This window comes from Cinclus cinclus, chromosome 15 (assembly GCF_963662255.1).
Source record: "Cinclus cinclus chromosome 15, bCinCin1.1, whole genome shotgun sequence".
Lineage (NCBI taxonomy): Eukaryota > Metazoa > Chordata > Aves > Passeriformes > Cinclidae > Cinclus > Cinclus cinclus.
In genome coordinates this window covers 7,341,952-7,628,547 of record NC_085060.1, presented here as the reverse complement: position 1 = coordinate 7,628,547, position 286,596 = coordinate 7,341,952, and the positions used below count along the sequence as shown (strand labels likewise).

General features: G+C 46.1%; 6 protein-coding genes across 9 annotated transcripts; 4 read left to right on the top strand and 2 right to left on the bottom strand.

Moving 5' to 3' along the window:
• The first annotated feature begins 14,240 nt into the window (after window positions 1-14,240).
• On the top strand, window positions 14,241-48,763 carry AR (androgen receptor). Its single transcript, XM_062502721.1, has 8 exons — window positions 14,241-15,130; window positions 32,074-32,225; window positions 39,193-39,309; window positions 44,608-44,895; window positions 46,933-47,077; window positions 47,853-47,983; window positions 48,181-48,338; window positions 48,608-48,763. The coding sequence occupies exons 1-8, from the start codon at window positions 14,241-14,243 to the stop codon at window positions 48,761-48,763; spliced, it is 2,037 nt and encodes a 678-aa protein (XP_062358705.1).
• Window positions 48,764-57,496: 8,733 nt separating this feature from the next.
• Window positions 57,497-107,761, bottom strand: OPHN1 (oligophrenin 1). 3 transcript variants are annotated; one of them, XM_062502866.1, is made up of 24 exons: window positions 107,608-107,761; window positions 93,217-93,312; window positions 89,259-89,320; window positions 87,744-87,815; window positions 81,218-81,319; window positions 80,261-80,371; window positions 79,404-79,508; window positions 78,595-78,724; window positions 77,046-77,146; window positions 75,459-75,550; window positions 75,259-75,337; window positions 74,577-74,610; window positions 73,221-73,283; window positions 72,193-72,267; window positions 70,459-70,543; window positions 70,083-70,141; window positions 68,553-68,658; window positions 67,670-67,829; window positions 63,912-64,059; window positions 62,645-62,941; window positions 61,793-61,958; window positions 60,837-60,887; window positions 60,065-60,115; window positions 57,497-59,901 (listed from the first exon to the last, which is right to left on the bottom strand). In XM_062502866.1, the coding sequence occupies exons 1-23, from the start codon at window positions 107,759-107,761 to the stop codon at window positions 60,073-60,075; spliced, it is 2,391 nt and encodes a 796-aa protein (XP_062358850.1). In that variant the 3' UTR covers window positions 57,497-59,901; window positions 60,065-60,072. The 3 variants fall into 3 exon arrangements, with proteins under 3 accessions (XP_062358850.1, XP_062358851.1, XP_062358852.1); XM_062502867.1 differs by having other exon boundaries at window positions 62,645-62,938; XM_062502868.1 differs by lacking the exon at window positions 62,645-62,941.
• Window positions 107,762-108,178: 417 nt separating this feature from the next.
• Window positions 108,179-113,702, top strand: YIPF6 (Yip1 domain family member 6). The gene is made up of 7 exons (XM_062502713.1): window positions 108,179-108,262; window positions 109,074-109,202; window positions 109,738-109,816; window positions 110,167-110,209; window positions 110,891-111,016; window positions 111,111-111,268; window positions 111,926-113,702. The coding sequence occupies exons 1-7, from the start codon at window positions 108,224-108,226 to the stop codon at window positions 112,042-112,044; spliced, it is 693 nt and encodes a 230-aa protein (XP_062358697.1). The 5' UTR covers window positions 108,179-108,223; the 3' UTR covers window positions 112,045-113,702.
• Window positions 113,703-118,556: 4,854 nt separating this feature from the next.
• RNF128 (ring finger protein 128) lies at window positions 118,557-141,792 on the top strand. The gene is made up of 7 exons (XM_062502780.1): window positions 118,557-118,995; window positions 130,313-130,560; window positions 134,567-134,638; window positions 135,214-135,296; window positions 137,875-137,971; window positions 138,790-138,967; window positions 140,342-141,792. The coding sequence occupies exons 1-7, from the start codon at window positions 118,557-118,559 to the stop codon at window positions 140,476-140,478; spliced, it is 1,254 nt and encodes a 417-aa protein (XP_062358764.1). The 3' UTR covers window positions 140,479-141,792.
• Window positions 141,793-147,709: 5,917 nt separating this feature from the next.
• Window positions 147,710-177,358, top strand: TBC1D8B (TBC1 domain family member 8B). Of its 2 annotated transcripts, XM_062502981.1 has the most exons (22): window positions 147,710-147,879; window positions 151,437-151,547; window positions 153,638-153,756; window positions 154,369-154,594; window positions 155,519-155,759; window positions 156,784-156,991; window positions 158,594-158,761; window positions 159,305-159,451; window positions 160,590-160,740; window positions 160,969-161,183; window positions 161,634-161,751; window positions 162,469-162,754; window positions 164,025-164,154; window positions 167,544-167,642; window positions 168,758-168,826; window positions 169,026-169,266; window positions 169,932-169,997; window positions 170,114-170,197; window positions 171,042-171,098; window positions 171,415-171,512; window positions 171,834-171,976; window positions 172,049-177,358. In XM_062502981.1, the coding sequence occupies exons 1-22, from the start codon at window positions 147,750-147,752 to the stop codon at window positions 172,260-172,262; spliced, it is 3,321 nt and encodes a 1,106-aa protein (XP_062358965.1). In that variant the 5' UTR covers window positions 147,710-147,749; the 3' UTR covers window positions 172,263-177,358. The 2 variants fall into 2 exon arrangements, with proteins under 2 accessions (XP_062358965.1, XP_062358964.1); XM_062502980.1 differs by having other exon boundaries at window positions 171,834-177,357.
• A 3,048-nt stretch (window positions 177,359-180,406) lies between these two features.
• Window positions 180,407-204,745, bottom strand: PASD1 (PAS domain containing repressor 1). Its single transcript, XM_062502695.1, is given in 19 exon segments — window positions 180,407-180,605; window positions 181,838-182,045; window positions 182,490-182,582; window positions 183,168-183,373; window positions 184,170-184,373; window positions 184,861-185,094; window positions 185,338-185,546; window positions 186,149-186,272; window positions 187,766-187,847; window positions 189,916-190,063; window positions 192,726-192,832; window positions 196,432-196,514; window positions 197,293-197,411; window positions 198,067-198,180; window positions 199,331-199,451; window positions 200,520-200,609; window positions 202,402-202,493; window positions 203,229-203,383; window positions 204,705-204,745. Coding segments are annotated over 19 exon segments (2,592 nt in total). The 5' UTR covers window positions 204,737-204,745; the 3' UTR covers window positions 180,407-180,434.
• Between the last annotated feature and the right edge of the window lie 81,851 nt (window positions 204,746-286,596).

Below are 286,596 nucleotides of genomic sequence, written 5' to 3'. Positions count from 1 at the left end.
AGAAAAGTCTCTTTAGAAAATCCAGGTCTCACAGATAAATTTCCAGAGTCGATAAAACCTAAAAATATTGAAAACTGAAAGCAATAATTGCTAACCACTCTGTTATTCGTTATCCTCCCTCCATACCAACACAATACTCACAGCCTCCTCTATTCAGTTGTCCTTGAGCAGAATTTCTGTTGCATCTGTTAGTTTTTTAAGCACAAAAAATAGTTTTAAACCTTTTTGTAAGTGTCTGAATGGACTGTTGTTTCACACATATACACAGCAGCTTCTGCATTCACACCACAAAGGAACCAAAAGGCAGACGGGGAAACAAGCTGGAATAACAAGAGCTGATATCCTTGCTGTCTGCTGGATGCTGGCCAGAAAAGCCAAAGCCACCCACCACAGACTGTGAGGTATGAGAATTGTTGCTGCAGCAGTTCTGGGGAGGCTGAGCATCCCCCCTGCTCTGCCTGTCTCCACCAGCCTCATCCACTCCAAGCCCAGCCAAAATACAGGCAGGCAACAGATGCTGAATGCAGCTCCTGCAGTCTAAGGAGGGGAAAATTCCACCTCTCTCAGCTACATTCTGACTAGGATGAATCCTCATTTGATCTGAAAGTTCATTTGCAAATGTGTGACTGTGGTTCTGGGCAAGACTGACTGACCCAGCCCAAGGAGCTGAGGCACTGCAGAACTGAAAATCAAAGAGCATCTGTGTTGATGTCTGGAGTGCTGTCAGTGGTGCTGGTTCTTCTGACTGACATCTCACCCAGTGGAAGTGTGTGCTCTGGGCAGGACACTGATGGCACTTGCCTCATCCCACTATTACTGGCCTTATGACTAATGTAATTATTTCCCAACCTGGGGGCATCAAGCCTGGAAGAGAGGACCACATCAGTGCTGGTTATACGTAAAAGGGAACAGCTCTCACTGTTCCTGCTGACCTTTCCTAGAAATGAATTCAAGACTTGCAGAGAAAACAAACTCTGTTGATAGTCTCAAGGACAGGAGCACAGCTGAGTTCAAAAGGGCTCAGGATTCTGGCCCTGATTCCACTGCTGTTCAGGAATTCTCTTCAGTAACAACTCAATAAACCTCAGATTCCTCCTGCTCTATTTTCTGCTACTTTGGCTCCTTGTCCATTTTAAAATGATCCAAATCCAAATGGCTCCCAACTTCCATTACATGCCTTTTGATATTTTAATTTGCTGCAGTTATGATCTCTTATTGCCACAGATTCCCTGAGCTCAGGGGTCCCTGGGAGCTGCTCCCACAGCTCCCACACGATGCCTGTTTGTCCTTGGGAACATGCAGTCAGTGCTTTGGCTGCTGAATTAAAACCCTCATGCACTGCTTTACTTTTTTTTTTTTTTTTACTGTTTTGGGTACAAAATGGAAACTTTGGGTTTATTTTGGTATGTGCTTTTTAAACTTGACTGAAAAGCTGTAGCATTCTAGATTATCCATTAAGTTAAAATGTACATTTTTCTAAAGAAGAGCCAGAGGTATGAAGGAGGAAAACAAAAGAGCACTCTCCAGGTTATTCCCTGTGTGAGAATGAGTCAACTAAATAAATCAATATTTGGGCAAGGATTTTATGTGCATCATCTGAATTGTTTACTACAAAAGAAAAATAAAAGTGAAGGAAAAAAACTCTGTTGGGAGGATGAATTCTCTATGGTGCAGCGTACTCAAGCTCTGCCCTGAACACTGCCCTCAGTGATGGCCAGTTGCACATTGGTGGCCTGAATTTTGGGAGAATTCCAGAGCTAGAATTGCCTTTGTGGTAAGACCTCCTCTCTAAGGCCCCTCAAAATACCAGCTCTTTACAAATGCAAATCATTTCACAGAATCCCAGAGTCACTGAGGCTGGAAAAGTCCTCCAAGATCATCGAGTCCAACCTGTGACCGATCCCCACCTTGTCACCAGCTCAGAGCACTGAGTGCCATGTCCAGGCATCCCTTGGACACCTCCAGGGGTGGGGATTCCAGCAGATCTTTGGAAAGCCCTTTCCAGTACTTTACAGACCTTTCAGTGAAAAAAAAAATCGTGCTGAAATTCACCCTATTTCCCAGCTTTTGAGTAGCACTGTTGGGCTCTCCTCCATAAACAAGACAAGTGTCATGGGGCTGGGTATTCTGGCAAAGCTTCACAAACACCCCAGCCCCTGATGGAAATGGAGAGGGGGTAGAAGAGCAGGGTAGAGAGAGACAAATTAACAGCAGGAAAAAATGAGAACAAGGGAGGCTTGCAAGTTTACTGTAGAACCTATAAAGGCCTGGAGAAGATAGAAGCATGGGTGTGGACACATGCTGGCAGTGTTGGGCAGGAAAGCCTCAGAAGTTTGTGCATCATGGGAGAAGCTGTGGCAGGGGTGAGGGGCTGCTCCCTCCCCTCACAACCCAGCAGAACACCCACTGTTCAGCTCACCAGTGTGGACACTGGGCTCAGTTTTTCCACACTCACTCCAAGAGCCAACATCTGGGCTTGCAGATAGCAAATCCTTCTTGTAAGGAGTGTGTTCCTCCTTATGGATCATACACAGGTTCCATTTTGTGCCTGCTTCATAGGGCAGAACATCCTCCCTCTCTATTTTCCAGGGTAGTGGTATCGATCTCCATCAAACCAGCCCCAGAAGAATAAAAGTGCAATCACAGCAGTGCTGGAGAGAGTTACAGCCCAGGGCCTGGAAGCTTAGCTGTGGCAGTTTAATAGACCTGCCATAAACGAGCAGCAAGACAAAAACAATGTGCTGTGGGAACCATAAATATGTGATTATGAAATAACAAACTAGGATTCCCAAAGTGCTAACAACCTCCTGGCATTCTATTTAATAACTATAAATCTGCCATGGCCTGAGTTAAGTGAATTCCCCACAGCATATTAAACTTTTTGTTTACAGGGAGAGTAATCACTGTGACTTTTAGTAAAAGTAAGAGATGCCCAGTCCAGGGAATATAAAATTGAACATGGACATCTCACACTAAGATGAAAGGCTCCCTCTGACATTTGGGGAAAATTCCCTGAACTGTTCTCAGGCATGAGGACCTGTCTGTACCCATCCCTGCACATGCCTGCAGCCTTTCCCAATGTGGTGGGGAAGGAAGGGGTTAAAGTCTTCTGGCAGGTGTTGATGTGGGCAGGGATGGATTGCAATGTGCAATGTGCAATGTGCAATGTGCAGTGTGCAAACCCAATGGGAAGGTTTCCGTGGGAGCAGCAAGGTCAGATCCCAGCAGCAGGAGCTAAGGATTTCTGAGTTTAACCTCGGTTCTGACATTGACTCTTTTATGAGTTTGGAGAAACCAGAGAACTTCAGCACAGATAGATGGAGGATCAGAAAGCTCACCCACCTTACAAGGAGGTTTAGCAGGTTAATTAGGGTGTATTTCCCCATGTTTTGCATGTGAAAGGTGCCAGGACATACACCTGATAACATTTACGAATGGCCACAGATAAACAGAGAATACTTTAAAATGTTTATTACAAATTCAGTGGGAGCAACAGGAATGGTTCAGATACAAGAAAGGAATGGGAATGGTGTAGAACCAGCTAAATACCATCTCTCAGGCCATGAGGCTGTCGAGGAGTTACAGCCTTGAATCACTTCCACCACGGACAGTGTGAATTCCTAAGGGTGACAGGCAATTACCAAATGGATTCTCAAGGACACTGGGCAGGCACTGCCCAATACTGGAATCTGGACTGAAATTGAGCAGTAGGGAATGACCTTAATTATGCCTCAGGGAGGAGTGAAAGATGAAAATAAGACTGACGTCAATCTAGTGGTCCTCGGAAATAGTCACAGAATAGATGTTTGGGTGAGAAGAAAACAAACTGGATAATGAAAGTAACTTTATACATGGTAGCACAGGATAGATATTGTAGTCACAGAGTCACATACAGAATGAGGAACTCCTCAGCTGGTTTATGTAAACCCTTCCTGGAATTATTCTGAAACAAGGGTTGCTCAGATCCTATCAGGTTCCTAAGTTGTGATCTATGATGAAGATCAGAGGGTGGAGGAAACAGAAGAGTCCTGTCCTTTTCCCTTTCCCATGTATATCACACTCAGATTCCTTTACTCCATCACTGCAAGGTGCTTGCAGTGGCCTAAAGATTGTGCAGAGGTACAGACCTGCCTGGGACCATGCTGGGAATCCCGCTGACCAAGAGCTGTGCTGGGTCCCTGCAGCAGCAGAGCAAGGACTGCAGACTCTGCACCTCTCACAGGTGAGCTGTAATTATGGCAAAACACTGGGAGGAATCAGAGATCATACTGGTTTACCTCAGACCTTTTACTTACCTGCAAGCCTTAAGAGTATCATTCTTGCTTTATATCCAACCCCTAATTATGATTAACCTTAATCTGCCCCTTTGCTATTCCAAATACTTCCTTCCTATGAGATCAGTTCAAATGTGGCTTTTTCAAACCCTCTCTTTCAAGGAACCCAACAGACGTGTTTGGGAGTGTTTTTATTGAGCACAATCTGCAAAAATGTATCTCACTTTATTTCCTCACCATGGGTGCACACAGGCTGTGAGCTGCTCCCACGTGTGGGGAATGGGATATGGACAAACAAGGAAAGCCATGGATACTCTCCAGTTCAAGCAGTGGCAGAAACAGAAGTGATCAGATGAGTAAAAGAATAAAAAAATACATAAAGCAGCACTGAACAAAGCTGAGGCACGGGGAAGGGCTGTGCACAGAGGCAGAAGGGCTGGCCCATTCAGAGGAACAGATTCACAGAGGGAATTCTCTCTTTCGTGCCAGTAGCCTTATGCAGAGGAGAAGGAGTTTTCTTTCTCCTTGAAAAACAGCTTTTCCAATATAGCAGCCCACTAATCATCCTAAGGAAAGGGAGAGATGACATAAAAGGTGATTGTTTTCTCAGCATCTTTTTACTTCATTTCCCATTATATAGTAGCCTGTGCAGCTGTTGCTCCTCCATTTTCCTCTCAAAATTTACAATTTCTTCCAAAAGCAGTAAGGTCCCACCCCTAAAGTGACTGAAAGAATTCCATGAAACTGAGTGCATGCAAAACCTTCTTTTGAGGCTGAGAAGAGCTGGAAAAGAAATTGTATTTCACTTTGCCAAATTAGTCAACACAGTGAAGGCAGCAATCACTCAGTAAACACAAGGCAGGACCTGGCACCTTCTTGCAGATGGACAGGCAGATAAAGCAGCACAGAGGCAGCACATCCCAGTTACCACACAGGCAGCTCATATGGATTTATGGCACTGTTATTACTGAGGATTGGAATAAGAGCAGATAGTCTATTGTAAGAACCCTTTCTCTGCAGAGGAAAGGACTAATTGGAAATACAATCAATTGGCCCACTCCACACCTCTGAGACACTCTGGGGCTTTTCAGTGGAACTTCAAATATTTCCTCTCGCACTGTTAAAAACAACAGATTATTTTCATATTACTGTTTTTCTGAGTTCTTAAATCATTTATCCAAGAAGATTATGAATAAGACTCCAACCTTCTCTGCAGCACTGCAACACAGTCTGATCTCTCCTTCTTTGAATCAGGTCTCTGATTCTTCTGGAATTCCTCATGCCTTGTTAGATTCCACCAGAAACTACAGATAGTTTGGATTCTGCATTAACATGAGGGCCCAAAAGATTGTGGATGCTCAAGGACATGCAGAAATCCCATTCTCAGATCCCCTCCCTGGCCTCTGTAGCCTTTCTGCATATTGGTTACACTGGTGTGTGAAACAGCCAATTCACATTTCCCTGCTGTTTGTCTTATGGTTTATTGACCCAATGCTCAATGTGTTTGTGTTTCAGGTCTAACATAATTATTTATATATAAACCAGACCCACTCTTGTTTTTTAAAATCAGTTTTCTCATTGCATTGTTGTTCTATGACAACTCAGTTCCAGGACAGGAGGATCTTCCAAGCCTCATTGAACACGGCACAGGATGATGCATTTCTATGGCTGAAGACAAAGGCATCTGCCACGTGTGAGCACAGGGACAGCAGCTGGGCTGGGAGAGCTCTGCAGGACTCACTGGGCTTAAAAAAAAACAAACACAAAGGCATTGAGGGGTTCCTGTCCTATTGCAGTACTGTAGGAAGGTCAAAAAGGGCAAGGAAGGATCAACTGCCACTAAAAGAAAGAGGCAGAGAAGCCTCTCCTGCTGGTCTAACTCACTGTTCTTTAGCTGCCAAAAATTGTACAACCTTTGCCTTTCCCTCGTCCTGTGGTAAATTCATGGATATCAATGGGGAAATAATTTCTTAGCTATACTGTGGTCTTTGGGACATCCACAGTTTGCATTTCTTCTTAACTTCTTTTTCTTGGGCTGAAAATGCTAAAAACATTTTGGCTGGGCTGTTGCTGTTGTTGTTGTTGCTGTTTCTCAGGTGAAAAGCAGCTCAGTTCAGGTCCTGTTCAGCTGACAGAACAGATTTAAGGTGTTCAAAGATCTGTTGTGAGGCAGGACCTGAGCAGTGGCAGTGGATTTGAAACAGACTGCTCATGCTTTGTTTCCCCTTTATTTTGGTAACACCAAACAGTACATTGTCTAATAGCACAGAAATGATGAGCTGATAAGAGTTGTTGTGAGCAGCACTAGTAAAGAGGAAGGAAGCATTAAATAATTGGTTGAAACTCTTGGCTTGCCAGAAAATAGGATAAACAAGGTTGGCAGACAGCTCACAGAGATTGCGATGCAAGGGAATTCCATTTACCTTTCAGGCTGTCCTCTCTCTAATGCAGATGTTTTGCCCAGCTTTTTGCTGCGGATTTACAAACATAGTGTTCATCCCCCAAAAGACAGGAGAGAAATCCTCCTCTCTTTTCTAAACCCAGAGAGATGGCTCACATTTTAACACAGCCAAAAGCCTCTTCTCTATGCAGAAGCGATGGGCACCGCAGAGTATGTCCTTAAAAGATACAGAATGTGCCAGCCCAAAAGAAATGCTGTGTGTGTGTTGATACTCTGGACCAGCTCTGTAATACACCTGGGTAGTGCTGCTGCAAGGACCACCATGGAACTGTGGTTTACATTCTCAGTGGCTGTTGTATGTTTGGTGCCAACAAGCCCAGAAAGTTTGGGCTGGCTTTGGGTTAGATCATGCTGCTGCACCAGATTGTTTTTGCAGGGTTATAACTGTGTCTAAAGGGAATTAAAAAAAAAAAATAGAAAATTCATCAAAACAAGCAAGTGAAGCTCTGCAGGAACGGAGGCATGGCTTAACTCCCCCCTTTTCCTGCCAGCTGTGGTTGGTGTGGTCTCAGGCTCAGGAGAAAGCAGGAATGAAACGTGGTGCTTGGCTTCCAGCTGCAGAGGCACATGCAGCCATCCCTCAGGCCTCCCTCAGGCAGGAAGGAGCCAGCAGCTCTCTGCATCTGCAGGGAGAGGGACAGAGAAGTAGCCAGGGGATCACAGTGGGGGCAATTAGTGACCCTGGTAATTAGTGACCCAGAAAGCTTGGCTTTCTGGGCAAGGTGGACACCAGGCTAGCCTGGGGATCTGTCAAGATTGCAAAACCTGACAGCACAAAAATGGCATTTCTAGTGTCTGTTTCAAAATAGGGCTGGATATCATATGGACGGATTCCTTGGGGGCAAGACTAAGCAACAAAATACAAATACGTGCAGGAACTTCAGACCTCTGTGCACAGGGAGCTACGTAAACACAAGAAAAATGTTCTCCTTATTTTTTTGTTAGTAAAGCTGCCAGTTTCTTGATGTTTCAGAAAAATGAGACATCTGCTGATGATTTACAGCCACAAAGACTTCCCAAGGAACCGTGCAACAACAGTTTATGAAAGTAGCCAGAGACCATCACATCAGAAACAACAATGAGCTCTGCAAAGGAGGCTTTGGGCAATACGGTTCCAGATACAAATTTAAATTTTTAAAGTCAATAAATGTCAGTTATTGGTTGAGCAGGGCCCAGGCCAACACTCAGTTTGGTAGAATGTCTGGTCTCTGGCCAGTGCCCTGAAGTGTCAGAGAAGGGCTGCAACCACTGGTGTAACCTCTGTTCCCAGTAGGAGACCAGACTAAAGCATCTGTGTCTGTGTCTGCACCAGTGCGTGCTGCTGAGGCTGGAATTGGAGTAGCAAAGATAAAGCCTGAGGGATAAACACCCCATATCACTGCCCATGGCAGCAACATTACAGAAATCACACCTCTGCCCAGAATGCAGAGGGCTGGGAGTCTCTGTGACCTCCTTATGTCAAAATTTACTGCCCTGGAATGATGTCACTAACAGGTTTTACAGTATAAGCAAAAAATTTTCAATAGTAATTGAAAGACAACAGGAGATAAATCACTGAAAACCTGTTCCACCAGCAGGTTACTTTTGTGCTGCAGGAGAACATGTGGGGAACACAAACACATATGGCCTCTCTGGATTCTCTGTTAATTATTCTCACCTCTGTGTTGCAGCTGTCCTGGTGACTTCAGACTCCTGAGCTTGAGGGTTTCTTTATTTTGATTCACTGCAGACACTCTGGAGACACTACATTACCCATATTTATCAATTTTTGCCCAGGTCATCTAAGTGAGGCATGCCATGATGAATACTTTTCATCTCTACTGTCTCCCTTGGGGATGCACTATTCTGGTTTTCCCTTTAATTTATTACCATGCATGCTTCCTCCGCAGCAAAGGAACCACACAAAGAAGAGAACAGGAGAGATGGAAACTCTCCCCTTCAGAAGCTTGCCTGGCTCTACAAGCAACAAAAAGTGCTTGCCACACCAGCCCATGCAGGAAGAGCTCCATGCTCAGTGAAGGCAGGCAAGGAGCTCAGAGGGGAGAATGTAGACAGAAGTCAAGGTATGAGTTAAAAGGGCATGGGAGGTTTTTCCTGATGAAAGAATGGACTTCAGAATCCAAGTACCACTAAAGATATGCCTGTGAAGTAAGAAGAAGTCTTTCACCTCTAGGACATTGCATCAGAGTTTTTGTGAGCTGTGCTGTGACAACATGAAAGAGGTGTGTTGTTTTATTTAAGTTTCTAATGGGCAATTTTCTTCCCACAGCAGCTCTTACATTTGATCAACACAACCTCATCCTCTCAGTCACTCACAGCTGAGCCCTGGCACAACTTTACTCTCTGATATTCTTTAGATGTGCTATAGCATCTTTAAACAGCAGTGTTGGAAATTGGAGCATACAGTGACCTCTGAGGTGTGCAGGGGAAGAGCTGTGCCTGCTGAACTGGGACAAAGATCAGCAGCATTAGAAACTGCAGATAAACATTTGGACACTTCTTGAAATCCTCAGAGTATTCAAACACACAGCAATAACCAAACACAATTCCACAGTGAAACTTGGATGAGTCCTGACCTGCTGAAGGCAGCCCAAGGGGTTCAGTGAGGCCACTGAACCCTCATCAGCCTCTGGCAGCTCACTTTAGGTGGCCATCCCTGCTGAGCAATGGAAGTGGGCTTATCCCAGTCTTCCAGCTGCAGGCTGGGAAAATGGATCTGCCAGTGCTGTTGCCTTGGACCAGATTTCATATTGGAACTCATCAGAAACTTGTGTATTGCCTCCCTGGCTCCTGAGAAACTCCAAACTCTGCCCAAAAGGCAATTGTGTAAGACATGGGAAATGGTACAAATGTGTGTTTCATTAGGAGTGAAGTTTTGTGTTCTCAGCACTGCAAGGATTGATCAAATGGACCAAGCACTTCAGTCATCTCAATAAGGTGCATGAACAGGCTGTTCTGAAAATCAGCCTCCAGGTTGTCAGAGAAGGGAAACATGCTAGTGATTCTGTGGAGGTGTCAGGGATGAATTTGAGCAAGGAGAAGAATAACACTTCAGGTGATTGCAACTGCTCCAGAAGTATAACCTAAGACATTGCTTAGCCCTGTCTTTAAAGCAAGATCTGCTCCAAGATGTGAATAAAGGCATTTGAGAGTCACTGTGCAGGTCTGCCTCCCTCCAATGCTGTTGGGCTGATGCCATCCCTGGCAGGGTCCAGCCAGGGAGTCCTGCTGCAAGCCAGGTCTTGGTCAAACTCTTCTTCTCTTGCTCTTTGAGAGGTGATAGTGCTCAATCAATCCCCCCTTGCTGAGAGAAAGCTTGCAGAGTGGAATGAGCACAGCAGGGTCCTCTCACTGATCTGTCCCAAAAGCTTGATCAAAACTCAGTGAGGAGGCAGATGATTCCTGCCCCGGTGGTACCTGAGCTTTGGGCTTTCCTGGCTAAAAGCAACATCAGTGTTGGCCACTAAGGAGAGGTGCAAGGAAGAGTAAAGCTACCTGTGCACTAAATCAGAAAGGTGCAAGCTATGAGAGATATGAGTCAATATTAATGTTTAGAATTAAAATAGATGAAAGTGCTAACACTGTCTGCACCTTCCTGCAAAGGCAAATTTTAAAGCCTCTTAACCCACCCATGTGAACCCACATATCTATCTGTCTGATGAGACAAGGCAGTCAGCAGTCCAGGATTGACACAAATGGCTAAAATATTTGAAAACTTAAGAAAACTGTATTCTTGTGTAGCTCTAGGCAGCATAAGAAGAACAGAGCAGATGGAATAATGAGGAGAAGCTCTGGGAGGCAGCATTAATAAGCCTGGTGTTCTACAGGCTCCTGCCTGGCTGCTGTCCACAGGTGTGGGTGGTGGAAAGCCTGGGCTGGCTGCTGCTCCAGCCCTAATGGGCTCACACCCTGGCCACAGCATCCAGGAGAGTACAAACCAGCCTCTCTCACCTATGTGCATGTTGCTTTCCCCTAAATTACCATGTCTTCCTTGCTGAGTGGCAATTAGGTGAGAGCAGAGATCTGTTCCAAGCTGGACAGGCACCACTGAGGCTCAATGCACCTCTGGCTCATCCAAGTGCCTCTGCCCCAGCAGGGAGGGGGATATAACACTTGTATTTGTGATTCTTTCTGCATCTCTGCCATTATTTTCAATGTACCACAGAAATTATTCCTTTTTTTTTTTTTTCATGCAGGCTGCTGCAGCTGGGAAAAACTCCATTAGTTCACCATTTAGGGGATGTTGGAAGGGCAGGTGCACCACAGAGAGGTTCACAGCTGTTGACATCTCCTCACAGCTGGGATGGTACAAAATGAGGAGTGCAATGAGGGTAATTCAGTAAGCGATGGCTAATGGGTTATGCCTGCAACTGGCTTCAAGGAATGGAAGCAAAACTGTTGGACTCTGTGTTACTGGCCTCATTTTACCAAAGATTTAATGGTGAAAAATGATTGATTCTGTTCCTGGCAAGTTCTTCAGGACTGTGATAATAACATTTGAGCTCTTAGAGGTCACCTGGTGTTGAATATTTTTTCAGGCAATGAAACAAAGGACCACCTGTTACTCTTGGGTCTAGAGGAAAATTTCTTCATGGAATGGCCCCTATCTCTGAAAAATGTTGTTTGCTGCAGTTCTGACCAGCCACACAGGACATACTGAGCCAAAGGATTTTATCAGAAAGTTTTTTCGTGGTGTCCAATGTTTTTGACAGTGCTTTGTAAATAATCGTCTTGGTATTGGTCCAGCAAAGCACTTAACCTTAATCACAGGAGTATTCCCTAGATTTCTAGGAAACTAGAAAAAAGAAACTAGAAAAAACTAGGAAACTGGGACTATTTATACACTTCAAGGTGAAGATGTGTCAAAATGTTTTTCTGGATTGGGTTTCCTCAGCATCTCCCCCTGCCCAGACTGGAGTTCATTCTGCTTTGATGAGGCCAGGCAAATTGCCTGTTCTATCATGCAGAGTTGAGTTCATCATCTTCATTTTTTTTAACTCCTCGTGCATTTAAATTGACTTTGAACTGAAAGACCAAACTGTTGGTGACATACAGAGCTCAGACTTCAGCCTATGGAGGAAGTAATCTCCTGTATGGGATGTTAAATTCCCACTTTAATAACCATTTATAGACACAAATTACCTGAATATGTACTGTTGGGAGAATGAAAAAGCGTAATTGAAATCCATATCAAATCCAAGCTGAGAAAAGGACATCTCTAGAACACTGTTTGATTACTTTCGGCAACCAAGTATAAAGATTAAAATACACAGGGCCTTTAAGTGTGGCATATGCAGTTGTGCACACATACAGGCAGAAAATCCACTAACATTTCATCAATTCTAAATGAAATGTAAGGATCAAGTAAAAAAAAAAAAAACAAAAAAACTTGGAAGACACCTGTTCAAGGAATAAATTTAAAACATTTTTACTACAGATCATCAGTCAGAACTGAAATGTTGGCTCTGCAGGCTGAAGTATACAAACTGTTTTGCAGTCTCACTTTCTGCACCTCTGCAGGGGTCAACATTCCAAAAACCCTGCAGCAACATTAAGATGGGGGGAAAATCCAGAGCCCTGTGGATGCTGCAGAGAAAGGAAAGGGCAAGGCAACACAAACAGCACCAAAGTCAAAGCTCCAGAGCTAGGAGCTGAGGCCCAAACATGAACATAAAAAGTCTGAATTGTGCTGAGATCTTTGCAGGTTTGTGGCGTTTCAGGGTGTACAGGCTGAGGATGTTTCCTCCTTGTGGGAACAGCGTCGTCAATCAAAGCTCTCTGGTCAGAACCCATGTCTTGTTTGAGGCATAGAGACCCCTGTTCCTGCAGCCATATCATGCTGCAGCCCCAGCCCTCAGCCCCTCTCAGTACAGCTCTTGAGGCTGATAGTGAGAATCCTCCCCTAGATGTCTTCCAGAGTCTGTATTTCACTCCAGAAGCCTGTCAAGTCTGAGAGGCTGGAACAGCAAAGACACTGGAACCCACATCCACTTGGCAGCAGATATCTTAATACATCTCCCTTGTTTTCCACTGTCTCAGGTGTTAGCTGAGCTGCCTTCAGTGCTTTAGGGGCTGTGGGACTTTGCATTAGAGCCCATCTTGGTGTTTTACCCACATGCGAGAGCTGGTGAGGTTTCTCCACAAATGCTCTTCTCCCTGGTGGCCAGGGAGAGCTGGGCACGGGTCTGGGGTTGGCAGCCCCTGCCCGCAGCCATCCTGGGTGCAGTGACCCCGTCCCCTCCGGCGCACCAGCCCTCCTTCCTTTCCTCCAGCTGCTCTGATCACGCAGGCAGGATGGAGGACATTGCCAAATTTTGCTTGGCTGGACTTCGATTTTTATTTTTATCTCCGACAGCTTGTAAAAAGGCTTTTAAAAGATGGGATATGTCTGTTTTCCCCACTGGCTCCGCTTATTTATGACTTTTCTCCCCCTTTGTCTCCAAAGGGGCTCAAAGTAACAGGCTTGTTTTAAGATCCCTCGAATAAAAATGATTCCGCTCCACTGCCTGGGGATGGTGCCTCCAAGAAGTTGCTTTAGGATTGTTATTCCAGGACCAGCAAGGGGAGCTCAAGCCTTGTTTACGGTAGGTCCCGCACTAATTCTCTCTGCTAGCGAGTGTTTTTCATCCCAGTGCGTGACCCGGGCGGGGAAGCCCACGGGATGGTTCGTGCTTTGTCAGGCGGGGGCTGTGGCACGACGCGGGGCAGTGGGAGGTGAGAGCGGGCAGATTTTCAGGCGGGAAGCGAACCAAGAGGTGCAGGGGTCGGCTCGGGCCCAGCCGGGGGCGGGGAGCTACTGAGTGCCGACACGCCACCGCGAAAAGGAGCATTTTTCTGACCAAGTCCGCCCAGCTGCGCCAGCTGCCAGCCAGGGGGAGAGCGGGGGAACAGCCGAGCCGGCCCGGGGCGGGTGCTCCGCACGCACCCGCTCCATCAGCAGCGCAGTTGGGAACCGGGACAGCCGCCGCCGCGCCCCCATCCCGCCCCGTCCCGCCCAGCCGGGACGCGGGGGCCGGCCGGGCGCTCACCAGGGACCGCGGTGACGGGCGATTTCCCCAGCGGGCCGGGCAGGGGAACCTCACCCAGCTCCGACCCGCCCCCGAGGCGCCCAGCCCGGACACTGCGGCGGGGCTGCGGCTCCGCGTCCGCGCTGCTCCAGAGCCGCCGGTGGGGCCGCGCCGAGCCCGGGGCCAGGCGGGCGCCGCGGCCGTCACAGAGTTAATCGCGACGGAGCCGCAGCACGGGGCGGTCTCCCTCCCTCCCCGCGGCCGCCCCCGCCCGCCCCTCGCTCCGCCGCCGCACCTGCCCGCGCCCCCGCCGACAACTTTCGCTGCCTGTTGCGCGCACTGAGCTTCGCGCCCGGCGGTCACTGCCATGGGCGCCGCGGAGCAGCGCCGAGGATAGGCGGCCCGCGGGGGTCGGGCCGGGAGCGCTGCCAAAGCTCTCCGCCCTCGCCTCGCTCCGCCGCCGCCGCTGCGGCGATCGCTGCCCCGCGCTCGGCGAGCATGGAGGTGCAGCTGGGGGTCGGTCGCGTCTACCCGCGACCGGCGGGCAGGACCTTCCGAGGGGCTTTTCAGAGCTTCTTCCAGAGCGTCTGCGACGCTTTCCAGCCGCCGCGAGAGGAACCGGGCGCCGGGCAGCCGCCGCTGAGCGCGCCCTGCCCGCCGAGCCCGCGGCCGCCGCCGGACTCCCCCGCCTGCCTGCCGCCCCCGCCGGGCTGCCTGCCGCCCCCCGAGCCCCGCGCCGCCGGTAAGGCGCTGCCGGCCGCCGGCCCCGCCATGGGCTCGTCCTTCCCCTGCGCCGGAGAGCTGCGGGAGCTGCTGGGCGAGGCGGGTGCGATGCCGCTGCTGCCGCCGCCCGATACTGAGCCGGCGGATAAGGAAGATCCGCTGGGCGACAGTGCCCGGCAGCTGTGCCGCGCCGTGTCCGCCTCCATGGGGCTGGCGCTGGAGGCGCTGGAGACTCCGGCCGAGCCGCTGCCCCGTGAGGACTGCATGTTCGCCGGGCCGCCCCGCGCCCCTCGTCCGCCCACCCGCGACCCCTCGCCCGCCTTCGAGGCCGCCGAGCCGCCCGCCGGGCCGGGGCTGCCCCGCGGCTTCGGCCGCGTCAAGCTGGAGAGCGCGGCGGGGCCGGCCACGGGCGGCGGCTGGGGCGGCCCGTGTCGCTTCGGGGCCGAGCTGGTCCCGCCGGGTCCCGCGCCCCCCTGGCCCACCTTTTTCGCCGAGGAGGGGCAGCTTTACGGGCCGTGCCCCGAGCCGCCCGCCGGGCCTGCCGACTGCCCTGGCGATGCCTGGTACCCACCGGGCCGAGCGCCTTTCGCCGCCTCGGCCCCTGGCATCAAGAGCGAGCTGGAGCCCTGGGTCGAGGGTTACGCCGGCGCTTACGGCGACCTCCGGTGAGTACCCGCGTCCCGCAGCCCCCCGGTATGAGCACCCTGCACTGTGCTTCCCGCCGGCATCCTGCATCCCGCCAGTACCGGCATCCTGTGCCCGCATCCCTCATGCCACCTTCTGTACCCCGCATCTCACCGGCACTCCGCGGCGCCTCCAGCCTCCCCGCCGTGCCCCGCGCTCACCGCGGGTCCAACCCCGCTATGCCCTGGCCGTTCCCGCTTTGGTGCGCCTCTCCGCTGCCGAATCTTCCCTTTTGCCGGGATGCTATCATTTGGGACTGACTAGGCGACAGCGTGCCAGGAATACCGCGGTGCACGCTCGGTGTCCCCGCCGTCCTGCGAGGTCGTTGTGTTTATCTCGTTTCCTCACGCGTCTGTTATCCCGCTGCTGCCAGCCGCTGGGAGCGGGCGAGATCGGGACGCTGTGCCCCGAAGCACGGACGGATCTTGACATGGAGTTAAAATCCTCCCAGTAATTTGTCCCACCGAGAACTGCGTGCTGGGAATGCACTGTGGAAAGGCAGGAAACCCCGAATGTAGTGGCAGAGAAACATCGTCTGTGCTTTGGAGCTGTTTTAAGTACAGGTAGAAAATGTGTTTTAAAGCAGAGGTAGGATAGGTTTTGGGAATGAACCACAGGAGGGGAAATTTTTTGGAGAAGTAGGATTCAATCAAGAATAAATTTTCCTGATGGATTAACCTCAAGAAAAAGGAGATGAGCCATTCCTGTAAAATACCTGTACAGCATTTAAAGCTGTGGGCACCTGCATGCTCACCAGTCAGCACAGCAAAACGTGGCTGAGCTGATGGAAATACGAGGGAGAAATGGCTGACCAAGGAATTTTCTACTGGCTCAGAGGGAGCCCCATCTAGGTGTGTGAGAGGCCTCAGCTGGGGTTTGCATTCACATCAGCTAGGGTGGCAGTCCTGCATCCACACACTCACCCTGTGATGCTTGGGATGGCGGGAGCAAAGGTTGAAATTAATAATTAGATTTTACCTCTAAATTAGCAGCAGATGAGTGCACTGCCTCTGGGCTTGTTTCTGTTTTAAATGCTCACAGCTTCATTTGGGTACTGGGGCAATATCCATCCACGCAGTGATTTACTGGGGGATTGTACAGAAATGTCAAGGGCTTGGCAAAAGAAAAAAGAGTAAAAGTAATGATAGGTCAGAAAGAGTCCAGCTGTGAGCATCATCCAGCTGTGAGCTTCATGCGTGGCAGGAGCTATGCAAGCTCTGGGTGTGCCTCTGGAGTTTTGATAAATCTCTGCTGGAATCAGTGCAGAGGGGGCAGGGAGGAATCAAGTTGGAAAAGTTCAGCATTCGGATGCTGGTGATGGCGGTGCAGTTTTGTTCTGTGCGGCTGTTCTGCCTGCAGACCCTGTGCAGTGGGACCCTGTGCAGACAGGGAATGTCGTGCTGAGAGCAGGTGGGGGCTCCCATGGAGTTCTTCAGGCAGTCTTGGAGGCTGGACTAGGCAGCAGCAGGTACGTTTTGCCCGGATCTTGCCTTAGAGGTAAACGACATCTCCCACATTCTTGTGGGAAGTGCTGTATGCTCCTCTTCCTTGCAGCTCTGTAGGGTGTCCCTGCTTCCCCTAGCAGAATTCTGTGGGATCAGCAGGGTTGGAGCTGGCACAACAGCCTTTACGCCACCAGTGTCCTGCCCTTTGAACTCCAAGGCTTGTACAGCACTACCCTGCTGCTGCAAAGGTGTCATGGAGTGACATGGTCTCTCTGTGTTCAGATGTAATTTTCAAACACCGCAAGGAAAGTGGAACTCTCGTCATGGTCTGGCTCAAGCCATATGTGTTAATCACTGCTAGGTTTACATTTCGTCCTAGCAAAGTGTCCACTAGCTTTACAGCGTGCTGCTGGCCCCTTCCTGCAGCTTTGTATTTTGTCCTGGATCTGTGGGTGCCAGCACAGAAACAGTCTTTGCTGCTCCTGGAGCGGCGGATTGTGTACCAGTATCCCAGGCAGCAGTGCCTCTGGGAAGAAAGGTTTGTGGGAGCTGAGAGGCTCTGTTGTAAAATTCCCTGATGGAAGGATGATTGGCTTTTGGACCTGCACCCCTGTGCTGTGTGGTGCTAGGTCTGATCTCCTGCCCTACTTGGCATTGCACATAAAGCTTTCCCCTCATAGCCTCAGAGGATGCAGCCTCAGTGTTCTGTAAGGACAGTGAGGGGCATTTCTGGGGCTTTACAAGCCTGGGGCAATGGGCACCTCACAGCCCTGTCCCTCGGGGTGCTGCTGGGAGCAGAGGCATGCACAGGTTCCTTTCCTTTGGAGAATAACAAACATTTCAAGGTGTGCAGCTCCTACTTTCTTTCCTCTCTGAATGGTCCTGCTGTCTGCCAGCAGGATCATGGCTCACAGATGTTCTCCCAAGCCCCAGTTCTACCCTGCTGCAGTTGGGACCAGGTATGGGTAGGTATTTTTTGAGTTAAGCATGCTTCATAGGACACTAAAGCATGAGCAGTTTTTAATACTTGGGGGAGTGTAAGGGTTAAGAGGTGCTGGCACATCTGAGAAACACTGTAGTTATTAACACAGTTTGGTTTAATTTAAAGCTTTTGGTACAGTGTCTCCGACTGCATCAGTCAGGCTTACATGTAATTAGCAAATTAATCTGATGTTTTGTTACTCTGTAGACTTGGAGCTGTTTATCTTTGTGCTCTGGTTGTTGCATCATTACTACTAGCAGTATTTGAAGTGACTAAATAACCTGTTTCAGGAACAAGATGGAACACTGTCAGAGTAAATCCAAGGTTCTGCCATCAGAAGACAAATCGGCAGATTGGAGGGGGTAGCCTGTAGAATAAAATGGAATCAGAGAAGCAGCTGTTACTGAAACAATGGAATCAAAGAGGAGAAAAGGATTTAATGGGCTTTTGGCTCAGGAAAAATCTGCTGTCCATGTAGCTTCAGACGTTTTTAAGTGGCACTTGGTATCACTGGTGTTCCCTAGTGCTGAGACTGGTTGAAATCCTGGTGTTTGCTGGTTACATCTGCCTTTGGTTCCCTTCCTTAGTCTGGCTGTGGTCATCTTGGGCCAGTGCCACGTGTTCATTCATCACCTGGCTCGATGGCTCTGTAATCATTTCAGCTCTGTAACTGTGATAGGCTTACAGATAAAACCTACAGTAATTCCTTCCTATGGAGGGAGGAGATAAGACTGACAAAGAGATGAAGGGCAGCTGTGACACTGAGAGATGGAATGAGGTAGGAGGTCATTCTCAGGGCTGCCCTCAGTCCCAACTGGTGCCCAGCAGCAGCTGCTCTGGCATCCCAGTCCCAGGAGGGCTCTGGGGACCCCCAGCGCTGCACTGGCAGAACTCCAAGGCCCTTGGGAAGGGGCTGACCCTCCTGTCTGCTGTTGTCAGAGTGACCTTTCTGCTCTGGCAGTTGGCCAGAGGATGTAAATATTTCCTTGAAGACAAGAGGACCATGGCAGAACATCATGAAGGTCCCTTCGGCCCCTATGGACACATGGACAGGGAGCCTCTGGTGACCAGGAGACTTGGGGATGTGCTAAAGCTTGTTGTCAGTTCCTGATAAATTGAGAAAAGACAAACAAATTTCTTCCTAAGCACCTCTCAACCTTTCCTTGCTCGGAGACACAGGATGACTGTGATAATCCATCTGGAGCTGGATTAGAGAACTCAGGGCTTGGTTGAATGTGAGCTGGCACGACAGCAGGCTGTGGCAGGGTGCCTGTCTGTTATGGTTGGAGCTGAGGTTGTGAAACAGGTGGTATGGTTGAGGCCAGGTGACTGGGGCTGCAGGGATGTTGGAGCTGTGCTCAGCAAGGAGAACCCCTCAGGACTGGGGGAGCAGCCAAGCAAGCGCTGCACTGGAGCGCAGCACTAGTGGCTCCTTTTCCATGCTCCTGAGCATATATCAAATCTCATAAAATAATCTTCTCCTTTTCCCCTCCCTCCTCTGTCTGTTCCTCCCTCTCTTCCCTGCCCTCCTCTGCTCCACCTCTTCCTTAGCGCTGGGAAGAGATGGGTCACCTGTCAGGGGTGGGGCTGTGGAGGGCAGACATGAAGGGTGTTTGTGTGGGACCTGGCCAGCAGCTCTGAGGGTACACAGCATCTCTTTCCCTCTTCACTGCTCAAAGGCAGACTTTACCCCATCCTCCTCTAGGCTTTCCCATCCTATTTTCCGAATGTCTTGAATTTTTGAGTTCTTACACCCTCTGGAAGCTGGTCCCACAGTCTTGTGTTTGATAGCAGCAGTGAGTATCCCACCCTGGTTCCTCTCAAGTGCTGATTGCAGTGGAAGGACAGGCTTTATGTGCACTTGGTATTGGAAGCAGCAGCTGAGAAATCAGAAAATTTTGCCAACAAAACAATCCACAAAAAGCTTTAAGAGTTTTGGTGGGTTGGAGTCACACAGGTGTTTTGTGTGTTTTCCCAAGGCTTCAGGGCTGGAAGCTGCACAGGATCTGCTCATGGCAGCTCTTCTGCTTATGTAGCTTTTACATTCTTCCTGCTGTTTACAGGTTCCCTGGTACTTATCCCTTGCACAGATGAGCTGTGCTTTGCACCACTCCCCAGCAGCTAGTCTGGCATAACTATTGGTTTTCCTCCTAGGAGAACTTCATTCCAGACTGAGAGCCAGTTAACAATGGAAGTCCTTTGGTGCTGCTTCTGAGAACAGAAGAGTCTCAAAATACTGATTTGGAACAAGAGGGAGAGTGTGTTTTGTAGCACAGGGGTCACTCCCAGGTGAGGATTCCCACTGCAGAGATGGATTTTTTTTCCCCTGGGACAAGACCCCTACCATGGACCATACCTGGGGATGGGCATCAGTGGGTGCTGGAGTTGGGATCGTATCCCCGTGGCACAGAGCCCACGATTCCTGGAAGTCGCTGCCTCTGTCCCCTTTCTCAGAGCGAGGAAGGTGTGGGACAGTCCTGGGAGGAATGAAAGCAGAAACAGTGTAGCGAGGCATCCAAGGGGCTGTGCCAGCTCCCCCCACACCTGGACCCTCCAAGGCCGTGCTGGGCTCCGACAGAGACAAGAGGCTGCTCTGTGTCCGTGCCAGGGGTCACCTCCGGGTCCCAACCGGAGCAGATTGCGGATGGGCGGTGGGAGGAACGGGCACAGCAGAAACTGGAGCACGTCAGAAGTCAGTCTGTGCGTGGCGAGGGGGGCATGATCCTGAGCTGGGAGGAAAGCTGGAAACGCTGCCACGTGTTGCAGGAAGAAATCACAAAATTCCCTGAAATATTGGAAATCTTGTAGTCGTGTTTTGGTGTGATGAAAGCAGTTTCATTACACGGGGTTAAGAACAATTTGTAGTAGAGAGCAGTACCTCAGTTCTTTGTGTTTTTCTGTCATTCCCTTGAATTCCACTCTTGGCACAGACCTTCATTCATATTTTATAAATTGCTTGTTTAAAGGTGGCTGTCCCAGTTTGCTAGTTCTCCATTGGCAGTTGCTGTCTGGACTTGGAGCACTCACTGGAGGCTGCTGGGTTGGTGTTTGCAGTGGATACTTTCTGCTAGTGCTTGTGAATTAAAATTATAAAAGAAATAAATTGTATTTATTTTATCATCCTGTGGAACATTTAAAATTTATCAAGTCAGTGTTTACTGAAAGAAAACTGTTCAGTGGGAGACTTTCTATGACTTCTAGTAAAAGCTGTTTGTTTCTGACAGCTGCCCTGGTAGATCCCAGAGATCTGTGCAGCTATGGATGGCTCTGGAAGATTGGAAATATATAGGTAAAGTGAAGATTCCTCCTTTGCACAGCTCCTCAGCCTCATTACTTTGAGCAAGTTAATTTTCTTTTTGGAAAGATTTTCTGCAAAAAGCATATCTGCACCTGGGACTGTTGCAAAGCATGTGCTACAAAGCCATCATGGACAGCCTGAGCCAGCTGGGGAGGGCAGCTTGGTGCCACCATGTGCATGTAATGATGTGGCATGGGGGACACAGGCACCTCCCATTGGGGTCATCGTTGGATAAGACATTGAGCAGTGATCTGCTCTCACCTTGGATGAGCCCAGCTCTACACCATGTTCATAGGAAAACAGCAATGGCAGTGCTTTCTGGGGGGGTACCGGATCCTTTCCAGCTCTTTCTTTTCCTCCAGATATACAGCATGCACAGGGGGCAGATGTCCCATCTCCTGTTTTAGCAGAGCATTTATGCCTGGTAAACAATTAAGGGGCAGATACGGTCGCATCCCCCCTTAGTGGGTGGCAGTGCAAGCGTGCCCAGTGGTGGCCTTGGCAGTGGCTGGTGGCCCTGGTATTAACTGCTGCTGCACACTATGGGGACCAGAGGCAGCCCTGTTTGTTAATAGTGGTATGAGGGAGCTCATTGAAATGAAAAGGAACTGGCCCAGTTGTCATGGCAAAGACTTGTGACGGAGGTTCTCCATCCATATTCTCTCGCTGTTACACTGCTGCCTGCCTTCCCTGCTCTGCCTGTGCTGCTCATCCGTGGCCAACCATACTTAATCCCCCTGCCTGCTCAGAGTTGGGGGCAGAGGGAGTGATGAGCCTCCCTGGGGACACCTCCTTGTGGGGGGAGTCCAGCTCACCCTGGCCAGGTGCCTGCCGTGGGCAGTGCTCGTGGGTACTTCAGTGTGTGCTTGTGCTTGTTGTGCTTTAAATCTAGCCATCGCAGCCCTCATTCTTCCTGCCAGCGTTTTTAATTGAGATTCAAAGCATCCTCTAACAGTAATAAAAATGCTCCCAGTAGTAGTACTTTACTGCTGAAGCACTCATGAGCAGCAATTCATTCATCCTCCAGGCAACTGTGGGAAAAGGAATTGTCCCTTTTCTGCAGGCACGGGCTCAGGTTTGACAGCAGTCCCTTGGTTTGTGAGTGGCCACAGCCCTGGCTGAGCACAGGGGTCCTGGGGGGCTGTGCTGGGTGCTGGGGACCATCCTGCAGCAGCGTGCTGGACTTTGCACCCCGTCCATTGGCCCGTTCACCTCCAGTGACCCCAGTGTCCCTGTGCAACCCCCGGGATGGTGTTTGCAGGAGTGGGGTCACGAGAGGCCAGCTTCGTGCCTCGGGGTGGCGCAGGAGCCGCCGCTCCCCAGGGACCTGAGCGGGACAGGACGGGAGGGCAGGCTCGGTTTAGCTCGGGTCAGCTTGGCTCAGCTGCTCTTATGGTGCTACTTGCTCCCTGGTTAGTGCAGTCTGAGCAGAGGCCAGAAAGAGCAAGGTCACCTGCTGAGCTCTGGCCAGGAGCTCCCCAGTCCCTGCCCAGGGACACCTCTGAAATAGTGAGAACAAAGTCAGGTGCTGACACGTCCTCAGAAATGGTGGGATTGGTTTGTTAGGGACACAGACCTCCGATTAAGTGATTTGCAGTAGAAGAAATAATCTTAAAAGTATATGCCAGTTCCCCAGGTATTTATAGCTTCTGCCCTTTTCCCAGGCCACCCGGCCCCAGGCAGCTCGGGTGTCCACAGGGGCGGATTACACTCGTGCTTTCCACAGGTGTCCTGGTGGCTTCCCTGTGCCATCCAAAGGAGAAAGGTGGCCATCCTAATAAGTAAATAATGATTCCTGGGATAAGCCCCTGTTTCTGTTGAAGGGGCCAGTCTATCGTGTTTCCTGGCACATGGGGCTACTGGGGCTGAGTGGACCATGCTGAGCACCTCATGACAGGCAAGGCAGCTGTCACTTCCCAAACAACTCAAGGGGCAAAAGAGATGGCTGAAGTCAGGATGGGAGAGTCAGTGCAGAACCACCAACACTGGAACACTGACGGTGCTGGCCCAGGACACCCTTGGCATGGGAAGGGAGCACTGTGGGCAGCCTTAGCCAGGGCAAGCAGCCAGGCACAGGCACATTTAACCATTGGTGTGTCTGCCCTGAGATCTGGGAGCTCCTGAGACACATTTGGGGTATGCCTGGCCTGGCAGAGCCCTGCTCAGGCTGTGCAGAGCAGGAGAGCTGTTTGAGAGCTCCTTGCAGAGTCCCAGCCACCCCTCGTGCTCTGGGCATGGCAGCAGTCAGAATGATTTACCTTTCCTGTCTGCAGCCAGGTGTCTGTGACAGGCACTGCTAGGGGGATGTCCTGAGTGCTGGCTGCCTCATCCAGCTCCTGCTGGAGCCTGGGGAGTCTGATCATAGACTCAGGGAATGTTTTTTGGGGTTTTTTTTTGGAAGAGGTGTTAAAGCCCATTTAATTCCTCTCCCCTCTGTGGGCAGGGACACTTCCCACTAGACCCTCCCATGTTGCTCTGAGGTGTGTCCTGCCTGGCTTTGTCACCCAAGGATGGGTGGTGTGTTCTGGTGGGTGACCTCTCCCTCTGCACCAATATGCTCCAGCAGGGACTAGACATGGGCTGGCTGTAGCCAGTGGCTTTGGGAAGAACCTTGGGGCAAATCCTTCTGTGTTACAGCAGCATCTTCACCATCCAGACCCCCATCCTCCTGAGTGCTTCTGAAATTGCTGCCAGCAGGAGCCATCCCTATGAATGCCAGAGAGGAGGCTGCAGATCTCCAGAATACATTTTACAGAGGATGTGTTCAGTCCCAGGGATGAGGTGGGAAAACCCTGGAGTTTGCTTCCTTCCCCTTGTGCTCTCTCTGCCTGGGGGTGGATGGAGGGGGCCTCTTGTCTCTCCCAAAATGACATGACCTTTTTCTCTGGTGTTTTTACCAGCCCTTGGCATTTTGGCTGCCATTACACATTTTAGCCGTGTTTGCTTCTCTGCTGGTTAGAAATGGTAGAAAAAAACACTTTGACCTTGGCCTGTGTGCTGAGAACAGAGCTCAGGCGCAAGTTTCTGTATCACAAATTTCCTTGTGAAGGCTCCTGCCTCCTCCCCCTCGTGCCAATCATCAGAGCAGCGTCCTCATCCTCACATCTCCTGACCTGCTGTTGGGAGGGCTGGAGAGGGATATTTCAGCAGCTCCACTTTTCTCTTGAAAGGGAAATACAGAGAAGGAATTTTTATGCTGTTTGGGTTGATAGCTTTCATCTGGGAAGCAATGAAGTGCGTTAACTGGAAAATGAAATCCCCCTGCAAAGAGAGCTTGGGTGATTTACTGTTTCTCTTGAATCGTGCGTGTGCCTCTGCACATTTGTGGATTTAATCATCTTCCCATGAACACTGCATACAGGTAATGTGTGTGTTCTCTTCCGTGTGAGGAACATCCCCACCCCTCACCTGGGGCCTGCCGTGTTCCCTCTGCAGACATGTCCCTGGAGGGCAGGCGTCCTGCTATGAGCTGGAGCTCCATGAGCCTCTGTGGGCAGCACAGGTCTTGCTGTGGGATCAGCATTGCTGCTTCTACCTGCTCAGATACTGAGAACCAGCCCCCCATTTCAGCCCCACTCCCTCTCCTGCTGTCTGTTAGCAGGGCAGGGCTGGGGGACACGTGTCTAGAGCCATGGATGTGGGCTGTAACCTTCCCTGGGCTGGCTCTGGGCTTTATCCCTGTGCATGCTCCTGTGCTCCAGAACATGTGACATTGTCTGGATGAACTCGGCCTGTTCACAGGGATTTCGTTTTTCTGGCTCTCTCTAATTGGCTTTGTTTTCACATGTTGCCTGTGGTCAAAAAGTCTTTTCCCTGATAATAGGATCTTCCCCTTACAAAGAAATCTATCACTTCCCAGTCTGTTTCCCAGTCCCCTGAAGCATCTTTAAGTGGTTAGAAAAAGAATAGGAGCTCAGGGACCTTTTCCCTTTCTTGTTTACAGCACAGCCAAGTGTGAGGTCCTTGATTCTGGGCTGTGTTGGGGGTGGTTTGAGGAGGGAGCAGAGCACAGTGCTGGGAAGCCTGTGGGACAGAACATCCCATTGGAGCTGTGCTGAGGGCTGGGCAGAGCTGAGGTGAGATGGGAGCTGAGTTTCTGGGGGGCAGCTCTTCTCTTCTTGCTCAGTTCACCCTCCCTTTTACCCTGTGGGTGCTTAAACCCTTGGATTATGGCCTGAGTTGAAGCAGTTGTCATGTCCAGCAGGGAGAAGGTGCCAGCCTGGAGTTAGCAGGGTGGCTGAATCCCTCTGTATTCATTTGCACTTAGTGGAGGGGGCTCAGTGTGTCCTGCAGGATCCCCTGGGATGAGGGGGATCTGTTAACTCTTGGCCCTGCTGTGCCCTCCTATCGTTTCAGCGTTGGGGTCAAGGCGGGTGCGCAGCCACTGCGGCTGCGGCGTGTCCTAGGATGACTATCTCACTGCTCACTCCCAGAGACTCGGCAGAACACTCTCAAGGCTGGGAGGCCTAAAATTAGATGTGGCATCTGTGTTTTGGTTTGCAGGCAGGCTTAAAAGAAAATGATTCCTGGCTGCTTTCATTCCTCGCCTGCTTGGAAGAGCACGGCCAAGGGGTAGTGGGCAGGGCTTTGATTCCCAGCGTGCCACGACTCTCTCTGGACATCACTGCCCAGAAGGGCCAGTCAAAACTTCAGCATGAGTCTGTGATAACAGGAGGACCACCCATGCCCACAGGTCCCTGGAGTCAGCCACTCACAGGGCTGCAGGGCTCTGCTCTCTGTGTTTTCCTGGGAATGCTCTCAGTCCCCAAAACAACAGGTCTGTCTGTCCCTGCCATATGTCACTAAAAGTGCAAATTGGCATCAAAGCACTGTTTTCCAGTCCATGCTGGTCTGGGATACCCTGTGTTGCAAGTGTGTGCCACTGGGGTTGGTACTGGTGCAGCTGTCCATCCATCCATCCATCCATCCATCCATCCATCCATCCATCCATCCACCCACCCACCCACCCACCCACCCACCCATCCATCCATCCATCCATCCATCCATCCATCCATCCATCCATCCATCCATCCATCCATCCATCCCCACCATCCAAGCCTTGCTGAGGGGGAAGTCCTGTGGCTTAGTGGAGAGTTTGCTTCTATGTTGTCTGTTCTGCTGAGACTGGGGCTAAGAGTTGGAGGGAGACCTGGCACTAAATATGTGAAACCTTCATTATAATTGGTGTGTTTATGTTGGGGATGACTCACAGCACGATCTGCTTGGAGGACACGGGAAGATGAGAGTGTTGCACAAGTTGTGAAGTCGCCTCTAGAAACTCAGTGCTTTGCCAGCAGAGCTGAAAGGAAATTTTGCAGATAGAGCTTGTATCCACTCCCAGACATAATAAGGCAAAGGATTTTTATGCCCCTGCAGTTATGTCTCTGCAAAGGTTTGGTCTTGGTGTAAGTGTGCCTAAAAATAACCCAGTTCTGCTGGTGAGTTATGGGACCAGTGCTGCAGGGCCACTGCAGTGATCCCTGGCATCTCTCACTGCGAGAGGGGTGGGAGGGGGGCTGCTCCCCGAGATGGGGGGGTTCTGCTTCTTGCTCCTATCCCTATCCATCCCCAGTGCTCTGCCAGAGGGAGGGTGCTGGCTCAGGCCGTGTGCCTCCCAGCCAGGTGCCAAATCCACGGTATTTGTTGTCTCCTCATGTTTCCATGCCAGGTCCCGCCCTTGTTGCTGACTGTTTTTGCCTTGTGCTTCCTCCAGTGGAGAAGTAAAAATGCAGAATTTGCAGCACTGGTTTCCTTAGCAGTAATTCCACTGCCAAAGGAAGTGGGGAAAGTATTTTGTGTTTTAAATATCTGAGTCTGGGAATGAATCCTGGCATCCCTCAGCAGCCCAGCTGGGAGCTTACCACTGACCTCTGGCCACCAGCACAACTTGATTCTTGTTGCCAAGTTAAATTCCAAACACATTTGGAGTTCCATGTGACACTGATTGGAATTGTTCTACTTTGGGTTTCTCTTGATAGCCCCCTACCAGATGCTGTGGTTAGCTAAGGGTGCTGGGAGACCATGGTAGCCTTGGGAGCCACATGGCTGGCTCACCTGAGGTGCTGTGCCCCAGGGTATGGTGTCCTGCACCCCAGGGTATGGTTTCCTGCTCCTCTGGAGATCTGCCTGGCACACCAGCTGTGAGAAAAGCCACCAAGAACTCATATCCCCTCTTCCAGAGCATTTTGTAAGCATCGCTGCACTTGATTTTGGAAGAGGGAAAGGTTCTCCTGCAGGTGAAGATGTTGGTATGTGGCACCACAAGTCTATATCCTGGATGCTTTCCTGGGAGATGTATCTGCATCTGGCACCATGGCAGTGTCTCTTAGAGCATGAAATATATGTATCAAGTGTCTCATTATTTGTGATTTTCTTTACAGGTACATTTTCTTTTTGTGAGCAGAGGAGATAGATTTGAAAATGGAAGATTATGGTGTTGCTTAAACTAACTGCATAAGTATCAGTGAGGACAGTGTTTCCTTGGGAAATAAGTAGGGTTCTCCATGCAACAAGGATGCCAAGGTCCTGTCTTTGGTGACTCCAGGTGACTCTGTAGTCACCAGGAGGATACAGTGGAGGGTGACCTCAGGAGTGCTCCTCAGGGCTGCAGCCTGCCTGCAGCCTTGCTTCTTGTTTGCTTTCTTGTCCTCTTTTTGCTTTGTAATCAGGTGAGTTTCTATCTGAAGTGACCTTGCAATGTACTTGTGCCATCTCTTTTTGTAGGTACCTACTCCATCTGGGGGATCAACTGTTCCATCTTCTCTTAGCTGATTTATTTAAGCTGCTCCCTGAGCCTTAGGCTTTGAGGCAGAAAATTTGGTGTCAGCTGTACCAGATGTGGGCAGCAGCCTCTGCCGTGGCCAGCGGTGAGGTACAGATGCTGCAGGGTGGCTTGGCATTCCAGGTGTAGCAAACCTGCCACCTTTCACCTTTTTAAGCTCATTTTCTGCTTCTTCCTTATGGATGATTGGAAGGTGAGTGCCCAGGATGGCTATTAAATGAGGGGGTTATGCCATGGCTCTGCTGCCTGACCCATTTACAGGTGTGCAGTGCCTCAGCTGATCAGGTGGCAGGTTGGGGCTGTCTTCTGAGTGCAGGGACAAACACTGGCTGGGTCCATGCAGCTCCAGGCCTGGAGCAGCCTTTATGTACTACAGAGGAGCTCAGGAGAGAAAAGAGCCAAGGGCTGAGAGTGGGGGGGTTTATCTGCAGCAGGGACTGTGCTGTGTGAAAAATAAACTGCCAAAATAAGTAAACAGAGTGTTTGAAAACAAACCCCCCCCCCAGAATTTAATTTGGAGACTTGAGAAGGGATTTATGCAGTTGTGCCTGTGCCCCTGGGTCTGGGAAAGCCAAGCCTGCTCCTGTGAGTTTCTGGTGAGAGGACGTTTGGTTTCTCTGAGGTGCACTCCTCCTGCCAGCCCGCACTGCTGGGATGCTTGGAAAACCCACTGTCATCTGCTAACATTTATTTAAATCTGGTGAGGATCCAGTTCCTGTGTGTGTTTACCAGGCCTGGGGCTCATGCTGCTCTGCTCTCAGATGCTATTGTGCCTCTGCTGCCATTGCACACAAAAACAAGTCATGGGCAGATTGGAAATGTACTCAAGGCTATTTAGCAGAAAGGACATGAATTCAGTGTACAAAGCTGCATATTTATAGATTAAATGGCTCAAAGCATTTTAATAGATAAATGCTTTAAAGTTTCTGTGCAGGCCTTGTTACATGGATGAGTGTGATGTGGTGGCTGTGGGCGCAGGCTTGGCTCAGCTCTGGCTGGAGCCAGCAGCAGCCAAATGACAGTGCAAGGGGACACCAGGATGTGAACTAAGTCGTGCCCTTTGCTGAGCAAGGGTCTGGTGCCTTGATGGGAGTCACAGGACCTCATCCAGGCAGGAGCCCCACAGCTGCACTGAGGGGAAGCCAGTTAAATTTTATATTGCATTAGAGAATGTCATGCACAGGTGATGCTGTTTTAAAGGCAGAGATTGCTCCTGATAACATCAGAGTGTGTCTCTGATGAAATAACAGTACTAGAAATGACTGGATAGGGTTCTGTGTCACCTGAGTGACACAGTGTGTCACCTGGCTCAGTTCTGAGCTCAGCATCCTCCTGACCACCTGAGTTTGAGAGTGATTGCTGGTTCAGTTCTGGTCTCAACACCCTCCTGAGCATCACAGTAGTGCAGGTTTTGGACACAGCATGGTGAAGGTGCAAACCCCCTTTTCCTCAGGGCCAGTATGAGACCAGGGTGCTCTGCTCTGGGGTTCCTGTGTGGGATGAGCTGGGGGTGGGTGGCAGCTGCCAAAATTTTGTCCTGGTTTGGCTTAGGGGTGGGAAGTTTTGGGCAAGGGGGCAGTTGTGCCCTGGCTCCTTTCCAGCAGCCTGTGCCAGCTGTTGCTGAGATGGAAACTTCCTTTGTGGATCAGGAGAAGTGGCTGGCTCCACTTTTACCAGTGCTTGCTCTTGGCTTTCTGGGGGTGTTGTGAAATGTAGCTGTTAGGTGAAATTTAACTAATGACAAACAAATGCTTCATTGCAAAATGATAGTTTCTGCTCCCCAGAAACATTTGCATGGGAGGGGAGCTCAGCAAACCCTCCATTTCCTTACAGTCTGAAATTAGACTGAAACTCATCCTAGAGCTGTAGAGGAGATACTGAGGTTGCTTTTCCCTGCCCCCAAAAGCCACCAGGCTCCTCTGTGACAGCCTGACCTTGGCCTTCGGGGCGTCTGGCATCACTGCCGCCGTCAGCGCGCCCCAGTTGTGTCTGCCCTGGCTCACTATCACCCTGCCCTGGGCTCTGCAGCAGGGCTGACACTTGCCACACACTGCACCAACTGCAGGGGGGCTTGTTTTGGTCTGACCTGAGTGCTCCTGCAGCTCTGTGGGCCAGCACAGACCCATGGAGTGCAAACTTTCACCCAGAGAGAAGCTTTGGAGGTGAGCCAGCCGCTGAGCCACCCCTCGTGTCCCTCCTGAGAACAGGGGTGAGGGGCTGTGGCACTGCTGTGCACTGGCCAGGTGGAGCCCCACAGCTCCTCCAGGCACCTCTTGGGCTCGTTGGCCAGTGTTATGTATTACCTGCACATTTCGAGAACACCCTGTCAATGTCCCTTGGAAACTGGAAAATGGATTGTTAAGGGAAGCATTAGCATAGCTCGCTCTGAGTTGCTAGGGCATTTTTACATGATGTTTTTCTTGCCATTCTCTTTTTTTTCAAAATAAAAAAGAAAAGGCAAATTTGCATTGTTTTAAAGTGGAGGGCATTCCTGGGCAGATGCTTTGGCTCTGGGCAGTGGCTGCTGGCAGGGAACCACATTGGTGCTGCAGGGCCTGAGTAGAGCTGCTCCCCACCTGCCTAAACACCATCTCCTGCCCCTTGGGGTGCTGGGGCTGTGCACACCCTGCCAAGCCTTACCCCAGGAGAAGCCTGTGCCACGGCCAGGAATCACCTTCCAGTGTCCTCCAGTCTCCATCTCTTGGTGGCAGTGGGGACAAGGGTGGCTGAGCATGGAGGGGTGTGCAGGGAGCCCTGCCCAGCCCCATCCCTGGCAGGGGCACGGGTATGGGGTACTCTGGATGCACACCTGCTGGAAGATGTTTCTGTACTTGCACAACTCTTCCCATACATGAGCAGCTCTTTAAAAGCTGTTTCAGAAGCCACTCGATTACAAACCTGCTTTGCAGTTTCAGATAACTAATCCTCAAAAACAACCCAGGGTCCTCTGGGAGTCCTGTGTCTGCTGTCACGACACCTGCTGTGAGAGGCCCTGCTGCTCATGGCACACAGAGTGCTGAGTATGGGGGAGACAGAGTGGGAGCCTTATGGATACAGGGAAATGACCACTGCTGGATTTCTGACTGTACAGAGAGAAGAGAGGTGTTGGGTCATTAGCAGAAAGGCCTGTTATGTGTGAATCTAAAACACACTGGATAAAGAAGACATTTTTAGCCAGGCTCCTGGTATTCCTCTCACCCCGTGCCAGGGCTCTGCAGGCATGGGGGATGTGGGAATACCCTGAGATGGGTGGTGGGATCACACCAGGACAGGTGGGATGCTGTGCAAGCCAAGAAAGGAACATACTGGTTGCAACATGAATTGACTATGGCAGGCATGGTGCAGCCAGCTGTGTCTCCTCCATTTAATCAGTAATTCAAGAAAAGCCTTGGAAATGGAGATGGTTGGGGAAGGGTGGTTGAGCTGCATGTACAGATCAGTCACTGATTGCTCCTGTTAAAGAGATGAGAAATCACTCAAAGGGTTTCTGCCATAAGAATTGAGGATGAAATTGCTGCTCCAGTTACTGACCTGAAATTGAGGTGGGATCTGCACAGCTCCCAGGTGAGGGACAGGCAAAGACAGTGGGGCTTTTCTGGGTATAAAGGTTTTTTCAAGAAGTCCCATCTTTGTCACATTCCCTGTTGATGTAAAGTGATTTTTCAGAGCTCACCTGCAAGCAAGAAACAATGGCAGAAATGACAGGGGATCTAATTTTACCCCAAAGTTGCAGTGACTTGCAGACTGTTAAAAGCTAATTGCCTCATCCAGTGGTTGCAGAAAAATGAGTTCTGGTAATTAACTCAACGTGCTGGTGCTTCCCAAACTGCCTGGACATGTTGGCTCCTGATTTGGATAAGCCCCTCTCCTCCTGCCATGCCCTCTGGAAAAGCAGTGTCTCCATGGATCTGATCAAACAGATCAGATCAGACTGGAGAGGGGACGGTGCCAGCTGAGAGGGGAGAATCTGGGCGTGTGGAATGGTGAGGAGTTGGAGAAGGGGAGTCAGGCACTGGGGACACCTTGGCATGATGGTTAACATGGCATCAAGTGGTTGGTAGTGCCATGCTCTGCCTTGTTTGGTGCACAAGCTTTGTTATTGAAGCCAAAATCCCATGAGCACTGCAACAGCCAGTCTCAGTCTCCTTCTCTCCCTAGGCTGTGCTGTTACTGTGTGTCACTGTCACTGCACTTTGTCACACTTTGTCACACATTGCCCACGGTGGGCAGTGTCAGGAGGGGCACCCAGCACAGTCTCTGCATGGCCAGGCTTGGCTTAGTTGTTGCTCATCCTCTTGCTGCTCAGTGCTTGGCTGATCCACCACTGCAGCTCTGGGTTTGCCAAGACTGTGCTCCCCACAGCTTGTCCTGACCACATTTGCTGACCCTTCTCTTTTTCTCTCTGTTTTATGCTGCAGGCTGGAAACTGGCCGTGACCATGTCCTGCCCATTGACTATTACTTCCCACCTCAGAAGACCTGTCTGATCTGTGGAGATGAAGCATCTGGGTGCCATTATGGAGCCCTCACATGTGGGAGCTGCAAAGTGTTCTTCAAACGGGCAGCTGAAGGTAATGGGGACAGAGGAGAGGGAAGGTCACTGCCCCACTGTGGTGGCATTCTAAGATCTCTTAAACCAGGAAAGGAAAAAAATCAAGGATAAATTGATTTTTCTCTCCTGTGTTTGTCATTTCATTTTACAGATTGCTCTCAAAAAGTAGCCAAACCAGTTTGCCAAAATACAGTTCTTTTCAGTGGCGTTGAGCAACCTCGTCTCTTTGAAGGTGTCCCTGCCATGGCAGGGGTGTGGACCAAGATGGTCTTTAAGGTCCTTTCCAACCCAAACAGTTCTGTGATTCCATGATGGTCTTAGTGACATGGTGAGACCCTGGAGCAGTCAGTTCCTGCTTTTCTTCTTGACTCTCCAGAGTGCTTTAAGCTCCCATCAGCCCACTTGTGGTCTCAAATGCACACCTGCCAGCTCAGGGGAGGCTTTTCCTCTCCTGCACCCCTTCCAGAGGGTCACTTCTGTGACTGCCCACGAAACAGCAGAACCCTCTGTCCATCAGTAGCCAAGCTCTGACCTTGGGATCCATGATCCTTCTCCCCAGCTGTGAGAAAGCAACTTCTCCTTCATGTCCAGCTCCGTATTGTCAGGCTCTCCAGGGATAAATGTGAGCCCAAATGTTCCCTCTCAACAGCAGGGCCTTTGTACCATCTTTCCTGGGGAATGCACTGTTTCCTTCGGCTGTCCCTCAGCAATGTCTGGTTTGTACCTGCAGTTCAGAGCTGTGGTTCTTGGGCAGCAGTGAGTGTCTCTGTTGTGGAAGATGAACTGTCTGGCAATGTAATGTGCCTGTAGTCACTCACCGGGCTTGTCAGGAGAGATGAACCCACACAAGCCATAATTATTCCTTGGTGTTAACACAGTTTATGTGGACAGCTGGTGTCACTGGCCATGACACCAGGGCTGGCAGCAGAGATGGGGACAGAGCTTTTATCTCACTATGATCTTCCCCTGTGCCCAACCTCAGCCTAGAGGTCCCAGGCTAGGAGTGCTCACCTGCTGTTGTCAGAATGCTGCTTCTATATCAATTAGATCAATTATCATTATCCTGCCTCTTTTTGGAGTCACATTTCCCTCATTCCTCCGTGCCAGGAGCCAACTTGCCAGTGCTGGTTCAGGGAAGAATTGGGGCTATGCCACAGGGCACATCAGTGTCCTGCCAAAAGGACAAAAAGGGCAGTCAGATAATAGTTAATAAATTTTGCATATTTCTCTCGAGTAAATGATTTGCAGATCTGTCTCTGCTGCACACCAGCTCTGTGTCAAGCCAAGTGGGTTGGCTTGTGCAGCCAGAGTAAATAACAGATGCTTGTTTAAGTCAGCAAGTTATTGTTGATTTATAGTAAGTGGAGTCTTGGCTCTCAGTCAGATGAAGTGCTGCTGGAATGAATGCCTGTGTCTGCAGGTGGGTGTGGGAGCTGTGCTCCCCTGGCACCAGGGTGGGCTCTGTCCTGTGGGTGACAGGGACCAGATGTGCCCATGGCAGAGGGGCAGCCCGGGCTGCTTGCACTGCTCCGAGGCATGCGTTGCCTTTCCTGATTGTGTTATATCATTAATTAAATGGTATTTATCTCTCTTCCTGGTTCTTCAGCCTCGCAGTGTGGCAGAGGTTTGGGAGAGTTTGGTCGTGTTGGGATTGGGCAGCAGCCTTTTGCCTTTCCTGAGAGCCATATGTGTGTGCAGGGAGGGGCAGGGGGGCTGCCAAATTGTGAGGTTTCATCTTACGTTACCCTGAGGTACATGGGTAAGTCTTTATTTTGGGGAAGTGGCAATAAATCATGCTCATTATAGGTACTGAATGCAGGGATGGCAGGTGATGATTTATGTTTAACTTTTGATGAGTTTCCAGACAGAAACTCTTCCTTCTTCGAGCTGAGGAACGTTACTGAAAACTGATATTTCAGCATGTTCTCATGTTTTAAAATCCATAAAGTGCTTCTCAGAAAACCTTAGGTCGCCCTTGGAGACTTCACATCAGTAGATCAAAATGCTTCCCCATGAGAAAAGAAACCTGTTACCTTCCTGGTTCTGGTGTCAAGCCACAGCCTTCAGTGGAGGGAGCAGCAGAGGGCTGTGACTGGGGCAGCACAAACAGCATCTTGGAGGGGAGGGAGATAGCTGGGCACATAATTTATTTTTTATTATATTCTTCTGAGATAACAGTGAGCTTATCTGGCAGGAATTCAGGGATATTTAAGACGGTTTCATCAACATGCACTGGCTTCTAAGGGGAGAGAAAGAGAAAAGATTAAAAAAAAAAATGTTGTGACACTGATTGTTCTTCCCTTTGGACACACTGAGGGGTTTATGGACAGGAGCAGGTCACCCCTGCTTTGATGAAATGTTTGACAGATTTGAGGGGTTTCACAAGTTCAGGTTCAACTGCTTTTTCTAGAAAGATGCTGGAAGAGTTAATAGAAAAGACAGGAATGTTGTCCTGATCTCGTTTTGCCAGCTCTGTTGATTCACAGACTTTCTCAAGATGCCCAGGCTGTGTCCAGGCCAGCACTGAAGCACTGTGGGCATTACCTCACCTGCAGGGTCACCACCCTCGTTGTGTCACCAAGCCCAGCAGTCACCTGCTCCAGGGTCCCAGCAGGGAGAGTCCAGAGGGCTGGGTGGCTGCCCTGTGACCACAAAGGAGGGCTCCCCCTCCTCCTTTGGTGAGCAAAAAGCTCATCCAGCTCAGCACAGACGTTGTTCTTCCCTACACGAGTAGGCAGGACACCTCTGGGCATGGTGAGCATGGCTGGGGCGGGTTAAAGACACAGGAGTTCAGTCCTTGTAATGCCACCCTTGTCCCTGAAACAGAAAAAGGCTTCAAACAAGGCATCTCTTCTGTCAGCAGCAGCCCAAGGGCTCCTGCTGTCCCATTCTGTCCAGGAGGGGATCATTGTGTCTCTGAATATATCCCTGGAGAGAAGCAGACCTTCCTTGTCCCTCTGAGGTTTCTGAAGTCTGGTGGCCACCTTAGCTAGCCCAGAGCTGCCTCCACACAGCATTCCTGGCAGTGTAGGACTGGGATGCTTTGGGCTGTGTTCCTGATGGGGCTGCCTTTAAATAGCAGTGAGCTAAATAAAAAATAAAAAAATAACACAGCATTTGGCAATTTTCCTAGCAGGCACCCAGCCAGGCTGCTGTGCAGGCTGCTCTGAGTGCCTCCATCATTCTACATATGGATTAGTGTTCTATGTTCTGACCTGCTGAGGATTAGGCTTTCACCAGAAAGATGTCTCTGGGCCAACTCAACAGCTTCTTTCCAAATTTCAAGATGACACCAAGTTAAAATGAACATTTGGCATGTTATCAGAAGCTTCCTCCTCCTTCCCAGGCTGATCTGACACGCAAAGAAATTGAGTCTGCAGAAGATTCAGTGGTGCTGCAGCACCACAATGCCCCTGTGGTGGGTTTCTCACGACTGTTTGGGTGTTACTTGCCTTAAAAAGCCATTGGGAGAGCAAAAGTTGGGACAACCAGAGCTTTCCCTATGCTCACTGTAGCCATCTGGTAAATACAGAGGACTATTCAGAAAACAACTTTGCAAAGGTTCATCAGCAGTGGCTCAGTGCTGGCTCCTGGGAGCCTTGTGACTGAGCCCTCTCAAGTTATTAATAGGAGCATCACATGGGAAGGGTGTCAGCACCGAACCCACAGGCTCAGCTCTGGGCATGGCCCTGCTGGGGACAGCCCCAAGCACCAGAGGATTTCTGGGGGAGCTCTGGAGCCTCAATGGTTACATGAGACCTGGGGGAGTTGCTTTCACAGAAAGCTTGGCCTTATCCCCCAGCTGTTAAAATTCAGTTTATGCCCTGAAATATTAGAATCTTTCTCTTCCAAAAGGCATTTACTGTTGTTTGGTTTTTTTTTTTTTTTTTTTTTTTTTCCACATTTACAGTCCTGTATCTTGCTCCAGATGTTTGCACACATCTCTTTGGTGTCTGGAGGAGAAAGTTAGTCTGGGCACAACAGCTCATGTGGCAGAGGATGTCAGATAATTCCTCTGGATTGAGCAACTCACCTCCATAAATCATTATTTTTAGTCAAGAAGAACTGGAGAGCGGTTCTTCCCCTTGGCTCCCAGTGTGTGCTGTGGTCCCAGGAGATGAATGGGAGGGCTTGGAGGTGGTGGGACCATCTTTCTTCTGGTGTGAGGTGGCCCAGGAGGGGCCCAAGGTGGCAGGGACATTCCTGGCAGAGGGGACATGGGCACTGCAGTGTGTTCATGGTGAGGGCTGCTGCAAAAATGCTCTCTTGGGGTACCTGTGCTGGTGTGGGCAAGCAAAGGGTTCTGGGTGTGACTTCCCTCCTCACCTGTGCACATGTCAAACAGGACCTGGGTGGCAGGGGAGGACGTGGGGCTTCTCTGGGTGGCATCTGCAGTGTCCTCAGCTGGGCAGTGGTCTGTGGGTGGGAAGGGGGAAATACAGGCTGGGTGATGGGCCTTGCAAAGAGCAGGAGCACTGGGGAACACCAGAGAGTAGGTGTAAGGTTTGGACCTGTATGTACAGGTTTTGCAAAGCAAGAGCCTCTGCCTTGGAGTGATGCAAGAAAACATCTCTGTTGTTTGCAGGGGAGAAGAGGAAAATGAGTAGTTTTGGTGTTAAACTCTACAGAAGGAAAAAACAGCACATTTATCTTTAAATAGAATAGCTGATTGAAAATGTCTCATCTTGCTCTGAAATGAAGACAGTGGATTACCCTGAAATTAGAAACAGCTCTCCGTATGTGAGAAGTCGCTTCAGAGGGAAGGAACTGGTCCACATTCCAGCCTCCCTTCCCTGTTCTCCCACCTTTTAGAGCTGGTGATTCCTTTCCTGGTGGTTAAGGGGAAATCTCTGCATCCCCAGGAATTAGGGTGAGGTGAGCTTGGCTCGTTCTCAGGCCCAGCAGCAGCAGCAGGAGCACCATGAGCATTTGTGGCTGTTTGGTTCTCTTTTTGTTACTGGCAAGCAGCATAAAGCAAACAGGGCTCACTTGTGCAGGCCCAGGCAACAAAGAGCAGATTCCTGCCCCAAAAGGCCTGTCCATGAACCATGAAGCTGGCCTGGCCATCTCAGCAATGTCACTGTACCGTGACCATGGGGAGAGCTGCTGGCTGCAGCTCACAGCTGTGCTGCTCCGTGGTGGCACAGCCATCCTGCAGCCTCCTCCAGCGTGCCCTGTTTGTCCTCTGGGGCACTCCACCTGCTCCTGGCTCCTGGGAGAGGCTCCCTCTCCATGTCCCTTCTCAGCAGTTCTGGAGCTGAGGGATGCTCTGAGGAGCAGATGGGAAGCAGTGCAGTGGCCTCGCTGAGCAGGGCTTGGACTCCACTCCCAAATCTCATTGGTGCTCCCCTCCCACGGGATGGAGACAGAGCAGAGTGGGGGATGAGCCCACATGCTGGGATCTGTCCAGACCCTGGGGATGAGGAGGGGCCTGGGGCTCTGGGATGCCGCTCCTGACACAGGGGAGTTTGGAGGGGCTGTGCCTGATCCTGGAACGTCCTTGGGGGGCTCAGGCAGCCAAATCCCCTTCCAGCTCTCTGTTCCCCAGAAAGTAGGGCGCCCATTTGTGAATACCTAAGAAGGTTGAGTGGAGGGAGTGTGGCCTCAGCGCTCAATGCCCCTGGCATAAAAATAACGCCAAGTAACCCAGTTTCAGCTGAAGTTCTTTGTTACTCATCCTCCTCCTCAATGAGCTGATGAAAGGGAGGATGGTGTTTGTGCTCCCTTTAGGGTCCTTAGGGATTGAGGTGTCATCAAGGCTTGCCTGAGTATCCTTCTCTTGGGAAATGAGCCAGGGAGGGGGTGAGAAGAGCTGCTCTGAGGACGGTGTTAAAATGATTTAACAGGTGTGAGGTGTGGTGGGTAATGCAGGTGGCGGCTGAGGCACAGGGGTGGGTGGTGATCTACTTTGAAGAGGACATTTCTGAGAAGGTCAAACAGTGGGCTGGGTGCTGAGCCCTGCCAGGGGTGTCTGTGGGGGCGACAGTGGCAGCTGGTCCTGCCAAAACTGCAGCCAGGCATGAGTGGGGGGGACCAGGAGGGCACTGTGGAAGCCTCAGGCAGTGACACCAGGGCAGCAGTGGTGGAGGTGTGAGGGTTGTAAAATCTGTGCACCAAAACTGGTACATCTCATGTCAAAACTGGTACATTAAGGGGTTGGATTCGGTTCATCCTGTTCATAGATTTCTGTGACTCCATAGGGCTATTCCTGTGGGAATGCAGAAAGTAACCCCTTGCAGGATGATAAATAAAGTCCGTGGGCTGATTTCCCATGTGGGCTGCCTGTGGGTTCATAGCTGCACCTCTCTGTTGTGTGTTGAGTCCAGTTTAGTTGGAACAGCCTGAAGAACATCAAATAAATCCTGATCCAGTAAATGTGCTCAGACTTGACAAGAAAATGGATGATTCTTGGCTTGTCTGGCAGATGAGGCAGTGAAAAAAAGCTGTGGCCTGGAGATGCACGGGCTGCTCTCTGAGCGAGTGCAGAGTGAGTCTGAGGTATGGGTGACTCTGACCATAAGTAACTTCAGAATTTCCTGCACCTCCCCAAAACCCATGGCTGCACAAGGTCCCCCCATACAGAGTTCCTGGTCCCAGTTCCCTCCTGGCTGACTGCAGATACATCCTAAGGGACAAGGTGGCATCAGACTCACCTGTGGACCAGCAGCTCCCCATCCCCAATATCTCTAACCAGGAGACAACAGACCCAACTTCTATTAATTGGTTGCACAAAAAATAATTTAGTCACAAAAAGGTCTGTACAACATCATGGTTATAAGGGGACTGATAGATGAGTATTGTGGCAGAAGGATCAAACTGTGTGGCTTGGTGGTCTGGGAGAAAACCACCAAAAGCCATGTGATAGATGGATGACATTTAAAAAATAAGAACCAAACTCTCTGGGCTGCTCTTGGTGATCCCAAAAGAGCCCAACCCGTGTCTCTGTTGGTACCCAGCACCCACCTTGAGTTTCTCTGGTGTTTTAGGTAAACAGAAGTACCTTTGTGCCAGCCGGAATGACTGCACCATCGACAAGTTCCGAAGGAAAAACTGTCCCTCCTGCCGCCTGCGGAAGTGCTACGAGGCCGGGATGACTCTCGGAGGTACAGCCAGGGTCTCCTCCTGGATCCCTGCATGTCACTTGGTATATGAACAGGCTGGAAAATGAGGCTGATGGAGGGTTATAAAACACTCAGGAAACGTTTTTAGGGTTCTGATACCAAAGCTGTGAATTTCTGTAGCTTTTGTTTGTGTTTCAGGAAACATATTTTTCCCTGATTTCAAACCTTGTGAATCTAAAACAAAATATAAACAGCAGGGTTAGCTGGTTCTGGCTCCTGGAGCCTCAGAGCAGAGCAGAGCATTCCCCTCTTTTGATGGGATTATTCCAAGGCAGAAAGGGGCAATTTATTGGTGAAATTACAACCTCAGTGTTTTCCTTTGCTGGATGGAAGTTGCTCCTGTGTCCCTGGTGAGGGTCGTTGTTACGATTTGTTTCTGGTCCCAAACCCATAGCCCTACCAAAACTGACAGGATGCCAGTACCCAAAATCTGAGGTTTTCTGCTCATAGTCTATAAGCTAATTAACATCACTGTGTGTCTCCTTGTTGAGTTCATTTGATGAAATCCTTCCCTGTGTGGGGAGGCCCTGGCACAGGTTGCCCAGAGAAGATGTGGCTGTCCCATCCCTGGAAGTTTCCAAGGCCAGGTTGGCTGGGGCTTGGAGCAAGCTGGGATAGTGGAAAGTGTCCCTGCCCTTGGCAGGGGGTGGAACTGGCTGATCTTTAAGGTCCCTTTCAACTCAAACCACCCTGTGATTCTGTGATGTTACAGTGAGGAGGAAGATGCCCTGCAAGAGGGGGCTGACAGACCTGACCCTGCTGGGGCTGCAGAGAGGAGCCCTGGCAGTGCCAGGCACAGCAGAGGGGGACAGAGGCAGCCCAGGCTGGTTGGGTGTGTCATCATTTTGGGTTAAACCCTGACCCCATCGCTGGGATGGGCTGAGCCTCCAGAGCTGCTGGGTTGCAGCAACACTGTCCTGAAGGACTTGTTACTGAAGTGACTCTGATTTGTGGCTCACCAAGGAGCAGAGGGTTTTGTTTAATTTCTCCCCAAAGGTCCCAAAAGGCAATGTAGTCCTATCTCCATTTTCTTAGCTTATTTTTAAGTGTTTTTTTTTTTTTCTGGTGAAGTTTCCTTAAGTAGGAGAAGACATACATCAGTGTAACCCTCTTCTGCAGGACACACTGACAACATTAATGCTAATACGGATATCCCGCTCCCTTCTTTTTTCTTCAGCTCTTTGGGTCACCCTGACCTGTTCTGCCTGGTCTATTTTACATTTGGTTTGGATGTTGGTGTAAAGGCAATTGTTAAACAGGCAAGCTTGTGGTTGCCCACAGTAACCTTTCCCACAGTGGAGGCAGGGCATTTGAAATCACTCCCAAACTCCAGCTCTGGTTTTTAATTGGTGGTTAATTACAGTCACTGATGGGGTACATCCCAGCAGCCCTGCAGCTCTGGTGGGGGAGGAGAAGGAGGTGACACACTGCATGCCTTCTGCAGGCTCTGCTCTGGAACAGGATGGCAATGTGTTGAAGCACTTCATTATTGACTGAGATCACAGTGACCTGCAAGTTGGTATCCACTAACCAGGATCTTCTCTCCGCAGAGAGGGAAAAGACACTGCAGACAGGGAAAAGAAAAAAAAACCAAAAAAAAAGGAAAAAAAAAACCCCAAAACCCAAAAAATCTGTGATAATGCCGTTTTAGCATGTTGAATCCTGCTAGTATGCATGAGCCTGTGCCCATGATCCCACTGCACGTGTGCCTGCTGCTGGGGAAGATGCTGCAGGGATCCTGCCTGCCCTGAGCCCAGGAAATGTCCTGGTATGGACACAGCTGTGGGATCTTGCCTGCCCTGAGCCCAGGGAGCATGTGAGGTGCCAGGGGCTCTTCCTGTGGGGAACTCCAAGCTCCTGTGCCCACAGCCAGAGCTGGCAGCCACTTGAGCTGCAGCCATGTGGGTCCTGGCTGGAGCAAAAACTCAAAACGCGTGTAATTCCTTTCATTGTTTATGGTAGGGCTACAAATCTCCTGTAGTAACAGCCAAAAATTTGTGAAAGCTCAGGCTTGAGGCACAGCTGTGTTTAGTCCTAATTCAGGTTCAGCTGCTGGGGGCACAGCAGGGCTTATGTCTCACCAGCACAGTGGGTATTAATGTGAGATTAATACCCAGCCAGAGATGATCTGACACAATTTTTCCAGAGCTACTGCATTAGTTACAATCAGTGCTGTGTTGGATGTACTTGATTTTTCATATTGTCTGTCCTTGACTTACAGCAATTGGATCTTTATTATAACTTGGTTTGCCTGATTAAAATCCCTAATTTGATAGATTTTTCTGTCCCCACAGTGGGCATTTGTCACCTGTGACTCAATAACCCCTTTTGCCTCCTACACAGCCACCCTAGTGACATTCCTTACCTCCTTGTTCCAAGGCATGTTATCAAATCTTTGGTGTCCTCGTGGCTTCTGCAGTTTGCTAACACTATCAGCCCTTGTCTGCTGACTTCAGTCTATCTGTTCAGTGATCATCCTTAATGTTCATCCCTATTTTCCCATCCATATATTGCCATATGGATTGGTTGAGTAAAAATGGTTTAAGTCTGGTTTTGGGGTGAATGTAGCAACAAGCCAGCCTTGTAAGGAACAAACCTCTCGGATATTGTTTCAACAGTTATAATTGCCTCTGAGATGTATCTAGGGACTTTGCCATCATTCAGCAATACTGTATACTATTGCATCCTTCAAGTTCTTTTCATTCATGTGGCCCTGATTGACTCAGATCTCTTAAATGTGTCTCCTACAGCCAGTAATGTTAATAATCAACTGAAATTTTTGTGACAGACAAGATTAATAGCTTGACAGGTTCAGGTTTTGACGAGCCTTGTGTGAAGTTCATAAAAAGTGCAAAGGGGAGCAGGATATAAATCAAGTCCTGTTCAGCTCCTTGGTGTCCTGCTGGCAGCTGAGCTTGATGTGTGCTGCCAGGGGCTGCAGGATCTCTCCATCATAGCCAGTGCAAGAGCAGCTTCTTCCAGGTCTCCATAACTTCCCTGAGTCCTGGCATCATGAATATTGCTTCCTCAGAGCTTTAGAAATGCCTGTAAGGGAGGTGCTTAAAATGTGCATCCCTTTGGTCATCGCTCTGAGTGTGCTCCTGGGAGTTCTTGCACTGGTGAATATTTTATTGTGATATATAATTGTGTCCTTTAAGCTTTTTTCCAAATCCATCCAGTAGTTCCCCAGAGATGCTCAGGTCAGCTTGCAGGGCCTGGGGCAGTGCTGTGCTGCAGCTGTACCTCGAGGCTCCCTGGGCCCCTTGTCCCTGCTGACAGCCAAGCACAAACATCCCAGTATTGGTCATATGTCCCAAGGTTGCTCCCACCTTGGTTCGAAGAAGTGCAATGTAGACTTCTGCCCAGCCTAGCTCATCCTAGATTAAAAACATTACAGATGTCTTTAATTCCAATTTTTACATTTTTTTGCTTATATTACCTGCTGAGTAGGAGCCACCACCACAGAGGTGTTTGGCACAGGTGACTGAGTAGAAGCCAGTCTTTACCTCTGAAGGTTTTCTCCACCTAGTAGTGTCAGTATTTCAGTGACCTGTGGGACAGCTGCTCCTGGAATGCACAAACCCAAGGCCCACCTGATAGTGCAGTTGTCACCCACTGTCACAGAGGAGTCTGGTTTGTGGCTGCAGTCTCAGAGACAGCGCAGTAGGTACTCGCTGTCTTTTCACTTCAGTCAGGATGTTTTCGTACTAGATAATTAAATATTAAGGGGGGGGAAAAAAAGCCCAAACATTTAAACCAAACCATGTGTGTGTTTTGTACGTGTTTGGCTTCACTCACACACACACACACATGACCTGAGGCACTGGTTATTTCTAAATGCAAACGCTGGCACAGGCTGCCCACGGCACTGGTGGAGTCACCATCCCTGGGGGGTTTTAACAGAAGTGTGGATGTGGCACTTGGGGATGTGGGTTAGTGGTGGCCTTGGCAGTGCTGTGACTTTGGAGGCGAGGGAGAGGAGGCTGTATCAAATGAGTGGCTGATGGCCAGAGGCCATCACACTGTGCTGCTGCACTGTTTTCCTCGCTCTTCTTTATTTTTTTAGTCCTTTCTCCTCCCTTTTTATGGAGAAGCCTGTCTTCTTTGCCTGTGCAGCAGATCATACAGAGTACAATGCTTAAAATCAATGTTTGGAGTTAATTTACAGAGCTGCACTTTGACTTGACATTTTTACGTTTTGCTGCTTATTTTTCTAATTACAGCTGAAAGGAAATCCGAGATAAGTACCATATAATGAAGACAAAACTCCAATGACAACTGGTTTGATGTTGTATTCCCTGCTGAAGGAAGCCATGGGCTTTTGTTCTTTAATTAGTTGGGGTATGGGATTTGGTGAAGGGTGGCAGTAGCAGGCCACCTGTGCTGAGCAAAGTCATGGTGGTATCAATGAGGGGAACACAGACATTCCAAGATCTCTGGTATCAGGCCTCTGGAGTGCTGGTGTGCCTTGCAGGCAGACCAGCAGCTGTGGTTAACACCCAGGTGTGTGGGGAAAACACCTTTTTGTGTTGGGCACAGGCACAGTCACCAGCTGCTTTTGTCCCCCTGCAGCCTGCCTGCACTGCTGATGGGGCTTGTGAGGCTGCACAGCAGGGTGAGGACACCCAGCTTGGGTCTGCTCCCCCTCTCTGGGGTTGCTGGCAGAGTCCATGGAAACAGCCCTGGAACCACCTGATGGCTTCTGAAACGTGTTTTCTGTAATATGTGTACAGTGTGTTTGGCAGACCCTGGCTCTGGGGAAGCAGGCATTGCAGGGAGAAGGCTTTTCTCTCAGATGCATCTTGTTTTCTACTCTGGTCTGGGATGGAACAATCCCACTTGGGCATCCAAGTGCAACGTTTTTTCTCTCTGGAACATGATTGTGAACTGAGTTTATCATCTTGTGATGCTCCTCTTTTTGATTGCATATGAGCAGTAGTTTGAGTCAAGTCAAAACCTCTTCCCTCTCTTCCCTGTATCTTCCTTCCTGTCCCTACGTGGGAGTTAGAGACCAGTCACAGCTGAGGATGTAAATGATGTTGGTTCTTTTCCATGTCAGATAAACAATGAATTGGATTTTGTCACACAGTGTGTTCTTCTCTTGTTCCTAGGTGAGAACTGTAGTGCCAGGGCACTCCTTGGGCAGTGCCCACTGAGGGAGGAGTTGCTGCTGGTCATCACTTTTCCTTTCCTCATAACTATAAATAATGGAGCCAAGAAGCCCTGACTATTTTTTAAATATACCTTTAAGTATCACACTAAACTGTATCTTTTCCACAGCCCGCAAGCTGAAGAAGCTGGGTAACCTGAAGGCACAGGACGACATGGAGGGAGCCAGCTCATCCAGCCCCACGGAGGAGCAAGCTCCCAAGCTGGTGATGACACGTATTGATGGCTATGAATGCCAGCCCATCTTCCTCAACGTCCTGGAGGCCATCGAGCCTGGTGTGGTGTGTGCTGGCCACGACAACAGCCAGCCTGACTCCTTCTCCAACCTGCTGACCAGCCTGAATGAGCTTGGGGAGCGGCAGCTGGTCTACGTGGTCAAATGGGCAAAGGCCCTGCCAGGTGAGAAGGAAAGCAAACAAATCCCCTCCCAGTTCCAAAGCCCATCTGCAGTGCTGATGGTCTGCAGCCTGTGTCCCATCACACAGCTCCTGGGGGACTGTCTCCATGGGCAGCGTGTGTGTCTCCTGCCTGGGAAGCAGCCTGGAGCAGTGGGACTTGTCTCCAGAGGGGCTGATGATGGGAGAGGGAAATGATGGGTGATGGAATGTGCTGGAACTTATACTCTGGGTTCCTATAGCCCCTGGCCAGCGATACCGTGCAGGCACAGGGCACTTCCCCCTTGGCAGGGCTGCAGTTGGTCCAGGCTCAGGGTCCTGCTCTTCTCCCCCTTTCTCCATGGAGGTTTTGTGCACTTCCAGGCCGTGTCTGCCAGCCCTGCAGAATTGTCTTCCTGTCCCAGGACCCACCTAAGTGATGAAAAGGGTAAATTGCAACATGGCAGAAGAGCAATGCAGAATCCCAAAGGGCTCTTCCTGGCCTCTCAGGTTGCCCATGTGATAGCCTGGTGGGCTATATTTATGATGCCTTCAGAGAGGTAATACAGGTCAGGAATTTTCCAGCTGCTGGTCAGCAGGTGCAGTAAGTGGAGCATCCTGGTGACTGATGTGTTTATTGAGCTGGATCTGTGAGGCGTCACTGCAAGGTTGGTGACATGCTGCCTGTTCCACGTTGTAATCCTGGAACTGAGTGAGTGGGATTGCAGAGGGCTGAGCTCAGTCTGGGCACAGTAGGAGCCAGCTCACCTCCCAGCATCCCAGAGACTGGGGCATGGGGCCAGTTTCTGCCAGCTTCTCCATTCTGGCCCCACTCCTCAAGGAGCACCATAGAAAAGAGGGACCCCACTCCTTGTATGTGTGGGGTTATACAGGCAGAGGAGGAGACTAAGGCACAGTAAGTTTACCACTCTCTGCCAGACCCTGGTGATGAACTGTGATCAGGTGTCTGACATTCCCAGGAGTTTAGCAGACCCCTAGACTGGTGCTCCCAATGGGGTATGGGTCTGAATACCCTTAAATGGAGAGTAGCCCATTCTGTTTCCGCTATTCTTGAGTCACTTGGCTTGTAAAAACAGGGACAAATCCTGCTTCCTCTTTGGCTTATCTACACCAGACATCAAGATCAGACACAGAGACACCACCAAAGCCACCTAGCATCCAGGGCTGAGGCTCTGCCACTGCAGTAGTGCTGATAGAAAGGGAGAATGCTTTGGAAAATGTTTTCTATCATAACCACCCCCTTATCAGAGGGTTTTACTCTCCTGAACTGCACCTGATGCCCAACCCCTCAGTGTGTAGTGGGGTCAGCTGCTGCCCTGGTGCCCCCCAGGCCAGCGCAGACTATGCCAGGGTGGCATCTGGGGGAGGTTCATTCTCCAGCTTGTTTGCCTTGAAGCACTCTCTAAATCACAGAGATCCTTCCCTCAATGGATTGTAATTATACACTGGAGCTGTTAAATTGTTTTAATATTTGATTGAAATAATGCATGATTGCCTTGAAACTCAATTAAATTTGCCTATTTACAAGTACGCTGAAAAAACCAGTGTTGGAGGTGGTGTAAGCGTGCCTGGGGTTTAACTCTGGGCTGCCATCTGGGAATGGTAATTTGAGTTTAGTTGCTATTTTTGTTTGTCTTGCAATGTAGCTGAGGTTTCCATGTTCATTCCCACAGTTATTAGGTCAATGCAGTGTGTATGGGACAGAAACCAGAGCACCTGTACCCATGGCAGGGCTGCCTGCTGGCTCTGAGCATCACATTAAAATCCAGTTACCTGAATTTGGTGAAGTCCTAATGGGACTTCCTCCTCTCCTTGTGTCCAAAGTCGCCTTTCTTCCCTTCCAGGGGCAGGTTTGTGCTTATCTATCCTTGATTCCCAGAGTCATGACTCATGTCCTGAGACATGCTGAGTTTGGGCTGTGGACTGAGTACCTTGTCCTAAGAAAAGTGCTGCAGGAGAGCTGGAGTCTGCATGGAAACAGCCCTGGAAACTGCAGGAACCCAATAGTAATTCATAACATCCCTCTCTCGTTGTTTATTAGGATTTCGCAACCTGCACGTGGATGACCAGATGTCAATAATTCAGTACTCTTGGATGGGCCTGATGGTGTTTGCTATGGGCTGGAGATCCTTCACCAACGTCAATTCCAGGATGCTTTACTTCGCTCCAGACCTGGTCTTCAATGAGTAAGTGCTAAACAACAACAACCTAAAGCTGAGCTTTGGGTCAGCCCAAAAGTGACAAGTTACACTTTGAGCAGTTACACTGAGCCCAGCCCAGCCCAGCCTGGCCATGCCCAGCCTGCTCCCCACTGCCACCACCCATGGTGACCTCCAGGAGCAGTGAGGGCTCTGTGATGCCTCTCTGGGTCCTTCTGTCTGCTTTCTCACCCTTGCCATGGTGCTGACACCCACCGGGGCAGCAGCAGAAGCTGGTGTGGGGTGAGGGGCTGCTCCATTTCTGCCTTTCTGCGGTGGGGTTTGAATTCCAGTTTCCAGCTCTGTTGGGCAGCTAGGGTGAGCAGAGATAGAGACAAAATGTACTGTAAGGTCTGTTGGGCTCTCCTTGATGTACCATCAGCTTAGAGCTGGGGAGGGTTTGCTGGCACTCAGATAGAAGAGCCTGAACCCAATAACCAAGCACAGCAGCAGGCAAAACCTGCCCCCCCCTTCCCTAAGAGTTCCAACTCAACCTCATATCCCTCACAGACAGAAATGTTTGGGAAATCATTGCAGTTGCTCTTCAGACAAATGCTACAAGTCCCTTGTAGCCATCTGTGTCCAGCGAGGATAACACACAAGCATTTTGGAACGTGCTCCCCTCCTTCATGTGGCATCCCTGGGACAGAGCTTGGGCCCTTGGCAGCAGGGTGTGCCAGGCAAGGGGGGTTTGCTGGGTCAGGGAGTGTCACACATAGGCACTCTGGGCTCCATGCCTTCTGTACCCTTCTCGCCCTGCCAGGTACCGCATGCACAAATCCAGGATGTACAGCCAGTGCATCAGGATGCGGCACCTCTCCCAGGAATTCGGGTGGCTTCAGATCACACCCCAGGAGTTCCTCTGTATGAAGGCTCTTCTCTTCTTCAGTATTAGTAAGTATCTACACTCTTCCCTCCACAGAGCTCCAGCACCTGCTGCTGCATTGCCCTTGAGGCATCTGATGCTTTCCCTGTGCCTGGACTTTCATTTTCCAGGAGGAAGCTGGGGATGTCCCTGCTTCAGCCTTACCTCTGCTCTCTTGTTGTTACTCTCTGGGTTCCTCTCACTGTTTCCTTCCCATCCCACCCAGTTCCAGTGGATGGCTTGAAGAACCAGAAGCTCTTTGATGAGCTGCGCATGAATTACATTAAGGAACTTGACCGTATCATTGCCTGCAAGAGGAAGAATCCCACCTCCTGCTCCCGGAGGTTTTACCAGCTCACCAAGGTCCTGGATTCCGTGCATCCGGTAAGAGAGGACAGGGAGATGTCCATTTATACACATGATGTCCAGCTAAATGCATAAGAAACAATATAAAAAAGAAACTTTTCACGATGACAATGATCATTCCCTGGAGCAACCTCCCCATCATGGGAGGAGTTCAGATGCAGTTGGAGGGAGCACTGGATAGTCTCATCCAGGCTCCCTTTCCCAGGGAAGGTGGGACCTCTGTCATGTGTCTTCCCAGAGAAAGCACTGCCCAGGGACTTGTTTAACCAGCTCTCTTCCTTCCCCAGATTGCCAAGGACCTGCATCAGTTTACATTTGATCTCCTAATCAAGGCACACATGGTGAGCGTGGACTATCCGGAAATGATGGCCGAGATCATCTCTGTGCAGGTTCCCAAGATCCTGTCTGGAAAAGTCAAGCCTATTTACTTCCATGCACAGTGATCTTTCAGAGGGACCCCCGTGCTGCTGCCCCCATTCCAGCCATCTCCTGCCTGTTACTTCTGCACTACTGTCCTGCAGTGCCTTGGGGAATTCCTCTGCAGTGGTGGCCAAGGGGATGGACAGTGATGGACAGACCTGCTGGGATTCCTGAGATTACTACTTTCCTGAGGTACCTCTGAACTGAACCCCTGGTGCTGGCCTCTGCCTGGCTCCAGCTGCTCATGGTGCTGGACAGGGACTGGCAGGGGCAGTGGCACCACGTCTAAGTGTTCTCCTCTGTTTGTCACTGTGACTCCAGGAGCCCAGGGCCACGGGGCAGCAGGAGGAGCACCAGCAGTTGGTGGGTTTGGGGTGATTTTTATAAAAAGAACACAACACAAAGCAGGTTGCAGCACCGCATTTGGCTGTGGGTTATGTTGCCAGCCTCCTTCCGGATGTTTTGTTTGTGTTATGGTGCTGGGAAGCAGATAACTTCAAACATTGCAGAAGAGAAGCAGAGCAGAGCTGGGGGACAAGGCAAATTTGTGGCTGAGAAGTTCACGGGCCCTGCAGCCACTGTGGGATGTGCTCCAGTCAGCTCGGCCCTGGGACCTGCCTGCACTGCTGAGATGCGAGGATGGAATGGACAGGCTGCCAAGGAAAATCACCTTGGAAATCCCCCAACGGCGGCTGGCTCCTGTTTTCCATCTGGAATGTTTTTTTTTCTATGGCCTGTCCAGCTTGGTCTTGGTCTGCTCTGCAGACCCCCGGGTGCTCAGCAGTCACATTCCTGTCCTGGACAGCTGCTGCTCCCTGACAAACCCACCTCTGAAAGTGCCTGATGCCCTCGGACCTCACACCTGCCTGGCTCCCCTGGGCACCTGCAGCCCCTGCCCTGCACCTGCAGCCCCTGCCCCCTCACCTGCTCTGCTCCTGTCATGGCTCTGCAGACCTGGGATTCCAGCTATGCTCTCTCCCTTCATTTGTCCCAGATATTTTATTTTTTCTAGTGCCAGCAGATGAATGTTCTGGAGCCAAGACCAAGGCCAGGGTCTGCTAGACCTGTGGGACCATGGGACTCCTCTCTGAATCCTCTCTGTGGGGAGGTGGCTGTGGGAACTGGCTAGAGCCACCACAGCACTTTGGAGGGCTGGAAGGGAAGCACCAAGAGACCCCCTGCTCTTGGAAGCAGCACACACAGCTCCTGCTGATGGCAGTGGCAGATGGCAGCCCAGGAGGACACCATCGTGCACTCACTATCCCATGTGCATGGTCCTTTATGCACCACACCACCCACACACCATCCCATACACCATCCTACACACACCATCCCATGTGCATTGCCCCACTCACCCAGCCTGTCCCCAGTGCACACACAGTGCCCAAGCCTAGGTCCCTGTGGTATTTTAGTTCCCCTGTTTCTGCACATCCTGCGTATATCAAAACCAGCTGCTCAGACACAGACAGGCTGTCAGTGACCACACACGCAGCTGGTGCCAGGGTCACACATCCCATCATGGGCTGTGACGTGGTCTGGCATAACCAACCCAGACATCTACAAAGGATCCTTGTGCTGGCACAAACAGCAAACTCTGCACCCTCCCAGGGCAGTGAGCCCTCCCTCTGCCCTGATCCCACCCAGAGCCCTGTGCCTACCCTGTGCCCCGCTCTCCAGGGAATGCCATCATGGTGCAGCTGCTCCTTTACATACTTGGAGTAAAACAAACAATTTCCCTGATATTTTCCAACCTTTGGATGGGATTTTCATTATATGAAGGAGTGGGGGAAAAGCCCCTATTGAAGGGGAGGCTCTTTCTTTGCAATGGTTTTCCTTCCTGTGCTAGATATGGCTCTGATCCTGCTCCTCCTCCTGAAATCCTCTCATGTAGGGAGCAACAGAATCCATAGGTGGACTTTCTGGCTGGCAGCCAGAGGGTTACTGCTCTTAGAGGCTCTGCCATGCCAGGGGGCTGCTGGCATTTTCAGTGCTGGTGTGAGCTACAGATACTTGCAAATGAACCGGTAAGAAATTCCAGCTGGTGCATCCCTGTCTTCTGGAAATTTCCTTGGTTCTTCACAGCAGAGCTCAGTGAACAGATGAGTGGTGATTCCCAGTCCCTGTTACCAGTTCGGGGATAGCTCCAAGCAGTTGGAAGAGCAATTTAGGAGAGCTTTGTGTTTCACAGAGGCTCGTGTCACTGAATGTTTTGTTGGTTAATGAGTGTGGCAGTGTCCTGCTGGGTGTTCATCTGCTGGGAGACTGGAAATAGGCCAAACCTAACGGGGATTTGCCCACCCTGCTTCTCATGAGAATGAGAAGTGGGGGAGCAGGGGAAGGATTCTGTCCATGTATCACCTGTCCCAGGTGTGTCACCTGGTGTGAAGCTGCTCTGGACAGCGAGTGCTGAGTGGGACAGGGGCTCACAGGAGCACCCCCAGCCCAGGACAGAGGGGCAGTCAGAGGCATTGAGGTCATATTCTCTGTTTCTTCAGTATCACAGTAAACTTCTGCAACTTGTTCATTTAAAAGTTGTGTTTCTATGATACAATCACCAGGAAATGTGGGAGCCAGGACTCGCAGCACCTGTGTGTGTATTTGCTGGGGAAATTAATGCTGTTTCCATGTGGATTTTCATGAGCTGCTGCAAGAACTGGGGAAGAAGAGGCTTTAAGAAATACCAAAGTCCAACTCCTGCCATTTATCTTTATGCTTTTTGTTTTCTTCTGCGTTTTCCTGTCTACTTTTGCTTTAATAAAGCAAGGAGAATTTCACCGTGTTCACAGTCCCAAAGAAGCTGTCCCTGAGGCTCTCCTGGGGCTGGCTGAGCCCTGGAGTGGGGATCCCCTGGGTGTCACAGCTGAGAGCCAAACATCTCCATGTTCCCTGTGGATTCACTGACTCTGCTCTGGCTCATCTCAAAGGTTGGGGGGTTCTGAGCTGGCTCAGTCTGGGTTATGGCTCAACCCATCAGCTCCTGCCCAAGGCAGCAGGTGGAGGACAAGGGATACAGACATTAGCATCTCCCTAGGAGCAGTGGGCACCGTTCCATAACAGAGGGTGTGGGATAAAGAATGCTGCCTTTAGTGAGGGCAGGAGGGATGCTTCCTCAGCCCTGTGTCGTGCCAGAAGCAGTGAGACAGATCAAATGGTGCAATGGCATGCAGCATTCCCAGGGCAGGGATCGCTGACCTGTGCCCACCTGAGCCTGACGGGCTCCTGCCAGCACCCCCTGCCTCAGCAGAAGCAAGAGCCAGGACAGCAGCTCTCTGCTTGGAGAGGCTGTGGTTGAGTCTGGAGAACCAGCAGCATCCACATGCCACTGCTATAATGTCCAAGAGGCTCTTTGTGCTTGGCTCAGGGAGCAGGGTGGTAGGTGAGGGAGGTGAAGCTGGGGCAGGACCCTCCCTGCAGTCCCACTCCTTGCTCTGGGCTGTGGGGTTGTCACTGTGCTCTGTAGGGAATGCTGAAGGGTACCCGAGGTGTCACCTGTCTCCCAGCCAGCCCGAGAACTGCTGCCCTCACAGTCACCTCCCACCACCGGCCAGCCCTGCAGTCCCCGTGGTGTCCCTCCCCTTGCTGAGCTCTTGCCCTGGATGTTTCAATAACATAATTATCTATCTCTATATAAAATAAAGGCATGTCCCATTTTCTATTACTAAAGATATCTATTTAGTGACGTGCTCTAAGAGTCCTCTGGTTGCACACTGAGGTACTGGATTCTCTACAGGAGATGACTCACAACTTGCCAATTTAATGGAGACTTTTAATTATTTTTCTGGCTGGATGCTGCCCAGTTTGAAAAGGTTTTTTGCCTTTTGTGGCATGAACAGAGCACATGCTGGCATAGCCTGGGGTCGGTATCAGCTTCTCCAGCTTTCCTGTGCCTCTTTGAGGTTAGACAGGGACAGTGTTTGCATTTGGGGCACAACGGGGTGTCCCTTGTTTCTTCCCTCTTTCACTTGCACAGAGTATCCTCAGCCATTTGGGCAGAATGCTGGGGTTACAGAGAGTGTCTCTGTTTGCAGGCTCAGAGCTGGCTGTGGGCAGGCAGGGTGTCCTAGCCCCTTTGGGTGGGTCAGAGCCTCCCCAGCCCACTGGCACCTGCTCCCTGCAGCAGCATGGGGACACTGTGCTTGTGACTCACAGAGTAAATCTCTGCACCCACATAAACCCTTTGCAAATGGATAAAAGCTGCTCTCTGTGCCGAATATTTGGTGTTCTGTGGCAATTTTATGCTGTTTCTCTTTGTTAACACATCTCTGTAATAATAAGAGTTCTCTTATTTGATATATTTTACTTTCATTGTAATAAGCCAGAAAGCTCATTGCTGGTGCCTTTTTGCCTGGGGAGGCTTCCCAGCCCACAGCTATGTTCCTGGGAGTAACAAAGGCCAGTGTTTGCAATTGGTCCTTCCACCAGAGCTGAGGGAAAGAGAGAAGCCAATGCCACAGCACTGCAAGAAGAAAAAGAGCCAGCAGCCTTGGAGTGGCAGAGAGACTTTGAGATCTCTTTGGTTCTTTCCTGGCTCCAGGGTGAGAGCTGAGCATGATGCTGGGGATGCCTTGGTGCTGTTTTGGTGGGACTGTGACCCTGGAGACCCCACAACCATGTGATGCAGCACACACAGCCTGGTCTGGCCCAGTTTGGAATCACAATGCTTTGCCCAAATTATAGCATTACCTGAGGGTAAATACTCCCAGAGAAGGAATTAGGTGAATTGCTGACATAGCTATTTCTTGGTTGCTTTTTTAAAATTATTTTTATTTTATTTTATTTTTTTTTATTTGAGCTGAATGCATTGGATAAGGAAGAGAGAGCCCCAGAGTGTTCTGGTACCAGATGCTGCTGGGGCCAGTGGGGTGCAGTGCAGGATGCCCTGGGGACAACTGCAACTCACAAATCCCCTGTGATGTTTATTTGTGTAAGGATGTTTATTTGTGTAACCAAAGAGAGGGGCCTGCCTGGCACCCAGGTAAAGAAACCAATGACACTGTGCTGGGGATAAATGAAAATTCTCATTTCTCTTTCAGCCCTGCCTGAGGCCCATGCAAGCCCCCAGCCATGCCATGGGGTAGCCCTTCATGCTTGCTGTTCAGTTCTTTTTGTAACCTGGAAATCTGCTGTTGTTCTGAGTCCAATAAATGCAGAATCTGTTTTGCTGGAGCTCTACCCTCTGCCTGCATTTGGCTTTTGTGTCGATTTTGTGCATGAAATCACTGTGGGTGTGATGGCTGCCAGCAAGCAAAGGCACTGGGAATCAGTGGGTCATTTGCCAGTTGATGAGGCTGTTCATTGCATCATTGTAGGTTTTCTTTCGCAGTCAGAACTCATATTTAAATTAATCACATCTGAACTCATAATTCAATTGCATATCAATTGGATATCAATAATCCTTTCATATATTCCTTTTTGGGTCTTTTAAATTGAATTTCAGTTGATTAATGTATTTCTCAAAGCAAGGAGCTAATAAAGGCCAGTGTCCTCCTGCTCTTGTAATTGTTTTTGGTATCTTTATGAACAGTTGTAAATCCATTGTTCTGGAACGTCTTTATAAAACTGACCTATGCTCTCCAAGTAATAAAGAAGACGCTTATCAGCCGCTTGTTAATTCAAGGCACAGATGTGAATCCTGCCCAGGGCCAAGATTTGATTGAGACAAAGCAAAGAGCTTGGGGGAAAAAAAAAAAAAGCTTATGGGGCCTCAAATAGCTGGTAATGGCTCATGTGTAATTGCACAGCAGCAGTCCACACACCATGCCCCATGAGCTGAAGAACAGTGTGCCAAGAGAACAAAAACCCTTGGGTTTGTCATCCACAAGGAACCTGGTCCCATCCCTTGCTCAGAGCGAGTCACAGTGAAAAATTAATGTGTTATTTTAAAAATTCACCCTTAATGGACATTGAGCGGGCTTCAGTTCCTTGGGGATGGTTATTGAGTACCTGCCAGCATGCCAGCCTCCATGTCACCTGCCAAATGGCCAGTTGGACACCAACATCCCCAGGGACATTCAGGAGTCACTGAACGACGCTTCATGGGATGATGGACTTGATCCCTCAGTGGCTATACATCCTGGACTTACACTGGTCTCTGATGGCCCAAACTTGTGTGGCTTGAACAGCATCTGTGGGAGGACAGTGAGGCCACTGGTTGGGGGCTGCTGAGTCAAAACTAGCTGAAGGACAAATTCACCTCACTCAACTCCTTCTGCCCCATTATGCTTCAGCCACCTCTGCTGCACATCCTGCATCCCACATCCTACACCCTGCCTCCCCCCTGCACAGCTCACCAGGACCTACAGGTCACAGGGAAGCTGCTGACCTCCCTGACCATTCCTAATTGCTGTGGCTGTGGGGCCTGGCAGCATGGTGACAGCCACCATGCCAGCACTGGGGATGAGCCACATGCCAGAGGGCTTCAGAGCTGCCCTCAGAGATGCCTTGGCTCCCTGGCAGAGCAGCACACCAAGCTCACACGAAAAACTCCAGTTACCATGAAGAAGTCAACTGAAAACATAAAAACACCATGAAAACCCCAGAATGGCCCCATGCTTTAAGATCATTTATTTGTTCTTGTCCTCATAGCAGAAAGTAGGATATTTTTAAAACAGAAAAAAGTTCTGTTTCCTAAAATTTCCTAAAATCTGTCACAATTTGTGTCAAATAGCCCTTTCAGCAGTGGTTCCCCTCCCTGTGACCAAGGAGCAGTGTGACCCTGCTGTGCTGGCAGCCAGCCCCGAGTGCCTTCCATGGTGTCAGGACGAGCTCCCAGGACGAGCCAGCAGCAGCCACAGACCTCAGCAGGGTCACACTGGCTCGAGTGCCCTGACACAAGGGACATCAGTGCTGGGGTTTGCTCCTTACCTTGCTCTGCCTCCCTTTGCTAGCAGTGTCAGGTGCCAAGGGGAAGGCAACAGGGCCTGCCTGGCATGCCCCGTGACCCATCCCATAGGAGCAGGGTGGGTAACAGTGGCACACACGGTGTTGTAGCATGTTGTGGTGGCCACCAGGAGAGCCTGTGGGGCCAAGGCACTGAAGGGAGTCGGGGTGTGCAGGACAGAGTGAGGAAGGATGGAGCTGTGGGAGGATGGAGCTCCTGGGGACTAGCCTCTCTGAGCCTTCATGAGCATGGCCACATTTTATACAGGATTTCAAGAATCTTCAGAACTTCTGCCTTGCGGGAGCTCTTAGAGACACTGGCAGAGACTCTTAAAGCACTTCTTAAACTTCTCAAAACATAGAAAATGGAAAGCATCATGGCCTTTAATGGTTCAAAGCATCTCCTGATTGTTTAAGCCAATCACAGGATTTTTTGGAGGCCTGACCTGATTTACAGCCATGTGTATGGGCCAAGAAACCTGCTAAGGGCTGCCAGGAACACGCCCAGCACATGGAGTTGCTCCCAGCTCAGAGCATCCAGATGGGTAATGGTGCAGTGGGATGGGTCAGGGAAAACGACAGAGCTCAAAACTACAGCTCTGATCCTCCAAGGAGTTCCACGTGGGTGGATTCCAACACCTTCATGGGTCTCTGTGTAGCACATAAATTTCAGATGTCGGTGCTCCACTAAGTATATTTCAGTTCTAAATTTATCATACAGATGTGTCTGCTGCAGAGTCTTTGGCCTCTTCAAATTCTTCCTCTGGGAAGAACTCACTAAAGCTCAGGCCCAAGCTTTGGAACTGCTTGTTTTGTTATCTTCTCTCTATAAAAACCTGAAAGGTTTCACTTGTGCTGGCAAATAATTTTCTTGCTCATATTAAACCCAAATGTTTTCTGTAAGAAAGCGAGCCAGGCACCTGTGGGTTGGGAGACAAGGATTGTTGGGGCAGTGCCTCCAGTTCATCATTACTTCTTACGAGGCCTAATGAGGAAAGAAAACAGTTTAGTTCCCCAAATACCACTGTTTTGAATACATCCAGCTCTGGAAAAGTTACAGCCCCATAAGGAAACTTTTGAGAGAAACAAGAAGCCAGAAAAAACAAGCAGGAAACCCTCCAGCTGCTGCTCCAGGTGCATTGTGTCCATGCCCGCCCTGGGAGTGCTCTGGCTGCCTGGGCCCGGAGCCAGAGCACGGCACAGACCTTTTGGAGCTGGCAAACCTGGCCAGTGCTGCACCAGGAGCCCGCAGGCAGGGGCTGATCCTGCACAAAATAATTGCAGGAAGATCCCGAAAACAGCAACCAGCCCTGAGCAGGGTGTGGGTGGGAACACTCCCCTTCTCCAGCTGGGGACCCTCGTGGCTGTGGGAGAAGCTTGGCTGTCCCCAGGCCACCAGGAACACCCTCTGGAGCTGTCACCTCCGTCAGGCTTCTCCAGAAATCCAGGCTCCAAAGCTGGCTGTGAGATTCCTATTCCAGAGAGAGAAGCTGTTCTCTCCTGAGAGAAGGCTCACTGTTAAAGAAAAGCAAGAGGCCTGAAAATTCAGCAAACACTGGCGCACAATGTCAGAGTCAAAAGGTGGGGGAAAACAGATGTGAGGAGGGGAAATGAGTGCTGGATAGGTGGAAAGAAGCCACTGGTGGCCACAGGAGTTTCAGTGACCCATGGCACAGAACGCTGTCCAGGCACTGTGGCAGCACAGGAATATTCAGCCTTGGCAGGGCAGCTTCTCCAGTCAGAAAAATGCAGAAAACCAGCTTTGAGGACTGCAAATCCGGAGTGGGGCTATGGCAGAGCCCAGGGCACTACCAGTCCCATGGAAATAGCCCTGTGTGGCCACCCCAGGGCACAAAGATGGACCCCCACAGCAGGGCCTGCCTGCAGAGGGGACAGCAGTGGGGGCAGAGCTTGGGCCTGGGGTGAAGAGGAACAAAACACACCAAGATGGTTGTTTCACTTCATGGAAACTTTATAAACACTTGCAGTAACCTAAGCTTGTACACATCACAATGGCTCCAGGGCTGATTCTGGGGGGCTGCTGTGGTGCACAGGGTTATCCCACATTCCCAGTTGTCACTCCTGGGCCACTGGCAGCAGGGACTGTGCTCACAGCAGTAGGGATTGGGCCCCACAGCAGCAGGGACTGAGTCTCATGGCAGCAAGGATTGGACCCCACAGCTCCCTGACAGCACAACCATCATCCCCCACCAACTGCTGGTCCCCAGTGTTCAGCTGCACCCACAGGTGCAGAAAAAATCAGCACAGACACACAAGTGACAAAGAACTTTGAAAGGACACCACGAAAAAGTCTGCAAGAAGCTGCCTCTCCCCACTGCTCACACTGTCAGACTGAAAGCCAACCACATCTGGATTCTCCTTACCCACAGAGCCCAGCTCTGTCCTGGGGGTCTGTGCTGGCAGGGGGCATGAGGAGGAGGAGGAGGATGTGACAAGCCACTGCTCCTGCAGAATGTCACCTCCAGAGCCATGCACATCAGCAGAACCCAATGAGCTTCCCAAACTGACAGGTTCAAGGGGTCCCCAAACAGCAGCCCAAAGCAAGAAAGAGTTGGGAAATGCTGGCCTTTTGTGTGAGAGCCACAGGCACAACACCCCAACAGGGCCGGGGCTGATGTGCTGCAGGCAGGTGGCCCCACTGCCAGGCTGGTCAGACCAGATTGCTCCAGCTTCAGCTCCATCCCACCTGTTCAGAGATACCTGATCAGAACCACTGTGCCTTGTCCTTGAGTGCCTGGTGAGGGGCTGCAGCAGGAGGGGCTCAGCACAGCCCCAGGTGCTGCCAGTGCATACGGCACAGCCTCAACTGCCACAGCACAGGGCTGGTTTGGTTTTAAAGCCACTTTCATGTGCCAGGCCTAAAGGAGATTGCAGCTGGGGCACTGCTGAAGCTAAGGGAGCGAGAGCACCATGGACATGACACACATGAGTGCCAGTGTGTGCCATTCAGCAATAAGAGACACGAGGTCACACAGGCAGTGCCAGGAGATGGGAAGGACCTGCTCCGGGCAGGACACAGCACGCTCAAGGGATGGAGCACCTGGGAAGCAGTTGTGGGAATGTTTGGCCACTGTTCTGCAAATGCTCTCAGCACCTAAAGAAAGCCATTCAAAAGGGGGGAGTCATTTTTGGGCGGGTGGAGGAAGAAGGGAAGCAGCTCTGCTGTGCACAGCCCTGGAGCTGGGCCCTGCTGGCAGCTGGAGCAACAGAAAAGCCTCTACTGCTACAGAGGTCCTGGCCAGGGACACCTCCAAGGCCAATGGACATCATCCACAGGGCCATGTCTGAGGGACAGACTGGGCATCTTGTACTGGAAACGAATAAACAAGCAAACAAGAAACTGGGCAGCTCTTAAAAAAAAAACAATGGGTTTGACCCACAAACAGTGAGATTCAGATCCTCAGCACCTGTGTGCTGGCCACCACAATCACCCAGGATGGAGACTTCTTGGTGGGCCTGTGAGAAGTGGATCTGGTGGGAGTGTGGCTCACATGGAAGAGGAGGCAGTGGAGGAAGAGGAGGAGCACCTGCTGTTCCCTTCCCCCAGCTGCACCCTTGAAGGCTGCTGACCTGAGGGTGCTGCCTGAGAGCTGACCCCAGGGAAGGCTGTGGCCATGGCTCAGGTCAAGCCCCTGACCAAGCTGTGTCTGTCACGTGGTGTCCAAGGCCAGGGACATCCAGGAGGAGATGAGGAGACACCCCACAGAGCTGAGCACAGTAGTTCCCCTGTCCCTGCCCAGCCTGCATCACTATGGGCAGCATTAGCAGGCATGGCTGTCCCACACACTGACACTCACCAAGTGAGGGACACAAGCACAAAGGAAGGGGCTTCTCAGGACAAGGAAGGACTGCAGCTGTTTTGCCCTTGCATCCAAACACAGGGACTCAGCCCTTGTGCTGTCCAAACACCCTTTTCAAGGTGTGTCTCACAAAAGTGAGCAGGAGAACAGGTGGTCCATGTCCCCAGCCCTGCCCATGCTGCCATCACCTGTGTGGGCACACACGGGCACTGTCACAGCCTGCAGGGAGGAGAGGTGGGAGGGCAGGGAACAGTTCAGCACAGATGTGTAGGCAGGACCTGCTCTCCACCGTAGTCTCCCTCTCCTAATTTCATGAGCCACTTGTGGCTCAGAAATCATCGTCCGGTAAGATAGCTGCTCTCCAGGGCACTGGGGCTGCTGGCAAGGCTCAGCTCTGACTCCTCGGTCACAAGCACAGAAAGTCTCCTGGGTCCAGCTGGGCTGAGGTGTGTTTATAAAGCCTGGAAGAAGAAAACAAGCTCCATGTTCTGTGCAGCAGAACAAATCCAGCAGTAATGGCAGAACCACTGGACTCCCACAACCCTATAAATGCTGACTTTGTATTACATGTCTGCTTTCAGTTTATTATTTGATTTGGCATTATTTGTTGGCATAAAAACATACCTTTAGCCTCAGCTCTCATCAACTGGAATCCTGCCTTGTGGTGATGAAGAACTGGATAAAAGGAAGCAGAAGAATAGAGAAAAAAATTAGTGCAAGGAACAAGCTCCAACTCAGCTCCACAAGCTCCTCGAGGCTGGTAATGGGCAGGGAGAGGTCTGTTTGGCAACAGAACAAATGCCTTCTCTCCCAGTACCAGCAGCAGCAGTTCTCAGACTTACACACAAACCTGCTCTCCCTTGGGCAGAGGTTGGCAGCTTTTCAGAGCAGGAAGCTGAGGCTTATTTGGCCAAGTATTATCACAAATGGCACCTGCTGCCACTCAGAGATGAGGGCTTTTGTGTCCATGCTGTTTTCCCATAACCCCCCAGCTCCCTGTCTGCACAGCCCCTGTGCTGGACCAGCCACACTCTCTCAGCAGCTGCTGGGACGTAACCAGTTCTCATTACCTCATTACCATGACCTGATCTTCCCACAAAGCCTGAGTGCAATGGGCACTACACCATGCAGATCTACACACATGGTAACAGGGAACCACAGGGATGTTTCTCACTTGAAAGATTGAACATACCAAGTCTGTATCTGGACTCACATTTTACACTTTGCGCTCTTTGTTTAGTTTCAGCATTTTAGCTGAGCCCCATCTGCTGTTTGTGAGTGTGAGACAAGGCAGGCCTGGGGCTGGGGATGTCTGTGCTGGCTGTGCCTCAGAGAGAGCACCCTGCGCTGCAGGGCTGCTGCTGCCCACGTGCCACCTTTCCTGTGCCAGCCTTACCTGCCTGTTCTTCTGGAAGCTGTCTCAAAGAACTTGGTCCTAGAGGCCACTCTGCAAAGAAAACAGGAGAAGTCTCTCTTTTAATTTGACCTGGAAATTTGCTAATGAGATCTGCTCTGTGCCAGGGGAATGAGCTGCAGCATTGGCAGAACTGCAGAGATCACCTTCAATTGACAGTTCCTGTGCCAAGGCATAGCCAGGCTCCTTCTGAGCCTGCTCCACCCTCACATGACCCACCAGCACTTTGGCTGGGCTGTTTGTAGAACCATGGAATCATTTAGCCTGGGAAAGATCTCCAAGATCATGGAGTCTAACCTTTGACCAAACACCACCACACCAGCTAGCACCAAATGCCACACCCAGGAATTATTTCTGTGCTCTTGCCTATAATCCTATGTGCATCCATCCCCCTTATGGTCTTTCCTTCAGTGTTTACATGCTCCCACCCTTGCTTAAGAAGGAGAAGTTCTCCCAGGCAGTTCTGGCACAGAGCTGATCCTCATGGCATCTTTTGCTTTCTTTTGGTTAATTCCCATTAAAGCCAGCAGAGTTTCTGACTCTCTTAAAATCTTAAAGAAATCTGAGGATGAGATGAAGCTGAATTTCATCCAGTTTCCTTAAAAAGATCCAAGCTGGATCTTTTCCTGCCCCAGAAAGTGTCTCATTTCAGAGGTTTGCTGGGGGTAGGCAGGGAGGGGCTGAGCTCCACCGACCCAGGAACAGCAGGGAAGGGGATGGGACAAAGCTCAGCCCTGGGGCTGTGCTTGAGCAGCACAAAAGCTTTGTGTTTGCCTTCACTGTGACCCTGCTCCCCTCCCTGGCTGTCCCCTCTGCTCAGCTTTCCAAGTGACACTCAAACCTGCACTCACACCAGTGCCAAGGGACATCCACAGGTGCCACTGAGCCCCCAGGTGTCCCCACCAGCACCATGCACCCACCAGGTGCTGCTGGCTTACACAGATGAGGGCATCTCCTCTGCTGTCCCTGCTATCAGATCTGGCCTCTGCTCCAGCTTTGGAGGGATGGGAGTCCGGCACGGTGGATCCGGAGGTCTCACAGGGGGACGTGTTATCACAGGCTTATCACCATGGGAACGTGGCTTAGGGACACCGTCACAGTCACCTGAGGGATGGAGAGATGACAAACACTGAGCAGGAAGCTCTGGCAGAGGCCAGATATTTATGAAGGAGCACTGAACAGGTCTGTGGGTATTAATTCTGTCTCTCTGCCTCAACACCCTCTCACTGACAGTGGCCAATAGTCAGAATGGAAGGACAGAGTCCATGGAAAGGAAGTTCCCACACTACTTGCCCCAGAATGGCCTTCCTGGAACAGGGGATGGAGCTGGACCTGCAAGGACGAACTCAATGTAGTTGGTGACTGTGAAGCTGATATTTCCTGGGAATGACAAGTGCTCTTAACCAAACCCTGTGCAGTGCTGCTCTGCAAAAGGGAGAGGAACAGCACAAACTGATGATTCCTGCGGCTGAGCTTTCATCTTGGACAGTGACACTACCTATCCTCTCCTCGGCTGCTTTTCTTCCCCAGGATCCAGCCAACCTTGCTATTCACATAACCCTTCAAAGTCTTTAAGACTCAAGTCAACAATGAATGAGTGTCAGACTTTACCCATGCCCACACCTTAGGCTGTTCTGGTCTCCCAGCCCCTTCTGCTGAACTACATCGAGAGGATTTAAGGGCAGAAGCCCCACCACCTGGCCCAGGGAGGGTAGACTCAGCACCTCAGGCTTTCCCTGGGAGCAGAGCACTCCTGCCTGGCTCTGGCCAGGCCCCTGGTGCACACTCACCCTCTCTGCCACAGATGCCTGGCCGGGGTGCTGGTCTCCTGGCCTGCAGCGTGGCGGTCCTCAGGGCAGGGCTGGTCACCACCCCGTTGGCCGCCCTGCCAGTTGGCTTCACCCCTCCATCCTGCAGCCTGTTCCCCAGTTTCCCCAGCTCGGGCTCAGTGCGTGGCTGGGGCCGGCTCTCAGCAGGGGGACGCCCTAGCTCGTCCCCCCCAGGCCGGGGTGCGGGCAGGCGGCTGCGGTGCAGGGGCTTGGGGGCCTCCACGCCACCACCATTGGGGGTCTGCCCAAGCCGCTCTGCTGTGGAGACAAGAGGGCAGAGACCCGTGGGGTTAGGTGTGTACCACACTCAGTGTGCCTCCAAAAGCCACTCATCTCACCCCTCTTGCTGTGCTACAGACCCAGGAGCAGGAGCCCTGCTATGAACCAGGCTTCTCCCCTGCAGCCTTGGCGCCATCCAAGGAAAACGCTTCTGCTCCCACGTCAGGGAAGCATTGAAATGCAAGGCCAGCCCCAACTCCATTAGCAGTCTGGGGGTTTTAAAGAGCAATGTGAATCAATCATGTTTTGCCAGTGTCACAAAGTGCACTTTACACCTAAACATCACCAGAGCTCTGAAAACTAATGGAGAAAGAGACTTTCCATTCCTTTGAATGGTGACTGTGGAATCAGGCCACAGCCTGCAGTGACAATTAGAGCAAATCAGGTGCAGAAACATGATTTTAAGCTGATATGCCCTTAGCTGTTAGTCCAGTTGACTGCAAGGAATTGCTGAAGTCCTTATCACGTCAGAGTAGAACTTGGCCTAGAAAATTCCTTCACTGCATCCTGAAAAAGTTCTTTGGAGTTCTTGCCCTGAATGTGGAACTGCCAGCAGCTTAGCCAACTTGAGACCTCCTTGGGCCTCCCACAGCACAGCCCTCCCTGGCTACCATCCCACCAACACTCCATGCAGCTTTTTACCTCTGATGCCACAAAACCTCTCCTCTGGGCCTCTCCTGTGCCAAGAACCAGCCTTAGTTTCACTAATGGAGAATGCAAGAGGTCCCAGAAAAACCCAAATCCCACAAAGTCTGACTTGGGACATGATGCAACAAATGTATGAGTGCTTTTGGCTTTCCTTTCTCTCTAAGCAGCCCTCACTGCCTGCCATGTCCAGGACCCGGGAAGCACAGTCCTGCTAATGTTACCTCCGTTGCTCCTGGAAAGGTGCTCCAGGAAGCAGGAGGGGTGAGAGGCAGGTAAGGCATCAGGGAACAGCCACACTGACCTGCACTCTCCTCCACAGAGGCACCGAAGAAGACAGGTCTTTCCCTCAGGGGACGCTTGGAGATGGTGATGGGTTTGTGCCGTCGGGCAGCCACCCTGGGTGGGGGCACCGGGGGGGCTGTGGTGTCTTCTGGGGGGCCAGAGTAGATCTGTAAAGGGAGATACGTTCAGATGGCCGGACACAAAGGGGCTGCTGCCTCACCTCCCAATGCAGGTGCCCCTGCCCAGCACAGAGGGGGATGGTGGCCACCTCTGACACTGTCCCCACATGGCACTATCCCCACCATGGCACCATCCCCATCATGGACACCATCCCCACCATGGACACCGTCCCCACCACTGACACTGTCCCGGTGGCTCAGCAGGAAAATCACAAACACAGACAATTTGTAGAAGCAAATTCCCCTGGAGCAGATGAGGGAGGCTTTGAAGCTCCTGACCAACATCAAGATTCCCATGGTCAAAGAGATACAATCCCCAAAACATCCAAACCAACCCTGCATTGTTTCAGGCCTAACACTAAAACCCTTCAGCTCTTGGCTTACAGTGACGTGTTTGGCACAAGGAAATTGTCTGGGATGAAATACTGGCATAAAAACAATGCTACTGAGAAGTTTTATCTCCTTTTCTCACTGGTCATGTAGCACCTATTTGGTTGGGATTAATTGAGAGGTTCTCATTTATATCAGGACTTTTTTTAAGAGCTGAAAAAGAAATACATCTGAAGATCTGAAACACCATATCAAAGCCCAAAGCAGCTGCTCCTGTGTTCTTCCCAGAGATGTTAATTGAAGTTTTATCAGACTTTAAAGCCTGAGTTACTATGGAGAGGTGGACTAAGCTGCTGAGCCCAGAGGCTGCACTGCCTATCCTGGGACATGTGGAGTTGGTCCCTGACTGGCCCCACAGAGGAGAGCTGTGCCAGCCCCACCAGCATGCTGGGTCATCACACCCTTGGGCCACACTTCAATATGGAAAAACAACTTTATTGAATCACCCAGAAAAATCTTAACATGAAGAAATGTAACATTCTGCTTTGATTAAGTGCCTCATTTTGGTAATTCAAACCAAAAGTATATTCCTTCTTCTCTGGACCAAAGAGCAGGGCTAGGAGACCAAGATGGGGGATGGGAGAGGAAAACATGTCCCTAGTTTAAACTCCTTGATCCCAAGTGTGTGCCTCGGGAGGGCAGGCAGTGGCAGACAGCTCCCCACACCCCAGGGTCAGGCTGCTCTGGCCCAGCCTGGGCTGCCTTTGGGTAAATCCATGTGCCAGGACCAGGCTTGGGTCCCGACAGCCTAGCCCACTCTGCATGAGGAGAGGAGGAACAACACAGAATCACTGAATGCTTCAGGCTGGAAGGGCCCACAGTGGGATCATCTGCTCCATCCTTCCTGCTCAAGCAGGATTTCCCTAAAGCAAATGGTATAGGACTGTGTCCAGACAGTTCTGGAATATGGAATATGTCCAGTGAGGGATGAACTACACACCCACTCTGGGAAAAAAACCCCACACTCAGGGTTTGGTGACACAGAGAGGCTGCTGGCTCACTGCCTTCTGGGCTCTGCCCTGGGCAGGGGCAAGATATGCTGTCCTCTCCAAAACACAAGGTATGGAGCACTCTCTTGCTTTGACATAGCAGCACGTGAATTAAAAACAGCAGCTTGTGTATTTTTAAAACAGCAAAGAATTGCCTGTAGGAGGAGAATTTTTTGGAAATATCGACCTCAACCCTACATCCTGAGCAGAATCCAATCCTGCTTTTAAAAGAAACATTAAGCTCCCCATGGACACTTACACAGGTACCAAAGAATACTGTTTTCAACACCTGAAACCCAAGCTAAACCAACCACAAATGACTGTGTTTAAGAGGTGGGGTGCAGGCTCTGATTTACTTCTAATTGAAAATCCAAGTTAAATAACCTAAAGGTACCAAGATATTGACAGACCCTCACTTTAAGGAGGTTTGTACAGGGAAGAAGGCACTTCCAGAACAATCAACCTATTTAATTTAACCACACACGGCACTGAAACATGAGCTGTGGAAACAGCAATTATCCACAAACACTTCATGAATAGTTACTTTGTCCTCAGAGTCTTCAGATTGCACCACATAACCCACATCCCCTCTTCCTCCAACTCATCTGAGCTGTTTGCTCATGTGTGAGCTCTCAGCTCTACCACTGAACTTACAAACTCAATTCAATAAATGTGACTAATTTAACCTTATTGCTGGAGAAATTAAAAGCAAGCAAAAGGACATCTGGCTTAATTAAAGCTGTCGTTCCAGCTCTCAGAGGTGGCAGGATGAGGTGAGTCAGACTGTACTGCAGGCTGTAAGGAGGGGAGCACAGAGCCTCATCTCTGGAGTAAGCATGTGAGACCCCAGACACAAACCAGTCCCCGTTTTTCTGTGGGAACTTATGACAAGTGTTCATAGAGCCCAACAAAACAACTGGCTGGTGTTTCCACGAAGCCTCTCTGAGCTCTTTCATCCAGTTTCAATCCTTGGCATCACAGCTGACTCCCACCCCCTCACCTGGTCCCCATGTAGTCCCCACCTGGTTGCTCTGGCTCCACATCCCTGTTCCAAGAACCTTGCTGTTCCAGCTCTGGCTGCCTCTTCCCTTTCCAAGGGAGCTTTGCCCCCGCCCATGTGCTGCCCTGTATGCTGGGAGCTGCCCCAGCCCCCTCACAGCAAACAGCATCCCTGAATGAAGGGCTTCATGCACTTCCTGCTTCTAAAGCAGGAGAGAGGTGCCTGTGTACTCTGCTGTGAAAAGCTGGAGGACCAAACTTGCTCCTTGGAGCCCAGGGCTGTCACAAAGGCATTAATCTGCTCCCTGCTCAGGGTCTGCTGCTCTGGATACAAAAGCTGCCCCAGCTTTCAATATTAACACCCAGCTCTTGTCGTCCCCCAGCCACCTGACACTGCTGAGCTGGTGTCAGGTTATCGCTGAGAGAAAGTGCAAGCACACACCCAGGGGAATAGTCTGCTTTCCAAAGACACAACTCCACATGACAAAGCTGCTGTCTGCACGTGCATCTCCAGCACCACCCCAGGACCCTGTCTGGGCACATGGGTGATGCTCAGGCCAATATATGAAATACCCCATGCAGATCCATGGAAGGCAGATGAGACTGGAGGCTCTCCAAGGCTCTCGGTCCTGTGGCTGGGCACCAGCCTCAGCTCCTTCAACTGCTCCACCCCAGACAGAAGCTCCCTCAGACTCCCCCTCAGTCCAAAGAGCAGCTCCCTCAGACTCCCCATACCATCTTCACACCGTCCCTATATCTGTACCTGAACGCAACCACAGCTGAATTATTTTCATCAGCCATTCAACACTTGTCTGCTCTAGGTTTTTTCCATTGATTTAACACTTGTGCAGTGTCTCACCTTGGACTGTGCCCATTAAAACCAATTCTGCTCTGGTCTAGCTCCTGTCTAGCAAGGTAAAGAGTGAAGCCCTGTAACGTCCAGTCATACAATAGGGTTTTTTACAATCAAGCTTCCCCTTATTTTAAAAAGAAAAAGAAAAAATGCCCAGACTCACTGTTTCCTCTGGGACCAGATAACAGCAACATTGAGGAACACACCTGCTGCTCTTTGCTTCCTCCTGAAGCCTTTCAGAGCAGCGTGTTATATAAAGGCAGCCCGAGGAGACTCCAGAAGGAGCAGGAGAGCTGCCGTGTTACCACAGCAACAGTCTGCAGGAGCAGGCTGGAGCAGCTAGAGCTGCTCCGGGGCTGCCCCGTACCTTCCCAAAGTGCTCTATCAGGATCTCGACCACGATATTTTGGAACTTGATGTTCATCATGGCTGCCACAGTGTCCTCCTGCGCTCTCATGAGGGTGGGCCCAAAGATCACCCCCATGTTGGACGGTGACATCAGATTCTCCCGGCTGTGCTCGCAGACGCTGCAGAGAGCAGGGGAAGGAGGAATAGTTTGGTTTTTTTTCAAACAGATCTTATTCCAAGAAAAAAAAAAAAACCCAAAAACAAACAAACTAAAAACAAACCCAGGATACATTTAAGAATCAGACATTCACTTTTCTTGATTGTGTTTCAGAATTTGTTTCCCAGCAGTGACAAACATGGCTCTAGCTCTGACACAAACATTTGGCTCCGACAGATGCTGGAGAGAGCAACGTGTTGACAGCATCTTTATTTGATCTCTTCCTATTCCCAACTCCTCTTTAACTCTGCAATCAAAAGTTATTTGCACAACATATGCACAAAAGGAATAATTTAGATCCTTTTTATACAGAACTGACTTCTGGCTTTAATTTTCTCTCTCTCTGAAGGAAGAGAACTGAATATAGGGAGCACACTATGGTGGCTTCCAATAAATTTCTGAGGAGTCACAATTTACAGCCCCTGCTCTCAGAGAGTATTTTCATTTTTAAATCATTTCCTGCTCTGTGCATGTCTGAAAGGGGATGGAAGGAACAACCAGAAAGAGAAGCATCACTGCATGCAGAAGGCAGCAAAGGACAGTCACCCCCTTTGTGAAATCCACATGGAAATTCCCAAGAGGACTAGAGTGGGTAAAATTTTGCAAACCCAACCTCCCAAAAAGGCTTGTTCTGCTGATTCCATTATTCCCCTTTCTTTATTTTTATAGGAAAACAGCTGCTTACTTGACGAGGTGTTGGATGAGGAGTTCTAACATCTCCCTGTTCTTGTCAGGCAGTTTATAGACCAGTGCATGAATGGCTCCCAGCCTGTAATCCAGGTTCTCGGACTCTGGAAAGCAGGAAAACAAAGAAGAATTTGTACCCAACACTTTCAAAGTAAATACACCAGGGAAATACAAAGCCAAAGGAACCCTGTGGAAGCTGTTCCCTGTGCAGCATGGGAGTGAAAGGGAGCAGAGGGAAGTGAGATTTCACCGCAGCAGGGTGAACCCTGGGAGAAACAATATGAAGTGGAAAGAGGAAGAAATGGAGCTTGAAAGGGAGCCCAAGGACACGTTCCAAAAGAGGCTGGGCACAGGCAGGTCCTCCCTTTCACACCCTTGTTCCACCTGTGTGGGAGCACACAGCCTCCCTCTGGGAGTCCTATCAGCCCAGAGAGCTCTGACAGTGAACAACACCTAAAATATCCTGCAGGGAAAAAACCTGAGTCCCTGACCCAAAGAAGTCACCCTTAGAAAAATAAATAATCAGGAAACAATAAAATACTCAGTGTGAAAAGAATGGTGTGGGGTCTGGGTTGCTGGGAAGCTCAATGGTGCAAGTTTCTGAGGGAGAACAGGGAAAGGATAAATGTCCTGCCCACACCCAGCCATCAGGGGCCTAACCAGCTCTGAAACTAAAAAATTCTGGGATTAACCACCTTCAACAAGTGGTGGAATATTTCCCTTTCCAAAAAAGAACTGGTGTTATTCTCTGGAAGGACATGTGAAAAAGAACTGGGCACTCTCCCAGTCTCCCGGTTGACTTCTGGAGGCACAGCAGGATGAAAGATGTTCTAATACCACACATTTCCAAATGCCAGCACACCCATGCTGAGGGTGATGACCAGCTCCCTGCATCCCTGTCTCCCTCACAGAGCACTGGCTCACAGCTGGCACAGCTTATCGTGGTTGCAATGGCCACAATGAGGTGACAGCCAAGGATGGGCTGGCTCAGCACAGGTGAAGCGCTGGCACTACACTTGTGCTTCTTGGCTGAACAACCTCTGCTATTCCCAGCTGTGACTCAATCCTAACAGCCACAGCAGAGAGATGCCTTCCATGTACTGGCAGACACTCTGTTTTCAACATCCTAGGACAAATGTCACAACCTAAAGGGAACACCTACTTATCTGGGTTTCAACAGCACATCCCATTCCCTCTCAGGTTATAAAATATATCAATACTGGGGGGGAAACAATTCTTGTGGCAGACTTGTGATGCTTTCAAGTGAGTGACATCCTCTGGCTCTCCAGACCCTGTGAACACTTGCCCTGTCTGAGGGAGGGGCACTGCAGTAGCAAAGGAGGGAAGAGAACATCCAGCACATCTCCTGCACAGATAAGCACTTGGAGGAGAGAGCCATGGCTCTTTCTACAGGTGAAAAAGCCAGACACTACTGAGCTGGGATGGCAGAGCTCTGCCAAGTGATTTTGATGGGTCCTGGCTGAGGAGAGCAGGGCCAGGGACCATCAGGGGAAGCTGTGGGACTTACTGGCAGCCAGGACCAGCTCTTTGTGGAGCTTGTACGTCATGACGGGCTCAGACAGGTTCCTGCAACAACGAGAAAGAAAACTGAGCTGTGCAGGGCATTGTGACCCACTTATGACCCACCTTGGGTCATGGGCAAACTGGCTCATCCCTCAGTGTCACCAAGTCCCTGGGGCATTTCCCTCTGCTGACAATATTAGGGAAAGAGCCCTCCCCATGGGATTGAGGAGCTCTGCAACAGCCATATTTATCATTCCTCTCCCCAAAGCTTTTGTCACTTTGCTCTTTCCAACAGCCAGTTCTGAATATCTGGAAGCTCCTTTCACCTTTCATCTGGATCAGCCCTTTGCCTCCTTGGGGCAGGTGACCTGCAGTGCTACCTGAGATAGAACTTCAGTGAGCTGGTAATGGTCTTGATGTCCCAATCCCCACTCTGGAGATCCACATCCCCGGGGCATTTTGGATCTGGAAGAAGAACGAAAAGGTTTTAGAATAAAGTTCATTTAGATGTTGCTAATAAACAGTCTGCTTGGGGTGAGGGTTTCCCCTCGAGACACACAAAGCAACAGCAGCATACAAAGAGAGCTCCTAATTCCCATGGCTGGGAAAAACAGAGACACAGCACCAGTGTCAGGATTTTGGAGAGGCTGGGAAGTGGCATTAATCAGGGACAAAGAGGGAAGCACAAGGTGAAATTTAAGCAGTGCTGAGAAGTCACTGAGAGCATATTCTCTATAGTTGATTTTTTCCTAAGGCTGGCAGAACCAATGCATTTCAACAGGTCCAAGACAAGCTTTCTCACATCCAAAGTAATCCAAATGCCAGCTCCAAACCCTCATTTGCAGCTACTCCCCTGAAGGCTGTTCTGGAAGCATTCCCTCCTGCTGCACGGAAAGGAGGGAGCTCAGGGGAGGCCCAGCAGCATGGAAGTACAATTTGCTCCTGCCTACCCCCCTGATAAACCACATCACGTCTGTGGCACCATGAAGTGAAGGATGTAGTTTTAGGATGGGGGAAAGCTGGACTACAGAAATAAACAGCAGGATTTATTTTTGAAAATAAATAGGACTAGAGACTAAAAAACAAAAAATCTCCTTCAAGTGGTTAAAGATGAAATCCTGCTGCAGCAGTTATTTCTGGTGTTGGTGGTGTTAGACTTTACCATTGTGCTTTCATATGCAGTGGGGTGGCAAGTGATTACCCAGACCTATGCAGATAAACAAAACAAAAAGCCACTCATTGGTGGGATTCAGAGGAGAAAACCACAGAGCTGCTCACAGGGAGGGTGAGAATCAAGCAGCAATAGAACCTGAGGCTCAGCAATGAGTCATAGGCCAGCGGAGCTGGGTTGATGCCCGAAGTCATGGCTCTGTGAGAACTGGGCATAGCCAGACACCAGTACAAACCAGGGTTTTAATAAACAACATCCAGAGCAGAAGCAATAGGAAACAGCCAAAGCCTTTGAATGCTGCATTTTTATCAGATGTCTGAGCTGGCGTGAGCCTGAGGCACACAGGCAGCGAGGTAAATGCAATCCCTGCCCTGCACTCCAGCCCCAGGCAGGGCTGGGGAGCACGGTTTGGCCTTGGGTAGGTGGGGACTGACCCCAGAGGTCCCCCTGGCTTGCAGAGGGGCTTGCAGGTGACCATGAGGTGTGGGTATGATGGCCTCAGCCAGGACCCAGCCCAGAAGGGCCCGTCCTGGCACAAAGCAGAGCTGCTGAGCCCCACAACCTGCCAAGAGTATAAACAGTGTCCAGTTGCTAAGCTTGTATGACAGACAGATCCAGCCACAGGCAGGCTCACAGCAAGAACACATCCACTGACTTCTTAACACTTACACTGGCTCCTTATCGTACACACTGCATACAGAGAGGTGTTCCCATCTTTCCAGAGAAAAACCTTACACTGGGGTGGAGGGCTCCCTGCAAAGGCCACCTTCCCAGTCCAGCTCATTGTGTTATCCCAGGACAGAAGGGGAAGATGAGCCTCAGAGGGGTCACAGGGACCAAAACCCACACTGGACATTTCTCACTGTGGAACCCGATCCTCTCTGTCCCTCACAAACAATTCAAGAAAAGCAAAGTAAAATTGCACAGAATTATTAATTCTTACCAAAAAAGGCATTCAGTAATTTCTGCACCTGAATATTGCTGCCAACAGTCCGGTACACGCCCTCCGTAGTGATTCCTAAGAGGACAAAGCCAAGAGCATTAGCTGAAGTTTCCTGCTGTTGGTCCAAAAGCCCCATCTAGTGGAATTATTTTCCTGCTGCTGGGTTCTGTCCCACAACCCAGGCCCTTTTCCACATCCTGGGTTCTGTCCCATATCCCAGGCCCTGTCTCACTCCCCAGGCTCTGCTGGCACGGTCTCTGCTGACCCCAGCAGCCAAGGCCACAAGCACAACTGTGGTCACCATATCACAGTCAGGTGACCACAGCCAGGGCATGGGACACACCAACCCACACACCCCATTTCTATGAGGTGCTGCTTTATCATGGATTTGTTCAAACCCCCACAGAAGACAAACACACTGAAGTAGAATCTGAAAACACTGGCCAGTGCTGGGACAGGCAGAATCAGTGTCCCTCCTAGCTCTGTGAGCAGGGTCTTTTGCATCCCTGCTGCTCTCCATTCCAGTGGGCCTTGGCTGCCACAGCCCCAGCAGCCCCAACTCCACATCTGGAGATGAATCCAGACCCCTGTCCCACACTGGTGGTGCTCACTGGTGCAAGGCTGGGTGATATATGACAGCCCAAAGGATGAGCTGCCCACCCTTCCACCTGCTTCTGCTGCTTCACAGACTGGGGCAGAGGCAGCCTGTAGCCACCTCTCAGCCCTGCTGCCAGAGCTGCTCTCCTGCCCAACACTGGGTGTGCTCAGGACCAAAACTGAGAAAACCACAAGTGAAAACAGCATAAAGGTGGAAATTCAACCCCAACTGTCTTGGCACAACATTCTGAACCAGGTGGGATTTCTGCTCCCAAAAAACACACATTCAGCTGAAGAACACACATTTAGCTGAGGAACACACATTCCTCAGCTAAAAGCTGAAATCCTGTATCAGTGGCTAACACTGTACTGCAAGAACTACTGTAACTCAAGGCCATGGGAAGCATGGCCAGGCCGGGTGAGCTCCTCACCTTTGGTCTCCACTGCATTGATGCACTTCCGAACGAACTTGAAGCCCACCTCGTTCAGCTCCACTGTTTTGGACAAGGAAGCTGTGTTAGCTGCCTGAGCACTCCTGAAGACCCCTGGGACCCCCCACACCCAGCCCCAGCCCTTCTCAGCACCCACAGCTGCAATGCCACAGCACACAGAGTGTTCACACCTGCACCCCATCCCCTACCCCCTCAGGAAACACCAGCATTCTGGACATCCTGACAAGGAGTTATTAATTCCATATGTTCTCCCATTTTTCCTCAAATTTATTTTGAGTTGCAACACTGCTCGTTGCCCCCTCTCTGTCTTTAATAAGAACAACAGTGTAAATTGGTTTAATAATAGTGTAAATTATTTGGATTGTGTCTAATAAAGACTTGAATAATCACTTTCAGAGCAAAATCTGTAGTTAAAGCTCTTCCTCATCATGGGACTGTGTCATGTCTGCTTATCTACATCACTGGATTAAAAAGCAAAACCAATCCAGCTTGATGTGCTGAGGAAAGTTGAGCACAGGTGCTCCACCAACCTGGGGAATCCTATGGGATCCCTGCATTTTCAGCAGATTGTTTACACTGATTCTGTCTGCTCTGAACAACAGCAACATCAAGCTCAAGTGTCTCTTAGCCCTACCCGAGGAATAAGCACAGACCCACCTGGTGCTTGATACTGAGGGCTATGATACCACTGAATTCTTACCAGCTCTAACCTATGACAAATAGAGAATGTTTATTCAGTGAAACCCTAATTCACATTCCTCCCAGAGTGATGTGAAATGGCCACACAGCAGGTTTGTGCTCATGCTTTTGGGAATGCTCCCCCTGTGCTCATTAAAGCCAGCTAGTGACAGAGCTGATAAAGTGACCTCTGAGACAGAATGCAGGTTTCACCCAGCTAACAGAGCCCCAGAGGGGTTCCAGGGCTCTGCAGCTTGTCTCAGTGTTCCAGAGCTCTGCAGGGTACACCCCACTGCTGAGAGGGGGGACACGGGACATGGTGGTGGGTGGGAGATCCAGGGAACTCAGTACCACCTGTATTACAACCTTTGTTAAGGGACACATCCTCAGAAGCTCTCACTGGGGTTTGGAGGTGCAAACTGAACTTCACATCCTACTACTCCTGGCTAAATAAAAACCTGCTCACTGCAGCTCTGTTCAACTCCTTATCTGGGATCAGTGCCAGACACTGTGGTACAAGAACAGAAGTGACACTGCTGTCACAGAGCAGGGACAGTGCTACTCAGCAGGAATTGAGGATGAGTGTTATCTGCAAGGAAAATCCTGCCTGGCCTCGAGGCTGTGAGAGCCCAGAGAACAGCAACAGAAGTGACTCACTTTCTTCCTGCTTCGTGATGGGACTGTGATAAATCTGAAAAAGGGGAGGGAATGAGGGAGAGAGAAGCAAAACCATCATCAGCATGATTTGATATTTATTTCTGAAAAAAATAAAAATAAGCATCCCATAAATCACCCCCAGATCACCCCAGAGGCAATCACAGCCAAAAATATAATGCCCCATAGAAATCTCATTTTGTAATTAGGCAAGAACCCATCATGTGCACAATCAAGGAGTTTCTGCTGCCTCCCTGCATTTCAGTGGGGCACCTACTGCTAGGGAAATCCTCTGTTCTGCAGGCAAACCACAGGGCTCTGAGCTTTGCTCAGACTGAAGGAACACCAGTAGGCACAGAAAGGTGGGAGAACACGGGTGCAGGATGAGCAGTGACACCTTTAAAAGGTGCAGAGACAGACTTTAAAAGAGCAGAGAGAGACAAAACATCTCCAGCAGGTAATGAGGAGCAGGTATAGGAGTGAACCTGCCTCGGAAAGGCTGGTCCTCAGGTGGGCTGGCACAGCGAGGGAACATCCCGAGATTTAAGGGGGAAACCCAAAATCGCCGGTGGGAGCTGAAGGAACGGCGCGGAGCCCATGCAGCACTGATCCCGAGCAGCAGCCGCCGGCAGAGGACACTGCTCAGCAGCGCATCCCAGCTGGGAACAGCTCCAGGAACACTCACCGGCTCCTTCCCGTCCATGGCCTCCATCCACAGCCTTCGGTTGGCTTCTGAGAGTGCCTGCAGCGTGATGGTCCCGGACCTGTGCAGAATTCCCCCAGGGACAGGCAGGGAAAGGAAAAAAAGTTGTTTTTAATAGACAGCAAAAAGGGATTTGCCGCAGACCCGTGGGGTTTGGGGCCACCAGATACGAAGGCTCTCACCTTTCATTAGTTTCAATGTCAAAACAAAATCTTTTGTCTATGGAGTCAGTCTTTCTCCTTACGCAGGATTTCAGGGTCAGGTCCAAGGTGCCCTAGGAGAGAACATGAAAGCCAAGGTGAGAGGACAGAAACATGGGAGATTTCAGGCTCCTCAGGCCCCTCAGCTGCTGCCCACAGCACCTGTCCTGACATTCCAATGGCATTGGTACAAGATGCACAGGAGATCCTCCCACCATCATCACAGGCTCTGAGTTCCAGGCTTGTTCTGAGCCAGAGAACGTTCTGGACTCAACAGCACTACCCCACAGAGCAGCACTCTGCCTCTACAGTGCTGGAACACCAACTCAGCAAGGCACTCCCTGGTGTCTGAGGTCAGGACCACACTCACCCATGCTCTGACAGAGCTGGGTTCTGATTTTTATCAGGGCTGCTCATCAGTACCAATCACCCACATCACCAATGATGTAAATGGCTTTACACAAACACTGTGTGGAAAAGGGATGCACGTTTCCTCACCCCAGATAGAGCAGACATGCTCTGGAGCGGCTCAGCTCTGGCCCTGGGTATTCATGTCCCTGTGCTCTACAGCAGAGTAAATTCATAATTTGATTGAGGGGTTGTGGCCAGCTGTGCCAGCTACCAGACTGCCAGAATTTGGGAAAGGCACTAAGTTTTCCAAGCCCCTACCTGAAGTAATGAGCCTTACCAGACATGCTTATGGTATAAATGACAACAAATCTCTCCATGCAATATTTTGGACATTTCTTTGCCCAGCTCTCTGCCAAGGGATTGCAAAACATCTATTTTATTTTCCTGCTGCAGTGTGCAGAGCCCTGCCAAAACCAGACCATGAGCTCACACACTGGAGCACACAGGCCTGGCTGGGAAGGCCCTGGGGACCTGCTCCATGGCAGAGGAGAGCGGGGGACTCAGCTGGAGGCACTGGCTGTGCTCCATCCTCCCACCCCTCCCAGTCACGAGGAGAGACTGAGGGATCTCCCAGACTCTGGTAAACCAAAGCATTTTGTGAAAGAAGAAGTTACCCAAATTGTGCAGTTTGAATCTGCACTGTTGCCTTCTCCTCTCCCCACACTGTTCCAGTCCCACAGAAGCAGTGCTGAGAGCAGAAATCAAACCACAAACCAGTGCTGTGAGCACATGCTGAGGCACGAAAATACTGCATTTCGAAGAAGTAATTCCTGTAGTAACCTGAGTCATTCGGACACTTCAGTGGCTACTACAGTTATTGTGGGAAGGATCAACGGGGAAGGATCAACATCAGCTGGTCCAGAGAGGCACAAGTTTGACCCCAGACTGAACTCATGGACCAGCACTGTCTGGTATCTCTCATGTCCCACAACCCATGTCTGCTGCCAAGCCCTGTAGGGCCTGGGCTCCCAGGGACACAGTGGAGTAAGACCTCTCCTCACAGGGGTGCCTCTTCCAGGTGATACCAAAATGCCCTGGGTGGGCAGGTAGGGGACAGAGCCCACCCCTCTGCTCTGTGGCACTTGCAGGGTCACAGGAATGGAGGCCATACATGGTGGGTCCAGGGGTTGTGCCAACATTTGCAGACATCCAACTCACCTGCTTAGCTCCAGGCTTCTGGTCTGTGGGTGTCATCCGCAAGGTTTTTGCCTCTTTTTCATACTGGCAGTAATACTTCACCCAGGAGATGCCCAGAGCCCCTGCAGAGCACAGGAGAGGCCAGAATCAGGGACAGGGCTGTAGCTGGATGCAGCCAGCAAGGCATGGTCAGTGTTGCTCACATGTCCTCCTTCTCTGGGGATGGACATTGACAGCCCAAGGGAACATCTCCCTTGTAAGTGTCTCCATGGGCAAGAGCCAGGAGGAAGAAAAGAGAAGGAGAGGAAGAGAAGAGAAAGGGGATGAGATGAAGAGAGAAGCAGGAGGAGAGGATGAGCAGGAGGAGAGGATGAGCAGGAGGAGGGGAGGAGGAGAGAAGGAGAGGAGCACACAGCAGCAGCTGCCTCCAGGAGCACAAGGCAGCAGCTGCCTCCAGCACCCTCCCAGCTCACTGCTGTGAAAGGACATCTGTGGGACTCTGACCACAAGCCAGGCTGGTTTGGCCAAGCCCAGCCAAGACCTACTCTGGCAGGATCCTACATGTCCTGAATGTCTGTTTCACAAACCCCAGTACTTCTTCCTGTGGGTGAAAACTTAATAATAAAGACGACAGCAGCTTTAAAATACTCTGAAATTCCTATATCTGGATTCATTTCCACTTTCCTCTATTTTCTTACCTGAACCCCTTTATAGGAAGTAATTAAACTGATATTTTTTCTGTAATTTGTTAAGTTGCAGTTGTCAGGAAGAGCTACTTTTCATACTTGATTTACAGGGAAGCATAAATAGATGCAGTAAATAGCCCTGGCCTGCAGGAGCATGCCACATTTAGAGTCTAAAATTACTGCGTGTGCTTTCTTTTAAAAGCAAGATAAACAGACATACAAATATATGTATAAATAGATTTCTATATAGGATTTAGAATGAATGTTTACAAAGTCTGTAGCCTCAGAAGTCACAGTTTTGCACAGGCTTATGTCCCCTGAGCATTTGTGCCGCGTGGCCATGGAGAGCTGCAGCCAGAGTTTGGAAAAGGCTGTATTTGGTCTGATTTGATTCTGCTCAGAATTACAAGTTTTGCTCTCAGCAGCTTAACTCAGCACTAGTTCCACCTTGGCTGTACTCAGCTGCCTGCAGAGGCTGCCAGAGGGAGGCTGGGCAGGACACCAGATTCATCCTGGTAAAACACAGCCAAGGCAGAGCCTGCCAGAGCTCCAGGCTCTGGAGTCATAAATCCCATCTCATCACAGCACAGGGCAATTAGCCCTGTGCTGTCACAAACAGGTCACTTGGACAAAGCTCTGTGCCACTGCTGACAAAGCTGCCAGCTGAGGCTGCTGGTGCTTCCCCAGGCACTGCAGGCAGTGGCACCCTGGGCACCTCAAGCACTGGCAGGTGACACCCTGGACATGCCATGCCCTGGCAGTGGTGACACCCAGTGCAGCAGGGCTGACCTGGGCATAGGAGCTGAGTACAGCTCACAGCTGGGTTATGTCAGGGCAGCCCTGCGTGTTCCCTACTGCATCCAGGTGCATCCCAAAGCCATTACATTTCTCCTGAGTGTACAGGTAGCCCTCGATGGTTGGCTGCCCAGGCAGCTTGCAGGTTAGGGGCGCTTCCTTCATCCTCTTCTTCAGATCTTCCAGCTCCTCCCGTGTGCTGGAAAAGTGATTCCTTGTCTGGTAACAGAAAACAAACAGAAGCCTAATTGAACATGAGCAAAATGTGAGCTGCAGGATATTTTATTCCTAGACAAATCTGAGGTGCTGTGGCAGAAATGAATCAGTTCCCCAGGTATAAAACATGGAAACCACAAATCCACATGGAAACTGGCTGTAAGAACCACTGAGTTCTAAGGGATGACTGAAGAGACACATCATGTGTAGAGATGGTGCTGGAGTGCCACAGCAGGAAGGCCACTTGTTCCCTTAATTAAGGAACTTCAGCATATTTCAAGGCTGGCTGGAGCAGAGGCAGCACCTGAGCTCCTGTTCACATGATTGCTCGGGTAACAGATGTATTCTCCTCCCAAAGGTGTTGTTTCCCAAAGGATCCTGCTACACTGCTCAGCATAAGAGTCACATCAACATGTGATTAAATGATGCAACTGCAGTAGCCCCTTCCAGAGAAATGATGGTTAAATGATGCAACTGCAGTAGCCCCTTCCAGAGAAAACAATTTAATAGACCTGTGAACTGTCCCATTAAGGAGAGGGGAAAACCCACGTGAACTGAGAAGGAAATAAGTGTTATCTGCAACAATGCAAACATGGCCAGACTGCTTGGCCATCAGAGGTGTGTAAATCCAAATGAGAACAGAAGTCACACGGAAAAGTCCTTCAGCTGGGTAGGGACTCACGTTTTGCAGGCTGAGCTGGAGCTGCTGCTTGTATGGGAGGAAATCCTGTGTCAGCTCCACTGTCAGGTTGTTGTAAGTGAAGAGACTGTGGAGAAATGCCAGCACCTACAATGGAGGGAAGGGACACACTGAACTTGTGTGTTTGTGATGGAAGGAAAGATGGACAGAGTGTGAGGTTTCAGAAGTTACATACACAATTATGTTTTTCCTCACAACTTTGAAATGCCAGCCTTGATATGGCTTATCTACCACAGTGGATTATCCACCACAGGGTCCCTAAAGCCCAAGCTACCACCCACATATCTGTCTGAATAGAACACCCAGAAGGGTGGAAGGAAGGAGGAAAAGAAGGAGGAAAGCCCCTGCAGGGAAGACTCAGAGCAGATCTGCAGAGTGCTCATCCACAAGATCCACAGGATCCCACAACCCCACACTCCACTGCAGCTGGCACTGGGGCAGAACCACCACCCAGGGCAGGGTCCCTGCACTCAGTCACAGTCTGGAACCCCTGCAGGCCAGGCTGAGACAGGTGAGCAGGACAGGTAACACCTCTGTCCCTCTGCAGACAGACAGCACTTCCCAAACCCAAGGGGGCCAAGATAAGCCATAGCAAGACCTGTAGCTCTGTACAGTGTCCAACCTGTTCCTCAGGATCCACAGACAGCCAGAAGAAACATGGATGAGGTTTCCAGTGCTCCTGTAAGCATCACTAAGGCTATCAAGCTGCAGCAAGCCAAGGGTGAAGGGTTAATTCCTGCCCCACAGGACCTAATCCAACCTAACAACTCATCCCTTCCTACCAATGCCAGCACATCTGAGCATCAGCCAATGAGACTGAGAGAAAAGGAAGCTCCTACCGGCTCCACAATACTGAATTTCTTGCTTTCTTGTACTTCCTGGATCTGGTACACGTACTCCAGGGAGGACTCAAAGAAATTGTGTCTCTCTTTGTCCACCTGAAGGTCAGCCTAGAAGAAAGAGGGAAAGGTGAAAAAAGAAAATACATCACATGTAGTTTGAAAATATTTGACTTGCTTTTGTCTGTCAGCCCACACATAGCTCTGTCCTCACTAAAAACCTGCCAGGTGTCCTGACTCTGTGAACTGGAACATGGGATATTCTTCCAAGTCTGCCCATTTCTAGCTCCCTTTCATTCAAGGATCCAAAATCTCTTCTCACTCTGCAAGGACAAAGCTTTCCCAAAGCACATTTATTATTTTAGCACAAACCTCTTCTCCACCTCTTCTCCTGACAAGGCCACCATCACCACTCTCTTGCCTGACTCCATCTGTGTCCCAGAGCCAGCAATTCTGGAGCTGCAGCAGTGGCAAGAGCACACAATGCTCCCAGAGCTCACACACAGTCTGCCTTGCAGAGATGCTCGTAAGCTGATCTGACAGCTGGTCTGAGAGATCTGACCAGATCCAGCTGCTCTGGTGTGGGCTGGAGCAGCTGAGTTTCCTTCCTTGCTGCCTGCAGCAGCACCAGCTGGAAGGAACCCCCCCCTCTGACTGCCCTCACAGCCACCCAAAAGCATCAGCAGCAAGGCAGGATGCCAGGCCAGCAAAAGGAATGAGAACTGGTTATTTCTCAGCCAGAGTACTTCCCCATGTGAAAGGGCAGCCAGTCCCCAGCTGTGCCAGTGCCACCATCAAGGTGACAACAAGCAAAGACAATGTCTAAAGCCACTACCAGCATCCAACAGGCACAGGAGAATTATGAGCTTAATTTCCCTGGTCTCACAGGGAATCCAGGCTTTGGGTAGATGGTGCTGTAGCTTCTGGACCTAACTCTGAGAAAAATTCCATACGCACCTCCTGTAACTGAGATTCCTTCTTTTTGGAAGACAAATGCAAGTGGCGATCCAGCATAGAGTAGAACTTCTCACCATCCTTCTCAAACTTTTTCTTTCTTTCCTGTAGATGCAAGAGGTTGAAGCAGAACTAGTTATTGGCATTTTCCAGATAAGAACATGCATCAATACCAAGATCCTTTATGCAATTGTGTATTTCTATGGACAAATTTTGGTCAACCCAAACAGAGAACAGAAGGCCACTTCTTATTTGCTCTGCTTTCACAGCCCCTTGCCTATCTTGGATGCAATTACACCTCAAGACCCAGTCTAGCAATACTCTGTGGCACAAGTAATTTTTCATGCCAACATCATGGCAAAAGCCCCACCATGAAATGCTGTTCCCTCTCTCAATCTCTTCAATATCCAGTAAACTGAAGACACACTCATACATCAGAAATCTGTTCACCATCTCCTGATGTGCTGTTCACACAGCCCAGAAACAACTGGACAAACACTGCAATGCCAGAGACACGTCAAGATCAAGAAAAGGTTCATTAGATTTCGGCAACTTTCTGTTCTAAAGAGTTTATAATTTGTTTCTGAAGAGTACCAGAAGGAAAGCAGACGCCTGACAGGTTGACAGGCAGGCAGAAAATCCTCATCTGCCCGTCAGCAGTGGTGCAAAGAGAGCACAAATGAACAAGAGCAGCAAACAGACACTCCAGAAGAAACCCCTGAGAGCAGGCAGGGAGCAGCAAAACTGAGCACCGTGCTGTTGGCTCCTGCCTTGCACTGACTGTGACATTGGTGATCACAAAACAAACAGAGTAGGGGCCAAGCTGAAAAATACCCACTTCAGATGGTATCTGACATATCAGGGATTCCTGGGAGGCAACTAAATTACTAAAATCAGGAATATCCAGCCTGGCAGCAGCCTCAGTGCCAGGTCCAAGCAATTGAGAGCTGGTGTACACACAGTGCAGGTATGTATGGGACACTCAGATCCTCTGTCTGGCTTTTGAAGCCCAAGAAAGGGGAAAGCAGCTCTAGTTACCTGGGGAATTACTGGTATCTTTCAACATCTATCTCCTGAAAGACCTGAAATCCTGTTCTTTTGCCACCACTCAGAAATGCATGGATAAAAAAGCATTTTAACAATCACAACAGTGCCACCACAAACTGGAGAAGATGGGCTCTGCCAGACTGCTGGGTATTGGGAATTTTCTTCATGGATTCAGTAGTGACCGCAGCTTCCCCTGCTTGAAGTTTTGCTTCCCCATTCCACTTGCATGGACTATTCCATCTGTCTGTCAGGATGCCCTGCAGCAGGATGCCTGGGGGCTCCCAAAACCCATGGGCTCAGCACAGGTGACTCCCAAGAACAGTATCAAGCCTTCCTGCCAACTGCCTTCCAGGGAAGAGGATTCTCTCCCAAAAAGAGTCCTGCCACGGCTGTAGTGAAACCACAATTACCATGAGGAAGCAGCACCAATGTGACTGCCCCTGCTTATGTGGAACTGTCTGGAGGAGGGCAGGCTTAGCCCAGCAAACCTTTTCACCCCAGCAATTACATATCCCACCCTGCAGACCCTGGAATTACAGGACACCTGAAGGGAAGTGCATCCTCTGGAATCACCCCCTGCAATACCAGGTGCTGCGATTCCATGTTAGCAGCCTCACACATCAGAACAGAGAGATCTACATCAAATCCAGAGGAGTAGAGAGCTCTCCAAGGGTGAATCTAATTTAAGCAGTGCAGCAACTGCGGGGTTGAGGCCAAGAAGGACAACCAAAACAAACCACCACCCTCATGACTAATGCCCTGATCAGCAAATCCAAACCCAGTGCAGCAAAAGCATTTGCAGAGCAGCAGTTCCTGTGCCTGTATGGTCAAACTCTTGGGCTGTCTGTGTCATTAATGCCCCATCTAATGCAGCCAGGAACTTGCTTTGTTTCCATTTCCTTAATGAGGAGCCTCCAAACCCCAAGGCCACAGAAGTGCAGGGAAGCAGAGCTGTGGGGCTGCAGGCACAGAGGTCCTGTGGCCACCTCCTCATGTCTCAGAGGAGATGGCTGTGCCAGCAGCAAGTCCTGAGCTGGAAAAGCAGGTGCTGCCATGGAAAGCTAGCTCTAAACCAAACCAAGAGCTCCACTGTCTCCACTACAGTGGTGTGCAGAGATGGTGGTGGCAGCATGGGGATGGTGCCATCCCTGCTCCTCAGCAGAGCTGTGGGTGAGCATCTGAAGGTGCAGCAGGAATGGGGCTGAAGCCCACTCCAGGAATCCTCTCCCACCTCTCACCACCAGCAAGCCGCTCACATAGGGTGACTCAGCTGTTCCCACCCTGTGGAGAGGGCACCAGGGAAGACAGCCACACTCCAGGCCAGAGCTGGGACCAACCTGTCTCACTCTTCATCTGGGAGGCTGCCAGGAGCTGTGGGAATGCATGCGGCAAGGGAACAGCTGCCCACCAGAGCCTGGTGATACCATGGCCAGGCACAGCAGAGCCCATGGGCAGGGAACAGGATGGGACGGTCAGGGGGATGTGCCTTTGGACACAGCAGCCTGGGAGCATGTGGCTCCTGGCTTGTGCCCAGGAGAGATGACATTGCTATGGGAGGCTGTGGTGCCCGTGCAGATGGCCACAAGAACAAGAACCACTGGAGGAGGCCATGAGCTGTGTGTGGCCACAGGAGGCCACAGCCTGCAGCTACAGGGAGACCACAAACCACCAGGCAGAAGCTTTGCCACCAGCTTCTTGTGGGAAGACATGGTGGGTTCTGAGGAAGAGGGGTCACCTCTGCTCAGGGAAAGACTGATGAAGGGAAAGGAAGAGCCAGGGAGAGCCGTGGAGCTCCTTCTGCAGCAGGAGCCAGGAAGCCAGACAGTAACTCCTTTGGGGAGTGCCTCTTCCTCTGCCAGTGCCCACGGCAGGCGGGGCACACAGCTGCACTGGGGACATGGAGCACTGAGCTATTTCTGGGGACTGAAGGGACTGGGAATGATGTCTAAGATGGACCCATGTGTGACAGGACCACAGTGCAGCATTGCATTTTGGGCCACTAAGAGGGAGCTTGCCAATCATTCCCACTCTGGCTAAGTAGCATATAACTAAACAGTGGAAGGATGGCCTACAAATCTTTCTGAGCTAGCTGCTGAATAGAAAAAGCCAAGACAAAAAAAAAAAAACAACACAAAAAAATCACCCAGACTGAAGCACAATCTGGAAACATGAGCAAAAATTAATTTCTCATGAATATTAAATAAAGGGCAGCACCACGTTCCCATCATGGTTTGCCAAGTCCAAGAGCCACCCGTCTTATGACTATTGCTCACTGGGAGCAACTGAGCAGATCCCACTGGGTGCAGGCAGGAGGGTGCTCTGCCAAAAACCTACGCTGGGAGCTTTGACAGGCATTGTTGTGCCCAGGAATGGGCAAGAGCCCGTGGGACAGCAGTGGTCCAGGTGTGGCAGGTGATCCAGCACAGCTCTGGCTATTCTGTGTGTGCCAGGTGCTGTCCACACGCCGACAGCCACTGGCACTGGGGTGACACTGGAACTCCTTGGCAGCTTCGGGTCCAGCTCACCAGGGGAAAGGGAAAAAAGACTTGCCAAAACTCTCCCTTAACTATTAGTTGCTAATTAGGATCCTCTGAAATTCCCATCTTTGGAGAAGTGGAGTGAGTGGCAAGTGAAAAGCCCAGCTCAGGGGCAACTTCCCCACTCCATAAGGAATTAAACACACTTTTCCTGCTAGGAGCCTCCACCTCCATGCATGCTTGAGGGGTTTGGGTGCAAGAGAAGTGGATGGAGGATCATCATAGCTCATTTTTATGAAGCATCAGCAGTTAATTCAAAAAGATGTCTAAAATGTCTAGGGGTGTAGAAAGAGCAGTTATATCAAAGCACACAAAACATCCTGGTGTTTTTCCCTCACCCACTGCTTTCTCTCAAATATTCCTCAGGCCCTGCTCCCCCAGAGATAAAAGCAAGTACGAGTTATTATCCTCCCTTTCTTTTAAAATTATAATTAATGAAATTAATAACAGTATTAACTAAGACCTGTTCGGAACATGTTATCTCCTATGGATGAAATTTTGACAAACACTGCAGCTATTCAGCATTCCTCTTGCCCTTAGAGTACATCCAAACAAGCCTTTCCCTCTGATTTTTTTGGTTGGCTTTGTGTTTTTTTTAAAAAAGCTGTCTCCTTTCCAGAGAAACTGGAATTAAAAATTTTTATTTAAATCCTCCTTGACTCAGTAAGTGTGGCCAGGCTCTTCCCAAAGTGTCCCAGCTCCACAGCACAGACCTGAGCCCCAGGGTTATGGAAAGGGAGGGATGGGACTTCCAAATACACCAGCTCCTTTCCACACTCATCCCCTGCCATGAGTGCCAGAGCTGGGAAATGGGTCAGCTCAGGGGGTCCCAGATCCTCCCTTTTATCTGTGATGTACAGATGTACAGAGCACAGCAAGTCACAGGAAAAAGTGACCCCATGGGGCTGTGGTGGGAAGGAGTGGCTGTGGGGTCACAGTACAGCTCAGGGCTGCCCCGTTTGAAAGCACACACTCCCGAGGAGACTCCATTCCTCCCGGGAGAACGGCTGAATGCAGACTCAGATGTGCTGGTTAGACTGGCTGTGTTCCAGCCAGAGGCATCACAAAGCCCTGATTCAAGGGCTCTTCCTATTTGGCTCCAGCAGCTTGCACAGGGAACAGAAAACATCTCACAGAAGGCGACACTGCCAAAATACGGAAACTAAGCAGAGGGCACAAATTCCCTGTGTCATGTCTCCAGCCTGTTCCACAGCCCAGCCTCAGCCTCTGCCCCTGGTGCAGACCAGAAAGGGTCCTCGGGGCAATGCCAGGCTCAGCAGTGATAGGAGGCACCCACAATGACAGAGCCCCACTGTGAGGAGCCTCATTTGTATTTCACACCTGCTGCCGCCGGGTGGGGATGACCCAGAGATGCTTTGCAGGCTGGCAGGTGAAGGAAGGCTCTGTGCCCATGGTGACACCTGAGGGTGCAGCCCAACAGCAGTGTGGCATAGGCTCCTGTCAGGGAAGCATCAGAGCTGAGGACAAGGGGCTGGAGTGGCAGGGGCTTGCTCCTTAACTCTCATCCTCTCAAGGCTTTGGGGTGGCACTGGGGACAGCGGTGGCTCCCTGTGAATCCCTGGGTCCTGGCACGGTGCAAGGTGCTGCCCTGTGAGTTCCTGCATGAAGCATTTGTGCTGAGCCACAGCACAGCCCTCTTCCCACCACGATGCCCTGGCACCTCTGCAGTTCATGTTCCTCACAAGAAACGAAACCCCAAGCCAAACTACAATGGCTGAGTTACCTGCAACAATCCCCTGCCCTCTGCCAGCTCTCCAGCTGCTCTGAGCAGTGTGCTGCCACTGTCACCACCCTGTGCTTCCACCTGGAGCACCCTGCCCATCCAAAGGGAGGAAGGGCTGCAGGCTGCCAGGTGAAAGGGCTATGGCACCAGCCCTGCTGAGACCTGTGCCTACCCACTGGGCATGGCCACTGCAGAGCAGGACACAGGCACACTGCCCCTGGGTGCAGGCAGCTCAGCTCTTGGGGCACAGCATGCTCTGGGCTGTGGGCGAAGTGGCCTTTAAACACCTTAAGGGCTTTCTGGGAAGAAAACAGCCTGAAGGACATGAGAGCAGGAGCTGTGGGTAGCACCTCTGCCATGTTTGTGGCTGCAGCTCTTCAGAGAGCTCCACACACCAGCCCTCAGGGCATGGCAAAGGGCAGGAGAGCCCTCGAGTGTCTCTTCTCAAACCCTGTATTTATTAAACGTTAAAGCCTCCAGATGGGCTGGGCTGAATCCAAGCCTCAAGTGTTCTCCAAAACATCTCCATTTCAGAGCTGGGTCAGAGCCAGGCCCATTTTAAGCTGCCGCTGAGTAACATGGAACCTGGACTTCTTGATAGCAGACAAGGGAAAAATGACCTTTTTGTGCTCCACATGTGCAGAGTTTACTTTTTATAGCTTGTTTCTTTAAAAGTTTGGTCCATCTGAAAGACTCATTAGACGCTTTTATGTAAATATTTCATAACAAAAGCCCTATGACTATAATCAGGTTCTGCCTGCTGGCGTCTACTGCTTTCCCTCCTTCCCTTCCTCCCTCCCACTCTACTGCACACTTCTCTACAGAAAGTATTTTATTCTCAATAGCACAGACTGAAAAAAAGGAAAAGGAGAGAAAGCAGCAAGGAGGATCTCCTGATTGAAACAAGCACTCCTTGCTCAGGACAGAGGCGGTGCTGGAATCAGGCCAGGAGAGAACCCAAAGAATGCAGGAAAAGATTTTGGAGCCTCTTATGATTGAAAAATCAGACTAAAAGTCACAGCACGAACTCTCATGCCAGCAGCTGAAAGCCAGCATTGAACAGGGAGTTTCTGAGTGCCTGAAGTCAGAATGCAGTAAAGCAACTGCCTGCTTGTTAACAACAACAGGAGAGAAATCTGAATTCAAACACAGTAACAGAAAACAAATCTGTTTACATTGAAAACAAACAAACAAGCCTTACCTTGGTGAACCCTATCTGCTCCTTCCGAAAGTTTTCCAAAGGTTTGATCAGCAGATCACTCGCATTCTGCACCTACAGTGCAAAGAAAAAGCATTTTAATTGCAGAATGCTGATAAATTTTCTCCTAAACAGAGGTTGAACAGAAGCCAAGAACTCTGAGATTTTAATGTTTTTGACTGGAAAATTCTGTTCTGTCTGTAGGTGAATTCACTTAAACCACCTGTATCTGCTCTTCCCCACTGGTAACACACAGCAAACCCCAACCATATCCCAAGAGGTTTTGGGGGCATCCTGTGGATGACAGGGGGTGTCCTCCACCCCCATCTAACAAGGCTGCTCTCAAATGAAGAATGGATTTCCATTGTCTCAAGATTCAGCCAGAAGGTTATCTGTCACAGGAACTGCTAGGGAAAAGGGAAAGCCTGCCTGTGCCTCTTCCACTCCTGTCTCATGTCTGAGAGATGCTTTCCTGAATGGTGCTCTGCACACCTTTACCATGAATCCACATGAAAGCTCTTCCCAGTTTGTATCACTGGCTCCAGCTCCAGCCTGGCACTGCTGTCTCCTTCTATCTCCACTTCCCTGACAGGCTCTGTCCCAAGCCCCAGAGAAGGGAGAGGGGAAGAGAAGGGGACAGGACACCACACAGCCACAGCCCTTCAGGGAATTTTAAGCTGATGAACATGTGAGTGTGACACCTCTTGAGGGAGCTGCTGTAAAACAGAACTGGTCCTATAAGAAGAGGGCAAAAAACCCCAACTTTGAAAATTGGACAATGCCCATAATCCCTGAAACAATACCTTCCATTGCTCCCTCCACTGCTAAAGGAGCCACTATACCTGGGAAGTAAATAATAAGACAGAAGTATCTCAGCGCTTTCCTGGTTTCCTGCTGTTCCTTGCCTGCCCATGGACCCTCCAACACAGCCTGGCAGGAGCTCCTGCTGCTGCACGAGGCAGGATAATGCAGAGACAAGCAGCATATTCCTGGCATGCTGTAAACTCTCCACCGAGCCTAACCTTTATGTTTTTCCTGGAATTAGCAGTGAAATGGGAAGCCAACGCTGGCTCTGGAGAAGCTCTGGAGAGGCTGAGGGCACATAGCAGCTGGAAACTGATGATGGTGCATTGTACTGCAGGAGCTGGACCAGCACAGATGGGCTCAGGGACACCTGTCTTCCTGCGCCCAACAAAAACTGAGCAAAACCACTTCTTATTCTTTAACCCTTCACCACAGAAGCAGCTGGTGAGCAGTCTGCACACTGCAGCCCCTCCAGCTTCAGGGCCTGGGGCTCTGTGCCTGCCTCTACTGCCTGCCTGGGAGAGCCACAGCCCCCCACACCTATTGCAGTGTCTGCCCCATGCTCAGGGCCCATGGCACTCGATGAGTACAAAGCACATTCCTGGTGCTCCCAGCTTCCCTCTGATGAGAATCCTCACACCGAGGCACATGGTGAGGCTGTGATTTGGAATTTAGCCATGTAAGGAATGACAGAACCCACTTCCATCCCCTTACCATCATGGATCTTTCCAGCTCCACTTCGTGCAGCAGCTCTGCGAACTCCTTAAAGGACTCGGCTGTAAGAAAAGAAGAGGCTGCTCAGTGGAGTTAGGATGTGGCACCAGAGTGTGGGACACACATCAGGACACACCAAGGTGGCAGCACTCCCAGCATAGCTGTCTAAAGGCTGGCTAAAAAACTGAGAAGAGGTGGCCCCTTTTGGCAGAAACTGCATGAGGCAATGCCAGGTGCAGGCTGGCCTTGAGGGGTATTTATTTATTTATGCACAGGGGAGGAGGATCTCCTACCCAAGGCAATGAAGGAGTGAAGGCCCTGGGAAGGTAAGAGGATGTTAATTAGCTTTTATTAGGAATTGTGTTATAGAGATGGCAATACAGGCAGCAGAGAAGGGGCAAATGCAGGGAAAGGCCAAACAGGGGGAAGGGGAGCTGCCATCCCCAGGGCCTGCTGCAAGACAGGTGCTGCCACAGTGGGAGCTGTGAGCAGGACAGGGCTGCCAGCAGCACCAGGATGGGCCTGGCACCTCTGTCCCAGGAAGAGCTGCAGGTGCTTGCCAGGACTAGGACAAGTGTGTCAAATGAAAATGGCCTGAATCAGCACTAGGAAGCACAAATTCCATGTATAGGAGGAAAGGTAGCAGGTGTAGACATGGTCACAGACACTGACACCACTCCCCAGAATGTTAGAAGTGAAACAAAAAGATCTCATTGATAAGCAGTTAGAGTCCAACTACAATAAAAATACCATTAAACCTTTCTTTTAACAAACTGAAATAATAATGTAGCCTGGGGAAATAAAAGACTAGGTGGGAGTCTAGTCCCTTGCATGCAGCCCCTCTCCCTGCACATGGAAGGAGAACTTGGGAAGGGGCTGAATTTCTCACAGGGGAGGAAACCTCTCAGCAGCAGAGCATTGACAGTGCCAAGCCAAACTCCCACCTCTCCAGGCTGCAAGGCAAGGCTGGGCAAACACCTGCCCATGCAGGTAGTGTGGCTCTGTGCTGGATGCCTGGAGGGAACAACCTGATCACACCAGTGTACCTGGGAACCACCTGGGAGTTAGCTGAGAAAGTTTCCCACAGTTCCAGCCTGCTCAGCACATCGTGGGACAGGTCTGGTGGGTACCAGGCTCCCTCTTGCCCAGGTGGGAACATCCCAGAGTGGCTCTATCAGACCCCAGAACTCTGCAGTTCAGACCCTGCCTCCCTGCAACACACTGGGCTGGACAGGGCAGCACATGAGGGGCAGAGCAGGTGTACAGCAAGGCAGGCATAGGATTAGCTTGCCCCATAGGTCAGGGAGAGGTGCTCCTGTGCTCTCTGTGCAAGCTGACGGCCCTCTCTCCTCAACCACAGCAGCACCTTGGAGAGATACCTGTCCTGCTAAAATCCAGCCTGAGGATTCATTCTGCAGCTGCCCAGACACACAAAAGGGAACAACTGCAGTCTTGTGACACGGGCTCTTAGCTGGCAGTGGCACAACAGATCTTCCTGATGAGTCAGGAAACTTCTGAGCTCTCTTCCAGCAAGGGCTCCAGCACCCAGCAATGCAATGGCCCCACAGTTCATGGTGCTCATGCCCAGGGCCACACGGGGCTGTCACTGTGGCTCCCCAGGATGATGGAGTGCACAGACACCATAGGCCTGAGCCAGGAAAAGAATTATCACAGGGAGAAAGCGAATCCAGCCTCAAACTTACAGGGAACATGTCAGTGCCTAAAATGTTTCCTAGCTGTTTTTTCCCCTTTGCTCTACAGGAAGAGCTCAGGAACATGTTTCATGGCTACAGTCACAGAACAGCCCACTGAGTTTGACTCTGCACCACACACAAGGCTCAGATCATGCTCCTAGCCCAGCAGTGCCTGGGAGCAGCAGGGTGGATCTGTGTTACTGGCCTGGGTCAGAATTTGCCAGCCCTTGCCGGGACTACCAAGGTGGAGCAGGAGGGCCACCAGCAGCCACTGCCTGCCCAACCACACCTGGGAACTGACACCTGGAAATGCCAGAGCGATTCTGCTGGGCAGCCCGAAGCATTCCAGGAAGGTCCCTACAGCCAGAGGATTCCAGGTTCCCATGCCTGGGAGGGAAGAACATCCCATTTCACTAACCCCTTCATCTCTGCAGGAGCTGCTGAGTTGGTTCCCATCAGGTACCAGTGGAGGAGCTGCAGGAGGGGCCACAGCTGTGGGGTAACACAGGTGCATCCATGACCTTTCACATCCCCAAAGTGCTGCTCACAACAGACAACATCAACCCAGTGTCCTGAGTGCCACCTGCAGTGTCCCCACTCAAGTGCTAGGCTGCTCTGTGCCCACACAATGAGAGAGCAGTGTGACTTTAGCTCTATTTACAACCCAAACACGTTCTCTTGCAGAGCGTAAGAAGTGCCTCTAAGTGTTGTGCTTCACTCCCATATCCTGCACATCAAATGAGCTCTGCACTCCCACACAGATCCCCAGCACCCTGGCAGGAGATGGAAGCTGCTAGGGAGATGTCAACGCCCCACTGCTGTGTCAGGAATAAGGAAGCCTCAACCCCTGCAGGCACACCAGGGCTTGGGTGGGAGGAGGAACACAGCCCAGGCTTCTTCACAGGGAAACTAGGGACCTCTTCTTGAAAAAGCAAAACAAATACTCCCCAGCAAAACTGAAGGGAAACATGCTTCTTTCACCACAGAGGGTTTTACATCTGCTGTGATCTCTTCTCGCTCTCCCTTTATTCAACTTCTGTCATTCCCAACAGTGTTGCTTAGTTGTTAGAGCTTTGTCTCTTCCAGCCAAGAGGAGGGACACTCCTTTCCTTGCATGACTGTTTTCCCCAGACCCCTCAGCTCCCAGGAGAGGCATTTACATGGCAGAGCTCTCCCCTCCCTGACCCATGTGTGTTTGGAAGCTCAGCACCTCTGCTGCCATTAGATTTGAGAGGCTGACTCATTTCCAGTGGGTTTCACACAGAGAGTTTCCATAAAGGAAACAAGCCTTGGAGGGGCAGGCAGCAATCTGCTTCACATGCCTTTAAATACAACAGGCTCTACTTCCTTCCCCTTCTGACAGCGGCCGAGGGACCTGACACCAGCAATGTCACACTGCTGCCACTCTTCAACTGCTGCCTGACAAAAGCTGGTTTTCCTTCTATCCCCTATGTGCAGCCCTTGGGAATAGCCTGGAAAAGACCATGTGCCCTGTGCCCCACCCTATGAATGCCCTGTGCTGCCTGGAGAACGCCCTATGAGCCTATGGGCAGCCCCAGCCCCCCAGCCCAGGCAGGTGGCCCAAGTGTTTTGTTTGATGGGTCAGAACCTCTGGGGCTGAGGATCCCCTGTTGTCCCTCTTGCAGCGCCCATCACCCCTGCAGGGTTCACTCACCCCACTAAGCCAAGAGCAGATTCATGTGAAACTTGGGGGTTTGGGGCATTAAGGGCCTTCAGCTCAGCCCCCTGGGCCATAGATGCTGAGTGACTCCCAGAGCTGTGCTGGGGGAGGGCAGGGATGTAACACAGCTCCAGGATCACTAATCCCCAAACAGATGTGCAGGGAGCAGCCCTGCAAGGCTGCCCAGGGCACAGACAGCCATTGTTTTCCATTTGAGACACATCCAGTAGCCCCTTTCTCAGCAGTTTGCAGCCTGGTGCCTTTGCAGGGCAGCGTGGGGCAGTTTGTTCCTGCAAGGCCTTTCCAGCACAGGACCTGCTGGGCTCCACTGCAGCACTGGGAAGAGGGGCTGGCACTGGCGGCATGGAGCAAGCCTGGAGCCATGGAAAACCTCTGCAAATTATCCGATGAATTGGGAATGTGAAACTCGACCCGTGACTGTTCACCTTCATAAAATAAGCTCTGGAAGAGCTGCCTGGCACCCAGCTCCTGAGGCTGCTTAAAAACCATCAGGCAGGCTGATTCCTAGAGAGGGAAACTGCTCCAGTTACTGGAAGTCAGCTTCAAAAAGCAGAGAACTCACCAATATTGATCTCATCATCTGTTAGTGTGTCACCGATGAAGTCGAACTGGAAGGACTGCAGAGTCTGGGAGAACTTCTGCACCGCTGAGGAGTATCCTGGAAAAAGGACAGAGCAATCAGCTGGGGGTTTCTGCAATTGTTCTACAGAGGCTGCATGTCTTAGCAATTTATCCTGAATGGAACAAGACCACAGGAAGGCAGTTATGAAAATCCATATGCATTGGGAATTTCAGCCCTGAAGAAAATGCTACACTAATAACCCTCAGAGGCTGCAGAGAGCATTGGATTTGGGTTTTCTCTCTCTCTGAAAAAGCTTCTGCAGCACTAATGGATGCACCACACGGTACAAGAATTGATCAATGGCCTTGTGTCCAGCCACATACAGGAAGGGACATTGACACACTTCCCTGCAGGAAAACATTCAGGAGATACACAGGGCTCTGCATGCACCAGCACAGCTCCTTGGAGCACAGGGGCTGTCAGACAGGCTGGCCACTGTTCACAGGAATTGTTTCTTATTTTGGGAGAAAAATCTGTGGAGTCAGAAAATAAATGTGAGGAAAAAGGCAGGACTAAAAATAACCATCTCTCTGTGGGGACATGCACACAGACAGGCCCTGAGGGAAGGACAGTGCCACAGAGCACAGAGCTGAGCCAGGGGGCCCAGCTGGGCTTGCCTGGGCACCCACAGATGGCCCTGGGACCTGCTGCTCCTGCTGGTGAGGAATAGTCTGGGCTGGAAGCAGAGAAATTGCCTGATGTTTTCTGTGGCTCAGTCCAAACTATTTTTGGACCTTCCAGAGAAGTTTCTGGCCCAAAGGATGCTTTGTGTCTTTGCACCCTGTGTGGCTGCAGGATGTGGCTGGATGGGGTCTCCTGGCACTGGCAGAGGGGCCCTGGGACATGACAGTGACACCACAACAGTGCCTAACCCAGGGCCAGCAGGGGCAGATTGACCACATCATCCCACACAAAGCTACAATTCCTGAGATACAAACAGAAGGAGGCTGCACTTGCCTGATCACAGAGAGTAGGATGTAGGCAACAAAAAGAAAAGCAAAGGAATAATGTTAGACTCTGATTTACATTACTACTTTCCCTAATCTGGGACTCCAGCTATAGGCACAGTCCCAGGCTGGACTCCTTTGTCATGCACAGAGATGGCACTTTCAGAAATTAATGAAATTAAAAATGAGGAAGATGTGATGGTACAGACAACAACCAGCTCCCACCACTGCTTTGCGAAACCAGCACCATGATTCTTATATATAGGAACTGGGTGTACACGGATGGGTTTTTTTTATTTGAAAATAAAACTTAGAGCTGTGGTGGTAATCATGGGATGTTCTGAAATGCTGCTGTAAAGGGGAGAGAAAAATTGGACAACATTGATATAAATGTTGGGGAAAATAAATCATGTGGCCTGTGTGGGATACCAGCAGGTCCCCAGATTGCCCTCCTTTCCCTGTCCCCAGGTCAGGAGCTCCTGATCCTGCCCTAGGTCCCTGGGCAGGAAGGGGTAGGGGCACTGTGGGGTCTCAAGTACTGGCTCAGAGTACAGCCCCTGCTTCTCCCTCAAAAGCCTCGTTCAGCAGCTCCCTTCCATGGGTCAAACTTTTGCTCCTGAATGGGCAGATTCAGGCCTGAATGTCATTATTTAGCCCCAGCTGCCAGGGGCTGGAGCATGTAAATGGTGAACTCTCGCACAGAACGTCATTGACTTGATGGAAAACCTCAGCAAATAATTCCCCCTCAGTCCCCCAGTGCTCACTCGGGCCAGGCCGGAGGCTCATTCAGCCCTTGTTCAGGGGAATCTTTGTTCATCCCCCTGCAAATCCCCAACATCACCCCTGATGCTGCTGTGGCCTCATCCAGCCCCTCCACTTCTGCTGGTCAAAGGTGATTTTCAGTCCCTCCCTCCAAACAATCCTCCCAGCCCAGTGTGTATCCTTGAGCCCCTCTGAAAGCAGCAGCACCCCCAGCCAGCATCCGTCTCTCTGTCTGTCCATCTGTCCCCTCCATGAGTGCTGGCTGGGGGCAGATGACAAGGCACCATGGCTCCAGTGTACCCATGAGCCAGGAGCAAGGCAGCACACACAGTGGTAGTACCTAGCAGGGACAGAGGGTCTCCATGTGCCGTGTGTCCCTGTCAGCCCAGAGGAGAAGGAGGGAGAGAGGGAGAGGGGGTGTGAGCCCGTACCATACGTGTCTGGCAGGCTCTGGAGGAGCTCTTAATGGAAATCAGGCTTCTCCAGACCAACACAACTCGACTCCCACACGTAGCAAGCCTTGGCTGAACATCGGCTCCTGACAGAGCTCCTGTGTGCATGCACAGGACAGCATCACGACTGCTGTGGCACTGCCACAGCTCTGGGGTGTGACTGGGACACAGCACGGGCTGACTGACTGCTGGCACCATGGGACAGTTCTGGGGTGTGACTGGGACACAGCATGGGCTGACTGACTGCTGGAACCATGGGAACAGAGGATGTCCCCACTCGGGGGCTGTGTCCCTGCAGGGCCCAGCACAGAGAATTGGTGTCAGTGCTCACAGACACTCAGTGGGATGTTGCCACTTCCCTCGATGACACCTGCCTGGCAGTGTGGTGACACCAGCGATGGGGCAGGGCAGCAGGGCTGGGGAGAAAGGGATAAGCCATGGCCACAGGAAAGAGGCTTGACCACAGGAAGGAGCCAGCAGGAAGAGATTTGCTGTGTGGAAAAACAGGGCTGCATCCCATGCTGGGAGAGGTATGTCCATATTCTCCCTTGTTCTGTCAGAAATGTTTTCCCCCCAGTACAAACTCTCAGGTGCCAAAGGCTCCTGCTCTGCACCCCCAGAGCCTGCCAGCAGGGAAAGGAGGCTGCAGGGCCTGTCCTGCTCCCCCAGCACCAGGATCCAAGGATCAAGGAACAATGTCATGCTCCAAGATGGAATATCCCTGTGAACAGCACACCAAGGCTCAGCAGTACCCCAAAGACCCTGCCAGCTCAGCCTGTTTCCATGGAAACACACCAAAATGAATTTGATCAAGAATCCTCAAGGACTCCTCTCCCTTCCAGCATCAGGAAGCAATGCCAAGTTTCACCATTTGTGGTTACAATAATTTACTCCTCTAGTCAAAATGAAGTTACATCCCCGCACAGAGTGGTTCCAGCCGGGCTGCAGGAGCACCAGGAGCAGGGAGCACCAGTGCCAGCCTCAGGAGGCACAGAGAACTCGGGGCTGTATTTATGTGTGGATAAACACACCTCCAGAACCAGCAGCTCAGGAGGGATGTGCTTCACAGCTTGCTCAGTAAGGACCTATGATTGTCATGTCAACCTTTGACAGCAACCACAGGTAACCAAAAAACACAAACAAAAAAGTGCTGCTACTGCTGTAAAAGCCACAGGTTTTTGACAGAATACAAACACAACCAGAGCCCCAAACCAGGCTGTGCTACTGCTTTTTCCTTCAGTGCTTAGAATTTAAACCAGAAAGAAACCATCACCACAGGAGAGATCCACAGGGAAACAGACACGACCAGAGAATGGGGCACAGCAGTGCTGCCTGAGGGTCTGCAATGCTCAAGGTGTCACAGGTGCACATCCTTAATTAGCTTTACTAATTGCAACCCAGTCTGTGTGACTGCACTGGTCCTCTGTTCCCAAAAGAGGAAACCATGTCCCTGAGCACAAAGAAATAGAAGTGGCTGTGACAACCAAGTGGTGACAGCTATGGGGACCAGCAGGACCTCTGAGCCAGGACAGGAGGGCCCTGCCTGGGCTGTCTCATTTAACACCACAGGGACGCAATGGGACATTGGGTGTGACACAGTTGCAAAGAACAGGCTGACTTTTAGAAATAAACACTTTGAAAACCAACATCTCCAATTGTGCATGAGAGTAGGTGTAGAGGGTACACATCACCCCAGCACAGCACCCTCACGCCCATTATCCACACCCAAATAGCCTTTGTTTATGAGACACTCGGTGGCTGTGCAGCAGCTGGCATACACAGCACCATTCTGCTCCTTCCTAGGAAACAGCCAGGTGGGAATTGCTGCTTCTTCAGAAGCTAAGGGGAAGAGCAAGCAGTGAGCTCAGCAGCTCTTTGGCTAATCTCCATCACATACAGCTCCCAGGCCATCATCACACTGCAAATCAAGGAGGAAAAAACAAAATAAAAATACTGCCCCCCTACCTCATCATCTTTGCAATCACTGGCCAGTGACACCTCCAGTGCAAAGGCAGTCCTGAGTTTAATCTGATCCAGCTGAAGGCATGAACAGCTGAGCAGTGACGGGGCTGCAGTATCCCTGTCCTGTTCCTGGGAAGGGATGGGATGTCCTAGCCCACACTGGAAGGTGGGAAGTGACTTTCACTGGTCTCCCTGCCTGCACCTACACATGGGCAGCTCGGGGAAGAGCAGCCAGCAGAGATTTCCATGGGGGAAAAAGCAATTCCTGAGGTTCTGCATCCGCCTGACCCACAGATTGCAGTGCCAGAGCACCTCAGTCACAGCTTCAGCAACCCATGAATAAAAACCATAAGGAATCCATAGGGAAAACACAGCCCAGGTTTGACTGTGACAGTGCAAATAACCAGAGCAAAGCTAAGCAGGAGCTCCATCTTTGTATTTTGCTTTCTTCTTCTCCAGCTTGAAAACAGAGCTATCAAAGCTGGCCACACACTTTCAAATAAGCAAACCAAAGAAAATAAAAGTTCCCTCTGCCCTTAAACAAGAGCATTTTAAGACACAGAAATGTTCAGGTTAGGATCTGAACCCTCGAAATCCATTTTTATCAGGGAAATTGTGCAAGACTCTGACACACAACAGCTGAGGACACACCTACATTTCCTACCAGTGGTCCCTATGGATGATTTTCTCCCTGGTGAAGAGTTGTGCATATGTACAGCATGAGAAATGCCACTTTTCCCAGCATGCAGAGAGACGGCTGTGATTCCTGAGGGGAAAAATAATGTGCCCATTGTAACCAACTCCCGCCAAAGAATTCCTCAGGGAGTTGCATCACTAAGGAGATGGAGCTGATCACCATCACCACCCTGGGGACAAGGTTCTGGACACAGTGCCCAACCCACTGCTTCCTGGGAATTCTCTGTCCTTGAAGCAGAGTTTTAGGAGCCAACACACAAAGTAAGTGGCCAGACTCTGCTCTGAGCTGTTGGATTTGAACTGTGTGTACTACCTGCATGAAGTCCCCAGTCTCTGTCACACAAAAATACCTCAGCCTGGAAAGCCATGAGCTTCCCCCTCTGAGCCCAGATGTGCCATCAGGGTCAGGAGTAACAAGCCCTGACTCATGGAACACTCCCAAATACAGCTGGTCAAACACAGAAACAGGTTGATTTTCTCAGATGAGGATAAAAAAATAACCTTCTGGTCAGCCTTCTAGGTAGTCCCAAATCCACACAGGATCCTGCAAGGAATCCAGCCCTCCTGATGCTGCACAGAGGAGAGATGCTCACCACAAGGGAATTACAGAGCAGCCCAGGACAGGCAGTGTCTGGCATTGACCCAGGGCAAGCCGTCCGCAAGTGCCCCTGAAGGCTCTGTGGGGACTCAGAAATCCTGACACATTGGACAAAGGCCATTTTTCCCACACTGACACGGGTTTTCCACTTGCCAGGAGTAAGAGGCTAGTGTGAACTGCTAAAAATAACTTGCTATATTTAGCTGTGCTTTACAAATCTCTTGTAAAGGAATTTACTGGATGTCTCACACTCTCTCACACATTTACCTCTCCTAATCAGCCCTTCATTGAGTTGTTCATAAGCTGCTGCTTCCCTCTCACAGCCAGTCCAGCCCAGGCTCCAGGCACAAGAGCAGGGCTGTGCTCCCAGTAAAAAGACATTTCTAAGTGCCTCTCCCTAACCAGTGACCTTTTGCTCTGCAAGCTGGTTACCTGCCCTCTGGACCATCACCTCCACTCACATGTCCCCCTCCCACTCTCCCCCCACCCTCCACAGTTTCTATTTCCTGTCCTAAACTCAATCTTTTATTCTCATTAATTCTTCTCCTTGCTCAGCCAGCCTTGTGGAAAGTGTCCAAACGAGCTTGACGGGCTTCTTATTTACTGTTAAATTAAAAACCCAAGAGAGGAATGGTTCACACTTATCATAAAATTCTCATGCCTGTTTTATCTCCCTCATTGCCTGAAGGAAACCGGCTCTGCTGAACCTGCCATGCTCCAGAAGAACTGCCAAAGGTTACGAAGCTGCACCTCAAAGCTCAAGGCAGTAAAACACACAGAGGAGCTTTCCTGGATGCCTGGAGCACAAGGAGATCATGAGTCTCCTCACAAGCAGCTTGGAAGTTTGGTAACATATCAGCCCAAAACCCCAACCAAAACACGAAAAGACCAAGCAAGACTGGAAGGACAACAAAGTTTTGGGGTATATTGGCCTGTTTTGGAGAAAACTGGGAGTGAGTGATGTGGGATGCATCCTTCTGGGAGAAGGATGCACTCTCACCCTCTCTTGGATTAAGTTATCCAGCATCTTCTTTCCAAGACCTCCGCAGATCCATTGATGAGAAAGAGAATCATGCAGCAGAGCCACATTTCAAGGCAAAGACATGGAACACACCATTCTCCCAGTGAAACTGGCTTGTACTGGTTTCCTAGAGAGCAGCACTTTGGGCTTTGTGTTTAATATTTTTATAAGGGACAGTCTGTCAGATGAATATTTTTTTAATGATTTTTGGTTGTGAAACACAAGGGCAGCACAGGATGCTGCAGAACAGCCTCCTGCCTGGCCCAGCTTAGCCAGGGAATCCCCACCCTCCCCACAGCAGCAAAACTCCTGCTGGCATTAGCACTTTCCTTAGTGCTCCTCAGGATGAGCCATGGGCAAAACTGCACTTTGGAAGCCTGAATTTCTCAGAGAATAGTTTTTTCCCATTTAGCATTTTGTTGGCCTTTCAAATCAATCTTGCAACCCTGCAAAGCTGGAGGAGTTGCTTCAGCAAAACTGGAAAGAGACACAGGGCAGCCAGCCCAGAACACGTGGCCAACTGAAATGGAAGTTAAGAAAAGATGAGCGGGCTTAGAAATCGGCAAAATGAGTGGTGAAATGTGCAGTAAGAAATAATGCAACTGTTTTTTAAACAAATACTCCCGGGGTCGCAGAGGCAGAGAAGAGTCACAAAGGAGGAAACGCCATCACAGCTCTTTGGTTCACCACAGACCAAGCCCAACCATGGGCCACACCTGCAGGAATTCCAGTCTACCTGGTGTCCCAATCCGACTGTCAGCACACCAGGGAATTGCTCATCACTGCCCTGCAGCACAGTGAACCTGGGAACAGGAGGGAGAGCCACATCTGGGGTACAGTGCCCAGCTCCAGCTGCTGCTGCAAGTGGTGGCCAGTTCCTGTGCTGGGCAGCCAGCAGCTCCCAAACCCCACGTGGGAGGCTCCAAGGATGGCAGCACCCAGCAGCTTTCCTGAGAACTCCCAACACAGAGGCTGCTGGATGCCTGCCCCTGCAGCAGAGATGGCCAGGTGAGTCATGGGGATGGCAGTGCCAGCTGAGCTGTGGCACTCTGGGGCTGGAAGCCAAGCAGTTGGCCAGCTGGAAGCAGGCTGAGCCTGGCAGGTGGCTCTGGCTGCTGCACCTATTTATACACCTGTTTACATCACTGTCCCACAGAAGCCAGTCACTGCCTTCAGAATACCAGCCTGGGGACAAGTCCTCGGGCTGGGGAATAAAGGAGAGACTCTTAGAAAAATTAAACCACACAAAGCTGAGCCGTGGAAAACAAATGGATTTTCCCGTCCCGTGGGAGGAGTGAGCTGTCAGGGAGGGGCAGCAGCCGCTTTCCCAGGGGTATCAGGAGAGGGGGGCAGAGCTGCAGAAATGCCTGCAGAGCTGCCTGCAGTGCTCCAGGCCAGCAGAACCCCCAGCTCCGAGAGCAGCCGAGCAAGATTTTGGCACGATGCTCTGGCGTGAGCAGCAGGAGAGGGCGTGCTCCAAGATCCGCGGCTCCCCGCTGCACAGGCAGGACGGACACGGGGAAAACAAACATGAAAACAACGGACTCTTATCCGGGTTAGAGCACGAGCAATCCCCACAGAGACATCTCATGATCTGCGGAGCCCTCCCATGCATCTTCCCCCTTCGCAGGCAGGGCAGGTTCCGACGGGCGAGGGAGCCGCGCTCGCTCCAAGCACGGATGATTTCAGAGTTTCCTTCGATAAGGGCGCAGCGGGGCTGGGCAGGGGCCAGCTGAGTCACACAGCACGCCAGGGAGGGATCGCCGCCGGCTCTACCAGCGGTTCGAAGCGGTTCGGTGCGGGGAGGAACGCGCATCCCTCCTGGTCCAGGCTGGGGGACGATGCCAGCGTGGAGGTGGCGTGTCCTGCACCAGCTGGCACCTCCCGGGAGACTCCTGGGAACCCTCAACCGGACCGGCACTGGGGCAGCCTGACCTGCGGAGCACACTTAGGGGGCTTTGCTAAGAGCTACCCCCACTCCGGACACCTTTGCAAGGATTTGGGGGTCTGGCGCTGTGCTTCCACCGCAAAGGGTCCCCAGCTGCTCTGCAAGTCATCAGTTCATCCTGTGATGGAACAGGAACAGATTGTGTCCCTTGTTCTCCATTCTCACATTTACAAGGTTTAGTAACATTAATAAATCTGTTTCGTTTAAAACATTCCCAAAAAAGCAGGTTTGGCTGGAGGAACAGTATAAAAAGGAGAGAGAACAGACTGAGACAGCAACTAACTTTTGGGCTGTACTTATATTTAGACATTATCTCAGGCTATTCTAGTGCTCTTATCATTACTTGAACAACTCATGACCAGACGTTCACCTGCATGGAGAATTTGGTGACAAGAAAGGACATGGGGCAAGGGGCAATGTTTGAATGTGTTCCAGGAGAAAACAGCCAGCACAGCCTGGAATCGCCGCTCCCAGTGGAGCGGCTCAGCCAGCGGCACTGAGGAGGCTGTGAGACACAAAACAGGCCAATGGGGACAACCCACCATCCCCAGAACAAAAATAACAAGGTTCCAAAAGCTTTCTAATTCACAGGTGTCAGAGCCTCAGACAGAATTTTTACGTTTAATGCTGAGTAAGGAAAATTAGCTGCTGCCTCCTGAGCTTCTCCAGCAGTTCCAAAGCTCATGCATTTTGGTGCTCAGTACCTGTAAATGGTGCTGATTGTTTTCTATGAACCCACAGTTCTCCAGACATCTGTGTTCCTGCCAGACAATGCTACACAGCAGTGCTCTGGACACCACAGCAGTACCTGCCCCTCTGTCCCTGGAGAATGGCCCAATCTGGCACTGCAGGCCAGATCCATGGCTGGGCAGCCAGGGATCAGTGCCAGAGCCACGTTGTATGGGCAGGAGGATTCAGCATGGCCAGGATGTGCCACAGGTGTCTGGCTATGCATGGCAGAACAGAGCAGGCACATCACTGTCATTCCACAGAGCCAGGCTGGCACCCAGCAGGACAGAAGCCACCTGTGAAAAGCCTGGGGGCAAGCATGGGAAGCCACATCTGTAGTTACCAGTGTGCCACCAACAGCATTAGGAAATAAAATATTCCAACAATACCTCGAGAAAAAAGCCAGAAAAGCTGAGTCTTCATACAGTGACTCAAGAGGAAACTCTTAGGTCAGCAGCAGTGCTGCTGGGAGCTGTGGGCTGTGAGACACACAGAACATGGATAACACCCACATCCTCCCAGGGAAGGAGCCAGAAAAGGCAGTAGAAGATGGATGAAAAGCTCTCTTCATGCCTCATGTGGAGAACAAGAAAAAAATATCCTTACACACATGAAAATTACTTCACCTCTTGTCCCCTTGTGCCGCTGTACGCAGGCGAGTCCTTGGGAAGGGTATCTGGGCTGGAAAAAGCCATCACAAAATAGTGAACGCTGGTTGTTTAAGCTGGACCAAGGCTGCTCCACAGACCTCCCACCAACCCCTGAGCTGGCAGGGACAGGGCTGGCTTTGTGCTGTTGCCAGTCACCCCTGCCCACATTCCTGCCCTGGGCTTCCTAAAAGAAACCAAGCCCTGGGCACACCTGGGCATGGATGGAGCAGCGATAACCAGCAGAAGTTCCCAGGGGGGAGGCTGGGGAGCTCAGGACTGCAGCAGGGAGGGAGTGAGGGACACAGAGCCGGGCCTGGGGCCATCATGGCACAGCCAAACCATCCTGTGCCCAGCTTGGCGACTCAGCCACCGGCAAAGCAAACCCAACAGCAACAACTTGCCCAGCCAGAGAGCTGCTCTAGGGGGAGCAAAACCCAGCAAACACATCCCAGAGGCCTGGAACAGGGGGTGGGATCTGCCTCGCAGCTGGATCTGGTAGATGCTGTGCCGGCTCCTTGTCTCTCCTGCCTGCACTGAGGATATGGCTCTGACATTGGGGGTGAGTTGGCTTTGGGGTGGGTTTTTGTTCTTTTTCAGCTATTGTGTTCTCTGGTTAAAGCATGTCTGGTTTAGATTTGCACTAAATGAGGCCCTAGTCCCGTGCTCAGAGCTTGCAGCCCAGGAGCAGGAGCTGCTCCATCAGCAGCTGTTGGCTGCAGAGACCCTCTGTGCCCACCTGTGCTGAGGATGCTCCCAGGGAGAGCTGGGGTCTGGATATGGGTGTTATGTCTTTTGAGACAGTTAGAGCTGGGAAGTCAGGAGACAATTTTACAAGTTACCAGCAGTAACTGGTGCCCTTACTGCCTGAAATCCTCAGCAAGGATGAGGAAGACCAGCAAGGAGCCAACAAGTACAAGAAATCACATTATTGCTGGAAGAGAGTGATGTATTTTCTGGCAAGTCATTTCCCCCCTGCTCCATACTGGAGCATGGCTAAGCTGTCTTTGTGGGACAGGACACTGTCACTGCAGCACCTCAATGCCCAGCTGTGCCTCCCAGCAAAGCTGATGCTTGGCTGGACAGCTGCAGCCTCTCCTGGTATGGGACTGACTCCTTCTTACCCATTTTCCAGAGGAGCTTTAGGGTTGCTTGGACACAGGATCTGTCTGTACTGCAGGAACAGATTCCAGCCACTGTCCCCACACCCTTCCCATGAACCAGGACATGGGGTTTTGGGGAACTGGGCAGACAGGCCACTCTGGGTGGCTTCAATCCCATTAAAATAACCTGATCCAAAGCCACGCTGCTTCCCACACTCCACAGCATGAAAGCCCCAGGCATCACATCCAACAACAGCACAGAAACCTGCCCAGAACAGGTCTGCCATGATGAGGGACACAGGAGTTCCCTCAGGGGACATGCCAGCTCCCACACACAGCGCTGCAGGACCTGCAGGGATGATGATGATGGTGAGACCTTCCCTGGTCCCCAGGAACCCTATTTGTGGGGGAAAGCTCACCCAGTCCCTACACATTCCTTTACCATGTTATCCTTCAGAATGAAGTGCTCACAGTAGCGGGGGAGGCTGGGAACTGCCAGCACAGTCCCAGGCACTCTGCAGAGCTCCACGCTGGACAGAAATCAAGTGTAAAACCCCATACACAACATTTGCATGAGAACTCACAGCTCTTCGAGCTTCAAAGCACAACTTTTACCATCACAGCACTCACAGGTACTAATGAGGAAAGCCTCCGTCTGACATTTCTCCAACTCCATTTGATATTTAATTGGGAGAGAAGATCAAAGACCATGGGAAATAGGTGGTTCTGCATTATCATACACACAGCAGAGCACAGTGAGCATGAGAGATTAAAGAAACCCACACTGAAGCACAGAAAGAAACTGCTGTAAAGCAGACATTCTTATGGCCATAGTGATGCCATGGAGTCACAACTTCAGACACCCCAGTGGCCTACAGCATGTGCCCTGAGTGAGGCTCCTCTGTCACACCAGTGCTAGCCATGGTGAGCTCTGGGCATGGACAAGCTGCTGTTGGAGCTAAATCCCCAGTGTCCACATCAGGTCCTGATCCTGGCTAGCACAAGGGGATGGGCACCACCATGAAGAGAGACACACCTCCCAGTCCTTCTCCTTTCCTGACCAGGGACAGGCCATGGTGGTCTCAGCACTGCCAGTGCCACGTGTGTGACCAGCATCATCATTTGGCACTGCCAGTGACTCTCCATTCTCCTGGCATGAAAAACAAGGGACGCAGCCAACTTTACAACAAAAATAATCTCCATTTCTGACTCAAAGTATTATTTTCTATTATTGGCTTTCACACCCAAGACTGTTACAAATGAACAATATTATTCTCTACTTTAATCTGTTTAATTCCCCACTTGGCAATTCCAAATACTTTGTCCCCTTATGGTGTCCCATGTAGATGTGACTACTTAGCTGTTGGGGGGCTGTCAGTCAACAAGAGAAAGTACCACACTCAAAGGCAGCACTGGTATGGCTGTGACTGCAGTATGATCCTTCCCAGGATATGGTGGGCTGCAGGAAGAGCTTTACTCCTGGAATTCAATTTTTTCCAGCTAGTGACACATCAGTTGGGTGGAGGGAATGCAACCAGTTTCTCTAAATCCATGAAAGTCCAAAGGAGTTTAAAGCCCCCTAAAACCCCCCTCCTCATTCAGGTAACTTGGCCTTGGACACTTCCAGGGATGGGGCAGCTACAGCTTCTCTGGGCAACCACTGTTAGTGCCTCACCACCCGAATAGGGAAGAATTTCTCCCCATTATCCCATCTAACTCTGCTCTCTTTCAGTTTGAAGGCATTCCCCATTGTCCTGTCACCCCATCCCTTGTCCAAATTCCCTCTCCACCTTTCTTGTAGGCCCCTTCAGGTACTTCACCCTCCATCCTCACTGGATCTCACTCTCCTGATGGGATCACCACCACTTTTGCATCCCAGCAGCTGAGGGCACCTCTACCCTGCCCTGTCAAGGGGCAGAGATGGATTGTCAGCCGTGGACACTGCCAGCTGGTCCTGGTGAGGCCACGGCCAGTGAGTACCCCAGATTCCCACCCACAGCTCCAAATGGCTAGGATTCAGAGATATATCTATTCTTTCAAGTTATCTGTTAACTAAACACAGGGAACTGAAGGAAGCCAGGAGAGGATTGCCCCTAGCACCTCCCTGGCAGCCTGCTGGATCAGCTACAAAAACACCCCACAGGATTTCAGCAAAGAAATTCTCAGCCCTGGGGGCTCTCAGTGCTGTCTGGGTGTGCTCTGCTTTCTTCTGCTTCTGCCCTTCCTCCCTGGCCAGTCTCCCTGGGCCGGGTCTTGCTGACCCAGCAAAATCCCTCACATCCCTGTGCATTACAAACACTGAAAAGGGAAATGGTTTTGAACAAAGTGATGAAGGAAAGCATTTCCATTAGCAAGCAGATTTGTTTTAATCCCTCTGATTTCCATTTTGTTGGGGTATTGTTTTTTGCCCTGGACTGTGCAGAGATTTGGGGTTTTGTACCCATGTTAGGTCTCACAGCCCTGTGACGTCGACAGTTTCAGTCACACCAGCTTTTGTCTCTGCTGCTTCCAGATGGGCAAACACGGGCTATTCCAGCCCTGGCCTTGATAACAAGGAAGCTCTGAATTATTCTGAACAAAAGGGCAGCAGCTAAACCTATTAACACCAACTGAAACCAACCAGCTGGCAGGAAAACCATGTGTGACCAGCGTGGATTGTCTGTGTCCCTCCACTGCCCCCATGGATGCTCTGTTGGCCTGGCCTGGATTCTACTGCATTGATAACAGCAGAGAACCATGAAATCATTTGGATTGGAAAACACCTTTAAGATCATGGAGTCCAGGAAGGCGTAGGAAATGACACAGGGAAGGTGCATATGAAGGTGTATCCACAGCTGCGGGGAGGGAAAACAAATCTAAGCAGTCAGAAGGTCACTGTCAAACACGTGGTGGTTTCAGGTGACACAACCTGGCCCAGGTGCTCTGGTGATCTGTCAGCACTTCTGAACAGGTGACTCCCGCAAAGTCAACATTGGAATCGACATGTCACCGGCAAAAATGCTCACCGTGATCTGAAGAACGACAGAACACCGACAACAAAAGGAGAACTGAGAGCAGGGCGCTGGGGGGTCGCTCTCATGCTCACGGTGTTCCCTAAGGTCAGGAGATGCCCAGCGATGAACCCGCCACGCTCCCCCCGCGCTCGGGGGATGCAGAAGAACGGAGCAGGGATCACTGTCCCCAAACCAGCATACACACATGCTGGGAAGGCTCGGCCGGTCCCGCCGTCGGTGTCAACCCAACGGGTCTCGGGATCGGGCGTAGAGAGAGCTGCGGGTGGCACTGCAGGGACAGGGACACGCCGGAGGTGGCGGCCGCTGCCCGGGGAACGCCAGCCCTCCCCGGAGCGATGCAGGGCACGGGCCCCAAGCGGCTCCAGCACGGGGCTGCAGCCGATGCTTAGGGAACGGGACACACCCCAGTGACCGGCCGAGCCCTGCCCGGACCCCCGCCCCGGCCCGCTCACCGCGGATGGCGGCGATGAGCGCGTTGCCGTCCTTGATCACCTCCTTGATGAACTTGTTGGTTCGCTCCAGCTCCTGCTCGTAGCACTTGAGGCGCTCTCGGAAGTCGGGGCTGTCCAGGTAGCAGTCGCTGAACTCCAGCGGTGGGTGCCCCATAGCCACGGCTCGGCCCGGCCGGGCCCGGCTCCCCCGCGCTGCGCCTACCGAACGCTGCTACCGCCGCCGCCGCCGCCCCGGGCGCCCCGCGCCGCCGGCATCCCGCGGGCCCGCCCCGCCCGCCCGGCCCCGCCCGCCGCTCCCCGCCCGCTCCCGCTGCCGCGCCTCAGCCGAGGGACCCCCGCCCGCCCTCTCTCCGTGCTTCCGGCCGCGCCGCTGCCGCCGGGAGGTGTAGTCCGGGATGAGCCGCCCGGGGTCGCTCCGCTCCGCACGGTGCGGGGCGCGCTCCGCTCCGCTCCGGGCGCTACCGCCGCCCCGCGCGCCGCTCTGACTGCGCCCCCTGCCGGCGGGGCGGGGGCGGCACCGCCCGCACGCGTTGCCATGGACGCGCCGGCGGTGACGCGTGACGCTGCGGAGCGCGGTGATGACGTCAGAGGCCTCCACGTCGCCGGGGCGGCAAAGATGGCGGCGGCCGAGGGGAGCGGGGCTGGGGGGACCCTGGTGAGTGCGGCCGGGGCGGCCCTGGGGGAGGTTGGGGAGGTCAGGAGGGAAACCGGGAAGGCCGGACTGCGGGCGGGTCGCGGATGTTCGGGCCTCCCTCTCTCCCTGAGCAGGGCCACGCTGTCGGTCAAAGTTAGAGGTGCCGGGCAAAGGCGGAGTGGGGTCTGGAGGCCTGCGCGGGCGGCGGGTCGTCCGAAGGGCTTGGACGGGCAAAGAGGCCGAGGACAGGGGCAAGGAAGGCAACAGGAAAAGAAGAGGCAAAAGGAACAGGGTCAGGCGCAGAGCCGGGGAGCCGCCGGCCTCTGCCGTGCCGTCCCTACCCCGCCTGCCCCAGTCTTTGCCGTAGAACCTGTCGGGCTGTGCCCCCTGTTTGTCTCCGGGCATCCCAGAGCTTTCTTCGCCGGCAGGCGGGAAGGGCATCAGCCCGGCTAAGCCTGATCGCTGAGTAGCCTCGGTGTGTGTCCGGGCCGGGGGTGTCCGTGTCCCCGGGGCTGTTCAATGCGAGTACTCGGAGCTGTGCAGCCCTCAGGCATCACCTCCCTTAAAACACAGCTTTTTACTTCTTTCAGTTACTGCTGCCGGAACAAAGCACAGAGGGCGGGTTCTGGGGGTGGCAGGGAACAGGCTCACACACACCTGCTCAGCTCTGCAGGCCATGACCTGCTCACATCGGGCAGTGACAGCCGGGCCCTGCTGCAGAACCTTTTATTTACTGTATCCCTGAATTCTTAGCAGCTCTGTCCATCCCCAACCCTTCTGAGGTGCACACGAGCATGTTTGTGTTTGTTTCTAAATGTTTGTTTCCATTCAGTTCCCAGGTCTGGCAGATGTGTCAATATCCCAGGATATTCCAGTGGAGGGGGAGATCACTGTCCCTGTGGGATCTCACTCTCCTGATGAGGATTACTCCACGCTGGATGAGCCAGTCAAGGATACCATTGTGAGTCTGAGCCTGTGGCTGGGGTAAAAATCAGGTTTTTTGGTGTCTTTGGCAGCTGTTGTACAAAACCTTGTTTTTGCACAGCTCTGCTCAACCTGCACTTCAGAGTGGATTGTTGTAGAACTCATCATGTAAAACAGATTCCTGTGGGTCAAAAAGTGTCTGTGGCCCAAAGTTTCTGTGTGATTCTGAAATCAATGTGAGGGCAGAGGCCTCAGTGGGAGCTTGTGAGACACTCCACTGACTGAAGGTGTTTTTCATTTATTTTACTTTCCTAGAGGAGCAAACAAATTGTTGGTTACATTCTGGTGTTATTAAAAGATAGAATATTGTGGTTGTTAAAGAGAAGGATGTGATGCTGTGGTTGTTAAGGAATGTAGGAAAAGCAGTCATTGTTTGTTGAAGAGGGTGCTACAGAATTTCTCGTGTTGGGTCCTCTCCTGATCTGCCATCCATATTCCTTTACTTCTGTCTCATTGCTTTAGCTGGGAGCTGTAATTTTTGTGAGGGATAGATGAAAGTGTTTTTGTTTCAGATGAGGGACCTGAAGGCTGTTGGGAAGAAGTTTGTCCATGTCATGTATCCCAGGAAGAGCAGCGCACTCCTCAGGGACTGTAAGTGCTGGGGCCCTCCTGACCTCCAGAGGAGAGGCAGAATCCAGTGGGACAGGGATTCAGGAATGCTGAACATCCTGAGCAGCAGAGCTGACAGCTGGGGTGTCACCAGGGCTCTGTGACAGGGTGGTGTGGGCCAGGACGAGTAGAACTGGGAGCTTTAGCAACTGGTGCATCTCGAATGAATTTTATTACAGATTGTGATGTAAGATGCTGAATAAGAAAATTGTAATGTAGTGAGATGTGGAAAATGGTACCTGGGGAGTAGGGCAGGAGGCTTTGTCACTCCCAGGAAAGCAGAACTGAGATGGTTCTGTGACTTTTGTGATGTGTTTTTCTTCTCCCTGCAGGGGATCTGTGGGGCCCATTGGTGCTGTGTGTCTCCCTGGCTCTGTGAGTATTCTGAGGGAATTGTAGCCCGGTGCATGAGGGAAATGAGAGGTTAAAAATTACTAATTAGTGTGTTAAGATCAATTTCATCTGATTCCTCTCTGTGTTGTGCAATCACTGCTTAGTTGGGTTCTCTGATAAAATGTGTTTGTGATACTTCAAGCCCATTAGCACCTCCTGTTCCTGAATTTAGGATTTAAGGATGAACTCTTCCTGGTCCTCTGGCTTAGGAATGATTTTGCTGAAGGTGTCTCAAGCTGTCCTGATTCAGCTGTGGTGCTTGCATCCTGTAGTTATTCCAAGGTTTCTCTGAGGCAGGTTTGTCCAATCACACACTACCCTGCTGCTTTGACAAGTAAAAAAACTTCAGTACTCTAATTTCCATCTCTGCCTATTATCCATGGCTTGATTGCCTTCTGAATGCTTTCACAGCCCTCAAAACAGGGAAACAAATGGACTGGAATCACCTCAGTTGAGCCACAACCATTTTCCTTTCCCGTGCAAAACTTAGGATATCATGAAAATATAAAATGGATGAAAAACTATGTGCCTGCAGCATAACTAGGGGTCAGTGTTGGGGCTCCTGCTCTGGCACCTACTCCAGTCTGGGAAAACTCCATCAGTGCTGATGCCTCCATCTGTCTGTTCCCCACTGCAGCTGTTTCTCCCTGTTCCCCACTCCAGGATGCTGCAGGGTGGCTCTGCAGACAGCAAGGATGATGGAGGGCCCCAGTTTGCCGAGGTGTTTGTCATCATCTGGTTTGGGGCCGTTGTCATCACGCTCAACTCAAAGCTTCTGGGAGGGACCATGTGAGTGCGGGTTTGTTCCGGGGCAGTTCACACTCTCTCTATGCATGGAGTTCTGGCCTGACTGCTGTTTTCCTGTTGGTGTCTCCCTGTGCAGCTCCTTCTTCCAGAGCCTGTGTGTGCTGGGGTACTGCGTGATGCCGCTGACCGTGGCCATGCTGGTGTGCAGGCTGGTGCTGCTGGCAGGCGCAGGCACTGTCAGCTTTATCATCCGCCTCATCGTGGTGGGGGCCATGTTCGGCTGGTCCACCTTGGGTGAGTCCCTCACCTGTGCCCTGTGCTTGGGGAGCTTGATCCCTGTTCATTCCCTTGGGCAAAACCAAGGGATGCTCTAGTCCAAGGTGTCCCTGGGCTGCTGAGGGGCTGTAGAAATAGTTCAGAGGTTCAGCCTCTGACTCTGGTCCTGGTGATCTCCATGGCCATATGGAAATTGCCTTGGGCAGCAGGATGATTTAGTATTGAACTCTGTGAGGCTGTTTGGTGGTTTATTCTATGATTATGTTATAAATACTGTTAGAAAATGCTGATTTTGTAGAGATGCATTTGCACTATTTCTCCTGTATCTTCTTTCTTCTCTGTATCTCTAAGTCTGGCTGTCATTGTACAGTGTTAATCAGCATTTATGGCCAGGCTGGTCAGGGCTTGGAGCAACCTGGGCTAGTGGAAGATGTCCCTGTGGCAGGGGGTGGAACTGGATATCCCTTCCAAGCCAAACCATGCTGTGATTTCATGATTCTATGACTTGTCATTCTATATGATAAAGGAAGTTTCATTTGGTGATTACAGCCTGTTGGTTCAGGCAGTGCTTTCTTTTTCAACACAGTTGCACTATTACAGATCCTCACTGCAATTTGCTCCATGCAGTGGGGGCTGTGAGGGTGCTCCTGCTCCAGGTGTTTTGTGTCTCTGCAGCATCCACGGCATTCCTGGCAGACAGCCAACCCCCCAACCGCAAGGCTCTTGTCGTGTACCCCATCTTCCTCTTCTACTTCGTCATCAGCTGGATGATCCTGACCTTCACCCCCCAGTGAGCACCATCCCGGGGGACTGGTACACAGACTGGACTTTCTCATGGACGCTGCAGTGAATCCTTGGCTTTATCTCTTTATAATTTATATATAGGGATCCTGTAAAAAGGCAAGTTGTGGGATAAAGCCAGAGAGCTGCAAAAAGTGCTCATTTGTGTGTCCCTCTTTGTGAAAGATACTGAGGTCAAGCTGCTGAGTGGTTTATTTAGCCCTGTTCTCTACTGGTGTTAAATAAACGATGGCCACCGGGACAAGGATTGTTCCATCTGAGGAGAGAGCAGGAGACCCTGGATTTTCAAGCTTTTGGGAGTTGAAATTTGCACGACTTGGCAGATTTCCTGCCTGTGCTTGGATTCTCACTGAAGATAAAAATGCCTTATCAAACCATAGAACTTCACTGCAGTGATTTGTGGAGAGCACAGAGATGTATCTGACTCCTTTTCATTCCCTTGTAGAGTGGTGGGATGCACACCCAGGGCATTGTGGGACTGGGGTTTTCCCAGGAAAGGAGAGTTCAGTCAAAACTCAGCTGGGTCCCTTTGCAGGGAATTGGAGCTGGTGGCAGGGAGTTGCTTTTTCCTATGTCCATGTGTTGTGTGTATCCATCCCTTCGTGTGGCTGGAAAGAGGGTTCCAGCTTGGTGCCTTCAGCACTGCATCCATGAGGAGATTGTGGGCTCACTGCAAGTTCCAGACCTGTGACCACAGGGAAAAAAGCTGAGAGTCCTGCAGAAATACTGAGACTGATTTGTAGCAGAGACTGGGCTCTCACTCTGCTTTTGGGAAGGGAAAATTCCCTGGAAAATACCATGAATGTGTATGTATGATAAAAACAAAGGGTTCTGTGCAGGAAATTGAGCACAGGAATTTCCTGTGTAGGAAATTTGCTGCACAGGCTGTTTGGGTCTGAAAAACCATACCGGGGCTTGGGCCCCAAAGTGTTAAAACAGCTTGAAGGAAGGGAAGTAAATGGTACTAGAGGTGTTGGCTGCTCTGAAGCAGAATGTGAATTCTGCTCTCACCTGCCTCTGTGTCACTGTTCCTTTGGTTGTTCATGGGGACAGCAAAGAAATGTCTGCAAATGTGCATTTTGTTTCCTTGTACATCCTATGAGATGTCTGACACTGTTTCTGTGGGTTGTTTTGTGGGGTTTTAATTTTGCTTAATACTTTAATAAAAGGGAGGGGGCTCTTCCAGTCACTGGAGGTTCATCGTGTACTCCTCCTGGGTACAGGTGTGCAAGAGTCAGGTGTATTTTAGCACAGACATTGGGAGCTGGGACTTGCTTTTGGGAACTCCAGAAATTATTCCTGTTGTCTGTTATTCTCAGCAATCCAGGAAATATCTGAGGTGAAAAAGCTGCTGTAAAATGTCCTTTTTCCTACATTTATGCAGACAGACTGGAAACGAGGTCTGTGGGTTCTGCTGAGGTGTGAATGTGTCCAATTTCTAATAATATGTGCAAGAGCAGTCTGTGCTGTAAACACTGGCAGTGGGTGGGAGTTGGGATGAAAATTGCTGAATTTCAGATTAAAAGTGCATTTTTGCATTCGTGGGTAATGAGCTGCTGTGTGTGGCACCAGGGGGCTGGAGGGGAGCTGTGGTGGTTCGTAGACATGGGAACCATGGAAAGGGGAATTTTTAAGCTTTCATTAAATTATTGCTGGTATGGAATGTGGTGGTTTTTTTTTTAAGTGTGCAGTTTTTTATTAATTTAAATGTTAGTTTAGCTTTTTGAAGCTGAAAAAAGGTATTCAAGGGAAGTGGATGGTAAAACTGTTGATGGCTATGGTGGGATTCCTTGAGCCAAATTTTTCTGTGCAGCAAGAATTTAACCACACTTTCAAAGAAATCCTTGGTTTCTCTCTGGGTCTTGTGACTTGAGCTGCTGTTCTATCTGAAGGATAATTGGAGGAACATTTAATTGGCCCAGTAATATTTTGAAATTTTTTCATGACTTCAGAAAGTCAAAAAGTGGTGTTTGTTCCTCAGCCACGCCTGGAGGTCCTGCAGAGCCCCTGCTGTGACAGAACCAGTTGTCCCTTGGCAATAGGGACATGGCCAAAGCCAACAGGACATGGGCACGTGAAACAACCAAACCATTTTGGTTCAGGGAAACAGAATGCTGCGAGCTTGTTTGATACTTGCAGATGCCTAGAATTAATGCAGCTGACTGATGGTACTTTAAAGTGCTGGTGTCACCTGTGGGTGCTGAGTGTTCCCTGAATATCCCTCATCCTGTCCAACCACGTGTGCAGCACATCCCTCACAAGGGCTCTGCAGGGGAGTGATCCCTGTCACCATAACAGAGGTTTAATTTGTGCTGAGGTGGTTAATTGGTGGTTAATCCTCTCTGCCATTTGTGTAGGAGTTCTTAGCATATGATATGCCCTGTTGGCAGAGCAGTAAGAGAAAAATCTGTGCTGCCACTGACAGCAGTCTGAGGCCTCCTGTTGAAAGCAGGAACAGCAGGTTCCAGGGTTATCAGATGACTTGGTTGGGGCCAGACCTGACATCTTGGGCCATGGTCTGTATTCTCTGCTACTGTGTGAGCTACAGGGATCATAGCACTTTGGCTGTGTGTTGATCACAGGGGACCTTGATCACAGTTTCCCTCCATCTTCCTCCCTTCCTGCTGACTTTACCATAAAATCAATGGAACTTTCCAGCTCACCTTCTTTTCTGATATAACAGGACAATACTCCATATCTTTTCACATCATAACACACCCACTTAGCCTTACAACAATGAAGTAGTTTGTTCTGGGCAAAGTTCAGGTGTGCAGGAAATCAAGTCATTTAAAGTGTCTGAGAAGGAACAAAGAGAAAAAACTCCCTTAAATTATGACACCTTCCTCATCCTCTATCACAAATCCTTTTACCTACTATCAGTTTTATCTGTTACTGGTTTGTTGTTACAAACACACCCCTAAGATAAAACTGATCTATTAATAGCTTTTACTATGGAAAATTTTGGAGGTCAAGATATTAGTAACAACTTTCCCATTCTTCTCTGATTAGACAAGTCACTGGTGGAAAACATCATCATCATCGTTGAATTGTCATAGAATGGTTTGGGTTGGAAGGAATCTTAGAGATCATCTTGATCCAATCTTCCTGCCATGGGCAGGGACACCTTCCACTTGTCCAGATTGCTCAGAACCCCATCCAACCTGGCCTGGAACACTTCCAGGGATAGGGCAGACACAGCTTCTCAGCCTCTTCCACCCTCATAGGGAAGAATTTTTTCCCAGTATCTAATCTACCCCTGTCCTGTATCAGTGTGAAGCCACCCCCTTTGTCTTATCACAGCTGTCATCGGGGAGATTTTTCTGCAGATGTTTCGTGTCTTATTCGTGTAGAGTTAGACTGATGCAGTGGTGCAGAGACTGAGCTAGTGCTGGAAGAAGAAAACTTCTCATTTCAGTAATTACAGGACTTGATCTGCTCTGGGACAGAAATGGAATATGAGCCTGCACTAACAGTTTCCCAGCAGCACTCTTTCAAGCTGAAGTGGGAGCGGCAGGAGCGGAGCAGTTTTGGAAGCAGAACCAGGTTGGACCGGGATCGGAGCGGGATCGGAGCCGGACTGGACCGGGATTGGAGCGGGGTCGGAGGGGGATTGGAGCGGGGTCGGAGTGGGATTGGAGCGGGGTCGGAGCGGGATTAGACCGGGATTGGAGCGGGGTCGGAGCGGGATTGGAGCGGGGTCGGAGCGGGATTAGACCGGGATTGGAGCGGGATTAGACCGGGATTGGAGCGGGATTAGACCGGGATTGGAGCGGGGTCGGAGCGGGATTAGACCGGGATTGGAGCGGGATTAGACCGGGATTGGAGCGGGGTCGGAGCGGGCGCCTTGCTGATCGCGGGTCCGCCAGGGGGCGCTGTGCTCCCGCCGGCCTCGGGAATCGCAAACTGCGGATGGACGAAAACCATGGAATTAATTAACCCGCTGTCCCTGCTGCCCCTTGGGTGCCAGTCCAACACTGCAGCTGCGGTCTGTAGGATTTTCTCCCAGGGACTTGCTCAGGACGCGGTGGAAGGGGGTGCTCTCCTGGTTACAGCCACCGCAGCTCGGGAAGAGCTTTGCCCCGGCAGGACTCTTGTCCAGCTGATACCTAAGTTTGCCTGTAAAACAGGAATAATTGGAAAGCCTAATAATACCTGGAAGAAATGGCTGTGGATCTGCATTTCCTTACAAATTGTTTCCAGGATATTCTATATCCTCCAAGTCTAACTTTAGTTATCGCAGAAGCATTTTGAGGTAGGACCTTATTAACTGTTGGTGCAATACTTATTTTAAAATTGTGGGCTGAATGCCTGATAAAAGAGTTTGACATTATCTTTTGTTTTGAAAGCTGGTATAAAATTTTAGTCAGGTTCCCCAATTTATCTCTTTAAAATACTGTTTAGTTGATTTTCAGAGTAATTTATGTTTTAGCACACGTTTTGCATCAACTCTTCTATTTTCTATATAAAGAGCTGGGGTCTTTGTTCAATCTCTGAACAGTCTGTGGAACCTACATGTGGAATCAAATTAACTTCCAAGAATATCCATGTAAAAGCAGGTGGCATGAGCTTTTCTTTTTCTTTACTTCTTGTGAAGCCAGTGACCTGGTTAACAGTCATCCAGATGCCTCCAGACGAAGTCAATGTTGTCATAGCATAATTTAAATTCTTCCATTTATTGCCCAAAAGAATCACCCATGTGTCTTCATAACTTTGATGCAGTGAAAGATGTGGTTTTCTTTGCCTTGTTATACATACTAGTAAAGAACCATTATTCCTATCCCTATATCTTTGTCTGAGAGTCCCCTTAATTTCAAAATTATACTAATTCAGAGAGAGAGGATTTTACTTTCTCAATTTCAAGGTAGGGCCCTGCTTTTCCCTAGCAGACACCTATCTTTCAGACTGGGACAATAATGAAGTGAGAACCATGGGCTTATGTAACTGCATGAAAGATGATCTATTGCTCTACAGTGACACTCAGGTGGAAACAGGAGCGGGGCATCTGAGCATTCTCTGGGGAAGCATCACGCGAGGGGGAATTTGTGCTGTGCTGGGACAGGAGGAGGGGGAGAATGATGGGCATTGTGTGGCAGCAGCAGGAAGTTTGGGCTGCAGGACATTCTGCCTGAGCTGCTGCCCTACAATCAGCGGGCGTGTCCCCAGGGCTTCGGACCTGGCACCGCATCCACTGAGCTCCTGACAGTGCGGGAACTCACCTGGCTGGTGTCAGATTTCCACTGGGAATTGGCAGCATTCTGGGCTTTCACTGTGGTCACCAGCAGTGGAAAATACCACTGGACATCTCCATTTCCTGCTGCTGGGAAGAAGCAATGAAGCGAGTCGAGAAGTTCTGGTTTCTCTTTCCCCTGGTGGATTTTTTAATTTCATTCCATACTACAGAGGCAATTTCTGTGATGGCCTCTGTCAGTTTATTCTATTTCAACAGCACCAGCAACAGGACTGTGTTTGAGCGCTGTGAATGTGGCCTATATGGCTTTAATTCTCCTTTCCTTAGTGCTCGGGGGGTGGTGGGAATTCCAGCATCTGCTGATCCTTATGCCTGCGACAAAAATACTGACTTCACTGTCATGAAAGCACCATGGATAGCCCTGATTGAAAGAGGCAATTGCAGTTTTGCTGAAAAAATTCAGGTGGCGACCAGAAGGGGTGCAACAGCAGCTGTGATCTACAATTCACAAGGCAAAGGCAACAACACCCTCCTGATGGCGCATCGAGGTGAGTGAAAGGGTGTAGGCACCCAATCATTTCTTCCTCTGAAGTTTGGTTCAGGGAACCACAGGCAGGCTCTGAGGAATCAGGGGTGTTTGTGGGTGATTGTTGTTCTGATCAAGAGATTCAAAAAATAACATGTTACACAATTTGAGTCTTGACTTCAGGTCAGGAAGGCCCTGCTGTTGTGTTCTGCTTGGTACCATGCAGGCAAAGGGCTAAGTGTCAGAAGTTAGTCCTATTTTTTACCTGTACAAGTTGCAAATTAATTTTGACAGTGATGCGCAATGTGATGGTGTGTGTGGTGCCATGGTATGAGCGGTGGTGCCATGGTATGAGCGGTGGTGCCATGGTGTGCCCGGTGCCGTGGTGTGCGGTGGTGCCATGGTGTGCCCGGTGCCGTGGTGTGCGGTGGTGCCATGGTGTGCCCGGTGCCGTGGTGTGTGCGGTGGTGCCATGGTGTGCCCGGTGCCATGGTATGAGCGGTGGTGCCGTGGTGTGCCCGGTGCCGTGGTGTGTGCGGTGGTGCCATGGTGTGCCCGGTGCCGTGGTGTGCGGTGGTGCCATGGTGTGCCCGGTGCCGTGGTATGAGCGGTGGTGCCGTGGTGTGCCCGGTGCCGTGGTGTGCGGTGGTGCCATGGTGTGCCCGGTGCCGTGGTGTGCCCGGTACTGGAGGCGTGTCTTTGCGGGGGCGGCCCCGCTCCTCCCCCGGCGGCCGCGGCGGCGGCTTTAGGCGGTGGGGCGGCCGGCCTGGGCTGTGCCGGGCCGTGCTGGGATGCCGTCGGGGTCCTCGCTGCTGACGCTGGCCGCGTTGCTTTGTGCCGTCCCGTCGCCCGGTCCCTGCGGGGCAGCGGCGGCAGCGGCGTGGACCGCCTGGCTGAATGTATCGTGGGAGAACGGCGTGGACCGCAACGGGAGCGGCTGGGAGGCGGGCGAGAGCGGCCTGTACGGGCTGGACTCGCCGCTGCAGTCGGCCGAGGGGCTGCTGGTGCTGCCCGACAGCCCCGACGCCTTCAACGCCTGCAACGCGCTGACAAACTTCAGCGGGGCCCCCCCGGCCGGCGGCTCCCCGGGCTGGCTCGCCCTCATCCAGCGCGGCGGCGGCTGCTCCTTCGCCGACAAGATCCGCCTGGCCGCCGAGCGCGGCGCCGCCGCCGCCGTCATCTACAACTACCGCGGCACCGGCAACGAGGTGCTGCCCATGTCCCACCACGGTGAGGGCCGGGGGACGCGTGGGGGGCTCGCAAAGAGAGGGGTCCCCGCGCTGGGAGCGGCCCCTTCCCCCGAGGGGCGGGGGAACAGGGCACAGCCCGGCCGCAATCCCGGCCGCAGATCCGCGGCGCGACTCCTCGGTAACAGCCGGGAATTCGCTACCTCTCCCGCACCGCAGGAGTTTCTGCCCGGACTGGCCAGTGCTGTTTCGTGCGCTGCCGATGTTGTTTTTTTTCTCTGATTAATGAGTAACCGTGTCCAAAATTTGCGGCTGCTGCTGGGGCAGAGCATGAGTGGGCGCTTGCCGAGCGCTCTGGCCGGGTTGGTCCGGGCCCTGGCGGTCGGTGTGCGGGGCTGACAGTCTCCACTTGGCTTGGGTTTCTGGTCTGAGTCTGTAGTCGCCAGAGGTGATAGATGCTGAGGTTTTTATTGTCTGTTAAGTCTGTGGAGTTGATTTGGGCTGTAAAATGGGCTGGGTTTACATGCTCAGACGCCGTTTGTCCCTATGACCTGCACACTAACCAGCTCTGACATAAGGAAGGTACAAGACTCTTCTGTAGGTAACTTTTCAGCAGCAGAATGTAAGTAAATGCTTCTAATGCAAGTAGCTGAAAGTCTTTAACGGTTGTTTTCCAGTTTGCACGGGCTGGTGACGGAGGTCTCCTTCTCTTGGTTTAGGAAGTCTCCTACTTTTTCCTGACCTGCTCATCTTTCAAATGAAAAATGAGATTTGGCTGTGTTTTAGGCTAATGTTACCCGAGAAACAGACCTAGGTTGAAGGCTTTGTATATGCTTTCTAGTGACAGTCCAAGCAGGTGCCCTGTGAGTGGCTTTAGGAGCTCTGTCCAGCTGTTAGACAGACACACACCCTCCTGGGTGTGTTGGAGTTCTGTGAAGTGATACTGCTTTGGGAAGCCCCATGTTTTGGAGAGAAATTGAACAATGAAAATGAATAAAGTGTTAAAGCTCTGAGTGGTTTGAAAAATAATTACATCTGTGAAGCAGCCCTCTTAGAAGGGGTGGAGAGGATTTCTGTCAGCAATAGAGGCAAATGTTCTGGTAAGACAAAAAAGCAGTAGCTGTCTTTGGAGGTTTGTTGTCTTAACAAGCTTGCAGTCTCAGGAGCTGTAGGACTGTTGGTACTCTGCTTTAAGAATTCAAAACATACAGTCTGGATAGGCTCTGGCCTTTCTGAGGCAAGGTTTTCTTATGTAATCAAATCATCAGATGACAAATGCTATTGAGATCTGGCTATTGCTGGGCAAGTTCCTCCTGCTGAACTGACAGTGTGTCCCTGCCCTGAGCCCTGTTCACTGTGTGCCTGCCTAATCCTGCTTCTCTCTTGGAGGAGCTCCCTTGGCACTGCTGGCCTGGGTAGGTCACTGCTGAACCTGTTCTTGAGGGGAAGGACCATGTGTGCTCCTGCCCCTCCTCCATCCTGGCTGCTGGGAGAGACTTACAGCATCTTAACCTTGCTGGGGGCTGCCTCTTGAAGTGAGCCATGGGCTCTTGGTAAGGTTTGCTCCAAGAGGAGCTCCCTCCTTTCCTATGCTGTCCTTAAGCTTTCTGCTGAGGCATTTATGTCAGAGTGGATCTAACTGTCCTGATTATCCTGCATGATGGGATGGATACTCGAGGGCATGTTGAAACTTCCCAGCTGAACTGTAGACAAATAGGACAGGGACTCCTTGGAGAAGACAGCTTCTGTCAAACCACTAATTTAATCTGCCTGATTCCTCCTTGCTGTGTTGTAGCACAATTACTAAGCTAAACTTGGGCTAAGCTTGTTGCTGCTGTTCCTTTTATTGCTTGTCCTTGTTTTAGTTCTTTACTTTCTTTCCAATTCCACTCTCCCTTATCTTCTTCTCTGTATTTGAGTTATTCTATCACTGTGTCTGTCTGCAAGTCCCTGTCCTTGGCTCTTCCCACAGCCATGCTCTTCCTTCGTGGGGCTTTGGTGCCACACTGTGCTTGGGCCATTCCTGCCTTCTGCCCCTGCTGGGGGCCAGTGCTCTCTGGTCAAACTTGACAAACGTTGCAGGCTTTGAACACGACCTGGCCAAGATGGAACAAGCTACAAGTCATCAGCCTCATTCGGTTTGCCAGGTGCAGGACATTCCCTGTGTAATGCTGATGAACACAGCCTACAGCACTACCCCTCAAATTTAGGAGGTAAGAGCTGATCATACTGCCCTTTGCTGAACTGTGCTTTGGGATGGCTCCCCTCTCTTGGCCTCATTGGTGGCACTGGGTGCTCTAGCTCTCCTGGAGCCAGTGGGGAAGGTGGCCATGCTCATTAAAGAATGGGCTTTGTGCAACTACAACTCCCACCTTGTCTATAATGGCTGTAGCTGTGCTAGCAGTGTCTTTGCAATCTGGGTTTCCTATTTGGTTTAATTTCTGCTCTGACTGGGGCATATGCCATCAAATTAAGCCAAACACTTCCTCCAAGCTGAGTCAGTGGGAAGTAGCAGGGGATGGCTTTGCTGGGGTGAGGGGCAATTAAGCCAGCAGTACTGAGTACTCTTCTCTCAAATGTGGGGCAGGGAGCTGTGTCTGCCTGGCAGAGAAGGAAGATCTCTATGGGTGTGCTTTGATAAAGAGTATGGCACAATATGCTTTTCTTCAAAGAACTTTGATAGCAACAAAACACCCAGTTGTTAACAGAAACTTATCTTAAAGTGTAGTATGCCTTTTTCTAGGGCATTCAAACCTGGCTTTTGAAGCAACTTTCTTGTTTAGAGACTTAAATGGGCATGTATTTGCAGCAGGGTTTGTCCTAGTTATCCTGCTTCCAGAGACTTTTTTTTCTTATAATCATCATGTTTACTCTGATGAATTCATTATCGCATCAGTGCTCCATATAACCTTTTGGTGTGCCAACTTTAAAAAAAACAGACTTTAAACAAAAACAACCCAACAACAGCAAACCACTCTGGCAATTAAAACAGCAGAAGGCAGTGAATAGCCAAATCAGATATGATCAAATCGTACCTAATTATCTTTAATATGTAGAATGTCAAGAATTTAATGGAGTCCAAAGTAAAATTTGCTTTGTGGTTTATAAGCACAAACCCATATCAATTAGCAAACTTGACTTCTAACTGTGCACATTTTAAGATGGTACCGCTCTGTGTCAGGCTGAGCAGGGTTTCAAAGTACAGTTCTGTGTGCTTATAATTGCACCTCTCTGTAATCTCTATTGACCTTCTGAAAAAGACATTTGATTGGAGAAAACCAGCAGCATGTGGGGAAAAAGTGCAGGGCAGGAGTTGGTTTGTATTAAAGGTGGATCTTGCCTTAAGGTAGAACCAGGCTGTTAGGTGGCTTTGGCTTGAGGGCATGGTGTTGTCCTTTGGAAGTGTTCTTTGGTGTTCAGTTTTTCCTTGCAGTTGGTCAAGAAGGATTCTTTGCAGGTCAGAAAGCAACTGTGATAATTTTCTTTGGTTTCTGTCTTGTAGTGTAAATCTAGACTTGAGAAGCATGCCACCTGATCTGCAGAGGGCTTATTCTGTGGGAATGCAGCTAAATTATTCTGGCTTTAGGAGTAACAGTGTCTCAGGCTAAGAAAATCTGGTTCAAGTGTAAACTTGTGTCCCTGGGTGAAAGGGGAAGGAAAGGTTAAATATATAGCACTGCTACTTAACTTTTTCTGCAGGAATTTCTCTGAAGTGAAGCCTTACCTCCATATGCTTAGAGAAAACAGTGTGTGGCAGAAGTGTCTAGTTGTGCTCCACTGCTTTTTCTGAGGTATGATCTTCAGAAATAAGCTAAAACTTTGCCAAGGTATTAAAAGGCTGGTGTGCTCTGTAAAACCATTAAAGATTGAGTCAAAATTGTAATCCCAAGGCAGGCTGTGCTGAGACTTTGTAAACATTGTGTAAACAAATAGTGCATCTCTCTTTGCAGTGAGTGAAGACTTGTGCTGAGGACATCTGAGAAAAGCAATAAGGATGAAGGATCTAATTAATGACCCTTTCTCATGTTCCTTGGCCACGGCCAGATGAGCCTCTGCAGATCATGAAGCCTTTCCTACAGTTCCTTTCTGAGAAGGACTTTGCATGCATCTACTGTGCCTGGATGGTATTTGCAGTCTGTAGTGTCTGGACTTTGTAGCTCTTTTCATCTGAGAATAGCTTTTTGATGTGTATGTGCTGCAGCTTAGTCTTTATGTTCTCAAACTCAGTTTGGTTCTCCTGGCTGCCTGGTTTAGAGTAAATTAATATCAGAGCTGTAGTGGCATTCAGATAAGCAACTGTGGCAGGTGGGTCTGGCTGGTGACCCTGATCTCCCACCCTCGGGGGATGGTGTGACAGTGAGTGGGGCTGCCCCCAGCACAGCAGTCTATGAGCAAGCAGGAGGGCCACTGAGAAACTGGATGAGATTAATTGGTACTACTGACAGCTTTTGATCCCTGCCTTTGCTCTTTATGATATAATTTAGCTGCTTCTGTGCCATGGAAAACTGTAGGGTAGGCGTCATCCCTTAGATAGCCTGGAAATAGTCTGTGAAATGCCCTTTGGGTTTACTGGGCAGCTGAAATGTGAAAGGATTAATTAAAATCCTGAGTGACAGCTGTGGTAGCAGAGGCTTCATTGTGAGGGACATCATATTGCTAAAACAGTGACAGTGCTTGTTTGCCTCCAGCCTTGAATATGCTGGTGAGCTCACAGCAGTCAGCTCAGCACAGTTCCCCACTGTGTCCAGTGTGACCTGTCATTTTTCACAGACAGATGCTTTCTAGCTGAGACTGTGTCCATTTACATAATTTTACAATTAGCTTTCTCAAATTCACTTGTTCCCAGTGAACACTTAGCTGCCACCAGCATGTGGAGAGCAAGGGAATATTAATGCTGAGCTCATTCTCATTCAGAGCAGGTGAGCAATGTATTTACTAAATCAAAACTGCTTAAAACTGTTAAACTCACCAAAGAGTGTTCATTAGGAATTTTTCTTGCAGTTTCTCCAGGAGGTTTTAGATGCTGTTTGCTAGATTTGAAAGGTGGTACTTCAGTCTTGCAGGTGCCACTGACCAAATAGCATGTGATGAGACCTGTCCTACAAGATCTCATTAATTTCTGTGCCCTTGAAAAATATTACTGTCCTGGCTGCTGTTTTAGAGGATGATTTCATGTTATAAATGTTCTAAGATTTAGGCAGTGGGAGCATTTATGTAAGACTTTAAGGCTCAGAAGTGGGGAGGGGGAGAAAAAAAGGGTTGGTAACTGTTGGATTCACTTGACAAATAATAAACTAAATAGAGTGCAGGTTGGTTTCCACCTCCAGTATTCCCTGGGGACTGAGGGAAACTCACGTCATATAAAACTACATTTGGTCTCAATGTGACCCTTTATACACCTAGCCTGTTTGGTAAAATAATTTCCCCACACTTCATAGTGTGGAAATCTTCCTTCTTTCTGTCTTGCTGTCTTGTTCACCTTATTCATCCCTGATGTGTATCAAGGGATAACGGTGTCCTGAGCTGATTATACAGACTGGGGAGGAGTAGCTGATACACCTGAAAGCTATGATGCCATTCAGGGAGGCCTGGACAGGCTGGAGAGCTGGGCAGAGAGGAACCTAATGAAGTTCAGCAAGCATCTGCACCTGGTAGGAATAACCCCAGCCAGCCATACAGGCTGGGGCTGATCTCTTGGAAAGCAGCTCTGTGGAGAAGACCCCACATGTCCTGGTGGACTCCTATCCATGACCAGCAGTGTGTTCTTGTGGCCAAGAAAGCAAATGGCATCTTGGAATGCATTAGGAAGAAGTAAGAGAGGTGGTCCTGCCCCTCTGCTTTGCCCTGGTGAGGCCTCATCTGGAGTTGTGTGCAGTTCTGGGCTCCTTGGCTCAAGACAGACATGGAACATCTGCAGTGGGTCCAGAGAAGACCTGTGAAGATGATGGGGGACTGGAGCATGTGTCATAAAACCAAATGTTGGGGGAGCTGGGCCTGTTTAGGCTGCAAGTGAGAAGACTGAGAGGGGCACACAAATGTGTTAAGGGTGGGTGTCATGAGGTTGGGACTAGACTCTTTTTAGTGGTGTCCAGAGCAGGACAAGGGACAGTGGGTACAAACTGAAACAGAGAAAGTTCCATCTGAATAGGAGGAAAAACCTCTCTAGTGTGAGGGTGACTGAACACTGGAACAGACTGCCCAGAGAGTTTTTGGAGTCTCCCTCAGTGGAGATATTCCAAACATGTCTGGATGTGATCCTGTGCAACCTGCTCTGGGTGGACCTGCTTGAGTAGGGGCATTGAACTAGATGTTCTCCAGAGGTACTTTCCCACCCCAGTCATTCCATGATTTTGTGTGAATGCTTGCCCCTGTATGCTGAAAGGCTTGTGTGTTGAGGAGGAAGAGATCAGACGTAGTGCCATATGCCAAGTAAAGCAAGCTGAAAGTAGATTTAATTAAGCTTAGGTAATAGTATGAGGAAAAAGGCAGTTCAGTCAAACAGTTTAGATCATATGGGGCTGTAGCTTTAAATAACTGCCAAATAACCTGGATCCTGGTGCCAGGTAATGTTTGGGGAAGAAAACATTCAAAGTGGGGGAAGAAGGAACAAGCATACCGAAGTCAGCTTATCCGGGCTTATACTATTCCTGAACTATGAGTTCAATCACCCTCCCCTCTTTGAAAGGGGAGAGTTTATCACAGGACAATAAAGACATTTCCCATGACAATGTCTGGGATGGAGGATGATTGTGGGGATGGGCACATTCCTGATGAGATTTTGCCTTGTGGATGACAGCAATCAAGCGCTTTAGTTTTTAATCCACACTGTACCATGGATGAGAGCAGAGCTGGCCTGCAGGGTCTGGTTTCACAGTGTCTGAGCCAGGGAGAGCCCTCGTGTCCCTGGAGTGGAGTGTGCTGCTGAGACTTAATGGCTTTTATGTGCAGTGCTGGCCTGTCATCTGAGGCAGATTACGTAAAATGGCAATACCAGCTCAGTGTGTGTACACTGTTAGTTTTTTCCTCTTACTGTAACAGATAACAGTAAGCTTGTACCAGCCTGTTTGATAACCACCAGCAATCCCGTTTCTTAGTATTCAAGTACAGTGAGATAAGCAATGTTCAAGACATTGTATTTTTTGTTTTTCTAAACATGAAAGATAGGCTATCAGATACTCCTCCTTACATGCCTGAGCTGCCAGGTGTGCTAAGCTGGTACGAAATGGTTGGAGTGTAAACTGACAGTGTCTTTCATGTTAAAGAACAGGTGATAGCTTGATCTCCTAATACCTTTTTTGCTGATGGTGGTGTTGGAGGAGTGCCAGGGGAATACCTTTGTCTCCTTTGACTAAGGCATAAGGCACAACTATTAATTACTATCTGTGCTGCAAGCACCATTTCTTGTAGATAAAAACAATGGTCTGGGCTCCAAGGCTAGAGTTGTATTTCATCTCCTGAAAGAGCCTTCAGATAGCATTTTTGTTGTGGTGCTGTGATTAAAGAGAACCTGTCCATTCTTTGAGAATTCAAACTCCAAACTTTGCACTTCCCTTTTTTCCCCCTTTTTAAAATATATGAAACATTGAAAATGAAAAGTAATTTCTTCCATTCTGCTTTTTCTGAACAGGTGGCTTATGTGGGGGCCAGCTGCAGCTGTTGAAATGGGTTTACGATCCTACCAGGAGCAAGGATGGTGTGTGGGTATTCCCAAGTGGAATGCTGGGCATGTTGGGGTGAGCCGTGCTGGTCTCAGGGAGAAGCAGCATAGCTGTACCATTAACAGAGGCACTGGTTGCACAAGGTGCTCTTTGGATAGAGTAAAAGAATACTGGTAAAAGTGTGGGCACTTAATTTTAGTCTGACTAAAGATGAGGCAAAAATTCAGACTTTGAGAAAACTGGGGGGAAAAAAATTACGGGATCCAAAATGTTGGAGGCTGTGTGTGGCACACTAGCTTTTCCCCTGTTCTGAAACAACTTGCCTACTTAGCATGTTTTATATCTTCTTTCTTAGAAATGCACTCAGAACTATTGCCTTTCTCACATATTTTCACTAAACTGTGTTATAGCTTGGTCTGTTCCCAGAGAGGAAAAGGGTCCATCAGTTTTACATCCTGTTCTTGGTAAATGGTGATAGAGACATTAGAGAAGTTTGGCTCTCCCTGTCCAAGAAAAGAAAGATCTATGGAATTTGCCCAAAGTTACACTGAGGCTTTTAAACCAAAATGAAGGGGTCTTTCATGACTTAATTGAAGCTGAATTTGTTTGGTTTAAACAATGCAAGATGGTTCCAATGCCTGAACGATCTGAGAAATTGCTTTTGAATGAGGGAGTTGGAATTCTTGAGATGGCTTTGGTCAGTGGATTTGTCTGACCTTGAGATCAGTGCCTTGCCTTCATGTGTTTTAATGCATTAATAGATTGTGATTTTATTGCTAAAAGTGAGCATTTTGGAGGTACTATTGCATTCTAAATATTGTGGTGCAAGGGTTCTCCAGGCTCTACAGCTTGCTCAGTTCAGGATGGATTTATCTGTAGCACACAAAAATGTAGTACTGGATTATAATAATCAACTTAAATGAATGTGAGAAGGCAGGCGTGTACTATGCAAAAGTTAATGCTCTCTGCTCTATGCCTCCCTTGCACATCCCATGTAACTTCATGTTTAGGAGCAGAAGTGTACTGGCAGAGCAAGTGAAATCTTTGCAGGGCAGAGTGTTGTATAGGTATTGATAGTGCTATAAATAGATGCAACTCCACCTCTACATCTAAGTCAAACTGATCCAGGAAGGTGCAACTTTGATCCCAGTCATGCACTCTCCTTTTGGGCCCAGTTTACTGTGCCCCAGCTCTTCCCTGCCCATCGGGGTTTGTGTGCTTCAATTTCCTTCAGATTTTGACCAGCTGCTGCCTTACAATTTGGGAGGTGCCCAAAGAGGCCGCTTGTGTTTTCCTAAGGAGTTGAATAACTTTCCCTCTCCAGTTTGACAAATGGGAAAGGAAAGAAGCTGGGAAATGCTTAACTGAACAGGTCTTGCTTCTGTTTAGCAATGAGCTCATTATCAGCTAAAAAGGCAACAGATTAATTTCCCCTTCCAGTGTCCCTTAAAAACTGTTTCAGAATCTTCAGCTGAACCACAAAAGCTGACACCTGGGCAGAGGACTTGGGTTTCTGTGAGGTTTTTGCTGTGCACAACTAACCGACTTCCCTCTGCTTTGCTGTAGTCTGGACGGGGAAAAAGCTGCCAGTTGAGAGCAGCTGCTGTGCTTGAGATACCTGTGCACATGTCCTCTCAAATGCCTTGTTTCCCACATGATGGCCAAGCCCTTTCAGGAGTCTATCTCTAGGCTGGTGGTTTCAAGGCCACTGTAACATGTTTCAGTACTTGTGATAATGGGACCCAAGTTGTAGCTCAGGAAATATTGGGTAGGGGTGATCCTCTTGCTTTTGTTATAGAAGCGCAGAAATTGTTGCAAATGTGCTCATGGAAATGGCCATTCACTTCTGCCCTTGTGTAGCCACAGTCAAAGCCATCAGCTAGCCACTTGCATGTGTTCATCTAAAGCAGAGTTGAAATTGCAACAGAATCTCTGGGGTTGAGAAGTGTCAGTGAGGATTAAAGCTGTCATCTGGTGACATCCTTGTGAACTATGCAGTCTGAAACTTTAATGGAATATGTTTCTTTAAGGGTAAAACTTGCTCACAGTGGATGGCTTAGTAGCTGGAGTGGTTTTGCTGGCTGATGGTGACATTTCATTAATAGGAGTTGCCTTACATTGTGCATAACCACAAGACAGATTTACTGTGAGACATGCAGAAATATAGGGGAATAGGGGAGAGCAAACCTTTTTGCTTTTTTTTGGCAGGCTTTTTATTTTCTCATTGTTGCAGCTTGTTCTTCCACACTTTCTGCCATGCTAATGAAAGCAAGTCTGTTTCTGACTTCTTTGCTTGCTGCTAACAACTGACCCCAGCTCATTTTATATGTAAAGTATAAGCCCTAGCTCATCCTTATGAGTAGTTGCAGTCTGGGAGACTTTTTTTTTCTCTGTGTGATGTCATTGTCTTTATAAGGGGCTTTCTGAATAAAATATGAATTTTGTCCCACTGAGGAGAGTTGCTTGCTGTGTTGGATCACAAGCATTATGTGAACAAGCTGAAAAACTAGTAGACACTTTGTCCAATGACAGCCTTTGTGGTTTAACACCAATTTTAGGGTTTTTTGGTAGCTGAAAATTGAATAACTTTCAGCAGAGGAAAGCAACTTGAGTAACTTTCAGCAGAGGGAAAAACAGTTGGTCTTCTCTTTAAAGTGTTTGGCTCGAAGGCTAGCTAAAAATAGCACTTTGTAGCAGTCTTTATTCTTCCCCCCTGCAATGTCTATTATGAATGTTGTGCAGGTGATCAAACTGAATTTAGAGAGAGCGGTGATAATTTATTTATCACCCTTTCTCCTTTTTTTTCCCCTCTCTTCAGAGCTTCTCTGTAATACTGTGACTTTCTAATATGTCTCAAACAGTATCAAGTGTCCTCAAGCCCTTGCATGTCACTGAAAGGAAATCAGTTTGTTCTGACCTGTGTTTGGTGACTGGAGTTGCTTGAAATTTCTTCCTACCATAAACACCTTTGTTGCTTTGACTTGTTTAGGTGTTCAACTAAGCCAACAAAACCTGTTTTTAAAATCAGGATGTCATTTGGCATCTTGCCCACAATTGTTTAGAAGTGAAACACACCTCCCTTCATATTTGCTCCCCTCTGAATCTGCAGTAGAAACTCACAAAAACACTTAGAATTCACAATGCAATTTCCCTCAATCATTTTTCTATTGCTGCTGAAAATATGGAAGTGAAGGGTGATCTATGTCTTTGATTGCTCGGTGTCTGGGCAAGTATTCAAAATATTGTCAAATTTAGAGAGATATTAAGAAGTAGCAGTGGAGCAGGGAGGGAGTTGGATCCATTACAGAAGGCAATCCCTATACAGCTATCACAATCCCCAGTGACCTTACTCTGCAAATGATTTATTTTTAACTTCATGTAGTTCAAAGGCATGTTAAAATGTAAATCGCCGAAGTGTTGTGTCTAAAATAGGGAAGTCTGTGTCCTATATAGGAGTGAGGAATACTGTGGAGATGAATGAATTCTAAACACGGTTCACTTATGCTGCTTATAGGTAATGGGACATACTGTCAGCTGGACAAACACATAGTGATTACACTTGTTCTATCAGTTCATATTAAATTTATAAATACTATTTAGAAACTTCCCACAGCCATTTCTTTAGCACTTGAAGCAGGATATCTAAGACAATGCCTCTGATGCAACACTTGGGAACTGAGCATGGATTCCCCTTCTTTCCAGGTGCTGAAAAGATCGTTGCAATTATGATTGGCAACCTGAAAGGCATGGAAATCCTGAACCAGATTCAGAGCGGCATGAAAGTCACCATGGTCATTGAAGTGGGCAGAAAGCACAGTCTTTCCATGAATATCTTCACCATCCTCTTCATCTCTGTGTCATTTTTCGTTGTGGCAGCAGCAACTGTGGGCTGCTATGTCTCTTACTCTGCTCGGAGACTCATTATTGCAAGGGCCCAGTCCAGGGAGCAGGTGAGTTTGTACTGTTGGTTTTTTTTTATACCCCCCCCATCCCTCCATGGTGTGGATCTTGAGATCTGTAAGTTTTGGTTAAGTACCAAAATTACTGAGTTTGTTTGATTGATCTTTAAAATGCTAAGAGATGCATCTTTGCACAGCTTAAAACTTCCCTAAAGGACAGCTAAAAGTAAACTACATGGAGAAAAGTTGATTGTTCTCAGCTAATTGTGTTTCCTATAAATATTCTCTGAACTGCAGTGTAGCTGTAATGATGATGTAGTGGGGGCTGTGAGAGAGCTAAACTGCTTTTAGCTGACTCATCCTTCCCACATAGCACTGCCTATGTCCTTGCTGTAACAGGAGAGATGACTGGAAGTTTGTCTGCAGAATGGGGCATGTAGCTGCATGTTAGGAGACTGCTGCTTGTTGACAACTGCTTTCTGACTGAAAGCTTTCTGAGAATTACAATGACAGACTCAGGGTTAGAAGTATTGGAAGTTTTCATCTGCCTCTGGGATGTAGCATTGCCATTCCTGGATGAAATGTGGAGTTGTCTCTTGTAATCTGAAGCTGTTCTCTTGTTGACATTTGTGGACAGAGATGCAGTCTCCTGCTGATGAATCCCTGCTATCTACCTTAGTCTCACAGCTCTGTTTAACAATGCTAAATACATCTGGGCAGGAAAACCTGGGTGCCCTACTCACTGTTCATTGAATCAAATTGAAATGTTTCTTCCTCTGAAGGTACTTAAGAGTGCATCAGGAATAGTGAGCTACCAGGCTTTCAGGAAACTGCAGATGTTACTATTGCCTCAGTGATAGATGGTACTCAGAAAATCCAGTCTGCTTGGCTAGCAGTCTTGGGTTCCATGTACACAAGGAGCTTACTTCAGGTTGAAAAAAAATAACATTGATAAATGATATGCCAGTTCCACATGATTTCAGCAGAACTGAATCAAGGAGCCCCAAGAAGTGCTTTGTAGAGTATAGGAATAGAAGAAAGCTTCACTGCTATCGGGGCATAAAAATATATTATTCTGTCAAAGTGAAACTCAGATTCAACCCAGAATTATTTTCATTTGTGTTTATACTCTGGCATCTCAGGCTGACCACACAGTGATTAGGTTAGTAAAGAATAACAAGAAAATGCTTGTTAATTCAGGTAAAACAAGTAAAAGGTGATGCTACCATGTGCCCTGATAGCTGCTGATTGGATTTTCAGTGTAGATCCAAAGTTTGAGAGCTTTAAGGGCTTAGGCTCCATGAAGTATTGAATATTAGTAAAATTCCTGGCTTGAATGGTACATCTTGGTGGCTTTCCTATCACTTTTCAGCCCCTTGAAAACCCAGATTACCTGGACTTGAGTGACTATTGAGAAAAGCCAGTCATGTCAGCTTCTGGTCCAAGCTAAAAGAAAAGTTTAGTAGCACATCTGTCCTAACCTAACAGTTAAACCAGAGTAATTCTTTCATTGTGAGCAAGCTACACTGTGCAACCTGTTAGTTCCTTCTTGAATGCATCTTTTCTTCTGGGCTTGAAATTCAAGTCTCCACCTCTGCAGTCTCTTCCTGCATTGAAAGGTCAGTGAGCAAGAAGGTGGAAAATTGAGGCAAGTGTGGTAGGTGGCTTTCTACCTTTGTTGTCAGTAGAGTACTGACAAATTCAGTTCTCAATATAGTAACCTTTCTTAATAGAGCAAAATGACCCATGATGTTATCTATGGCCTGGTTTCTAATTTCAGCTCAAGTCTTTGCTTCCTTTGATTCATAAAGATTAGATGTTGCAGCTGAGAAATGACCTAATTAATGCCTTTGGAGGAAGCAAATTGCTCAACTTTCAACAATTCAAAACTGCTGGAATGGCAGTAGCTACCTGTGGGGAAGAACTTCCTTAGCTTACAGGAGAAAAGCAGGAGTTCCCAGCCTTCTCAGAGCTGTCTGGTTTGTACTGCCATCACTGTGCTCACAGGGTGCCAGGAAGGCACCCTTACGCAGAAAGGGCTGGAGGCAAAATTGGCAGCTTTGAACAAGGAAGACTTACGACTGAGCAACTCCAAACCTAATTTTCCCATTTAGGTACCTCACTACTTCAACATTCCAGAGCCTGGATAGAAGTTAAGACCTGACCTTGTAGTATTTTGATTCTATTCCCTTAACTTAGCTAATTTTTCTAGCTTGTTCTGTGTTGGGGCTTTTATAGTTCTAACATAATTAGCATTTCACATTTGCTTGAAAAACTTGGCTTCACAAAATTCTTTGACATTCCAAGCTTGGGTGTCCTGGTAGACTATTCAAGATAAAGCTTCTTCTGTAACCTTTCTCCATCCCCTGGAGGGGTGTTCTGCTGTACTTGCTAAAATCAATGTTAAAGGTGACTTTGGCATTGATGCATTTAATGAGGAGCAATTAAACTGGTGCCCATGCAAAATTTTAAATACTTTTCCAAGTAAATTATTAACAGTGCAGCCAGTTGGGTCCTGTCTAATATGCTTGGCCTGACATTTGATGTGTAGACTAGATACTGTATGAGGGAGTACATTCCTAGAAAGTTTAGTTTTCAGTTAATAACAAATAGTGATGACAGTTCTGGCCATGTATGAGAAGTACTTATATTGCTGCACTCCTGCTCTGTTATGTTACCACGTTTGCTGCTCAGACTTTTGAGGGCCTCAGTAAACAGCAGTATGTGGCTGCTTCTCTGTGGCTTCAGTCTCAAACCTTGACAAGGACAACATTTCAGAGTTAACCATAAGTGACATGCAGAAACATATATTGATGTGTTCAGTAGAGCATCACAAACTTCCAAGAGACCCTCAGTAGTTCTTGTTTCTAAACAAATCTGCACGTCCGTATCCCTCACCTTTGGATTATATGTGTCTCTTCCTTGATAGCTATTAGTAGCTGTCAGCTATTAAACCCTTAAAGCATGCACATGGATACCCTTATCTTAGGGCATAAAAAACAATGCTAATACAAAAATAACTCATTTTGTTCCAGGGTTATTTGACAGGGTTCCAGGGGGATGTATAGATCAACTTGTTTGCTATTAATTGCTTCAGCACAAGGAATTTTATGCAGACTTGAATGTCCAGTCCTTTTAAGATTGCTAAGTGTCAGCAACAGCCCTCCTCCCACTTGTTGTTCTGCACTTGTGCCACCAGTACTGCACTTGGAAAAGTTTCATGTAACTGAGCTAAAATGCCTAAGGAGATGGAATGCTAGAAAGCCAGCAGTGCAGGACTCCTGCACAGAGCAGTGGAATTGGAAAGAAGCTCTTTGGTTAGCTGCAAAACTTGAGTCTAGTCTGTCCCTGAGGTAAGTCTTGTGCTGAGGATGGCACTGCCAGAATTGCCTGAAGTGCAGTGGGTAGGAAGAAAGATAGTCCTGTTCTTTGAGTCAGTGGAACAGCACCAACCTTTAAACAGAGGTTGGCTTCTGGGCTAATTGCAGGCACTGCAATGTCAGCTGGACAGCAGCAGTTGCAAGGCAAGCTGTAAAGCAGTGGAAGCAGAGGAGTAGTTCAGGGTGTATTGGTGTTAAGTGGGCTGATTGGTAAAGAATCTCTCTCACCTTTCATCAGAGTATTTGTGTCAGGAAGTTGTCATAATGTGAGTATAACATAAAACAATTGTTGAACTCAATGTTCAGTCTTCTGTACCAAATCAGTTTGAAGGCTTGTGTTTATTTTGTCTGGGTCTAATGTGATCAACGTATTGTCTTGCATCTTCTCAAACTAAAGAACCCTTATAATTTCTGTGCTTTGTGAAAAGGTTAGGTAGAACCAAAGCAGATGTAAGTGCCATCTTGGTGTGTCATCTAGTCAGTAACTGCATCAGTATGTCCCAAAACTGTTTCATGTTGTCTCCAAATAGTATGGTCATGCTTACTTGGCTTGTTTTGATAACATCTGGGTTTTAAAACTGTTGCCTGCTTGCAGTGGTAAGTACTACTGGGTAAGTCAGTATTAGTAAGTGAATAGAAAAACAGCTGTGTCTGACCAGGACTGCTTTGTGTCACAGAGGCAGCTGAGGGCCAGGGCTAAGAAGGCCATTGAACAGATGCAGCTGCGCACTCTGAAGGAAGGGGATAAGGTAGGACTGACCCTGTCATCTCCTCTGCACTACAGCACAGCCTTGCATGGAACACGGGCAGTTCCCTACTGCTGGAGCAGGATGCAGAAGTCTCTCTGAGCTTGTAACTTTTGGTTGCAGTGACAGTTCCTCTTTCAGACCAGGTCCTTTTCCAGACCTCAAGACTTATATTCTTATAAATCAGTTTATTTTGTTAGCTGCTGCTCATAGTCTTGCTGGTGTGAGAGAATCTAATTTGCTGGCATGGATGCTTAAACATAAACTAGTATCTAATCAGTTTCCTTGGCTGTTCTTTACGTAAGTAAAACAGGAGTAGCAGTTTCTAAACCTCTACACTAGTGCCTCCAGTAATTCAGTAACAGCTAGAATTCTAAACCATGGGTTTAAACTTCCAATGCTTGTTTTGAAGTGTCAGCTTGACCGTGAGTAATCCACCAAGTGTTTTTATATAAGATTATATTTGGGATCATCGTGGATAACTCTAGCTAGACCCCTTCATCTGCAGAAAATCTGACTGGAGCTCAGAGGAAGCTTTGAAAGTGTGTTAAAGCTGTAAATTCATTTCACTGTTTTAGGAAACTGGTCCAGATGGAGATTCCTGTGTTGTGTGCTTTGAGCAGTACAAGCCAAATGATGTAATGCGTGTTCTGACTTGCAAGTAAGTTGTCTTCCAAATTTCCCCTTTGTCCAAAATTCTGCCATGTTTGTCAACAAATTTTCATCAGGTTGTCATACAGTGAGAATTCTTGAATATCTATCAAAACATTACTTTGAGCAACAGAAATGGTGTGAATACACATTTGTAGTGTGCCCCAATGGCCTGAGTGTTCATCACTTCCCCTGTGAGTGGATTGACACACGTGATTTGGCAGACCACAGTGTCCCTCAGTCGAATGCCAATCCCATTTTAAGGATGTCTTCCTTTGCTGGTGTATAAGAATGTTACCACTAACTTGCAGGTAATTGGCAAAATGTTGCCCATTCCTTGTCCCTTAAATTACTATTTACTGAGAAGGTTGTGTTTCTGCTAAATTTGTTAAACCATGCTGGCTTTTGTAGTTTAAAAGAAAGCATTTATATTCTTGTATGCATCCTCTGAAACACAGACCAAACCAGAGCTATAGCAGTTTATTTTTCTAGAATAGAAATTGTTGTTTGTTAATAGAAATTCTAGTTGTATCTCACTGCTGTGCTGCTGTGGAAGCCCAGTAGTGAAGCACTAAGGCTTTAATGTGATTGCTTCTAAGGTGAGCAATGAAGCTGCCTCAGGGCTTAAGGAAACTTGTTCTGTGGGATTTCTCCCTGTGCCTGCTGACTGGGACTTCTCTGGCCAAGATTCTAAATTCAGAGGGCTGCCACATAAACTGCCCAAACTGTGCAAAGGAAGAGGTGTCATAACCCTTAGGGAACATTATAGAAAGCATTTGGAAACATTTTGATGTAGGAAAATTAAATTCTGAAGAATAGAAAAATGGGTATCTGCTGCTGTGTGCTGAGCAGTGCTGTCAAACACTGACATGTCTCAGCTGGAGTTACCTGTACATCAGGTTACAGTTTTGCAAAGGCTTTCTCTGCACCTAAGCAGTAGGACCTCAAAGCTGTTTTGGTAATACATTGTTGGTCTGCTAAGGTGTTATCAACCAACTCTCTTGATCTAATGCCTAATACTTAAAAAAAACTAAACAAACTGAATAACCTTTTAGGCATGTATGTTACAGATTATCCAGTTTTCTTGTCACATTTATATTCATGGGTAGTTTTGTTAGTGGATTAAGTGCCATAAGTACAGAAACTTGTAGACAGGCTTCAGACACTTTTCCTGATAGGTGACCTGTCTTCTCATTATTTTCCTATAAGCCCTGCTTGGTATGAACCTGCAAACAAAGCATGACTTATTTGGGTAAGAGTGGAGTAACATCTTTAGATTGTGTTCTTAATATACGAATTTGCTGCATTTGCTCTGAGACTGATTTTATGTACATTTGTGATATTTCATTCCTCTGTGGCCCAAATGTAGCTCTGAGGCACACTAGCTTAAATGACTAGACTACATGGACCTGATAATCTTCACGAGTGATGGTATCTGTGGTGATATCTGGCAGTATCAACCATATTAAATTCTCCCTCACGTGAGTTATAAACTGGTATTTACTGCAAGAATATGCTTGATTTTGGTGGTTCACCTCAACACTAAGTCTCTACTTGTTGAAAGCATTTAACTGTATCTATGAAAGAGTCAATCAAAGGAATGTTCCTGTGAATCACACTGGTGGTATCTGAGTCCCTGGGGTGTGGGTATTTGCTGAGGGCATTCTTGTCCAGGGAGTCAAACTGAAGGCATTTATAGTTGCAAAGGTTCACAAGTCCAGGATTAAGTTCAAGGACTTAAAACAGTCAGGCATCAAGAAAATTTCAAGTTTTATTCTAAACATTATGTTGGTGAAGCTGGAAGGGAGTGCCAGTTATGTGAGCTGATTTGGAGAATCTTTGGATTCTGCTGGAGGGTGGGCTGCTGAGCACTGGATGTGGTGATCTTTGCACTTACCTCATAATAGGGCTGGTGAATACTGAGCAGTACTGAACAAGCCTTGCTATTTCTACTCAGGCTGAGGGAACAGGCAGATTACAGGATTTCAAGTCATCTAAATCTGTAGCCTAATTTAAACCCATTGTGGAAAGTGTCTTAATAGAAGCACACATTTGCATCTGTGATGGCTGAGCTATATCTACTTTCTTGAGTGTACAGCCTGCAAATAACAACTTGGAATACACAGTGATTGCACAGACATTGTAAATGGGTGGAAGTACAGTTTATCTTGAGGACATAACTCTGTGAGATGATTTGCCTATGTAATTACAACAGAAACAAAAGCTATTTAGTCATCTGCATGGCAGAAGTTAACCTTAAAGCTAAGGCTGAGATGTCAATAGTATCATTCAAATATCAGCTGGGAATGTATTGTATGCAGTTTTGGAAAAACAGTTTTAGACTGTTTAGGTGTAGCAAAAATGATAATGCTGAATTCTACCAAGTTTTATTGGGATACTAATAAGCACAAATCAGCTACAGGTTGGAAGATCAACTACCCAAAACTTTCAGCTGAAACTTGTGGCAAAATAAGGTCATCCATTCTAGAAGGAATAAATTCTTGGTGTTACAAAAGGTCCCTCAGAGCTGGCACATGAGCAATCTTCCTGGTATGAAACCTAACCTGCTGGCTACCTTCTTCCACCAGCCATGTCTTCCATAAGACCTGTATTGACCCCTGGCTTCTGGAACATGGGACATGTCCTCTGTGCAAATGTGACATCCTCAAAGTGTTGGGTGTTGAGGTAAGTGTTGAGACTGTTGTCGTGGTGGCAGCTGCCAGTCACAGTATTGCACTGGTGGTGTGACCACATCTTGAGCTTTTTTCATGCTCTCTCTAGAGTGCAGGTGATAAGTACAGGGGTTGCCATATCTGTGGCCAGTTGCTACAGGAATAATTGCAGTGTCCCTTTTAGGGAAGCCTGCAGCTGACCTGGTACGAGTCATTGCCTAAAGGCTTGGGCATAATGTCAGCCGAAGCTGACTCATGCCTGACAGAAGAATTGCTCTTAACTCTTGTGCTAACAGCTAAGGTTGTTTCTCAAATCTTCAGGTAGACTATGACAACTCATTGTCCCTGAAACCAGCTTCTCTTCCCTTGCTCAGTACCTGGAGCCCTTGAAAATTGAATGTGTTAGCATGTATGATGTTCCTGCATAATTTCCTAGGATACATCAGGATTTTCTGTGTCCTGTAATTGCTCCTTGTTACAAGTGCCAGAGGAAGATGCTGTTTCCAGTGCCTGATGCTGCCTGGGCCAGCTAAAACGTTAGTCAGGGTTTGCCTGGGGGAGGCACCTCTGCACTGAGTGGAAGGAAGACACACTTCCTGATACTGGGCAAGCAATGCAGAAGCTGTGTCTGAACTTCCCAATTAGGCAGTAACTGGTTTTCACTTCTGATACTGGAGGTTAACAGCAGAACTTTTATTCCATTTCATGTTTTTCCCTCTGTGAAAAAGTGCTCCAGAGTCAGTCCTTGCAGGCATTATTCTCCCAGAAAGATACACCCTCCTGCCAAGTTGTAATTTAATAATTTTTTCTTTTTTTTTTTTTTTCACAAAGATGGATGTAGAACCACGGTCTGAGCCTGTGCATGCCCCAGGATCCAGTGGCCAAAGACCTCTATCCACTGTGACCATAGTTAATGAAGAGGATAATCTTAGTGAAACAGCATCATCTGGATATGATTCTGTACAGGGACCAGATGAGTCTGCTCAGGAGGCACATGCACCATCACAAAGTATGTCTACTCTTTAATCTGCCTTGCTAGATCATTTGTGCTTGGCTGCTTAGGCTATGAATTAGGGGGACTGGCCTTCATAGCATCTCACAGGGCTTGAATACTTTGTTTTTCAGGGTTATCTTAATCTTACCTTTTGTTTTAGCCCTTAACTCTGACACATGGTCTTTGTTTTCACATGAAACATAACCTTAATGTGAATTAAAAGCCAAAGTCTATGAAAGAGTAGTTCAAAGTCAGAGACATACTTCAAGAGCAAAGAGACTTTTCCAAAGATGTCCCTTACCCTTTGTCTCTTTGTAGATTTCATTTGGATTGCTACTAGATCTGTCTGCTTTAAGTAGTTACAGAAAACTTTGGGGGAGTCAGTCTTGCTCTAGCTTAGATGGTGCAAAATAGAGAAGACATATATTTTAATTGAATTTCAGATTTGCCAAGGCTGAGTCATCCTTGAACACTTTAGAGAGTATTAATTTGTAAAGAATATCAGATTTTCCAAATACTTTCTTTTTGAACAAGAGCAAACAAATTGAAAATGTCTTTTAGTGCTCAGCTTTACCAACATGTACTCAGTGTTGCTATTGGCATTACAAATGAAGATGTTGCAGGTAAACAAATGAAAGTAACTATCCTCTGAATTGTGGTGTGGCCTTAGGAAGGGGATGCTCTATTTCCCGTAGGAAGTTTAGCTGATAGGCAGCAAATCCAAAATTTTCCTGTCTCTTGCAGGACATGTTGCTACAGCAAGTGGTGTGTGCTCAGGATTGCCCTGTTGAAGCACCCCAGTAGAGAAGAGGACACTTCCTATGAGCTAAACATCAGAAGTTGAAATTGCATCCCTCTAAGTAACTCGAGGCATGCTGGGTCCTTACATTACATGGGTCATTCTAGTGTATTCTCACTTGGAGTGGGAAGGACACACAGGGACATCAGCCAGACAGGGTTAGTCTGTAGGGAAGACCTTCCTCTCCAAATCAGCACGGGCCCACCCCCACTTTATCCTGAGCCTGGTCTCTAGGATTTGCTCTTGATGCCTCCCTTCAGCAGCCTAAAGATACAAGACCTCCTAAAATCCTCCTAGTTGGATGTTTTAGCCTTCTGTGGCTTAAGCACACAGCTTCAGCTTGCTCAGTGCTACTAGGATGGGCAGGCATCTCCAGAAAGGACAGGCAGTGGCAAGAATGGGCTCCCAAACTAACAAGGGGCAGCAGGAGAGAGGTAGTTGGAAATCCAAGGCCATGCTCCATTTCTGCAGGAAAAGTGCAAGTTGAGCTTGTGCAAATAGTTTGTATGGTTTGCTTTAAGGTGGTAATGCTTGGCTGTGGCACTGTGGCACTTTTTGACTTGTCTTGACTTTGGTTTTCTTCTGGACAGATGACAACACACATCCTGTAAGTGAAGAATCCCAGCCATCCACTGTGACTGTCCTTTCACACGGTGACAACCCAGGTTTTGAGGGAGATGAAACACAAGTTTGTGAAGGCGGAATTGTTTGTGAAGTCACGTTCTAAGAACATGCCCAGCCACATGCTGCAAACCTTCTGCAAGGAGCTGCTTACTGCCATTCCACATAAACCAAAAGTTGCAGAACTGTTGCAGAAAATACTGCATTGGCAATATTTAGATAAGTCATATCTGAAAAAGATTTAGATAAATCATTGTCCTAATCATAATTGTGTGGTTTGCCTTTCTTAAAACTGTATTTCCCACAGGAGTCTTAACACTCTCTGGAAAAAGCTGTCTTAAATATAAAGAAAACCAGCAGATTTTTAACTAAACAAAAATTCCATCTTCAGCAAAGCTTCTCTACTGTGTTTGAGTTGTCTAAGTGAGATTTTTTTATGTTATAGTTGTCTCCACTGGGAATAATTTTGAGTTGGGTTTTTTTGTTGTTTATTATTTTCATTCAAGTGGATTTTCATTGTAAACAAATTTATTGTGATCTGTTCTAACACTTATTTATGAGACAATTTTGTTTAAAGCAATGTGGTATTTAATGTTTCAGTGCACTAATTTGATAGGAGAAAGTGCAAGCTAATGCTTGTCAAACTGGATTTTGTCCAGTGTCTTTGGCTCTCTAGTAACCAACTGATTCTCTACCTCTCAACTCCAACCTGCCAACCACACTTTCCTAAAGGGGAAGAAAAGCTGCAAGCTGACAGGCCAAATCTGACTTACTGTAAAGGGAACAACTGCAGGAACTTTTCAAACCTTGTTAACATTAGTCTGTTAGACTGAAGGGTCCTCCAGTGATTTGAGGAGCTATAACCATCTCTAGCATCAGCAATATGTCAGAGTCCTGGCTTTGTGGGAGTCTGGAACTGACTTCAGAAAAGACTCAGCCGAAGATGAAAAGATAAATTCTTACAAAAGGATCTGCTGTGTTTTGTTCAGAAATGATCCAGCCTCTGAAAAGTGCTGGACTGTTGATGTACATTGTCTTGCTCAAGTGCACAATCTGCAGGGAGAGCCGATGTCCTGTGGCTGTAACAGAGGGTTGGAGAAGATGTCTGTCCTCTGTGTGGAGTTGAGATGGGGTCAAGTAAGAGCACCTGGTACCTCAATAGTAAGTGACTTGGCCTTGTCCAGTGAAGATAACTAAGGACATCTTACTAATGCACTTTATTTTTTTACCTCTGCATCTTTGACTGATTTCTGTTGTTCAGTAGGATTTTTGTCTTAGAGGCTCCAATAAATAACTTAAGAATCTGGGGGGAAAAGCAATGCATTTTCTTAGCTATAGTGCAAATGAAATGGTTGTAAATATTTTGTAATTTGTATCAAATTTGAATATGAAAATGTAAATAAAACTCTATTTTTGATGATCCTGACTGATACAAAATATTACCAGCTCTCGGAAGCAGATGCTGAATTTGCCCTGTCCCACAATCTTGAAATACATCCTTCTTTTGGGAGGCCAAAAAGAAGCCGTGTTTGCTCATGGTGATTGGAATAAGGAGTGCTAGCTATGTGCAGGATGCTACTGTTACATGGATTGAAATGGTTGCGATGCTGAAACCTAGTAGCTGTACTCGATGTTAAAGAAAATCCAAGCACTTTAGGATGTGTTCAGTATGCTGCTGAATTGTGCTTTTAGGCAAGTTCAGCTCAAGGCAGTCTGCCGTGTGCACTTCAGACTGGACTGGCTGCATCTCACTTTTCCTTTGCAAGGTTGCTCAGCATCCCTTCCTTACTCCAATATCTATGCTTCCTTTGGGGGGGAAGAAAAACATTTAAAAATTACACCTTGTCCTTTGTTCTGTACTCTACTCTGATATACAGTAAAAGCTTGTTGCTCTCCTGGCTGGTTTGGGAGCAGTTAGGTCGTCTTTTTCTTTTTAGCTCAGTTCCAAGTCTAGTCTAGAAAATATCAGTTGGTTTTGAGCTTCAGTTGCAAAGCTGACTATAATCAGACTCCACTCTGAAGCTGTGATTGCCTTTTTATTCTAACTCTGAAGTGCAGAGCAGTGAAGGGAAGAGCCAAGCAGTAAATACGAAGCCCCTCATCACTTCATATAATTTCACAAAGCTGGTAAAATGTATTGTGGTGTGTAAGCTGGAAGAATCCACTCTCATGAAATCATCTGCCAGTTTTGTGTTCAATAGGAGCTACATTTGATGTTCAAGAAAAAAAAAAGGGTGGGGGGGGGGGGATTCAGATCAATTCAATACACTGAAAGGCACTGTTTGGGTTACTTTGTAGAATTCAAGCTCTACATTTATGCCCTTTTAAGAACAACAAACCTGCCTTTTCCCCAGGCAGGGAACTTGTATTTCTAAGGTTAATGTGAATGCACAGCCCTTTCCCAGGGAATGCACTAGTGGAGAACTGGGGGTAGAGGTGCAGACACTCCCTTCGTTGAACCTGTACTGCTGTAGGTTCAGGTGATGGGTATGTGATCTCTCTAGTCTGGGGGGGCTTGCTTGAGGCACTTATGCTAATTTTCAGAGAGATACTTATTTCAGTGGGAAATTTTCAGAAGGATTCTTGTATCAAATGTAACCCACCGCTAAAGGAACATATGCAGGGTAAGTACCGGAGCAGTATTTGAGCTACTGCTAGGCAAAGCTTAATGGTTCTCCAGTTTTGCAGCTTAACTTGCAAGTCTGCCATGTTCTTATCTATGCAGATTTGTTTGTAACTAGTAGCTATGCAAGGGATTTGGTTTAAAAATGAAAGTGTAATTTTTGTGAACACCATCTTGATACTTAACTTGCGTTTGTTGCCGTGAGACTGCCTTAAAGAAATTTCTAAGATGCACTCTCACTTTTTCTGTATTTCCAAGTTTCCATGGATAGCAGCTGTCTTTACCAACCTTACTTAGGGGACTGTGCAGAAAAATGTTCACTTTTTTTTGGTGATGTCATGGGCTAGAATGTCTCCGGGCCATGTGTGTATACCTTTATGTGTGTGTGTGTGTGTGTTTGCACACACCGTGGCATGACAGACTCTTTCCTCTAAGCAAGAAGCCAACAGGAATGTGCCTGGGGCTAGGGTTGTTCCAGAAAAGCAATAAAACCATGCTGTTATTGTGTAATAATTTTGGGGTTTTCTATAGATATACTAATGCTCATGTGTAAGATAATGGAAATAATGAGTCCACAAGTGGTACAGTCGCTAAAATGTCTGCCTGTTGACTCTGTTAATATTCCTACTGAGTCACACAGGCTTGTCAATTCTTCTGTCCCCAAAGAGCAAACTGAACAGGCTCTGGCATCACATCCAAGTGTTTACTCCCTCCCTTTCTCTGAGGAATGCTCTGATCTAGACGCTTCAGTAAAACACTTACAGGCTCTCAAAGGGGGACTGGGAAAGTTTTGGGGGTTTTTTTATCCCTGTAGGAGAGGGAGCCTTGTTGCCTGGTGCTGGATTACTGTGCTCTCTTGTAAATCAAGCTTTAACAACAGGCTTAATTTTAAATTTCAAATCAAAATAATGTCATTTTCTCATCTTGAGGAAAATTTTCAGGTGTCCCTATAGAAATATAGTTCATATGAGAATTTTGATAAAGGGAATAGCAGGACTTGTGATGAGGGCTGCAAACATATAAAAGCAGTTTGAGTCTTAAAGGCAGTGGCTTTTGCCATAAAATGGAGATATACAGTGCATCTGTCTTCAGAGAGAAAATTCTGCACTTCTCAAGTGACCTAATCTACCTATCCTGTATGATTTAATCTAATTTCTTTATGTGTTTAACATTATAGATAGATAATGTGAAGGACTGGCTCTCGCAGTTAAGGGATGAATATGGGATATATGTTGAGAGTTTTTATTGATGTATAGTTATGTTATTGTGGTTTGTTGTCTACACATTCTGTTCTCCCCATAGTCCCCTTCCCCCCCTTGGCATCGCTGCCACCAGCCAGCCTTGAGTGTGAAAGACTTGTGGAGTGAGGGCATGTACATGTGCCCCTTGCTTGGGATGGGAAAAGCTTGTTGCTAGGGGGCACAGAATGACACCTGACTTCCAGTCAAGTGGCAAGAAACTCTTCACCAAGGGATGGCAGAAAAGAGTTGACCGACAGACTTTGGGAGGGGCCAGGGTTGGCTGATGCAAGCCCCCAGGGTATAAAAGGCAGAGCACCCATTTTTGTGGACAAGGACATGGCAGATGCTGTGCCATATGTTCCTGGTACCATGTCTGTTTTCTTAGTCCTTTGTTGTATTTGTTAAGGTTTAATAAATCTTTGACATCTTAAAAGCAAATGTAGTTTCTCACATTTCAACACACCAGCACAGAAGGTAGCCCTGCCTTTTCACTCAAGTTTGGACTGATGCCTTTCCTGTGCAGAAGTAAATGGGGGTTGTCTCCTGCAGAGGTGTAATTTTTGCAGTGTGGAGGAGATCACAAAAAATCTACTGGCTTCAGCAATTAATTTTGGTTTCAAGAGAAAATTGAAATTAAATTGCAGCACTGATGCTGTGTGAACTAAAAATTATGTAATACTCCTAGAGCAACTCTGCACTGGTTGTTCACCTGTTGGTTATACAGAGTGATGCCAACATTTATTTACACAGCTATTTATCTAATTTTGACATGGTTATTTGAGAGAAGTAATTTACAATTTCTAGGATAAGTCTTGAATGTGAAAGAAAAATTCTGCAGCACTAAATGGATCTGTGTTGCTGTAGAATGATTGATTACACTGTAGCATGATTGTGCACTGATTCAGAAAGTTTTCAAGTGGCTATAAGTAAATTCCTCCATGCCCATATAGGAGCACTCTTTGCATCTGAACAGTATTTGATTAAGAATCCAGTATCTGAGGGAACTGGAAAAGAGAAAGACATTCAAGACCTTGAAACAGGGAAATACAAAACAGGTATTTTCCGAGCAGTAGCATTTTACTGTTAAATATTTATCCAATTAAAAAAGTTTGAATGTTACATTAGCAAGTCACACATGTCCTAATATGTCCAGTGTATGTGTGAGTCATCAAAAGGCAAGCTCTGGGGAGGAAATGCCAAGGGCATCTCTCCTTAAAATTAGCATCAGAATTAGATCCGGTTTAGGTCCTTAATTTCCTGTGTCCAGGGGCTTGTCTAATTGGGGGAAATTAAATGTTCAACACTCTCTCTGGGAATGCTCTTAGGGGAGCAGGATCCATGCAGGAACTACTCAATCAGTTCAACTCATAAATCCCCAGCAGTATCTGTTACTTGTGACTTCAGGTGGGGGATTGAAGACACTTCCTCATGAAGAGCTGTGTTCCAGGGTATCAGGGACTCTCATTAATGCTTGATCTGTGTTAGTTACCATGTGATGGCTAATGACTTTTATTTTTCATTTCTAGTATAGTAGACCACCAGAAATTTGGTGCTTCTTCTGTTATAAAAACAAGTAAAAGAGTTGTATTAAGTAAATTTATATTCAGTCCCCAAAGCACAGCTATCAATTCTACAGCTTTTATTGCTGGTGCAATGAATGACTGAAAGAAAAGGAAAATAAGTTTTATGCCAGTGCAATTAACCCACTTTTGAAGCTTCCAGTGAGTTAAATGTGATTGCACGCTTGGGTCTGCTTTTACACTGGTCCTTTGGGTAAGTGGTTGCTTAAGCAGCTGGAAGTGGATGGGCATTGCCAATTTCTGTGACTGCCTGGCAAAACCTCACTGTGCCTGTGCTCACAAATAGACCAGTGCTAGCAGCAGCATTTTTTGTAGTGAAGTGCTGTTGAAAAGCATGAAGGAAGGCAGGGTAAAGCAAAAGTGCCAAAGTTGCAATGTACAGTTAGTATGTAATGTGCATGATTTTTTTTAGAAAGAGCTCAAAGTAGAGGCTGAGTTTAAACAGCTGTCTGCTGAATGTTTTGTATGACACGCAATCAATAAAGCATTATCCTTGATAATCTTAGGAAGGTTAATTATTTTAAAAGTTTAATAAGGGATAAAACAAGGGACAAAAAATACCCAGAGCTGGGGTGTTTTTGGTGATTAGCCAAGGAACACACTGTCAGTGTAAAACGGGGTACATGCATATGCATTATTCAAACATTCTTTTGAGTTTTTGACATTCTAGGAACTCTCCTGTTTGTTTTTAACCTCTGACTTCTCTGCAGGACATTCGGTAGATTAGGTCACTATATTTTATTTCTTCCCGTTTCCATCTTGTTGTTTTACACTCCCTGATAGCGAGGAGTTGATAAATCTGTCCTGGATGCTTATGCCCTGGTTTCTGTAATTTTATCACTTGGAGAGGCCAGTACACAGATGGAAGAAAAATAATTGTTTTGGACCATTCTCTAAGTTGGTTACATAGAGGTATTTTAGTCTCTATTTTAACATTTTGCTAAAGCCTACAATTTAACATATTTATCACACTACTACTCATATAAACTATACCGTGTATACACAAACTGATACTCTACTATACAAAAGCAATTAAAAGTAAGTATAAATTGTACTATACTTGTGATGCAAAAAGTTAATCTATGAATGTGAAAACCAATATTATATTGTCGTCTGTAACATAAAGAAAGTGCAGAGAAGTTCCTGGGAAACAGGAAGACCTACTCACTCCATTTGTACTGAATGACAGATTGCGTTAGGAACAGGAGTGAATCTTGCATGGAGGGGGGAAAGACACTAACTCTGGGAAGTCCTCGGCACCAGAGACTGGAACAGAGCAGGGAGTGGGGCTCTGAAACTTCTGAAGCTTTTGCTCGTGTTTTTTGCCTCTCTCTCTGCGCCCCCCGAACCCCGTCCGCAGCGCCAGGCCGAGTGGAAAACACACCTGGGCGCCAAACACGGCCTCTAGTGACATTTGTCTGTCCTGTGGGCTGAACGTGGAATCGGGTTTGGCCAGAACTGAACACGGGCCTTGAGCCATGGGCAGAACGGCCACAGCAGCCGCTGCCCCGCCTGGGGCAGGGAGGCGCAGCGCTGTGTGCGGGAGCGCCACAAGAGCCGTTCCCGGGGCACGCGAAGCCGAGACTCGAACTCTCGATTCCCGCTCCAGGGCACACAAAGCCGGCACCCCCGGGCCCCGCTCCGGGGCACAGCAGAGCCGGGACTCGGCACCGCGGTGCGGGGGCAGCCCCGCTCCGCCACGCGGCCTGGGTTGGGTTGGGTTGGGTTGGGTCGGGCCCGGCCCGGCGGCAGACGGAGTCCCGGGCGGGGCGCGCACAGCCGACGGGAGTTCGAGTCCTGGTACAGCCGCGCAGCGCGGCCCCCGGCCGGCAAGGACTACAGCTCCCGGCATGCCTCGGCAGCCCCGCCCTCCCTGCCCGGCGCCGCAACTGCGGGCGCGGCGGTGGAAGTGCTGCGCCTGAGGGGCCGCGCGATGTGGCTGAAGCCCGAGGAAGTGCTGCTGAAAAATGCCCTCAAGCTGTGGGTGCAGGAGCGCTCCAACCAGTACTTCGTGCTGCAGAGGCGGCGGGGCTATGGCGAGGAGGGCGGAGGAGGGCTGGCAGGTACTGCCTCCGTGGGGCCGGGGCAGGGCTGGAACGGGAGAGGACGGGGGTCTGTCGGCCCCGGCACCCCCGGCCAGAGGGGCAGGAAGGGCCTGCTCGAGTTCTGAACCTTGCTGAGTTTCTCACGGGGCTTTCCCTGGGTAGTGCGGCCCTAGGGGCGGCGGGGTACGGCGGGGACGGGCCCCCGGCGGGGCTGTGGGCGGCTGGTGCTCTGGATCCCGGCTCACCGGGGAGCTGTGGGCAGCACGGCCCAGCCTCGGCACGGGCTGGAGAGCCTCTCCTCCAGCGGAGTCCGGCACAGCTCCGTGGGCAGCTTGGTGGAAGTGGACGCGTCTGAAGGACTGATCTGTCTTGCTTTGGCAAGATGCTGATTTCCAAATCCCTTTTTCTGCGTGCATCTAGGGCTGCTTGAGGTAAACCCCTGCTCAGGCATTTCTGATTGCTTGTTTTAAAAGCAAGTATATGATTTGATGGGGCTTGTCAGCAGCGGTGGGACAGGAAATTGACCATCTCAAAAAAATTGAATTGAATAAACTTTATTTCATGGGAACTTCAAGGTACGGAGCTGAGTTGCTATTTATAATTCTTGCCTGTTTGTATCATCAGGCACTGCAGGGGACCCAGCTATTCTTGAGACCTCTGTGATGGTGGCAGCTATGTTGACTAGAACTGATTCCTTTATAGTCTAGTGGTGTCTGTCATTCACCCTGTAAAGGAGAAATGCTGCAGGGAATCAGCATAAAGTCATTCCTCAGTGGAATGTGGTTCTTGAGTGTTTTTCATTTCTGTAGGTTTTCTAGGATCTCTCTAATTTCTGTCATCCTAAAAGAAGCTATGTTAAACATGAGGCATAATTGTCTCGTGGAAACATTTATTAATTTTCTTGGACAAAACCACAAGGCTCAAACTTCTGGCTGATGAATTTCAGATATAGAAATGGCCCTTGCAGCTCTAGGTGGGGCATTCTTCATTGGCATCTAAATGAACAACTGGTAGGGCACATGAAAAGTGTAAAAGAAAGCATCCCCAAATCCCAGATTACTATGCATATTATAAACAGCTAGGTAATATCAGGCTTTGGCTTAGAACCACGGGTGATATATTGCAAGCTTAGAAGTCTTGTGGGGATCAGGTTTGATGGCCTATTCTCTACCTTGATATATTTGGAAGCCAAGAGAACCAAGTTCCTATGTAGGCTGACTTTCTGCATGATAAAATTTATTTAAGGACTGTGATTAAAGTGGAGCAATGAGAACTGGAATAAATTGTTCTTTTGGAAACCTCCTCATAGGCTTAGAGCTGGGTAGGCAGCTGGGCTCTCCAAGTGCCCTTTGTTTGGGTTTTGGTGAAGGTGAGGCTTCTGTAACTGCTCTCCTGTCTTTGGTGGCTGTTGACAGCGTGGAAAAAACACTTGGATGGGATAGTTGCTGTAGTATGCATTTTTTGATGTGGCATTGCACATTGTATTTCTGTAACTTTTCATGTAAATTCTTACAAGATTCTTCTGTGCAAATTATGATATTCCCTGGACAGAAACAAAAGGAGCAAGATGTTCTTGAATTAAAATTGTGATTAAGAAAGATTAACAAGACAGTTGCATAAAAATGCAATTACATGTGTGTTTACAGGTTTGGAAATATTCAAACCTCCTAGGTATAAGCCAGCATGATTTGCTGTGCTCAGGCTTAATTTGATATTGCCGCATGTCACTTGAGAAAATTATCACTTCCTTTAGGAAGAGGCAAAGCACAGCTGTTGTGTTATGAAATCATCCCAAATGTCCCAGTACAATCTTGTTCCCCTGAAGAGCTTTTTACAGCTGGTGAGATGAGGTTGGATGTGACTGGCAGCACTGAGGGACTGGGAGTTAGGAGTGGAAGAGGGACTATGCCTCAAGTGAGGAGTGGAATCAAAGATGGGCGGTGCTGCAGGATTTGAATAGTGCTAATGGGGACGGGACAAAGGATTCCCAAAAATACAGTACAGTTGGTAAGACAGGCTTTGAGGAAGCAGATAGTACTTTGAGAAAGGTACAGACAAAGGAGCAAAAGATAGATGTCAACAGAGGTACTTACCTGAAGGAAGGCTGGGAATTCTGATGCTGTCCTAGGAACAGAATGAAGTCTGCAGTTGGATTTGTTTGTATGACCCCTCTGGACTGATGGGGGCAGGACCAGTTTGTAGTCTGTAGATGACAGGGGGCTGTTACAGCTTGTTTGCACACACACCAGACTTCTGAGTTTGGTTGTGTGAATAACTTGTAAACAGGTCCAGAAATACCTTGTGCTGATTGTGCTCAGCCTTGCCTCCCTCCCTGCAGATGTGTACCTGCTTAGCATTATACTTCATTCTCTTTGTTTTAGAGCTCCCCTAAAGATACAGGTGCTGTAACCTGTCTGAGTGGTGCTCCATTGGGTGATTCATCATGCAATGGGCTGTCCCAAAGTGTGTTGTCTGACAGTGCAACCATGTGATCGTGTCCTCTGGTTATACTGTCTCCTGTAGAGCCACTCTGGGAGAGCTGATCAGGTTTTCCAGAGTGGATGGATAAGAATATAGTTATGAATACAGGTGCTGTAATTTGCATCCATGATCTCAACAGGTTTCTGGAACAGACTTTACAGCAGATCTTTGAGTAATTGTGTCATGATTTTTTGGGTAATCTCATCTCTTGTTTTGCTCTTCTTCTATAGGACACTAAGAGCCCAGTGTGATTGCTTTGGTAGCTTTTGCTTCAATTGACTTTTCTCTTTCTGTGGCCATGCTAGAAGGGTGCAAACATAGGAAATACAGGAAAGAAGCATAAGATCCTGTTGACTGTATTTTTGTTTCTGTTGTAACAAGTAAAGGTTTTATGGTGCATCAGGAACCAAAAGTTTCAACTGTTTCTTCAGTATTGATTTTTCTTCTTGTAGTTTTTCCTGATTTTTAGATTTTAAAAGATCAATTGAGATATCTGGGCTAATATCTTTATTACTGCACAGTGAGAATGATTTTGCGTCATTATAAAATGCATCCTCATTTTCCCAGTCAATGTTTTTATCCTGGTTCTGGAGAGATGAAGTTTGGCTTTTTAGTAAAATTAGTGTATTTTCATCTGAATTCTGTTTAATGGGACCTAATTCATTACTTAGTGGCAGGGAGGTGACAGCCAGTTATGGTCTTCAAGGGCTCTTTCCTGTGCTTGTAAAACAGAACAACAATAGATGACTAATTGAGAGGTAGTTCAGTTGCTCCTTGTGCTCATTGAAGGCTGGGACTGCCCTGTTACATTTCTGGTTGTGCTCTGATTTCACATACCACATGGCTGTCACTTCCACAGGGTCATCTCAAGAAACTTCATCACCCTCATTTGGGCCTCATGACTTTTACTGGATCAAAATACTACATCCCACAGAAGTTCCTCTGGGAATACTTTGTGCTCTCCTCGATTGTGCTTATCTTCTCTTCATTAGTTCTTACTTGGGCAGCATTCCTGTTCCCCAATAAAGGAATCAGAGAGGAATGTGTGCTTCAAAACTTGAGTTTCACTGTGCTGTGTTTCTTGGACACAACAGGTCTCCTTCTGGGAACATTAGATGCAGTGTTGGACTCAACGTCGAAGGTCGCCCCATTTCGCATCCTGCATCAGACCCCAGACTCCCAGGTCTACTGGTCCATCGCGTGCGGTATGTACTGGGCTCTGGGAGCCAGCAGAGTCCACAAAGTGCAATAAAAAGGTGCAAAGTATGGGATCCATTTTTACCTTCAACTTCTCGTATCATTACTCATTCTTGTGATTTCTAAATGGTTTAAAAACATTTGCAAGTCTGAGCTTGACAACAGAGTGTGGTTCCAGTTTTTCAGAATAGCTCTATGGACTCTTCCTATTACACCTTCTCAGTGCCTGCTTTTTGCAAGAGTCCTGCAGGTACCAAAACCTCTGGGCACTGTTACAGTGACAGAGGTGTGATCTTTCTTTCGTAAGATGCAAGGATAACTTAACACAGTTCAGGATGGACTCCCAGGGTCAGCTTATTCCAAAATGTGCTGTAGGTAGGAATAACAGTAATATATCCTAGTATTTTTGTTTACTTTTTCTTTGCATGTTAAAACATTCAGGTTCACAGTCATGATCAGAGCTGAATTCTTCCTCACTACTGTTGCTCTTGTGGTATAAGTTCTGTCTCTTTCTCATGTTGTGTTATTAATCAGTAGGGAATGGAAAAGTAAATACAGATCTGTTCTTGTAGCTTTAATTTAATGTAATTGCATGTCACTTTAAAAGGGCAGCCTTAAAGAATTTGAACAGTTTGTGAATTGACAATAAATAGCATTTCAGGGTCACTTCTGAAGAAGTCAGATCTTTTGACAGGCTATCAAAAAAGTATATATTTTGGAAGGTAGTCTGGGGAATTCTACTGCCATCAGGTCAGCCCTTGGGGAAATACAAAGGGTAATAATTTTAGGACTGAATTTATGTAGTTTTTGTGCTGCATAGATATGCTTTACAACAGCAAGCTACTTAATATAATTGTCCTAATTGTGTTAGATTGTTTCTTCTGAGAAGAAATTGAAGGGATAACACTTGGTTCCTGCTAGTACATATTAAGGGTCTGAAACAGTGCTCCTAAACCATTTAAACAATTACAAAAAATTTTCACTATTCCTAGGTCTCTGATTCACATTGTGACTTAAATAATTGGTCTACATGTGTAGTCTGAAAAAGAGAGAAAAATAATTACTTTTGTGATGTAATTGCTATCTTAATTACTCTTAATATAATTTGTTAAGTGTTGTTGCAAATCCACCCAGTGTAATGCAGTCTGACTATTTAACTATATTTAGAGCAATTTCTATTCATACACAGGGCCACTTTAATTCTTTGGAGTCCATTGAAAGTTGGTTAATTACTCTTTACAAAGTAAGCTGGGAAAAAAGCAATTGTTCAAGGTGTGCTCTTGCTTGAGGGTATCAATGGTATGTGATCACAATACCTGCTTTGATTGGTGAGCATTCTTGTAGAGGATGAAGCTGCCAATTAATTTATATTCTAGAATGTCTTTATTCAAACTTACGTAAATTCTTTCACTCTCCCTGTCCCCCAGCATCTGATGGGGAGTCATTGTCTTTAAAGCACTGGCTCTGTATTGAATTTGCTGAAACCCTGCAGTTTCACTCGTGGCATCTCAGTCCTTGCTGCCTCCCTGGTTCCAGTGATGTTTGTTCTTACATCCTCACACGTGTTAGGGATTTTAGCAGGTCCTAGTCTTGAAGTTCTGCTCTGGAAACTGTCGTGGGCCAGTGATCAAAGCTGAGGATATCAAAGGCACAGATTTAATTTCCTGCTGAGCTTCATGGGTTTGGTCTCACATTTCCCACACTCTGGCCTATTAAACTGCGAGTGTTGCAGTGATGCTGTGCTGTCTGTGTAGGGGAGGTGCTGCTGAGAGGAAGGAACTGTCAGTCCAATTCAGGCTTCAGCACTGAGCCACGTAATGTTGACAAAACTGAGATGCTTTTGGATTTAAAGGTGAGAAATAGACCTGCATAAAGGACTTGAAAGAAAGATAAATACACAGCAGTGCCTGTTTCATGTGCACTGAATATGTATTCAGTGTTTACAAGAGGTATTAAGAAATTTAAGACTTGTGATTTTCATTTGTGTATCTAAATTACTCTGTGACTTGGCAATTCACTAAGTATTCTCTTGATTAGTAGTTCTGGTGAAATGATTGAAATCTGTCCTAATTTAAAGTTATACTTTCTTTTTCGATAGGATCTAGCCGAGAAGAAATAACAGAACACTGGGAGTGGTTAGAACACAATGTTATGAAGACTTTATCAGTATTTGACTCAAATGAAGACATTACGAGCTTTGTCCAGGGAAAGATAAGAGTAAGTAACAGGCATAATTGGAAAAGGCTAAGTATTTTTTTTTCTTTGACTGTACACAAGTAATATATCCTCTGTAGAGTATTCAAGGGCAGCATTGAAATGCTGCCTGTTCTGATTGAGTAGTATGTGACTGTTAACTTTAACATGTGCCATTGTTCCCATTTCTCTGTCCCACAACTAAGTAAGGTTGTCTGACATAAACTCAGTTTGGTAAATGATATGTCAAATGCCTTTAGATAGTGGTCTAAAACTGTTGATAAATCATTTCACAATAATTTTAACAGTGTCTGGGACCTGCCATGGTCTATTTTTGTTCACTCTATGCATGCTAAATATTTAGCCCAGGAACTCTTGGGATTAAGTGAGGGAAATATGTCTCTTTCTGAAGAGGAGACACAGGAAGGTGTGTCTTGCCTAAGCTGTATGGTAGGCTTGGTGGATGGGTCTGAAATGGCACATTTTATTGGTGATCTGTGATTTGATCCTCAGACTCTCCGTTCTAAAACTTCCTCTCCTGTTGGGAGAATGCTGTGCTGTGTGCATGCAGGTGCATACATGACAACCACCCACATGGACTCATGCATAAAGTAATGTGATTTTTTTTTGATGTAGGGTTTAATTGCTGAAGAGGGAAAAGATTCTTTTGTGAAAGAAGATGATCCTGAGAAGTTTCGTGAAGGTCTTATGAAGTTTGAGAAGTGTTTTGGATTACCAGAGCAGGAGAAGTTAATTACCTACTACTCGTGCAGTTACTGGAAGGGCAGAGTGCCCTGTCAAGGATGGCTGTATCTTAGTACCAATTTCCTTAGCTTCTACTCATTTTTGCTTGGAGCAGAAAGTAAGTAAGCCTTGATGCTAAGCTGTGTCCCTTCATGCTTCACTGCTCATCTTTCAGAATAGGAGGAATTCTTCCTATGTGCTAAGGGAGCTATTTTGCAGTGTGAGCAAATATCAACAGAGATGAGCAGAAACTGCCAACATAATTTATGGAAATGCATATATTTGTGTAACATACTACACAATATCCATTATTATGCTTCCTTAACTCAGGTTTCAGAGAGAAGACAAACTTCCAGAAGTTGACTGTAGCTAAAATTTGTCCATCATCTTTAGTTCATGATGTGTTATTAACTCTATGACGATTACAGTAATTTCTTCACATACAGACTTACTGTTTCACATGGGTGCACTATAATAATTGCACATAACTCTTTTTTTTTCCCCCATGTAACATTATTTTGAAATGCCTGAACAAATGCCTCTGATAGTGTGTACTATAATATAACTGTACTTATGTGAAAAATGAAAAATGTACAGAAAATAGGATCCCTTCAAAGCTGATTTTGATCTATACTGAGGAATGCCATAGCTAAAGGGCACAGTTCCTCTACATTCCAATACATGATGAGTTTAATTTAATAAGACCTGTTGGTGTGCTGTTGAAAGGGATTGGCTTGTATCATGGTGTTTGTTTGCTGTTTGCAGTTTCATATAAGAGCAAGGAAAATGTGATGTAAACTTGTGTTGTCATATATGGTGTGTGTTTTAATGTTTTTCTATAAAAGTCTTTCTAATGGAAATAAATTTTTAGGAAATATGAAGAAAATGCATTTTGTGCTTTTTAGTTTGTAGTCCTTTCCAAGTATGTTATCATTTGACTATGTTGTTTAATTATATTTCATTAGTGCTGCTACTACTGCATTTCTTTAATACAGGCAGATATTGAGGACTGACTCACATGTCCTTACATTTTTATTTTCAGTAAAACTTATTATCTCCTGGGATGAAATATCAAAACTTGAGAAAACTTCCAATGTGATTCTGACAGAGAGCATTCATGTGTGCTCCCATGGGGAAGATCATTATTTTTCCATGTTTTTGCACATTAGTGAAACATTCCTTCTCATGGAGCAGCTGGCAAACTATGCAGTTAGAAGACTTTTTGATAAGGAGACATTTGAGAATGATCCAGTCCTTCATGACCCTCTGCAGATCACCAAGAGGTAATGCATTGCTTATAGTTTATCTGTTCTGGGCCCAGTATTGTCTCAAGGAGATAGTAAATATCAGCAAAGCTGATAATTGCTTAACCAGGTGTCTCATTAAAATGTTGGACTGAATCCATGTGAGGCATTGTAATTTGTATGAAGGCTGGAGGTGATCAAATCTTCAGTGCTAGTCTTCCAACTAAAAGGTTTATATTAGTTGGAATTTTGAAAAGGTGTTCTTGCAGCATTTAGGATTAGAAAATTCAGATTAGACCTACAGTGTCTCCAGGGATATCTGATGAAGAAGGATAAGGTGGGGAAGAAATAATTTAATAGATTTGTAAATGATAACTGCATGGCTTTTTTGTAAGTCCCTGGAGGCGAGTGATAAAACCAGTGAGTTGCAGATGGGTGCATGGCTTTCCTGAGGTACAGCATTATTTTGGGTGGTGGGAGAGACATGACTATCACTAACTTAATGGTTAAGATGGTTCCTTTTCCTTTGATTCCTCAGTTTGGTAGCAATGCTGGAGAGGGATACTTCTCTACAACCAAAATATTGTTTCTGGCTGCAGTTGTCTATGAAAAATTAGCCTATGGAAGATGTTTATGACATGTGCTGCATTTCTAACTAATTAACCCTCCATCAAGCCAAAACTTGTTTTAGTTTTAAATGGATTATTCTGATATGTGGGGAAACAGAGCACAATATGCTGTTAGTATATTTTTTGCACTACCTGTAGGCCCTGTAGTGCTCTACTGCCTAGGGACATTATTGAATCTGGTCTTGTTTAGTGACATAGTTAAATATTTTGTTAAGTGGATGTACAGGTAGGTGTGATCCTGTCCTTTGTTGCCTCTTCAAGAAAAACATTGAACCCTCCAGACTGACTCCATATCATATCATATGAGAGAGGAGAGCATGATGTTTTACTGTCTTTTCCCAAGATAGTTTTGACTTTAGTATTGGTAAAGACATTTAAAACTGATTTAATTTTTCTTTTCTCTTTCCTACCAATGTGTTTTGTTTTTAATCCAGAGGCCTGGAGTGCCATGCCCAGAGTAAGCAGTTTAGTGCATTCTTCAGGCTACCTAAAGAAGAGTCCTTGCAGGAAGTTCATGAGTGCTTCTTGTGGGTTCCTTTCAGTCATTTTAACACCCATGGGAAAATGTTCATTTCAGAAAACTACATCTGCTTTGCCAGCCAGGATGGCAGCCTGTGCAGTGTAATCATTCCAATGAGAGAGGTAATGCAAACTACATATCAGAGTCAGTCATACCAGCAGTTTTTCACTTGTGTAGTTTAATGCCAGTTTAGCAGATTTTCATTAGAATCTCCTTATTTTATGTGATGTCATATATTTCCCCCTATCCTGGATACTGCATAAAGGGATTCTGTTTGTAGGTTTCTGGCACTGCTTTCATGTTTCAGATTTGTTTCTCTTTTCTTTCCCTTTTCTATTTACTCTTGTTTCTGTCGCTCGGTACAGAATCCAATTTTTTTAATAATTATTTTTATTAAATGGAAAAGCTTTTGCTTAGTACTTGTAGTTGAGTTAATGAGACATTCTCAATGTAAGAAGTAAAGAATTGTAGCAGGTAGAGGATTTTGAAGATTAGTAATCACACTGCTGTGTTTCTTAGCTCAGTAGTGCAGTTTTTTGAGCAGTTGAGCAGTGCTGTCTGTTCAAAAGTCTGTAGGAAAATCCAGTTGTCAAGTGAGCAAGTAGCAGTGCCATTACAGTTAATAATCTCAACAGACTATAGGGACAGAATAAAGACCATATAGCAAAGGACACAGCTTTGGAATTTCTACAGAGTACTATAGTAGACTGCAGAATAACTTCTGGGAAAAAACCAGCCAGCTGTCTTCATTCCTGTCTTGACTTCATGTGATCTGGGACATTGCCACATTTCACTCTTCCAGTGTTAAAACTTTTCATCAACACCAGACACATTTTACAATAGCCTACAAATAAACCAGGTTCTGTAATTGCTCTGTAATTGCTTTACGTGCTCTCTGTACACACTGCCTAACATAAGACACCTGACACAGGGGGTGAGTTGTACACATTTCAGCAATACACTTGGTGTTCCCCACCTACGTAAAATCATTTATTTGAGTGTCTGTAAATAGTGCTGCAAACAATAGAGACTTCCATAACATAAGAGGCTGTGCTAAAGGAGCTGGTTCCAGATTTCGTCTTATGGACTGTCGATCTTCACTTCATTTCAGTGGTCTTTCCTTCTTTACTGATAACAGTGTGCTCAGTGGTTTTCCATTCTTCACCTTTAACAACATGAATACATCAGCAATGCCAGTCAGTCTAGATTCTCATGATTGTCACACTTGGACTTGTGTGAGTAAATAGTTTTAATTGCTCTAATCTGTAACTGTTCCATCATGGCATTTAAAGTTAGCTCTAGCTGTCATGTGCTATGACAGCTGTTTTGACAGGGTATTCTCAGTGGAAATTCAATCTTGTAAAACTTGTTTCATTTGATTACTTACAAAAGTAATGTTCTCTCTGCTTTTGGATGGTAAGAAAATAAGCAGCTGCTTCAGCAGGTAGAAGGACACAAGGTTTTCAAATAAGGTGAGCACTCACAACTGGGAACAGCTTTTTGAAGATTTCTGGTACTCTGTCAAAAATCTGTTGCATAGTACTAAGTGCCTTTTGCTAAAATAGCTACAGGCAATTGAGCTTTCAACTTGTAACTTGTGTTACCTAGTCTGTTTGTGTGCTTCATAGACTGTTTCATTTACACATGTATTCTTAACGGGTTTTCTCTTTTATAAGTAAGCAGGTAAAATTCCTTGCTTAATTTATATGTCCCTGGTTCCATAGGTCACAGGGGTGGATAAAGGAGATCCAACCAACAGAGGAGTCAGCATTAGTACCAAAGGGAAAACAGCCTTTCGTTTCACAGAGGTGAGAGATTTTGGACTGCTTGTGGCAAAGCTCAGAATGAAATGCAATGCAGCTGCAAGTCCACAACACGTCATAAGTACTGAGGTAACTGCTCTGGCAATTCTAATTTCTTAGTATTTGTTCATAGGAATGAGTCATGTACCTCTGGCTTTAAGGTTTGGATAAATAAATAACTCTGCCCATGTGAAAGAGAATGAGTTAGACAATGGTGCTACTGTGAATGCATTCTGGTTTGTGTTCTTTCACCTTGTTTTTTATCAGGATTTGAAAAGCAACTCCAGCTGTAATGCTGGTTTTAAGTGGTCTCAGGTTTTCTATGTAGTTCACTGTATGAATGGGGCTTTTTAGGTGGTGTTGGATGGTCAGGCCTCGTATTCTTAGTTCTCATTATGAATATTTGTCCTTTCATAATTTTGTTTTTTGCTTGAGAGATGGCTTTTTTTTTCCCAAGTGCGGCCTCCTGAAAGCCCAGCTGTGCAGAGCAGGGACTGCTTTTTATCATTTGTTTTAGAAGTCTGTATCTGGCACCTGTAACTTAATATAATGAGCAATAATGGTCTGGTATCAGTGCTGTTTCTTGGAGGATTGTTTGTTATTTATGAGTACTGCTGTTAAATTTTTTTCAAGGTTGCAACTGGTTCTGCCTCTGACAGTCCAAAGGATTTTGGTGCAGGACAGTCAAAGATGGGCCAGAGAGATAGCAAAACTGTCAGTACAGAAGCCCTAATGACTGTCTATCATCCTCAGGATGCTGAAAACCTTGACTCTAAAATGGTAAGGGATAAAATGGCCAACACTTCTTGGAATTGAATTGTAAAGGAGTGAAGTATATAAAAATGAATTCCAGCCAGGCTGCTGATTTCCTCGGGGGCTTTGCCAGTCTTCTTTCATCTGCATTTTCTGTATTTGGAATACACAGGGTTCTTCTTCATAGCTCCATTCAATTTTCTGCTCATCTTGTTTGATAATTATATGCCTTATCTTCATGGAGTTCATTTCTCCTGCTCTGCCACCCCTCAGGGAAGAGTTGACTGTTTTATGATGGTGAAAATATTGCATTTCTATCTGAGTTTTCAAGATACAAGGTCACTAAAAACTCTCTGGGAGCCATGAGAATGTTCTAAGAAATTGACTTAACTTCTTCCTTGTTTCCTTCTTCTGCATCACTGTCTAACGAAGTTATGCTCTGGAGAATATTTATGTAGTTGTTTTTGCAGCAGAACATCCAATTTTTGCTTTTCTATACTATGTGCAAGAAGACAGGTTTTATTTCAAAATAAGTCTTTGGGCAGAGCTGAATAAATTAAGATACCATTTTTTTTTATATTAGAAATACCAGAAAATAAATACCCTTCGCGCAGGACAAGAGGGAGTCCAGAGTTTTAAATTCTGCTTTTTATAGTATGTTGAAGAAAAGTGAACAAAATCTACTTTTCAGCATCTTTAATCTCTTTAACAGTGTTAAATCTTAGTGCTGCATGCACAGAAACTGTAGTGGTGACATTCACCCTGTCTCAGCCCTGGAGTCTCACAGGAGCTGGAGCACCCGATCAAAAATTGCTTTGCTTCAGAGAAATGTCTGTTTGACCTTCCTGTGCTGTGGCAGTTGTTGGTTTCTGTCAGATGGGATGGATACTGGATTACACCTACCTTCTGTCTCATCTTCTGTAAAAATACTTTAAAGAATAGTAGGTCATGTATGAGATGGCATTTTATGCTAAATTTGTGCTCTGCATAGGCTGGATTTTGCTCTGATTTGCTTCAGCACTCATTTCACATATTCATGTGGATGCCAACGCTGCAGTTTCCAGTTTATATGATTATAACTGGGAGCAAAATTTTCTTTTTTTCTCTGAAACCTGTGGAGAATTTACTAGTATACTTAATGCTTGTTATCTTCTGCTTTTTGTAGTTGAAAGAAAAAATGAAGGAACAATCATGGAACATCCTGTTTGCGGAACGGGGCCATGGGGTCAGTATGTTTCGAACAAAGAAGACTCGAGACCTAGTTGTAAGAGGCATCCCAGAGGCATTAAGAGGAGAACTCTGGCTACTCTTCTCAGGTATTGCATAACAAGTATAATTGGTTCATTTTGGGAGTCATCACTGGCAATTTTCCTTGTTAGTGATTCCATTAATTTCAGTAGAATTACTCTGACCCATTACTTCAGTAATATCTGGAGAATCATGAGGTACTTCGATAGTCACCAAAATTCTTACACAAATTGCAGACAATCAAATTACTGCTTTATTGTTGTCCTCTAATACCTTGCAATGCAATGTATTGGCAGGTGCTGTAAATGATATGGCATCCAACCCTGGTTATTACACTGAGTTGGTGGAAAAGTCCTTAGGAACGTGCACTTTGGCTACTGATGAAATTGAACGAGATTTACGTCGCTCCTTACCTGAGCATCCTGCTTTTCAAAGTGACACAGGAATTTCTGCCCTCAGGAGAGTTCTTACTGCTTATGCATTTAGGAATCCACAAATTGGATATTGTCAGGTATAGCAGTTTTGAGAGTCTTAGTGTTGGTTGTTGAAGTATTAGCTCATGATGGCAGTGTGGTAGCACCTCATGAAATTTATCACAGAAATGTGGAATAGTTTCTTGCCTAGTGGTTCACTTACTTTGCTTATTTCATGCCATTGTGTAAAATGAGTTTTTACATTGTATTTGAATTTGTTTATAAATGCTGTCATGTCCACTTCATATATGCATTTGCATTCTAACAAGATATATAGCACTTAAAAACATTTTTATGTACTTTAGATACTCTGTTCTGTATTTAACACCATAGAAGTAATTCTTGTCCTAGATATGGCTGTAGGTTATCCCAGCACTTTAAAAATATGCTGTAAAGTGCTTTCAGAAATACAAATTCTAAGAAATAATACTAGTTGTGCTTTCACCGTCTTTTCTTTTAATGTTTCCTTTGCTGTTTTAATGTTGCAGGCAATGAATATTCTGACATCAGTGCTTCTGCTGTATGCTAAAGAGGAGGAAGCATTCTGGCTTTTGGTTGCTGTGTGTGAAAGGATGCTCCCTGATTATTTCAATCGCCGAATCATTGGTAACATCCATCTGCTTTTTTATCTATCTTGAATGGAATATCTACATATATCATATGCCAGTGGTTATTCATTAAGAACAAATGTAAGGAATGAGCTGAAGACTGACCAGTGGAGAGAAACCATTGCATTTGTTTTGGTATTGTGGAGTTGAAAATTGAGGCTACAGAGAAGATCCCATGACTCCTCCTTAAATAGGCATGGATACGGTTTTCAGCTATTGTCAGTATTCTGGGCATAAGTACTCAGGAAATAATCAGACTGTTGTGCTGTTCTGTTGGAATTATAAGTGCAATTCATACTATTTATTTGAAACTTAGCCAGTTTAGATAAATGAAAAGGAGGTACTTCAGGTCCAGATTTGGCCTTTGATCTCATGTGCAATTCTTAGAGGTGTATATGTTAGAAGAAAATAGGATCTGAAGTTTCTCTCTTGGTGCAGAGGAAGTGTATTGGCTGTCAGGAGAGTCACTGGAAGCAGCCATGCACTCACCAAAGTGCCAACACACTTCAAGCATGCCCAGGGCTCTGGCCCCATACATGGAGAACACAGCTTGTAGCATGGGGGAAGGAGCCACTGGTTCCGTGCAGCTGGACCTCTGTGTGCTTGTACAACAGAGCTGCGCTAGGACAGGAGCTTTGTTTCTGGCTGGTGCTCTGAGAAGTGTGCTTCTCTGTGTTAAGATTTGGGTGGTGGTTTTTTTATCCTTTCCCTGCAGGTGCCTTGGTAGATCAGGCAGTGTTTGAGGAGCTCATCAGGTTTCACCTGCCTCAGTTGACAGACCACATGATGGACATGACCTTTTTCTCCTCGGTTTCTCTCTCCTGGTTCCTTACCCTTTTTATCAGTGTGCTGCCAATTGAAAGTGCAGTCAATGTGGTGGACTGTTTCTTCTATGATGGAATAAAGGCAATCTTGCAGCTGGGCCTTGCAGTGCTGGAATACAACATGGAGAAGTTGCTCACTTGTAAGGACGATGCAGAAGCAGTCACTGTTCTGAACAGGTATGAGTGTAACTGTTACTCTTTCAGGCTACATAGCAGTGCTATAATTGCACACAGATAAGTCATTCTGAGGTAGCCTAGAAGACATCTAGTGAAGACTTCCAAAGGCTTCAGAGGAATTAGTGTTTATCTCAGGCTGAAATTCTGGAAGAGGTGGCTGGAAAATGGGCCTTGATCCTTTGAAAACCCATCCTATATAGAGTTCTTCTAAAACCGTAACTATTTTGTGAATTGTAAAGAAAAATAAATGTGCTTTTTACCTCGAATTTATATAATGTATAGAAGGCAGCTTGCCTTGATGAGATGACCTAAAGCACATTATGGCTGTTCCAGACAGTTCAGGCATCAGCTTGCAGGCAGCAAATTCTTCAGCTTAGTTCTTGGTAGTCTAGGCTGCTGAGTCCTCTGTTATGAATGGTTTAAAACAGAAATAAAACCAAAAAAATGTGATGAATTTAATCATGACAAGATACTTGTTCTATGTTAGCAAGATGAAGGGTGCTTTAAATTGACGTACTGCAAACAAAACTTGTACAGTTTGTTCATCACTAACTAAATTCTCTTGTTGATGCTGTGGTTGTGTGTCATGGAGTATTAGAACAGTAAAACTACTGTGCTGTAGGAGTTAACAAGTTACAACTGGTAAGAACTGATAATAAGAATTTTTGTTTAGTGAGGCTTTTACATGTTGCATGTTTGTATGGGGTAGGAGCTACAGAATTATTGAGGAAAATGTAATTTTTGTTATGAGACCGTGCAGTCTGGTGTTTGTTGTAAAATCTGGCCTCCCCACTGGATCTGTTTAGGCTGGTTATGTAGGTGTCATAAGCAGGTACAGACCAGGCATGTTTTTGGTTTGTACATCTGGGGGAATTAAGATTGTTTTGTTCACAGTTCAGGACAAGCCTTTCTCTCTGTCCCAGTATATACAGCCTTGCTATATGGATTAAAACCAGGGAAATGCCAAGTGGAAGGGACCTTGAAAAGAGTCTAGTTTAACTTCCCACTCAAATGGGGATTACTGCTAGCACTAGATCACATAAGCTCAGTCTTAAAACCTCCCAAGGCTAGAAGCTCTACAACCTTCTCTGGGGGGGCAGTTCCCATGTTTGAGTATCTTTGTTACTACTGCAGCACATTTGTGCTACTGGCTTTGACATTCTTTGTTTTGCCCATACTCAGCACACTTTTTCGTCAGTAGATGCCGATGTTATTGTTTTAGTGTGCTAAACTGGTTCCTGCTGATTTCTCATGTGTTTGCTTTGTGCAGATTTTTTGACAGTGTCACTAACAAAGACAGTCCTTTGCCTCCAGCTGTGCAGCAGGGCTCCAACCTCAGCGATACAAAGAGTGACCATCCAAAAGTGGACATCACTGATCTGATCCGAGAGTCAAATGAAGTATGTGTTCTTGTGGGCATGTTTTTGCATCCCTTGCAGTGTTAATGTTTCATGGGCTACTTCGAAACAGTGTGGCTGCATTGCACAAACTAGGATAGAAATTCTGTCTGGATTGGTAGAAATTTGGCTCTGTATTTTGTTGAGCCTCACTGAAAACCTTATAGGTTATGGGATAGGCGTGCTTTTCTGTTGTTTTGGGTTTTTAACTGCCAGGAAGGTGCCTTCTAGTCTGTCCTGAGTGCAGTATCCAAGATTCATCACAGGTCATGTATTACCATCCTTCATTCACATTATTAGTATGTTAACTAAATGACAAAATACAGCAGAAACAGCCTTTGTGTAATACTAATTTGATTACTGCACATTGCAGATACTAGTAACTTTTGATGTAACAATACATATGGGAAACTGTGTACTTGAGTTGTGTATGGTATGGGTTAAATGGCATCTAGAGGTGTGTTGGGTGAGGAAGACCAGCTATGGTCTTTTAGTACTTTCTTTCAATTTGCAGATTTACTTTCTACAATGTTAAGCTTTGGAGCTCTGCATTGGGGAGGAAATCTGGTTTCTCATTTTTGTCCCAGATTTCCATCAGACTTTTTTTTCCTTGCCATGATGTGAATCAGAGTATTAATCTATTTGTAGATAGATTTCCGCTCAGCCCACCAGAAGTGAAAGGCAAGCTGAAAGAAAATATATGTTCACATTTTTGCTTTTTCTGTTATCTGGTTTGTTTTATCTGTGTGATACTTCTTTTGTTTTCTGATTCACAGTCGTATTTTTAGTAAAAAATTCACAGTATATCTCTTCTGAAAAAATGTCCTGACCTTGACTCAGAAAAGATTAACTAACTGTAATTTGTACAATTTAGAAATTGTCTTCTTTGTTTGTTTTTTTTTTATTTTTTTTTAAGAAGAGGGTGCAGCTTTTAATGTGGTGAACAATGTAAAGAATAAGAAGCTCAGTTTCATTTGGAATTGTCTCTGTGGCACTGGGCTAATAATACAAATGTCTATTCTGCTATAGTATTCTTTTATAAGAATGTTATACTGAAGAATCATGTTTGGAAAATGCTGTAAGTTTCTTGGAAAAAAAAAGTGAGAGCTCAAAGTGAGGATTAATACTTGCATAATAGAGACCAGATATGGTAAATAATGTATATTGCATTCAGAAGTGTAAGTTGAAGCTTTCACAGAGATGGAATTATGACTGAAAAAGAAAAACTCACTTTCTTCCACAGGAGACAGCACCAAATCAGTATTTGATATGGCTTTTGAACGTTGCTTTGGGCAGATCTTTGGAAATGGATCTTGGAAGATCTTGGAAGATCCATTTCCAAGCTTGTCTTCAGATGAAATTGAATTTCTTTAGTACTGGCAAGTGTCTCATGTTTGAGAACAGCTCATACATAATAGGAGTCAATTTCCTGCTTGGTGAAGGGCTTTATTTTCATACCACTGTGGAAATAAAGTAAAAAAAAAAATTGAAATGGGAAGATTGCTGTAATGGAGGGTTGTCATTCTGCAAATAAATTGCAAATTATGACAAAGTGAACACAGATATTCTCTGTGATACTGTTGTTTATACAGGTGTTCACAAGAGAAATGAGTTTAAATGAAAAGGTATGGAGTTGAATTTTAAAACGTAGTTCAGTTTCATTCCTTTAACTCATGCACAAATGCAGATTCTTTGGCAGTCTAATCAGGCATGAAGAAGTCATGTTTACAGTCTTCCATTCTCTAGGTATAACATTTTATCACATTAAATTAATTTAGATTTTCATTATATGTTGTATTTATATTCTTACTAAGGCCATTGCTCAGTATCAGTGCTCAGAAGCCAGGCCAGTGAATGAGTTACAATTGAGAGATGCAATTTCTCTCTGCTTCCACTTCTTTTCAAACCAGAAGGATGCGGGTAACAGTCTCCACAGGAACATAGAAGTAGAGTTCTGGAAGAAAACTCAACAGGTTATCCAGTTCAGCTTCTGGCCCAGCATCCACCCAGATCATCCTTTAAAAAGTCCAGTGTTGTTAAAACAGTTCCACAAAGGAAAATCTGCAAAATCTTTAGTCCATCACAGGGTTTCTCTGCCCATCTATGAAAATATGGAATATAATTTCTCTAGGATGTTTCATAAAGCACTATTGAGTAGAGTTGGCTGTGGTTTTCTCTGTAGTTCCTTGTTGCTATTAGGTGGTTGTTCATCATATATGCTTTCAAGTCTGGTCATAGAATGAATTATAGAATAGTTTGGGTTGGCAGGGGCCTTTAAAGACCATCTAATCCAATCCTCCCTGCAGTGAGCAGGGACAGCTAGATCAGGCTGCTCAGTTGGAGTCTAGCCTCATCATGAGTCTCATCTAAGTGAGAAGAATGAGTCTTAACAGATTGCTCTCCAAAAGGGAGTTGCCAGATCTATTCTTTTTCTAGATTTAATACAACCAGTTCCATTAACCTTTCATCAAAGTTAATGTGCTCAGACTCTTTTTGTTTGTGTTGCAGTTTTTCATATCTTGTTAAAAGGGCATTGCTGATAAAGGGACAAACACAATGCGGAAAAGCTTCTGGAAGTCCTGCCTAATTTGGTTGTTTATCACTCATTTGTTCTTGAAGTTTATTATTAGAAACAGTTTTACCTATGTTGCATGGTGGTCATGGTTAGACCATGTCTTCCTGCTTGCCTGTGCTGCTGAAAAGTGCTTAAAAACTTTACAGAAGAGAAATTGAATCTACTGAATTTCCTCATAAAAGGAAATTTGATAGATTTGACGTGGTCTTGATAAAAAATGTTGTCCTGTTTTGATCTCCTGGTTTCTGTTTAGATTTTAATTATTTAATAATTTTCTCCATTATTTCTCTGGTGATTTGTTTCTAGTTTTTTCCTCCTATCCCACTTTTCCTTAAAAATAAATGCATTTATTCACTCCAATGCTCAGACACCTTTCATGTTCTTCAGAAATTACAGAGGTAGCCAGGAATGATTCAGAAACTAATTAGCTGATGTCTTAATTTCACTAGAGTGAACTTCAATCCCTGACAACATGCACATTATAGACTTTGCTGCCCTGCAGTAGTAGTTACTGTGTGATAGCAGAGTTGGGTATAGAGCCAACGCACAGTAAAATCCCTTCCTTTGTCTTCCCACACAGGGAACTACTCCAATTTCTTCTTTTTCCAACGCTTTCTGAAACACTCTTAAACACCCATTTGAAAGTTACACTGGTTAAGGAGAATGTTAGTGCTCTAATAAATTATTTTTTCCTCAATTTCTGTGATCATCCTTTGTGTTCATGCCTGTATTGTGCTTAGATGCAAGAAAGACAAAAATACTTGTTTAGATGTGTCTCCCAACTGTTGATTGCATGGAATAGTGCTTTTCTTCTTAGAGATATGGTGATATTTGCTATGAGGATGTTGAGAGCTTGCGCTGCAGGAACAGGCTTTATGTGATCCAGACCCTGGAAACTACGACCAAGCAGAATGTGGTGAGTGATTTGGAAGAGTTTCAGCCTTCTCCCTGATAAAATTTGTTTGCTTTTGGAAGGTTCTGAGAAGATCTGCAGTTTCCAGGGCCAAATATATGATTTTATACTGAATCCCCTCATGTCTGCAGGATTGCTGTTAACTGAGGCTTGGCCTGTGATGTTTTCAGTCTGTGAATCACAGCATGACCTTATGGTTTTGTTACAAGTTACACCATTGCCAATCCCTTCTAAAGGCTGGCATTATCTCTCACACTTTGTGTGAATTGACCTATATTTCTATCATGCTTTTCTCTTAGAGGCATAGAGCAACATACAGTAAAACAAAGCAGCTGCATTTTTGCTCCAGGAAGCAGCACTGAAGAGGTTATTGCAGTGCATTCAACAGGGGTTGCTTTTTGTCTGTGTTGTGGGTGAATGTCTGGTAATGTGTCAGTACTCCATCTGCCTATCTCATCCTTTCAGTTCAGACTGCTCAGTGAAAGTGGAGGTTGTGAGGAGCTTCCTTTGTTTGCCTGTGTTCTAAAGTGGCTCATTTCCAATACCTGATGATAATACTAGTCTGTCTACCACTCAGTGCTTCTTTCTGTAGTAATGGTGGCTTGTAGCAACAGAAACTAAATGCTGGTGGTTATGCTAAGATGGTAATGTTGTATTTCATTTTACAAAACATATATATCGTGAAGTTAGAAGCTGGTCTTACAGCAAACTTTGTTTTCTAAAAGTTGTGAACATTTTTTTTTAATTAAAAAAATGAGTATTCAGCTTCACTATTTAGAGTGGAACATGCATCTGCCCATTTAAAGGAAGCTATATGTTCTATCATTATAAATAATTGAGTTTTATCTCCTGGGTTTCATAGTGTAGGCTCCATGTATGTTAGTAACAGAACTAGGGTTAAGCTTTTCTCTTTGTTTTTTGAGAAATTATTTATTCTCTACTCTTCTGATTGCTTTATAAAAGAAGTACTATTCTTACTTCTAATTGTAACATGCCAAAAGCTGGAATAGGCAAACAGTATCTCTTAATGTAATTTTAAGTCTCCCATAATTTTATTCTATGGGTTTACTTCAAAGAGGGAAGACATGTTAATTAAGTTTTTCTTAATTTTGTTTCAGCTACGTGTTGTGTCTCAAGAAGTAAAATTCAGTCCTAGTGATCTTGAAGAGCTTTATGAATTATTCAAGGTAATGTGCCATTTTCCTCACTTACTAAACAGCCATCTTAACGGTAGACTTTGAAATGGTTTTAGTAAATAGAGATAAAAGTAGGACTCATACATGTTTTACATGCCAGCTGTACTACTGATTACATAGTTAACTCCTCATATCTTTCCCCCAGAGAAACTTGTTTCCTAAACCCTAATGTTTTATCTTTGCTTTGCAGAAGGAGCATTTTCTTTCATGTTACTGGAGTGTAAATAGTCCTGTCCTGCACCACCACGATGCCAGTCTGCCCTACCTTGACCAGTACAGGATTGATTGCCAACAGTTCAGGGTTCTCTGTCATCTCCTGAGCCCCTGGTCTTGCTGTGCAAACAGAGACTCTCTGGCCCTGTGGACGTTCCGACTAATGGATGAGAACTCCAGCTGCCTTATAAACTTCAAACAATTTGCCTGTGTTCTTGGTATGGCAACAAAACAGACATGAGCACATTCACAAGGCTCCTGGGAGTACTCCTGGCGTGTATCACCTTCAACACACCTTTAGTACAAAGAGCTAAGGAGAGTTAGTCTCTTAACACAGGGTCAAATAGTGGCATTTTTATTACAGACAGAATAATTCCCTCTGGGAGACTAAATATGGCTTGGCCATCAAAATATGTGGAAATAGAATAGTCTGATCTCATTGCCCAGCCTGTTTGATTTATGATAAATCTTCATACTGTGTCATCTTATACACAGATTGTGCAGGATGACCAAATGGCTTATACTTCTGGGGAACTGCAGGTTTTCTTGGCTCACTGCTGTGTTCCTTTCGTCTTGTTTTCAAAGTGGTATTGTTCAGGAAACAAAAATTTAAGGGAAATGCTGAGACATTAGTGCCGTGTTTCTTTGGTACTGTGGTTTTATTTTAATAAGTCATAGACATTATTAGTGTTTTTTCATTAGTCTAGGCTAACCCCAGGCTCAGCCACAGGTGACAGAGCTTTTCCTTAAGCTTTATATCTAATTATACTCCCTGTAAGGTAGGGCACTTGTCCAGTTCCAACCTCCCTGGATTGGATTGTTTAGGTTAAGAGGGTGTTTTGAAGTTTGGTCCAGTTGAATAGACTGTCCTTTCCCCTAACAGATACCATGTATAATGGAAGCTTCACTGACAAACTCAAGCTTCTTTTTAAATTGCACATCCCTCCAGGTAAGTGAGAAACAGTGGCATTTGGGGAGAGCTGTCTCCTGGTTTTTGTCATCATTATAACTGCTTTGGTAATGCCTGGGCACCATGAACTCAGTTTATTCAATCATTTATTGCAGCTTTTACTGAAGTAGAATCTCTAAGCCCTTCCAAAGGGAATGATCTTTCAAGAGAAGAACTGATCCACTTCAGCCAGCTCAGTGGTAAGCTCCTGAGTGTCAGGTTTTGCCTGCAGAGTACTAGAAGGAATCTATTCATTATCCAGTTAAAAATGGGGAGCTTTCTTCTAAAAACTAGTAAATCCAGGATATCCCTGCTAACAGAATCGCTTGTGAAGATCTTCTGTAGATAGTTAAAATTTAATAAAGTTTTGCAGAATTTGAGGGTAGCTCATCTGATGGTTGAATTCAAAGGTCTGTGGGTCTTTACATGGAAATAGGGGAGTGTATTTGGTTGGTATTTTTCAGCATTGTAGGTGGCCTGTTTTGGTGTTGAAGTGATGATGGCTGTTTCATTTTTGCATCCTGGGCATAAAGGAATGGTATTTTCTGCCTCAAGAATTAAAATACCAAATCCATATTTACTTTGAGGCACATAAGTTAGTGTTTAAAAATTCTTTGTTTTTAGACCAAGTGAGCTGAAAAAGGTTTAGTAAATTTATGGAGTTGATAAAGTAATCTGTTTCAAATACTCTTGAAAGCTGTGGTATTTTTATAGGGAAGACAGATCCCTTTTTGGTCTTTTAAAATCTGCCCAAAGTAGACAAAATATAGGTACTGTTCCTGCTGCTCTTAAAGTCGTAAACCGTGAACACTATAAAGATTATTTAACTGATAGCAGTTTCATTTGTGATCTTCTGCCCCATCGTGGCTTCTATTTTTATAGAAAGTATGCAGATTTCATCATGTGCTTTCTTATTGACCTAATCTGTGCTGAGAACACTGTGGATCTTGCCCCTTAAGGAAGGATTTTTTTATAAGGGAAATGCAACATTTATCCTATTCTGAAGTAAGCAACTTTTTTCTTTTTTTTTTTCCTAAATTGTAGTTTCATCTGTTGGGAATAATCTTGAAAGTGATTCTTTGAAGAGCAGCCCAGAAAAAGGTAAAAGAATCCTGGTGGCACATTTGGTAACTATGTCTTTTGGCGAGTAGAGCTGGGAAAGTGTGTGGTGACAGAGTATATTAAGTAAGATCGACCTTAGCATGCTGCTAACATTCTGTCCTCTTATATAAGTGTAGTTGTGGGGGCAAAAGTAAACTCTGGTCCTCTGTACTCCTTGGCCCCACGACTCTGTTGAGAAGGAATGACATTGAAGATGACAGTTCTTCTGCTTATCATCCCTCATGGGAAGCTCTTAGTTCTTGTTTGTTTGCTTTTTTTTTTCTTTTTTTTTCTCCACTTCTTCCCCTTCAAAAAGGGAAGGGAAAGGTTGATATTCAGGCATATCTGAAGCAATGGCAAGATGAACTTCTTAAAAAAGAAGAAAACGTCAAGGATTTGCCAAGAATGAATCAGGTAAACTGTCTGAGTCTTATTTAAGTCTATTCTGTCATGAAAGTTTACCCTTTAAGTCCTGTTACAATATTTCTAAAGGATTTGTAGGATCCCTTTAATTTCAAATCTTCACATCAGACATTAGATTGTGGCTTTTTAAAGCTGCTGTATCAATGTATCAAGAGAGGGACTTTGGAGGACACATAGGTTTCTCAGGGCTAGTCCATGCTGTCAGTAGAGGTGCCAAGCAGCAGCCCACACTGGACTGAGAATACAGCAGGTAGAGATACAGGACAATTGTGTTGCTCTTCTCTGAACAGTCTCCTCTATATCTCTCCATAGTCTCAGTTCATCCAGTTTTCAAAAACTCTCTACAATCTGTTCCATGGGGATCCTGAGGAGGAACTGTTGTATCGGGCTATCGCAGTGGTGACCAGCCTCCTGCTGAAAATGGAGGAAGTTGGCAGAAGACTACAGAGTCCCATGTCACTTGTCAGAAGTCCAGTGGCTGTTACAGAAATGGCTGCTGAAGTGCCCAGAGAGAGGCAGGAGGAAAGCAGCTCTGAACAGACTGAAGGCAGTAGAGCAACTGAAGGCAGTAGAGCACAGAGTTTGGAAGGGAACCATGAATGGTCTTTTGCCTTTGAACAGATTCTGGCATCCTTATTAAATGAGCCAGCCTTTGTGAGATTTTTTGAAAAACCTTATGACATAAAAGCTAAAATAGAGAGTGCTAAAAATTTACAACTTAAAGCAAGAACCAGGGTGTAATTTTCTTTACATTTGACTCTGCATTAATCACATAAAGTGCTTACAAATGAAAGTTATAACTATGGAAATCAAGTCTGGTGTTCACATAGGGAATGAAACTTGAAGAATTAGCTTCAAGTATCAATTAATTGGTATGTAATGTAAATAAAAACAGATTGAAGCACAGTCACTTTCTTGCATTGTTCGTAAGTTTCAGTCCCAAAAAAAAAAGAACTGAATAATAAACTGTCTTTACCATGTTACTAAAACATGCATCATTGCTTGGAGATACTGGAGGTACACCTGTTGCAAACCTGTCTGAATGACTTGTTAGAGTAGGTGTTCTCCAGGTTCTTTTCTATTACTGTGATAGAAGGAATGACTTTTTCCCATTTTCACTTTAAAGAAGTGTCAACAGCTTGGAGGTTGTCTTCCACATTATTAGTCATTAGTTATTTCCAAATTCGTTGTGTTTGAATGGGGTCAAAGCAGGATGAGGACTAAGAACAGAGGCTGTGATAGCATAAGACCATGAGATTAGAAAAGGAAGTTTTAATTCCTGGTCATAATTCCTCTGCTTTGATGTTACCCATGGGTCTGGGCTCTAGTAGATTCCAGCCCCTCTGTCCCATTTGTCCCATACCAGTCCTTGTACAAATATGAGGTGAAAAGGATGGAATCTTATTTGGTCATCCAGGCTCACAAGGATGCAGAAACTAATACTGGTTGTTTGAAGTCAAGGGAAAGCAGTGGCTAAATCTGTCTGACCAAATGGTAGTTGTACTTTATCTGGCAAGAGGAGCTATTGTTGGCTTCTTAGGAGTATGTTGATGAAACACAGAGTTTTGCTGGTGTTTGGAAAGTCCAAGCACAGGCCATCTGTAGCAGAGTGTTGACTGTTGAGCTGCTTAGGGATAGATTGCAGTTGCTTCTTTGCCTACCCTGAGTCCATATTTCAACCCAGTAATTACTATTGCTTTTCTATAGCACTCTGGATTATTGATGCTGTAATGTTTTCTGTCTGTCAGGATTCAAGGCAACAAGAAAATCCCCTTGAATCTGACTTGAAATTTTTAATATAAAGAAAATACGATATGGTAGAGATTCTGTGGAGGAAAGCTCTGCCAGTGTAAAAGCTAAGAAAGGTTGACCTTGAATCTTTGGTAGCTGGTGCTAGAAGGCATTTAGAGAAGGGTTAAGAGCTTGTATTTTAGCAACAATATTAAAGTAAGGGGGGAGTCTGTGCTAAGCTGTTTAAAATGTCTGTTTCTAAACCCTGTATGACAATCTTTCTCTGCAGAGCAGCATTATTTTTATACTGTGCATGTTTTCTTAAGGAAGCAGGATGGGGATGGTATCTTTCTGAGGCTTTTCACTAGTGTGAATGAAGAATAAAATTAATTTCTGACTGTGTTACAGGCACTTTGTGAAATGCCATAATTGGAGTTGGTGTTAAATTTATGAATTGTCTTGCACACTTCTCAATACTCTCAGGTATTAATGTAAAATAAAGTTTTACTGGAGAAGTCCAAAAGCTATATCGTATATGTGGAGAATGAGGAAGCTTTTCTCTGAAGCCTTTACAGAGTAATTGCAGTTGATACAATATAGTGCTGATTTGTATTTTTATGTATAAAAGATAAAACTAATCTATCCTTTTATGTGGATATGGACATGGCCGTGCTATATGACTTCTAAAAAATGATTTCACAACGTTATTTAGAAATACAGAGCAGATGATAATGTTTTTCTAGTCCAGTATGTACCCAGATAAGGTTTTATCAGTGAGTAATTCTGCAAATAGCCATGATGAAATTAACAGAGAATAGATACAGCTGCCCATACCAAAAGCTTTTATAGGTTTATGAGAGAGGTATTGTTTATGTCAACAATTAGTCAAAACTGTGAACTATTTACTAATCAAGGTAACAGAGATATTAAAAGTCTTAAAATTCAATGACTTTTTTGATTGAGAGCCAAGATGTGAAGATCTAAGTGCAGAAGAAGGTGATGGAACTTGAAAAGTACAACAACCTTCTGTTGTTACCTGGTTGTAGAAAGGTGCTCAATTTGTACAATACTCTTTTCTATTAGTGCCCACCCAAGAGACTGTAAAGCCTTTGCCAGCTGGGTAGTAGCTCTTGGTCAGATGTTATATCTATATATAAAGAGCATATATATATCACTATAGATTTAAGGTGAGAAGTTAGGCTGTATAGGGGAACATTAACTTTTATTAACTGCATGGATTTTTTGTTCAATTTGTTTATATTTCTTCCTTAAAAGGGTGGTGTTTTTAAGTTGTTCCTGTAATACACCTGCAGGCTGATCCAGGAAGACTAGTCACAGTGAGCAGTCTCAGCAGGATGGAGGGTAGTGAGGTCACTTCCAATAGGCTGGCAGCACTCAGGCAATGGCCCAGCTAGCAAGGTTCTTCCTTTTGGAATCTCTGCATCATGGACTGATTGTCTGGGGAGATGGAGATGTAGCAAGTGCCAGTGATTTCCAAAAGTGCAACCCAGAGGTATGTTTGCTGAGCTACTGCCTCAGTGCACTGTGAGTGCTGCTTGTGACAGAGGAACTCTGGAGTTAATGTCTAGCTTTTTCCCTTCCTTTTCCTATTCCAGCTCCTTCCATCCCTATTCCAGACAGGCTGGCTAACAAATAGATGCAGGTTTAGCTGGGACTGCTGAAGCTAGAGCAACAGCAGCTTGTTCCCTTCCTTCACTCCTGAAGAATGATGCCTTGACTTCAAAGCCCTGCACAGTCAGGGAGAGATCCCTGTGACTGTGCTGCTTCTTAGCCAGGTGAAGTTGGTGATACAGACTCCCATCACATCATCTGAGTGTGCTTGGTGTGCACAGGAACAGGAAGCAGCTTAGTTAAGTGAATGCTGTTCTGTCACTTCACTCACCTGTCTTGCTTTCTTCCTTATGTTTCCATGAAGTTTTCTGCCTTTATTTTCATGTTTAGTCATAGGAAATAAATGAAGGTGCATCATTCAGTACAAAATAGTTGTAGGTAGGCTGCAGATTGTTGCAACTTCTGATGCTGTTTGTCCAGTTTGACAATTGCTGTGCCTGCTGCAGTGTGCCTTGGCAGCTGTGTCATGATTACCCCCCAACACTGACAGTGGCTCTGGGGGCCACTGCACAGCCCTTCCTTGTGGCTGGGCCTTTGTTGCATACTCAGTAGCTTGGGGACACAGGTAGCAGAGCTGTGATGTTCCTGGTCTTGCCGTATGGAATGTGCTGCTCTGGAGGCTGACACTGCTCCCTGTGCTCTGGTGACCAGTGACAGCCCTGACCCCCACGAGGAACTGGCTGCTTGGCCTCTGTGTGCCCAGCTCAGGGCTTGGGCATGTGAGAGGAGGGAACTGCTCAAATAATAAAACTACCAGCTCTTTCCACCGTGCGGGACAACTGATGGTAATTAAACTGATAGCATTTTCCAGGACATGGAAGTGGCTGCTGCCATGTGATGCAAATAAATCTGTTTCCATCCATTCCTAAAACAAGCCAGTTGTTCATCACTCTAATGGCTGAATAATAATGTCATTTTAGAAGAGTTTGCTACCATTGTGACTAAGAAATGGCTGTATGTTGATATTATCAGAAGTTGCTCATCCAGTTGTATCATACAAGGTTCTTGATTGTGATTGCTGTTATATCTGGACTAAAACAGAAGGAAATATTCTAATTTGTTTCCAGAAAAAATAGGCTTTGTCTTTTTTGCTATAGCTTTGTCACTTTACCAAGATGCCAGCACATTTTGTGTTGACAGACTGGCTTTTATAGAATGTGTTGTATGCAGAGTTACTGTAAGACAAATGGGGTGTTAAATAAAATATTGTTTCCCTTAAGAAAAAAACCCCTGTGTTTGAGGCGCTATTGTTTCCTATGATGGCCTGCTGCTAAGTTCCTTCAAGAGTGTTGTTGGTCATGTTAAAGCCACATTTAGTCAGTGCTTTGCAAAACAAACAGCAAGCCAAAAGCCCTGCTGGGACACCAGCCTCCCAAAAGCAGAAGAAAAATGGAGACCCGGATTTTGAAGCCTGAGCTGGCTTCAGTACTGGTCTGATGAGTATTGGCACTTGCTTTTTGCATCCAAATCCAAACACAGTGTGCAGCCCCTGATTTCTTTCTAATTTATGTGTTGCTCCCATTGCCTCTGGCACTGGTCACAGAAATCCCAGTCCTTGTCCTGAGCCCCATCCCTTCAGCTCTCCATACACATGAACACAATGGCTGCTGCTCTTGTCTCTCCTGGAGAGAAGGGATCAGATCCTGATGCCTAACAGACTCACAACACCCAGGAATAACAAGAGTACATAGTGTGTAAGAGGTCCTACAAGTATTATTTTATTTCTTCTTTTTTTTTTAAATACTATGTACAATCTGTTTAAAGCTTGTCAAAATGCATGGGCTCCTATTCAGTGGAGCTCCTATTCAATAGATGCAAAACAAGAATAAAATCTTTACTGTTCATCTTCATAAGACACTTACTTTTTCCCATTACAAAATACTTTTAAGAATAACATTTATAAATGTATTTATATTCAACATCATATAAAATAAACCAAGATTTATACTAAATTCCATACTTTTTCTTATTTTTTTTCCTTGCGTGGACTATATACAATATGTACAGTAACTTCTCATTGTGTTTGTCAAATCAGCCTGATTATACCCTCCAGGCTTTAGCTTATATGTACAAATATGCTGAAAGTGCAAGACTTTATTATTTAAAGCTGCCTGTGTTTTCAGAGGTCTGGAATTGTATGCCCTATATATATTTATATTTATATATAGATATACATCTGCATACATATAAATGTATATTAGAATATGTATATTTATATATAGTTATAGTATATAGGTACTTGTGTAGTAGAAAATCTCAGAACATTTATGACTGATAGGTCAACACCGACACTGGAGGCCAGCCCTGCTGCCATCAGTTACGTCCCTGCTCTCTGCTCGTCACAAAGTCACACATACATTTTCTTCTAGGTGCCTGGAGGGGGCGTGAACCAAACCCACCAGCAACCCTCAATTCCAAGTGAGTCATAAAAACACAGGTCATAGCTAACACCGAGGTAAACAAGTACAAATCAACCTGAATAAACCGATTTTTATCATCTATTTTTTTGAGAGCGACAATATAAGGCAAAACCCCCCTGGCCCTGACTCAGTCTTGCCCTTGGCTGGAGGCAGAACTGACCAAAGACCAAGCAAGCCCCAGAAAGGGTTGGTGGGATTTTGTCCTTTGGAGCACGTTGAGAAAACAAGGCCCTACTTGTGAGGCAGTGCCTGGAACTGTGCAGCCCCCACCCACCAGCACCGCGGCCAGCAGCTGGGGGGGCTCTGAGAATAAGGGGGGGGCACATTGATAAAGTGCGTTTTTTAGTCTCTGGTTTTAGCAAGGCTGATCTAACATGTAAACATCCTCACCAACCTCCTGTGCTTCCCGCAGGGAGCTGTGAGCAGGGGCTGTGCCCCCAGCCCTCTGTCCCTGCAGCCCAGGGCACGGCCCTGTCTGGTGCACCCCCCGCCCCCCACCTCTCCCAGAACCCCTTCCCAACCCTATTTTTTGTACTCACTGTCAAAGTCACAGTAATGCCAGAAAACTGCTCTGGCTCAGCTACCTCCCTACCAAGCCCTGTTAAAAAAATACACCCCTCAAGCCCCTGACCTCAATCACCACCACCTCCGAGATCCATTTGATTGCCACCTGCCATGGCTAGGCTGTGTGGTGATGGGACACTGCCGACCAGCCATGGGAATGTGTTGGGGTGATGAAGGTGTAATAGGGAAGCCAGGGAAAGCACAGCCACCGTAAACCACAAACTGCAATGCTGGAGCCCTAACACAGATACATGTGTTTGATGTTACGTGCCAAGGCTATGGTGGAAAAAAAATCCCACAACTCCCAAAAATAAAACCCCCTCCTACTGCATCCTTATGAGCAACCCCGCTGCCTTAGAATGGGGAGAGGGAGACCCTAAAACTAATAGTGCTTTAAAAACAAAAGTTTCCTACCCTGAAGACTCTGTGCTGGCCCTTACTGCAGAACAAACCTGCAGAGTAGGAAAGCCCAGGTGTTATTTCAGCTCCAGACTGCCCCACAAAGCAGGTGTTCCAAATCCCACTACCAGCAGTGAGGTGTCCCTGGCCCATGGCTCTGCAATAGCCACTATTTCTTGTCATGGTTTGAAAGGAGGGGGCTAGCTCACTCTGTGTCCAAGAGCCACTGCTTGGCTGCCCAGCACACAGGGACTGCATGTGCTGTGTGGGATTGACAAGGCATGAACCTCAAGGCATGGACACTAGGCTGTCAGGCATCTCATTGCCTCCATTCTGTGGCCGACTACATTCCCCAAAATGCTGCATGTGGCCAGCTGTGCAACCACTGATCATCATGTCTGGTACCCCTGGGAGCTGTGCATTCAATGTCCCAGTCAAAATTAACCCGTGCAGCTCCTTTTGCCCAAGGGGGGGGACCCATGAATAGCCAGGGGTTGGCAGAGCTTTTGTTCACATATCTGCCTCTGCCCTGGCCAAAACACCAAAGCACCCTAGGGCCTTGGATCAGTCCCTGAAAGCTCCTGGCTGACCCCAGCTCCAGCAGCCTATTCTCACACTGCCATTCCCCCCAGGCAAAGTGGCACAGCAAAACCCCATCCCCTTCCCCAGGAAGAACTGCTGGGAAACAGCCCCTGGTGTACCAGGGCTGGAGGAGCCCTGCTGTGCCCTTTTCTTGAAACACAGGACTGCTCGCAGCTGTTTGTGCCAAAAGCTGCTCCACCAGTAACATCAGCAACACCAGCTGCTGCAGTGCTGTGAGGGGGCCCAGAAAGTGGCTTGCAGAAGGAAGAGAAAAAAAAACCCCAAAATATCATACCACAAAAAAAAAACAACCAACCAACCAAACAAATAAAAAAAAAAAAAGGCAAAACCATTCTTTGCTTGGTTTCAACAGACATTAGGAACTGAACTAATGCCTCTTTAAACCTTGCTCTGTCTGCAAGGTAGAGCTTTACTGCTAGATGGACCTGGTCCTAACTAACCACTGCCTTGCAAAGTTTATAGTAATGGTCAAACCCAACTACGTTTGAGTTCTAACAATGCCCGAAGTTAGTACTCAGCTATTAACACTTCAAAAATGTACTTTTTAATTTTTTTCCTTTGGAAAGACAAAAACAGTAGGGACACTTAACTATACACCCACTGAGGAATAAACTGGTTTTTCAATACATAAATATAAACTTACAGTTAAAAAGTGACAATTTACAAAAATACAATTTATTGCTGACCCTATGGGCTTGTAACATTGTGTGTTGTGATTATACATTTTGGGTTTGCCAAATTGAAACATGACCTAGCAAAACCACAAAGTTTGCTGTCATATGCTGTTCTATGCATGTTTGTTTGTTTTTATGAATAGAAACATATACAACTACATCCTTTGAAACAAACAAACAAAAAAAAAAGGAGTACAGATTCTTTGTCTGTAACCTGAAAAATATTTGGCTACAGGGAGTAAAAACCATACAAATTTATCTTCACTTGTTAACCAAAAATAAAACATGACAAATATTGTAGTAGCTGCGATGTGAGCTGGTATAACAACAGTAAGAAATTCAGGCAAAAGTGGTGTTATGTAAATTAGCAGCATTATCCAAACTCCTGGGAAAAAAACCTGCGGGAGTGAGGTATAGAAAAAGGAAAAAGAATTGACAATGGACCTACTACAGCAAAATGAGTTGTGTACATAGTAATCCAGTGGTGTCCTGCAGACTGGTACAGTCTGTGTGCTCCAAATGCTGGGCTTAAATTCACAGTGACTTTCACCATTGAAGTCCTGAATGGAAAAGGGTTTTTTTCCATTGCAAACTGAGCTTCACGACGACCTGATACCTCACCTTCCTGCAGCAAGAAAGCCACACCACTTCGAGTGGTCCCGCGGCGCTGGGCCAGGGCACACCCTGCTGCTGGAACAGCATCACGGACTGGCTGCATGGAGATCCCAACAAACGACACCCTTGCAGCCACGCATCCCTGTCAGAGATCATCCCTCCAGCCACCACCTCCCCATGGAGCCCGACCTGTCTCGTGCCGTGCTCTGATGGCGTCGTGCTCTCCTGGGTGCAGCGGCTGCAGCCGTGTGGTCCTTGTCTCCCAGAACCAACTTTCAGGGCAGCTGCATCTCAGGCAGGTCAGGCAGGTTGCAGGGCTGGCCCTGTGTGTGGTGGCTCTGCTGCTGTGGGTGGAGGAAGTAGCTCAAGGGGTTCTGCTGTGGGGTGTGGGGCGTCTGGAAAATGCGCTGCGTCGGAGCCCCAGGCAGCAGCTCAGGACCTTGCATCTGTCGGGAGACACAAATCTGAGCAGTCAGACCTGCCCCATCACCCAGCTGTCCCTCTCTTGCTGCAGGGCTGATGCTGAGACTCATCCTCAGGAGAGTGTGCACCAAGTCCTAAACTTGAGCTGTGCCCCTCAGGATGCTGCTGCTGTCAGCAAAACCAACAATGCCTGGAGAGCACAGAAGGGGAGCAGGACCCATCTGTCCTAACAGGCTCATGGTGAGCCCAGCTGAAATAGAGACCTCCAAAAGCTACTTGGATATGAGGTACAATCTGCAGGATGTGCAACTTTCATCTTTCGTGTGAAAGAATTTCAGACAACCAAGGAAGAGGTCCCCGAGTAACCATGTACCCACTCATAGCTGGTACCTGAAAGACCTCGACTTGGTGTTTCGCCCCCTGCTAAAGGCACTGTGTCATCAAACTCCAGTTTACTGTGGCCTTGGAACTATTTATGTGTTCCAGCATCATCATTCTGCTATCCACACTGCTAGTCCTCAGGACTGCAATGCAGCCCATGAGGACACATACCCAAACCCAAAGCAGGGACAGTTCATGCTCACATTTGCTGACAACAGTGATTCATTTCTCACTCTAAATCCACTCCTGCTGTGTGGCTGCTTTCAGCTGAACCTACTCCTCTTGCTTTCTTCTCTACTGTCTTTGCCTGGAGGACTGTAACTTAACCTCTTCCACCCAGGCTTGGAGAGTGTGTTACTGATGAGTTATTAGTTTCAACAACACCTCTCCTTGGCAGTGTCACTAGTTCAGCATGTACTGATGTAAATTGTGTGCTGAAAAACCAAAATCACCCTGCCCAGTGAAAATACCCATTTATTAAAAGAAAGCTGTGACAGCAGCTGAATAAAAACATGCTCTGATGAGATGTAACAGCAGGAGGTATGTTTTCCAAAGAGCTTGCATCTTATCATTTTTCATGACTACAGCCAGCTTCCCACCAGAGCTCCTCTGGATGAAAAGCTGTGTTTGAAAAAATGGTATTTCTTCTGTACACTGTGTGGTAACAGTTTGTTGGAAAATATGGCCTTGAGCAAGTGCAGAGTCAGCCTAGAAAGGCTGAGCACCTGGCTATGTGGAGATACAGTGGGAATGGAGATGTGCACAGGCACTGGCCAGGTTTGATCAGCCACATAAGCCCCGTTTCTTCAAAAAACCTCAACCCATCCCTAAGCCATCCCTGTGCCTCCTCAGAAACCTGCTCCTGCTCCAGTACCTGAAGGTAGAGGCGGTGCTGCTGAACCTGCTGCTGTGGCCACTGGTGCAGATGAAGTGATGTGTTGGCCTGGTGGGATGTGAAGTTGGTGTGTGGGATCATTAGAGACGGGGAGAAGATGGGCGGCGGGGCTGGAGGTCGGACGGTGCTGCAGGTGACTGGCTGCACCTGTGCTGGGGGAGGCAGGGTCTGCTGCTCTGCAACAAACCTGCCACAAGGAGGAAAGCCAGGCGTGAGAACCCACCCCCAGACCCACCATTAGAATGGGAACTGGGGAGCCCAGCTGCTGCAGGAACCAGCCTGGAGCAGACCTTGCTGACAGGGGGCCCCTGATTCCCTTCTGCCAAAGCACGGACTGGAACTGCTGAAAATTAAGGTTTTTAAGGTTGTACATTTTCTCTATGTCTTGGACAAACATTTTATGCTTTGCAAAAGCCAGAAAATGGTTACTTTTTTTCAATGCACTTTATTTATCATAGAGTTCTTTGTAATTAAAAAATATTCTCATTTTTCTCCTAACTGGCTGAACGTTTGCTTAATTTCAGACTGAGCCTGTTTGTGTGACCAGGTATAAGTTTTTCCATGTCTTTTTCAGTGCCATAAAGTGTCCTGCTAAAACACTGCAGGAAAATAAGGGCCAGCAGAGACTCACTTTCCTTGCTGCCTGCTGGCACTGCTCAGCACGGGCTGGCAACTGCTATTGGCTGTGGGCATCATGGCCTGGATGGACTGATCCAACAGCATCCTGTGGTGAAAGGAAAACAAGAGGATGGTCAGGGAAGGGAGAGGTCTGATGTCCAAGGTCCTGTCAGTCTCTAGAAACAACTCCTTGAAAATCCTCCATTAAAGCAGCTAAACTACTACCTTGAAAACAAGCTAATGAAATAGGATGCTTCTTATCACCTCACATCTCTCCTGTGAATACATGCTGAGATTTGGATTGTTGAGACTGGGGAAGAGAAGGCACCAGGGACATCTTATAGCACCTTCCAGTACCTAAAGGGGCTAAAAGAGAGCAGGAGAGGAATTTTTGACAAGGGCAAGGAGTTAGAGGACAAGGTGGAATGACTTTAAACTGACAGAGGGCAGGGTTAGATTAATTTTCGGAAATATAGAGAGAAGAGGATTTAAGGCCCCAGTGATACAGCACGATGTGCACAGCACCCTGCTTGCCTGCACACTGGGTTCACCCCTGCAGAAGGAACATCCCTACACTGGCTGTGGCACCCCAAGCCCATCACCCCGAGCCCAGCCACGCCTGCCCTCCTTGCTGCCCAAGTACTGCTGTTTTCTGTCACTGCCCCAGGACGGTCCCAGCAGGGCTGTGTACCTGAGGCTCCTGTCCTGGCTGTAGTCAGCTGGTGGTTGCCTCTCACTGCTGTCAGTCGGCACCTGTGCAGCCACGGTGATGGGGTGTGCTTGGGAGAACACCATGGGGTTGTTGTAGAAGGGCACTGAAATGCCTGCCTGCCCTGGCACGGATGTTTGCTGGCCTTGGCTTCCTCTGATTGAGTGCTGCTGCTTCTGCTGCTGTACCTGAAAGTACCACCTAAGTTTTAAAGCTCCTTAATGGAAGGATAAAATAACCACTTACAGTGGGCAGGTGGGAAAAGGAGAAGGAACAATAGGATATTGTCCCTGAACACAGCAGTAGCAACAGTAGATCTATTCAAGACCACTAACCCATTAGCATTTACTGTCCCTGCAGGGCAGGTGTTGGCATCCCCAGACAGACTTTTGAGAAATTAGAATAGAAGGGTAAGGGCACAAAAGGCTTGAGAAGGAAGAAAAGAGCTTAAGAGGGTAATTGCAAATCAGAAGTCTACAAGGAAAGCATCTCATCCGTTCTTTAAAGCAGCAGTTTTGGCCTTTTTTGTTTATGAACAACTCAAGTCTTTCCCATCTTAATAGTGGATTTAGGTCTAGTGATGACAAAATTGTTTCTTCAAAGCTGCCTTCCAAGACTCCTCAGGCAAAGCAAAATTAACCTTTTAAAAATGATACCTGCTCCTGTGTTATGAAACCACAACTCTCATTGGCTATGAACAGCACTGTATTGATGAGAGCCCAGACCTCCCATTCACTTCCCCCCCAGTCATCAGGAGGGCTCCAGCAGTCTCTGGGGCTTAAATGCTTTTTAGCTACATGTTTTTTACTTTTACAGTTGAGTGACATTGCTCACAACTGACTCCTGACATGAATTACTCAAAGCCAGTTATGCAGTAAAACCAGTACAGAGGGGATGCATGGGACCATGGGGAGGAGTGATATGGCAGACAAGTATTTAGAAGCTGAGAAAGGGGATGATGAAGACAGCAAAGCAGCCAGTTACCTGGGGGGCTGTGCCACAGGTGTCCCTGAGGAATGGGTGTGGTGACAGCAGGTGGGTGCTGCAGTAGTGCTTTGTCCCCATGAGGGCTGTCTGCTGTGACTTCTTGGCTGTGCTCTGCCTGGGTGTCCCCTGTGGTGGTGGCCTCCGGGGGCTCGGCTGCTGCACGGTGTTAAAGACGACAGGGATCGGCTGCTGCATCAGCATCTTTAAGTGAAAGAGGCACAGGAATCGTTGGTTGTACTCCCTGGCAGAAACAACACTGCACCAGCAGCAATATCTCTAAATCCAGGGGCAAAATGAACCATAAGTAACAAAAATCAAATGTTAGCTTGTGTCAAATATTTATTCAGAGCCAAGACCATTGTACCTGCTGAGTTTTGCAGGAGTGGCAGTGGGGATCCAGTAGCACTAACCAGACACGGAACCACCAAGCTTTTTATGCACGGGAGACTTTGGATTAATTTGGGATTGCTTTTTTCTGGATCACAGAAATTACTGATTCAATACTCAGCCAGACACTGATGTCACTCATCTCTCAGGAAACAACACTCCCACATCTGAAACCAAGTTACCAATTTGTCAAGAGTTGGTTCCCAAATGCTTTTGCCACAGACAATTTTGTTGCAGCTCTGTGCAGCTCAAAGGAAAAGCAAATGGTTGGTGAGTTTGGGGGCACCAGGGCAGCAGGTACCTGCAGGTTGGAGTCCTGCACGAGCTGGAGCTGCTCCTTGATGACATGGAGCTCCTCTTGCTGCGTTTTGATGTCAGCTTGCAGTATGCGAGTCCTCTCCTCCAGCTGCTCTTTCAGCTGGTGCATCATCCCCAGTTGGGTGGGGAAATGGTACACTGCCTGCAGAGAATAGAGAAAAAGGACCACAGGACCAGTCCTGCTATTCATACCCATAGCAATTCAGAAACATGACTGCTTTTCAGCCTTTGCCATAAAAAATACTATGTTGACAATCAAAGTACCACTGTAGTTCCAGAGCAGCAGCACATCTGGCTCATGGGCCGTGCCTCCCTCCAGGTGCTGTCTACGTGAAATTACAACGGATGAATTCCTTCATGAAGTGTCTCTAGGTGGGACTCTCCTGTCCCCTCAGGGTAACACCCTGCTGGTTTGGGCCCATTTGTGTTTTGTGGCACTCCCCGGGAAGTCCCAGCACACTCAGAGTTTGGGATCCAGCATCTCTGAGGGTGAGATCAATGCTTGTTTTTCTCATTTCACTACAGCCTCAGAAAGCTCTTGCTCCTCAGGACCACTGACCTGAGCACTCCCGACTGCTGCCAGCCGCAGGGCTGCCTTCTCCACGGGAGCCCCCGGCACCGACGGCCGGGTGGGAGTGCTGGTGTCCGTGCGCCTCATGGATGATGTCGCTGGAAAAGAGACATTCACTCTGATACAGCAGACATGAGCCTGGGTACCCTGGCTAAGCCTGGAATCCACATATGCAGATGGGCAGTGACCCAAACAGTACCAAAGTGGATCCTCAAACTGCCCCTCTATGGGCAGTTTGGCTCTCTTCCCCTCTATGGTCCCTCTGGCTCCCCGCCTGACTTGCTGGGCTCAAAAAGAGTGCCCTGGGTTTCCTACCCATGGCCCCACATAGGACACTGCAGCAAGGCAGGCATCCTTCTCTGCTCCTTCTGCGGGGATTTCACATCAGAGACCCCATAATAAAATTACGTTATCCCAACGCAAAACTTTTGTCAGTGAGCTTGACTAGTGAGTCACCTCTTCTCCCCAAAACCACAGCAAAAAACCATGACCCTCAGCTGGTGAGAAGCCAGGGGAAATCTGCTCTCACACAGGCTGCGGGTTAAGAGGGAGGAGAAAGCAGGTGGCCGAGGTTTTGTTGCTGCTCTGTGACTTGTCATGACACGGTCTGTATGTTCCCAGTGCTGAGCATTCCCCTCCCACCCCGACTTGGTCACTTCTAGGAGAACCCCAGTATTTTGGAGGCTGCCCCGGCACGTACAGGTGGAGTCGGACAGGGTGGTGTGCGAGGAGCGCCGCGAGCTGTGCGAGGACAGTGACACTCCCTCCCGGCTGGCGTCCTGGCTGCTGCCACACTGCCTCACATCCAGGTAGCTGCTGTGGCTCTGTGGGGAGCAAGGCACAAGTAGTGAGATCGTCAGCAGGGGGGAATGGCTCCAGAAGGGACCTCTACCAGCTTGAGCCGGGACCTCCACCTCACTGAGCCCTTGTTTGCAGACAAACCCAGCAGGCTGGGTGCACGGCGCTGCGGCACCACGCCACCAAACCCTGCTTGCTCTGCCCCTCTTCGTTCACCCAAAAGCCTTCAGGCACACAGGACCCTCACATTATGCCCTGGGCACCCATCTGACAGTGGAGGATTGCTGCCCACGGCCTGCACTCTGGTGTGCCAACCTCCTTCTCCCCCACCCACAGAGCTGGGGAATGAGTTCTGCCATCAGCCTCCTTCTGCTCGATCTCTTCAGGGATGTCACAGCCGGCTGGTTGTGGTGCACTGGGAAGTGGTGGCAGGGGGAATAAATGAACGTGGCAGGAGGAATAGTTTCATCCATGGAAGAGATGGAGAGAGATGACTGGGAAGGGACAGGGAGGAGTGGCATGGGGACATCAGCCCAAGGGGACCTACAGAAAATGTCTCCTGAGGGGGACAGGTACCAGGCAGTGCTGAGAGCTGCAATCCCAGTCACTGCTCCCTGGGGAACAGTGGTTCCAGCAGCCTATTCTGGGCAGGCCCTGGGCAGAAGTGGGGAACAGCCTCAACAGTTCCCATAAAATAATGCCTGAAAGGCAATGAGGCTGATCAAATGACAACTACAAAACAACCCAATTGAAATTATTTTGACTGCTAGTCTTATTTGTGAACTATCAAGAGGGGAAACTTAAAAGTAGTAAAAATTACCCTGTTACTTAGGCTGATGTGTGGTGATGGCAGACTGACTCAAGCCATGGAAGTTACTGCTCACAGAAGTTACAGGTCACCATCCTACACTTGATGTGATCCAGAAACTGAGCTGAAATATAGGTAAGTGTTTTCCCTTGCCTTCCCATCTTCATCTGAGTATCAGTGATGAGCTGGCATAGGCGAAACAGGTACCCTGTGGTACTGCCCTATTCCTGGATCCTCTGTGCCTTGCTAAGGGTGACAGGTACAGCAATCTGGCCTCCTCCAGCTCTACTTCCCTGCTTCTGAGCCGAGGTGGTTTAAACTGTTGTTTGCATCATGGTCTCACAAAGATTACAGGGACCAGAACAGAGCAATGCAACTGCTGAATTCACAGTTATTGCAGAATCAGAGAACACTCAGTGTTAAAGATCATCCAGTTCCAATCCCCCTGCCACGGGCAGGGACATATTTCACTAGATCAGGTGGTTCAAAGCTCATACAGCCTGTCCTGAACCAACATGGACAATTTGGAGCCATGCACAGGGAAGCTTCTTAGGGGCCTGCCTGAGTCATGACCTAGTTTGAGGCTTGGAATGGGATGGGAATAAAGAAAATGGAGAAGAAAGAACAGGTAATTCCCTACGATTGGTAAGCTATTACCAAACTCACTTTGGTTTAAACATATCCTCATTTAACTGTGAAGGAACATGGTACCTTTAGAGAAGATGATGCCAGTTCAATTGATGACTCTTCGAGACCAAGATCTCGCCTTCTCTCAGCCCGAACTTCTGCATAACTTAAAAAACGCAAAACAAAAAGAACCAAAAAGTTATTTTACAGCTTCTGTGCAGGTAAACAGGCACAACAAGTGAACATTCATTTTCTAACCTGATGATGATGAACAAGAATCTTTTTTTGCATGATAGTTCAGTGATCCCTATGCCAGTGCCTTGGGCAGGAGGAGGTCAGGTCCCTCCTTCCGAGGGTGCACAGAACTGTGCATGAATCAGAGTTAACATCCTGCACTCCAGCAGAAGCTCCAAATACAAACAGGCAGCTACACAGGTGCAATGTGAAGTGCATGAACCCCTATAAGGTGCCTCTGAAAGTGTTTATTTTCTTTCCTTTTCTCCCTCTGAAATAATGAAATATTTACAATAACAAATGCCACATGATTCAGCACTGGGATAAATTACAGAGGATTTTTCAAAGACTCTCTGAGTGCTCATAGATCATGAGCACTGAGAGGTACCAGACTTTAGGGTGATGAAATATCAGTGAGCTGCAACCTTCGTCAGAGGCAAGAGAAATTGTGGAACCAATTTCACTTATATCATCCTGGCAATGAATTTTCCTGAAACAACGTTTTAACTTGTGTGCTTCAGTAACATATTTTAAGCTTTAACTATCTGAGACAGAATTGAACTTCAAAACCTATTTAGGACTACATGGTTAGGTTTAAGAGGCACTGGAATCAGAAAGAAGAAGAAAGTTCTTGCACAATAAATTCAATCATTAAAGTGAAGCTGAATTCCCTGACAAATGGCAGAAGCAAGAAAACTGAGAAACAATCTCTCTGTGCAACATTTGTTTATGTCAATACTTCATATGTAGTTTATATCACAGACCACAGAATCTGAATCAACAGAATTTGGGTTGAAAGGGACCTTAAAATTATCTGGTTCCAAGATTTCTACTGTGGGCAGAACACCTTCCACTAGAATAGGTTGTTCAGGGCCCCAGCCAACCTGGGATCCTTCCAGGGATGGGGCAGCCACAGCTTCTCTGGACCTCCAGTGCCTCACAACCCTCACAGGGAATAATTTCTAACTAAGGTCTAATCTAAACCTATCTCCAACAGTTTAAAGCTATTTCTCCTTGTTCTACAACTCTGTAACTGCTTCTCAGCTCTCTTGGCTTAGGTCCTGGAAGAGGCTCTAAGGTCTCTCTGGAGCCTTCTCTTCTCCAGGTTGAACAACCCCAGCTCCCTCTTCTGTCTTCAAAGGAGAGGAATTCCAGACCTCTGAGCATCTCCATGGCCCTCCTCTGCCTCACTCCACTCCAACAGACCCATATATTTTACATTAACTAGTGTTTGGTCTTCCAGATGTTGGACAGAAAAAGAGGGGGACCAGAAAGAAATTAATTTGTGACAGTAAAAAAATACACAGCGAGCAATAAATTCCTTCAAGTTAATAGAGCAAACCAGTCTGTCATTATTTTTGCAAGCCCTTCAGAAAATACATTATTACTTTTCACATAGGCTTTTTTGAGATGGCTGTGGTAATCCAGCAGGCTCCTCTCCAGAAGGTGCATTCACTGAGCATCCTACACATGCATCCTTCCAGCACGGGTTGCAACTCAGCACAAGCAGCTTCCCACTAGGGGGGGATCCAGGCCTGGATTTGGGTGAGGAATAAGGCCAGCAAGCCAGAAGCTAAGCCGGCTCAAGTAATAAATATTTAAAACTCTGGTCAAAAGGTTTTGTAGGAATTATATGATCTCATTCATGCTCAGCAAGATGTCTGATTCCAAACAGCTTTAATTCTTTCTATGGCCGTATCATCAGCAGGGACAAAAGAGGAATGTGACACACTGATAGATTTGGCCAAAGGTGCCTTCCAGGCTTTTGGCTCAGTTGCCCGAAAAAAAAAAAAAGAGAGAGAATAAAATAAATAGGTTAAAAAAACCACACATTCCTTGTCAGAATAGTTTCATGGAATTACATATCATTTTAGTGTGTCAGAAGGCACAGCAAGCATTTAGTTAACATTGTAGAAACATTATTTAGAAACAGAACTAGAAAAAGCAATGGCTGAACACTGAGACATAACACACTGTGAAGACTTTGGTGCTTCTCCTACCTTACTACCAGATGAGTGCAAACGATGAACTCGGGCTTGGAGTTCCACTGGTGGTAGGTGATGTAGTAGTGTGTCTGCAGCCATATCCACTGCTGCCCTTTGGTCAGGAACCGATAGTAACAGGACTTTCCTTTTCCAAACTGCATCACTGTTTAACAAAAAGAAAAAGCAATTTATAGCAAACAGGGATTCTATGGTGCAAAGGTGGTTAGAAAAACCATTCAGTCCCACACCCCTTGCCCAGACTGGGGGAGTGCTAAAACGGTTCTTGAGCTTTTTAAACAAGACAGATGATACACAACCATGTACACAGCTCTTGTTTGGGGCCATTCCTGCTGACTTTCAGGAGTGCTCTTTGCTATTTTGAGACTTCTCTTATAACTGGTACAACTATATAACTAGCTACAATCTTATAACTTATGGGCTCCCTGAAAGAAGCATAAATAACATTAATTAAACAAATTATTTGCCTTTCATAAGTACACGAGAATGCGTTTCAGAGACTGAAGATATGAAGTAAGAATCCTAATAATGGCAAAAAACAACAAGATAGTGGAATTTTAACTGAGAGTTTTCTTCCAAAATCTGGCCTACTCCAACCCAGTATGTATTATCAGGATATGTCCAGAAAAATCACAGGTGCTGTAATACAACTACAAAATAATGAGGAGAACTATGTTAAATAACCACACTAATTGTTCCAGACTGCTGGGAGTACAAGATGAAACATGCTCACTTGAAGTACCCACAATTAATGCAAAATAAAATACAAACTTGGTTTAAACAAACCCATTTCACTTGACAGAAGGCAAGATGCCTGCCAAACTGTCAATGTGACAAACAGGAACTTAGCAAGCCACACTAACCCAAGTGGTTTTTTACTCACCTGCACTCCTCTATTTTGTTAAAACATCAGGAATGAGTTCTTTAGCGATCCCACTAACAGTGATGGGCTTCAGGTGAAGCAGAGATTTTCTGGCTAACATGACATGCTGGGGATCCCTCAGTTCCCAGTCCTGGCAGACATGTCCTGAAGCAACTTCTCTAAGTCACTTTGCCAGCACTTCACTTGGTTTCCCTGTGCAGTAAAAGATCCTTTCCTACAGGTGTGTTGTGCAAATATTCTTCTAACAGGTAAGATGAATGTCTGGATGTTAGAGATGTAGAATATAAACCATCAAATTGATTCTCTGTCAATGATCTGACCCACTCTCAATACAGTTTGTGTCTATACCAAACTGCACGTGCATTACCAAAGGCCACTGTCTGGTTAAGTATCTCACTGGTATCTGAATCATGTTTTAAGGAAACAGCACTAAGAAGTACTGTACTTGAGAGCAGTTAAAATACTCTGTTAATATTCCCATCTACACTTTTGCTGCATTTGACACAACTTGTGTGTCCCCCTGTCACAGCTTCCTCTATGTGCTCAGCCAGGCAATCCACTTTCCTGGCAGCTGCTTTACCTGGACAGGAAAGAGAAGTCAGGAGGGAAGTGGAGCAGGGAAACTTGACACACAGAGAAATACTTTTCCCCATTCTCTTCTAGGTCCCTCAGCTCCTCGTACATGTAAGTGGTAAAGGGTTTGTGGTGGAGATGAGGGTGGTTTGCAGCTCAGAGATGCATTTTCTCCAGTGGGCTGTGGGGCTTCTTGGTGGAGCTTCTCAGTCCCAGCATGGTGCTGCTCTATGTCTCAGAGCAATTACAGCATTGCTCCACTCTCTGGGGTATCCTTTTTAACTTTTGACAAAACACTCTCCTTTCAAGTGGAGACAGCAGAGAGACAGTGTCCCCAACAAGAACCTGTAAGTAATATTTCTTAGCAAAATACCTGATTACCATGATGCATTTTGGAAAGTATGTAGTTACTTTCCACTGCAGTGCTTGGCGATGCAGAACAGCCACAGGACACAACTCTGGCTCAGTATCTCAGTCTGAAATGCACCCAATAAAATGGAAAAATCGGGTCTTGAGGATAAAGCATCCCACATCTGGTAGGAACTGCACATTGATTAAGAGTAGGTGTCTGCAGACACTTTCTGCCCTTCCTCACTTTAGCTCCAGCCCTCAGCAGGACATGGCTCTTCAGCACTGGGCTGCACTGGTGTGGAAATCACACAAGTTCTCCTTCTGCCCCGGCTCCAACAGGCCACAATATTTCTCCTTGCACAAAAATAAACTTCATGGACCTGTGTTGTTCACATATTAGTCTGAACTTGACTCTTGAGCTTTGTTGTCTTCCTTTCAGGTCAACCAAACACGACCCATCTTCACCCACAAGGAAACTGTGTTCAGCACTTTTGTATGTAAAATAATTCTCAGTCTCCAGAAGCATTTTACTAATGAGTAAGTGAGGTTCACAACACCTAATTGTACAGGCAGGTGAACCAAATGATGCTCTCAAAATGTGTTTTGGTGAACTGAGCCTCCTGGCTAACTCTGGAGCCCAGGGTAACGGCAAGACCCCATAAACTGTGACAAATCAACAAAACTCACAGGGTAGGGGGGGAATAGTTCTGACTCCCAATCTTTTAATCTCATTTCTCTGAGATTAACCTGTGAGACAACTCGGAGACAGCCTATGCTCAAACAAAGTACCTGCCAATTTAGGCAAACTGCACAAAGAGTTCCTGATCTGAGTGAATTCTGCAGATTTCAACCTCCCAGGTAAGTGTCAGCTGTGACAGTCTGTCATGGGGAGTTCCTGCATGCCCCTGGAAGAAGAAGCCTTTTGCAACGACAGTGCAGGTTTTGCACAAGTGACAAAGGAGATCAGAGACAGACACATTGCAGAGGCACGGCAACTTACAGTGTTCATGGCACCTAGCAAGAAGCTCCAGGTCATCTGCATGGTAGTAATCATACCCTGACGTTCCCAGAACCTCAAAGGGTAAATATCCTATAATAGGCGGAGCCCTAGAAAGGAAGCAAAGGGCAGGGAGTGAGCAGAAAACTTGACACTTTGATATCCTGGCAGATAAGCTGTGACACCAGCAACAAACACCTTGTTTATTCACTTGGCAGGGAAATCTGGAGTAGCATTTCATATAGGCAGTGATGTATTTTCATATACGAACAAAAAAAACCTGACAGTGAGGGAGAGGTAAAAATTGAGAAAATGAAAAGGTGCGTGTTTACTATTTCACAGCCTATTCATTATGTGGGTGTAGAGAAAGGCATGTACATATGTGAGTGACTCAATTCATTAAGGGTGCTTGTGAGACACAGCTTGAGAAATGCTATGCCTGATCCTGCACATAACAACTTGGAGCTAGAGTAAAGTTATTCAGTAGGTTGGATGTAAGTGTCATCTGGGTAGTAACTGTAGAAGAGAGATTAAGTGGGAAGCTGCAGAGTGCATCAGGACCAGCTTGGGAAAAAGTAATCACTCCCCTGGAAAAGTTTGGGAAGCTATATCCAACAAAAATTTCTGTGCTTGTAGTACACTGGTAGCAGCAATAGGCACAGGGCTGATTTAGGGCTGTTTTTTGCTTTGGGTGGTAGAGAAGAAATTGGTGAAGTATTTAGATAGGCCCATTGCCATGACACTATTCTGTTATCAATTCTAGGTTTTCCTTTTTCTAGGCAAAACAAGAGATTTTTTTTTTTAAAGCAAGTATCCCAACACAGCCTTCAGTGGAGCCTGATAGCTTGTGATTATGAAACAACACTGAAATTTGGGGAGAAAACCACTGCTTTGTCTCTGCTCCCTGTATTAGCATGCCACTCTCCATCTCCCAGGGCTCAGGCACACTCCTGCCTGCACCAACTCAAGCACTCAGAGAGGCAGGACCTGTGCTAATGTGGCTCCACCTGTTTGTTCTGGCTGCAGGATGTGCTGATAGTGCTCACCTGCCAAGTTCAGTCTGTTTCTCAGGAACAGGGCAAAATGGTAAACAACTCAAAATGGGGCAGGCTGAAGGCAATGGTGCCTATCAAACCTGCCTCTTCTGCTGCCCCTCTCCTGGTGAGCTGAGTGCTCCTAGGGAAGAAGGCCATGCAATGGCAAAGGCTATGAGGAAAAAGTTATTTCAGTGTATTACCTGTGGGTTTGGGTGGATCAGTCCTGAGTTTCTTGGTTATTACTGTGTGAAGCTCTCTCTTGGCTGAGCCACAGAGCTCCACATTTGTCCTCTCGAGAGACACGGTGGGCACAAGTTATTCAGCCAGAGAGCCCAGGCACTTCTATAACCTCCTCCTCCTCACAGCTGTGGGAAGTCTAGCACCAAATGGGAAATGGGGGGAGAAGGAAGATCTAGGGATCTGCTCAACAGAAGCCCCAAGAGAAGCAAGGTGTGAGCAGGAGCTCCAGAGCCCCAGCACAAGGGGTTAGCTGGGAGAGCTGTCCACTTGACAGCAAATCCCTTGAAACAGAGTGCACTGAGCATACAGTGGTCTCTGCCACAATACAGCTTTATTCAAGTAACTTTTCACAGCACTCTGTTCCTTTTCCTCATGTGACCCAGATTTCTCTTAATGATGATATGTGTATTTATTAAAGCGTTTTTCCTTGCTGTCTCTTTGGCAGAATGCATCAGTGTTTCTCCTATTTTTAATGACATGCTTGTATTCAAGACAATAATGTCTCTCAGATGCACATCAGATAAACATTCAAGATGATCAGGAAAGTATTATGCTTTCCTGAATATCACCAGAGCTCTTCAGAAGGGAAAGCAACCACAAAATGCTCCTCATCTGTCATTTAACAAGTAGATGCCTTGTGGAGCAATTTAAAAGTGTCTAGTTAGCTTAAGTTCCAGTCCTGAGATCTGCAACTTGCTGAGCAAATGGGAATGCAGAGAGATCCTTTTAGGTGGAGTCTTTTAATAAATGAAGGAAAAATAAGAACAGTACTACAGTGCAGAAGAGAAACAGATCATTATTGAAGTTGATGGTTTTTCTTCCTCTATAAATATTTACATTTAGACTCAGAATAAATTTTTCCTAATTTTTTTTCATGTTCATCCAGATCTATGGAATGTTTTTGTTTCATCTATCTTTACTCTGATTTGAATTGTGATCATGACAGCAAAGGTCCTGATTCCAGCTTCTGTTGGGTACCTTCTGCCTCTGCTAATGGCACACCTCAGTGTCAGGCAGCCTGTGGTGATGCAGATCAGCAAGAAACAGCAACATTTCCCAGTGTCCTGCAGATTTGTCCTGGAGAGAGCTTGGAATCAGTGATTAAATGACACAACTCCCATGATCTCCTGCTCATTCCTGGGTCTGAGCTCACTGCTTGCTTCTGGGTCTATCACAAGCTCTGCCTCAACATCTGCACCATCTGAATTTCCTCTCAGTAACAATGGCTTCCTTGCTGGGGATATCAGTGGGACTGGAGTGTCTCCAAGTGCCCAGCACAGAGATTCCTCTCTGAGTCATAACCCAGATTCATCAAAAGACTCTTTGACAAGTTTCAAAGTAGCTCCTACTCACCTTTTCCACAGGAGCTGCTGGGACACAGCCCTGTGGAAAAGCAGCTCACTTCATCAGTGACATGAGGGGCTTAGGGATCTTTTACAAATCTTAACATGAATCAGCTGATTCTAAAAATGTGCATTATCAGACAGGCCAATAACAAAGTCACTCCAGCAAGATCTCATCTGAATTAATAATTATCTGACTGTCCCAAACCAAGCATAATCAGCTGTAGGGCTGTCACAAGGTCAGTTCCTCCATGCTTCAATGTATGATGTGAGGCACACACCTTGTGTTCTATAAAAATGAAAGTTATTATTAATTTTTACTTGCTCTCTTTCTTGCTCTAAATGTGCAGATGGTATTTAGATTTTTAACTCACCAATATCTTTTTTCCTTAGAACCTTATTTACTAGTCTTCTGTTTTCAGTCATGACTACCTCTGCACAGTTCACAAGGCGAGGGATAATGAAAAGGGTAGGATTTTGCAATGTGCTTATGCACATATGTCAAACACAGAGAAGTAAAAGAGTGAATAAAACCCTCCAGCTTCTTTTGAAGAAAATTAATCCTAAATTAAGTATCTTAATAAACTGGTTCTAGTCTGTTTCATTTACAAAGCTGAATTCAAAGCCCACCATACTGCATTGTCAAAAAACTAACCTACAATTAAATAATAAAATCCACAGCTTTTTATTTTATTTCGAGAAATTCTGTCATTTCTCAAGGTGAAAAGTCAAAAGTTATTGACACAGAAAAAGATTTACAAGGATTCCTGGAAGCTGTAGCTGAAAAACAGAGGAGCTAAACCAATACAGGGAATGTACTAGGACCCACACTGCTCACTTTCAATGTCTTAATATCCTGGTTAGGAGATTAGACATTTTTCTAGACATTTTCCACGGTTTCTTACTAGCCTAAATTATAGAAAATAGCGAAGCATTTATGGATGCCTAATAGTTAAGTTCAGAGTACTGCTACTTAGTAAGTTGCATTTAATTAGAACTATTCCATTTGGGATCTCAGGCAATAGGTATACAATCTGTTTTTAAACTACAGTTTGTTTATTCTTCAGTGACTACACCCAAATCTCTTACCTGTGGTCTAAAAATAAAAACTTCCATTCTAAACTATGCCTTGATGTAAATTCTTCACATGGCTCTTCAACGTTGCAGAGCTCCTGCAAAATAGTGGGCACATTCAGACATTGAATTCTATGAAATGACAAAAGAAGCCTGCTATCAAAACCTAGGATGCATCTTGTTGATATAATAAACCACAACAAAATACAGTGCTTTTAAAGCACTTGACTTATTTTCCTTTAAGGAGTGTGCAAGACTTGTTTTATAGATAGAGGAACTGATGGAAAATGGCCAAATATTTACCTTGAGCTGAATTTCAGAGCTAGGATAAATAGTCAAGAGTCTCATCTTGCACTCTCTAGGCAGAATTCCCCAGCTTTTTGCAAATACTGGTATTTGAATATGGATGACAGCTCCAGGTCCAGCCTCTAACTGAGCTGGCTAATGCCCTCTTGAGCAAGCAGCACCCAGGGTTGTTATCCCTGTCATCAGCACACAGTGCCATGGGGCATTTACAGACCAGCAGGAAGAAGCCACGACACAAGTTTTCAGTGTTTCAAGATGCAGATGGCTTCCTTATACAAAGGAGTGGTGGATGCACGTCTTTGAAGGCTGCAAATTCCCAAGTGGTGTAGCTGGTCACCTTGTCCTGCCGCTTCCCAGGCTGCCCCCTCCGAGACACCCCATCACAAAACCACCTCTGCTCAAAAGCATCTCCCACTTCATACCTTACCTTTCCAAAAGACATACTTAGGTTATCTGCCACTCCCAGCTACAAGCATGTCCTGTCTCCCGTACTAACCCTGTGCACAAGCAACCTGTGCTGCTGACCCTGCTCCCAGTGCCCCGGGGCAGAGGTGGCTGCACAGAGCTCACCTTTAAGAACTGCGGCGTCACAAGACGAACAGTTGCTACCAGGCAAATCTGCTCCTCCGTGGCTGACCTGAAAGCTCGTGCAATAGCTGACTCAAAGCCATTACAGGAGGGTGTAGGCACTAGAAACAACCAGACGATTTATTTAAGAAGAGGAGGAAAGAGAGCTTTCTTCTCATGTTAAGACAGGTATAGTGACTGATGAAACCCAAGCAACAAACTCCCTACCCACAGGATGATACCACACTGATGTCATTTAAAGCACGACCCTTTAGGCTCCAAGTTACACAGCTGTAATCACCTACTCAGGGCTTGCAGGGGAGCTTTGTAAGAGAGCTCCGAGCAGCTCACAGTGTACAGCTTCAGTCTCCTTGCCAGCCTTTCTCCAGGCCAACATTTGCAAGATTCAGGATTTTACAGGCACCTCAAAGTACTTAATCTCTGTAAAGCGTCATTTCACTGCCACAAGTGAAACAGAATACCATATTTTACTGGCTATTTGAATAAGTATGTTGCTTTAAAATTGGCAGTGGGTCAAACAGAGGCATTTTCAGTCTGATATCAGCTTTAGGCACAACATGCAGGAGAGTGCACTCTTCTGATCAACAAACTCCCCACCACTTTTGTACAAAAAATACATCCAATGAATGCACAGCTCATTCCATCCCTGACAATTACAGGGCATTTTCAGCAGAAACAGCCTTTAAGATGCTACAGATCAAGACAATTTAAAGGAGAGAGGTGGAGATACAAAGACAGGCTGGAACAGTAACTTACCATGAGTAAAATATTTAAAATCCACTACAAATTTCACATATTCATACATCAGGGGTTCATTTGGATCTAAGTTGCCTCTTGCTAAATGGCAACAGAACTCTATTTGTTTTTCTGCTGAAATGAGAGAAAGAGAGGGACACACAGACAATGTTATTAGAAGTCTGCACTTTAGCTTGCTCACATATTTAATTTATCTAACCCTGCTGCTGTGGTATCTGAGCACATCCTGCTGGAAAGCTTCTGGTACCCACGAGTAAATATATAACTACTAGGAGCAATTATCACCTGTTTTTGATTAAGAAAATGTAGTCTCACCCTTTTCCCCTGTCTTTGCAGTCACCCCAATAAGCTGAACGTGAAGCCCTGGCTGTACTGGTCAGCAGGATTTTCCCCTGACTTCATGGATGCAGGATTTCATGCAAAGCAGTTGCATGGTATTGCAGCATTCTACACTGGCACTGCTCACTGGGACCTAGACCCAAAGGGCACTGGACACACCCTAAGCCTTTCCATTAACAGTGGAGTGCACTTTGCCAAGCTCTAATCCAGTTTTCTGCCCCAAATCTGAACTCTATGGATTACACCACATGGCCTTCAGCCAGAGGGAAACCATTCCCTGGGCAGAGCATCCTCACACTGCTCAGCTCCCACTGATGCTTACGGGGCAGCAGGGAGGGCAGCCAGTGCTGCCTGGTGGCCTTGCCAAACCCACTGGGAAAGGGGTGGGGGCTCAGCAGAGGCTTAATGAAATACAGATGTTGGGAAGATGCTGCTGCCTGCTCTGGTCCTGGGGACATTTTTTGCAGGAAAGGGACATGGGAGAGCAGCCAGCAGTACAGATTCAGACAGACTGTTCAAACAGAAAGCCTGTAGCTTAAGTTACATTAGGTCTTCTCTTGTGTCCTGAGACATGCACGTTTCCTAAGGAATAATGGCTCTGCCAAAACTGTTGGGGATTTCTCCAATTTTTTTTTTCCTTTGAGCCGTCACTCCTTTCTCAGGCTTAGTCTAGCATCCACCTGGGGAAAAGCATCTACCATCCAAAGCACAAAGCAGATGGTAAAATAAAGGCTGTCCTAATCGAAGAGCAAGTACTGGAACCACAAAGGAACACTAGAGATGTGATGCACTAAACCCCACAAATACAGCAAAACAGAAGTGGCAGGCAAGAGCATTAAACAGCTGGAGAGCTCTGTGCAGACTTCCTCAGGAGCTGTTTACCTTTGGCAAACTTCTCTGACCAACAGACAAGAGCAGAACTTACCATTTAGAAAATCAGCTGCAACAGGATCTGTCATGAGCACATGTGGAGAAAGGAGCTTGTACACCTCGCTCTGCTCCCCGTCAGGCAGAAAGTTTAATATATTTTGGTCCACCAAATCTGACTGATACAAAAGAATGCTTTGTCATGTTCAGCAGTACAGCCTGACACAACCACATGCCTTTTTCACCCCTCAGCAGAGCACAGACACAGCCAGTCTGGCCCAGATGCCTAAGACAAGGAAGCCCAGTCAATCTGCAGATGGATCTTGGGCAGAATAAAACACTTAAGACTATTTTACCCCAGGATTACTATCTATTTGCAAAAGTTTGGATGAGTCACAGAGGCTGCCCTTCAGTTCAGACAGAACTTCTTCTGGAGAAGACACCCTGGCACCACAGGACTATAACATGATGAGAAGTGAAACTTTTTTTTTGAAAGCACGCCACAAAAGAGGGAGAGCTTCTCCTTACATCGTCCATTTGTCTTCCAGGCTGAACATCTGGCAAAATCAGCTTGACTTTCAAGTGATTTAGTGCTCATCAACCCACATATCCCGACTAAGGGGTTCTACCTAAACATCAGCACATATTTGTTCTCTGCATACATGACATTCAGGTAACTGTGTGCTTGAATCTGCCCTCATATAGGGCATCCTTGGTGCTTCATGCTTGGCACCAGATGAAGAGAAGAATGCTTTTGAGGGGCCAAGCTGAAATTTCTGCACTTGACAACTAACTGGTTTCTAGAAGTTCTCCCAGAAAACTCTAAGGCCACGCATTTGTTACTAAACACTATGGGCTTAAAGTAGAAAAACCCAATGTCATTCGAAGTGCACAGATTTAGATGTGAAATAATATTTACATTATCTAAGAAGAGCTTCAGCACAGATTTCACAACCTTAAGATCTTCCATTAACCTGGTGGGTTCAACACCCCCCAAACCTTTATATGTATAGCTATGAGTACAGTGATTTTGCATAGCTGGGCTTTTTTTTAGAGCTAACTCAGACCCTGGGAGAGAATCTGTTATTCACAGGAACTTGAGAAACTGCACAAGAGTTTGCTGCTTGACCTCCCACCCACAGTCAGTTGCCTTTTTGGCTGGACAAAACCAATCCCCAGCCCTGCACTGACTGATTTACATTAAGGAGGGGAATGAGCCTTCAATGTGTTTCATGGTCAGAACTTACCGGTAAGTGTCCTAGCAGAGATGAAACACTATCAGATACATAAATAATAATCCCATCAGTGGTAAGAGCAATGAGAAAGCCATCTAGTGCCTAATGATAATAGGCAGAAAAAAAAGAAAGACAAAAATCAAAATAGAATTATGCAAGGGGAAAACTTAAAATATTTTAGACTAATTGATTATTTAGTGATGCTTCTAGCAGCTTAAACTTAGCAGAAATTAATCCAAGAAATGACAGTTCAATGTGGAAAAACAAAAATTACACATGCTGTCTAATTCAACATTCTTTTTACATTCTTATTTTCTCATTCTCATATTTATTAAATTGACTTGTATTTTTCACCCAGTGAGTATTTATTTAACATGCAGTGAGACAGTGATGCTTAGAATTTCAACACCCACACAATCCTGCTGACTTCAGTCACTTCATTATGTGTTCTGAATTACACAATAGTTAACAAACTCAGTGTGTAAGGAGATGTCAGATATTATCATGGCAAACCCAGCATTGTGGATGAATAGATGGATGGATAAGCAGAGACAGAAAAACTACACAATTATGTATTTTTAGCAGCTTATTGGCAATAAGAAGAAGATCTAAAGCCTTACTTATTTTGCTTAAAACACTAATTTGTAAGGCTAGTGACAAAACAATTTTAAGGCTTGTTTTTTTCCCCCTTTCTCATTCGCAGTGGTTTCTGTCCCTGAGTTAAAGTTCTCTGTCCTCTTTAAGTCACTGCCTGTGCTTTTCTCCTTGGATGTTGTGTTCTCCCTGTTCTTCACAGTATGGCCTTGTAGAATTTACACAGTGTCTGTCCTTATTCTTCTCTAACATCAAGATCTGGGAGGTTTAATTGCTGGTGAGCACTGTGCACAAAGCCAGCTCTTGTAAAGATACTGTTACACTGCTCTGCAGCTTAGCTACAGGGAGCCCAAGATGCAGCATTCGCCATCTCCCCCACCTCACTGCCAGACTCTGCCTTTGCTCAAATTGAGTCCTCTTTGGAAAAAACCCACTGATTTTGAGTCCAGCAGGCCAGCAGTTATTATAGGGCTTGCGCTCCCCCACCACTTCCAGTCTAAGGGGGGGAATTTGTTTTGATTCAGCTGTAACAAGCTAGTTTGTTTGGCAAGAGAGATTCCCAGAAAGAATGAACAGACTTTTCCAGAGAGGTGAGTCATGACATCCTGATGAAAAGGAATCACTAAGACACCTCCGAGCTCATGCCCAGCATACACCCTTATTTTGGCAGGGCAAGAGCAGCAGCTGCCCACGCAGGCTAAGAGATGCTCCCGCTGGAGGAGCATGCAGCACAAACCCACAGCCACATCCTTAAGAGGGGAGAAATGTAGGTTTGGGGGATGTTTCTAGATCAGCAAAGCATTTTAGAGGTGGGAGTATAAGAGCTGTTTTCCTGAATGCACTTAAAGGCAATTCAAGCAGAAGAGGCAGCACTCCCATCAAGAGGACAGCAGCGCACAGCCAGCAGCTGCAGAGGCAGCACAGGTGGTGCTGCCTAATGGGATGTGGGAGGAAGAGAGCTGCTCTGCTTTTTTCAGGTCCTTTCAAGTTTTTCCTGAAACTGCCAGCTCTTGGGGCTCTTCTGAGAAAAAGAAATTATCTTTTTCCTCTCTCACCCGGCCAAATCAGTCTTGATTCCCAAACAAACAAAAAAATCATCTTTAAGGGGAAGCAATCTTATTTTTAATTCTGCATCTGCAAAGCATTTAGTACAACATTGGTCTCTGTCAGGTTTGTATTGTATGTGCCAGCAGAGTAGAAATCATTAACATTGTGATCTATAGGTGAAAAAGAACTGCATATCCCTGAACTACCCCACTGAACTTATTATTTCTCACTAATCTATTTAATTTCTTCTTACCTCTAACATCAACTGGGTGAACTCCTCGTTGCTAAGAAATGAAGGCTTCCAGTCTTGTCTAATCTGACAGGCTTCTGTCTGTGCTGTGATTTCTTAAAGAGAGAATATCAAAAAAGCAACATGACTCAGGCCACTCAGATTTTTTTTTTTTCATTTTCAAGTAACATTAGATTTCTTTAAAGAGGCTGTTAGAGGAATCATCCTCGTATCATTCTTCACACAAAGCCTTCTTGCATGCAACAGTCATTTTCCACGCCATCACGATACAAATGCATTAGAAATCAAGAAAGGGAAATGGAAACATTTTGGGTGGCCTGAAGATAACCTTAAAAAATTAAGATCAATAGGCTAATTTTATAACAGTAGAGGATCTCTGTGAGCAAAGGATGTCTGCAAATCTGGAGCTGTTTCACAAGCTTCTCTCCTGAGTGCCCAGGCAGCAGGACAGCCTTATCATCTCCTAATCCAAAAGACCTGGCAAGATGGCACAGAATCCCCTCTCCCCTAGCTTTTGTAAATGGGTGCTGCTCCTCAGCTTTTCCCTCCCCATGCTCTGTTTGAGAATGCACAAAGCAGGCCAGGGGATGCAGAGGCCAATGAGGGTAATGACGTATCCACAGTAAAAAGCACACAGCACTGCAGCTTTTCAAATCTATGTTTAACTGGTCAGCAATGTATTCAGCTCCAGCCCATCTCCTGTGCCTTATTCTGCCCCTCACTTAGGCTCATGTCCTCTCTGGGTGGCTGAGGTGCTTGGGAAAAACAGTTTGCATTTTCTGAGTGGAAACTGGCTGCTGGGCAGATGCAGAGGCAGCACCATCCAGTACCTTTCTGTTTCTGTAGGAAGTCAATGGTCCTTTGTAGTATTGTGGACTTGTCCATCTTGAGAGGGTGGCCGTGGCCCTGCAGCATTGTGCAAAGCTCTTTAATGAGGACATTGAACTGGTCTCTCCTCTTTTTCTCAGATTTGTTGCGCGATGCCCTGGGAGACAAAACCATAAATGCCACTAAGCAGAATGAAGGACCTACAGCACAAACCAGGGTGAGGTGATCTACCCTGCCCCAGCAAAACACTTTAAATACAAGAATCTAAACTCTGCAGGGAATGTTTATTTGTTTAAAATTGGGCTTGTACACAAAGATTTTGCTGATGCTTAGAGCTCTGTAGCAAGACTGAACTCACCAGCAGCAAGGGACACCTGAAGGTAACACACATTTGGGTTCATTTGGGAAAGACCATATCCTTACATGCTTCAGCAGCAGCTCCCACTGTTTCAAAATCACTGATAGTAAAGGTGTTATGGGAGAAATTCCTCCAGTAAGAGAAAAGTATGTTCATGCATGTTCATGTTTCACTCACTTAATTTTTATGAAGTTTTTGTTTTGCAGTTAGTACATACATATATAAACCTCAAAATATGAAGGATTTCTCTGATTTGCACTTGAAAAAGGAGCTTATCAAAAGACAGTACTATGCAGAGGCAACTGAACCACAGAATAAAATCCTGTATGTGGTCTTGAAAATCTGCTGTGATATATGAAACTGGGAATGTTAAGAGTCTGGCTGCAGAACTACAACTGTTTTCAGTTTTCAGTTCACAAATTTAAAGTATTTATTAGGCTTTCCCCCTCCATAAAAACAATAAAGGAGAAAGAAAATCCATTTAGTTTCTTCCAAAGTGTTCTTTCCAATGCTTATATCTGAGATAACACTTTTCATACAACCTCTTCCAGTAGTAATTAATTTGCTTTACAAGTGTATTCATGATGACACATACTTCCTGTGATCTAGACTGAGGGTGGTATGCAGAAAGCATTCCCATTCATTTTCAGGATGGCATTTGGATGTTCTCAGATCCAGCATTCATGTTCACAGCCATCTCTGTTTTGGCACTCATGTACAATGACTAAATAGAACTGAGCCAAGTGCTTCTCTGACAGGAGACTAACTCAGACCTGTGCTAAAGCAGGACTGCTAAGGGAACTCTACCCCAGATGGGCAGTACTGCTTGATGCCAATAAAATCACAGGTTAGGAATCCTGCTTCAAGATAATAAATAGCCATGGGATAGCACGAGATCCTGAGGGCACAGCAGTGTAATTTAAGGACCACTCAGCCAGATAAGTCATTGCAGGGCTGGCTGAACTCTGTGAGAAGCCTGAATGGTGACTTAAATTATGCTGCTTGTGGTCAGCTATACACAGCCTGTAAACTGCCTCTGACATCAGTGGAGTCAAGTTCATTGCAAGCACTGGATAACACAGCATTTACAATTCACCTCCAGGAGTACATACTGTCATACCTCTTTGCCCTGTCCTTCTCATCTTCATCCATCAGTTCGTTTACACAACACAGGGCTCTGCAAGGAGAAGACAGAAGTACTTACTGAGACATATTCCCTGAACTGGATAAGAATGCCAAAACATGGGGTGCAGTGGTTTGTACTTAAAGACCTCCTGGATGTTTCAATCTTCCCTTTCCCAAATTCCACTCTTGGTATGTCTTTCCTTGCTTGTTCAGTCAGCTACTGAGGCATGAGAAGTGAGACTGCTGCTACATGCCCAAACATCCAGCTACAACAATAGGACTCCAAAGGGAAACATCTAAAAGCTAGCAGCCCCTCAGCCTCCCTTTGTCCTGCCCTCTGAGCCATGACAGGGAATCCTACTGAAGCACCAGCCTCTGCACAGGAATCAGCATCTTCCTGGCAAATAGAAGAGCAAAAAAGAGAGAAATCTGACCTGGTGTCTGGACCAGGCAGCACCACAGCCACTCCTGTTCTGGGAAATCAGATAGGTTACTGCCTGCCCTGCTTGAAACATCGCTGAGATTTCTTTTCCAGTGGAAAGGAATAGGAGAAAGAAAGAAACTGTGCTAATCCCCTAAAGGATTGGTATTATGCAACAGCAGCATATTATCAGGATATTTAAAAGACGATACGATCGACAGGTTCATCCAGAGCATCCTGGAGCAAATGACTGCTGCTTGCACTGGTGGACTTCTCCCACATCATCTGAGCTTGGGATTCAATTTAAAATATCCAAGGCTTTAATTTAAAATATCCTCACCTAGCACTAACTAGGGAAGAAAAACAGTTGGCAACAACTCTCAATAAGGACACACTACTTTCAAGCCCCATTAAACAATGAAAAATTCAACACAAGGGTAACTTCTTAACTGGTGACTTGCTTTCTGTGACTCAGATGGGCTGAGTCCAAGGGACAGAGAGCCAGGGAGGTGCAGGTGAGACAGCTGCTGTCACTCCACATTGCCCAGGTCAGCTCTACTGGATTGCACACCCTCAGACACCTGATACCTCCAAAGAGGAAATTGTATCTATCCCCATCATCAGAACCAATCTGCCCTCCATCTCCAGTGAGCACTTTCCCTGTAAACACCCCATGCTGCCCAGAACTCAAGGGGCATCTTTCAATAGGTAGATCCAAAAGATTTTCTCTGTTTAGAGACTACTCCAAGCTCAAGCAACTTGGCAGCTATAAAAATAACACAAAACAGAGCCACCCACAACTACCAGGAAGTCAAAGATAATGTTCACAGCAACAGCTACAAAATTTTGTCCTTCCTTCCCTGCTCCAGGGCAAGGATCTCCCTCCCTCCATATGACCCAGGCAGAAGAAAATGTGTGAATTATTTTGTTATGAATGCGCTCCATAGAGAGGGAGTGGTTCTCACTGCCTGAGTCACCAAAAGCTACAAGCCAAATTAGAAATTACCTGTTCTATTCCTCAGATTCATCAGTCCAGACTGACAGAGTGGGATTATCACTTCTTATCACCATGTAAATAGAGACGGAGAAAAATTAATCCTGGAAGGAAAAGCAAGTCCAGTTAAAACAGTTGCAGGCAACATCTAACCTAGACATCTGCAATCACTTCAAGCTGAGAAAAGTCTACCACCACAAATTAGAAACATGCTCAAGTATGACTGATGAAAGCTCAGCAAAGCCTCCAGCAATGGGAGCAGCACCAAGTTCTCGTGCTCCTGGCTCTGTAGGCATCACCTACTGCCACAAAGGCACCTGGGAAGGCCAGGGCACCCTCTCATGTCCAAAAAGCTGCATGACCCAGCAGGGTAGCAGAATGGCCCTACTGGCTTGGAGCCACTGAAGATCAAAAAGAAGTGTGACAGTTTACATGGTGTGCTGTGAAAACCAGAAGTATGAGCTGTACCTCATCTAGCAAATCTTGCAACCAAAACCACCTTCAAGACAAACATGATCAGCAAAAGTCAGCACGAGCCACAACCACCCACCTGTGAATGGAATCACGGCTTCCCCTTAATACTTGCTACTGATGGGACACAGATAACCTAGGGAAAATATCATGTAACTCCTGACACCCTCAGTAAAGCTGCAACTGGAAACAACATCTGCATAGCAAACTTAAATTCAGTGGATCTGCTCTGTCTCTGTTCTCACAGTGGTGGTACCTTGGTCAAGTGACACACTTTTTTTATTCCAGTTCGAAAGGAGTGTGTGATCTTATTTGTCACCCTATTGAGTTGAGGCTCTTATCACTGTTGCTCGTCCCTCAGTGCTGTTCTTTCAAAATCACACAGTTGTTTCTTCTCTAGAAGAATGACCCCTACTGGGTCAGATCTGGTGACTGGGGAAAAGTTCAGAGATACACAAGTATAAAGAAAAGTCTTTTTAAAGCAATAGGCTAAATTATAAAAAATGCTTGTGGATACACAGAAAGGTCTATTAAAATTTTTCAAGGAATGCTCTTTGCATGCAGACTTGACCATGCAAAAAAATCAGCCAAAGGTAGAGGACTTTTCCCAAGCTTGGAGTGCAAAGCATTATTTCAAAGAAAGTCTATTTTATGGAAACTTTGTCAACGGGTTGTCTAACAACTGAAAGCTCCCAGGAAGACTGGTGGGTTTTCTGCCTCATTAGAATGGTTGACCTCAGGTGGAACAGCAGCAAGTTGAGGGAAGGTGTTAGGTCACCAACAGCTCCAACAGTCCAGCTAATGCTCACTGAGCCTGAACTGGGAAATGAAGCCTGGATTCTCCAGTCTCCCAGGAAGAGCTATCACTCTGCTGCAGTACAGCAGATGTGAGCTGCCAGGGGCAGAGGAATGAGGCTTCCTAATGAACGTGACCAATACCCTCAGCCAACAGTAGACTTGGAGGAGCTACAGAATAAACACACATCTGTGTGTATTCTGTGTAGCTCACAGAATAAATGGCCATTAAAGAATTCACAGGCCTAACCACACAGAGAAGCTTTTTGCATGATGCAGCAGGATGGCGAGCTAGAAGTCTTAGAAGAAGACACCTAAGGACAAAATAATCTTAGCTGGATTAAGCACTTCAGGACTGCATTTAGCTAAGTGCTTTTTGTCTTGTTATAAGACAGAGATAAATATAGTAACCAGAATACTTAAGAATAGTTTCATAAGGGTTGTATACACTCCTCATCCAGTTAAGGCACTTAGCACTACAGACAGCAGTATGTCTGCAGGTTAAGACTATTTTAAAAAGATCCAGATAGAATCTCTTTGACCTTAACTGCATTAAGCAGAGGGATCAAAATTTATTTATTGCCTCCTGAAAATCCCCTTCTGTAACACTTTGAGAGAGGGATTCCTGAACTCTGTGGGCAGATAAAGAAGAAACCTGTCAGTGCTGCTAGCATTGTTTCTCATCTCACCTACAACAGGTGAGGATCAGCTTTCCCATAAAGAAATGCACATCCATCATTGCTTAATGCCCTCTGTAAAGGAAAACTTTTTTTTCTTCCTTTGTACAGGGAGTCTCAAAAACCACTCATAGTGTTTTAAGGGTACATTATATTTCAGACTTTTCAAATACCACAGTATTTTATGTTGTTTCCAGGGTTACAGGAAGGGTAATGACAGCCAAATGGTAGCCAAATGATAGCCTTAACAAGACAAAAGGACTTTGCAGACAACAACTAACAGTTAAAGCATTATTCCATGCTATTCTATGCTATCTGCTATATTTTGGCACATTTTTTACTGAAGACAGAATGGCAGAAGGAATTTTCTGTTTTGCAGAACTATCTAACTTCAGGACCTATCTAAAACTGCAAACCTGTGAGTAAATAAAATGTTTATTTATTGACTTGCAGCAAACCATCAAAATATTAACATTACCTTAGGATAATTCTTAATGAAATGTCAGACTTGTGTCCTGAAACCAACAGTTCCTATGAACGTTTCATTATAGGTTAAATTTTAGTTGTTCATGTTACTCATGGCAAGGCAAAGCTATTTCTATGAGAGATACTGCCCATTCATTTGTGATCAGCAAGGAATAAAGCTTTCATTCATCACCCAGAAGTGTCCCTGAACCCAGATGATTTGATTGCTTTTCACAGATATAACAACTGGTCTAATGAAAAACATTGTCTATGCATAAAAACTTTGTTCTGCTTGTATTTAAGTTTTCATAGAATTTTGTATTAAAGTAACATATGGCAGTTAGGGAGTCTTCAAATCTAAACACTAGGAAACATTTTAATTATGGAAATGTGCTATGCTAATAATTTCCACAGACTTTTCATGCAATGGATTCATCAAAGAGCCTCAATTACAAGATCCAGCACTTTGTGGCATGATGCAGTCACAAATAAAAGGCATAACGCATTCTCCAGCAATATGATTTATGTGCCAGTGTTTCATTGTTCTTGAGGCAACAGGAGGGTACGACTGTGCTTGGCAGAGAAACAGCTGATTTCCTTTTTAAAAGGCAGAATTTAACCTCTTCAGTAAAGTGCTACTGGTTCAACTATAAGATGCTTATATAAATGGCATTTGAAAAAAGCAAAAGGTGTGGCTGCATCCCTGTTTGTTTAGCACAGGAAGGATCAGCATCTCCCCTGATGCCCAGCAGCCCTGAAATCCTGGCCCCACTGCCAGTGCTGTATCACTCACCACTGCTGGTGCTGTGCTCCTGGCCATCCTCCTGTCCCACAGACACAGATGTTTGCCCCGGTCTCACAGCGAGTGGGCAAGAGCAGCAGCTCAGCACAGCTGTGGCATTCCTGTCTGCCAGAGCACCCCACAGGGCATGGCCTCACCACTACTGTGTCACAGCCCAGCAAGAAGGCATCACACAGAAATGCAAAGACTAAACCAGCTGTGGCAAAGGAGCTGCGAATCTGTGTTATCTGATCTGCTTGCTTAATTTTTTCTGCCTCTATTTCACCCTCTCCTTTCCTTGCCATTCTGTTGTTCTCTGTCTTGCCTTCTGTTGTTCTTCACTCACTTATCCCCCATACCTAGCATCCACTGGATCACAATTGAGAGAATTGTATCTGTCTTGAACACAGTTTTTCTCCATCTTGTTGTTTCTTATGTCACCTGCCTTCATCTTTCCACTGCTTTTTCTTCTCCATGTTCTTCGCTTTCCTCTTCTCAAAAGAGAAAACATGTGCAATGATCTCAGTTTTGACAATCACCCAACCATTTCACAGTGGGAACTTGTCTTGCCCAGGTATGAGGCACACATCTATTAACAGGTTCTCTTTAGGGGCACACTGCCTGAGGAATCATACTGGTGGGGATCTGATAAGTTTTGGCTCCAATGACACCTATGTCCAGCTCCAGGAGCACTGGGTCCTGTCCTGCCTGACAGCTCCCAGTCCCAGTTTTAGACCCTCCCTGGAGGAACTGGGATCTCCCTCAGGTCAGTGGGAGCTGTGCAGCTCCAAGCTTTACAAAAACACCACTTTACATCCACAGGGTGGCTGTGGGGAGTGGTCCAGCACAGCACACCTGTCCACTCTGGAACTCTTTGGGGGTACTATGACTGCACCTGTATTTTCACACAGCATCTTTGCTTGCTAGAACATGGGTGATGGTGGTCACTGGGGAGGGAATCAAATGTCCTGTGTTTCTCCTTTGTTAATCTGCTAGAAGTGGACTTTTTGTCCATCTGTTGCATCTCAATGCACTTACTTATCTACAGCATACTCTCCCCTAGTTTATTGAGCTCTAAATTTAGCTTGTTACCTGTAACATTCATTATAGCAGTAACAGCTTCAGACAGGAGCTAAAAAGTGTCCAAAGAAAATGGATTATACAAAAAATTACACCATAAAAAAAGGCTGTAACAGAACATTGTGATTCAGCACAAAATGAAATGAGAGATACAGGCAGGAACAGTGGTGGTGTGTTGGGGTTTAGGGTTTTTTAACTAATATATGGTGCTTCTGAAAAAAAGAAAAGCGGAAAAGGACTAAAAACTAACAGTTACTTGAAAAGATGATTACTGGAACATCTTATTCTCTAGGATTTTTTTCAGATCCTGGAGAAAATAGCTAGCCAAGTTTGCTCAATTCTAGCAAATTGCTGAACCTTGCAGGGTAAATATACTGTAGAATATTATTCAAAATGTTTCTTGGGTTTCTGTAAAAAGAAGAGCATGCATCTAATTAATTCTACCAATTTGTCTAATGGTCCCTTAAAATTCTCAAAACACGGCAAAAAGCAGAATGTTGATTCACAATCCTAAGACATACAAAACTGTACTTCAGGCACAAGCAGGTTAGGACAAGAGCCCACATGCAAATATTTCTTCTGCAGTCTTGGGTGAGTACCTGTGTTCATTTGTTGCCATTCAGTTACTACAGGAAAGGTATGTGTGTTGTATGAAATGATGATATCCAACCTATAAACAATTCTTTACCATACCTGACTCAGACAAAGAGCCAAATAATCCTCAAATAATAACATGGCTTTCCCTCAGGTGGGATGAGAGCAAAGGTAGTTGTTCACACTCAATCCCTCAGCAGCAGTTGAGATTGTGTGTTTTCAGGGGACAGCTTCCAGGAAAGGTACATAGAGCTGAAGAGAAGACAAGAATATTGAAACAGAATGGTCAAAAGTCTTTTGAACAGAATGTTCTCCAAAACTTCCAGCTCTTTAAAGCTCAGTTTCTGTTTCTGGCTGATCCAAATGATGCAAATGCATGTGTGTGGGGGTGAGTGCATAAACATGTATTTTACTTCAGAGCAATTTGCAATAAAATACTGAGAGCAATTTCTCCCCAGGAAAGCAGTGGTGACATTCAGGATGACTCCTGCAGCTCTCACCACCTGATGTTGGGAGTTAAGTAACCATTGCTGCTGGATGCATGGGAAAGGAGAGCAGAACGCCCTTACTCCTGCCTCAGGTCACTTCCTATCATCTTCACTTCTCTGGCAAATCACAAAGGAGTGGGGGATGTGGGAAGGTTAACCCAAAACATTTCAGCAATGAAAACAGCGATTTAACAAGCTAAAGAAATTCCTTCTGAAGCTATTGATTCTTCAGCTTAAAAAATTTGAACACCATCTGGTCATAAACCTGGGGCTGAAATTCTGGCTCATTTCGGGATTCCATTCAGAAGAGTTTTAACACTATTAGAGCCAACCAGCAAAGGACAGTTTTAAAGAAACCAGCACTCTGCCCTATGTTATGTCTGTGCTGTCTTCTGCAGAATTGCCTGAGAAGCTGGTGCTGGGCACCCTGACCCCTCCTGCTCCATTTTCAGGGATCACCAGCTGGAGCAGGGAGCAGGAATGACCAGACTCCCTGGGAGATGCTATGCATTGCTCCCACCAAGAGGACAGAACTCTCATCAATGGCACTGGTGCATTAAGTGAGGTCATTGGGTCCTTTTCTGGTTTTGGATTTTGTTTTAGCAACAAGGTAGGTACGAGGACAAACATGTGAAAGCTGTCTGTTCAGATACATCAACCTGAAATCTCTCTTGTAACTCCTCTATTTATTACAGGTGAAACTCATCCTAAGCAGAGAGCTACACAAAGTCTACGTGGCATTAAACTGCCTACTTTTACACCTTGAGCTCTCCCTGTACACAGAATAAATATAATCATTACACAGCAAAGGAAAACAGTGGTCTAATTAAACTAAACACCTTCTCCTCTGCTTTTCTGAATTAGAGAACACTTCCAGCAATTACTAGTTCATTGAAAGAGACAATAGTAGCACTCATGCCCTGAGCTGTTCTCTTTTTCTCCTCAAACAATCATTTATTGCTTTGTTTTTTCTTTGCCTTTCTCCATCTTGTATATAAAATGCAATTCAGATGCTCGAGGATGGCAAAGATAAGGACATGAGCACTTGTGTTTTGTGTTTGCTTTTGTTGGAGGTTGAACTCATATTGCAAAAATAAAATGTGAGGCCTGAGGGGCTGCTTGCTCTGTACAGTAAAAGCAGGGGCCTTCAATGGGGTCAGAAGTGGGTCCTAGGTGGTTTCAGTACCACACTGCAGAAGTGCTCTGCTCCAGTGGGGCAAAAACACTGTGTATGACTTGGCTTCATGATGCATCTATTCCCAGTCTGCAGGACCAGAAGATGGTAGGAGCTATTTGTGGACTGGAGGATTTTCTTCTGAAAGTGTCTTCTATCTACAAGCATTACTCCCTGGCCATCCCTTTGTAAAAGTGCATTTTTAAAGCTCATTTTAAAGCCACAGTCGACAATGGAGTCAGGATGCAGCCATGGAAGTGATGCACTCACCACCTGTGAAAGCAGGAAGAGTCTAGCAGCTCCCAACCCTATTCAGGAAAGGAGCTTGATACTACCAGGACTCTTCCACTATCTGAGCAGATGTTCAGCAGAACTGTTCCACACCTGCACAACAGGTCTGCCCCTCTCTGGCACGCTCACACTGACTGTGGGGGACACAAGTCCGAGTCTGGCAGAAGCCCACAGCTTGCTGCACGTGCATCACCCTGACTGTGATCAGTCCTATGTCTCTGGAGCCCCCTTCCAAGAAAGGGCAGTTCAGCTGCTCCTCTGCTGCTGTTGGGAACAGGTGGGAAGGCAGCTGGATGGGCTGGGAGCTGCATAGTCAGTCTGCAGACAGCCAGCAACCTTTGGCCCCACCATTTCTGCACCTCTTCAGATCTGCTTGGCCCTCTACATAGTCTGGGGAGCCCTTCAGCTAGTGAACTCTTGGAAGTTTGGTCCTTGTTCAGCATCCTTTGACTTCTATTGAACAATGTCTAGTCTTCTGACATTTTGCAAGCAGCTTGCTGCCATCCTTTCTCCTGTCTAATGCTTTTACCTCAGGAATTCTCAGCACACTCTACACAGTTATCCATCCTTCTACAAATGAGGAAACAGGGGCACACATTTGATTTCTGTCTCCTTTTTACAAGTGTCCCAGTTTTGGGAAGCTGAATTTGAAACAGCGAATGCAGTAACGGCATAATTTTCAGAAAGACTGAAATCCAGCATAAGCACCTACAAATACTGAACATTCAGAAAAACTCAACTAAATCATTGACCCAAAGGTCACACAGCAGAGTTAAGAAGTGAATCCAGATGTCCTGATGATTAGCTCTGTCTGTTGGCATTCAGTCAAGTCCTATCTCCTAAAATAAGCTTCCTGAAGCATCTAATACTATAGTCTTAGAACTCCCTTAAACATGCAGCACTGGTAAGACATGATTTTCAAATGAAGAAGGGGGGTAAAAACCCAGTTCATTATTTTTTCCTCAAGTGATCACTGAATGACAGTGCAGCTCAGAGTAATTTGATCTCAAAGTTCTTCTTATAAATAAAAAGGGAAGATTCTTCTCCCTTTTCATAAAACATAAAGAAAAAACATTCTGCCTCAGTAATCGTAGACCTGAGTAATTAAATCTGCTCTCTGTTGCAATCTGTTTCCCATGTGTATTTCTATTTCCCATGTGTATTGCCAGCCTGGAATTTCTGGAACTCCATGCATAAGGAAGCTATTCAATAAAAGGAAATACTATGACAAAAGGATTAGAGATAGGCCTGAACAAGACTGAAAGACTCCTATACCAGAGAAGAATCCAGTTCCTTATCCAGAGTTCAACTTTTCCATTTTGACCAGTATCTCAAAGCAAACACTGCAAAAACAATGGATCTCCCAGAACCTCTCACCTCCGGTTCAGAGGCAGAAGAAAAGACAGAACAAGTTGAGGAGACCTGTGTGGTACTGCAGCAGAAATGGAACAGCACAACCTGTCTGTACAGTTTAACTGCATAGGAGAATAGAATAAAACAGAGTATTTCAGTTGGAAGGGACCTACAGTGACCAGCTAGTCCATCTGCTGGACCACTTCAGGGCTGACCAAAAGTTCAAGTGTGGTACTATGGGCATTGTCCAAATGCCTCTTAAATGCTATCAGGCTTGGGGAATTGACCACCTCTCTAGGAACCCTGTTTCAGAGACCACCCTCTCCTTAAAGTAAGGCCTCCCAATATTCAGTTTATGTAAAAGACCTTTGAAAAAATTATAAAGAGCTTTAGTGAATTCAAAAATTCAAAGTCTTTCCTGCAAGCTCAGAGTAATATCTACTTATCCATTAAATGAATATCAAAGGATTCACTGCAGCAAAGCTAACCTCATTTTACATCTTTGGCTTCCTGCATTCAAGTTCAGGCATAGGAAACTTCCTTACCCTCTTGGTGTGTTTAATTCTGGAGCATTCCAGGTATAATCTGCACTTCAGTCAAATGGCCTTAGATTTCAAAATTCATCTTATCCTCATTTGGCTCCCAGAATTTCAGCTCCTTTCCTTAAATTATCTGCTCACATCTGCTCTCCAGCTGAGCTATGTTCATGCCCCACTGACCTGACCACTGCCATCTCTGTAATCTTGCAGCTGAGAATAACCAGCAATGCATTCAGTCCCTGTAAGCGTCAAGAACCTTTCAAGAAGAGGGCAGAAAAGAGCCAGCCTTTATGTAACAGGGAAAAGTAGGATTTCAGAGAAAAAACATTGTTCAGCTAAGGTGAGTAATGGAAGCTGCATGCCTGAAGTGCCCTGGCCCAATTCCCTTGGCCAATGCAGACTAGAGGTGTCAGCATCTTGCAGGATTATTCTCTGCAATGGCAGCTGGCAGATATTTTTCTAAAAGAGAGCACAGCAGTATCATTCACGCTCATTTGATTGTATTTGCAGCTATTCCTATTCAAACTCAGCTAATCCGATAAAGCTATTTATTGGCCTGTGCCTTAAAGCTGAGTAAGAAAACACCTTTCATAAGGTCTGAACCCACTTGTTTCAAGTGGATGATTAAGGGCTAGACTTGAGCATTATTGTGAGAACCCACTACATTACTTGCAATTTCCAAAATCACTCACAGGCGTCTTGAAGTGGCACTTTTCCATCCAGTGTTTTACTCCTTACATTATAAATATATAATACAGTCACAAAGGGGCACAAACACCAAATATCCAGCTGTGTTTCAGCTGCCCTAGAGAACAGCTCTTTGAGGTAAGAGTAGCTCATAATGGCACCACTTAGAGACTATAAAGCAACATACTTTCTGTGCCTACCAGACCTTCTCCACGGATGTCTCTTGTTTACTATGAAGAAGACAGATGAGCAGCAGTCAGCAAATGCATTTTGGACAAAGTTGTACTCATTTGTAGTATTTGCATTAAGTAACACTAGAAGACTTATGCAACAGAAAAGATGTTGTCCCAACTGTAATTCCTTCTCTGGTACACCAAGGATGAATTAACGAACTTTACAAGTTTTCTTCAAGAATTGTTGCCACTTATGCTGGTATTGATAATAATGTAACTGATCTTGTAATAATATAACTGGGGCATTTTCTCCTTTTTTAAAAAACACCCCCATACACTTGTCTTTCTCTTCACTGAGGTATTTTTATCTTCACATGCAATATTCTCTTTTGCACTATCTAGCCCACATCACTTTTCAACTAGCTCCTCAAAAGATGGTTATTTGTTTGAAAGCTTTGGGAATAAAAGAATATTTAAACAATTAACTACAATCATATTCATCATCCTGCATGGTACCGCGGCTATGCACTAGAAATATAATAAGAAAACTTTCCTTCAGGAAGAAGAAAAGAGAATATAAACATCCACAGTTCTCTCTCTCTCTCATTTCTTTCTTACTGCAAATACGTCAGCCACTGGAACACTTTCATACTAGGTCATTACTGTTACACATATTATGCACAAAGACCCAAGGCCTCATTCTGTCATAGATAAGCTATTCACACACATCCTTTTTTTTCCCCCCTTACAGTTTATTTGCATGGCTGGCTGGATAATCAGTCATAATAACAAAATATGACTCAGCATGGCTGAATGTCCAATTCACTTTGGGGATTTTCTTGCAGGTTTTTTATTAACAATTCAAGACCAGAAAAGATGTGTCCATCCCAGATAATGTTAATGTAAAAAAGATTTGATTAAACAGAGGTCAGGAGAAAGGGAATGGATCAAATAACAACATTTCTACTGCCATGCCCTCAAAGAGGCTCTGCCCTCTTCAGCTCCTCTGACCAGTGCTGCAAGGTGCAAGGTCCCTTGTCCCCCACTGCAGCATGGACAGGGGGATTTCTCACAAAATTCCCTCCTCAGGGTGGTGGGAGGGTGCAGGACAGAAAATTGGTCATGTCCTTCAAGCATGGGCATCCTTGATATTAAGGACATATGTGTTTTTCTTTACATCTAAATTTGGCCTATGGGTTATTACAATTGTGAAAGCACACAGAATATTATAAAATATTATTTATTTCACACCTGTAATAGTTCAGTGCTAAGAATCCTCCTAGTATCAGTCAAAATTAACACCCCAGTATGACCACTAAATGAAGTGTGCGGGTCCCTCTCTATCAAAGGATAAATCTCCTCTACTTAAGTAAGTTAATGTATGAATGTGACTGGCAAAGATGGTGGATCTGAATGTTTGACGCCTCTGGTCCCTGGTTTCCAAATAAGAGACCAGCCCAGCTGGAAAGGCTGCAGTGTGAGAACATATTTCACCTGGGAAAGAGTGAGAAGAGCATTTAAAGCTTGACCCCTCATTCAGCCAGATCCACTGGCACGTGTCTCTATTTTTAACCATCTGTATAATTCTTGGGTGAAACCAGCAAGATATATTTGTGTTTTCCAGAATTAGGGTAAACATGAGTTGTTTATCTAGGGCTTTCTTGACCAAAGAACCTTAAATTGTATAACCATAAACTGCATGTAACAGAACAAAATTAGGCTGGCTAAGAAAATCCACATTAAAATCAGCTGATGAAAGGAATCACACTGAAATGTACATGCATAAAAAACACATGGAACTTATTTCTGTGATAATCTGACTACAGAATACCACTAAGGCCAGCAAGATTCCTGACAAACATCTACACAGGAGAATGAAGCCAGCAGCAGAAGTTAAAAATGCCCATGACCTTTAGCTGGAAGTCCCAGTTTCCTCAGAATTCCACACCATGTTTGAGAGGTAAACATTATCTGTACTCCCAGCCTCCTTCCTTAGTGCACTGCTCATGTGCACGTCTGCTAAAAATCACAAGCAAACCACACAGCAGTTTAACTGAAACTCAAACAGGGAAAATATTCAATTAGGCAGAGAGAAAAGCTAACTTCCTCCTTCCTTTCCTTCCTCTCATCAGCCTTCCTGCAAGAAATCAGTAGTGATACTCTTACCTACTTCAAAACTGGCATGACACCCACCCTGATTTAATGTCAAAGTTTTTTCCAATTTAATTGGTTTTAACACACAAGAAGTACAAAACAAGAAATTAAAGCTGTGTCATTAATTACTGCTTATGTAGAGCAAGTACTTCAAAGAGCCAGCAGAGATATGAGACAGCCACTGCCCAAAGGGGCACAGAGCACCTAATCCTAGCTCAGCCACCACACAAGGGCTGTGCTCACCACCACAGCTTGGCACAAACTGGGCAGTGCTCAGCTGAGGCAGAGGATGGGTGCTCAGGCTGTCACCTTCCTCTCAAAACCAGAATCCACTCCGGTGCCATGAACACCTCCCAGAGGCAGAAGCTCCAGCTTTGTGCTCATCCTGAGGACAAGTGCTGCACACTGTAAACCAGGACTGAGCTGGCCATGTTTATCAGGGTAAGGGTTGCTAAGGATTGTGCTTCTCCCCCTCTACTATGCCCTCATGAGAGCCCACATGGAGTTCTGCATCCAGCTCTGGGGTCTTCAGCACAAGAAAGACGTGGACCTGCTGCAGGAAGTCCAGAGAAGGGCCACAAGAACGAGGAGAGGGAAGGGGCACCTCTGCTATGGACACAGGTTGAGAGACAGCTTGGGGTTCTTCAGCCTGGAGAAGAGATGGCTCTGGGGAGACCTCACTGTAGCACTCAAAAACTAAAGGGAGCTTATAAAAAAGAGGGAGAGATACTTTTTACATAGGTAGATATTTATAGGACAAGAGGGAATGGTTTTAAACTAAACGAGATTAGATTTAGATTAGATGTTAGGAGGGAATCCTTCACTGTGAGGCTGGTGAAACCCTGGCACAGTTTGCCCAAAGATGCTGTGGAAACCCATCCCTAAAAGTGTTCAAGGTGAGGTTGGGTGTGGCCCTGAGCAATTTGGTCTGGTGGAAGGTGTCCCTGTCCATGGCAGAGGGGCTGGAATTACATGATCCTTAAGGTCCCTTCCAACCCAAACCTTTCAATGATTCCCTTTGGTTGTCTTCAAAGCGAGCCCCTGGTAATGATCAGTGCTGTCACAAAATGTAATCCAAAGTACTTAAACTTATTCCTTCTACACTTAAGTTAAAATGAATAAGAAATCGGCTACAGTGCCACAAAACACTTCTCTTCAGCCTCAGAAGCTTGTTTACCATTGCTGTAGTAGTTGAACTGCTGAATGAAATATTTACAACTATTCATGCAAACTCATTTTCCTTAGGAAATAACTGATTAGGTATCTCACTGCTGTTCCTGACAATGATTTAAGCCTCTGCTGATCCCTATCTAGACCTGACATGAATGCTAATGTTTTAGAAACCATCATCCTCAATAGGAAGGTGATGACAGACTCTCTGGGTCTGGTGGTGGTTCAGTGCAATGGGGAAGCTCTGCTGTATCTGCAGTTGAAGGATGACACAATCAGCCCACACTTTTCCCTAACCTTGTGACCCTAGGCTTGGGAAGCCTAGCGAAAGACAGAAGCTAGAGTAGAGCTCGATGCAGAATTATCTTGAGAATTATCTTCCTATCCCTGTCAGAAGTTTTCAATATCTCCCAGATGCTTGCTTCCTTTTTGCAGAGTAGCAATCCTGCTCCACCACATTGCAGCATTGTATGTCATCCTTTCACCAATGTTTCCCCATCAGGGCCCTTTGATGGAAGCTGCTGCAAGTGTTGCAAGGTTGTGAGAAAAATCAGCTGATTGACATTATACCCTCAATAAAGCATGATGTTCATGTCAGGAAAAACAAAAATTAATTCCAAATTTTCTCTCAAATAAAAGCTGTTCCATGGGTAAAGACTCAATGCCAATGGACTATTAGAGAGAGAAATCTAATGTTTAGTTAATCTAATTCGTCCAGCAACCCTCTTTTCCACAGGAAATTTATCAAAAGAATTTACCAAAGAAAAGTAGGAAAAATAAGTATTTATCTCAATATGCTCCTTATTTCTGCAAGAGTAAGGGGGAAATCTTCATCCCTCTCATACCAACTACAAAGCTCAGCCATGTTGGGCCAAAGATGCCAATGACAAAAAGTTGGTCTCTATTACTCCTTCTGGTAAGGGTGATAACTGGGCTTCCTAAGTTCTGACAAGAGCAACTAGGTCAGAAGAAAACTTCTGGCAAGACTTACCAAGTTTTACCTCAAGGTCAATGGACTAAAAACCAAATGAAATAAATGAATGTTTGCCTGCAAATGACCTTGTAGAGCTGTAGTTCAAATAGAAATTAAGTCTATGTAAGTGTCTGAAGAGTAATCTCTGAAACAGTCAGAAATGCTGCATGAAAGTAGATTTCAAACACAATCCAAAGAAGATTAAACTGGAAATTCATCTCTCTTAGGACTTCTAGACATCATAAATAAGCACTACACCTTCTATTTGAAGTGGCTCATTATCCATCAATACCTCTTCTTATTCAAACAATTCAAACCAGACTATATTAGAGAATCCCAGAAAAATTTCCTCAGCACTGCAACTTTTGATATAAGTTGATGGTTTATCTTTACAAAATTTTATTTACTGTGCAATGAAATTAATGTTTGTTAATATAATATATTATCTCTAAGGACGATTTTAAAGAAAGATGCTATCCCAGCTGGATAATTCATTAATATTCACAGGCTTTCCTTCCAAAAAATCAAAACATAGAAGTTGTTCTTCTTGCCATTTGTCTTTTTTTTCATTCCCCAAGTGAAAACAGAAATTATGTTCTGGTTACAACAGTGTACTACCAACAAACTCATCATTCTAACACTTCAGACTCCATTTGAACACTCCATGCCCTTTTAATTATTAATATATTTAATATAAGGAATTCAGCTCCAGATTCAAAACATGTGCCCTGGGTAAGACAAAGTTCTGACTCAGCCTCATTTCGGGTTTACAACTGGCTTAGCAGCAATTTTAGTCCATTTTTTTGGCAATTATTCTTCTCATATTTTAGGCAATGGATCTTTGTCCTTTCCAGACAATATACGAGGACTTTTGCAGAATCATACACGCTTTCCTTCTAACAAATTTCTTCTGGGAGCCTCTCCTTTCATCCTCTGAATTATTTCCAGAAAGTCAAGAAACAGAATTGCAGACAATTTCCCATGTAAAATAACTTTCAGCAAGGCTTCCTGAGTAGTACAAATTTCCCCAAATAATGCACTTCAACTCCAGTCCCAGTGAGACACAGATACCAGCAGGTCTTGCTGTTGAAAGGCCAAGTCCCATGAGATGTGAAGATGGCTCAGATAACAAAGTACTTTCTCAGAAGTCCATGCTGCAGCAGAATGAGCAATAATAGTTGTCTGTCCCAGAACTGGCACTCAAGGGCCAGCATAAACTCCCTATGCAATTACACAGCTCCACATCACTGCTGCCCTGTGGGAGGTTAATCCCAGAGTTTATGATGGAAAGAAAATACAGTAACTCACTTTTCCTATGTTGACACAGTGTCTCCAGTAATGAGAAGGCTCAGCCCTCTGCATAAGCAAAACTAAACAGAAAATGTAGGTGTTAAGATTAGCGCAAAGAGCTTGTTTTATTAATACTTCCTGCTGTGCCCTTTCCACAGAAAGACTGCCCCAAAAGGAAGCCATTACAATTATTCAAGTGAAAAGGCAAACTATTAATACTCATCTTTAATATATACATCAGTAACAGAGTCAACCCAAGTCCCACCTTTTTGTCTCATGTGATTCATTTAACACAGACACTTAATACAGCATTTAATAAAATTTGATTGGAAGCAGTTTGATCAGAGTGAATGTTTTTAAGTTACTGTAAATTGAGCCAGTGTACACTGCACTCAGGGACAGGACAAACAGGTTTATGGTCAAACTTCCTCAGCAAGGGGTGCAACCCTCCCCAGCTATTAGAGCCTCCCTAATTGCTGCCTTTGCTGTGACAAGCCGACACATTAACAAGTGTGGACCAAACACACAGCATCCTCCTCTATACATAAACACCTATTTGCAAATTGTGCAGCAGAGCTTTGAACAGCCTAAAACCAAAGACTGACTCCCAGGGATATCCATTTTTCTCTTCAGCTGATACTTTGGGAGAGGTCTTCACAAAGAAGCTGGTGGAAGTTCAACCTATGTCTTCATCAGGGCCAGGGGTTTATCTCATCCTCTTCACATAAAGCCTCTGCATTGGCCTGGAAATCTTCCTATAATGCTGCCACGTCTATGCAAAATACCTATCTGCAATGGGAGCTCTTATCTATTGCTCATTAATTACTCCAAAAAATGGTTTACTTATTATGTTGTTTATGATCAAAACTTTATTGCCCAGAAGCAATGCACTGCACTGTACTGAGCATTAAACCAAGATTAAAGTAGGCTGAGCCCAGAAGAGAACCAACAAACATTATTAATTTCTTTTAAGCATGTGTGTACGCATTTGTTTGTGGGCTGAACAGATGAAGCAAGAGAGTAGATTAGCATTTTTATGGATATGATTCCTGTCATTGCTACATACTAAAAAATCTTGCCTAGGCTTAGGCAGTTTGTAAACAAGAATAAACACACTTACAAATATCTCTGCGTTTGTCCATTAGTCCATTAGTTAATCAATCTACCTATAACTGATACTCAACAAAGCACCTCACATTTACTTATAGGTGAGGGGGAACACTTTGATGACCCTTCCAATTCAGAATATTCCATAATCATGGGGAGACAGAGGCCCAGTGCAGGTCTCTGCTGAGCCGTGATGCTGCCGCTAAGAGGGGTGAAGTCTCTGCCCAGAGGCAGGGCACAGAGAACAGCGCAGGTACAAGTGCAGGTATCACAAAACAGCCAGCCAAAATCAGGGAGCTTGGTGTAAAACTCTGAAGACACATTTCTATTTCACACAAGGCCCCTGCAGAGCAGCCATGAAAAGCTGAGGTTCCAGAAGCTGATGGAAGGTGATGTGCAGGGTGGCAGAGCCCTCCATGCCATGAGAGAGTGGTGCAGGAAAGACTAAATCCTTTGTTTTCCCTGCCTGCTTGGGACACCAGGTGACAGTGATCCAGCAGGAGGGTAGTATAGTCATCCCAATCCGTCAGCTCTGCAAATACCAGGTAGCAAATGTGTTGAAGGCAGCTGCTAGCCAGGGTCACCTCTTTGATCATACTCGGAACACGTGTGTGGCCAAACTGCCCAATGCTCACCTTCCACCACCTGCAACAGGAGCTCAATTCCCACTGCACAACTGTGTGTGTTTGTGTGTGTGTCTGTGTATGTGCATCAGTCCTCCAAAGTCAGAGCTCCAAGGAGGCTCTGCCTCCCTCCCTCTCTCCCAAAGAAAGGTATTTTTTGCAGCATTCTCCGTGGTAATGTTTAGCAAGCCTCTCAGTTACCATAGAGTTATGCACTAAAGGAATGTCGACAAATTAATCAATTGTATAATTGTGTTTGCCTAAGAATACAAGCCAGTCAGGTGATTCAATGCATTTCAACAGCTCCACAGAATTTGGTTAACACACTTCCTCTTCTACCACCTCAGTGTTACCCTCATCGGTGCTGACATTTTTCAATATTTCCATTTCCCTTTACAGGCAAATTGGCAGGTGGGCGATCTCTGCTGCAGGCTAAGCTGAGCTGTTTTCCTTCTTCCTTATCTGCTTCATTTCTGTTTTGTTATATCTACTTCCTTCTCTCCTTCTTGTAATAAGATGGACATCATACATTCAACTTTACACTAACCACACTGTGTTTCTAAAGTTATTAATTCATCACTAACAGTCAGCAGTCACTTTTTTCTTATAGATTTTATCTGGAATGATTTGGAGAATTTTGCTCTGATCAGCACCAAAGCAGAGCCGATACTAAGTCCAGGTTTCCAAGTTATTTTAGGAGTATCAGGCTAAAAGGGAACACCAACCCAGCACTCCAGTCTTGGAAAAATATGCTGGAAAACAACAACATCTCTTCAACCTGCCAAGAAGAAGAAGAAGCCAGAAGCCCAAGAACACATCCTCATGTCACACAATAAACTTATGATACATCTAAGAAGCATGTAAGATTAAACTGTTCTGTAACACAGCAAAGGGCAGGTGAAGATCACTGCCACTACTGCAAGTCCATAGAGCTACACAGAGTTCATTTACACCAGCAACAGACCCCAGAAAATACACCATGAAGTATAATACAGTTACTGGCAACACAGCATGAAGGAAAAATATCTCTGGCTCAAAATGTGATGAACAGGTTGAAACAGGGAGCATGCCAGAAAAATCTGCAGGCAACTGTGCCTGTCTAATGCTACATGTAGTCTGCACTGAATATTTTCGATGTCTAGTGCTTGAGAGGAATTTGGATGTGGGAGAAAAATGGTTCAAACCTGCAGCAACAGAGAAAATTATTTCTTGCCTTATCTCCCAAGAAAACAGCAGAAGACTTGATACGTGGGGTTAAAAGTGTAAAGAAACAAGATCCATTCTCCTTTCAAGCATACATTAAAAATATGACTACACTGCAGACCAAAGAATTAACTCTGCAAATGTAATTTCCTATCTCCGGGAACTCTCTAATTTAATTGTATAATCTCTTTCATAAGATTATCAAGATCTATCTCAAAACTACCCTAATTGAAAGACTCTTACGCAACTTCAATCCTTGGGTAGCTACAAGCTTTCTTCTAATTCCCCACCCAAATTTATTCATGACCAATTTAGAAAATTTGACCTAGAGCAGATGCTATCTTTTGGCTTATTTTTTTCTGCCTTCTTGCTATATAGTGGCAATTGTGTGTAAAATACTGCCATGTAGCCTGTCCCTTCACTGGCTCACCTGGCCAGAGCTAGACAAATGATGCTCTTTAACCTCACTTTGTACAACAGATGGTCTGTTTGTGTAACCACATCTCTAGCCCTCCTACCACTGTAATTTAACGTTTTCTTGACGGGGGTGTCCAGAACTATGCAAAACATCAGTAAACCACTCCAAAAGCAAGGTGGAGCTCTTGTATTGACACCCTGTATGATGATTTGTACAACGATCGTTACCACATTTCCCTGAATTTCTCATATTATTTTCCTTTGGTATCCAAGGATGTCAGTGGTCCCCTTCCCAGCTGTATCTCAGTGCTTGCTCCCAGGTAACTTCTGATCAGCTATTGCATCCACATCTCTCCCTTCTGTCAGGGACAGCTGATGAGCTCCTATTTCACACTGGAAATTCTTGTTACTGGTCTCCATGCTTACAACTTTATTTGATTTTGCACTCAGCACTATTAAATGCCATTTTATGTCTATCACTCCCAATCAACAAAGGCATCTAAATTCCTTTCATGTGATAATCTGCTCCTCCTCTGTGCTGACAATACCTCCCATGTTTTTGTCATTCCACACAGCTCCCTGGCACACACCCAGACCCTGCACCCGGGTCAGAGTGGATCCATTCAACAGGCCCAAGCCTGGTCCCAAGGGAGCAACACCACCAATCTCTCTCCATCTTGATGACTTTCTCTGAATACCTCTCTCCATTCAGACAACTTTATTTGCATGCAGTGGTTGTATCTTTTATTTGGCAAGGTTCTTTTCCATCTTTCAATTCTTGTCTTGAACCACCATCTTCATTTTAAGTCATAATATCCTGTGGGGCATGGTATCATATGCTTGGCTTTAGAAAAATGACATTCCTACTCTACCCCACCTAAATAATCTGTTACACTAAAAAGATGTTAGATTAGCACAATCCATCTTTGATAAAATCTTGTAATTTAGCCTGTTTCCTCATTATTTCCATGTCTAATTATTCTTTCCTACAAAATACACTGGGACACTGGGTACTGTTGTGTTCAAACCAGCTGGGTTAACTTTTCCTGAACTGTTTGTTGTTTTTTTTCTGACTGTCTAGGGACTCCCTGTAAAGGACACAAATGCTCGCCCTCTTCTGCATCTGAAGAGCCATGGGAGAGCCTTGCAAGCTATGCAAGCCTTGTGCCACTGCTTTCAGTATTCCAGGACTGGGATTATTGGCACCTCTTCATTTATCTCAAGATATTTAAGTTTGCCTGTTTTCCCTGGGCTTTTTTGAAACATTTGCTATGTATAGCTTTCTCTTGCCTGCAGATTTGTCAGCAATTACAGTCTGTTCCAGATTCTACAGAAGGTTCTGCTTTCATGAGAAAGTTGTGTCATTATTTAGAGACATCAGCTCCCCTTCCAGTTTGGTATGTCTAATTTCAGTTCTGCGTAAATTGACTAAGTGCAGGTTTTGGTTGAACCCAAATAAGCTCATTTGAACCAAAATAAGAATGTCCTTACACAAGGTCACATCAGGTTAATCAAATCACTTTAAAAACAGACTTAAACTAAATTGGTGTAATTTCCCCATGTAAACAAGGCCAAAGACAATAAAGGAATATGAAATTGGTCAAAGTCTCTCATTAATTGCACACACCATTGTGGTTTGACTAAATCTGGTGATTCTGAGGCTGGGCAGATGTGTAGCCAGCAAGCCCAGCTGTACACAGAGCTCTTGTTGGGGCCTGTCACCACCTCAGCCTCCCTTAAATCTGGGCTTAAGTGAGACTGGAGTAAGAATAAATAGGGCCATGCAGGACTTTTCCACAGGGCCATTGCTCCTTCAGCTTATGGGCCACGGGGCATAGAGGCCATATACTTTTGGCCACACCATAGCAGCAGTGAAACAAGGCAAAAAACCAGAATGGCCTCAGCCTGGGCTGAGGATGAGACAGAGCTGGTGGAGCTGCAGCCAGGTAAGCCCATCACCAGAGCCACACTGGTGGGCACAGAGCTGCTACTACAGCAGCACATGGCGCCAGCTGAGCCAGGACTCACTTAAAAGAAGGGGTCATCCAGGTCCTAACAAATAAATAGTTATTGTACCTGCCTGACTTCCCTGACAGATTTGTAGCTGAAGGGATAGAGGGGTCAATCATTTCAATAGTACCAGAAAACATTGGTTCATACTATTTTGGTTTTTCAAAGTTTTACTGTTCTGTTTAAAGCCATATTATTTTACTAGGATCTGTAACTGTTCCAGTACAAGCCTGAATTCAGTTGTTCTGATATAGGAACATAGCTTGTTTGTTCCAGTCTTGAAAGAATGAGCTATGCTGGCATTAAAACCTTTGTACCATTACATGTGAGTCTTGAGAGGTTGAGTAATTTAGAACAAAACAATGCAACTTCTGTGCACAGACAAGCCCTAGCTCCAAACTGTAAAGACATCCTACCAATATTTTAATACTACTAACGAGCAGAAGTTGGATTTGACATCTGTATCTCCTCAATGTAATGCCACTTTCTCCATCATGAGACTTTAATTATGAACTACTCACTTGCTAATTTTCATCTTTAACTGAGCTATTTTTATGTACTTGATGTATGCCTTTAACCAGAAAAGTAATGTAATATAGATACAGTCTCAGTGGCTAAAACCTAGGAACAATCACATAGCTTACTGAAGTTTGCAGTTTATAAAATTTCAAACCAATTAACCTCTAAATCAAGTAACTGTAATCCACAGCTTAGAATGATCAGGATAAGTGAACAGCAAGCAACCACTCTTAAAACCATTTTCATTTTTCCTATTACCTCTTCCAGAAAAATTCTAAAGATTTAGTAGCATACGTTTAGCCCAAGAGATACAAATGCCTCCCTTCCACAGAAATTTCAACTTTTGGCTTTCTCTGGAGCTTCCTCATTAGTGTCTGCTGTGTTTGTCAGGGCTCCATCAGCTGCAGGGTCCCAAGTGCTGTTGTTCTGATCCTCCCTGGTGCAGCACCAACACACTGGCTTACTCTGATTAGCACATTACAGGAGAATGATCTATTTTATTTGTTTTAATACAGTTTCTAAAAAAATCCAAGATCCAAATGTATTTTTCTAACTGAATAATTATGGTGAGGGACTGCAGCCTAGGAAGTTTATAAAAATTACACAAAATCCCAACTAAAACACTGCATTGTCACACATTCGATACCAGGGCTTCACACTGCATACTCTTTTAAAAGTGTCTGCTGCTTCCAAAAGCATCTGTTAGATCTGTGAGGACTGTAAAGCCTACATATCAAGCCTACATATCAAACCCATGAAGAGCTAGCTGTCTCTTTAAGCCAAATTCGCATTTCCAGAGCTAGGGATTAGCCAGCAGCGATCCAGCAAAATAAGGACAGGGGAGCACCCGCATTCTGCTCAAAAATGAAGGAAGTGACTCCTCAGATTTTCTCATGTATACACCATATATACATCCCTCTAGTGAAATCAGCACCACAGCTTTCACTGCACACAGCAAAATAAACTCCAGCTAATAAATAACCCTACCCTCCTCAGGCAGATAAGGCATAGGGCATTTTAACAGCTTTGATTTCAGGGATATTATTTCCGGGGCCACTCCCCTGCTGAAAGACACAACTGCATTCAGGGATCAGGGGTAGTTGGCACTTGGGCGCCAGTTTTGTCCCCAGAAAGGGACTGATGTGTTGGACTTCTCCAAACTCCACTGAGCAGGGACCTGCCTTCGGGGACTGTGGCACTTCACAAAGGACTACAGCTCTCCAAACCGCGTGTGACACCTCACTGATGAATCACACAGGGCTCAGCTCGGACCTGTGCTTCCAGTGCGAGCTACCCAGAGCAATCACTTCACAATTTCTGCCACTAAGAACCAAAGCGTGGAGTTATCATTCACAAATCCATGGCTGAACCATGTGAGGGACTTTCAAAGCCTTCTTAATTCCCCACTTGTAATGTAAACATTCTGTAAAATCAAATGACACAACAACCCTGAGGGAGAAGAATGATTTTTCAGCCTGGATTTTAGGGATTGCTATCTTCAGGTGCAAGACTCATTTCGGAGGTTTTTCTCCACACCGTTTTCAGTCAAAAACATTCCTTGAACGACGAACTTCAAGACAAAACAGTCTCCTGAAAATCGGTTTCCCTCAATCCCAAACCACCGCAGCTCTCAGCTGCTCTCGGTCTATGGCTACCCCCGAGCGGCTCCACGCGTCGAGGTCCGTGGGCGCCCAGGGACGGAGATGTCGGTGGCGGCCTCGGGATGCGCCGCGCTCCTGCATCCCGCTCCCGGAGTCCCCTTCCCACCTGCCCTCTACAGCCGGAGGCCCCGAACACCTTGCGGGGCGTCCCGTGCCCGTCTTGACGGTACAGGGAGTTTTAAATGAAAAAATCAGAAGACTTGCGGCTGTCAGTTTTCGTTTTCAGAACTTACCTGGGACAGTCCTGGCAGCGTCTGACGAAGGTAGGGCGGAGCGCCGAGCTCCGCGTACCGACCCTGCAGCTGGGGCTTTTCCCGGGCTGCCCCCGCTCCTCGCGGGTTGCGAGTGCGGGGACCCTCCCTCCGCACGGCTCGCCCCGGGAGGGTTCGCGGTCCCCACGGCCGTACGTACCGCCTAGGGAGATGGGCGTCCCGGAGCCGCTCTCAGTGCCATGCCGAGCCCCGGCGCGGTGCCCCGCCGGCGACAGGGCTTACCGCTGGCCGCGGGGTCCCGCTGCCCGGCGGTGGCATGGCATGAGCGCGGGGAGAGCGGGGGGCAGTGCCGGCAATGCGCGGCGCGGGGCTGCACGCACGGGGGGCGCGGGCTGCGGGCAGCCGCGGCGGGACTTGTGAAACTCGGCTGTGGCGGCGGCCGGTTGTGTAACGCGGCGGGCTGGGCCCGGCCCCCCGGCACTGCACAGGCGCGCTGCTTCCCCGCCCCACCGGCACCGGCACCCGCCGCGGGGAGAGTGCGGGAGCGGGGCGGGGCGGAGCGCACGGGAGGAGCGCACGGGAGGAGGGCACCTCAGGAGCGCACCTCCGCGAGCGCGGGGTCCGGGCGGGTGGCGCGGGCAGGTGTCGTGCGCCGGGAGGAACCGGCGGAAAGTAGGTCACCGCCGCCGATGCGCGGGTACCGGCCTCGGGGTGGCCCCAACCGCGGAGTCCTGCTGGCTCTCGCCGGGTACCGCGGAGCGCGGCCCGGCCCCGGCTGCCCCGACGGACCCCGCGGCCGTTCTGCGCTCCCCGCGCGGCACGAGGTGTGCCCTGACGGGATTAGTCATCCCGTACCGTGAGTCACCCATTTAATATTTGCCGCTTCCTTCCTCATAGGCTTTTTTTTTTTTTTTTAATTCCCTTTCTCCACGGTAACTATTGACCCTCCTCTCCAAGGACAGCGGGCAGCTCCTTTCCCCTGCCCTAAACTACAGCCGTGCGCAGCTGCGGGCGCGGAGCCGCAGCCGGCGGCAGGAGCAGCGGGTCCCGCCGGCGCTGCCAGGGTGTCGCCGGACAGCCGGGCTGCGGCCGCTGCTCAGTCGTGACATGTGGTCCTGCCCATCGCCAAGTTTGATTTATGCTCCTCTTGTATCTGGAAGCAGTAGGTACCAAAGCTGGGACATAAAGACTGGTCTGAAATCTCTCTCTTCTCAAGGCGCTGCCGGGTGGGACCAGCGCTGCGGTGGGACGACGTGGGAGAACATCGCTGGGTCCCTGACTCCGGCCCCGGGCCGCTCCAAGCAGCTTCCAGAACTGAATGTGCGCTCCCCTACCAGCAAGTTAATTTTTTGGGGTGCTCCCTCTGAGAGCCCATTACTGCCTAGCAGCCCTTTCCCAGCTGGCATCCTCACCGCTGGCTTTCTTTGCTCAGCCAAAATTCCTGTTCCTCTCCCAGCCCTCGTTCTGCTGGAGGAAAGGGGCAGGCATGCAGGCAGCCTGCATGGCCCCATCCCCATACGTGCCAGTGCCCCAAAGCACAGCACGGGGACAAAAAAGCAGAACCACAAACAGGACAGTGGGCAAAAGACTTTGCTATGAGGTTTTTATATGAACCTGATGCCAGTGAGGAAAGGGAAGTGACGTTACAGCAATAACCCAGCTGTTATTGATGAGGACAAGTAAAAGGGCACCTTTGCACACGGTTAATATTTGTTATTTACTTTCCTATTGGAGGCAAAGAAAATAGCTTGGTTGTGCTGCTTGCCACAGTGGCAAATCTCTTTATCTCACTTAGAGTGGGCTTTTAAGGCACACGACCTTGTAATGCAAAACACAGCAACCCTTCCCCTCATTCATGTGATAAAATTCCTTCGTGTTCACTTTCAGCTGAGATACAAACAGGTGCCAAATGCAGCGTTTTTCTACGCTTTTACTTGGGTTAAAGTGTGTCTCTGCAGCCTGCAGTGCAGCCCTGTCACAGCAGTGACCATCACCAACGGGATGTCACCAACGGGATGTCGCTGCCTCCCAACATGGACATGAAGATACATATCTGGGGAAGTAGATGAGGAATGATGAGAAAGAACATCGAACTCTGTGACTGAGGCACTTTAAGCACCCACAGACGGATGGGTGGGAAGCATAAGCAGGCAGGATGTGGCCCCGAAGAGGCTGTGGTAGGTTTCCCCCAAAGGTACAAGTGCCAGAGCCACTGCCCTGAGCTGTGCTCGCAGCTGGCCAGGGGTGCTGGCACTGCTGGGACACTTCCATGACCACCCCCCATCGCACATTCCTGGCATGTACAGGAAACAGCATCAACACTGATGCCTTCTAATAAAGCAAATTATTCAGAATTGCCACTTTGCCTCATAAAAAGCCAGTATTTACTGACCAGAAATCATGTTTTATTTGAAGTGTTCCAATCAACTCCCCTGCAGCCCCTGGCAAGTAGAGCTAACAGGCTGGGCAAATACAGGGGCCTCTCCTCCTGCAGCAATGGTGAAGGAGTTTTCATATCAATTACTTTAATTATCTCATGTAGAATAACATGCTTTCCACCAAGATCTTTCCAAAAGTTAAGAAAGAACAGGGAAACAGACATATCTGCCACAGCAAAATTCACACATTGTTCAGCAAGTTGTGGCGTTGGGCAGTTTTGGCTGTGCTCAGCAACAGTTGGCATAGCCTCAAATTTGTTTATATTGTTAATTTTTGACAGTGCTGCATTGTAAAGACATGCCAGCAGCAATAAAACGAAGAGAGAGCTGGTTTTGGTCAGAAAAAAAAGAACATCAGAGAAAAAAAAAAATCTTTGTTGTTCTTATATATATTCTTGTGTATGTTGTTTTATGTGTTTTTGTATGTTAATAGAAGTGTGTATATATGTATATACACATTATATATATATATATCTGTATCATAAAACCCAGCCCCTGCTACACTCGCCCAGTGGACTGGGAGATCCTGCAACCTGACAGGAGCAACATAATTAAGAACTAGAAGGATACCTTGGGCTGTATTTTGGAAGGTCACACTCCCATTCATCATCTATCATCCCGAGCTAAGGGTTGTCCAAACTAGCTTTTAAATTACACACTGCAGAAACTCCTACCCAGGAAATGCTTGCATTGTTCGATTCTAAGTCAACAACCAGTCCCGGCTCAGGATCAGGCACCTCAGCCTTGTCTCCCTCCCGAAAAAATTCAACGGGATGTTTTTCCCTTTTCACGCAGTAGTAAACGCGAGGCTTGGGATCAAGCAAACGAAAAGAAAAGAGAGGAACAGAGATGACAAAGAGGAAAAAGCACCCTTGCCTTGGTCCGAAGTGTGTGTTTCTGCGCAGCTTCCCCGGCGGCTCTGGGATGCGGCGAAGAGCGGAGCGCTGGAGCGGCAGAGCCCGGGCAGCGCTCGCCATGGGAGGGTGCGGGCGAGGGCCGCGGGAGCCCGTTCCCGGCTCTGCCCAAGGCAGGCACACTGAGTTAATTGTGTCAGTGCTATTGCACAACGCTGTTGCCTTGACACTGTGTCATGTAAAGATTTTAAACTGCCTCTTTATTAGTCATCCTCTATTCATTTTAATTGTGCCTGATAAGCAGGGCCATTTCACCTTTGTGTGTTCTGTACGCAGCACTTATCGTGCGTATTTATGTCGCCCAAGAGACTTTCAATCTCTTCCTGAAGTGTTGGTAGATGCAGAGGAATGAGGAGGCATTGCCATCATAGCCTGCTGGGGTTCTCTGCGTTTGCTTGCTACCTTTTCAGAGCCCTGCTCTCCCAGTGTGGGCATCTCCACAGGTCCTTGATCCTGGCACCTAAAATGCTCTGACAGAGGCTTAGGTTAATGCCTGGGAACCAGTAAGAAGGGATAGGGTAATTGCAACATGCACCTAATTTTTTTTTTTTTTTCAGGATCAAGTGCTGTAGGTGTGTGCTTAACACCATGGGACTCACTTTGATCTTCTCCCAGGACAGAATTTTCTATTGATTAAATTCTTGCCTCTGAACTAGGGTATTGGTTTAACAAAATCAAAGCTGGGAGATGAATAACTAATTATTCGATTTAATGCAAAGAATACAGTTGAAGTTTATGGAATATTTTAGTCTCACTTATTTGCAACATAAAAATATACTGCCTGAGAGTTTACCCGTGTGAACTCTGTCCCTGAAATTCCTTATCTAGCCTTATCTTTGTGAAGTCTGAAGTTTCACTGAAAGTTCCTGGAAATAGTGCATTTTCCATTCTGTGGTATTATGACCTTCTCCTCACCTCAAACATCCCCTGTGTTTGCAGTGGGAGAAGGAAGGACCCTTTGGCCAGGGACAATGCTGCCTACCTGTAAGAGCAGTGCAGTCAGGTGTCACAGCTGCTTCCCCAGTACCTGGAGCACTGCTGGCACTGCAGGGACTGTTTGCTTAGAGCACACGTCTGCTTCAGGAAAGTTAGCAGAGTCCTTCTCCGTGTGGAGATGGATCTATTCTCTGGGTTTATTTAGTTTCACCTTCATTTTCCCCATTTAAAAAGGCTCAAAGCTAGAATTCAGGTTTGAACTAGAATCATGTGAGGAGATGGGTAAAATCCCATTCTCAATTAAGTTCAGAAAAAGGAACAGAAATGCCATTAAAGGCAGAACAAAAACACATTTACTCCAGTGTGAACAGGATTTCCCCCCTAGCATAAGATCTTACATTTCTGTGGGCTGAAATGAGCTTCTCACTGTCCTACCCAGCATCTTTGAGGGCCACTTGGAATATTTATGGAGCTGCTTAAAAGTATTATGAACAGACATGGATCACCATTTAGGACAAAATTTCACCTAAGCTTTTGATTACCAACAGGAATATTTTCATTTTCATCATCTAGGACCTTATTTTGTTAGAAGATGGTTTAAGATGGTTCTTATAGAGGCAAGAGTAGTACCCAAATTTTGTGTGTATTTGAGGCCCTGTGTTGGGCTTCTCCCTTATGCTGGAGTAATATCTTGGCCAGATAAACGAATGTATTGATTTGAAACCTGAGAAGTGCCCAAGTCATATTTTTGGCCCAGAAAAAGATTAAAGAATACTTTTCATGTGGCTGATCATACTTCCAAAAATAATTATTATTTTTGTAAAGGGAAAAAGTGTTATATCTTAACTTCAGTAAAATATTCTCTGAGAAATCTTCTTGTGATCTGTTATTCTGCCTAACTCAAAGAAGGGAGGGGGGAAACTTGCACAAACAAGAGTATGCCTGACTTCTCCTGTCCATATCCTTATATGACAGCATACAAGCTAAAGGTAAAGCTCTTTGACTATATTTTATATCTTGATCCCAGAGGATAATGTACCTATGAATTAATTTTCTTTGATGCTTGGTTCATGTCTTCTGGAGACTGTGCTGAAGACAAATTCAGACCACTGCATTTAAATACGGGTTAAGTCACCTCTGATTAGTATAATCAGCTACCAAGGAGCTTCTTGAACAGGGACGTAATATAGAACTTAATAACAATTATGTTAAAGGCACAAATCCCCCTGAATTCAGCAGGCAGAGGACAAAGGAACAGAGGGAGCACCAGGCAACAGCAGCAGCTGCAGTACTGCCCTTGGATGAAGCAGAGAGGAAGAACAGACAAGTCAGTGCACAATTACTGTCTATTATCTGCAAGTGCATCCTTCCCAGTACATCATAGTGGTTACTACTTAGCACATTAAATCCACACTGATAAACATGGATATTTCCTATTCATACTTATGCTGAGCTTTATTCATATGAGGTGGTAATGCTTTAAAGCTTCTCTCTGGTACTTGTCCATTCTTAGTTACTTGATCCCATACACAGCAGCTGGGAATTGTGCAGGTCAACTATTCTTTGCACTGAATGTTTCCCCTTTGCCTCTTGGGCCTTTACTTAGGGCACATGCAAAGGTAACATTATCATCTTACAGTTTTCAACATATTGGATTAGAGCAGCAACTGCTGACTCAAAGACAAAACCCAATGAGCTTCTGGCCAATCATACCAGATGGAAAGTTCCCCTTGTCACCTGGACTTCCTACTGCAACCTGGGTTGAAGGTTGTCCTTCCTGAAGGCTGAAGGTGTCTGTCCTGACCAAACACCCGGGTTGTACCTGTGGGTGACAAAGGACACACCTGTTGGGAAGGCTGTGCTGGTATAGGAGCTGCCTCTGTCTATACCCTCCCCATCTTTGTCACAGCTACTGTCATTCTCCTCCTCTGTTTGGACTGGGCTATGGCCAGAGGGCTCCCGGCTATATCCTAATCTCTTCCCAAAACTGGGTAAGTGGGTCAGAAAGTGGCATTAGGGTGGCTGTGACTTGCAGGCAGTTCTAGAGGCCCCACTTGCCCCCTGTCCAGCCTTGTTGGTGGGAAAAATTTCCCTCTGCAGAACCACCTGCAATAGCTGGTGCTGAGACAAGCTACTGCTGATTTCACTTTGTCAGGAAAGCAAATTCGTACTTTTCATAACCAAGTGACCTGTGTGGCCCCTTTCCCAGCTGTGTACAAGAAGACATTGCAATCAAGACTATTTACGATGGATAAGGATGCAGCAGAAAGCAGACAGGGCATTGATGTGGAGAATAGAGTGGGGTTGACACTTCACCACACCCTGATTGGCAAACACTGAAGAAGCAATACAGATATATCTGTGTATGAACCTGATACCATGCAAACTCACTCACCTCAAACAACCCCTATGGAAAGGCATAGTTTGACAGTCAGATTATAAATGTCAAGCAGTGGCTTTTTAGGCATAAGCTGCCTGATGGTCTCGAGGGACCACTGACAACACAACCCAGACACTGGAAAGGACAGAAGCCTGAAAGCACAAGGCCCAGGGCAGGGCTCTCCAGACACCTCCCATAATGGTCTTTTTAGGATGCATAGAAAAGAAAATGTATGTCCTTCATTCCTGCACCAAAGTCAACAGGGTTCTTGGATAATTTCCAGTGTTTTCCTCTGCCTTTGTTTAGGAAAACACTGAAACTTTCAAAATAATTTCCTGAATGCATAAAACAGGCGGACTGATATTCAACAGAGATTTTGCTCAGGGAGCAGGATGGACTGAAAGCTTTACATGTTGCTGAAGGTGTGCCACTCTGCCCATACCTAAACAAAAGCAAGTTAAATTGCAAGTCTATGAGATTTTATCACTGTTTTACCACAAAATGATACTGAAATTTACAAAAAAATATTCAGAACTGCATGGGATGTTACTGCACTCTCTACTTATAGAAAAGCTCATGGTTTTTCAGGGCACAGGGGAGGTGCTGAACACTATCAGTGGATTGATTATGGTACTGGAAGCTAGTATTATGTGGCAGATTTTGTCCACAAGCAGTGTTGTGAAGTCATCCCTAATAAGAGGAAATGAACCTCTAACTAACATGGGGAAATCAGGTTCATTATGCAGCTCTAAGTGATGGCATTTTTGCATGTCTATAGAAAATGAGTATATGAGACAGTTGGAATTTCCCCATCTAAATGGGAATATCAAGATCAGTTTTGGTCAGAGCTTGTGAATGAGAGACTGGGATTGGAGAGGGGAGCTATCTAGTGAGCATGTTTTCATGAAATTCAGGAAGTGTTTTGCAGAAGTAAGACCCATGAAAAACAGATTGCATTTTTGGTCTTTGGACTTGGCCCTTTACTTGGCCCAGATATGGTGGTGATCATGAGGGCAGTTATGTGTGGCCACACTTCTCATCCTGACCCCAAACCTTCACTGCACCCCTGACTATCTTAGAAACAGTTTCTGGTTCTCTCCTCACTGAGAAACCATCTCTCACTTCTTATTCCAGGAGAACATCCATCTTGTCTGGCAAGACAAGCAGCACCTTCCCAGCACATCTGCAGGCAGCCAGATGAGCCTGATGAGGCTTGTTGTGTGGATTTGGGGTTTTTTAGATTTTGGGTTTGGTTTTTCTGTTTGTTTTTTATTTGTTGTTTTTTTGGGTTTTTTTTTCAACTTTTTTGATCTGTTTTGTTTTTTTTTTTTTTTTTTAAATTTCAGCACAGTATGCAAACAATATAGTTCTGCAGAACAGAGCCTGGGGATTCTCAGCGCACTGGAAACCACTTTTAGGAAAATGCTCACTTACAACAAACTTCATTTCAATAAAGCAAAAGGCTGTCCTTCTTTGGACCATCACTGCTGTCATAGTGACATCTAGTTTCCTGGAGTTTTCATCCTCCCCTTGTCCATTTAATGCATGCCCCTAACCCTGGTGGTGATGGTAGTTTGCAGAATAAATCATTTCAGCTGAGGAAAAACACGAGCAAGAGACTCCAAAAATAAAATTTTAAAAGTGCATTGTTTCTTCTAGAGCTTCAGTTGTTCCAGTGGCAGCACTTCAGGTGACCTGCGTTAGACAGCACTTGCTCAAAGCACTACAAAAGCAGCACTCAGGGGTTTGCTGCCCTGTCATCATCTCCAGTGAATTCAGACACCATGCAGTACCACATACCCAGCACAGATAGTGTCACTAGCACAGCATCTGGTGGGTGAATCATAATGAAACTATGAAGAGGAAACCTGTCACAAGCCGAAGGAAATGCTTTTCAGTGGAGTGTTTCATCTCTGTACGAGGGCTGAAGTTAAGGATGAGAGAAAATTAACTTGTGCCCTGGTCACTAAATGTAGCTTTTCATGCGGTTATTTACTGCATAAAATGTTGATGGTTCTGTTGCCATGGGAAATAGGGAATACTTGCCATGACAACTGCAGCAGAATGTGGCACATAATCCACTTCACACAGAGCATCTTCCAAAGCAACCACTCCCATTCATAGATCCTACAACATTCTGTGTCCTTGAGAGCAATTCATTGTGTGTTTTTCAGACACAGTGGTTAATCTGCACTTTACCATGCATATTTCCGTGTGTCTAATATTATTTATTATTTGGTTCTTACATACCCCTTTCAGAAATACATCTGAAAGCACTTTGTAAAGGTAATCTCTACAAAAATTTTCTCTGTTTATTTTACAGATTAACAATAATTCTGGCAGAAAAAAAATAAAAACAAAAGCAACAACAACAAAAGAAAAAACCAAACCACAACAACAACAAAAAAACCACAATCAAAACAAACAAAAAAAAAATCACTGATCCCCATATAACAGCCCTCGTCTTTGCACTCACTTGGGCCAGTAACAGGAACATGGCTCTCATTGCAAGAAGGTGGAATGAACTCTGCAGCCAAAATCTGCACCATCAGGGCAGAACATCTGTTGGGGAAAACTTCAGTGAGCCCAGTGCATCTGCATCTCTGATCAAATAGGAACAACATGCCACAGTGACCTCCTTGACCCCTGTTTTGGGGTGCACCTGAGTGGCTGCATGGCTGCTGAACACCATAGGCAGTCTGGGCATGGAGGCACTCCCTGTGCCAGCCAGACCACTGCAGAGAAAGGATTATGCTTCCTGTAGCATTTTGTTCCAGAAGATGCTTCTGAAAACATCTTTCCCCATTCACATAGAGGAGCTGTGCATTCTGCTACTGATCAGAGCTCTGCATGCTAAAATAAAGCAGACACTGTCTTTGCTGTGTTCATCCTGGTCAACCTGCAGCTCCAAGCACCCTGCAAACCTGCACTGCCCTTTGACAGATGGGCATCCCCATGCCAAACCTCGTGCTGCTCCTTAACAGGCACAGCTGGTGACACAGGGCAAGCAAACACCACCAGTTTGGGTGGCCAGGTTGCACTTACTTTATCCTAAGAACAGGATATATATCCTAAGAGTGGAGCACGGAGTTTTCTAAAATTATTTGCCTCAAAGTAATTTCTGGAGGGAAAAAAAGAGAAAACAACTAATTGTGATCAAGAGTTATGAGTAACCTGGAACACCAAGAATGTGCTTGGAGTAAGTATGTGACTGAGAAAACCATTACCAACCTAGATGATAGCTATTCTGGCAATTTACCTCTTAACCTTGCCAGACACATTCTAAAGTGCATAATAAGTGACATCTCTCTTTTATCACAAGATTTAGCCTAGAGGGAAACTCTCTCTTTGAGTTACCGACATTAATGATGTTGCTTTTGGCTTTGGATCTATTTCCCTAATTTCAAAAACAGCATTGACAACTTTTTTCCACTGTTTCATTTGCGTAGTCACAGTAATTAAACATGAATCTTCAACTATTGCTGGTCATGTTGCAGATTTATAATCAGTGAAACAGTCTTCTGCCCATTTTCATAATTATTGCTGTTCCAGTCAAAATGGTTGTGCACTGAAAGAATGAGAGTTTTCTCCTCTTGGTTAAGTTCTCAGTTCCTTGCCCTTTTGGCAGTGCTGCATAGAAGTTATGATTCATAATTAAATTAATTTCCATTTGCATCTGGAGGCAATTGTTTCCTTTCCAATTTATTTTTGCCTTTTACTTTAAATTGTTTCTTAAGATATGGACTCCAGTACATCCTGCAAGGAGCAGTTCATATTGTACATATCCTTGTACATTAAAGGATATATACATAAAGTATGTATCCTTTAATGGCATACTAGGAAACACTGCTCATGTGCAGACCTGAATGAGTAATGTAACCATATAAACCACCTGAGTATTTCAGTTGATTATGGTGGCCTTGATGGCCAAGAAAGTTTTGCCTGTTTGGTGTCTTTAACTCTTCCTGCTTGTGTGGGTGGTAAATTCTGCGAAGAATTAACAGTGACTTCAAGTCTTTGTTCAGATTGAAGAGTTTGGTTTTTTCCATCTCCATGTGGATCACTTTTACATAATGGCTGCCCACCAGCTCAGTGTATTTTCTTCAATTCGTATTCCTGGGACAGACCAGCTTTGCACTGAAGAGGAAAGATGACAAGAAAAGTACTTCTGGGTGCCCATAAACCCTGGTAGGAGAAGCCTGTGTGATTTTTCATGCCTCAGAAAGTGCTAGGTAAAATGCTCTCCATTCCAACTCCCCAGACAGGTGGCTGACTAAATGTTACCTGTCCATCAGTCATGCTGTTCTCAGAGTCTCTGCCTAACATGCATTTGTATCTGCTCAGAAACTCTTCTGGCTGTTTTCTTGTCAGTAAATAAATATGTAGCTTCTTGTGAACAGTCTTATCAGATTGAAGAAGCCTTTTGAGAATGGTTGAGATAGTAGTACAAAAAAAGCTGCAGACAGGTTGAAATACTTCCAAGTGGTAAGAAGCCCCAGTGATTTTTTTCACTAAAATCAGTACTTCATTCCAGGGGCCAGATAAAACTTTCATCTATAAAGGTGAGAAAGAAACAGGCTGCTCCTGTTGCATGTGCCTTTTATAAACCCTCAGTAAGCATACTCTCTGTGTCTCACTACCCCACAGTTTCTGGATGCTCCAGGTGGGGTGCTGCATGGGCACTGCAGTAGCTGCTCAGTGCATTTGGTGATGGTGCTGAGAGCTCAGGGGCCTCAGTGATGGGACCAAAGAAGAGAGATTAAAAACATTACCTTTATGTTAGGAGGGAACAATGAGTTTTTCCCAGCCATGATTAAGCCCATGCTTTTTACTTCATGCTTGTGTATGCCAGACACGGCTGGTGCCTGGACTGGGGCAAAAGCTCTCCTGATTCATCCAGGCCTGCAGCTCTTGCCCTCCTGGTGAGAAGATGCAGCCCATGATCTCATGCAGCTCCTGCACTCCTCATCACATGTCTCAGGGTTTCATCACAGCCCCTAAGAGCTAGGAGAGCATTTCTTCATTTTGCAGAAGTCAGATCAGTCCTTTTTGAAAAGCACCTATCATCACAGATTAGTGACTGTGAGACTACAGCTTTGGGTTGTGTTTTTTTATCTTCATACTCAGTACAGGTTAGAGTTACAGCTGATAGTAAAGATGGGAAACCTCAACTTTTCAATAGGTTTCTTCTAAAAGAAGGACTTACAGTTTGAGGTGCCAAACCAATTGACTTTGTAATTTCCTGCTAGTCACAGGCAAAACACATTATCCATGTAAACATCAGGTGCTTTGCTATCACTGATCAAAACACATAAGGGCCAGGGAGCAGTGAAATCATGTCTGAGGACCATCTCCTCCTCCTCCTCCTCCCTCCATGATGACCTGAAGATGTCCCTGTGTATGGCCAACATTCAGCTGCATGTTTCTATTTCAGGCCTTGGCTGCTGGAGCTGGCTGGAGCAGTTGATCAGCTTACCTACTGTCTTGCCAGGATCGGGGCTTGAATGAGGGCAAGCTGGCTGTGACCCATCCCAGGTAAGTCTAAGGTTGTGCTGGCTGGCAGGTTGGGGAACAGAGGGAGCTGGGAGTACTTCTGCTCTCTATGACAATAGCTTGCTTTATATTGTTCAGATTTCCAGACCCAGACACCTTCGTATACAGGCTTCTGCCCATCAATTAATTATACGAAGAATGAAAGATGGTCTGTTTGCTTTTTGTTGGGCTGCTTCTCTGGACCAGAAGGTGGAGCCCATTCTTTTGAACATGGGTCTTTCCTATATCAAGTCATCTAGAGAGTGGACTTCAAAAGCTATCCCTTTACCAGGAGCAATGCAAGCTTTCCTCTGCCCAGGCCAAGGAAGGATTTTGATGTGCAGCTTCCCCTGCCCACAGTGGCAGCAGTAAACAGAACTGCACAGTAAACAGAAATAATATGCAAAAGCATTTGCATCCTGTGTAGTGGGTGCTGGAAATGTGGGTATCCACAGGACAGGTTCTTCATCCCAAGGCTGGTTGGCAAAGCCGAGGCATCCCAGATAGTGCATATTTGTCATCCTTGGAAGAATAAGTTCCTCCTTTATGTAGCTTTTCTGCTGTTCACAGGTACGAAGGGATGGCCCTTTTAGCAGGGCCTGTTGAGATGATTCTTTTTTACAGAATAAAATTAATAGACCCAATACAAAAATGCCATGGAGCAGGCAATGCTATGGCAAATCAGAATTGTAGGATCTGGCAGAGAGTAAGCACCACTGAACATTTAAAAACTAAGCAAGCAAACATCCTTTCCTCTGATAACAGAGAATAGGGTGAGGTTTGGCCTGATAAAATGGGCTGGCTTGGTTTGGCTGACTCTTTAGCTGAATATATTATTAAGCCCAAGTGAGCTGGCAATTATATTTTCATCACTCATTACACACGTTGCTCAGAAGTTGCTCCCTTCAGTCACTGGGTATCATCCAGGGGATACTCCAACAGACCCAGCTCAGGAATTTCTGCTGCTTAACATCTCTTCTCCAAAGCCGGGAGCTCATGTCTTCTGCAAAACCAGACCACTTTCACACCAGGAAGACTGGAGCTGTTTTACCTTTCCCTTTGCCAGGGCTCTGGGGGTCTCCATCTCCCTGTGCCTGATGAGTCAAACTTGCTCCCTGGTTCCACTGAGAAAAATTATTATGCTGTGTGGGGAAATCCTGCCTCCCTGGATGTCCCTGCTCAGGACCTGCTTCTGCCACAGGCAGGTGCCCCTGCCCAGGTGTGGCACTTCCCTTGCTCTATCCCCTGAGCTGATTCCCAAACCTAGCTCACTGCAGCTGCCACCTGACACCTGTGGCATAGCATCTGCTCTATGCAGAGTTCCAGGGAGGAAAAGGGTTTGCTTCATGCCAGAAAGTCACTTGTTTTTACAGGCATTTCAGGCATGGTGTGCAGGTGGGGTTTACAGTGGTTCATCTGTGCCAAAAGGCAGTTGAAGAGTTTGTGTTTGGACAGATCTATATCTGCAAAGAAGACATCATGATGAAATAACAGGGTGAGGGACTGTGGACAAACCACCACATCAGCCATAACCCATAAGCAAGCGGCTGCCAACTTTACATATTACAATATATCACTTAGTGACTGGTAAAACTTCCCTCCCAAGGCCGTTTATTCTCTAGAATAAACTTCTGTCCTCCGTGGCGATTCTACAAACACTTCCTGGGTGGGGAAGCAAACAGCAGGAAGACAACGATGACACAATATAATGAAAACAATTTAGGGATTGCTTAGCACAGAGTGAAGGACATAAGAACTCAGCAAGTCTGAAACACTAATGTGATAACAAAGAATACAAGTCAAAGAAGTCTTTTCCTTGTGATATCATTGCAAAAAACTCAGATGGTTCTGTTAAAATCAGTTTTGCACTGGCAGGATGACAGGCTACACTTTGCTCCTTAATTTTATTGGCACATTTAGTTGTCCAGGGTTTAATTAATACTAGATCTATTTATAGCTGCAATCATGAAGGATGTGAAGGTTCTAAGAACAACTAACAAAGTCTAGATCCATGAGATTTTCTCTCATTTTTTGCTATACAAAATTTCTTTTGAAGCCTTCAAATACCTCTGACCTCTCTGGGCTTAAATTTAGAGGTAGGATGGCTCCATAAATGCATTGGGAAATAATAGTCAGTAATGGACAAACCTGAATCAATCTGTCCTCTCAGCTCCTTCGGGATGTGGGCTAGCCAGCAGAGCCAGAAGTTGTGCAATCCCTGGATTGCCTGGCTGCAACACTGCCCAAGTCTAGTATGCAGGGAGGCGGCTGTTTGTGCCTTTGCAGCGGGGGGGAAGTGTCCATTCTGAATCAAATTTAAAAACTCTTTCTCAGCACTCCTGGGACACACATGGTGATGACTGTGCCTGAGGGCTTCAGCTTGGGAAGTGGGTGGGACAAGCCACAGAAGGAACTGACCCCCAAGAGGTATTACACCATGTGTGGTGTAACATGACCCCTCTCTTCCCACCCCTTCTCCTAACTGTGCAGCTGTGCATCCTGATGTCTGATAGCAGCTGGTTTTTTCAATAGTGAAGTACATACAAATAGCCTGTTGAAGGTGAGTGAGACTGATGGGGGCCAAGTACTACTAGTAGTACTACTACTAGTCCTATGCACAGAAAAAACTGAAGCTGGTTCTACCGAGCAGCAGAGGTTACAGTCCGAATAATTCATTTAACTCCAGTACAACTCTACCATGACATGGATTTCAAGCCAAAAGTAAGTAATGTTTTGAAGGGCCTTAATGACAGGGGAACTTGGATTCTCTCTGTAAGTCACAAGGGGCTATGTCCTTCAGAGGGCAGGGCTGCACATGCTTCCAAAGAAAGAAAATTGTTGCTTTTTGGAAATGTCACACATTACTTTTGTCTTTTTAAGCAAACTGAAATACAGCCAGAGAAAGTACTAGCTAGGAGGATAATTATGACTCTGTTGAATAACTGTCTGGCCAATAGGATCTCCATAAACAGTTATTCAGATATCCCCTGTTCACCAACTAATCACGTCTATCACCAACTAATTGCAACATGACTATAATATCACCAGGTCTGTATTGACTTGTGAGGAAATGATTATGAACACAGAGCTTCCTCAGAAGAAAGGATTGTCCCACTTTTCACAATGATGTTGGAGAACAGAAATCTCTCCGGAGCTCTAATGGGCTGCAGGGGTGAGCTGACAATAAGCACTCTAATTAAGCTCTTTGAGAAAGTCAGGCTCCCACTGGGCTTGTTGTTAGAGCAGCAAAGCTCCTGATTTATAGCAATTCAATGCCCAAGCTTCCCAATACTGATGTAGGACACCAAATCACCAAGACCTCGAGTGTAATTAAAGGCAGGATGTGCTCCTGGCTGGCATATCCTAGCTCTGAATAGGAATGCAGTCAGAGGTATTCCTGGAGTTTGTTCTGCAGCTTACATGGTCTATGCTATAGATGCAGCTTATATGGTCTATGCACAGGTGATGGTAAAATCTCATTCAATTAGAAAGGGGGGAAAATAGTGATGGGGTGATAATTCAGGATCTTCCAAGTTTTGACCACAAACTTGCTGCAAAGATTTGAGAAGTCCAAAGTTTCTCTTCTCATCTTTTAAATCAAGTGGAAAAAAAGTAGGAAAAAACCAAGGAAATCAAGGAAAACAAGGAAAAAATATAATTAAGCCCAATGGCATGCAGTGGTTAATTAATTATGGCTTGATTTTCAGAAATGCTAAGGAAATTTCAACACATTCTTGGCACTCTTTATCTTTGAAATATAAGGCCAGAATTACATTTCTTGTAGAATTTCTTTATGAAGAGACTATTTCTCTTATAAGCTAAATCTATCTTGGCCGTCTCATCAGGGCTCTAGGCACTGTTGCAGCACATACCGTGTCTGCAGTAACTCCTCCCAGAAGCAGTGCTTGAGCACACACAGAGCATTAGGTACACTTGTGTGGCCCGTGACTGCTGGCCACTCTATGTCATCCTTATGTGGAAGTACCTGAGCAGGTGCTGCTGGTGTTCCTGGCTGGAGCACATTGGAGCTGGCCACCAGCACATTAAAAAGTCTGCACTTGGAACTGCCCTGCATGGGAGTACCTGATCTCCGATGAGTCAAAATGATCTGTGCAAAGTGAATTGATTTGAGAACTCCAACTTCCAGACACTCTCATAATGCCTTTATGTGCTAAGTAGGAGGACCCCCTACTCAGAAATGTTCATTGTAGGGAATATTAGTACTTTCTAGACTGCAGTGAAATCAGGCCTATGTCTTTTCTTTAGTAAGAGCAGCTGATGGAAGTTGTGGACATTTCACAAACTTATTTTTCCAATGTCTCTTGTTCCTCTGCAGACTTTCATCATCCTTCTAGAATTAAAGGAAGGCTAGTATGAATAGAAGTTATATCACTTAATATCCATGACTGTAGTCCTTCTAATTAATTGTGGTGGGTTTAGAGCTGGCCAAATCTCCAGTGCACTTACTAGAATGATTTACTCATTTCTTGCTGTGAGATAGGATTAGGAGGAAGCCAGAATAGGCTTAAACTTTGAAGGGTATAAAGAAAAACTTTATTAACAGAAACTAAAAGGAAAAAAAGAATTAGGATAAAACTTTCATAACACTTCTCCTCCCTCCAGACCTCTTTTATTTTACACTGATAATGTACAGAAACAGTTGGTTTACCATCTCTAAAATAATCTTTCTCCAATTTACTTAGGGAGAGGAGTATCTCTCACCAGTCTATGGAGGCTTCTCCACAAGAAACAGTTCTCTTGTGGCCTCAATGCCACAGTGATCAACTGCCCAGGAGAATGGAAATCTGATCACTGTGCAAAAGTCCCTTCCTCAACTCATAGTTTTTCCCACAACTGTTATCAAGGACCATGTCAACTTATGGGGCACATAAATTTAAGGATTAGCAATTCAAGCAAGGGCTGTCTTCATCTTTTGAAAACAGAGGTCCTTCTTCTTCTTCTTCCCTGGGGGGAAACAGGGGTCTTCATCTCTCTTCTCTGTTCAAGCTTCTCAGGGGATAACATCTGCTTCAACATCTGCTTCAACATCTGCTTACTTTAACACAAATGCCTTTGCTCATGGCCTCCATGTGAATGCTTCATCCACCCCAATATGCATTTCTATGAGTTACAGGGAAACAAGAGTATATGATTTATCTTCTCCATAGCTTAAAACAAAAATTTCAATCCATGACTCTCCTCCTTCCCTCATCTGGGACCTGACTCCACCTTCTTGTCTGACTTTGGTGTCTCCATGTTGTTTTCTGTGTACGTCTCCATCTCCGTCTATTTATTTCACTCAAGAGAGAGCAAAGTGTCTGCAAGTCTCATCTAGGCAATGAAAGAGTTCATCTCTTGTCTGGGCCAGCTGATGGCCGTGTGATCCCCGGTTGCTGCTGGGAGTTGTTTACGATGGAGAAATCTTCCGCAGCCATGCTGGGGGAAACAAGGATGTTAGCAGAGGCCCAGCCAGAAACAGCTCTGGCTGCATCCCGTTCCACAGGGAGCCCGGCCTGGCCCCCTCCCCAGGGCTGCACGGCCGGTGGCAGCAGGGTTGGGGGGCAGGCGCCGGCAGCCGGAGCTGCTCCGGGGAATGCTGCTCCAGTGTTCCTGCCGAGCCGCCTCGCGCCAGGCTGGACGTGCTGGGGAGAGGGGAAGCAGCCAGGATCTCAGAAGCCAAAGGGGCTCCAGCCCAGCCAGGCCTGGCCCGGGCCACGCAGAGGGGCCGGGGCCGGTGTTATCTGCTGCAGACCAGAAGGGAAAGAGACCTCTCCTGGGCTTTATTCATTTAAAAATGTGTACTCACAGAGGTGTGTTCAGCCTTCTCAGTGATTTAATAGGTTGTCAATTCTAAAAATTAATCCTTGATTTGTTTTTGTAAGACATAGAGGAAGCTTTCAACAGGTTTTTTTTTAAAAAAATATTTCTGTGGGTGTCTCCTTCCGACCTCACTAAATGTCGTATGTGCAAAACCAGCACACTAATGCACTGTGACTATTTAACTGTGACTCTTAAAATCTCATCCAGAGTCACTACTTTCAATCCTGTGAGCCTGCCTTCCCATCTGTGTCTTTTGATGAATGACTCTATCAGCCCACACCCATGTGCTTTCCATAGGCAGCTATTCCCTATGTATTACCTTTCAGGGCTAAATAAAAACAGGGAAAAAAATAACTGCACAATTCAAATCTCCATTCACTTACTTTCCCATCAGAAAAAAAAAATTGTCAACATTAAAAAAAAATTAATTCATTTTTCTGCTTTGGTGCAAAAATACCATAGGAAAGGCCAACAAGAAAATCGAGATAAAATTACAACCCTCAAGGTGACAACAGTACTGCAGCCAGTGGGACTATTATGAGTAAAATTACTCCCTGTGCAGAAGCCAATCTGAGCCCTTTGTCACAAAAATTCTTCAAAAATAGGTTCTCTGCAGCAGCTAGATTGCTGTTTTACTCAGGATTCAGTTTCAGTCTGTGTGCATATCAGATGAGTAAGATTTGGTTCAATGAAAGAGTCTGAAGTGAAATTTTTTTTCAAGCTGTGTGATGTGCTAAAACACCCAACCCATCAAGAAGAAAAACATGAAAAAAACAACAGAGATACCAGAAGTATAAAGGAGAAATAAAGACATCCTTTGGGCAATGGAACACATGCGGGTGGAAGAACACACAGGAGAGATATGGAAAGTATTCAAAGAGAATTTACTGTATGCCAAATAGTTATGTGTGCCATTGAGCCATAAATACTTTAGGACTGGAGACAAGGGTAAAATTCATACGAGAAAGTGGAAAAAATCATCTGATGTAAGGTAAAGCTCTCTAAAAGCATAGGGAAATTGAAAAATTTGAGGTGGAAAATGGAAAGAAAGACCAGTAAATGATGTGAAGAGAGCAGGACCAAAACCACATTTGGTTCTTACATGTACGGGTGCGTGTTTACTAAAACCCTACTGTTTTCAACCCTGCTGTCACTGTGAAAGAGTGTATCAGAAGCAGCTGCATCACAAAAGCTCAGACACCCTTCAGAGCCATCCTGGCAAACATCTCCTTGTCATCCTGCTTCTCTCCTGTTGCTTGCTGGATCCACCCCTGCCTCCAGCACCATCCTACACTTCACATCCTACCCCATCCTGTGGGTCCTGACTGCTGCTCTCTTCTGTGTTTGTCCAGCATCAAAAGGGCCCAGTTCCCCCGTGTGCCTGAGACCAAGCAGAGCTACAGATCACACCCCCAGTGCCAAGGCTGGGTCTTAGAATCATCATTGCTGACTGCGCACATTTCTGTTTGCCCAGCAGCAAATACCTGTCTACTGACCCTTATAAGCAGGAATTTCATGTCCCCAGGTGATGGATGTGAATATACAAACAAAATGTTGCAAGTCCTGTAACTATCACAACACAGTGAGAACCACATGCAAGACCTATGCCCAGAGGTGTGAATAACTTCCATGTATTTCCTCAAGGAATTCAGACTCCTCAGGGCAGGACTCATCTCAACCAAACTGAATTATTTAAGAACTCAATGCTTACTTAATTATGCTGACTTGTTTCTAGAAACAGGTGGAGAGAGAAAGGCTCCTTCAAAGACTGACTCAGAGGCTTGAACATTGCATGCAACTTCTGTTGCCACAGCAGTTTGTTGGGCAAGGTATGAGAGGCTGCCCAGTGGCTTCAACCTCATTGCAGGAAATTGTGTTTTCTGGAAATGGTTGTGCTGTTGTAATATTTTAGGGAGGTGTGTCAAGAGCTGAGAAGGAATATTTTAGAGAAGGGGTTGAAATGTACCTTCAAAATCCCTTGGACCTACCACAAGAAGCTGTACACTAAGGCCCTGTGAAAATTTGACCAAAAGGAGATACTTTCCCATCACTGTCCCTTCACCTTGGGCAAGTACATCCACTCTCTGTTTAGCCATGCAGGCTCTCTGGGTGAGATCAGCTCCCTTTTGTAGAAGGAACACCAGCCACACATGCAATTGTGCCTTGCCCCAAGTGGCAGGCAGGCAAAAGCTGAGCTTGGCTGCCCGCTCTCTCTTCTGTCCTACTTGCTTTGCTGTGATTACATAAGCAACATTTGCCTTGCTCCTACTTTCTTGTTTCCTTTGCTTGTTTTCTGATTTTTAGGACACTCTTTTGCTCAAGTTACACTGACCTCTTTTGTGAGAGAGGGTATGATATTTTCTGACTAAAGCCTCTTATCTTCAATAACCCGGCACATTTACTGTCCAAGTCAATAGTTGGACTTTGGAATTCTTTTAATTAGAAAAGCAAAGCACTCTAATCGATAGTGAAATCTGAAAGCCCCATGTAACAGAGAAGGAGCTGAGCAGAAATCTAGATCATTTGATTGTCCCCAAGACAGACACCTACTACAAGTATCACATTCATTTCCTCCTTTTCCTTTCACACAGTGGAAAATATGTGAATGTACCGCAGGGTACACAAACGACCCTAAACACAGCCATCTGTGAGAAGTTCTGCTTTAGTTATATAGTGAAAAATGACAGCATCATTAAAAAAAAATGGGTACCAGTTAATAACTTCCACAATTCTCCCTCCACTCTGGCCACTGTGGTTAAACCATGCAGCTGTGGGAGACTGTCATCAGCATAGTGGCTTATCTGCCTTGGCTAGAAGCTTATCAAACACAAGCTGAGGGTTTCCTTCTCAGATGTGTGGCACAGGTGGCAGCTGATGCAATGGCACAGATAGCCAAACTCCCAGCCCAGCCAGCTGGCACGGAGATGGATTTTCTCTTTAAATCATGACATGTCCAAATGGAATGGAAGATTAATCAGATGTTAAAAATTACTATTCAAAAGATATTCTGTGACAAAAATACCCAGACTGACAGCAGAGCATACAGCAACATATCCGAATCATCTTCCTCTTCAGTAGAGGAACAGAAACCGCTTCTCAAACAAATGAGAAAAATATCTTTGTTTTGCTTTGTTGCAAAGAAGAATCAACTGATGATAGCAGACATTTAAAAAACAACCCCATGCTTAATTATAATCTTTCTGGAGCAACAAGGATGGCTTCAGATTATTTTACATAACTGTGTTAAATCCCCCCTGAGAATTATTCGCCTCCTACACTCCAGGGTGCCTGAGCTTAAAAGATGGCCAGTTATTTAACAGGCTTGTCAGTAGCTTAAAAAATGTACCAGCACTTGCTGCAAAACCACAATTGCAAGTGGGTTTATTCATTATCTTCACAGACCCTCCACAATGGACAGGAAATTGTTCTTTGATGTGCATTTTATTTTGAAATGTATATTGAACTTGTGTGTTTAAATGTTAATGAACATAAGACATATATATATATATATATATATATATATATATATAGTCAAAGCTGGGAGTACCCTTTTTGGGCAGTAGCAGCCTTTCAAAACTTTACTAGTCAGCTTGCATAAAGGCAGTATGTTTTTCTTCTGTAATTTGTAAAAGGAAGAAAAATCTTTTTTTCCTGCATTGCCTTCTTCGAAAAGAGAAGCCATCTGACTAAAGAATAGCCTACTATTTCGTTGGTGATTTAAAAATGCAACTGCGAAGGAGGAAAGGGACATGATTCAGCCAGAGCTGAATACTGTGATCTTTCCTTCTTGGGTTACATTTATTTGATTTTTGGTGTTTAAGATATGTTTTTAACCACAATTCTCTATGTTCACATAACATAAATTATGAAGCGAGAAAAATATAAGTAACAAAGTGAGGAAATTCCTGTTCATGAATTCCTGTTCATGAATTTTTAAGCCCAGTAATTTCAAAGAAGTTTGCATGCAGACCTTTGTACTTCTTAAGTATTCTTCACCAGAGAACAAGACTGTTGCTGGGCTTCAGCAGGCAGAAGGACAGTTTGTATCCCTTCTCTGGGCTGTCTTTTTGGAGTAGAGACAGGTCTTCAGGCCAGTAGGTAAAAGAATTAAGCAGTGTGTGGGCTTCAGCATAGCCCAGGTATTCACTGTCATAGAGACAAGAAATAAGTACACTGGTAACATCTTAATTTTTGTTTTGCTCTGTTGGTCGGGCAGCAAATCAAATTCTCAGTGAGTTATACAGTGCATATTAGCTGCAACCATGTAGATAAAAGAAGTCTCAAGTGAGATTCAGCAGATTTTTCTCAGGTGCTGATAGTAGCAACCAACCCAAATGTCCTACGGAGTTGTAGATGGGAGCAGAAGACATTCCTGAGCACCCCTATGCCACCTCCAGCACCCTTGGGACTGCACCTATGAAGGTTATAGAAGCTTTTTCTATTATTATTTTTGATGGGTGACTGAGTGGCATCATGCTGATGGCAGGCAGCTCACCCTGAGAGCAGCCTTTGGAGGGACACCCAAACTCTGCCAGCATTAACTTCAAGGTCAGGAGCCTTTTAACAATAACCATAACTCTGATGTCTTCCAGCAATGGGAGGGCTGTAAGGACTAAAATAATATCACTGCTGGGTTCACTATTAAAACTCATGCTGGGAAATGCAGAGGAATGTCCCCCTGTGCCTCACGAATCCAGTCCTTTCTGCCAGCCACTTGCACTCAGTAGATCTTATCCCTCTCTTGCACAGATGTAGTGAGTCTAGTGCTGGCCAAATGCCAGTGCACCCACTAGAATTATTTACTCATTTTCTGCTGCAAGATAATGATTAGGAAGAGAGCAAAGCAGGATCAAACTTTAAAGGGTATTTAAAAATCTTTATTAACAGAATTAAAAGAAAAATAGTAAGATAATCAGAATCAACCTTCAGAACACTCCTCCTTCCCCATACCCTCTTTTCTTTCCCACTGACAACATAAAGAGACAAAACCTGGGACTTTCAGTCAGTTTACCACCTCTAAAATAGTCTTTCTTCAGTTCTCTTAGGGAGAGGAGTCTCTCATGCCATGATGGAGACTTCTCCACAAGAAACGGTTCTATCATGGCTTTAATGCCACAGCAAACCAGCAGCCACCCGGAAATCTGCAATTGTGAAGTCTCTCCTATGTTTTGGTAGATTTTTCCCATAACTACCACCATGGGTCATTTCAGCTTGTTGGGGTACAATTTTAAGGATGAGGTGTTCTAGTATAGAAACACAAGTTCTTTTATCTCTGGGAACAGAGGTTTTCTTCTTCTATCCCTAGGGCAAAGCTTCTCATCTATCTCTGTTCACACTTCTCATTGGATCACAGCTACGGCAACATGTGTTTATTTCAACACTGCTGCTTCTGCTCATGGCTGTAGTTAGAATACTACATCCCCCCCAGTGCATTCCATGAATTACAGAGGAAAACAAAGTTTGATATATCAATTATATCTTCACCATAGCCAAGAGAATTTCAGCACAAAACTAAGACATCTCCTCAATCTCCTCCCATCTAGAATGTGACTCCTTCACTGACCTCAGTGTCTCATGTTGTTTCCTCTACATGTCTTCACCCTTTCCATTTTTCTGATTAAGGACAGAATTGGTGCTCGTAGGTTCATTTGATCTCAAGCTTTATCAATCAAAACAGTTTTTACAGAGTTCTGCAGCACTGCAAGGTTGATCTCATCCAGGCCCCACAACAGGGAAACAACTCGCTGTGCCTCTCTGTTGGTCATGAGGTCTCCACCAACTCTGCAAGTCACACTGGCTGCTGGTGCCACCCGTGCCTTCTCTTCATGCAGATTGAAAAGAAAAGCTGGAGGCAAGAGAGCTTTTCGTGGGCTTGCCTGTCCTTAAATGTGTTTTCACAAAGGCATATCCAGCTCTTTTAAGTGGTCTAACCAGGTGTTGATCTTCAGAACTAGCCAGCTGATTGATTCTGCCAGGTCCCCACAGGGAAGCACTTCTATCAGTCCTGGACTCCCCCCCCAGCTAAAAGCCAAAACTACATTAAGCCATGATTAGCTGGGACGGGTCAGGGAATGAGAGGAAGAGGCACTTTGTGGATTCAGTGTTATCATCCTCTGTGTGTCCTGGCACTGCATTTTCTGTGATTATGGCAGGGCAAAAGGGAAAATACAGCCCTGAGCCTGATGACTGTAATATAACCAGGGACTGATGTGAAGACTTCAGCACTGAAACCAAAACCAAACAAGAGGGTCCATAAGCTGTTAACTAAGTGAAAAAACCTCCTGCAAACTGCCAGAAGGGAGTGTAGATCTCTGACCAGTTACAAACCAGCTGAGAAGGACAGAAGTTCATCGTGTCCCAGGCAACCCTGGACTACACACAGCCAGCATCCCCCAGCAGCAGACAGACTGAAATGGTTAGCAAAAGGGTGAATTGAACAGTTGATGCAAATCCAACTGTATGGGAACCTGCAGGGTTATGTCTGCTGCCATGAGTCCCTCGGCACTGCAGCACTGCAGAGCAGCACCATGCCTCTCTTCATGCTTGGTCAAAGCTGTTCAAGAGGATGTGCCAAAACATGGATCTCTAAGCTCAGAAGGGAAAAGGTACAAGCAGAGTTCAAGCTGATAGAGACTATGCTACAACAGCTGAGATGAGCAGTGGGATGAATGGAAAATGGGATGGAGCCAGAGCCAGCCCTGCAGTGGCCAGAGGAATAGGCAATGGATGAAACACAGCTGGTTTCTTGTGAAACCTCTCTGCAGAGCTGGAGATGGTAGCAGTGGGCAGGACACTGTGCTGGCTTAGATGGATGAGCAGCATGGAGGGATTGACCAAGTCAACACTGGGACTTCCACTGCGATCTTGGCCCATGCCAGTGTCCAGTCCCAGTATCCCTCTGCATCCTGACACATCCCATGTACTGTGGGCTGTATCTGACTCTGGGTCCCCACTTGCTCAGTCTCTTGGGGTTATGGGGTAGGAAAGAGGAACTCTCCTTCCCAATCTCTCTTTTTCTGTATTTGTAAAAATTTTTTCTTGAAATAATGTAAATGACCTCGTAAATGACCTCATCTAGAAACAAGAAACTCAAGTTTTCCAAGAACACTTAGGAGAGATCGATTTGGTGTTTCTGAGGGTATAAATTTGGGCTTTGTGACTTCAGCAGAACTATTTTGAATTTGCCCTGTATAATGAAGCTGACCATTTTGAATACAAATAGAAAATACAATAATTGATATTAAATGCCTTCAATCCCATTTTAATGAGTTCTGTATTTCAGAGCTGGGATAAGTGCCCTCACTCTCTGTAGTTAGTATAAAAGCTACATGACTACCTACTATTTTATATGTCTAAACTGACACAAAATTACAAAACTTCATCATAACTGGTGTAAAGAAAGTTGCAAGTACATAGCTGATGAACTTATCTTATTCAGCCTCTGGTTTTGCCACTTATTCCATTCAGGGAACAAACATACACCATTTACACTTACAAGTTCATTATGTCCTTACTTTCCCATAAGTCAGTCCCAGTAGGGAGCGCTGAATATAGCACCTTACAGTAGACATACAAGAGAGCTGAACAGGAACTTCTGAAAAGGGCATGGAGTGACTGGGCAAGGGCACTTTAAACTGAAAAAGAGTAGGGTTATGTTGGATACTGGAAGAATTTCTTCCTTGTGAGGGTAGTAAGGCACTGGAACAAGTTGCCCTGAAAAGCTGTGGCTGCCCCATCCCTCAAGGTGTTCAAGGCCAGGCTGGATGAGACCCTGAGCATCCTGGTCTAGTGGAAGGTGGCCCTGCCTGTGGCTGGGAGGTTGGAACAAGGTGATCTTTAAGGTGTCTTAGAGTGGTTTGGGTTCTATGATTCTATGAATGTGTTAGTGAAACAATAGAGAAACAAAAGAGTTCCCTGCTTGGGGCCTGAACCTCATGGAAAGGTAAAAGGTACAAAAGATCCACAGGCACCGTGGGGCCACAGGATGTTCAGAACAGCCCCTCACCAGTGTGGAGCAGAAGGGTCCATGTGAATCACTCTCCCTGCAGAGATGGTTCTCCTTGCATCAGGCATTTCTCCCTGTATTAAACATCCAAGGCAAGCCTCTTTATCCACCCTTGAAGAACCTCTCCTTATTCAAGGGACAAATAAAAAAAGAACATTTTTACTTGAAACTTCAAGAAAACTCCAAGTTGAACTCTATGAAACCTTTAGGTTACATTTCTCACTGAAAAGTAGTAAGTCCATTTGCAAATGGCACTGCTGCTCAGTTTAATTTGTCCCCTTGCCCAGGGGAGCTCTGACCTCAAAAATCCCTGAGGCTTCTGGAATTGATCAGGATGTGTATTTTCCAGGAGAATGCCTTATTTCAAAGCATCTGAAAAGCTGACTCTCACCTAATCATTTTACAATAAAAGACACCTTCTTTCCATCTTTTTGTCTCTCTGCTATTTTTTCTATCTCCCTGCCATTTCCTACACTTTCATGTACATATAAATTTTCCTCTGTCCCCTTCTCTGTGGTAAGTTCTTAGTTAAAGGATAAGTAAAAGACATGTATTTTTATGCTCCATGGGAAAAGAGCAGATAACAGGAAAAAAAAAAACTGGGTGAGTGAGCCATGTACCCTCTCTCCATCACCAAGCATTTGAACAGGATGGCATCTCTGATCTCAAAGTACAGAAATACCAACAGACCCTGTCTAGAAAAAGTGAATTTTCCTAAATGCCAGGGCAAACCAAAGATTTGGCACTGTTATTAATAGACTGGGATAGCTGGAAAAAAGCTCACTGTATACACTAATGAAAATGTGTCTACGTACTGCGGGGCTGTGAATTTCTATTTTGAGAGGATGTGGGTAATGGGTAATTAAGCAACCCTTGCCTGCTTGTGTCAGAGCACAAGTGGCAAGTGCCCTGCCTGCAAAAAGCCCCAAGACACAGAGGAATGAAATAAAGTTCTAAAAGACTGAAGCAGAGCCTTTCATCTGAGGGTGAGCCAGAGGGCAATGAAAAATCCAGATGGGTGGGCATCACTAGGGAAAGCCCAACCACGCCTGGAGCAAAAGGCAGCAGGGAAGCAGCAGAAGAGCAGGACACCCTGACCTAGGGCAGGAGGTGCTGGAGAGCCCATCAAAACCACGGGAGACTCTACGTGTGGGTATCATGCAATTATTCCTATTGGGGTTCAGACACGGAGCTGGAATTAATGCCCCTTCTTCAGCCATCAAATCCCACAGGCAGTGAGAGAGCCCTGAGCTGCTGTGTGTCAGCTCAGGTGCAGCTGACCCAGAGCTGGGCAGCCTCCCTTGGACATACCCCTGCAATGACAGCCCCATTTCAAACCTTGTTATCAGGTAACACAAAGTTGCAAAGGGTATGAAAAAGGAGTGGAAAAGAGAATTATGTTTGCAAGTTCAGGTTAAGTATAGATAAAACCAATTTTTGTTGCCACACAGCCCAGGGAAGAGGCTGTTCAGGCCTCACTGTGCACTACTCCTTCACTGTGGTCTTTGGCCAGTCTGGGAGCAAGGTGACTAAATGCTGCAACCATGCTCAAACTCTCCCTGAAAATGGTTGATTTTCCCAATTTCCAGCTGACCTACCTAACATGGTACTTCATTAAATAGCCAATTAAATAGCCAGAAGCAACAGGCATGAAGATAGCCTGCTGTGAGCTCCTAAGACTTTTCTGTGAGTCCCTGTGGTGGCCAAAAATGCAAAAAACCCTACTCTAGAATTAATTTGCTTTGATCAGTTCCTATTAATAACAAAAAACAAAAACATGAACCCACTGTATTTTGCTGCAATTAAGAAAATATGGCTAATGCCCAAGCTTGACTTTGTCCACTTAATTCACCTGGAGTAGCAGCACTGAGCATCTGGGAAGCTGCTGAGAAGTGAGCATGCCAAGAACTGATCTAAGGATTTTGTCTGTATCACAGCCTTCTTCGACCTTCAAAAGAGCTGAACATTTTATTAAGGGTGTTCAAGAGGATGCTTGTGATCCTGCTGTGTACAGTACATGTACTTGTCTTAATGGCATCTCTGTCCATCATCAGCTCAGACTGTTCGAAAAGGAAAAAACATAAGAACAGTCTAAGAAGAGTTTGTATGGATGGGTACATAGCAGACCCACAAAGGAAGAAAATTCTAATCTCTAGTTCATTCAAGTGGAGATTCTCCTTTTCTTCTTTGAAAAGTTCCAAAATCTGAAACAAAAATATTCAGTGAGGAATTCTTCCTGCAGATATATTAATCATACCTGATGTAAGTTCTGCAAACCACCTTCCATGCCACAGACAGATATTCTGGGTGTTAGCTGACTTGCATTTCAAACACCAGAGAGGGAATGGACATGGTGAGACGACTGACACCCCTGGGCTCTAAGTAAAGAGGTCCATCACCACTATTCCTGTCTCTAGGAGCATTGCTCAGCATCACCTCAGGTACCTCTGGGTTTGGGATTAGCCTCCATGGTGATGGAGGCATCTGAACTGGTGTCTGCCTGGGATATTTGGATCTGGTTCATCTTAACTTTTTTAAAGAATTTAGCTACACCAAATGCAGCGTCCTAGGGAACAGAAAGAGAGATGGAACAGGACAGGTGGATGGATGGACAGGTGAGTGGATGCAGTGCAGAGGTAAGGCAGGTGCTGGGCATAGAAGTAGCATAGATTTGGTGTGGCCACCATTGAGCTTGATAATAAGCAAGGCTGGATCCAACCTTGATTTCTGCAAAAGTTTCCAAGTGAGTCCATGATTCTTTCTGGGATCTAATGTAGGGCAGGGTTTCTTCATGTGAGGACAGCTCACACAGCTGCAGCAGTCACCACGCTCTGCACATGAGCTAATCTTTCCACATGGATCTGGGAGCTCAGGCAGGTGCACCAGGTCAGAACTTACATAAAGAGATGACCTGAAGGAATTTGTTACAAACTGCCTTCTACAAACTTAGGGAGAACGTACTACCAGCCTTCTCTCATTTAACAGGGATCCTCCTTACTAACACAAAAGAAAACACTTGACAATTTTTGGAACATCACAGTGTATTATGAATTCATGGGAAAGGGAGAAAGCCCCAGTCCTCCTGATTGGTTTTCATGAAACTAAAGGTTCGGGGCCAAAATTTTAGATCCTGGGAAGACTAAAAGGTAACACCTAAATAATTATGGAGCTTACTGGACTGCTGCAGGGACTGCTGTGCTGTGATTTCAATTGATGTGAAGCACCAGCAGCAGACCCACAGCAATACACATCAGTCAGCAACCCAGCTCACTGAGTCTGTGTGCACTTCCTTCCCATGAGATAAAGGCTGTGCTGATGGATGTGTCGGTGGTTGTCCAAGAAGGGTAAACTCTGAGGAAATAATTCAAAGCTCTCAGAGATACTGAGAAAAGGGAAGTGGGAGATTCCTACCCCTGCTGTTTTGGCATGCCATTTCATAAGTGTTCCTTAGGACCTATATTGGGGAGTAGGTGTATTTTCATATCAGACAAAAGAGAAGCAATGTCCTATCACTGCAATATTTTCTGTTGGAGGGAATCTTCCAGGATTCAGATCTCCACCAAGAAAGACGTGGCTCAAGAGAAGCTTGGAAGTGGCAGTCTTTGCTAGAATATTCCAAGCAATTAGGGTTCAGTCCTCTCCTCTGCTTTCCATTTTCCTCCAAAACTGGTGATGTTTCACAAGAGCCTGAAGGCTGGGGGTTAGGACCTTCCTCTGGAGCTGGTGGGGACCTCAGCAGAGGCTGGCTCCTGGGTGGCTGTGGTCTGTAGACGTCAGTGCCAGGCTCTGAGTCCTACAGGGAAGGACAACCATGAATCCTCCTTGGTGCTCCCAGCAGGGTGAAGGAAGGTGGCAGAGGAACCAGCCAGTTACACTTGGTCACACATGAGCACCAAGCTGGGGCTGCCCAGCCCCTGAGAAGCCCCAGCTCCCATCACTTAGAGGGGACTGCTCAAACCCCAGCTGCAAATCACAGACCTGGGTTCAGCTCAAAAAGAATTTGAATTCTGTGCTTGGCCAGCCATTTTAACAATGGTCTTTCCTGCTATAAAACTCTCTTAAACACAAACATCTGTGTATGAACATTAGCATGGCCTTGTTTTGAGGACAGAAAAAGAAAATACCTCCTTTCCCACAGCACTTGTTACAATGAATGGTAACTGTGGAATCTTTCACACTTGACATCAGTTTTCAGATGGAAAAAAAAAATCTTAGCAGGTATAAATAAATAGGAAAGATAGAAATATATAATATGAAGTCTCACCATAAATTAATGGAATACAAGCATGTCTGTCTCTGAATGAAAATGCAGCAATAAGTAAAGGTTTTCATCTTTCCTTTCTGTTTGTCAAATACTCTTGAAAATAAATATTTGGGGTATTTTTCTTATAGACAGAAAGCCATGAATCTTACTTCATGAACTATTATTTTTATATGCCTAAATAGCTGCTGTATTGAGATGTCAAGAAAAAGCAACTGTGTATTTGTGTATTAAAACTCTGTATGAGCAAAGTCAGTTCCAGCTGCTCTCCCAAAGGTCTTGGTCTAACATACTTCAGCTTTGGTTTGGAAAACCATCTTTAGGGAGGGAAAACACTGCAGCCCCATGTCTGCCTGGCTGCTTGGCTGCCTACAAACAGCTGGTTATGGTGCTAAAGAAGGCAGGGATGGGATTGAAAAAGACACTTTCCTTCCTTCAAAAGAAAAAAAGAAAAGAGAGAAAATAATGCAGCAATCTGAAACCTGAAGAGTTTATGCTGCTGAGCTGAGGCTTCTTTTGTACAGGCCATTGGGCAGATATCAGATGGTAAGACCTTTTAATTGGTAATGGCTTGGTCTGGATTTCAACACATGACACAGAGATAAAGGACTCTGTATCCTATTATCAGTCCTCTGAGCAACTGTTACATCTTATTAAGTGTAATTATTGATTAATAGAACAGAATCCCGTACATGGAGAGTATCATGGAACCATAGAACAGTTTGGGTTGGAAGGAACCTTAAAGATCATCTAGTTCAATCAGCTCTTTGACTGGAAGCAGAGTATTATTAGGGCATTCCATTGCTGTAACAATGGTTTGTGAGTTCCAAAGCAGAAACCCCATTATCAGGCTTTATTTTTGTTTTAATGCTACAGCTGTTGAAGTGACAAAGCTGGGCTGGAAAGCTATTTGGGCAGCAGGGATTGAAGAGCAGACACAGATTTCTGGTCCTTTGTCACTTTACACCCCCCAAAAAAAGGATAGGCAAAAGCATTCAGATAGTGCTGTCATCATTGTTTATCAGAGAGAGAAATCAAGTCCAGGCACAGCTACAGGCTTTGCGTAAGATCACACCCCAAAGCCCTGCAAGGGCAGAAGCAAAAGTGAGCACATGTGATGTGGCAGCTCTCTCTAACCAAGAGACCATCACTTCCTTTCCTTCTGCACTGGGAAGGGAAAGGCAAGATAGAGCTGTGCAGTGCCTGCAAAATCACCAAGGATGGCACACAAGAGAAAGATGTGGATTTTCATACAGGTCAACTTCCAGGACAATTTAACATCAACACAATCCCCTAAGAAACAAGGCCAGCAAGGGCTTAATTTGCATTTTAAATGCATGCCTCTCCTTAAACCTTCAGCTTCTAAACATATTCCCTGCCATATTCTCCAGCATACCTCAGCACAGCTCTGCTGAAGACAACAGAGCCATGTCTACTTTTATTAGCTAAGCATCTGATCCAGCCTTCTAAGAAAGAGGGGGCATGCAGGGGGTGAGATGTTTATTCCTGCCTCTTGTAATACTGCTTCCCACACCAAATGCTTGGCACCTCACAGGACTGGGGTCTTTGGGGTGAGGCTTAACATATATTCTCTGGTAGTGGCTGAACTGATTGCCAGCAGAGAGGGAACTGTAAGTCAGCGGTGATAACCAGAGCCCTGCTGAGCCATCACCAGTGGGGAACCTTTGCAGCTCTGAGAGGTTGATAGTCTCATAAATAACAGGTCTTCTATGAGATACTGCAGTCTGACTGCATTTCATAAAAAAGTTAGGAGATGAGCTGATGCTTGCTTTAAAATATGGAGATCTGTGTGCTTATTAGCTGCATTACCCACCTTGCCAATCTTTGAGCAGCACAGTTTTCCTCCAGTTGCAGATGTTTTCAAGTTGTGGACAAGGAGCACAAAGAGGTATGTGCAAAACAGAGTGCTGAGGGTGACTTTTGAAAGCTGCTCAGACCATTTTCTGGGAGTGCTGCTGATGTATAGTGATTAGATGCCATTTTAACTCAGCAATGAATGTTAATCAATGCTGTTCTTACTCTGTCCTGCTACATCTGGTCTGGCAGCAAAAAGCTCTCTGTGATTTAAGACAAAGATTTTGTGAATCTTTGAATCCTGCTATTTTTTTAAATTAGATTTCTTCTAGATGAGTTTTTGGAAGCACTGAAAGCTTGATGAATCACTTGACTGAATGGCCCACATAGTTTCCTCTTAAGTCAGCTTTGGCAGTGAGCCACTGAACATATCTTGAGGCTTTGCTTTGAGTAATATTTTCATTGGTGAGATTATTCAAATATTTGAAGCCAGGCCACCTATTCCTTGTGTACCCCACTCTGCACTTAACCAGGAGGAGGAGAGCTGCAGTATCATACTCTAGAAATCTGGACACAAAGGCACTGAGCAAGAGGAAAACTTGCATCCAACCCAAAGGAATTTCCCTTTGAATATAACATTTTATGTCCAGTGCAAGGCTGGGGCAGTGCAGATGTGTGCAGCTGGTGTTAATGGCAGCTGGATGTGGTGAAGACCAGAAAGGGCTCGTACCAGCCCTGCAAACGAAGTAGCCACTGTTGCTGCCTTCATGTTCCACACATGGAGTGATGGAGCCTGTGGCAGCAGTGGGATGAGTGATCTGCTCCAGGCTGCCATCATCCAGCACAGGAGGGGCTGCGGGGTCCCTTGGGACCTGCCTGGGACAGGTACACACCCACACGCAGCCTGAGTCAGCTTCTACTCTGCAGTCACAGAAATACAAAATCATAGCAGTGTTTAGGATGCTGCTTTAGACCTTTAAGATCACAGAGTCCAACCATTATCCTCCTGCCCCTGTGCTCTGTCCGGGAAGGAGGATAATGGTTGGACTCTGTGATCTTAAAGGTCTAAAGGTCTGGAGCAGCTCCCTGTGCTCTGTCTGGGAAGGAGGCTGCAATTCTCTGTCAGGTTTCCCACCTTCAGCCTGGCACACCAGATCCTTGCAGGGACTCAATCCTGGCAGCAGCTGCCCCCCATCCCCACGCCCTGCAGCAGGTCTTGAGTTCTGGCTTTGTGAAAGCTTAAAAGGACAGAACACAGGGCAGGGGGGTGAGGGAGGAGTAATCAGTTTTGGACAAGGCAGTGCAAACAGCCAGAAGTATTCAAACTGATCACAACTGGAATCAAAACTCGGTTATCCCAAGATGCACTGTTGTGAGCTAGATTCAAATTTCCCAGATGTCCCAGGATGTTCCCTCTCTAACACAGTCCTGGATCTGGGAGTGAATTCTCCTAGTACTGAATTTATGAGCTCACATCTCTTCAGAGAGTTTAGAAAGTTTTTGTCTTCAAGCTAAGAATTTTAAAATTACTTTATTTCTAGCCACTGGATTCCAATTAGCTTTACTTTTCTTTTCAAAAGGGAGCCCCCATACAACAAGCATCCTGCAGACTGCTAATTGGATGCAGGTACAGAAGGACAAGTTCAATCAAACCCATCTCTCTAGTCTGAAGCACTGCTCTTGTTCACTTCAGACTCATTTCAGAGTGGCAGGTCACAGCAGTATAAACATCACAGGAAAAAAAAGGCCGAGCTGGCAAACAGTCAGAACTTGCTGTTCCTGACCCAGTAACCTACTTTTTGAACACCACATAACATGAAAGCCACCCCTAGCTCAAACTGTGACGTCACCTCTTACTTAACTTCTTAGAGGCAAATAGTGGGTCTGGTTGGAAAGAGACAAGACATGGTCATCATTTACTTCATGCTGACCACAAAGATCTGTTCAGTTTAGACAGGAAGACACACAGTGAGTGGTTTCTAACCTCAAGTCATTCACAGCCACCATCTGAACACACATGTTCCATACAGCAGAGTTTGGACCTTGGAATCCATCATGCTGACATATGGAGCAACCTTAAATTTTGTCCACAGCACTGGTGCCACCATTAGCTTCAGAGCCATGGGCAAAGAAACTGTCCAAGGGAACCCCTCATGAAGGACCCCTTGTTTTACCTCTGCAGTGCTCCTTTAGCTGTTTTCATTCCAACTCCCTCAGTCTGACTGATGTGGTATTCAGAGAGCACACAGCTTAGCTTTTAAAGGCAGAAATGACTTAAGGACCCCTGTGATCAGCCAAAACTGTTCTCTATACCTGTTCTTCCTTCAACAGGGCAACAACAGCAGCCATCAATGCCCACTGCCTCTGGAATGGCATCTGTCTTCTCCTTCCACTCTTTGCTGCCCTAGATTTTTTCCCCCATCACAGTCTTTCCTTCAATCAGCAAAGCTGACCCCATGCTCACATACTTTTTTACCTCTGATAAGGTTAGTAAAGGATTTTGGGGAACTGCTAAATATGGCAGAAAAAGTTATGTTCTCAAGGATGTGCTGCATCCCTTTTCTCCAGGACAACTCATGGGCTACTAGGAATTTTCTCCTTGCAACTTATACATAGTTTATCTTCTTTTTTTTTTTTTAGTGACAGGAATGACATCACTGGTTGAAATGCACCTGGACAGAGTGTTGCTGGTCTGAAGAGATCTGTTTCATCCTCAGACAGTCCCTGCTTATGAAACTGTTATATTTAAGAGTTAAGCTTAACAGTTGCTTAAGTTCAGCAAAACATCTACATTGTCAAAGTATTTTGTTTGCTTTAAGCCATCAGGAGTTTTCCCATCAAAACACAAATGGAGATGGACTAGGAATAAAGTTTTCAGGCAGTTTTCTACTACAAAGAGAAAACCACAGAAATACAAATCATTCTCATCCAGTGTTCTTTGTAACTCTATCTGCCAATGTGAACATCCTTAGAAATCAGTGTTTAACACTTGCCATTAAGAAGTAAAACATAAACTAAGACTAAACTCAGGCTTAAGATTTGAAAGAATTAATATTTTACTGCACATATTATGATGGGGTCGCTGTCAAATGACTGAGATGACCCCAATATTCACTGAGTGTCCTCAACAAACAGCAGTGAGTTTATTATTTTTATTGCCCCTTTTATAGGGGGTTTGAATTTCCCAGGCTTACACATACGATTAGTTGAGGTCTTAACACTGCCAAGCTCCCTGTCAATGACACATCCACATTTAGGGCTGAATGAATTTGGCTGAGGGTCCCTGTGTATGTTTGAAACCAATCTATTCTTGTTCACCCAGGGAGGGACCTGTTTATTGAACTATTTAGCTGGGCTAAATTATTTGCCCAGCTACAGACTAGCTGTGCTGTGAAACACATCAGGGAAAAGAGATAAGAATGGTAAAATAGAGTGAGAGAGATTAGAAAGGGAGGCTCTTTAGGGAAATGATGGGAAATGATTCTTTACCAAAATACGCCCATTTTTGCAAGCAATGGCTTCCACTGTATCTCTCAGCTGAAACACGCACATACAAAATAGGAAGAGGTAGAAATGAAACTACTTTTGGTTGAATATTCCAGCTGCATGCAAAAAGAAGTGTTTGAAATAATCAGAACAAAGTGTCTTGAAGTTATTTCACCTTCCAGCTGGCTCAAACTGACTTATGGTTTTATTTCTATTGACACTTGGACTTCCCATTGCAGAGCAGGAGGGGACAGGGCACTGCAGTATCTTAAAAATTCTAGCTACTTTTTCTTGCATTATCACAATCCATTTCCCACCATATCTTCTACCACCAGTTTTAATTTTACCTAAGATTAAAAACATATGAACTATTTTACTCTGGCTCACATAAGCACAACACAAATGTAAATTTTCTAATAGACATAAGAAGTAACTTTTCTTTACTACAATGTCTAAATTAGATCTCTGAAATTGCAAAATTAAAATCTGTTCTCATACTTACACAAAAAAGGGCATTTCTAGCTAATTACATTATCTCACTTCTTATTACACAAAAATCTCAGAATGACTGTATTGTAAAGAAATAATTGCCTAATTATGAAATCCTGATGATAAAGACACCATTGTCATGAAAACATCTGGACTGCCAGCTCCCCAGAATACATGAAATTTCAATAGGCAGAGCAAAATCGGAGGCAGATGAAAGAAGAGTTTTAAAGAGGTCCGGAGGAAAAAACTATCACCCACTGCAATTTCTCTATCAAAGTGCAGGGGGTGGCTACAAACAAACCAACCAGTAACAACCTAGTCACAGTGGCAGAGCAATAAAGGTGTATGGGGAGATGAGGGACAATTAACAAACACTGTGCCTATTATTGCACAACCCTGGAAAAATGCACTCCTTCTCTACTCTTCTACAGTGTCAACCTGGAAAAATAGTCATTGCCTCAGAGTTTTAGGAACCTCTTTATCAATCTGTTGCCTTAGAATAACAGAGTGGACAAAACTGAACAAAAGAGTAATCAATAGTGTTTCTATAGAATTTAACTTGCATCAAACATCATTTAAATGATATTTGAAGAAAAACCAGGAAGAGGATAGGAATCAAGGAAGGGGAAAGGTCAGTTACACACTAATAGAAGTATTGAGAAAAGTAAGAGAAGTTTTGACTGTTGCATTCAGTTCAGCAAAACAGGGCTGACTACAAACAAGAAATCTGAAGTGAAGTTAGTGCCTATGCATGTTTTAGCTGCTTATGAAATTATGAAAGTTGTCTTGGAAAAATGGGAGTTCAAAGACATCATTATCCCAGATGTGAGATGTTATATCAAAAGGACCAGAAGAAGCATGAGAACATCTCATGGGGGATTGTCTTGGTTTGCAAAGCAGGATGCAACTGAAGTATGTGTTCTGCCACCATCTGTTGAAACCTGGTGGGGCAGTGCTCTTTATATTTTCCATAACCCATCCTACCTCCAGGGTGATATCTCCTGTTAATGGGCCATTGAGTCCCACTGCATGACTGATAAAATTCCATCATCCCATTGGGAGATGCTCTGCCCAGGGGGTGGAGCCAAGCATTCCTACCTAGATATAATCTGAGAATTGGAACATTAGAGCAGCCTTTTTCCACTGGATCCCAGAGGAAAACCTGAGCTTTCCACATCACCACTGGACCTTTGGAGGAAAACTGCACCTTCTACAGAGCCACTGCTTCAACAGAACCACATCTGTCACTGCAGGAGGATGCAGACACCATTTAATGGGACTGCTACCAACACCCTGACTGGCTGATGGGCTGTGAGGTTGTATTCTGACTCTGTCAGTGTTTTGGGGTTTTTTTCTTTTTTTTTCTTGTATTACTTACTGTATTTCTATTTTAATTTTTCCTAGTAAAGAACTGCTTTTCCTATTCCCATATCTTTGCCTAAGAGCTCCTTAATTTCAAAATTATAGCAATTTGGAGGGAGGGGGTTTACACTGTCCATTTTCAAGAAAAGCTCCTACTTTTCTTAACAAACACCTGTCTTTCAAACCAAGACAGGGATGCAGTCTAGTAAGGAGAGACCTTGTCTGTGAGCCCAGGATATGATCATGTTGGAGAGACCTCTCCCAGAGCAGGACTTTTCTCCTTCCCAGCTGAGCCCAAGTCCTGAGGGTTCCTTGGTCAGACAGCTAAAAGTTCACAGGGCATCATTCACAGGGCTGACAGCTCCAGTAAGGTGTGATCTCTTACCTCTGACTGGAGTTCCCATTGCTGCAAGTGACTTTTCACCACTGATCAGCCTGTACTTTGGAATCCCCAATGGAAACCTCACATGTAAATAATCTGCAAGGCCCCAGAACCAGATAATGGATGAGATATCAGAGAATGATGTATCACTTACAGGATACGACACATCACTTATGGGGGGATCACTTATGGAGGCAATACAGGGCAGACGGCATCAAAAGCACAGCAACCTTCCCACATGGTTGCCATCTGTGGTTCTCTGCTAAAGGTTATATCAGGACTCTATTGTAAAATGTTGCTGTCTGGAATTAATAATTCAGTGGACAGCCAAGTTCTCAGTCAAAAATTCTTCCAAATGAAAACAGCTCAGCTGTGGGGATTCTGCCCACACTGGGTATTTTTGATCACTAAGATGATAAAATCCACAAAGTAGAATAAGCCTGTGTATCTGATATGTTTTCCATGATGGAGTTGATGATCTCCTTCAGTCTCAGGTCTCATTGCTTGTTTGCATGGTGTTCAGATAGTGTAATAAAACTCATTCCCTGTGCAAAGACTCACTGTGAGATCCGTACAGCACTTTAGTCTCCTCTAAACCTGATATACAGAGGATTTAAGAAGTGTGTGCACTGTGGAATGGCCTTCATGGTACCAGTGAACAGAGCTGCATGCACACACATAGGAAAAGCTTTCATATCTTTCTCTAAAGAAGCATTACTCTTCTGCCAAGTAAATGCACCTGTTATTTACTTTCCAGCACATATTGCAAAGCTCATGTTAATTAAACTTCTAAAACACACAACAGAATAAATCTTTATTGACGTAATCCCAACAAATTGTATATGAACTCTCCCCCGCTGTTTACTTAGTAAATATTTGCTTGGAAAGAATAACTTGCACTATCCTAGACAAAGGATAAGCTAGTTAGGGCACTGGAGCCAAGAGCATCTTTTCTGGTCTCCTTGACTCCAGAGCTGAAACTCCAGGATCCTCTGAGTCAACTTGCAGAGTTCAAACATCAGGCAAACATATCAGGAAGGAGACAGCTGGGATAAAACCCACAAGTCTGATGCCAGGCTCTGTGGCACCAGAGCTCTATGACATCAAAAAAACTTTGGTACAACAACAAAGACTTCATGATTTTCCCTGGGTGATTTATAGGTTGTAGTATAGAATTATGTCAGCGGTTGAAAGGATGGTCTAAACACAAAACCATCTCCAAAGCCCAGTGTACATCACAGCAAGAAATCCTCTTTTCTTTGGAGATGCCAGCCCTTTAAAAGACTGCAGCTCTCAAAATCTGGGGACTGGAAACCTAGAAATATCGGGTCTGTTAGTCATTTATCTTTAGGTGAATTGCTAAAGTATTCCACATATGGATATATTTCTAAAATCTAGTTTCCAAACCCTAGTAACTCACAAAATAATGCACAAGGAACCTCAGTGAAACATTGTTTGACATTTACAGAATGCCTTCGGATAACTCCAGTTTATAAAGGCAATTGTACTGTTAGACTGTGCAGTGACCAAACACACTTGTTAATGGCTAAGCTCCCTCTGACTTCAGCAGGCAGAGGTTCATACCTAAAATCCCATGAAATGTCAATCTGTTAGTATCCCTCTCATTATTAATATAAATATATTTATCTCTAAAGCAGACAGACTGATTGCACAAGGCTGGAAGTTGTTCAAAAGAGAAGTGTATTTTATTGGGGAAGAGCCTATGAAGCACAGACACTCCCAAAATACATGACTCATGCTGGCAGGCTGTCACAGCACTTCTCTGAATTTAAACCAACACAATCTGAGATCCTTTTCTCACTGGCCAGTTCAGATACATTTCAAGAAAATTTCAACTATACTAGCAAAGCCTCTTAACCTTCACATCATCTCCCTACTGAAGCACAAGCAGAATGCACCAGGAAAAAAAAAAAATCATCTTAAACGGACAGGTTTTTCACACTCTCATACCTGTCTTTCAAATGCAGACTTGATAGCATTACCATCCTGGATTAGAGGGTTTGGGACTTCATTAAAATTTCCAAGTAACCATCATGGGGGAGTTGCTTTTAGTTGGTTTCTTTTCTTCCGTGATCCACAGGGATAATGGACATGTAATGGTAGTTATCTATACTCCATATCTACATCTGAAAGATAGAGGTATTACCATTGCTTCCTCTATAAGAATAAGATAAATGCCATTTATAAGAAGGCATATTTACATAAGCTTTGATTACCCATGCAATAAATAAAGAAGACTTAATGCATATTTTTCTTCTCCTACACACTGCTGTATGCTCAGTGCTTTGTCTGGAGCTACTTTACGAAAAATGTCTTAATAGCCTTTTTTTCTTTCATACAAGAGCTGTTTCCAAACACCAGTGGTAGCTTCTGTTCCAACAGCACTGCCACCCAGTGCATTGTTACTGCAAAGCAGATCCATTGCAACCACCAAATTTCAGCTTTGGTGAATGCAAAGTGAATTTTTCCTCTTGGCATTGCAGTGCAATGGGCTTGTGTGTTTGAGAAATATAGCTTTGAACTTCCTGCCTAGCTGAAGGCAGTTCTGGCACCAGCTATTACTTGATGTTATTAACTTAGACCCTTATTCACCAACTGCTGTAGTGAAACTAAACTCATGCTTAGGTTAATTCCTGTTCGACAAAGTGCTGCTGCACAACTGAAAAATTCAATCACAGCTTTTGTGTTTCAGCAGTTATCCCTCATCAGAAGCAAGATTGCAAATGGTACCTGTGTTATTTCTCACAAGATTCAGTTTCCTTGGTTAGCACCTTTAGGAAGAAGCCTTAACCCCAGTGTCCAGCTCAAAAAGATCAAATCCACCCCAGATCTCCTCCCCAAAACCAACCAAACTAAACCACCCCAAATAATATTAACAGCTTTAGCCTGACATGGAGGATGTCAGATGTCAGAAGTTCTGAAATACTTCTCGTAGAGCCCAATGAGTAATACAGGTAAGCAAGCAAGACAAAGCTGGGCTGCAGAATCATGCCACATAACATGCCAGTGGGAGCAATGCCTACCTTTCCACCTTCCAGGAAAAAAATCCTGACTTGGGTAAAAACAGCCATGCCTGTGAGAGCCAGCAATAACTCACATGCAGAGTGAGATCCCTTCTAACAACGATAAAGATCTAGAGAGGGAAAATGCTATTTAAAACTAAATTCCTCAAAAACCCTCAACACCAATGGCCAGATGAATTTGAGATAATTACTATTAAACTTCTGACAAGTGGCTCAGGACATCCAAGCTGAAATGCCTGAAAAGGGTCCAGTTTCCAAGAAATCACTTGTCAGGGGTGCTCTCCAGCACTTTTCATGGGTTTCCCAACAATGCCTTCAAGGTGGAGCCCCTGTCTGGTAGGTGGGCTAATTTGGGGAGTGTTTTTTTCAGGCGTAAATGCCTCATTGGATCTCTCCAGTGGCAGTACAGCATTCTCATCCTCACAGGCCTCATACCAAAGCATTATCTAAAGACTGTTCAAAACCTTAGACTGTCCATCACCTCCTGTAATTTTTGAAACCATCTGAAACCCCTCCCCCAATTCTATGATGGTGAAGACTGCAGAGAACACGCAAACCAAATGTATAATCCTACCAGAAAACATTTTTCTATCCTCAAAAAAAGTTACATGTACTCATAGATACCATTCTAGGTAGATACATCTTTATCTTTGGGAACAAAAACTTAATTTCAACAAAAATTTCCTCCTACAGGTAAAATTAGTAAAGGTACTGTGATGCTAACAGAGCTGTGCTTTTCAACAGCTTCTATATTACATCTGGTTAAGGCTACAGTGATGAGCTCTCCAAAACGACACAAAAAGCTTTTGCCATTCAGTAGAATAATAATGAAGTTCCAGCTTTGCAATGTTTAGCAGTTGGTAACCAAAACACATCCCCAGGAAAGCACCAGAGGACCCAGGCATGTGCTTTCCTAGGGCTCCACTCTGTGACCCTGCTTCCCTGATGCTATCGCTCTATCCTCATTATAACACTTCAAGAGGCAACATAAATATCTTGTACATCAAAATGCTCTTGACTTTTACAAGCAACCCGATTCAGCAGCCCTCAGGGTGCAGTTTCATGACCAGCTCAAGCAAATCTCACCCTTGAAAAGGCACTTCTGCCACTCCCAACCTCCTCTGCGTGAAAAACTAGGCTTGCATGGTTGAAAGCTAATGCTTGGAGAGACATTTTATAAGGATCAGTTTTCAACTATTTTGCCACTACTGTGCCAACGCAGCAGAGATTGCAGGGACCAGAAGACAGAACTGCCTCTTTAGCCTTAAACCAACCACTTGTGAATTTGTCTCGGTTTGAGACAGGTTAGGAGGAAATGTCCTGAAACCAATGTCCCTAAAAAAGGGCTGGTTTCGGCATTCCCCCTCACCAAACAGAAGGAATTTATTGGAAGAAAGTGAAAAAACCTGTTTATTTAACACACAGGGTGAATGGAGGCACGGGAAAACGAATGAATAATGTTAGATATGAAAACCTTCTCGCTGTGGAGAAAGCTGGTGGATGTTAGAGTCCTGCTCGGCTTCTACTGAGGTCCAGAGCTGGTGTGTGGTGTCCCTGCAGCCTCCCCCGCCAGGACCCCCGGTGGAGGTCTGGTGTTTCAGACTGGAGCTAAGCTGAACAGTTCCAGAAAAAGCCACAGAAATTATTAAAGAAGCTGTATGCAGTCCCAGGAAACTTCTTACCTCAGCTAACAAACAAGTAGTTAGCTGATATTAAGTACATAGTGTATTATTGACTTTTCACGAGTATTAAGAGGAATGCTATATGTATAATATTAAAATATCTTTGCTGTATGGATATAGTTTTTATTTTCTGCTATTAGCAAAAGTTAGGCATAGCGTTAATAGTTGATAGTATGCTTGAACTGGGGTAGTCTGCTTGGTTGGGATAACATCCAGTGAACAGATGATGAGGACCCTGCTGCTGACAGGCCAATTATCATCATTCACCATCTGTAGAAAGAAGGAGCCAAAGCCCAAATTAAAGTTGATAAAGAAGATGTATTAAAACCACAACCAAGAAACACGCATGCTCTAAAAAGGCAGACCCAAGGAATGGCCATGCTAAACAGTCCTTGGAAAATGTAAACCAGTTAATGCAAAAGTTTGAAAATGCATAGATATCTATGAATTTGCAACAGGCTAGAGTAATGGAAAAGGTATTTAAGGGGTGTCTCCAAAGTAGCAGGTGTGCTCTTGGCTGATTGCCAAGCACCCAGCCGTATTAACCCTTTGCTTTATTTCTGTCTCCTACTGTCCTTTTATTAAATCATTTAAATTTTACCAGGAGAGTGAATTCCATTTTTCACATAGGTAAAAGCTATACTCCCTCCCTGCAGAGCTGAGTACAGGGGCAGGTGTGTGTGGAATCACACCCGAAGAATTCCTCCGGCTCCCTCCGTCCTTCCCCTAGGCCTAGCTTAAAGTTTCAGGATTCATATCTAAGCATAAAACAGACAATAGGGGAATACAGTATCATACAGTCACCCCAAGACAATTGTTATCCTTGGTGGCACAACTTATTGCCTATGATGGCCATCAATGAGTCTCACATGCTCCCTGGTACCTGCAGGAAATGGAGGGACCTCAGCTCTGTATCTTAGAGGCTTGTGATTATTGTTAGCATGCGTGGGCTGACAGCCAGGAATTCTACACTGAACCTAGAGCCCTGCCACTGAAAGATTTTAAGAAGCCATTTATTTTATCTCCCACCTTTTCCTGACAGCATTTGATCCTACTTTCCTGTCTTGTTTTCCTAAGATGCAACTTCTTAAGCTGTAGTGTTGGTATCTCTACCCCTGATGATTGTGGATCCCCCTGTGGGGAACCACAAAACTGGGGATGTCCTGAAGCTCACTGCAAGCATATTTTGTACAGCCTTATCATGGCAAAATGCATATTGTAATTGACAGTCTTCAAATCCTATGTATGATATACTGTCCCAGCTTAATACAGTATTCCAGACTCATGTGACCATAGGAAAGACAGTAATACCAGCAAACACCTTCTGTCTATGGAGCACTGCATAGGTGCAGGAATTTTAGAGGAACAAAGATATTCTTAAAACCTACTAAATGCCAAGGAGGAACAGTTGTTAAAAGCGGATATAAAGGCCTGTAAAGAGGAAACAATTCCCAGTGTTCAGCATTGAGCTTTATTGCCCCATAAAATTCAGCCCTGTGCCCCATATGCTGCAGTGTTATCTGAAGAAACTGCATCTGCAATTTAATGTTTACACGTATAAATACTTTTGTAGCACAAAGGTTGCCAAAGATCAAGGACCTGATTCAGCAACAGACTTAGTTTAATATTAAGCAGCACCACCATCAACATGATTATTTATTTTTTAAATTCAAGGAAGTCCTAGCACTTTGGCCAAATGAGGCCAAAATGGGGGATTGTTTCTGAAAAACATGTGCACGGATGAAGTCTCACTTGTAAAAACAGAGAGAGAAACCTAGGAGAAATACCCTGCCTTCCTACCACAGAAGCATGAAGAGAGAGTCATGCCTAATACAGCAACAGGGAAGAACAACCTAGGGCTGAACATCAGCAGGAGGTGGTGCAGGAAGGTGTCAGCAGAAGTGGGTGCCCACACCCCCTTCTCACCTTTCCAAACCCATCACAGAGCCATCCAAGAGCCTGTGGACTGCACTCACACTGCTGCAGATGAAGTCCCAGTGGGATCTCTAGTTTATGAATTGGCCTCTGGTTGCACTCGAAACAGAAAGAGATAACCAACAGCTTCTTTGTCTGCTATTTCCACAGCTCCCACTGCTGAAAGCTTTGCTGAGAGTCCAGTAGTGCTGACCAGGTCTCATTCCCCTTTTCTATATAAGAAAATCCTCAGATTTGCTTCCAAATCTGTGCTGCATTTTTAAGCAATGTGCAAGGACATGTTTTCTGACAAATTCCATGTCACTTCTGTACCTCAGAAGTCCTATTTTATCATTGCTCAGGAATGAGGGTCTAGAAGTCCTGGAGCAGACACACAGATGGAATTTATTCAGCTAAATTGATGCCTCTTCAGATTCTTAGCTTTCTCTGTGCTTCTGAGACAGTTTCCAAGGGATAACTGTGTTCTTGAGAAAAGCAGACTCCAAATTTCACTTTGAGTAGAGCCCTAAGGTGGATTAGTCTTTCTGCCCACCTTCACTGCATGTTGTAAGCAGATTATGCACAATATGACAGATTTAGCAAAAGTGACAGTTGCTCACTGTCCAATATCATTAGCCTGCCTGCCACAAGAGCTCAGACATGGTGCTCCAGTCTCTAACAAAATCAGCTTATTAATAACCACACAGCCTGGCACAGTGTTTTCCACTCAGCTGAAGCAGAGCTTTGAGCAGGGGAGTTCCCAATTAGCACACCTACAGAGATTCAAAATCGAATTCTAAATGAGGTCCAAACAGCAAACAGGTTCAATGGACTGGGATGTCAGAGGGACTAGGATAGATAAGCATCTCTTCTTGCCTTTATTACTTGTCCTTCATTACCTTTATTACTCTGGCCCCTGAGTCTGTGAAGGGAATGGTAATCTAATAAAAAGGTTACCTGAGTCAATGAAAACAAAGCAATTCATTGGTCTGCCTTGGGCTCAGCTCCCCAAGGAATCAATCAGTATCTCCTTTTCCCTGACAGGGCTCAGCAAGGTGCTTCCCCAAGGTGCTCTGTGGCAGCAGGTAAGAGCCAGACTGCTCTTCCAGGTAGACAGAGAAGGATGCAAACAGAGGAAGACCTCTGCTTCCCATGTACAGGTGTTTGTGTTACAATGTTAAAACAAGTTTGGAAGTAATTCTCTGTTGATTCCCGCAACAAAAATACTTCAGCTAGAAAAAAAAAATTGGCAGAGTCCATAAGGTTGTTGCAAACCATACTACTTGCAGTAAAGCCTCCCTTTTTATGCTAAAAAGTTACAGAACAGAACCAATTTCATTGCTGAAAAAGAACCCCTGCAATTTCCCATGTAAAGCCAGGCAGGCAAGATCATGTTCTGAACCTCTTCCTCCCCTGCTATACAAACCATGGATCTGCATGGCAACAGCACTTCCCACATAATGCAGCCCAGGTGAATGACTTCCCAAAGCTCTTCACAGCAATCCTGACACCAGGTAATTCTGTAATAACTCCAAGTGAAATGCTTTTGTTTTAACATACACCTGTGGGAAAAGAACATCCCACTATTTTACAATGAGCTCTTTAAGGACATCTTGGAAAATTTTCCAAAAGCTACACCAAAATGGAAGAACATTTAGTTGTTTACTTTAGGGGCTTATTAGAATGTTTGAAATAATTCTTGTCCTCTGCTCCCCACAGAATAAAAGCCTTTATTTTCCTTGTCAATTTGAGAAACATGGCTCTGATTCTGCTGCTGAGGTTTGCATGTAGACACTGTCACTGGCTGCAGCTTGGAGCTAGATTCTCAGGGCTCAGCCTGCACCAAAGGCAGCAGGGGGACAGGACTGGAAGAGGGCAGGGATCCATCACCCAATCCCAAGGAACTTAAACTGCAAGCAGTGGCTGAGTTGCCAGTCAAACCCAGCTCTGGGCCAGCTCCAAGCTAAAGCAAGAAACACAATAGGGTTTAAGGCCATTTTAATATCCTGAAAGGTTTATAAGTACCAGAGAGTCATTTTACTGCAAAGTGTATCAAATGGCTTTATGTTGGTAAGGTGGGATCAGCACCCATTCTCAATAGGTACCAACATCAGGGAGCCAGTGCAGTCTTATTGACCCTTGTCTACACCAAAATAACTCTCCTTCAAGAAGGAAGTTGCCCATCCTTGGGCAAAGAATGCCTAGCACTTTTCTTGCTGAGGCATCCAACTGGCAGGAGTTTTAACCAGTCAGAATTTCCACCATAGGAAAGACTTAGGAGAGGTGCTGACACGAACATATCCTGGCAAGTCAGTGACAAACAAAACAAGACACATCAGCCTGCTCAGAGGGCAGCTCATAGAGGACAACAACTGTCCAGTAGTAGAGTTCACACAAACTTGGAGCTGTTGTGCCATCAGGAGGCTTTGCACTTAGACTGCAAATCCGTTGTAATGACATTTTAGATTTTTTTATTACCATTTCATAATGGTAATTAAACACAGGTGTGTGCACAGAGAAGTCTGCTTGATATATAGGACAAGGCTTACGATCTGTGGGCAGTGACTGGGACCTTGCAGGCTCAGGTATGGGGCTGCAAAAGTCACAAAGCCACCAGCACCTCAGTGCTCATATATGAAAAACTACGCATCTATGTGATATTTCTCTACTTATTGTCACTTATGGCAATCTACCTCTCTTCACTGATGTTCACGATGCTTAGGATCTTGCAGCATTGGATGGTCTAACCCCATTGCTCTCTTTGCCGTGCTGGGGAAACCAGTGATCTTCTCCCAAGTGACAGGGTGTTTCTGCAGCACAGAGAAGCAACCTGCCCCGGTGCAAAGATGGTTACATGCCACACCTGCCACGAAGATGAGATGGGGTCCAGGTCCTGGACACTGTGGCCAACAGCCCCAGCTGCTCCTGCCGCACCCCTCCAGGTGCCTGGGTGCAGGTACAAAACACTGGGGACCTACTCCCTGCAAAACTTTAGCAACACACCAGAAGCCCTAGAAACAGGTAGATGCAAAAGAAGTAGCCACCACACATCTGACTACCCATGACCCCAGATATCCAGTGTGGCAACCAGTCCTTGTTCAGCTTCCTTCAGTTTGGAATGAGAGACTGCCCTCACGTTAAGCCCCTGTGTTTACACCCATATCCTCACACAAAGGCCACACAACCAATCAGAGGCCAGCCAGACCTATGGGATCACTGGGATCAAGCACAGCAAAGAGAAAAAGATGAAATAGGATATAGGATGTGGGCCCTGGCAGGCTGCTATTCCAGCTGAATATCACGAGAAACAAATGCAAAAGCCAAAGTGACAGGAATTGTTACATCAAGTCTCCTTTTAGAAAAAATAAAAGTCTAAAAATTGAGTACAAGAGATTCTCAGTCCCAGGGGAATACAAGCCTGTATATAATACCAACTGATTTTTCTGTTGCACAGTTCATTTTAGGACAATGCTCACACTCACAATGCCAGTCCCATGGCCTGAGGCTGCTCCGGATTCAGACACCTGACTGTTCAGGAACAAGCATTTCTGTTTGTGAATAATTCAGATACCTTGCTTATTTAGGTTAATTTGGGCTCAGTTTCTTGCTGTCAGAATCTTTTGAGCTCACAGCTGCCTGTACTGTGGATGCACAGCCCCTCCCCACAGCCCTTCCATCTCTGTAAGGGAACCAGTTCCCCCAGTAGCTCTCAGGTACTTGAAGCACATACAGTACTTACAGTGCAAATACAGCTTCCACAATATAACCCTGAAAAGCTCAGGCATTCCTTTTGTTCATCTTGTTGCAAACCAGGATTACTTTCTGCTCTGAGATGTACATTTGACAGTAGCTCCATGAGAGTGCTAAGCATATGAGCAACTCTTCCATGACAGTGCCAAGCACATCCAGACCCACGGTCCCCAGTCTTAAAACAGACATGGACACCCAGCACTCACAGACACAATCATCCAGCATGCACTTATCAGTCAACATGAACATTTGCACTTGGACAGGCAAACACAGCAACTGTGCTGCAAACAGGTACAAGTCTGCAAGTGCAAGAAAACAAAGCAAGCGCAAAGAACAACAGCAAAGCCTCAGCAAGTTATATTCTGAATAGTATCAGCATCCTGGATCATTTGATATAAAGCATTTCGCTGCCTGAGCACAAAGTATTATTACTGCTCTTAAAAGAAAACCATTGTGGATAAGCACAGCTTGTTTTCTGTTGTGTTTGAGACACGTTAGACAGAAACAGAAAAAGAGCACCAACAAATTACAGAGCTGTTTCACAAAGTAGCAATGCCCTAAAATGATTTATTTCAGGTAAGGTGCTGAGTAGCAGTGTTTGCTTGAGGTACCATTGCCTGCACCAACATCTCAGTCATTAATGCTACAGACCCTGCTCATCACTGTACACACTGACACCTGCATGTACACCCCAACACACAGCCTCCCCCGAGGAACATGCCCCTGACTTACCCTTCAGCCAGACAGCAGTCCCAAACCCTCTGAAAGCTCCTGCAGAAGAGTTGAGAGTTTCACCTCGTTACCCAGCAAGGGCGTTATGTAACCAGCACCATTTCTGCAGGCAGCGAGGATGCACCCCGTGCACATCCCTCTCCTTCCCATTCCACACGGACACATCTCCTAACGACAGCCACGCCACAGACAGCTGGGGGGGCAAGGTGGGCTACGGGGTACTTATGGAAAGCAAAACTAATGGTTTCAAAGAAAGTTCAAAAGGTGCCTGACATTTATTAAAGAGGCATTGCAACTGTGAAAGGAAATGGTGCAATGGTATAATGTTCCTTAGCCCACTGAAAGCAGCTTGGCCTAGATTTTCCTGTAGCGTTTGATGTGACCATTCATGCAAACAGAAGTAAAACTTTCTCTTTGCTTTTAATTAAGCAACAACAACAACCAAAAAGAATGAAAAAGTGACACATACAAAAGACATTTTTGCTTGTCATCTAGGTCTTCTGGGCTTCTGTCAGATGGAGAATATGCAGGAATCAGCCCCATTGATTAAACTATTATTAGCAGCAAACAAACAGATGTGTTCAGCCAAAGACAGGACAAACCCCATGCTCTGTACTTTGGGACTACATACAGAAAAGAAAGCCATTATTTTACCAAAGGCTTATTTTTTTTTTTTAAGCAAAGAATTCTCCAGCACAGTGTGCAGAAGCAAAGTATACAATATTTTAACATGCAGTAATTAATATAAAGAAATATAATTCGATTGCCTCTGCTCTCTTCCCACAGACTAAACCTCATCAGCTTTCATAAGACTGGGACCAAGTCCGGTATATGTAATAAACCTAAACAAAATGTGGCTCATAATAATTCAGGGCATTCTGGTGTCCATGAATCACTGGCAGACACCCCACGCAGGGCACAAATGCATAGGGGCTGTAGACATGAAACTCTTACATAAGCCATAATCCTCTCACAGACTCCTTATTCAGTGATTTTAAGAACGGCGCTGTAGAAGCCGGCTGACATTCCAGTGGCTTTTAAGCATTTTGAAAATGGGGAGACTCCCGTCCCAGCACAGCCCCCTCCCTGCCACCAGTGCTACTGTTGGTACCCAGACCTACCTTGCAGGGTTCGGGGGCAACAGAGCATTGCTGCTTACTAATATTTTGGTCCTCTGCAGAGCTGCTGCTGTTGTTCTCTGCGCTGAGTGAATCACCAGGATTAATCTCCTGCAGAGTTCACTGAGGCTAATGATAATCAAGTTAAATTTACACTATATGATCAGAGTTTAATTAGGTACTGTTATACAAGTCCTGTTAATTACAGCGGTAATACCCTTACGAAATGCAGATGAGAGGGTGGGGCTGTGGTCAGAGGGGGCTTGGCTTTAGATGAATTCAGGAAAAAGCTCCATTAAAATGCTCTGTGTGTACCTTCAGTTACCTGCTTGCCTCTGTTAGTGCTCAAGATGAAACAAAAACTTAAAAAATTATAATCCTACAAAATGTAATAAATCTACATGATTTAAGACCTCCTACATGCTACACTATCCCTTCCTATTAACACCAAGAAGCAAGAATTCAATTTTAAATTCCAACGACACTCAGTCATTATTAGCTTACTTTGCTCAAAATCCAACACAGAGAAGTTCCAGGTGATAGAAAGCATCTATTTTGCACGGAGATAAAGATAGGTAGGTCTTCCTAATATTAGAAAAAGTAAGTTTCACTTTTCCTTCCCTAGTTTCCTCCTCTGGATTGACCTGCTGGGTCAGGGCAGATGCCAGCTTGTGTTTGGCAGTTGCTTTGTACCATCACAGCCTCCCCAGGACACAGACACAGCACATATGCCCAGGTGCCCCCTTTCTGTGCCCCTGTGGCATTTGCAGGGCATCAGAAGGGTGTGGGGAGAGGCAGCTGATCTGAAGCCCTCTGTCAGCTACATCACCTGTAAACTGGGATGTCTCTGCCAACAAGGTGCAGCCAGGGAAACTCTGGATCTCAAGTACAGGAGGAGACTCCCAGTTTCAGCAGGCAGTAGTAGCTCCATTAGGAGACACTGCATAGCATGACATTCCAAGCATCAGAACAGGTCTTTGTTTCTGCTAAATCTTCTCTGAGGTATTCCATACAAAGAGCAAAGCTTGTGCCATGTGGCTTCCATTAGCATTTCTACATATGCTGTTGGATGGCTTTAGTGAAACCTGCCAGGGACCCGGTTCTGTTACTGCTCCTCATGTGGAAACACCAAATCCTTGCACCCACATAGTCACAGACACAGGTGAAGGTCTCTTTATTAACTAAATCAGCAACACAGAAGGAGGCTAGTTAGCCAGAGCAGGTACTGTTCTTGAACACAGACACCTGTATGAGCCTCCTGTGCCCAGGCTCCCTCTCTGCAAAGTGCTTACTCAGTCGCAGGAGAAGCCCTGGCATTTTGCCATTTCTGCCACTGCAGTTTAATTAAAACCCCAAAAGATGGGAAGCACATTTCCTTCTTCCTGTAGGATTTGTCACCCTTTCCCCATCAGACAGCAGCAAATGAGCATGTCTCATCACTCCCACTTTGCACAAAACACATGTAAAAGCAGCAGTGCGTTACAGTAGGTTGTACTAGACATTAATTACAAAGCCCTGCCAGCTATAATTATCTCATTAAGCTTTGGCTATAGACACTATATTGGCCCTTTACAAAAAAGCCTGCAGGATACAGCCACGCAAGATCCAGGAGGAAAGCCCTTTTCCTGACTGTATTCTAGGTCCCACCCCACCACTGCAGACAGCCAAACTGTACATGAAGTTGTTTTGACAAAATGGCATTTTCAAAGCAGCCTGCATGGCCCTGTGTGCATATTCAAATCCCCCTCTCTGTCCCTTGATGGACAGCTCTTTTGGAGATACACAGGAACTGAGCTAGGAGATGGAGATTATGATTTCTTGACAGTTCCTTGCTCTGAAGGCAGATTGAGATTAGGTTTCTGGCCCATACATTTCCCTCACAGTCCAGATGTGTGTCCCTTAGAAGACCCTTAGTCTTTCCCACACCTGGGAGTTTGGCAAAGACTGTGAAAGGACCTCTGGAAGGACAGGGCCAGCAGAATGTCTCAGACCCCTTGCTGGGATTTTTGCTTGATTTAGGCACAAAGGATTTACTACTGCCCCTCTGTCCTTGTGCATTCCTGGCTACAAAGTATAGCTGGGACCAGGACATCCTCCAAAAGGGATACCTTGAGAACTGCACATCCTCATTTCAGCAGAGCAGTGCTTTGAGGAGACAGGCACTAGGCTTTGGCCAAAGCCTTCAGCCTTTTTTCTGCAGTTGTGACACTTTTTGGTCCCTCACTGCTGAGAATGGCGCTTGTGACACACTAATAGGAGCTCAGCAGTGCTCCTGCAGCAAGGCTTTGATTTAGGAAGCAGAGCTGCTCAGCCCACTCTGCTCTTGCTGATGTAGTGACCTGGTTTTGTCAAGACTGTTTTTCTCCTTTTGTCTTTGATGTCATTTTGGAAGGCAAGTCATGAGAATTTCATGGAAGCACTGACTCAAAAGTTGGACTAAAACAAAGCCAACTGCAATACCATTATAAATGAATGAGGTACAATTTTCCCTTAGAAGATTATTGCACTATTTAGGGTTCTAACACAATTATTTCCACAGCTTCATGCTTCTCATCAGAATATAATCCATTTATATTTTAATGTAACAAGTTACAAGGACTATCAGCTCGCAATAAATATACTCATGCCCTAAAGCATTTAAACAGCCCCTACACTTTGTAAACAAGATCTTATTTAATGAGCAGACACCTACAAGTAAATAAGGAAACTAATACTGATGGTATGGAACACCATCAAACTGCAAAATACATGCTGCTTAAATTACTTTTCTGTGATATTAAATACTTTTCAGCATACAGATTTTAAATTTGAAATTACTTTTATCATGAAGCTTTGGAAGTCTCTGAGACTGCTTTTTGCATTGGGAATTTGTTTACCTTGCAGCCTTCAATTTACATTCAGCTCATGCATAGGACTACGTTAAATGAACACATCACTCATGAAAATCAAGTTAAGGAGATCTGTCAATAACAGCCAAGAGAAATCCACCCAAAATAAAACCCTGCCTGACTTGCACCTAGGTCAGTCCTAGTACTGAAGTGCCCATGAAACCACGTCCACCAAAGCCAACTGAAATCCACTCTCAGAGAAATGTAAAAATCTCTCCTGGCCTACTGTGAATCACAGTATTTTTCTCTTGCAGTTGTCTGGAGATGGAATGTGAGAAAGTAAATATTACCTGACAAACTAAAGACATTTCTTGCCTATTCATAAGGCTGCCCAACATATTTCTGGCAGAATTCACATGTAAGCTTCTGGTGCTCACTGCACTTGCCACCACAGTTCTGAGTTGTAAGGCAGGAGTACGAATTACCCTCTGGAGCCCTCAATCTCTGAGCTTAAACACCTAGTTCAACTTCCCAGTTCTGCCAGTGGTGGCATTTTTCTTCTTCCTTCCACATGCTTCCACGTTTTTCTTCTTCTTCCGAAACATGCAAGGCAGTGTTTTGTGAGCAGCATCCTAATAGGAACAAGTTGATGTACAGGATACAAATTTCTTTCTGGAAAGCTTCTTTTGCAATCCTCTCCTCTTTTTACTTCACCAAAAATAAGTACTTGGATGTGCAGAAAACTTTGCTCAGTTCAAAAAGCCCAATGTAAAATCCACTGCTTTGCAGAGAAATTGGGTACTTTTCATGCAGTGAAATGTACTGATAAGGGTCTATTTCCTCACAGCTAAACCCCATGGTCCGTCCACGCCATGGAGTTGCAAGCCCATACCTCATTTCAGCTTTAAACAATCTTCTCTGCTTTAATGTGGAGTCAGCTCCAGCTAAGGGTGTCTCCTCACCACACAGGGCTTCAGCAGGTACACTGACTACAAATACCTGCACCCATCCTTCACACTCCCTTCTTAGACCAGCATTGTAACACTGATGGCGAGCAACAACGGGTGAAGCACTTCAAAGTTTCAGCAGCAAAAAGCCCCGCTTTAATGTTACAGCCTATTTTTACAGAGTTTTCCAAGTTTTTTGTTTAATTCTAACTGGTCAGTAACTTTCTTGACGCTCAATTAATTGGTTAGAAGGTGCTTGTGTGTATATGAGCTAAGACTCTCTCTTTACACATGCGTTTACATATTTTCTTCACAGATTCTCATGGGATAGACTTATTTCTCACAGGTACAACCTGTTTTTTCACAAGAATAGATTGTTATGCAAACTGATTTTCATTCTTAGAATTCTTTCTCATGGGAACTTACCAGGCTAGCTGTTAATTCAGCTGAGCCTGATTTTATAAGGCCTTTCTTATAGGTTTTACTTGTATGCAACATAGCACAACCATTTGCAGGACCGTTTCAGAATGAAAGTAGAGGGTGTTTTTATCCTAGATCAGTGTAGAATCTTATACATCCTGATGCTCTCCATCTGCAGGATTAACAGGCCCAAAGACAAAGCATTACAGGTCTCTGCCTTCTGCAGTCTCTTCATGTATTGGAACCACAAATCTTCTGGCATCATGATGAAGTGCACATCAGACTAGGATCACTGGAAGTGTGAGCAATGAATTAGATATAATGCTGTTTTCTTCACTTAAGGAACAAACTTTTCAAAGCTCCTTAATACCCAGTGAAGCAGCTTTACTGTAGAAAGAAATTTTCCTCTTGTGAACTCCATGTTCAGACAATCTCCCTGGTGAGGTATGCACAGCCTGTCTTTTAACACAAACGCAAAACTTGCATTTAACTTATTAGTTGGGGGAGGAATACAGATGAGGGTTGGATGAATCTCATGAGTCATTATTTCTGTAGGATAAAAAGAAAGCTTGTCTCAAAAAAATCATTTCTACTGTGTATTGCAGATAGAAGTGCTTAAATAATAGAAAGATTAATAGAAACACTTCAGCCAATTGTTCTAGAAAAATGAAAAATAGCTTTTGCATTATGAAATAATATTCTTTAAATATGGAGAAATGAAACATTTCAGATGAAACAATGTTTTGGGAGAGGGAGACAAACTCCGGTTAGTCATGCTTGAATGTTCTTTCCCAAACAATGCACTGCTTAGAGCTAAGACTAAGACATGCACATACCCCAAGGCATACATGATAAAATAGACACTGTATATTAGCTTAATTCCTTTATCATTTGCTCACTGCTGTATCTTTCCTGTCTCATGCCAAGCCTTACCTTGGATAGCACCATATGCATAATTGCATTCTGACCACTGAACTCATTCCTAGCTGAACACTGGGGCCAAATGAAGGAATGTGCTCTTGAAGTGTGAAGCAGAACAAGAGCCCACCACTAACACCAGTGAAAAGATAATGGAATGGGACCATTCAAGTACAGCACCATCCTCCAGTTGTGTGCAAATTTCAACGAGCCTTTATCACTTCAAGTTTTCAGATGTGGCACGAAATGATGAGGCAGAGTAAAGGTATACCTGAAAGAAACCCAAAAAAGTCTAAAACCAGCTGAACAATGGGGAAAATGTGCTGAAATGGGGATTTAATGGAATTAAATTGCTCCAAGAAGAGCAGGCAGCACATGCAAGGCAAGTGCTATCTCGATACTGTACAATGCTGCCACATATAGTATTCTGTGACATTCATCCGTTTCTAGCAAAAAAGGAATATGCAATGTATTCTGGAGAGGAAAATCCATCAACAACAACACCAGTTTTATCCAAAAGCTCTCTTTTTTTGCTAAAACAGCTTAAATTTGTACCAAGCCTCAAAACCCCAAAATATTTTCCTGAAGAAATATTACAGACAGATTGTGTTTTTCAAAGACTGTTAAGAGTAAATGATGGCTTTATTTCCCAGTGCTAAGAATGCAAATGAGAAAAAGAAGAGCCAGTTGACATCCTGTTACTAATGGATAAGTCTTCTTACCCATCCAAACCACAGCAGTCCTGGCACAGTTACCTCCAATACCTCTTTTTCTGCATTTCAATTATCAACTGATTCAGGACCAGTCCTTGTTATTTCTCCAAAAGCCAGGATTGCAGGCAAGGAGACTTCCCTTACAATGCAAAGCCTCACCTGCTCTTCACAGGAACCTGGAGCACACCGGCTTCTACAAACACACCAACTCCTCTTACTCCTCCTCATCAGTCAGACTGTGCAGGATTATCTGAGATGAGCAAACTGCCAAGTCTGAACTGAAGGAAAACTGTCTTGTCAGAATTCAAGGAGACAACACAAAATAAATTACTCTTGTATGCTTTACTAGTCAATCAGATCATGTATTATATCCACACACAGATATGATCAACTGAACTCATGCTTATGTAATCAGACACATTACTCCATTGCTCCATCTGTAACTAAATAGAACTGTAGCAAATTAGTTCTGGTGCTCTGCAGAATTACCTGCTGAGATCAATTACCTGTTCACTTTTTGAACAAAGTCCATAAAAAGCACACAAAAATAATTTATCCCATCAAATAGCAATTTGAACCGTGCAGTTAGAACACAGCTGACCTCAGGTAGAAAGTTCACAAGCCACTCAGCTCTCTTTTCAAAGCAATCCCTTGCATAAGCTTGATATAAAGCAAACACCACATTTTGGCATGGGCAGACATCTTGAAGAGCTTCGTCCATCACACATTCCTGAGGGAGTCTCTAAGATTTCCTTACCAAAAGGCTCCATGTAGTTTTCTTTAAGGCCAGAGAAATGAAAGCAGCCTGGATCCCACTGCCAATGCTACTCAGTGTACTTACATGTTCTTGAGTCCTGTAATATGCTAGAATAAAACTACATTTGACCACAGAGTTTGACTGTTCTGAACCTATTAAGTATCTGACAACACAGAAACATGCTGTTACTTTGGGGTTGCTAATTACTCCTCCCAAAGACCCATGACAGATAGATAACTGATACAGGTATTGTCTATAAAACTGGAAAATTTTTCCTCTGAAATCACTGTTTTCATGTCTTAAGGATCAGAGCTGATAGAACAAACTATTCTGAAAATACATGGGTATGGAAAGCAAAATACCCACCAAGTGTTATAAAAGCCTAATCTTACTCTACAAAGTTCAGCATAATCTCAACTAGAGGTCACAAGAGATACCACACTACAGGGAATATTTGCTTCTATGGAAAGCACTTAATAAGGAAAAGTAAAGAGTAAGAAGTACTAAAAGGAGTGACTTGCTGCTGTTTGCAGAACTACAGTTAAAACTACAGGCTAGAAATAAATGCTAGCTAGGAATAAAGGAACTGGCTTAATGTTAGATAGAAATAAAAGAACTGGCTTAATCATCAGTCAGTCATTATCACATAGACAGAGGCCATTATAATTCAAATGTAAAACCCAAAGTCTAGTTTTCAGTAAGTAAAACTGGGAGCTTGGTTGCAGTCCCTAAGCATTATGGCCAGAAGAGGAATCTCTATTAAACACAGGATTTGGTGTCTACCCAAGTCTCAGGGATACTGGGCAAAACCTGCAGATGATGAGCTACAGCCACTCTACATTTAAACAGGTAGCTGCACGTAACACAAACAGCTATCAAAACAGTTCCAACACCCAGATCATCAGAATCATCTGTGGTTTGA

Coding starts and splice junctions, on each gene's coding strand:
- AR (XM_062502721.1), top strand. CDS start 14,241: ATGGAGGTGCAGCTGGGGGTCGGTCGCGTCTACCCGCGACCGGCGGGC. Junction 47,078..47,852: donor CCAGACCTGGTCTTCAATGA/GTAAGTGCTAAA, acceptor TCGCCCTGCCAG/GTACCGCATGCACAAATCCA. Junction 48,339..48,607: donor TCCTGGATTCCGTGCATCCG/GTAAGAGAGGAC, acceptor TTCCTTCCCCAG/ATTGCCAAGGACCTGCATCA.
- OPHN1 (XM_062502866.1), bottom strand. CDS start 107,761: ATGGGGCACCCACCGCTGGAGTTCAGCGACTGCTACCTGGACAGCCCC. Junction 72,268..73,220: donor CAATGCAGTGGAGACCAAAG/GTGAGGAGCTCA, acceptor TTGTCCTCTTAG/GAATCACTACGGAGGGCGTG. Junction 68,659..70,082: donor AGAGCTGGTCCTGGCTGCCA/GTAAGTCCCACA, acceptor CCTGCTTTCCAG/AGTCCGAGAACCTGGATTAC.
- YIPF6 (XM_062502713.1), top strand. CDS start 108,224: ATGGCGGCGGCCGAGGGGAGCGGGGCTGGGGGGACCCTG. Junction 109,817..110,166: donor CAGCGCACTCCTCAGGGACT/GTAAGTGCTGGG, acceptor TTCTCCCTGCAG/GGGATCTGTGGGGCCCATTG. Junction 111,269..111,925: donor GTTCGGCTGGTCCACCTTGG/GTGAGTCCCTCA, acceptor GTGTCTCTGCAG/CATCCACGGCATTCCTGGCA.
- RNF128 (XM_062502780.1), top strand. CDS start 118,557: ATGCCGTCGGGGTCCTCGCTGCTGACGCTGGCCGCGTTGCTTTGTGCC. Junction 118,996..130,312: donor GCTGCCCATGTCCCACCACG/GTGAGGGCCGGG, acceptor CCTTCTTTCCAG/GTGCTGAAAAGATCGTTGCA. Junction 137,972..138,789: donor TCAAAGTGTTGGGTGTTGAG/GTAAGTGTTGAG, acceptor TTTTTCACAAAG/ATGGATGTAGAACCACGGTC.
- TBC1D8B (XM_062502980.1), top strand. CDS start 147,750: ATGTGGCTGAAGCCCGAGGAAGTGCTGCTGAAAAATGCCCTCAAGCTG. Junction 168,827..169,025: donor AGCTTTATGAATTATTCAAG/GTAATGTGCCAT, acceptor TTTGCTTTGCAG/AAGGAGCATTTTCTTTCATG. Junction 171,099..171,414: donor GAAGAGCAGCCCAGAAAAAG/GTAAAAGAATCC, acceptor CCCTTCAAAAAG/GGAAGGGAAAGGTTGATATT.